This window comes from Bufo bufo, chromosome 1 (genome assembly GCF_905171765.1).
Source record: "Bufo bufo chromosome 1, aBufBuf1.1, whole genome shotgun sequence".
NCBI classification, from domain to species: domain Eukaryota; kingdom Metazoa; phylum Chordata; class Amphibia; order Anura; family Bufonidae; genus Bufo; species Bufo bufo.
In genome coordinates this window covers 87,244,684-87,533,041 of record NC_053389.1, presented here as the reverse complement: position 1 = coordinate 87,533,041, position 288,358 = coordinate 87,244,684, and the positions used below count along the sequence as shown (strand labels likewise).

Sequence of the window (288,358 nt, the reverse complement as noted above, 5' to 3'; positions counted from 1 at the left end):
TCATCCAGTCAGCCACACACCTTCACCACCAACTTCAGCACAGCCCGGGGTAAACGTCATATGAAACTTATATGTTTGGGGCACAGGCCCCACACCGCACAGGAGTTGTGGGGGGGTATAGAACAACAGACCGACGAGTAGTTGCTGCCGGTGAGCCTCAAGCCCGGCCTGGTGGTGTGCGATAATGGGCGAAATCTCGTTGCAGCTCTGGGACTAGCCGGTTTGACGCACATCCCTTGCCTGGCGCATGTGCTGAATTTGGTGGTGCAGAAGTTCATTCACAAGTACCCCGACATGTCAGAGTTGCTGCATAAAGTGCGGGCCGTCTGTTCGCGCTTCCGGCGTTCACATCCTGCCGCTGCTCGCCTGTCTGCGCTACAGCGTAACTTCGGCCTTCCCGCTCACCGCCTCATATGCGACGTGCTCACCAGATGGAACTCCACCTTGCACATGCTGGACAGACTGTGCGAGCAGCAGCAGGCCATAGTGGAGTTTCAGCTGCAGCACGCACGGGTCAGTCGCACTGCGGAACAGCACCACTTCACCACCAATGACTGGGCCTCCATGCGAGACCTGTGTGCCCTGTTGCGCTGTTTCGAGTACTCCACCAACATGGCCAGTGGCGATGACGCCGTTATCAGCGTTACAATACCACTTCTATGTCTCCTTGAGAAAACACTTAGGGCGATGATGGAAGAGGAGGTGGCCCAGGAGGAGGAGGAGGAAGAGGGGTCATTTTTAGCACTTTCAGGCCAGTCTCTTCGAAGTGACTCAGAAGGAGGTTTTTTGCAACAGCAGAGGCCAGGTACAAATGTGGCCAGACAGGGCCCACTACTGGAGGACGAGGAGGACGAGGATGAGGAGGAGGTGGAGGAGGATGAGGATGAAGCATGTTCACAGCGGGCTGGCACCCAACGCAGCTCGGGCCCATCACTGGTGCGTGGCTGGGGGAAAACGCAGGACAATGACGATACGCCTCCCACAGAGGACAGCTTGTCCTTACCTCTGGGCAGCCTGGCACACATGAGCGACTACATGCTGCAGTGCCTGCGCAACGACAGCAGAGTTGCCCACATTTTAACGTGTGCGGACTACTGGGTTGCCACCCTGCTGGATCCACGGTACAAAGACAATGTGCCCACCTTACTTCATGCACTGGAGCGTGATAGTAAGATGCGCGAGTACAAGCGCACGTTGGTAGACGCGCTACTGAGAGCATTCCCAAATGTCACAGGGGAACAAGTGGAAGCCCAAGGCGAAGGCAGAGGAGGAGCAAGAGGTCGCCAACGCAGCTGTGTCACGGCCAGCTCCTCTGAGGGCAGGGTTAGCATGGCAGAGATGTGGAAAAGTTTTGTCACCACGCCACAGCTAACTGCACCACCACCTGATACGGAACGTTTTAGCAGGAGGCAACATTTCACTAACATGGTGGAACAGTACGTGTGCACACCGCTCCACGTACTGACTGATGGTTCGGCCCCATTCAACTTCTGGGTCTCCAAATTGTCCACGTGGCCAGAGCTAGCCTTTTGTGCCTTGGAGGTGCTGGCCTGCCCGGCGGCCAGCGTTTTGTCTGAACGTGCATTCAGCACGGCAGGGGGCGTCATTACAGACAAACGCAGCCGTCTGTCTACAGCCAATGTGGACAAGCTGACGTTCATAAAAATGAACCAGGCATGGATCCCACAGGACCTGTCCATCCCTTGTGCAGATTAGACATTAACTACCTCCCCTTAACAATATATTATTGTACTCCAGGGCACTTCCTCATTCAATCGTATTTTTATTTTCATTTTACCATGAATAAGTTGAATGAACCTCTCCTCTGTCTGGGTGCCGGGGCCTAAAAATATCTGACAGTGGCCTGTTCCAGTGGTGGGTGACATGAAGCCTGATTCTCTGCTATGACATGAAGACAGATTCTCTGCTGACATGAAGCCTGAATCTCTGTTATGGGACCTCTCTCCTCTGCCTGGGTGCCTGGGCCTAAATATGTGACAATGGACTGTTCCAGTGGTGGGTGACGTGAAGCCTGATTCTCTGCTATGACATGAAGACTGATTCTCTGCTGACATGAAGCCTGAATCTCTGTTATGGGACCTCTCTCCTCTGCCTGGGTGCCGGGGCCTAAAAATATCTGACAGTGGCCTGTTCCAGTGGTGGGTGACATGAAGCCTGATTCTCTGCTATCACATGAAGACTGATTCTCTGCTGACATGAAGCCTGAATCTCTGTGTCACGGCTGAGGATGGGGAAAATCCTCAGCCGTGCGATGCCCGATGATGTTATGGCTGCTCGGCCAGGACAACAGGATTAGGGAGCAGGTCACCTCCTAAAGCGTCCCTAACCTGACCCTAACTCCTAGCTGCATGGGCCGACCTTTAAGGTAGGAGGACCCATGCTCCGGAACCTCGGATCCCTAACTCACCCTCCGATCGGTCCCTGGGCTAGGAGTCAAGGTAAGACGGCCTGTTCCTACTGGACACGGAGGAACAGGGGTCTCACTGGCCAAGCTGCAAGGAAAAGGGGAACACAAACAGACTTACGGATATGGCAGGTGAACTATCCGAGTTCCACCTACCTGCCACAGCCTTGCTGACTGGATCCCTGTGCAAACAGGAATCCAGATCCATAAGCTGCACTAAACAACATAGGAAAATCCCAACAGACCATCACATAGACATCACACATAAAGATGAACATAAACTTAATGTGACATAATATTTATGAACCACAAGGGTGGCTCTCACTGGCAGTTGGTAAACACAGGAGGCTGCTCCAGCTAAGCATGGCTGAAGCAACCCACAGACATATGCTAACAGTGAGGCTTTATAGGCCAAGAAGCCACACCCAGCAGTCAGACACACCCAGTGAGTCACACACACACACTGGGAAGGGAGTTAACCCTTCCAGCACCAGGGAAGGGAAACACAAACTCAAACAGACAGGATCCAACTGAAGAACACACTGTGGCTGTTGCCGCAGGCAACGACATGCGTGGCAAGCATGTCCTGGGAGTCAGCCCGGAGGCCGGGACACTGCCACCACATGTACACACTACAACCAAACGTTGTCACGGGCAACCACAGTGAAGGGAAGATGTAAGTGCACACCACACATAAGACAGAGTGCACACAGACATACATATCACACGAAACCGCATGCTTAACATAGCAAGCTGCCACGTACATACTGTTGCCAGCGGAAACCACAGGTGAGGCAAATACCACAGCCCTCACCTGTGATTGACAACCAAACTAAACCGCTGACAACCGCATGCGGTTCAGGAGTCACGGTCATAGCCATGGCCGTGACACTCTGTTATGGGACCTCTCTCCTCTGTCTGGGTGCCGGGGCCTAAAAATATCTGACAGTGGCCTGTTCCAGTGGTGGGTGACATGAAGCCTGATTCTCTGCTATGACATGAAGACTGATTCTCTGCTGACATGAAGCCTGAATCTCTGTTATGGGACCTCTCTCCTCTGTCTGGGTGCCTGGGCCTAAATATGTGACAGTGGCCTGTTCCAGTGGTGGGTGACGTGAAGCATGATTCTCTGCTATGACATGAAGACTGATTCTCTGCTGACCTAAAGTCTGATTCTCTGCTATGGGACCTCTCTCCAATTGATATTGGTTAATTTTTATTTTTATTCATTTCCCTATCCACATTTGTTTGTAGGGGATTTAACTACATTTTGCTGCCTTTTGCAGCCCTCTAGCCCTTTACTGGGCTGTTTTACAGCCCTTTTAGTGCCGAAAAGTTCGGGTCCCCATTGACTTCAATGGGGTTCGGGTTCGGGACGAAGTTCGGGTCGGGTTCGGATCCCGAACCCGAACATTTCCGGGAAGTTCGGCCGAACTTCTCGAACCCGAACATCCAGGTGTTCGCTCAACTCTAGACATGTTATATTTTTTTCGGGAACGGAATTGCTGATCCGGAATTGCGGGTCTGCAATTTTGGATCCGGGCTGCACATTGTGCTGCCCCATAGAAGTGAATGGGTCCGCAATTCCGTTCCGCGAAATTGCGGACGTGAATGGACCCTTATGCATATTAGAGTGTCAGTATGAGCATTGAAAAGCAGTGAACGATTTGGTCAAACACCAGCCCACCTCAGCAGGGAGTATGTGTTGTTTCCACATGCGGTTCATGCAGCTGCCCCTCATCTTCCCTCTTATAAGTATCTTAGAACAGACGCTGATGCACATGCAATAGGTGGTGGCGGAGAAGGAAGAAGGAAGAAGAGGAGGATTTCGACAAAGTTGCCCTTCTCTGCCCCTGCAGAGTCACTCCCCTCTTGCCGCCACAAGAAGCAGAAGCCACAGCAGCCAGTTCAGTCTCATCAACACAGGTTTTTTCACATGGTGCGCAAGGCTGCGGCCAATCAGCAAGCTGAGACCTCCCGTCTCAGCACCCAGGTTCAGGTCTTCATATACTGTGGCCTGTCTACAACACATACCCTGTTCCCTGACCACATGGATTTCAGGGCTGGCAAATTGGAACAGGCAAGGTACGCTTTATTTTCTTTGTTTCTTGCTCAGTGTCATCTCTGAGAGGGTTTTCAGCACCGTGGGGTACATGGTGACACCAAAATGGACCAAACTGTCCTCTGCCAGTGTCCAAAATATCACTTTTCTCAAAATGAACCAAGTCTGGTTTCGGTAGGATTTCCAGACCCCTCCGGCTCAGGCTCATGAATACATCTGCATACCTCCCAACCATCCCAGATCCGGCGTGATAGTCCCAGATTTCAGTGGCTGTCCTGCTTTCCCATTACAGGGGAAGTATGTCCCACCTTTCTGGCAGCTGTTCTGCTTCCATCCATAGGAAGGAGAGAAAGTTGCCTGTATTATGATGAAGCAGAGAGCAGACATTGGCCATTGGCTCCCTGCTCCATTATTGCTCCCCCTGCCTGCTCTCCACACATCTTGTCTGTGCAGCTCCGCCTCCTCCACACCAGAGCAGCCGATGTCCTGCTGCTGCTGCTAGGAACAAGGTAAGTATGTGGTGTTTATTTTTTTTTACTTTCTCTGAGGGGCAGATAACTGGGCATATTACTGGGGGCACAGCTGAACATATTACTGGGGGCACATAACTGGAAATATTACTGGGGGCACAGCTGGACATATTACTGGGGGCACAGCTGAAAATATTACTGGGGGCACAGCTGGACATATTACTGGGGGCACAGCTGGACATATTATTGGGGGCACAGCTGGACATATTACTGGGGGCACAGCTGGACATATTACTGGGGGCACAGCTAGACATATTACTGGGGGCACATCTGGGTATATTACTGGGGGCCATACTGGGACATATTGCTGGGGCACAGCTAGACATATTACTGGGGGCACAGCTGGGCATATTATTGGGGGCTCAGCTGGCCATATTATTGGGGGGAACAGCTGAGCATATTACTGTTGGCACAGCTGGACATATTATTAGGGCAGAGATGGGCAAATTATTGGGGGCACAGCTGGGCAAATTATTGGGGGCACAGCTGGGCATATTACTGGGGCACAGCTGGGCATATTACTGGGGCACAGCTGGGCATATTACTGGGGCACAGCTGGGCATATTACTGGGGGCACATAACTGGGCATGTTACTGGGGAAAATAACTGGGCATATTACGGGGGCACAGCTAGGCATATTACTGGGGGCACAGCTGGGCATATTACTGGGGGCACATAACTGGGCATGTTACTGGGGGGGAAATAACTGGGCATATTATGGGGGCACAGTTGGGCATGTTACTGGGGGCACAGCTGGGCATGTTACTGGGGGCACAGCTGGGAATAATACTGGGGGAACAGCTGGGCATAAGGGGGCACAGCTGGGCATAATACTGGGGGCACATAACAGGGCATATTACTAGGAGCACATCTGGGCATATTAATGGGGGCACATAACAGGGCATATTACTGGGAGCACATGTCACGGCCATGGCTATGACCGTGACTCCTCAACCGCATGCGGTTGTCAGCGGTTTAGTTTGATTGTCAATCACAGGTGAGGGCTGTGGTATTTGCCTCACCTGTGGTTGCCGCTGGCAACGGTATGTATGTGGCAGCATAGCACTCTGAGCTGTATTGTGGCAGCTTGCCATGTTGTGCATGCGGTTGCACCTAGCAATCTTTCTGTTAGGTGTGTGTGTATGTATGTCTGTGTACACTCTGTGTTTTGTGTGGTGTGCACTTACATCTTCCCCTCACTGTAGTTGCCCGTGGCAACGTTTGGTCGTTGTGTGTACATGTGTTGGCAGTGTCCCGGCCTTCGGGCTGACTCCCCGGACATGAGTGCCACCCATGTCGTTGCCTGCGGCAACAGCCACAGTGTGTGTGTTGTTTGGACACTTCTCCTTTTAAGTGTGTGTTTCCCTTCTTTGGTGCTGGAAGGGTTAACTCCCTTCCCAGTGTGTTTGTGTTTCACTGGGTGTGGCTTCTTGGCCTATATAGCCTCACTGTTTTCCCAGGGCTGCAGGTTGCTTCAGCCATGCTTAGCTGTAGTAGCCTCCTGTGTTTTATACCTGCCAGTGAGAGCCACCCCTGTGGTCATAACCATAATGTCACATTTAAGTTTATGTCTAGTTATGTGTGATGTCTATTTGATGTTTCCTTGTGATTTTGTGCAGCTATGGATCTGGGTCCCTGTGTGGGGATGCGTTGTGATCTGCACCCTGCCACCACAGGGATCCAGTCAGCAAGGCTGTGGCAGGTAGGTGGAACTCCTTGTTCACCTGCCATATCCATAGAGCTGTTTATGTTCCCCCTTTTCCAGCAGCTTGGCCATTGAGACTCCTGCTCCTCCGTGCCTAGGAGGAGTGGGTTGTCTTACCCTGCTCCTTAGCCCAGGGACCGGACGGAGGGTAAGTCAGGGCTCCTAGGTTCCTGCGCATGGGTCCTCCTACCTTTAAGGTCGGCCCATGCAGATAGGAGTTAGGGTCAGGTTAGGGATGCTGTAGGAGGGGACCTGCTCCCTAATCCTGTCTTCCTGGCTGAGCAGCCTAACATCATCTACCATCGCACGGCTGAGGATTTCCCCCATCCTCAGCCGTGACAGCACATCTGGGCATATTAATGGAGGCACATAATAGGGCATATTACTGTGGAAACAGCTGGGCATAATTCTGTGAGGGGACACATAACTGGGAATATTACTGGGGGCATAGCTGGGCATACTTCTGTGAGGGGGCACAATGTGGGCATAAATACTGTTCGGTGGCATGGAGGGGGAATAATTACTATGTGGGGGCATTAAATGGACTGGTTGGGATTAGGTGCATACTTATTTTTTGGGTGGAGTTAGAGGCGTGGCTTAATGCGGGAAAAATCTGGGCACGGCACGCTTTACGCGCCGCACAATGTGTCCATCTTTGTTCATTTGGAAAGTTGGGAGGTATGCATCTGGCCTTGCTGAGAGTGCCTCATCTTGCCACTGTTGCTGTCTGTCTGCCGTCCTTCCTACCATCATGTTGCCTTCCTACTATCATGTACTGTATGCCACTGCCTCCACCATACCACTGCTGCGGCCAGCCTGCAATCATGTTCCATATGGATGCTGCTGCTGCCTCCTAACTACCATTATCTTCTGTAAGAGTGCTGCTGCCTCCATCATGTCACTGCTGCTGCCTGACTACCATCATTTTCTGTAAGGTTGCTGCTGCCTATCTGCATTCATCTGCACCCATGTGCAGGTAGCTTAAAGGGAACCTGTCACCAGGATTTTGTGTATAGAGCTGAGGACATGGGTTGCTAGATGGCCGCTAGCACATCTGTAATACCCAGTCCCCATAGCTCTTTGTGCTTTTATTGTGTAAAAAAACTGATTTGATACATATGCAAATTAACCTGAGATGAGTTAGAGCTTGAAAATATGACTCTTCTCTGGTCTCACAAGTAAGATATGACTCTTATTTTAATTTGCATATGTATCAAATCTTTTTTTTTTACACAATAAAAGCACACAAAGCTATGTGGACTGAATATTGCGGATGTGCTAGCGGCCATCTAGCAACCCATGTCCTCAGCTCTATACACAAAATCCCGGTGACAGGTTCCCTTTAAATATTCCATACAATGCATTGGGAAGCTGAAAAAAAGGATTATTGCGTTAGAATTGGAAGGTTGGTTTATTGGTTTTTGTATTTACAGCATACATTGTGCAGTAAAAGTGGTATGTTACCTTTAGGGCTCATGCACACAACCATGGTTTTTACCTGCATCAGATCATTTTTTCAAATGCGGATCCATTTACTTTAATGGGGATGCAAAAGATGTGGACAGCACACCCATATGCTGTCTGCATCTGTAAATTTATTTCGTGGCCCTGCAAAAAAAAGAATCAAGCATGTCCTATTCTTGTCTGTTTTCTGTTGCCTTTTGTCAGTTTTCTCAGTCAGTATCCGTGTTTTCCAGATCCGTAATCTGCGAACCGCAAAAAATGGCTACAGCTGTGTGCATGACCCTTATTCTGTAAGTCATTACAATTATAGGCATAAGATATTTGTTACATTTTTTATATTTTGTTTAGCATTTTTCATATTCTGAGACCCATGCATTATATTTCTGTCTACTTTACAGAGCTGTGTGAGTTTTCTTTGTTTGTGGAGTAGGCTGTAGTATTTATTGATATAATTTTGAGTATGTATGACTTTATGATCACTTTTTATGCATTCATATTTTAGTAAGCATTCACTATATGGGACAAAATCTTTTATATTCTGATAGTTTTGGCATTGACCCAGCAAGTGTTTAATTTTTGTTTATTTTTAGTTGTAAACTGCAGAAAATTCTGCGATTTTAATATATATTTTTTGTCTTTTTAAAAACTTTGTTTCACTTTTTTATTCTTTATCTTTAGTCCCCCTAGTGGACTTTAACATGCGATCATTAGATTGTTATACCATAATAGTACTCCAATAATACTCCAGTAGTGCCGCAGAACTTAATAGGAACTCTACTATGGTAGGCCTTGGAGCCTTTCAGGCTGCCATAGCAACGGAACATCTCTCGCAATCTCAGCATGGTGCGGAGAAGGGTTTGGTCACTGGAGGGAACCACCATCCTCCAAATGTCCTCTCAGATGCTGTCGTTGCAAATGACGATGACATATAAGGGGTTACATGTCTATACACAAACACCATTCATTCATTCCTACTTCTAAATTCATAGAAATATAGCTATTAGGGATGAGTGGATGTTCAGGTTCACTGAGTTCAGCCGAACTTCGGGTCAAAGTTCGGGTTCGGGACCCGAACTCGAACCCGAACGTCATTGAAGTCAATGGGGACCCAAACTTTGATGCAATAAAATGGGTGTAAAATAGTTGTAGTAAGGGCTAGAGGGCTGCAAAATTGGGGTAAGAGCAGGACAATTGCCCTGCAAACAAATGTGGATAGGGCAATGACTTAAAATAACATAAAATAGAAAAAAAAATAAAAAATATAATCTTGAACTAGGAGGCGGAGGTCAAAGTGGAGTAGGTGGTTGAGGAGGCGGTGGACGTGGTGGTGTAGGTCAAAGCTGCGGTGGAGGAGGTAGCCAACGCTGTTTTTGTTGTTTTTTTTTCCCTTTATTTATTTTATTTATTTATTTATTGTATAAATTTGGGAAGGCACAAAAAACATTGGGAAATGGAAAAGAGAACGAAAAGAAAAAGTGTGCTGGAGTATAACAATGGCTGGGTGTGGTCGCTATACAAACCGGATTCCAAAAAAGTTGGGACACTAAGCAAATTGTGAATAAAAACTGAATGCAATGATGTGGAGATGGCAAATGTCAATATTTTATTTGTAATAGAACGTAGATGACAGATCAAACGTTTATTCCGAGTAAATGTATCATTTTAAAGGAAAAATACGTTGATCCCAATTTTCACGGTGTCAACAAATCCCCAAAAAGTTGGGACAAGTAGCAATAAGAGGCTGGAAAAAGTAAATTTGAGCATAACGAAGAGCTGGAAGACCAATTAACACTAATTAGGTGAATTGGCAACATGATTGGGTATAAAAAGAGCTTCTCAGAGTGGCAGTGTCTCTCAGAAGCCAAGATGGGTAGAGGATCACCAATTCCCACAATGTTGCGCAGAAAGATAGTGGAGCATTATCAGAAAGGTGTTACCCAGCGAAAAATTGCAAAGACTTTGCATCTATCATCATCAACTGTGCATAACATCATCCGAAGATTCAGAGAATCTGGAACAATCTCTGTGCGTAAGGGTCAAGGCCGTAAAACCATACTGGATGCCCGTGATCTCCGGGCCCTTAAACGACACTGCACCACAAACAGGAATGCTACTGTAAAGGAAATCACAGAATGGGCTCAGGAATACTTCCAGAAACCATTGTCAGTGAACACAATCCACCGTGCCATCCGCCGTTGCCAGCTGAAACTCTACAGTGCAAAGAAGAAGCCATTTCTAAGCAAGATCCACAAGCTCAGGCGTTTTCACTGGGCCAGGGATCATTTAAAATGGAGTGTGGCAAAATGGAAGACTGTTCTGTGGTCAGACGAGTCACGATTCGAAGTTCTTTTTGGAAATCTGGGACGCCATGTCATCCGGACCAAAGAGGACAAGGACAACCCAAGTTGTTATCAACGCTCAGTTCAGAAGCCTGCATCTCTGATGGTATGGGGTTGCATGAGTGCATGTGGCATGGGCAGCTTGAATGTCTGGAAAGGCACCATCAATGCAGAAAAATATATTCAGGTTCTAGAACAACATATGCTCCCATCCAGACGTCATCTCTTTCAGGGAAGACCCTGCATTTTTCAACAAGATAATGCCAGACCACATTTTGCATCAATCACAACATCATGGCTGCGTAGGAGAAGGATCCGGGTACTGAAATGGCCAGTCTGCAGTCCAGATCTTTCACCTATAGAGAACATTTGGCGCATCATAAAGAGGAAGGTGAAACAAAGAAGGCCCAAGACGATTGAACAGTTAGAGGCCTGTATTAGACAAGAATGGGCGAGCATTCCTATTTCTAAACTTGACAAACTGGTCTCATCGGTCCCCAGACGTCTCTTGAGTGTTGTAAGAAGAAGGGGAGATGCCACACAGTGGTGAAAATGGCCTTGTCCCAACTTTTTTGGGATTTGTTGACACCATGAAATTCTGATTCAACATATTTTTCCCTTAAAATGGTACATTTTCTCAGTTTAAACTTTTGTTCCGTGATTTATGTTCTATTCTGAATAAAATATTAGAAGTTGGCACCTCCACATCATTGCATTCAGTTTTTATTCACGATTTGTATAGTGTCCCAACTTTTTTGGAATCCGGTTTGTATTTGTCTACTCAGCACATATGCAGTACAGGTCTACCTCACACCAAAAATGGGTATATGTCACCCACCAATCTAACATATAGATTAAAGGGTTTCTACAATCAGAATTACTGTTATATAGCTGACTGACATTAGCGATGTGCTAATGTCAGCACTACATAACAGTATGTTTTTTACATTTCTCCCTGCAGCCGTTCTGATAAAAAAGGCACTTTTATAATATTCTAATGAGCCTCTAGGTGCTATGTGGGTGTAGATTCAGCACGTAGAGGCTCCGTCTACTCACGCTTTATCCCACCCAGGTCCCCTGTTCTGCCCGCCTTGCTCCTCTTGATTGATGTCACGGTTCGCAGAATCGCTGATGAAATCCTGTGCCTGCGCCGATCATTTCTGTATACAGCGCAGGAGCAGATAGTGAATGATGCGTTCCTGGTGCCGGATTCCTCACTGCGCCTGCGCCGACTACATCACAGTGAGGAAGCCGGCACCAGGAGAGCGGCCTTCACTCACTGCGCCTGCGCCGTATACAGAAGTGAACGGCGCGGGATTTCGTCAGCGATGCTGCGAACCGTGACATCAATCACGAGGAGCGAGGCGGGCAGAACAGGGGACCTGGGCGGGATAAAGCGTGAGTAGACGGAGCCTCTAGGTGCTGATTCTACGCCCACATAGCACCTAGAGGCTCATTAGCATATTATAAAAGTGCTATATTTTATCAGAACGGCTGCAGGGAGAAATGTAAAAAACATACTGTTATGTAGTGCTGACATTAGCACATCGCTAATCTCAGTCAGCTATATAACAGTAATTCTGATGGTTGAAACCCTTTAACTATATTAATTCCCCTGTCACGTATGAAGTGCACGTACCAAAAATGGGTATATGACACCCACCGAACTAACAGACAGATTAACTATATTCATTTCACTGTCACGTATAAAGTGCACGTGTACCTCATACCAAAAATGGCTATATGTAACCCACCTGACAGATTAACTATTATATTTTTGTGTCAGGGGTACAAAGATGGTGCATTGCACCCACAAAAATAAAAATAAAATCACTATAGGTTACCCACAGAATTAACAGCCTGAATAATTATTATATTTCTGTGTCAGGAGTGCAAAGATGGTGCACCCACAAAAAATCACTATAGGTCGCTCACAGAATTAACAGCCCGATTTAAGGGTACTTTCACATTAGTGGCAGCGGAGTCTGGCAGGCTGTTCTGGCGGGTGAACAGCCTGTAGGATCCGTCCTGCCGCTAGTTCACGTGTGCCCCTGGACTGCCGCTCCGTCCCCATTGACTATAGGCATAGCTGTGATGGCTTCTAAGTGACCACCGCTTAAAAGCTTGTTCCTTGGTTGCTCTGCAACCTTTCAACAAGCTTTAATAAATGCCCCAACACCAAACTCGAACCCGAACTTTTGTGGCAAAGTTCGGATGGGTACGGACCCAAACTTGGCAGTTCAGGTTCGCTCAACACTAATAGCTATATATCTCACTAAATAGGGGAAAGGGTTGTCTTGGGGGTGTTACATCGCATATGTATCTCTGGGGTTATATGTGAGGGTCTATTTTCTATCTAGGAGAGGAAGGGGGTTAACAAGAGCTAATTGCAATACATCCATTCCTGAGAGATAAAGGTGCTTGGTCAGCTGTTGTCCATCCACAGAAAGGAAAGAAAGTCCTCCTGAAAAGTTAAAAATCTGTGGGATAACCCCTTAAAGGGACACGTTAGAAAGGGGTATTTTTACCCCTTAGGGACGCATGACGTACCGGTACGGCATGTTTCCCGAGTCCTTAAGGACCCATGACGTACCGGTACGTCATGGGTTTAAACCGCGATTGCGGCGTGTCGGGGGTTAATCGGAACAGAATGCCCGCTGAAATCATTCAGCGGGCATCCTGTCAAAACGCCGGGGGGGGGGGGTCATATGACCCCCCCCCCCCCTTCGGCGATCGCCGCAAACCGCAGGTCAATTCAGACCTGCGGTTTGCGGCTTTACCTGCGGTTGCGGCGGTGTCATCGGGTCCCCATGCAGCTGTGGGGAGGGACCCGATGGCATGGAAGACAGCACGATGTCTAAGGAAGAGGATGTCTAAGGAAGCCCCCTGGATCTCACAGGCCCCGGAAGCTGTATGAGTATCACACACAGTATTACTCATACAGCCAATGCATTCCAATACAGAAGTATTGGAATGCATTGTAAAGGAATATACCCCCCAAAGTTCAAGTCCCAAAGGGGGAAAAAAATAAAGTGGGAAAAAAAGTGGAAAAAATAAAGTTTTCCCCCAAAAAAATTTAAAGTTTCAAGTAAAAATAAACAAAAACGTAATTTTCCCCAAATAAAGTAAAAAAAAAATTGGTAAAAAATAGGGGGGAAAAAAAGTATACATATTAGGTATCGCCGCGTCCGTATGGACCGGCTCTATAAACTATCACATGACCTAACCCCTCAGATGAACACCGTAAAAAATAAAAAATAAAAACTGTGCTAAACATTTTTTTGTCACCTTACATCACAAAAAGTACAACAGCAAGTGATCAAAAAGGCATTTGCCCACCGAATAGTACCAATCTAACCGTCACCTCATCCCACAAAAAATGAGCCCCTACCTGAGACAATCGCCCAAAAAAAAAAAAAACTATGGCTCAGAATATGGAGACACTAAAACAAAAAATTTTTTCGTTTGAAAAAACCTGTTATTGTGTAAAACTTACATAAATAAAAAAAAGTATACATATTTGGTATCGCCGCGTTCGTATCAACCCGCTCTATAAAAATATCACATAACCTAACCTTTCAGATGAACACCGTAAAAAATGTAAAATAAAAACAGTGCTAAATAAACCATTTTTTGTCACCTTACATCACAAAAAGTGTAAAAGCAAGCGATCAAAAAGTCACACGCACCCCAAAATAGTGCCAATAAAACCGTCATCTCATCCCGCAAAAATCGTACCCTACCCAAGGTAATCTCCCAAAAACTGAAAAAATTATGGCTCTCAGACTATGGAAACACTAAAACATGATTTTTTTTGCTTCAAAAATGAAATCATTGTGTAAAACTTACATAAATAAAAAAAAAAGTGTACATATTGGGTATCGACGCATCCGTGACAACCTGATCTATAAAAATATCACATGATCTAACCTGTCAGATGAATGTTGTAAATAACAAAAAATAAAAACAGTGCCAAAACAGCTATTTCTTGTTATCTTGCCTCACAAAAAGTGTAATATAGAGCAACCAAAAATCATATGTACCCTAAACTAGTACCAACAATACTGCCACCCTATCCCGTAGTTTCTAAAATGGGGCCACTTTTTTGGAGTTTCTACTCTAGGGGTGCATCAGGGGGGCTTCAAATGGGACATGGTGTCAAAAAAACTAGTCCAGCAAAACCTGCCTTCCAAAAACCGTATGGCATTCCTTTCCTTCTGCGCCCTGCCGTGTGCCCGTACAGCGGTTTACGACCATGTATGAGGTGTTTCTGTAAACTACAGAATCAGGGCCATAAATATTGAGTTTGGTTTGGCTGTTAACCCTTGCTTTGTAACTGGAAAAAAAATTATTAAAATGGAAAATCTGCCAAAAAAGTGAAATTTTGAAATTGTATCTCTATTTTCCATGAATTCTTGTGGAACACCTAAAAGGTTAACAAAGTTTTAAAATCAGTTTTGAATACCTCGAGGGGTGTAGTTTCTAGAATGGGGTCATTTTTGGGTGGTTTCTATTATGTAAGCCTCGCAAAGTGACTTCAGACCTGAACTGGTCCCTAAAAATAGGGTTTTTGAACATTTCTGAAAAATTTCAAGATTTGCTTCTAAACTTCTAAGCCTTGTAACCTCCCCAAAAAATAAAATATCATTCCCATAATGATCCAAACATGAAGTAGACATATGGGGAATGTAAAGTAATAACTTTTTTTGGAGGTATTACTATGTATTATAGAAGTAGAGAAATTGAAACTTGGAAATTTGCAAATTTTTCCAAATTTTTGGTAAATATGGTATTTTTTATGCAAAAAAATTAACTTTTTTGACCCAATTTTAACAGTGTCATGAAGTACAATATGTGACGAAAAAACAATCTAAGAACGGCCTGGGTAAGTAAAGCGTTTTAAAGTTATCAGCACTTAAAGAGACACTGGTCAGATTTGCAAAAAATGGCCAAGTCCTTAAGGTGAAATAGGGCTGAGTCCTTAAGGGGTTAAAAAAAAAACTCAGTAGATATAAGAAACAATTTTAGGTTTTTGGACTTCTTTATCACAGTTCGGCAGTACTATACCATTGAAAATGAAATGCAAGATACTTTCCTTCTGTAGACAAACCATTGTCAGTTTACTTCTGCTGTGAGGAAAATATGTTTTCTGTTAGTATAATAGTAGATTGTAGAATTAGGACAACAGTATGGCAACTCTATTGGATAGACCTAGATACAGATGCCCAAAGAATAGCATTGAACTTATTAGTATAATATGTGATGCTCAAATTGAGTAATTCATCCTGCTTTCCTCTCTTGTCGCAGTGATGGTCTGACAGAGTCAAGAGAGGCTGCTTGTTGTGAAAAAATTCCCAACAAAGACGTAAAGAGTCGGGGCAGGAAGTAGAACACATGGAGTGACTTTAAAAATTATATCCAGAAAGCCATCCACCTGTGTTTTGGAAAATAATACCTAGAATATTCACATATAGACTGTTAAGGCTACTTTCACCCTGGCGTTTTGGCTTTCCGTTCGTGAGATCCGTTCAGGACTCTCACAGGACTCTCCAAAATAGATCAGTTTTGCCCTAATGCATTCTGAATGAAAAAGGATCCGTTCAGAATGCATCACTTTGCCTCCATTCCGTCTCCATTCCGCTTTGGAGGCCGACACCAAAGCGCTGCTTGCAGCGTTTTGGTGTCCGTCTGACGAAACTGAGCCAAACGGATCCGTTCTGACACACAATGTAAGTCACTGGGGACGGATCCGTTTTCTTTGACGCAATCTGGCACAATAGAAAACGGATCCGTCCTCCATTGACTTTCAATGGTGTTCAAGATGGATCCGTCTTGGCTATGTTAAAAATAATACAAACGGATCTGTTCTGAACGTATGCAGACTGTTGTATTATCTGAACGGATCCGTCTGTGCAGATCCATGATGGATCCGCACCAAACGCGAGTGTGAAAGTAGCCTAATATGCGATTTGAAAATGTTCTATAAACAGAAAAAAAAGTCATCGCTCCTCAGCTTCTTTGATCTTTGTTTACCTGTCGATTAACCAATGATTGGCTTCAGAGGTCATATGTGTATGCAGGAACGTCACCATTGCATCCAGGTAAACAAAGACAGGATGGAGGCAGTATGTGACTTCTACCATGGATGGAGAGCACTGTCACAATGCCCTGGTAATGTGACATCACTGTACATCAGTCGCATGGATTAGTAGCGTCTCAGCCCCATTCAAATCAATGAGGCTGAGCTGCAATACCAAGCACTGCCACTATAAGATTTTACAGGTTTTAGAAGAGGGGAAAAAAAAAATATATTTTTTATTAGACTGCAGATCAGACCCATATATCAAAGACCCCCATGTCAGACCTCAGCTCAGACCCCCATACCACATCAGACCTCCGATCAGAACCCCCATATCAGAGATCCATCAGAAATAAAATAAAATAAATTCACTTACCTCTCCTGCTCCGCTGCTACTCTCCAGGTCCAGCAATCTCTCCTGCAGTCACACTCCCTGATCTTCTCTGGGCTTACAGCGGATGCAGCCTCAGGTCATAGCGCGCACACTACTTTCTGGCGATGTACGCAGTCAGGACACAGCAGCGCAGCCCAGAAGAGACCAAGGAGGAAGGGGAGTACAGCGCTTCACTGACTGCTCCCCGCGACTCCTGCATACTAGTGAGCTCTTCCATAATGAAGCACTCACTAGTATTCGCTTTATAAGATGCAGATACATTTTCACTGACAAGTTGGGTGAAAAAAGTGCATCCTATAAAGCAGAAAATATGCTATAAATTTGGTATCGCCAAGATTGTACTGACCCGAATAAGGCTACTTTCACACCAGCATTTTTGCTGGATCCGTCATGGATCAGTAAAAACACTTGTCATGATAATACAACCGTCTGCATCTGTTATGAACGGATCCAGTTATATTATCTTTAAAATAGCCAAGACGGATCCGTCATGAACTCCATTGAAAGTAAATCTGTCACCACAGATTTTCATATTTTTGAGGGATTACTTGGAATGATCTCATTTCAAGGGCAAACAAAGGGAAGTGATTTGTTAAGCGGTATATTGGAATTATGTGCCAAGATGGATCTAGATTTAAGTAAGCTAGTGGGAATTATTTCTGATGGAGCTCCAGCCATGATAGGCTCCAAAAGTGGTATGGTTTCTCTGTTAAGGCAAAATCTTGGAGAGAACAAGCACCAACTGATTCAGTTTCATTGCATCATCCACAAACAATCTCTGTGTGGGAAAAGAGCTTGATTTAAAAATGTAATGAAAGTTGTTGTCAGCATTGTCAACTTCATAAAATCGCGAGGACTTAACCATCGGCAGTTTAAATCTTTTCTAGAAGCGATTGATGCTGAATATCAGGACCTTTTTTTTTTTATACAGAAGTAAGGTGGATGAGCCGGGGGAAAACCTTGCAACGTTTTTTGAATTGTTAGAAGAAATAAAATTATTTCTTGTTCGGAAGGATAAAATAGTTGAAGAACTACAAGATGACAAGAGGCTGTGTGACCTTGCCTTCTTGGTAGATATCACACAACATCTGAATGCAGTGAATGCGAAACTACAAGGGAAAAATCAGTTTGTTAGTAATCTTTGTAACTATATCTTTGCATTTTAATCCAAGCAAAAATTGTTCCAATCTCACCTTGAAAATGGCAATCTTGTGCATTTCCCAGCATGTAGACAAAAATTTGTCAGTGGCGCAAACATGTCTGAGTGTTGCAAAACTTGCACATCTCCAGTCCATATTTGAGCACCGCTTCACTAATTTTAAAAATAAGAAAAAGGGTTTTGAAATGTTTGCAGACCCATTTTCAGTTATTCCTGATGAAACACCCCCAGAATTCCAACTGGAACTTATTGATCTACAGTCATGTGACAGTCTACGAACAAGTTTAAGGAAGGGGATTTACTTAACTTCTATAAATGTGTGCCAGGAGATGAATATCCAAAATTGGGTGAAAGAGCAGCTTTTTATGCCTGCCTGTTTGGGTCAACATACTCTTGCTGTCACATCTGTGACAGGTCTTAGAAGGTCTGAAAGATTATCTACCCATTAGTGATCTAACAGCCTCTTTCGGTTCCACTTTGTCTGTGTGTTGCTGGTATGTCCACACCTCCTGTTCAGGTGTGGATCATGTGACCTTTACCTCGCCCTATTTAGTCTGACTTTTCCCATCACTCCTTGCTTGGGATAGCTTCATTTGGTCTTGGAAGAGCTGGAGTGTGGTTCGTGTTGAAGTCCTGTTCATCCTTCATCCGCTTGTCGTGTTTTGTATTCCCCCCCCCCCCCCGGTTGTTTACTAGACCTCAGTAAGACGCTAGTTCCTTCACCAGGGAAGGAACAGGTGGTCTCTTGCAGTACGCAGCCCTGCAGGGTATTGCGATGGTGAGGTCACGGTTAATAGGCAAACGAGGGTTGCTCTTGGTTACTCACAGTTTATAGAAAGACCCTGGGCAGGCGTACAGCAGTGATGGAGAGGCTGGCACAGAAGTCCTCTGGGGCACTCTCAATGTATAGAGACCAGGCCGGTGGTAGGTGAGGTGCCCTGGGTGTTGCAGGTTTAATGTGCCGGTGGCAAGGTCCCTTTATAATAGGAATAATTGAGGAACACAATCTTGTGGTTAACCAAAACTTCCTTTTACTGGAAACAATTAACTATTTACAGTCTTTTGTTCAGTTCCATAGGTCAGCAGCAGTCACAAGCAGGCTTATACAAATGGCAGGCACAATGTTCTTGCAAGATACTCAGAGGGTTAACACACTTACAGATCAGGCTGCACTTTTCTTCAGAAATCCTGTCTGTCTTTATCCCAAGGCCCGTACGCCCTATTGTTGGCTTTATCCTTGGTTAGGAAAACTTCCTCAGGTATATGTCCTTGCTTTCAAATAAATCCTTCTGCCCTTCAGCTCTCTTGTCTAGCTGGAATACTGTCTCTGCTCTGCTCTGTTATGGGAACTTTGTTTCTCTCAGGAGGCAGACCCTTCTCCTGGTTGGGCAACTAGAAGCCTGGACTGTCTAGCTGCATGTCAGAACCTGGCCTTCAGCTTCTGCCTGGCTAAAGTGCCCACTCTGAACTGACTCTACACAGCTCTGACTTCTCTCTCTCTTGTCTGGACCTGGCTATTTATACTAGGGGTCCCCTAGCTCCCTCTACTGTCTAGGAAGAGGAATTACCCCTAATAGGCCTGGTAACCAGGAAATACACATAAATAACATGAATAAAATGACATTATACATTAAAATGACATAAAATACAATGCCACTGTTCCACATGAGGTGGAGAAAAACGTGGCCCAATTGACCCTTGTGTAGTGCCCACCTTTACCTAGTGGGACACTACACTCTGCCCTGTCATTATCTTTAGGGCATCTGAGGGTCACCAGGGTTTTTTAGGTTCCCGTGTATGGGTATCTCTACCATCGAGAGGTGCCCATGCGGATAGGAGTTAGGGCCAGGAGCAGGGATTTATAGGTGGTGACTAGAGTTGAGCGAACATCTGGATGTTCGGGTTCGAGAAGTTCGGCCGAACTTCCTGGAAATGTTCGGGTTCAGGATCCGAACTCGACCCGAACTTCGCCCCGAACCCGAACCCTATTGAAGTCAATGGGGACCCGAACTTTTCGGCACTAAAAAGGCTGTAAAACAGCCCAGGAAAGGGCTAGAGGGCTGCAAAAGGCAGCAAAATGTAGTTAAATCCCCTGCAAACAAATGGGGATAGGGAAATGAATAAAAATAAAAATAAAATAAATAAAAATTAACCAATATCAATTGGAGAGAGGTCCCATAGCAGAGAATCAGGCTTCATGTCAGCAGAGAATCAGTCTTCATGTCATAGCAGAGAATCAGGCTTCACGTCACCCAAAACTGGAACAGTCCATTGTCAGATATTTAGGCCCCGGCACCCAGGCAGAGGAGAGAGGTCCAATAGCAGAGAATCTGGCTTCATGTCAGCAGAGAATCAGTCTTCATGTCATAGCAGAGAATCAGGCTTCATGTCATAGCAGAGAATCAGGCTTCACGTCACCCACCACTGGAACAGTCCATTGTCAGATATTTAGGCCCAGGCCCCCAAGCAGAGGAGAGAGGTCCCATATCAGAGAATCTGGCTTCATGTCAGCAGAGAATCAGTCTTCATGTCATAGCAGAGAATCAGGCTTCACGTCACCCACCACTGGAACAGTCCATTGTCAGATATTTAGGCCCAGGCACCCAGGCAGAGGAGAGAGGTCCCATAGCAGAGAATCTGGCTTCATGTCAGCAGAGAATCAGTCTTCATGTCATAGCAGAGAATCATTCTTCACGTCACCCAACATTGGAACAGTCCATTGTCATATAATTTAGGCCCCGGCGCCCAGACAGAGGAAAGAGGTCCCATAAACGGGATTCAGGCTTCATGTCAGCGACTCAGCAGAGAATCAGTCTTCATGTCATAGCAGAGAATCAGTCTTCATGTCATAGCAGAGAATCAGGCTTCACGTCACCCACCACTGGAACAGTCCATTGTCAGATATTTAGGCCCAGGCACCCAGGCAGAGGAGAGAGGTCCCATAGCAGAGAATCTGGCTTCATGTCAGCAGAGAATCAGTCTTCATGTCATAGCAGAGAATCATTCTTCACGTCACCCAACATTGGAACAGTCCATTGTCATATAATTTAGGCCCCGGCGCCCAGACAGAGGAAAGAGGTCCCATAAACGGGATTCAGGCTTCATGTCAGCGACTCAGCAGAGAATCAGTCTTCATGTCATAGCAGAGAATCAGGCTTCATGTCACCCACCACTGGAACAGGCCACTGTCAGATATTTTTAGGCCCCCGGCACCCAGACAGAGGAGAGGTTCATTCAACTTTGGGTTGTCCCGCAATATAATGGTAAAATGAAAATAAAAATAGGATTGAATGAGGAAGTGCCCTGGAGTACAATAATATATGGTTAAGGGGAGGTAGTTAATGTCTAATCTGCACAATGGATGGACAGGTCCTGTGGGATCCATGCCTGGTTCATTTTTATGAACGTCAGCTTGTCCACATTGGCTGTAGACAGGCGGCTGCGTTTGTCTGTAATGACGCCCCCTGCCGTGCTGAATACACGTTCAGACAAAACGCTGGCCGCCGGGCAGGCCAGCACCTCCAAGGCATAAAAGGCTAGCTCTGGCCACGTGGACAATTTGGAGACCCAGAAGTTGAATGGGGCCGAACCATAAGTCAGTACGTGGAGGGGTGTGCACACGTACTGTTCCACCATGTTAGTGAAATGTTGCCTCCTGCTAACACGTTCCGTATCAGGTGGTGGTGCAGTTAGCTGTGGCGTGGTGACAAAATTTTTCCACATCTCTGCCATGCTAACCCTGCCCTCAGAGGAGCTGGCCGTGACACAGCTGCGTTGGCGACCTCTTGCTCCTCCTCTGCCTTCGCCTTAGGCTTCCACTTGTTCCCCTGTGACATTTGGGAATGCTCTCAGTAGCGCGTCTACCAACGCGCGCTTGTACTCGCGCATCTTCCTATCACGCTCCAGTGCAGGAAGTAAGGTGGGCACATTGTCTTTGTACCGTGGATCCAGCAGGGTGGCAACCCAGTAGTTCGCACACGTTAAAATGTGGGCAACTCTGCTGTCGTTGCGCAGGCACTGCAGCATGTAGTCGCTCATGTGTGCCAGGCTGCCCAGAGGTAAGGACAAGCTGTCCTCTGTGGGAGGCGTATCGTCATCGTCCTGCGTTTCCCCCCAGACACGCACCAGTGATGGGCCCGAGCTGCGTTGGGTGCCACCCCGCTGTGAACATGCTTCATCCTCATCCTCCTCCACCTCCTCCTTATCCTCGTCCTCCAGTAGTGGGCCCTGTCTGGCCACATTTGTACCTGGCCTCTGCTGTTGCAAAAAAATATAGGTGTGATATATAGACCACCTGGTCAAGTTAAAGAACTAGATGATCTACTAGTTGAAGAAATAGCTAAAATGACAATGAAAGGAGAAGTTATCATTATGGGAGATTTCAATCTTCCAGATATAAACTGGAAAACCAAAATAGCAAGTTCTACCAGGAGTACAGATATTCTAAATTCCCTACTGGGGTTATCTCTACAACAAGTGGTTGAGGAGCCAACCCGGAGGGAGGCCATTTTGGATTTGGTATTCACAAATGGGGATTCGGTATATGATGTCATTGTAGGCGAAACCTTGGGATCTAGTGATCACCAGTCAGTGTGGTTTAATATAAGAACTGTGAAAGAGTCCCACCACACAAAAACAAAAGTTTTAGATTTTAGAAAAACAGACTTTTCAAAAATGAAATTAGTCATAAATGAGTCCTTATCAGACTGGAACGGATTACATGGAGTCCAGGAGAAATGGGACTACTTAAAAGGTGCATTATTGAAGGCAACAGAAAATTGCATTAGACTTGTCAGTAAAAGCAAAAAAAGGAAGAGACCACTGTGGTACTCAGCAGAAGTGGCCCAAATCATTAAAAATAAAAAGCTAGCATTTTGTAATTATAAAAAAAACCAGAGCAATGAAGATAAGGAAATCTACAAGATTAGGCAGAGAGAGGCCAAGCAAGTTATAAGAACTTCAAAAGCGCAGGCAGAAGAAAAACTAGCTCAGTCTATGAAAAAAGGGGATAAGACATTCTTCAGATATATAAATGAAAAAAGGAAATTAAAACAAGGAATAACTAAATTAAAAACAAAGGACGGAAGGTATGTAGAAGAGAATAAAGGGCTAGCCGACTGCCTTAATGAATACTTCTGTTCAGTTTTTACAAAAGAAAAAGGAGAAGGACCTCCACTAGAAAGGATGACTAATAAATCGTTTGATGCATGTATCTTTACAGAGGAAGATGTTCTAAGTTTGCTGTCTAAGGTGAAGACAAATAAGTCACAGGGGCCTAATGAGATACACCCAAAATTATTAAAAGAGCTTAGTGGTGAGCTGGCAAAACCGTTAACAGATTTATTTAACCAATCATTAGTAACAGGAGTCGTCCCGGAAGATTGGAAATTGGCAAATGTCGTGCCCATTCACAAGAAAGGTAGTAGGGAGGAATTGAGCAACTATAGACCAGTGAGTCTGACATCAATAGTAGGCAAATTAATGGAAACCCTATTAAAGGATAGGATTGTGGAACATCTAAAATCCCATGGATTGCAAGATGAAAAACAACATGGGTTTACTTCAGGGAGATCATGTCAAACAAATCTTATAGATTTTTTTGACTGGGTGACTAAAATAATAGACGGTGGAGGTGCAGTAGACATCGCATATCTAGATTTTAGTAAGGCTTTTGACACTGTCCCACATAGAAGACTTATCAATAAACTGCAGTCATTAAGCATGGACTCCCATATTGTTGAGTGGATTAGGCAGTGGCTGAGTGACAGACAACAGAGGGTTGTAGTCAATGGAGAACATTCAAAACAAGGTCATGTTACCAGTGGGGTTCCACAGGGATCTGTACTGGGACCAATTTTGTTTAATATCTTCATAAGTGATAGTATAAATAATGGAAGTGGGGCACACTTTAAAAGTATAGGGATCTTTATTAACATATAACGCTATTAATAACAATACAATGTGGTATCAGCATATATAAAAAACAGCAGATAAATACTATAACCGATATTAAGATGATGGATTTTTGATTTAAAAGCCACAATCAATACAAAATAAAAGTGAATGAATATAAATATAGAATAAAAATATATTAAATCAGGCAATATAATTTGATATAAATATGGATCCCAATAAATGTGTTGTTGAATTCAAATGTTCAGTGGTGATCATACAAATTTTCAGTGATGATCATACAAATAATTCACTGATCGTACTTGGTATATAGTGCCGTATTTTGCGGTAATATAAGTAATCCTCTCCTGCAGACAGTCCTTAATCACAACTGTTATCGATAGTCAATGTCCTGAGCGTATGCAGCCTAAAAAATTTGTTAAACAGTAGTCAGGCTGTTCATACGCACAGCGGCGACCCGCTGCATTTACTATGAAAAGCGATCGCTTGGAAGAGATGTGCAAGGTCTTACCCGAGGGTTTTGAGGTCCTGGATAATGGGCTCTCGACTCGGCGTGTCTGTCCTGACTCTGGTCTCAAGAGCTGGTGTCCAGATTCGAATTTTGGCGCCAGTGAAGTTTGTTTGCTACACGTGGTGTAAACCTGGCGTATAGTAGCGTTGAATCACTTTGGCAATTCGCTGGTTTAGACGACAATCTTCCAGACTTCCTCGGTCTTGCACGATCTCTCTTCTTGGTGGGGGGATTAATACCAGACGCGTTTCGGGGATTTACAAGAGTGACCCCTTCCTCAGGGTGTTTGTACTGTCTGGCCATTGTAGAACCTCAGGAAACATGACAGGTGCTCAGAAAGTCAGAGCTGCTTCAAAAAGCGGAAATTCACATTTTTGTACCATAGTTTGTAAACGCTATAACTTTTACCCAAACCATTTTTTTTTACCCAAACATTTTTTTTTTTATCAAAGACATGTAGAACAATAAATTTAGAGAAAAATTTATATATGGATGTCGTTTTTTTTTTGCAAAATTTTACAACTGAAAGTGAAAAATTTCATTTTTTTGCAAACAAATCGTTAAATTTTGATTAATAACAAAAAAAGTAAAAATGTCAGCAGCAATGAAATACCACCAAATGAAAGCTCTATTAGTGAGAAGAAAAGGAGGTAAAATTCATTTGGGTGGTTAGTTGCATGACCGAGCAATAAACGGTGAAAGTAGGGTAGGTCAGAAGTGTAAAAAGTGGCCTGGTCATTAAGGGTGTTTAAGCTAGGGGTGCTGAAGTAGTTAAAATCAATGGTTATGTGGGCTATGCACATGTGACATATGAAAGATGCGTATTTCACACTTCCATGTCCTTAATGACAACTATAGTTGACAAAGGCTCTGGATGGGCCAAAATGCATTCTATGTAACAACCAATGTTGTGATAAAAGCATATTGAAGAAAGCGAGGGCCAGGATTATCTGCTCTCAAAAGACTGGCAATGCATGCGTTCCATGTGCACCACCACAAGCCTGAGTTCCAACAGGATCTTCTTCTCATGATGACATCCATAACAAGGTGGTCAGTAGTTTGTCCGTGAAGGATCCGTGTTTGGTCCGTGGCTTTTGGCCTCTATGTGTCATCCGTATTCCACATTCATTGTAGGCTGAAAATTAGTTTCCAGAACATCTCCTACTAGTGGTCTGTGAAGACCGCTGACAGAACATGGATGCCATTCATGGTCAGTGGTTTTCATAGATCCATGGACCGGTGGGAAAACTACTCATGTGTAAATAAGCACATTAAAGTCAGTGGGTAAGTGTGCTGTCCATGGAGAACACAAACAGCACATGTGTGTAATTCACTGATGTGCGATTTCTGGGGTTGCATATATATAGTTTTGGGATGTTAGGTCTCAGCTCAGTTGTGGCTAGTTGCAGAATGGACCGAAGATTCTCATTAGTAAGTCTGCTCCTAAATTTTGATAATGTTCATAATGGAAAATGCCTGCTCGCAAGTGTCACGGATGTAGTAGGGGAGAACACCAAAAGACAATCAAGAAGGAAGGGGAAAGACACTAGGCCTCACCGCTAGGGAAGGAAAATGGTCACCACTAGGTATGAGCAAACCCGAACTGTATAGTAGCTTTCTTGGCGCTTTTTGAAAGGCTGCAAAGCAGCCAATCAACAAGCGTCATACTACTTGCCCCAAGAGGCCATCACAGCCATGCCTACTATTAGCATGGCTGTGATTGGCCAGTGCAGCATGTGACCCAGCCTCTATATAAGCTTGGGTCACGTAGCGCTGCACGTCACTCTGCTGTTACAAGTGTAGGGAGAGGTTGCAGCTGCAACGTTAGGGCGAGATTAGGCAGTGATTAACTCCTCCAAAACACTTAAGACAGTGATCGATCTACAGCTGTGGATCATTGAACTGCTGCTATTCAATTGCTCACTGTTTTTAGGCTGCCCAGAGCGTTTTTCAGTCACTTTTTTTCTGGGGTGATCCGCGGCCATTTTGTGGCTTGTGGTGCGCCAGCACAAGCTGCCACCAAGTCCATTTAACCATCAATAGTGTGGTTATTTTTTTGCTATATCCTACATCAGGGGAAAGCTGTCACCAAGTCCATTTAACCATCAATAGTGTGGTTATTTTTTGGCTATATCCTACATCAAGGGCAAGCTGCCACCAAGTCCATTTAACCATCAATAGTGTGGTTATTTTTTTGGCTATATCCTACATCAGGGGCAAGCTGCCACCAAGTCCATTTAACCATCAATAGTGTGGTTATTTTAATCTATCCCTAAAAGGATATATCAGATTCAAGGTGATGATAGGGTCATTCTCAATAACTTCACACACACGCTACTGTGCATATCCAAGTCTAATTCTGTCCGTAAACGTATACCTGTCACCCAGCGCCTAAATACTAGGCCTACAATTTATTCAGCTAAATCTGTCGTTACTGTTGTGCCTGTATTAGTGTAATACGGTACCTAAATAGATAGCCAGATAGTGTTAGGTGCCTGTAAGAAAAGGCCTGAATTTGAATTCAATACATTGGGCCAAATAATTTTTTTCTTATTGTGGTGAACGGTAACAATGAGGAAAACATCTAGTAAGGGACGCAGACGCGGACATGGTCGTGGTGGTGTTAGTGGACCCTCTGGTGCTGGGAGAGGACGTGGCCGTTCTGCCACAGCCACACGTCCTAGTGAACCAACTACCTCAGGTCCCAGTAGCCAGCAGAATTTACAGCAATATTTCGTGGGGCCCAATGCCATTCTAAGGATGGTAAGGCCTGAGCAGGTACAGGCATTAGTCAATTGGGTGGCCGACAGTGCATCCAGCACGTTCACATTATCTCCCACCCAGTCTTCTGCAGAAAGCGCACAGATGGCGCATGAAAACCAAGCCCATCAGTCTGTCACATCACCCCCATGCATATCAGGGAAACTGTCTGAGCCTCAAGTTATGCAGCAGTCTTTTATGCTGTTTGAAGACTCTGCTGGCAGGGTTTCCCAAGGGCATCCACCTAGCCCTTCCCCAGGGGTGCAAGAGATAGAATGCACTAACGCACAACCACTTATGTTTCCTAATGATGAGGACATGGGAATACCACCTCAGCACGTCTCTGATGATGACGAAACACAGGTGCCAACTGCTGTGTCTTTCTGCAGTGTGCAGACTGAACAGGAGGTCAGGAAGGAAGACTGGGTGGAAGACGATGCAGGGGATGATGAGGTCCTAGACCCCACATGGAATGAAGGTCGTGCCACTGACTTTCAGAATTCGGAGGAAGAGGCAGTGGTGAGACCGTGCCAACAGCGTAGCAAAAGAGGGAGCAATGGGCAAAAGCAGAACACCCGCCACCAAGAGAGTCCATCTGCTACTGGCCACCGCCATCTGGGACCGAGCACCCCAAAGGCAGCTTCAAGGAGTTCCCTGGCGTGGCAGTTCTTCAAACAATGTGCTGACAAGACCCGAGTGGTTTGCACGCTGTGCCATCAGAGCCTGAAGCGAGGCATTAACGTTCTGAACCTTAGCACAACCTGCATGACCAGGCACCTGCATGCAAAGCATGAACTGCAGTGGAGTAAACATCTTAAAAACAAGGAAGTCACTCAGGCTCCCCCTGCTACCTCTTCTGCTGCTGCCGCCTCGGCCTCTTCTGCTGCTGCTGCCGCCGCCTCGGCCTCTTCCTCCGCCTCTGGAGGAACGTTGGCACCTGCCGCCCAGCAAACATGGGATGTACCACCAACACCACCACCTGCGTCACCAAGCATATCAACCATGTCACACGGCAGCGTTCAGCTCTCCATCTCACAAACATTTGAGAGAAAGCGTAAATTCCCACCTAGCCACCCTCGATCCCTGGCCCTGAATGCCAGCATTTCTAAACTACTGGCCTATGAAATGCTATCATTCAGGCTGGTGGACACAGACAGCTTCAAACAGCTCATGTCACTTGCTGTCCCACAGTATGTTGTTCCCAGCCGGCACTACTTCTCCAAGAGAGCCGTGCCTTCCCTGCACAACCAAGTATCCGATAAAATCAAGTGTGCACTGCGCAACGCCATCTGTGGCAAGGTCCACCTAACCACAGATACGTGGACCAGTAAGCACGGCCAGGGACGATATATCTCCCTAACTGCACACTGGGTAAATGTAGTGGTGGCTGGGCTCCAGGCGAAGAGCTGTTTGGCGCACGTCCTTCCGCCGCCAAGGATCGCAGGGCAACATTCTTTGCCTCCTGTCGCCTCCTCCTCCTACTCGGCTTCCTCCTCCTCTTCTTCCACCTGCTCATCCAGTCAGCCATACACCTTCACCACCAACTTCAGCACAGCCCGGGGTAAACGTCAGCAGGCCATTCTGAAACTCATATGTTTGGGGGACAGGCCCCACACCGCACAGGGGTTGTGCCCGGGTATAGAACAACAGACCGACGAGTGGTTGCTGCCGGTGAGCCTCAAGCCCGGCCTGGTGGTGTGCGATAATGGGCGAAATCTCGTTGCAGCTCTGGGACTAGCCGGTTTGACGCACATCCCTTGCCTGGCGCATGTGCTGAATTTGGTGGTGCAGAAGTTCATTCACAACTACCCCGACATGTCAGAGCTGCTGCATAAAGTGCGGGCCGTCTGTTTGCGCTTCCGGTGTTCACATCCTGCCGCTGCTCGCCTGTCTGCGCTACAGCGTAACTTCGGCCTTCCCGCTCACCGCCTCATATGCGACGTGCCCACCAGGTGGAACTCCACCTTGCACATGCTGGACAGACTGTGCGAGCAGCAGCAGGCCATAGTGGAGTTTCAGCTGCAGCACGCACGGGTCAGTCGCACTGCGGAACAGCCCCACTTCCCCACCAATGACTGGGCCTCCATGCGAGACCTGTGTGCCCTGTTGCGCTGTTTCGAGTACTCCACCAACATGGCCAGTGGCGATGACGCCGTTATCAGCGTTACAATACCACTTCTATGTCTCCTTGAGAAAACACTTAGGGCGATGATGGAGAGGAGGTGGCCCAGGAGGAGGAGGAGGAGGAGGAGGAGGAAGAGGGGTCATTTTTAGCACTTTCAGGCCAGTCTCTTCGAAGTGACTCAGAGAAACATAGAAACATAGAATGTGTCGGCAGATAAGAACCATTTGGCCCATCTAGTCTGCCCAATATATCTGAATCCTATAAATAGTCCCTGGCCCTATCTTATATGAAGGATAGCCTTATGCCTATCCCATGCATGCTTAAACCCCTTCACTGTATTTGCAGCTACCACTTCTGCAGGAAGGCTATTCCATGCATCCACTACTCTCTCAGTAAAGTAATACTTCCTTATATTACTTTTAAACCTTTGCCCCTCTAATTTAAAACTGTGTCCTCTTGTGGTAGTTTTTCTTCTTTTAAATATGCTCTCCTCCTTTACCGAGTTGATTCCTTTTATGTATTTAAAAGTTTCTATCATATCCCCTCTGTCTCTTCTTTCTTCCAAGCTATAGATGTTAAGGTCCTTTAACCTTTCCTGGTAAGTTTTATCCTGCAATCCATGTACTAGTTTAGTAGCTCTTCTCTGAACTCTCTCTAGAGTATCTATATCCAGCATGGGTATATGTAAAAAGACACCCCAAAACACATTGCCCAACTTCTCCTGAGTACGGGGATACCAGATGTGTGACACTTTTTTTGCAGCCTAGGTGGGCAAAGGGGCCCACATTCCAAAAAGCACCTTTCAGATTTCACCGGCCATTTTTTACAGATTTTGATTTCAAACCACTTCTCACGCATTCGGCCCCTAAAATGCCAGGGCAGTATAATTACCCCACAAGTGACCCCATTTTGGAAAGAAGACACCCCAAGGTATTTCGTGATGGGCATAGTGAGTTCATGGAAGTTTTTATTTTTTGTCACAAGTTAGTGGAATATGAGACTTTGTAAGAAAAAAGAAAAAAGAAAAAAAAAATCATTTTCCGCTAACTTGTGACAAAAAATAAAAAAATTCTAGGAACTCGCCATGCCCCTCACGGAATACCTTGGGGTGTCTTCTTTCCAAAATGGGGTCACTTGTGGGGTAGTTATACTGCCCTGGCATTCTAGGGGCCCTAATGTGTGGTAAGTAGGTAAATGACCTGTGAAATCCGAAAGGTGCTCTTTGGAATGTGGGCCCCTTTGCCCACCTAGGCTGCAAAAAAGTGTCACACATGTGGTATCGCCGTATTCAGGAGAAGTTGGGCAATGTGTTTTGGGGTGTATTTTTACATATACCCATGCTGGGTGAGATAAATATCTCGGCAAAAGACAACTTTTCCCATTTTTTATACAAAGTTGGCATTTGACCAAGATATTTATCTCACCCAGCATGGGTATATGTAAAATGACACCCCAAAACACATTGCCCAACTTCTCCTGAGTACGGCGATACCAGATGTGTGACACTTTTTTGCAGCCTAGATGCGCAAAGGGGCCCACATTCCTTTTATGAGGGCATTTTTTAGACATTTGGATCCCAGACTTCTTCTAACGCTTTAGGGCCACTAAAATGCCAGGGCAGTATAAATACCCCACATGTGACCCCATTTTGGAAAGAAGACACCCCAAGGTATTCAATGAGGGGCATGGCGAGTTCATAGAATTTTTTTTTTTTTTGGCACAAGTTAGCGGAAATTGATTTTTTTTTTTTTCTCACAAAGTCTCCCTTTCCGCTAACTTGGGACAAAAATTTCAATCTTTCATGGACTCAATATGCCCCTCAGCGAATACCTTGGGGTGTCTTCTTTCCGAAATGGGGTCACATGTGGGGTATTTATACTGCCCTGGCATTCTAGGGGCCCTAAAGCGTGAGAAGAAGTCTGGAATATAAATGTCAAAAAATTTTTACGCATTTGGATTCCGTGAGGGGTATGGTGAGTTCATGTGAGATTTTATTTTTTGACACAAGTTAGTGGAATATGAGACTTTGTAAGAAAAAAATAATAATTTCCGCTAACTTGGGCCAAAAAAAATGTCTGAATGGAGCCTTACAGGGGGGGTGATCAATGACAGGGGGGTGATCAGGGAGTCTATATGTGGTGATCACCCCCCTGTAAGGCTCCATTCAGACGTCTATGTGTTTTGCGGATCCGATCCATGTATCCGTGGATCCGTAAAAATCATACGGACATCTGAATGCAGCCTTACAGGGGGGTGATCAATGACAGCGGGGTGATCAGGGAGTCTATATGGGGTGATCACCCCCTGTCATTGATCACCCCCCTGTAAGGCTCCATTCAGATGTCCGTATGTGTTTTGCGGATCCGATCCATGTATCAGTGGATCCGTAAAAATTATACGGACGTCCGAATGGAGCCTTACAGGGGGGTGATCAATGACAGGGGGGTGATCAATGACAGGGGGGTGATCAGGGAGTCTATATGGGGTGATCAGTGGTTCATAAGGGGTTAATAAGTGACAGGGGGGGGTGTAGTGTAGTGTAGTGGTGTTTGGTGCTACTTTACTGAGCTACCTGTGTCCTCTGGTGGTCGATCCAAACAAAAGGGACCACCACAGGACCAGGTAGCAGGTATATTAGACGCTGTTATCAAAACAGTGTCTAATATACCTGTTAGGGGTTAAAAAAATCGCATCTCCAGACTGCCAGCGAACGATCGCCGCTGGCAGGCTGGAGATCCACTCTCTTACCTTCCGATCCTGTGAACGCGCGCGCCTGTGTGCACGCGTTCACAGGAAATCTCGGCTCACGCGAGATGACGCGTATATGCGTCGCTGAGCGCAGGGTTGCCGCCTCTGGACCGCAATCCTGCGTTAGGCGGTCCGGAGGCGGTTAATTTGTCAATTCACACAGCCTTGTTTTTTCACCGAGGCTGGCTTTACACAGTTTTTGTTGAATTTTTGTATTTTTTTTTTTTCTTGCATTGCTGTGTTTTTGCTGAATAAATACCAGCTGCGTAAGCTGGCTGAAAGTCTATGGAAATTTTTGAATAAAGGACACGCATTTTATTTCAACTGGAAAATGTTTTTGAAACACAGCATTTTGTATAAGTTCTCTGCAGGGAAAAATACCTCAAAAATGTATCTCAGACATTTTTGTTCAACATTGAATGTTAATGTTCAATTTTATTTTATTAGAGTTTCTTAACTAAAAATTTGCTGAAATCAACACCCAGTTGCTTTTATATTTTCAGTCCTAAAGTAGATTTTTACTAATCTCTAATTAAGATTTATGTAGTACTGTACAGTGCAGTATATCTTATTTAACTGTTACTGGTATGTAAACCTTGTTCTGTTTATTGTGAGCAGAATACATAAATAAACTGCATAACAAAGCATATATTTGTACTCCCAATCCTGTTATGAGGACTATTACGTTCTATCCTTTTAGTAGGCCTCTGTGCCATTCAAAACATGCAGTGGTGCATGCAAATTGTAGTATGAATTAATTGGCAATCCAATGGCGGGTTTACACAGCCTGATTGTAGGTTATCAGGTACGAATGTTACTATAAATGCTTGTTCCTGATAATCGGCCTATGCCGATTGGGTGAATTGATCTGTCATGCAGCACATTAAGGCCTCATGCACACGACCGTTGTTTTATTCCGTGTCCGTTGTTCCGTTTTTCGTGCTTTTCTGCGGATCCATTGACTTTTAATGGGTCCGTTGAAAACTCGGCTAATGCACCGGTTATCATCCGCGTCCGTGATCCGTGGTTCCAGTCCGTCAAAAAAATATAACCTGTCCTATTTTTTTCACAGAAAACGGTTCGCGGACCCATTAAAGTCAATGGGACCGTGAAAAAAACGCGGAGGCACACAAGATTGTCATCCGCGTCCGCGTCCGTTTTTTTCCTATCATTTGCATGGCAAACTTGACTTAGACTTTTTTTTTACTTTCCTTCATGTCTGGTGATCCTCCAAAAATAAAGGAAGACACACGGAAACAAAAACAGAACAACGGAACCCCATTTTGCGGAACGGAACACAACAACGGTCGTGTGCATGAGGCCCCAATCTGCAAACAAAGCTCTGCTGTCCAGAAACAATGAATCTGTAGGCCTCATGCACACGACCGTTGTTGTGTAGAAAATGAATGGGTCAAGATTCAGTGCGGGTGCAATGCGTTCAACTCGCGCATCGCATCCGCGCAGAATACTCGCCCGTGTAAAAGGGGCCTTACAGTTTAAGCAGCTAAAAAAAAAATTGTGGCCCCAGGAGGCAGAACAATGTGACAATGCAGACCTCAGACCAAAATAGGTTGTGCACCCCTGATCTAATCCCTACTTCCACAAGTAGTTAAACTTTTTTCATGTGAACTTCTTGGAGCTCAAAGAAACTATGGTTATCAGCATGTGAAAAACTGTCAGAACATTGAGGTCGGATTTGCTATGCTAAACTCATGATAAATGTATCCAGTCAGACAATCAACACCGCAGTCATGCTTTATTCAGAGAATTTACAAGTGACATTCAAATAAAGTGATTTTAAAAGCTTTCCTTCTTCTCTCGTAGGACTGAAGTCAAACATTCAAACATTGTGTAGCCTTATCCTTGGATCCCTGGCGGCTAGAGCTCCACAGAAAGTTCAAATAAATTATTTGGCATGTGTTTTGGGTCATTATTAGAGTTGAGCGGACACCTGGATGTTCGGGTTTGACGAGTTCGGCCAAACTTGAAAAAAAAGTTCGGGTTCGGGACCCGAACTTGACCCCGAACCCGGACCCCATTGAAGTCAATGGGGACCCGAACTTTTGGGCGCTAAAATAGTCCTGGAAAGGGGTAGAAGGCTGCAAAAGGCATAAGAATGTGTTTAAGAGCATGGCAACTGTTCTGCAAACAAATGTGGATAGGGAAATGACTTAAAATAACAAACTACAGAAAAATTAAAAATAACAATCTGGATCTAGGAGTAGGAGGTTGAGGAGGAGGTTGATGGGTGGATGGGGCGGTGTAGGTTGACGTGGCGGTGTAGGTGGAAGCGGCGGTGAAGGAGGATTAGGTAGCCAACACTGATTTGTGTTATTTTTTATTTTTAAATTGGGGTATCCCCCAAAATATTGGGACATATAACAAAATAAAACAAAGAATAAGTGCACTTGAGTACAAGAATGGATGGTATAAATGTCTATTCTGCACAAGGTACGGACAAGTCCTGTGGGATCCATGCCTGGTTCATTTTAATAAACGTAAGCTTGTCCACATTGGCTGCGGCCTGTGATAATGCTCTCTGCCGTGCTAAACACACGTTCACACTATACACTGGCTGCAGGGCAGGTCAGCACCTCCAAGGCTGACAAAGCTTTTCCACATTTGGGCCAAGCTAACCCTGCCTTCTCAGGTGCTGGCGGTGCCCCAGCTGCGTTGGCGACCTCTTCCTTCGCCTTGTGCTTCCACTGTGCCCCCGCTGTCAGGTGGGAATGCCATCATCAGCGTGCGCTTGTAGTCGCGCATCTTCCAATCAGTAACCAATGTTTTCACTAAATTTTGTTCCCTGTCAGCAATGCAGAGCAGGGGTTCATTCACGGCAAAAGGGGGTTCATGTCACCCAGCAATAGAACAGAGGATTTTGAGAGAACGAGGCCCATGTCACCCAGGCACAGCAAGGGTTCATTCACAGCAAAAGGTGGTTCATGTCACCCAGCAATAGAACAGAGGATTTTGAGAGAACATGGTTCCTCCTCCATCTCCTCCTCCTCCTCATCCTCCAGAACTGTGCCCTGTACCTTGGGAATGACTGGCCGGAAACCCTACAAAATGATCCCTCTTCCTCCTCCTCCATCATCGCCAGGAGCGTTTTTTCAAGGAGGCATAGAAGTGGGATAGTAACGCTGAGAACGGCTTTATCGGCACTGGCCATGTTGGTGGAGTACTCGAAACAGCGCAACAAGGAACACAGGTCTCGCATGGAGGCCCAGTCATTGGTGGTGAAGTGGTGCTGTTCCGCCGAGCAACTCACCCGTGCGTGCTGCATCTGAAACTCCACTATCGCCTGCTGCTGCTCCCACAGTCTGGCCAGCATGTGCACGGTGGAGTTCCACCTTGTGGGCACGTCGCATATGAGGCGGTGAGCGGGAAGGCCGAAGTTACGCTGCATCGCTGACAGGCGAGCAGCAACAGGGTGAGAACGCCAAAAGCGCGCACAGACGGCCTACACTTTATGCAGCAGCTCTGACATGTCGGGGTAATTTTTAAGGAATCTCTGCACCACCAATTTCAGCACATGCGCCAGGCAAGGGATGTGCGTCAAACCGGCTAGTTCCAGAGCTGCTATGAGATTTCGCCCATTATTGCACACCACCAGGCCGGGCTTGAGGCTGACTGGCAAAAACCACTCATCGGTCTGTTGTTCAAAGCCCGTCCTCAGCTCCTGCGCGGTGTGGGGTTTGTCCCCCAAACAGATAAGTTTTAAAACTGCCTGCTGTCATTTACCCCTGGCTGAACGGAAGTTGGTGGTGAAGGTGTTACGCTGACCGGATGAGGATCTGGTAGAGGATGAGGAAGCAGAGTAGGAGGAGGAAGCAACAGGAGGCAAACTGAAGCACCCTGCATTCCTCGGTGGTGGAAGGACATGCGCCAAACTGCTATTCGCCTCAGGCCCAGCCGCCACTGCATTTACCCAGTGTGCTGTTATGGAGATATAACGGCCCTGACCGTGCTTACTGGTCCACGTATCCGTAGTCAGGTGCACCTTTCCACAGATGGCGTTGCGCAGTGCACACCTGATTTTGTCCCCTACTTGGTTGTGAAGGGAAGGGATGGCTCGCCTTGAAAAGTAGTGGCGGCTAGGCACGACTTACTGTGGGACAGCCACCGCCATTAGGCCTTTAAAACTATCCGTCTCCACCAGACGGAATGTCAGCATTTCAAAGGCAAGTAATTTAGAAATGCTGGCATTCAGGGCTAGGGATCACGGGTGGGTAGGGGGGTACTTCCTCTTCCTCTCCAACGTTTGGGATATGGAGAGCTGAACGCTTCATTGTGACATTGTGGAGATGCTTGGTGACCCAGGTTCTAGTGTTGCTGGCAGATCCTCTGTTTGTGGGGTGCCAGGTGGCACTGTCACTCCAGAGGTGGATGAAGAGGCCGCGCGGGCAGGAGAAGAGGAAGCAGGAGGAGCCAGAGACCTTTCTTGGTTTTTGAGGTGTCTACTCCACTGCAGCTCGTGCTTTGCACTTAAATGCCTGATCATGCAGGTTGTGCTCAGGTTGAGAACGTTTATGCCTCGATTCAGGCTCTGATTGCACAGCGTGCAAACCACTCGTGTCTTGTCGTCAGCACATTGTCTAAAGAACTGCCACGCCAGGGAACTCCTTGGAGCTGGCTTTGGTGTGCTCGGTCCCTTGCTGCGGTGGGCAGTATGAGGAGTACTGTTTAAAGGATGGCCGCTCCGCTTTTGCACCCTGCTCCCTCTTCTTCTGTGCTGGTGGCTCTGTGCGACCACCGCCTCTTCCTCCGAACTACATAGGTCACTCGCATGACCTTGATTCCATGTGGGGTCGAGGACCTCATCGTCCTCCACATCATCTTCCACACAGTCTTCACCCCTGCCTTCCTTGTCGGTCTGCACACTTTCGAAAGCCCCAGCAGTTGGCACCTGTGTTTCGTCATCATCCGAGACATGCTGCAATGGTCCTCCCATGTACTCATCTTGAAAGATAAGTGGTTGGGCATCGGTGCACTCAATCTCTTCCACTTCTGGGGCAGGGATAGGTGGATGGCCCTGGGAAACCCTGCTAACAGAGTCATCAAAAAGCAGAAGAGACTGCTGCATGACTTGGGGCTCAGACTGCTTGGCTGATTTGCAAGGGGGTGAGGTGAAAGACTGATGGACATTGGCTGCAGGTGCCAACTGTGGTCTTTCAGCAGGAGACTGGGTGGGAGACAATGTGAAGGAACTGGATCCACTGTCAGCAACCCAATCTACTATCGCCTGTACTTGTTCAGTCCTCACCATTCGTAAAGCAGCATTAGGCCCGACCAAATACTGCTGCAGGTTTTGTCGCCTACTCGCACCTGAGGAAGGGGTTTCACTTGTGCGTGTAGCTGGCACAGATCGACCACGTCCTCTCCCTGCAACAGGAGCTCCACCAGCAGCACCACGACCTGGGCCACGTCTTTTATTTGACACTCTCCTCATATTTTTTAAATTTAGGATCTTGCCCTAAATGGGTGTTTAATTAATAGTAGAATAGAACGACAGTATGTAAAGGGTGTATCTCACACGGCCTTAACCAGACTAGGCCTCAATAAAAGATTTTTTTGACCAAAATGGCTGTATTTCAAATGCCAAATTCAAAGCCCTGTATGTAGAGGTAGTATCTCAGAGGGCCTGAACCTCTGTAGGCCTGCAGTAAATATATCTTTGCACAAAATGGCTGTATTTCAAATGGCTGTACTTCAAATGCCTAATTCAATCCTCTGTATGTATAGGGGGGATCACACACGCCTTGAATCAGTGTAGGCCTGAAGTAAAGATTTCTTTGCACAAAATGGCTGTATTTCAAATGCCTGAATCAAACCACTGTATGTAGAGGGGGTATCTCACAGGGCCTGAACCTCTGTAGGCCTGAATTCAATATTGGTGCACCAAATGGCGGTATTTAAAATCTCTGAATGTAACCCAGACATCCCAACCTGCAAAAACTCATTTCAGGGAGGATTTATTTATTTTTTTCTTTCACAAACTTTTTATTACATTTTCCAAACATATGCAGTATCTGCACACTTTGCTCTATGGTTGTCACGGCTGAGGATGGGGCAAATCCTCAGCCGTGCGGTGACGGAAGATGTCCAGTCGCTACTCGCCAGGAACACAGAATCAGGGAGCAGGTCACCTCCTGTTGCGTCCCTAACGCTGACCCTGTCTCCTACCTGCATGGGCCGACCTTGATGGTAGGAGGACCCATGCGCAGGAACCTCGGATCCCTGACTTACCCTCCGACCGGTCCCTGGGCTAAGGAGCAGAGTAAGACAACCCACTCCTCCTAGGCACGGAGGAGCAGGAGTCTCACTGGCCAAGCAGCATGAAGAAGGGGGTACATAAACAGGACTATGGATAAGACAGGTGAACCAAACAGTTCCACACAAACCTGTCTCAGCCTTGCTGACTGGAACCCGTGCTAAGGAATGGCTGTCCACACAGACAAAGGTAAACAGCACACACATGAAGACACACAGGGACCAGGACATCCATAGCTGCACAAAAACCAAAGACACAAGACATCAACAACACATCACGGTATTAGAACTTATGACCGGAAGGGTGGCCCTTACAAGAAGATGGAAATCACAGGAGGCTGCAACAGCAAAGCATGACTGAAGCAACCTCCTGAGCCATGCCAAAGTGAGAGGCTTTATAGGCCTAAGAGGCCACACCCAACGGTCAGACACACCCAGTGACATCACACACACTGGGAAGGGAGTTAACCCTTCCAGCACCACAGGAAAGGGAAAACACCAACTTAAAGGGAAAGTGTCCAACACAACAAACACACTGTGGTTGTTGCCGCAGGCAACGACATGGGTGGCAACCGTGTCCTGGGAGTCGGCCCCAAGGCCGGGACACTGCCACCACATGTACACAACGACAAACGTTGCCACGGGCAACCACAGTGCAGGAAAGGTGTCCGTACACACCACACAATACACAGAGTGCACACAGACTAACAACAGTGCATACATACACGCACACAAACTCCAAAGGGACCGCACACATACCTGTTGTCCGTGGCAACCGCACTTGAGGCAAACAACATCAAGCCTCAAGCTGCGGTTGAAACAACAACCCAAACCGCGGGCAACTGTATGCGGCTCCCAAGGTGTCACGGCAAAAACCGTGGCCGTGACAATGGTGTGGAGGACTGGGCTCATTACCCTGCCCCAAATTATCATATATAATTATCATGTATAGGATTAAAGGGATTCTGTCACCACCTATAAGCCCTGTGAGCTAAACATATGCTCATGTCCAGGGTAGCATTCTGATTTCTAAGGTGGCCTTATAAAAGCTATTTGTGGCTTTATTCTGCGGAAAAACAGGTTTTACTAACCTGTCAATCATTGAATTAAGGTGCCCAAGCAGGGGAGGTCTGTGGATGCATGGTGCCCGTCCGCACGCATCGCCGTTCGTGCCCAGCGTCGCCTTCTACTCCTCAGTGCCGCCTCCCCCTCTCCCTCCCTCCCCCTTCTCCTCCTGCTTTGAGATCCCGCGCGTGCGCACAGGCTCAGCCTGATGCGCCGTTGCGGACTGCTGGCATTGGCTTTTTCTTGCGCTGTGCGCACGCGCCGAGAAGGGGACACTGCTACAGGTTGCCGGAAAGGTTTACTGCGAGTAAACTAGAGATGGGAAGTTCGGATCTTTCACATGAATCGGTTTATTTGAATCAGTTCATTCAAATGAACCGATTCATGAATCGAATCTTCGTTTCATTCGCTGAGCTGACAAGAAGCAAGTGAACTGAAGCTTAGGTTGCGCAATGCGCAATGCGCATGCGCGGATACTTAGATTCACTTGCTGACTCGCTGAGTCGGCTCTTGGTCTGAGTCAGGAAGTTTATTCTTTAAAACCCTGTGTGTAATTATCTAACCCACTTTAGAAAAAAAAGCATCCAGAGGATAGATCATCAGTTAAATGAAAGTGCAGAACCCCTTTAACCTTATCAGTGCTGCAGCCTGGTCATCAGCCTCAGTGTAAACTGTTCTATTGACTCACAATTCTTTTAAGGCCTCATGCACACGGCCGTGTTCCGCGGCCGAGAGCGGTCCGTGATAACCCGGCCGGGATTCCTTCTGACAGCAGGAGCGCACGGCGTCATTGGTTGCTATGACGCCGTGCGCTTCATGCCGCCACTGCTGTACAGTGATACACTGGTATGATCTATACCAGTGTATCACTGTACTGCAGCGGCGGCATGGAGCACACGGCGTCATAGCAACCAATGACGCCGTGCGCTCCTGCTGTCAGAAGGAATCCCGGCCGGGTTACCACGGACCACTCTCGGCTGCGGAACATGGCCGCATGCATGAGGCCTAACTCAAAGAATCAAATGAGTCTCTAACTAAGTCGGATCTTTAGACTCATTCCATTCTTAGACTCCCTCCTGTACAGTGTGTGACTCAGAGCTGCTTGCCTGAGCTCTGATTGGTTGCAGGCCGGGGTGGGCGGAGAGGGGAGGGGCTGGCTTCCACTATAGGATCAGATTACGCTCCTCCCTCCCTGCTGCCAGCGTCTCTCTGCTCTGCTATCTGACTGAGCGGCTTCACACGGATCGGCTCAGTCAGATGAATCGACTCCTCCGGTTCAGTGAACTGAATCCATTCAAAAGAACGATTCATTCATGAACCGGACATAACTGGTGTAAACCTTTCCGGGATGTATTGTTTCACATGCGGGCATCAGGGAGCCGCTATCTAATAGCAGGAGACTCCCTGAACGTCCGGGAGACTTGAGATCCCTGGTAACCCAAATGTATTAAGGGTGTATCTCACAATGACATCTGCATCAAAGTCTGCCAACTAAGTTTTTGGAGCCCAAACGAGTGTTTGTTTAACAACTGAATTTGACAGCAGTATATAAGCCTGTAATTTCACACGTGCTGATGCTGCAAGGCCTGAAAATAGTGTTTTTTGTCAAAAAAGTGTGTTTTTCAAACCCCAGAAAAAGATGGTGTATTTCTAGCTTAAATTGGACACTGACTAATCCAGATGTTGTAGATTGCCCAAAAAGTTTTTTTTTGCTAACAGAATATGAATGCTGTATATATTAAACTTGAATTTAACACTTGCAGATCTGGAAAATACTGTTGTTTTTTTTTTTAAAAGTGTGTTTTTAAAACCCCAGAAAATGATGGGTGTATTTCTAGCTTAAATTGGACACTGACTAATCCAGATGTTGTAGATTGCCCCAAAAAAATGGTGATTTGCAATGTCCCAAAAGCTCAGATGCAGTGCTGGTGCACTGAGCATGCATAAAATGGCCGCCGCCGACACCCACCTAACTAACAGAATTCTAAAAGTTTTTTTTTTTTTTGGTCAATGGCCTCAGGGCAGGCTAAAACGATAGTGTCCTGCACCCACACAACTATTTGTCTGTAGATCGCTGAGTTAGATTCTCTCCAATTCTCTCCCTGAAATTACAAGTCCAGCTGCAGCCTCTCCCTACACTTGTATCAGCAGAGTGACGTGCAGCGCTACGTGACTCCAGCTTATACAGAGGCTGGGTCACATGCTGCTCTGGCCAATCACAGCCATGCCATTAGTAGGCATGGCTGTGATGGCATCTTGGGGCAAGTAGTATGACGCTTGTTGATTGGATGCTGTGCAGCTTTTCAAAAAGCGCCAAGAAAGCGCCGAACACCGATCCCGAACTTTTACGGAAATAATTGGGTCCGGGGTCCAAAATTCCTAAAGTTCAGGTTCGCTCAACCCTAGTCATTATCCTGTTGGAGGACCCATAACTAGTGTTGATCGAGCACCGTAGTGCTCGGGTGCTCAGGGGCTTGGGTCGAACCCATCTGGATGTTCAGGTGCTCGACCGAGCACCTGACTATAATGGAAGTCAGTGGGAGAACCCAAGCATTAAACCAGGTACACCCTGCTCTGAAAAGGGGAGGGTTCCTGGTTCATTGGAAAATATCAGAAATTGATGGAAACACCACCGAAATGGTTCGGGAACTACATGGGGAGGATGTCTGGATGCATCTTGTACTCGCAGGTCGCTGCTGGGAACGATGTTGTCCGAATAGTACGCCACTTTTACAGAGTGACAATAATACGCACAAAACCAAAGAAGGAAAATATGTTAAGAAACATTCTCTCCTGTATATTTGCTTGTACATAAAGTGCTGCCAAAAATTACAAGGCAGAGGCACTCCGATACAACCTGTATATCACATAAAGGAGGGCCTCATTCACATTGTGGTACAGTTGTTCAGGTAGTGGGACTCCTACACTCATAAATCCTATGCACTAAGGGAAATGGCTGCCAAAAAATTACAAGGAACCGGCACTCACATAAAGGAGGGCATCATACACACCCTTGAAAAATTATTATTGATGACCCTTAAAAACATTTGGAGCAAGGGTCTGCTGCTGTTTTGGTGACTCTAGATAAACTGGGGACGATCGCATGCCCCGTGACGGCGACGATCCATTCGGATGTCTGCCCTATCAACTTTCCATGTTATTTTCAGCCCAAACCATGTAGACCATGGGAATCATGGTTCAAATCCGGAGAGGGAGCCTGAGAAACAGCTACAGCTACCACATCCAAGCAGGGCAGCATGCGCACAAATTACCTAATAGGTATAATTAGGTGAGGTCCTGCAGGTGAGCTGACCCTGTAAAAGATTGTAGGTAAAGGCCTGCTGGTAAGCTGACCCTGTAAAACATTATATGCAAGGGCATGCAGGTGAGCTGACCCTGTAAAAGATTGTAGGTAAAGGCCTGCAGGTGAGCTGACCCTGCAAAACATTATATGCAAGGGCATGCAGGTGAGCTGACCCTGTAAAAGATTGTAGGTAAAGGCCTGCAGGTGAGCTGACCCTGCAAAACATTATATGCGAGGGCCTGCAGGTGAGCTGACGCTGTAAAAGATTGTAGGTGAAGGCCTGCTGGTGAGCTAACCCTCTAAAAAATTATATGTGAGGGCCTGCAGCCGAGCTGACCCTCTAAAAAAACTATATGCGAGGGCCAGTGGCTTACCGCCCATATAGGCAGACCTCGCAGCTGCTATGGGGCCCGTGGCAGTAGGGGGGGCCCAGAGCGCATGGAAGGCCCCGCCCCCTATATCTGTATTATAGTTATATTGAGCATTGATGTGGCCCACTTGTCTACCATCCCGGGCCCTGCTTTCCCTCTGTTCAGGTAGGTGTGCGGGCCCCTTCATCCTCCCTCCCCTGAGGGGTTAAGGATAATTTAAAAAAACTCACCTCATCCACATGATCGCGCAGCCAGCATCCTCTTCTTTCTTCTTTCTGCAGGACCTGCTAAAGGACCTGCGATGACGTCATCACACTCACCATGTGGTGAGCGCAGTGACATCACCGCAGGTCCTGATGAACGAAGATAGAAGGTCCTTCTATCTTCATTCAGCAGGACCTGCGTTGACGTCACAGCGCTTACCACGTGGTAAGCGCGATGAAGTCATTGCAGGCCCTGCAGAAAGAAGAAAAAAAGAGGATGCCGGCTGCATGATTAAGTAGATGAGGTGAGTTTTTTTTATTATTTTTAACTATTACTAATTAAAATGTGGCTAGCTGCCAAAAGTGAATATAGAGGTGCCACCTCGTTAAAAATCCCTATACCCTCCTTTGAGGCTGGCTACAGATAAACTGATTCCCTAACTCGCGTCCTGCTCAACGCGTTTCTCTGCTGGACGTAAGCCAGCAGTTCCTCAGGAGTCAAGCTCGGGGAAAAGAGCACTAAATAAAACAATAATGGATGCTGCTTACCTTCAGGCCCTCACCTCCAATGTTTCATATGGTCTGCTCAGCTGTAGGCCCTCACTACAAAGTTTTTTTTATTTTTTATTATTTATTTTAGTTTTACAAAATAATATCAAGTATACATATGAGGTATCGCCGCGTCCATAAGAACCTGAACTATAAAAATACCACATGACCTAACCCCTCAGATGAACACTAAATAAAAACCGTGTAAAAAATTGCTTTTTTTACACAGATTTTATTTTATTATTTTGACTGTGTTCATCTGAGGGGCTAGGTCATGTGTTATTTTAATAGAGCAGATTCTTATGGACGCGGCAATACCTAATATGTCTACTTAAATTTATTTAGGTTTTACACTATAATATCCTTTTTTAAACCAAAAAAACTAAACATTTTAGTATCTCTATAGTCTGAGAGTCAGTTTTTTTTTCCGATTGCCGATTGTCTTAGGTAGGGGCTAATTTTTTGTGGGATGAGAGGACGGTTTTATTGGCACTACTTTGGGGTGCATAGGATTTTTTGATCGCTTGCCATTACACGTTTTGTGATGTAAGGTGACAAAAATAAGCCATTTTCCCAAAAATTTTAATTCTGAAATTTCATCTCCATTTGCCAATAACTCTTGTGGAACACCTAAAGGGTTAACAAAGTTTGTAAAATCAGTTTTGAATACCTTGTGGGGTGTAGTTTCCAAAATTGTGTCATTTTGGTTGGTTTCTATTATGTAAGCCTCACAAAGTGACTTCAGACCTGAACTGGTCCTTAAAAAGTGGGTTTTGGAAAATTTCAGAAAAATTTCAAGATCTGCTTCTAAACATCTAAGCCTTGTAATGTCCCCAAAAAATAAAATGGCATTCCCAAAATGATCAAAACATGAAGTAGACATATGGGGAATGTAAATTAATAACTATTTTTGAAGGTATTACTATGTATTATAGAAGTAGAGAAATTTAAACTTGGACATTTGCTAATTTTTCTAAATTTTTGGTAAATTTGGTATTTTTTTATAAATAAAAATGAATTTTTTTTACTCCATTTTACCAGTGTCATGCAATACAATATGTGACGAAAAAACAATCTCAAAATGGCCTGGATAAGTAAAAGCGTTTTAAAGTTATCATCACCACTTAGGCCCCTTTCACACGGGCGAGTATTCCGCGCGGATGCGATGCGTGAGGTGAACGCATTGCACCCGCACTGAATACCGACCCATTCATTTCTATGGCGCCGTGCACATGAGCGGTGATTTTCACGCATCACTTATGCGTTGCGTGAAAATCGCAGCATGCTCTATATTCTGCGTTTTTCACGCAACGCAGGCCCCATAGAAGTGAATGGGGTTGCGTGAAAATCGCAAGCATCCGCAAGCAAGTGCGGATGCGGTGCGATTTTCACGCATGGTTGCTAGGTGACAGTCTATTCACTGTATTATTTTCCCTTATAACATGGTTATAAGGGAAAATAATAGCATTCTGAATACAGAATGCTTAGTAGGTGATCAATTGAGGGTTAAAAAAAATTAAAAAATTAACTCACCTTCTCCTCTTGTTCGCGTAGCTCCCGGTCTATTCTTTACTTCTCAAAAGATGAACTATCGGCTAGGACCTGTGGTGACGTCAGATCACATGCTCCAATCACATGGTCCATCACCACGGTGATGTACCATGTGATTGGAGCATGTGATCTGACGTCACCAAAGGTCCATTAGCCCATAGGTCATTAAAGAAGTAAAGAAGAGACCGGGAGCTACGCGAACAAGAGGAGAAGGTGAGTTAATTTTTTTATTTTTTTTTAACCCTCAATTGATCACCTACTAAGCATTCTGTATTCAGAATGCTATTATTTTCCCCTATAACCATGTTATAAGGGAAAATAATACAATCTACAGAACACCTAACCCAAGCCCGAACTTCTGTGAAGAAGTTCGGGTTTGGGTACCAAACATGCGTGATTTTTCTCACGAGAGTGCAAAACGCATTAGAATGTTTTGCGCTCGCGCGGAAAAATCGCGGGTGTTCCCGCAACGCACCCGCACATTTTCCCGCAACGCCCGTGTGAAAGAGGCCTTAAAGTGACACTGGTCAGATTTGCAAAAAATGGCCTGGTCCTTAAGGTGAAAATGAGCCCGATCCTTAAGGGGTTAAGGACTATTGTGTGTGGTGGCAGCAATTTAATTGTGCAAAGTAGTACTCACATATTTTTTTTTTATACTTTGCGAAATAGCGATTCTTTTGCTATATAGAAGGTGTCTGCAGTGAGTTGTGACATCTGTGCAGCAATACCTTCTGTGTGTCAGGGGGCAGAGATAGGAAGAATATTAGTGACATTTTTTTTTTCCCATAATCCACATTTTTGCTCTCAACGGTGTAATTCGTGAATTGTGTGATCTGCGCTTCAATACCTTGTGTGGTTGTCAGGCCCAGATATAAGGAAAACATTTTAAATACAGAAAACAATTTTTCTCCCATAATCTATCCACATTTTTGCTGTCAACGGTGTAATCCGTGAATTGTGTAATCTGAGTTTCAATACCTTGTGTGGTTGTCAGGCCCATATATATGGAAAAATGTAAAATACAGAAGAAAAATTCTCCCATAATCTGTCCACATTTTTGCTGTCAACTGTGTAATCTGTGAATTGTGTGATCTGCTCTGTAACACCTTGTGTGGTTGTCAGGCCCAGATATAGTGAAAAATATAAATATTAACTACATCAGAAAACAGTGTCTGTACCGCGGATTCCAATAATCTGGGCCAAAAATAGTATCCATATTCTGTGGTGTTCTGTGACATATACAGTATGCCATCCAAAAACTGTTTTAGCATAAATTTTAATAATCTGGGCCTAATCTAGTGTCCATAGTGTGTGGCTTTCTGTGACATATAGTGTCCTGCATCTGAAAACTGTTTCTTCAGGGCAAATTCCAATAATCTGGGCCTAATATAGTGTCCATATTCTGTGTGTTTCTGTGACATATACTGTCCTGCATCAGAAACGGACTGAAAAACTATCTGCGCCACATCTAGTGACAAAACCATTAATATGAAGAAGGAGAGGACTAAGGGATGGGGAAGTGGGTGTGATGCTGATGGTGAACGCAGTGGTCGTGGACCTGGGCGCAAGGAAACTGTGCCTGCTGCCAGTGCACCAGAAAAAAAAAACAACCTCCACCGTACCCAGCTTCATGTCCAACTTAGCTGGGCGGCGCAGGACAACACTGTCCAAGTCGGACCAGTGCGAACAGTGGGTCGGTTGGATTGCTGAAGATAATGCTTCCAGTCGGTTAAGCACCACCCTCTCTTCCACCAAGTCCAGTCTCTGTAGCCAAGAGTCTGGTCAACCGTATCTTCACTCTGATCATCCTGCCTCCCACCATGGAGAGGCTTGCCAAGCGAGTGATCCCACACTCTGATATTCCGAGGAGCTCTTTCCAGCGCCACTACTACATTTGGCCCTCGCGCCCAGCACGCTTGAAGAGGGACCTGAGATATTGTGCCCTGATTCCCAACCTCTTGAGCCTTCAGTCTCAAGAAGATGACGGTGGTGACCGGCAATCATTCGTTCACGAGGTGGATGATGATGAGACACAGTTGTTAATTACTAAGGTTGTGGTTAGGTCAAGTCAGGAGGATGAGCAGAGTGAGGAAGTGGAAGAGGAGGTGGTTGACGATGAGGTCACTGACCCAACATGGGAAGGTGAAAAGCCAAGCGAGGACAGCAGTACAGAAGGGGAGGGATCCACAGCACCGCAACAGGCTGGAAGAGGCAGTGGGGTTGCAAAAGGGAGAAGTTTATAATCTGTACTGAGTGTGCCTTATTGTATTTAGTTTAAGATTTAACTTTTAATTTTTTATCCATAAAATAAATGAGACTGTGGAATATAGTAAATTCCTGCGCTAATTAGGGAAAGAAGGATAGGTTCTATATTGATAGGGTATAGGCCTGCTAGAGAGCCTGTAGGGGGTGTATGATGTATATAGAGGATGGGCCTAAATGGACCAGTAACTTTCCCTATATACTAACCCTACTTGGCCTAGTCTGGTCAGTGGAAGAGCCTCACTGGCTGTAGTCGGGGCACTCATCCTTAGAAGGACGACCCCCAGCCTCTGGAACCTCGGGCCTAGATTATATGTCTCTATGCTCTTACCTCCCTAATAGGTGTGATCTGTGTCCTCCTCCGACGCGTTTCACCAGGTAGGAACCTGGCTCTTCAGGGAGAAAAAAGGAAATGTTCGGGCGCCTGGAGCAGTGGCTGTGCGCCTATTAGGATCAAGCGGCAGTGGCAAAGTGGTAATGCAGTCGCTTCTCTATCGGTCAGACTGTGGGCTGCGCATTGAATAGTTTCCCTCCCCCCCAGTTACCTGTCAGATCGTGGCGGGGATACGTTCAGCCAGGTGCCGCCTACTCACTTCGGCGGTCTCGCTGCCCTCCGCTGCTAAACGGAAATGACATAGTACTGGGGAGTGGCTAGTTGTCATGTGGATCTCACACCGCGTCCCCGGCCAGCTCTCTGTGTTGTAAGATGCTGGTTAGCGCTGACTATATGTCATCTTGGGCTAGATGAGATTAAAAAGAGGGAATTAGCAATATCACAGTTAAACATTGTATCATCCCTAACTATTCTCGATCTTGTGACGTATTTTAGGACAATATAATGTCTCCATTAGCATATTACCCAGGGTAATTAAACCCTCGCATAGAGGAACACTTCAAATGGATAGACATAGACCTGACTACCATACAGTTATCTATTCAAATATAGAAATATAGAGTTGACAGGATCATTCAAAATTATGTTGTTTTTATATAGTACAGGGCAGAGAATGAATATGGAGGTATACAGAGTCCATATGTTTATGCATATATACATGTACATATATGTGCTAAATGCCACCACATACATACATGTATACACTTCACATATCATAGGAAAGGTTTATAGGAAAGATATTCATTTAGACGATTTGGTGTAACCAATTTTTATTTTATAGATCCACCTTGTTTCAGCCCTCAAGATCATTTTGTCCCAGTCTCCTCCCCTCCTGGGCTTAGGCACTTGTTGGATGCCTATGAATTTGAGGCAGGCAGTATTTCCGCCATGGCAGAGGTTGATATGACGTGCCACTGATGTATCTTTGTTATTTTCAATATCATTATAATGGTCTCTAATCCGTCGCCTGAATTCTCTTTTTGTTTTCCCTACATAGTCAAGGGGGCAGGAGCATTGTGCCAGATACACTACACCCATAGTTAGACAGTTCACATAGTCACGGATGACATATTCTCTGCCTGTATGTGAACACGTGAAGGTCTTGGTCTTAAGTATCTGGCTACATGCCCTGCATCTCCCACACTTGTAGGTACCCGTAGGTTTCCTTGACAGCCAATTGCCAGGATTAGTGGGAGGCTGCTAGTGGCTGTTAACTAGTCTGTCTTTGAGACTTCTTCCCTTTCTGTAAGTAATCATAGGGTATGGCCCTATCATATCCTCCAGATCTGGGTCTGTTTTAAGGATATCCCAGTGCTTTGAGAGTACCCTTCTGACCTCCTGATGGGCATCATCAAAGGTCCCTATGATACGAGTCGTGTTTGAGGGTATGATAAGCTCCAACCTCTTTTTCTTTGCTCCTCATACCAAAGAAAAAGAGGTTGGAGCCTATCATACCCTCAAACACGACTCGTATCATAGGGACCTTTGATGATGCCCATCAGGAGGTCAGAAGGGTACTCTCAGATACTTAAGACCAAGACCTTCACATGTTCACATACAGGCAGAGAATATGTCATCCGTGACTATGTGAACTGTCTAACTATGGGTGTAGTGTATCTGGCACAATGCTCCTGCCCCCTTGACTATGTAGGGAAAACAAAAAGAGAATTCAGGCGACGGATTAGAGACCATTATAATGATATTGAAAATAACAAAGATACATCAGTGGCACGTCATATCAACCTCTGCCATGGCGGAAATACTGCCTGCCTCAAATTCATAGGCATCCAACAAGTGCCTAAGCCCAGGAGGGGAGGAGACTGGGACAAAATGATCTTGAGGGCTGAAACAAGGTGGATCTATAAAATGAAATTGGTTACACCAAATGGTCTAAATGAATATCTTTCCTATAAACCTTTCCTATGATATGTGAAGTGTATACATGTATGTATGTGGTGGCATTTAGCACATATATGTACATGTATATATGCATAAACATATGAACTCTGTTTACCTCCATATTCATTCTCTGCCCTGTACTATATAAAAACAACATAATTTTGAATGATCCTGTCAACTCTATATTTCTATATTTGAATAGATAACTGTATGGTAGTCAGGTCTATGTCTATCCATTTGACGTGTTCCTCTATGCGAGGGTTTAATTACCCTGGGTAATATGCTAATGGAGACATTATATTGTCCTAAAATACGTCACAAGATCGAGAATAGTTAGGGATGATACAATGTTTAACTGTGTTATTGCTAATTCCCTCTTTTTAATCTCATCTAGCCCAAGATGACATATAGTCAGCGCTAACCAGCATCTTACAACACAGAGAGCCGGCCGGGGACGCGGTGTGAGATCCCCATGACAACTAGCCACTCCCCAGTACTATGTCATTTCCGTTTAGCAGCGGAGGGCAGCGAGACCGCCGAAGTGAGTAGGCGGCACCTGGCTGAACGTATCCCCGCCACGATCTGACAGGTAACTGGGGGGGAGGGAAACTATTCAATGCGCAGCCCACAGTCTGACCGATAGGTCAATCTGAATAGAGGTGGAGCGGGACGCACATAAAGAGACGCGACTGCATTACCACTTTGCCACTGCCGCTTGATCCTAATAGGTGCACAGCCACTGCTCCAGGCGCCCGAACATTTTCTTTTTTCTCCCTGAAGAGCCAGGTTCCTACCTGGTGAAACGCGTCGGAGGAGGACACAGATCACACCTATTAGGGAGGTAAGAGCATAGGGACATATAATCTAGGCCCGAGGTTCCTGAGGCTGGGGGTCGTCCTTCTAAGGACGAGTGCCCCGACTACAGCCAGTGAGGCTCTTCCACTGACCAGACTAGGCCAAGTAGGGTTAGTATATAGGGAAAGTTACTGGTCCATTTAGGCCCATCCTCTATATACATCATACACCCCCTACAGGCTCTCTAGCAGGCCTATACCCTATCAATATAGAACCTATCCTTCTTTCCCTAATTAGCGCAGGAATTTACTATATTCCACAGTCTCATTTATTTTATGGATAAAAAATTAAAAGTTAAATCTTAAACTAAATACAATAAGGCACACTCAGTACAGATTATAAACATTTTGAGACTACTGAGGATTTTCTATGAGAGGGTCTACCTATACTTAGACACCAATCATAAACGTATTAAAAGGGAGAAGTTGGCTCACAAACAGGCCCGCATCCGTTACACCGTGTACCCCTATGCGTAAATCTGCTTTGGAGGTGCTGACCTGCCCTGCCGCCAGCATTTTGTCTGAGCGTTTATTGAGTGCTGCTGGTGGCATTATAACAGATAAGTGTATCCGCCTGTCACCTGAAAATGCTGACAGGTTGACTCATATAAAAATGAACAAGGCCTGGATTGACCATGACTTCTCGACTCCACCAGAGGAATGATAATGAACATAAAGGCACTTTACATGTGTTGTTTTTAATGTAGTTAATAGACTGTATTCCCATGCATCCCTTCCACCACAAACAAGGGTATATGGTTGAATCTTCCTTTTCTCATCCTCCTCCTCCTCTTCCGTCATATAAACATGCATTGCTTATTCGTCAATTGTCACATATAATGCCCTCGCATATATGGCCTTCGAATAAAAATGTTTACAGGGTCCGCTCACAAGCAGGCCCTCACATCTAATTTTTTACAGGGTCCGCTCAACTGCAGGCCCGCAACTCAATGTGAATGAGGCCCTCCTTTATGTGATATACAGGTTGTATCGGAGTGCCTCTTTCTTGAAATTTTTTGCAGCACTTGCACTTTATATACAAGCAAATATACAGGAAAGAATGTTTTCAAATTTTTTTCCTATAAAATCGATTTTTTACTTTGGTTTTGTGCGTAAAACCTTAGATTGTAGGCCTGGTGATCAATTTAAGCCCTTTTAAGCTGCATCAGCAGAAGCATGGTGATACAAATGAGTGGCAAGGTGACATGGTGTGGATATGGCAGCATGAGGAGGCCACCTAGTGGCACAATGACTGAGTCTGGATAAAAGACTGAGGCCTCTTTCACACGAGCGTGTCCGAAAAAGATCCGGATGCGTTGCGGCAAACCCACGCGAGTAGGTACCGAATTGCAGTCAGTTTTGACTGCGATTGCGTTCCGTTGTTCAGTTTTTATCATGCGGGTGCAATGCGTTTTGCACACGCGTGATAAAAAACTGAATGTGGTACCCAGACCCGAATTTCTTCACAGAAGTTCAGGTTTGGGCTCAAGGTTGTGTAGATTGTATTATTTCCCCTTATAACATGGTTATAAGGGAAAATAATAGCATTCTGAATACAGAATGCATAGTAAAATAGGGCTGGAGGGGTTAAAAAAAAATATTAAAAAATATTTAACTCACCTTAATCCACTTGTTCACGCAGCCAGCATCTCTTCTGTCTTGTTCTGTGAGGAATAGGACCTTTGATGACGTCACTACGCTCATCACATGGTCTGTCACATGATCTTTTACCATGGTGATGGATCATGTGACGGACCATGTGATGAATGTAGTGACGTCATCAAAAGGTCCTATTCCTCACAGAACAAGACAGAAGAGATGCCGGCTGCGCGAACAAGTGGATTAAGGCGAGTTAAATTATTATTATTATTTTTTTAACCCCTCCATCCCTATTGTACTATGCATTCTGTATTCAGAATGCTATTATTTTCCCTTATAACCATGTTGTAAGGGAAAATAATAAAGATCGGGCCCCCATCCCGATCGTCTCCTAGCAACCATGCGTGAAAATCGCACCGCATCCGCACTTGGTTGCGGATGCTTGCGATTTTCCCGCAGCCCCATTCACTTTTATGGGGCCTGCGTTGCGTGAAAAACGCACAAAATAGAGCTTGCTGCGATTTTCACACAACGCACAAGTGTGCACAGCCCCATAGAATTAAATGCAGTGGCGTAGGGATCGCCATAGCAGCCATAGCAATGGCTATGGGGCCCTACGCCACTGGGGGCCCGCCGCGACTGAGGATTAAAAAATAAATAAAAAAATGTGGCGAGTGGGCCAGGCGTGGCGCTGTGATAGGGGCAGGGCTCCAGATGGTCTCTCCCTCCCCCTGTGCTGCTGCCGCCGCGGCCAATAAGAAGAGGGACAGGCAGGGCCGGGGGAGGGGCTGTGGCCACTGCGCCACCAATGAAGATAACTGAGCTGTTAATACAAATACAGGAGGCGGGAGCCGGAATCAAATAGCGGCACCCGACCTCTATGACAGGGAGCTGCGATCAGCGGCAGTTAACCCCTCAGGTGCCGCTCCCTGTCATAGAGGTCGGGTGCCGCTATTTGATTCCGGCACCCGCCTCCTGCATTTGTATTAACAGCTCAGTTATCTGCAGAGTGCCCCCCCCCAGTATAATAAACATTGAGTGCGGCCCCCCCCCCCAGTATAATAAACATTGAGTGCGGCCCCCCCCCCAGTATAATAAACATTGAGTGTGCCCCCCCAGTATAATAAACATTGAGTTCGGCCCACCCCCCCCAGTATAATAAACATAAACATTGGTGGGCAGTGCCAATGAGGGTTAAAAAAAATTTTCTAAAATTAACTCACCTCCTCCAATTGATCGCGTAGCTGCTGTCGGTCTCCTGTACTTTCTTCAGGACCTGTGGTGACGTCACTGAGCTCCAGCCTCCATCACATGGTCCATTACCATGGTGATGGATCATGTGATGTATCATGTGATGAGCTCAGTGACATCACCACAGGTCCTTTGACAGGTCCTGAAGAAAAGAAAGTACAGGAGACCGGCTGCTACGCGATCAATTGGAGGTGGTGAGTTAATTTTTATTTATTTTTTTAACCCTCATTGGCACTGCCCACCAATGTTTATATGTTTATTATACTAGGGGGGGGGGGCGCACTGCGCCACCAATGTTTATTATACTGGGGTGTTGGGGGGGGCGCACTGCACCACCAATGTTTATATGTTTATTATACTAGGGAGGGGGGGTGCACTGCGCCACCAATGTTTATTATGTTGGGGGGGGCGCACTGTGCCACCAATGTTTATATGTTTATTATACTAGGGAGGGGGGGGTGCACTGCACCACCAATGTTTATTATGTTGGGGGGGGGGGGGGGGCACACACCACACTATTAAATAATGCAGCTGCGCCTGCCAGGCTTGAGCAGGTATATGTGTGAATAGGGAAGATGCTGAGATCTGGCTGTACCTCAAAGTGAGGTACAGCCAGATCTCAGCATCTTCCCTAATCCATATTCAGACATATACCTGCTCAAGCCTGGGAGGCGCAGCTGCATTAATTAAAGGGATTCTGTCAGATTTAACCCCTCTAACCTAAGCATATGCTCATGTCCAGACTAATAAGAAGAAACCTAAGCTGGCCTTATTAAACCTCACTGTGGCTCGATTTGCCCAAAAAAATGTTTTTTATAACCTGTCAATCACTTACTTAAGGTGCCCAGGGGGAGGTCCGTTAATACAGGGTGCCTGACCACACCCCTTGCCGTCTGGGACGGGGAGGATTGCGGAGGCGGCGCTGAGCTGTAGAAGGCGGCACTGAAGACAGGGAAGGCGGCAACGGACAGCAAGGGGTGCGGCCGGGCACCCTGTATTAACGGACCTCACCTTGGGCACCTTAAGTAAGTGATTGACAGGTTATAAAAACCAGTTTTTTGGGCAAATAGAGCCACAGTGAGGTTTAATAAGGCCAGCTTAGGATTCTTCTTATTAGTCTGGACATGAGCATATGTTTAGGTTAGAGGGGTTAAATCTGACAGAATCCCTTTAATAGTGTGGTGATGTTGGGGTAGGAGGTCCGATAGGTATGTGGGGGTAGGAGATCCGGGAGGGGGGGCCCATAATTTTTTTTTGCTATGGGGCCCAGTCATTTCTAGCTACGCACCTGATTAAATGGGTCCGGATTCAGTGCGGGTGCAATGCGTTCAACTCACGCATTGCACCCGCACGGAAAACTCACCCATGTGAAAGGGGCCTAAGGCCACAGATTGTTTAGAAAGATGCAGACGGAAACAATCTTTGGAGTTGTATCACGGTCACCTGCTGATTAATGCAGACCAGGGGCGTAGCTATAGGGGAAGCAGGGGAAGCTGCAGCTTTGGGGCCCTGACCCAGAAGGGGCCCATCCAGGAGGAGGACGACTAAAGGATTTGGTCAGGGCCCCCTCAACAGTATTACACAATGAAATTATATACAGTGACAGTATAGACAGTGTATAAAACGGAAGCAACAGCTGCCGGCCCTGGTCGGAGAGAGCGAGCTTTACTAGCCACAGGAATGGGGGGGGGGGGGGGGGAAAGGAAGGGGTCACAAAAAAATTACTGTGGGATGGAGCCCCATTAAAAAACTTGCTGTGGGGCCCAGTCATTTCTAGCTATGCCACTAATGCAGCCCACAAAAGCAAGTTGGGTTTATCGATTACAAAACCATAATTAGATTGTGGGCCTGGTGATCACTTTAAGCCCTTTTAAGCAGTATCAGTAGCGGCATGGTGATAAAAATGAGTGGCAAGGGGACATGGTGTGGAGATGGCAGCATGAGGAGGCCACATAGTGGCACAATGACTGAGTCTGGATAAAAGACTGAGGCCACAGATTGTTGAGAAAGATGATGGTGGAAACAAATCTGTAGAGCTGTATGACGGTCACCTGTAGATTAATGCAGCCATCAAAATCAAGTTGGGTTTGTCGGTTCCACCTCAGCTCACCAGCAGGCCCACACCTAAAATCTTTTACTGGGTCAGCTCACCTGCAGGCCCGCAACTCATGCTGCCTTGCTTTGAAGTAGTAGCCGTTTATCAGGCTCCCTCTCCGAAATCGAACATTAATTCCCCGTTACCAGTGGTCACCATGTTAGGCGCATAAAAGAACACCGAAAGTTGATAGGGAAAATATCCAAATGGATCGTGGAGGTCACAGGGAGGTGCGATCAGGAAGAAGTTATCTAGAGTCAACAAAGCGGCGGCAGGGCCTCTCCTGTATAACGTTTCCTCATCCAAAATACCGCAGTGACATTCCCTGTAATTTTTTATTACTCATTCCAATAACAAGGCTTCTTAAGAGTCCTGGATTGTTAATTATTGTCACTACCTCCACGAGTCGGGAGTGTATGATTTGAGCGACACCCGCTTGCCTTCCTTGGATGTGTTAGCCGTTTCTCAGACTCCCGCTCCGGCATCGAAACCTGATTCCCTGTTACCCGTGATCACCAGTAGGTAGGTGCCGAAAAGAACATTGAAAGTTGATAGGGTAGACATCCAAATGGATCGTCGCAGTCACGGGGACGTGCAATACCCAGAGGTTATCTAGAGTCACCAATGCGGCAGCAGGCCCTCGGCCTTAAGGTTTTAGATGGTCAGATCAGCAGGCCCTTGCTCCAAATGTTTTTGAGGGTCACCAGCAGGCCATCAATCATAATTTTTCAAGGGTGTGTATGATGCCCTCCTTTATGTGTAACAAAGTGGTGGTGGTTAGAGATGTCCCCTTCTCTCTCTCTCCCACCACCCCACTTGTGGTTCGAGTGGAGGTTAGAGATGTCCCCTTCTACAACTACCAAGTTTACCAGAAAATCAGGGACAGTCCCTGCAAATTTGAGACATGTGGCAACAATGCTGTCTCTCTACGTCCAATGATGCACCCCCTCTCAGTGTCTTTTAACTGGTGAAAATGTGTTCAAGTGCATCATAGAGGCATGTCTAGCAGTTAAGCATCTCTCACCAAGAGGTACACTACTCAAACATGTTATAAAGGTAGAGCACCGCACACCGTAATTGCCAGTGCCAGCAAGGACTTGTCGGTCGTAGCAAATTAATAAAAAATTGTGGCACACGGCTTTTCGTTTGCAGTTCAAGGCATTTTATTCATATCGCATCCCACAGAATTCATAATCCAATAATTTCTCAGAAGCACAATTGATTACAGGTATTAGATTACGTGACCGCTCACGTAATCCAATACCTGTAATCAATTGCGCTTCTGAGAAATTACTGGATCATGAATTCTGTGTGACACAACTCAAACATAGCCTCTGAGAGCCCTTTTGTAGGGCAACTGGGGAAGTACTTCTCCCTCTTGTGGTAAGACACACATTCTAATCAGACTACACCTGCATATCTGTGTGAGACATAACTGCCTGGCGAGTATTGTGGCGATCCAACAGTTTTGTAGTGCTTAGTGAGGCCCTGTCCCCTCAACCCTCTAGGGAGTTCTGCAAGTGGTGGCAACCAGTCCTGTTTGCAAACTAAGGCAGGTTGCTGGCAGCCATTTTAAATAATTTCGGAATTGCCCTTTTAAACAGGCTGATTATTATTACCGTGGTAGGACCCGTACCATGCTGAGAGACCATGACGTGGTGCATGAGGGGCTCCGATGTGTTCCTGACAGGAATATATTGGCAAAAGTCTCAGCTTTTAATATCTGCTTGTATGACTAGCTAGTCAGTCAGTGGCATATCTGTTTGGTGCATTTTTTTCTGTAATTTATATAATTATATTTTCATCCGCACAATGCTCCATTTTGTGTAGGATGCCTTTGTGGTGCATGTGGACCGCGCCGGCATCCTCCATTGTACGCATTTTTTTGCTGGGGATGGTCGTTTGCTGCGGTCCACATGCGGTGGGACTGCTCCTCCAATGAGAAACACGCTACAGTGTTTGGGGTTTGAGCTTTTTTATATTATATGACTTCTCCTCAGGATAGGTCATCAATATCAGATTGGCGGGGTGTTGACTCCCAGCTCCCCGCCGATCAGCAGTTTGAAGAGAAAGCAGTTCTCACACAAGCTCTGTGTTCTTTTCACTGCTCGCCATCATAACCGCAGTGGTGAGCAGGTATAATTACAACTACGCCATCCCCATTCACTTCTTTGGGACAGCTCCCTCCTATTCATTAAAATAGGAAGGAGTCATCCCATAGAACTGAATGGGATGGCTTAGATGTAATTACACCTGCTCACCACTGCGGTTGTGATGGTGAGCAGGTAGACAGAGAAGAGAAGGCAGCGCTTGTAGGTGTTGGCCTCCTTCCAATCGGATATTGATGACCTTTCCTGAGGATAGATAATCAATATTAAAAAAGCAGACAACCCCTTTAATCAACAGAATCGGACCTGAAACAAATTTTGGGATATTCGCTCATCTCTAATTTACCTCTGGATATGTGAAGAGTAATGGAGGATTCTTGGTGCCTCATCCAAGGCTTTTGTACGAAATAATACTAATATATAATTTAGGACCAAGTAAATACTATGCCCAGTGGTCCCACAGGTGCAGAGGCTGCACATATGGTAGCTGGGCCCTGCTGGTCACGCATGCTATAGTAATATACACTGCCTGTCCAAAAAAAAAAAGTCGCCACCAAAAAAAAGCCTTTAGCTTTGATTACGGCACGCATTCGCTGTGGCATTGTTTCGATAAGCTTCTGCAATGTCACAAGATTTATTTCCTTCCAGTGATGCATTCATTTTTCACCAAGATCTTGCATTGATAATGGTAGAGTCTGACTGCTGCGCAAAGCCTTCTTTCTCCAGCACATCCCAAAGATTCTCAATGGGGTTAAGGTCTGGACTCTGTGGTGGCCAATCCATGTGTGAAAATGATGTCTCATTCTCGCTGAACCACCCTTTCACAATTTGAGCCCGATGAATCCTGGCATTGTCATCTTGGAATATGGCCGTGCCATCAGGGAAGAAAAAATCCATTGATGGAATAACCTGGTCATTCAGTATGGTCAGGTAGTCAGCTGGCCTCATTCTTGGAGCATATACTGTTGCTGAACCTAGACCTGACCAACAGTAGGCACTAGGCATGATGGGTGCATCACTTCATCTGCCTCTCTTCTTACCCTGATGCGCTCATCACTCTGGAACAGGGTAAATCTAGACTCATCAGACCACATGACCTTCTTCCATTGCTCCAGAGTCCAATCTTTATGCTCCCTAGCAAATTGAAGCCTTTTTTCTGGTTTGCCTCACTGATTAGTGGTTTTCTTACGGCTACACAGCTGTTCAGTCCCAATCCCTTGAGTTCCCTTCGCATTGTGTGTGTGGAAATGCTCTTACTTTCACTATTAAACATAGCCCTGAGTTCTACTGTTGTTTTTCTTCGATTTGATTTCACCAAATGTTTAAGTGATCACTGATCACGATCATTCAGGATTTTTTTCCCGCCACATTTCTTCGTCAAATACTATGGGTCCCTACTATCCTTCCAGTTTTTAATAATGCGTTGGCCAGTTCTTAACCCAATTTTAGCAGTTTCTGCACTCTCCTTAGATGTTTTCTCTGCTTGATGCAAGCCAATGATTTGACCCTTCTTAAACAGACTAAGATCTTTTCCACGACCACGAGATGTGTCTTTTAACATGGTTGTTTAAGCAACTCATTGCACCAGTTGGGGTTAAATAAACTTATTGCCAGCTGAAAGATAAAATTGACCATGCAGTAATTATCCAATAGGAGGCTCATAACTATTTGCTTAGTTAAATCCAGGTGTCGACTTTTTTTTTGGACAGGCAGTGTAAGGATGAGTGGAAGGCATCTTGTTAATGTAATATGTATAGTTTGCTGCTGTGTGGAAGTTGATGTATTATACCTTATCACAGTCCCAGTTGAGCTAAATGTGAAAACTAATATCATAATTGCATTATTATGGAAAATGAAAGGTTTCTGGCATTTGTTATGGGAGCAATCACCACAGCAGATGTTGTTAGTACATCCCTGGTGCTTTATAATACCAGTAGACGACATGTCATTAATCTGCATAATCTAATAAGACTCATGTAATGACTGCCAGGGGTTACAGTATATTTACCATCAGCTAGATGAGCAGCACAGTCATCTATAGCTGAAAGACTAATATTCTGGGGAGAAGCCATTTATTTGATAAGCAAAGGCTATTTTTGATGATTTCCCACCCGTGTCCTGTACCGATCACCCTTATTTTCATTTTCTATGTGATTAACTTTGAAGCGCCTCTGATCATCTCACAAAATGGACACAACAGACGCTTCTCGCCACTAATTCAGATTTAATGTTCCTTGGCATATTCCAGATAATGATATTTGCAAACTTTATTAGGGACATGCAGGTTTCTTTGTGAACATTACTTGGCTTACAACGCAGGGAAAGAGAAATGCCTGGCTTTTATAGCATGACTAAGTTTCCTATCATCTCCACTAAGAATTTTCTGTACCGTCACATAAATGGCCATTAAGTATACTGACCAACCTTGCAGCCTTTGAAAAAAACTAGGAGATGAAGACGCATGATGCTTTTCTGGGGCTGCTGTCACTTTATTCAAGCAAACGATGGTAGTTACATTGGTTGGAAGATGAAACCCCTTATGCCAAGTTCTCACTTCAGTTATTTGGCCAGTTATTTCCATCCATTATTGTGAGCCAATACTAGTGGTGAAGCCTACACAGATATAAGGGATAATGGAAATATCTGCACCTGTTCTGTATTTTTGTCCCGCACCTATTTTTGGCTGACAATAACGGATAATAATAACTCACCAAATAACTGAAGCGAGAACTTGGTCTTAGACTGGACATTGGTGGCATATCCTACAGATAAGACTCTCATGTAGAGATGAGTGAATCGACTCTAAACAAATCAAATTAATCAAGAACTGTACAAAATTTCTTGTCAAATGGTGCCTGCCATTTTACTTTTAAAATTCAGAACACTAGTGAGGGAAGCCGGCAGGGGTGGACTGGCCATAGACCCTACATGGAATTTTCCCTGTGTGCCGATGCCCATAGGGCCAACTGAGCCCTCCTCACTGCCACTGACTAGGCACATACTATATAAGGGTCATTATTAAAGGAAGTCTAGTTAGCATGTTGAAGGTAGGGCTGGCTTGGTGTTTTGGTCCACCTCTCATCTACAAAACCCCCTGCTCCATATCTTAATTGCAGGCAATTGGAGGAGGAGAAGGAGAACAGAACTTGGTAGCTATTGATGGCCACCACAGAGGAACATCTTCTGGGAGGTATTTTGTGCTACACTGTGGTATTTAGTTCTGTGGGATGGTATTCTGTGCTGCACTATGGTATTACTGACCCTAACCCTAACCCCATCTGCTTGTGCTGCCCCACCTTCTGTCAATTTGAACCCACCTTTAATTTCCCAGTCCACCCCTGGAAACAGAGCACGTAGGATGAAAATGGAGGATCACCTAACTCCGGACTTAGAGATGCATATCCAGTTATGGACAGAAAGGGGACAGCCACTGGGAATACTGATTCCTGGACAGCTATCAAAAGAAACTGAGATATTTTCTCATGTGTAACTACAATATAGAATCTCCTCAACAATTACATATCACTACATATCCATTACTAGAACCTCTGCTATATCTGTGCATCCCTCAGTGGAAACCCTTTTGAGTGTAACTACTCTTCTGTATGGCTCAGTACTTGCTCACTCAGGCTAGTATTCCACCTACTAAGAATGCAGCTGTCTCCAGTCTAGATATTCAGATGAAGTAGTGGAAGAACTGAATTTTAAATCATTGTGACACTGACATAGCCTGGCCTAGCTATGCCATCATCAATCATGGCACAGAATAATCTATTTATTTTATGCACTGCATCGAAAACTGGTGTATGCATGTGCCTCGAGCAGCTGAAATGTCACAGTGAAATACCTCAAAGACTTTCTGGAACTGAAGTCAAGTTATGAATGTATATAAGCTCGTGACTAGGGTTGAGCGAACCCGAACTGTAAAGTTCGGGTTCATACCGAACTTTAGGATTTTTGGACCCTGGACCCGAACCTTTCCGTAAAAGTTCGGGTTCGGTGTTCGGCACTTTCTTGGCGCTTTTTGAAAGGCTGCACAGCAGCCAACCAACAAGCGGTTAACTGTCTGACTTTAGAAGCCATCACAGCCATGCCTACTAATGGCATGGCTGTGATTGGCCAGAGCAGCTCTATATAAGCTTGAGTCACGTAGTGCTGCACGTCACTCTGCTGTTACAAGTGTAGGGAGAGGATGCTGCTGGACTTGTGATTTCAGGGAGAGAATAGGAGAGAATCTAAGTCAGCGATCTACAGAGAAATAGTTGTGTGGGTGCAGGGCACAAACGTTTTAGCCTGCCCTGGGCCATTGACCAAAAAAATAAATAAATTTACAATTCTGATAGTTAGGTGGGTGGCAGCGGCGGCGGCCATTTTATGCATGCTCAGTGCACCAGCACTGCATCTGAGCTTTTGGGACATTGCAAATCACCATTTTTTTGGCAAACTACAACATCTGGATTAGTCAGTGTGCAATTTAAGGTAGAAATACACATCATTTTCTGGGGTTTTAAAAACACACTATTTTTTTTCAAAAAACAGTATTTTCCAGATCTGCAAGTGTTAAATTCAAGTTTAATATATACAGCTTTCATATTCTGTTACCAAAAAAGGAAATTTTTTGGGCAATCTACAACATCTGTATTAGGCTACTTTCACACCTGCGTTAGGTGCGGATCCGTCTGGTATCTGCACAGACGGATCCGCGCCAATAATGCAAACGCTTAGATCCGTTCAGAACGGATCCGTTTGCATTACCATGAACAAAAAAAAAATTTTTTTTATTTTTTTTGTTCATGATAATGCAAACGGATCCGTTTTGACTTTACATTGAAAGTCAATGGGGGACGGATCCGTTTGAAAATTGAGCCATATTGTGTCAACTTCAAACAAATCCGTCCCCATTGACTTACATTGTAAGTCTGGACGGATCCGTTTGCCTCCGCACGGCCAGGCGGACACCCGAACGCTGCAAGCTGCGTTCAGGGGTCCGCCTGCGGAGCGGAGGACAAACGGTGCCAAACTGATGCATTCTGAGCGGATCCGCATCCACTCAGAATGCATTAGGGCTGGACGGATCCGTTCGGGGACGCTTGTGAGAGCCTTTAAACGGAACTCACAAGCGGAGCCCCGAACGCTAGTGTGAAAGTAGCCTTAGTCAGTGTGCAATTTGAAAAACACACTTTGACAAAAAACACTATTTTCAGGCCTTGCAGCATCAGCACGTGTGAAATTACAGGCTTATATACTGCTGTCAAATTCAGTTGTTAAACAAACACTCGTTTGGGCACAAAAAATTTAGTTGGCAGCCTTTGATGCAGATGTCATTGTGAGTTACACCCTTAATACATTTGGGTTACATTCAGAGATTTTAAATACCGCCATTTGGTGCACCAATATTGAATTTAGGCCTACACTGGTTCAGACCGTGTGAGATACCCCCTCTACATACAGGGGTTTGAATCAGGCATTTGAAATACAGCCATTTTGTGCAAAGAAATATTTACTTCAGGCCTACACTGGTTCAGGCCCTGTGAGATACCCCTTCTACATACAGGGGTTTGAATCAGACATTTGAAATATATCTTTGCAAAAAATGGCTGTATTTACTTCAGGCCTACACTGGTTCAGGCCGTGTGAGATACACCCTTTACATACTGTCGTTCTATTCTACTATTAATTAAACACCCATTTAGGGCAAGATCCTAAATTTATGACGAAATATGAGGAGAGCGTCAAATAAGGGACGTTGCCCAGGTCGTGGTGCTGCTGGTGGAGCTCCTGTTGCAGGTAGAGGACGTGGTCGATCTGTGCCAGCTAGACGCACAAGTGAAACCCCTTCCTCAGGTGCGAGTAGGCGACAAAACCTGCAGCGGTATTTGGTCGGGTCTAATGCTGCTCTACGAATGGTGAGGCCTGAACAAATACAGGCGATAGTAGAATGGGTTGCCGACAGTGGATCCAGTTCCCTCACATTGTCTCCCACCCAGTCTCCTGCTGAAAGACCACAGTTGGCACCTGCAGCCGATGTCCATCAGTCATTCACCTCACCCCCTTGCAAATCAGCCAAGCAGTCTGAGCCCCAAGTCATGCAGCAGTCTCTTCTGCTTTTTGATGACTCTGTTAGCAGGGTTTCCCGGGGCCATCCACCTAGCCCTGCCCCAGAAGTGGAAGAATCTGAGTGCACCCAACCACTTATCTTTCAAGATGAGTACATGGGAGGACCATCGCAGCACGCCTCGGATGATGACGAAACACAGGTGCCAACTGCTGGGGCTTTCGAAAGTGTGCAGACCGACAGGGAAGGCAGGGGTGAAGACTGGGTGGAAGATGATGTGGAGGACGATGAGGTCCTCGACCCCACATGGAATCAAGGTCATGCGAGTGACCTATGTAGTTCAGAGGAAGACGCGGTTGTCGCAGAGAGCCACCAGCACAGCAGAAGAGGGAGCAGGGTGCAAAAGCGAAGTGGCCGTCCTTTAGACAGTACGCCTCCTACTGCCCACCGCAGCAAGGGAACGAGCACACCAAACCCAGCTCCAAGGAATTCCCTGGCGTGGCAGTTCTTCAGACAATGTGTTGATGACAAGACACAAGTGGTTTGCACGCTGTGCAATCAGAGCCTGAAGCGAGGCATAAACATTCTCAACCTGAGCACAACCTGCATGACCAGGAATTTAAGTGCAAAGCACGAGCTGCAGTGGAGTAGACACCTCAAAAACCAAGAAAGGTCTCTGGCTCCTCCTGCTTCCTCTTCTGCTGCAGTCGCGGCCTCTTCACCCACCTCTTCATCCACCCCACAAACAGAGGATCTGCCAGCAACACCTGGGTCACCAAGCATCTCCACAATGTCCCACGGAAGCGTTCAGCTCTCCATATCCCAAACGTTGAAGAGGAAGAGGAAGTACCCCCCTACCCAACTGCGATCCCTAGCCCTGAATGCCAGCATTTCTAAATTACTTGCCTTTGAAATGCTCTCATTCCGTCTGGTGGAGACGGATAGTTATAAAGGCCTTATGGCGGTGGCTGTCCCACAGTACGTCGTGCCCAGCCGCCACTACTTTTCAAGGCGAGCCATCCCTTCCCTGCACAACCAAGTAGGGGACAAAATCAGGTGTGCACTGCGCAACGCCATCTGTGGGAAGGTGCACCTGACTACGGATACGTGGACCAGTAAGCACGGTCAGGGCCGTTATATCCCCATAACAGCAGACTGGGTAAATGCAGTGGCGGCTGGGTCTGAGGCGGATAGCAGTTTGGCGCATGTCCTTCCATGACCGGATTGCAGGGCGCTTCAGTTTGCCTCCTGTTGCTTCCTCCGTCTACTCTGCTTCCTCATCCTCTACCAGCTCCTTATCCCGTCAGCATAACACCTTCACCACCAACTTCAGCACAGCCAGGGGTAAATTACAGCAGGCAGTTTTAAAACTTATCTGTTTGGGGGACAAACCCCACACCGCGCAGGAGCTGTGGACGGGCCTTGAACAACAGACCGATAAGTGGTTTGTGCCAGTCAGCCTCAAGCCCGGCCTGGTGGTGTGCGATAATGGGCGAAATCTCGTAGCAGCTCTGGGACTAGCCGGTTTGACGCACATCCCTTGCCTGGCGCATGTGCTGAATTTGGTGTTGCAGAAATTCCTTAAAAATTACCCCGACATGTCAGAGCTGCTGCATAAAGTGCGGGCTGTCTGTGCGCGCTTTCGGCGTTCTCACCCTGCTGCTGCTCACCTGTCAGCGCTGCAGCGTAACTTCGGCCTTCCTGCTCACCGCCTCATATGCGACGTGCCCACAAGGTGGAACTCCACCTTGCAAATGCTGGCCAGACTGTGCGAGCAGCAGCAGGCGATAGTGGAGTTTCAGCTGCAGCACGCACGGGTGAGTGGCTCGGCGGAACAGCACCACTTCACCACCAATGACTGGGCCTCCATGTGAGATCTGTGTTCCTTGTTGCGCTGTTTCGAGTACTCCACCAACATGGCCAGTGCCGATAATGCCGTTCTCAGCATTACTATCCCACTTCTATGACTCCTTGGGTGGGTTTCTGCACCCACAAACCCAAGGTACACAATTGTCCAGCCAGGGTACAGTTCTGGAGGATGAGGAGGTGGAGGATGAGGAGATGGAGGAGGAGGAACCATGTTCACAGCAGGGTGGCACCCAGACCAGCTCATGGCCATCAATGGTGTGTGGATGGGGGGATACAGAGGACACAGATGATACACCTCCCACAGAGGACAGCTTTTCGTTGCCTCTGGGCAGCCTGGCACACATGAGCGATTACATGCTGCAGTGTCTCCGCAACGACCGCCGAGTTGCCCACATTCTAACTTGTGCTGATTACTGGGTGGCCACGCTGCTGGATCCCCATTACAAGGACAACATACTGTCCTTAATTCCCTCACTGGAGCGTGATCGTAAGATGCGCGAGTACAAGCGCACGCTGGTAGACGCGCTGCTGGTGGCATTCCCACCTGACAGCGGGGGAACAGTGGAAGCACAAGGCGAAGGCAGAGGACGAGGAAGAGGTCGCCAATGCAGCTGGGGCACCACCATCACATCAGAAGGCAGGGTTGGCATGGCCGAAATGTGGAAAAGCTTTGTCAGCACGCCACAACAACCAGTACCACCAGCTGATATGGAAGGTCTTAGCAGGAGGCAGCATTTCACCAACATAGTGGAGCAGTATGTGTGCACACGCCTACAGGTACTGAATGACGGGTCTGCCCCCTTCAACTTCTGGGTCTCCAAATTGGGCACATGGCCTGAGCTTGCCCTTTACCCCTTGGGGTTGCTGGCCTGCCCTGCAGCCAGTGTATTGTCTGAACGTGTGTTTAGCATGACTGGAGGGGGTTATCACAGGTTATATTTCCCAATGTTTTGGGGTGTACCCTAATTTTTTAAATAAAATTTAAAACCAAAAAGCAGTGTAGGCTACCTCCTCCTCCTCCACCGCCGCTTCCACCTACACCTCCACATCCACCGCCTCCTCAACCTCCTACTCCATATGGACCTGGTCCTCCTAGATCAAGATTATTATTTTTTATTTTTACCTATTTTATGTTATTTTAAGTCATTTCCCTATCCACATTTGTTTGCAAAGCACTTGCCATGCTCTTAACCACATTTTGACGCCATTTGCAGCCTTCTAGCCCTTTCCATGACATTTTTAGTGCTCAAAAGTTCGAGTCCCCTTTGACTTCAATGGGGTTCGGGGTCAAGTTTGGGTCAAGTTCGGGTCCCGAACTCGAACTTTTTTCCGAAGAACATCCAGGTGTCCGCTCAACTCTACTCGTGACCTCTTGTTTCAGAGTATAGTTCGGTGCACAACCCTTGCGACCTACCCCTGGTCGAAATAGAAAGACAAATTGTATAGAAATAAAGTGGTAGGGGGCACTCAACTAGCCGGAGCCAGACGGACACAAATTGGATAAAGAAAGTAGAATTTATTTAACAAATAGGTCAAACACTAGGAGAATGTTGCCAACTCTATAGCAATAAAATAGTGGGTCCACCTTAAAAAACAGAAAATAAAACATCAGATAAAATGTCAAGAAAGATCCGGGCCGGATTGTCCAACGTGAACTGATGTTGTACCCCTGCTAAATACAGGCGGATGGTATTGTGAGCGAGCCCGAGGTTGGCATGGCATGGCAATGTGCGATGAAGGCCATAATGAATGACACGTCATCCACGTCGCCCTGTTGATGACTCTCGGTAAATTTCTTAAACAGATTCCAGCCCGTACGATAGTTCCTGACTGTATTTTCAGACAGGCTCTGGTGCAACAGGTCCTCTGCTTTGGTGATTAATGATGTTAGTCCCACACCAGGTCGCTGTACGCCGGAACGCCTGCCCCCGTTGCATCTGCAAGTGGCATGTTCTGAAAGAAGATAGACGTTAAACCTGGACAGCGCATCAGCAGCCGTATTCTTGGAACCCTGTATGTGGGAGCAGAAATTGTGTACCATGGATAACCAAACCAGCCTACGCATAAGAGCCATGATTTTAGGGGATTTGGCTCTGCCATTGCGGATGATGTCGACCAAGTCCTGACTATCGGTAATGAATAATACCCTTGAGTTAGACCAAACGTGGCCCCACACCTGGGCCGCTGCCACCACTGGATACAACTCCAACAAGGGAGAAGACCTGAGGGCCTGCCCGTCCAGCATAATCTGGGACGGCCAGGCACCGGCCAGCCAGTGGTTGCCAAATATTGCTGCAAAGCCCTTGGATGCGGCCGCGTCGGAATAGACCGTGGGAGAGGACGGGTCCCAGGGGGGAATGAACAACCTGACGCCATTCCATGAGGACATGAACGTGCTCCACATGGACAGGTCTGCCATGGCCTGTTGGTCCAACCGAATGACACTGTCTTGTTCCGGGACTGATGGCAGGAGCAGCAAGAGCCGAGACACGAAGGTGCGCCCCTGGGGCATGACCCTCATGGCGAAGTTCAGCCGGCCCTGCAAGGATTGGAGGCTTGTTTTGGTCAGGAAGCAGGATTTGGCAGCCTCCTGGATGGCTAACCGGATCTGCTGTAACTTCTCCTCAGGGAGCCTTGCTTCCAACTTAACAGAATCCAGAATGACCCCCAGGAAGGTGATCGTTGAGGAAGGACCGACCGTCTTCCCCGTGGCGACAGGCATCTGAAGCGCCGAAAACAACTCCAGCAGGGAGGATAAACCGGAGGACTGACGGGAGGGGTGCTCCACCAGCAGGAAATCATCCAGATAGTGGATACACATAGGAGCCTGCCCATGTTCGACCAGAATCCAGTGCAGGGCTTGGGCCAGCCGGTCAAACAGCCATGGGCTGCTTTTCGAGCCAAACGTAAGACGATTGGCAAAGTAGTATCTGCCTGCCCATTTGATGCCATAATATTGCCACAGTTGCGGGAGGATCGGGAGGAGTACTTCATGCTGAACTCTTCTGATGGTATGAGAGAGTTAATACTAGGGATGTGCGAGGAATGAGGAGCCGAGAGATCATAGATCAGCCTTTTTTTATTTGAGCCTCTCTTAGCCACCACTCCAATCGGGTTGACCCTCCAAACTTCAAAGGGAATCGAGTCAAAAGGGCCGATGATGAAGCCTTTATCCAATTCCGAGGATAATACTGCTTGCACCGCCTCAGGATCCTGTCTGGCAGAGAGGAGATTCTCACACTCCCAATTCGAATGTGGCAGGGCCACCAATCCTGTGTGGAACCCAAGTGACAGGCCAGTGATCAAGTGTTGCACGAACTGCCGGTCGTCATGACCTTCCAGGAGCGCCTCCAGGAGATCCACGTTGACGTCGGTCAGTCATGCCTGCTTGGCCGATTTTTTGGGACAGGTGGACCTGGGATGTGCCCGAAAGCAGACCGTGCACATGTGAAGGGCCCTGCACCCGCTGAACATGCAGTGACCGAAGTTGAAATTATTGCATATCTGGCTCTTGCCCAGATACACAATAGGCCTGCCAAACTTGTCCATGAGGGCCGGGCCCCTGGGAACACCCGATGTTCCTGGAAGGGCTCTGTCTGGACGGGCAGACGCCTAATTGGGGCACCATTCCGTGGCATGGAAAATGGAGTGGCATGCGCCACAAGTGGGGGCTCGGAGACCAGCAAAATGCCTGCAGAAAAGCTCCATGTCCAGCACAGCCCAATTAGTCATAAACTGGAACTGTGCTAGGGAGGCTGCGGCTTTAGCTGCGAAGGACCGGTGATAGTCATAGAACGCCGAGCCCCCATACTTGTGACCCAAATCAGTAACTTGATACAAATAGGCATCCAACCTATTAGGCTGCGCTGAGCAGATGACGTCTCTGAACAAGCTAAAAGCGAGAATAAATTCAGGTATAGACAGCTTTCGATTCAACCTGGCATCTTTTGACTTCATCACCACTGACACTTCCCCGCAATCAATGGTTCTGTGCTCGCTAGCATCGTGGGAAGCTATGAGGATAGATGCCAGGTTGACTTCTTTGCCTGCCAGTATATCCCTCCTAATATTTTCCGCCACAAAATGAGCTGGGACAATGGCCGGCGGAGTAGAAGACATACCTGGGGAACCCACCAACGGCCCCGACACTGCCGACACGGGCGCCACTGACTGCGAAGAGGTGGAGGCCCTGGACTCCAGCTCCACGACCCTGTGCTGGATGTCCGCTACCGAGGCAGCCAGACTCCCCATAGTGGCATTTAATTGAGCCAGTGATGACTGGATAGAAGGTACTGCCAGCTGCTCGCTGGCTGGAACCAGGCTAGATACCAGTAGCCTATAAAGTTCGGCTTTCCTGGCCGAAGCCGGGTGACTAATGCCCCTCCTATTTAATTTGGCCACCAGTTTTGGAATTGTCCAGTTCCTCAGGGATCCATGACCAGCCAGACCGGAAACCACGGACCCGGAGATGGACGAGGCATCGTCGATGTCTGAGGCCTGGGACATGTTGACCGTGCTGAAATAACTCTACGCCCTGGATAACACCTGAGGACAAAACCTTTGTTACTTGTGCGGACACTAGGCGTGTCTAGGACATCCCGATGGCCCCCCCCCTTTTTTTTTTTTTTTTTTAAACCGCCCCTAGATTACGGCCGCCTGACGGACCTGAATTGATACTCACCTGGTTATGGAATTTGGTGAAAATGATAATGATACCGTACTGGAGGCTCGTACCACCGACCGAGGTGGAGGCCTTGCTTATGGGAACCTGCAGGCACCGAGACCCCAAACGTGCTGCCGTATAAACAAAGAACAAGTATGAAAATCTACATGCACCGGGAATATAACCAACCTGGTAGCGTCAGGCCGTACAACTTGCCCCTAAGGGTAACAGAGAAACATGGCCTAAACGTTTTCGGCAACAACGCTGAGGACAGAAGAGCCACAAACCAGGACGCCGTGCCCCCCGGGCGTGCTGCTAGGTCAAGCATGCTGCTTATGGGCGGATGTGTGCCAAGATAGGTGAAAAAAAAAAGACCCCTTGGACGTACTTAGACAGGACACCATGCCGCCGGGGCGGCTGACGCGACATTGCCTGAACGCTTCAGACAAACGTGTAACAAGAGACAAATAAGACAACCTGGACGTACCAGGTAGGACCACGTGTCACCGAGGTGACGGACGTAATATTTGCCCGAACGTTTCAAGCAGACGTACAACAGGAGATGAATATGACAACATGGACGTTCCAGGCAGGACCACGTGCCACCAGCGTGGCAGACATACTTTGCCTGAACGTTTCAAGCAGACGTGCAACAGTAGACGAGCAAGGCAACCTGGACGTTCCAGGAGTGAACAACATAATACTGCTTGAACGCTTCAAGCGGACGTACCACATGAGATGACGAGACACTCTGGGATCCAGGACACCGTGCCACGAAGTGGCGGACGTGACATTTGCCTTAACGATTCAAGCCGACGTACCACAATAAACAATGTGACAACCTGGAGTACCGGGCAGGACTACATGCCACCGGAGTGGCGGACGCAACAATGCCTGAACGCTTCAAGCAGACGTACCACAATAAACAATGTGACAACCTGGAGTACCGGGCAGGACTACATGCCACCAGAGTGGCGGACGCAACAAAGCCTGAACGCTTCAAGAAGACGTACCAAAATAGACAAAGTGACCACCTGGACGTTTCAGGCAGAATCATGTGCCACCGGGGTGGCCGACAGAATAGCGCCTGAACGTTTCAAGCAGACGAGCAACGAGGGAGAGAGAGACGGGTATGACAACCTGGACATGCCACGAGGGACCACATACCACGGGTGCGGCGGACATCACATATGGGACGTGTGAAAGTGCCTGCGGCCAAACCCCTGTGACACATACCATACCCGTATAGAAAACAGGACGTACCACCTACTGCAAGCAAGGAATCCTTGAAACGGAGCGTCAGATAACCGACCAGAAGTAGACACTGCAATATGATGATGCAAGACAATAAAGTAAAGTTTTTTTTTTCTTTTTTTTTCACACAGAACACCGGCACTGCTGCTCCCGTATGGAGAGCCCAACAACACCGCTCTAGAGCAGGAAAAGAAAAGCTATCTAGAAGCTTGAAATATTCAATATGGCACTCATAGACAGAAAACTAAATAGGTGAATGGGTAACAGCTCCCATGAAAAACCAGCCACGTGCCTAGCCAAGTGCACGTGCTGACGTGCATGTGCCTCTGCCAATGTGACCCAATGATGATCAGCAACAAGCCTGATGGAACCGTGGGCACATATAACAAGGTAACTATTAATACAACCTATATATGTAAATACAATTAGATGAAATGAAATAAAAAATCAAACACATCTACCGTCAGTATATGTGTGAGACTCCAGCTTATGGTGAAAAGCTGGTGCCTGACAACTATCGCACGAATAGCCAGGAAATGGACCACAAGATAGTATATCCAGTATAGTGTCAAATCACATCTACTGTCGGTATATATGCGATACTTCAGCTTTGCAGGAAAAACGGGTACTTAATACTATCACTTGTGGCCGGGGTTCCTATGCACGGCGCGAGCGTTACCAGGGGCGGAGCCGAAGAGCGTGCCTAGCAACCGGCACACGCAGCTGCTCCCGGAACACCCGCCCGCATGAAAATAGCCTGCGCCGCCCGGCCTGCCTCATGGAAGCCTGCCGGGCCACGGCATACCCCCCAACGTGCCTGCACCGCCCATGTACCACGGTAAGGACCATGACCAGCCGTGCGCTCCCGCCCCCGCCGAGGTGAGGACCCGACCCGCCGTGCGGTCACTACGCTGCCGGACCGGCATCGGATTCACCCTGCTTACCTGGACGAAACACGAGACGAGCCGAACGCCGACCAATACTTACCCAGACCGAGACTCAAAGGAGCGGGACGTGCAGGAACCAGACGTGAACCGGAAGTACCAGGTAACTGGCTGCACGTCCCGTCCTCAGCACTCCGTGGATCTTTATAGCAAAGGGGGCGGGGCCTATGCCCCTCCCACAAATACAGGCTGCACGGCAGCCTTAACTACATATGAAATTTTTTTTTTACTGTAATACGCCCCCATACACTTTCAACACAATAACTGCAGAAGTGAACTGAGCATATATTTTTCTTGTTGGACTGAAATAGGCCACTATACGCTTTCACCAGAATTAACTGCAGAAATGCACTGAGAATATATTTTTCTTGTAGTACTGAAATACGCGCCTATACGCTTTCACCAGAAATAACTGCAATAGTGCAGTGCGTATATATTTATCTTTTTTTTACTGTAATATGCCCCTATACGCTTTCATTTTTCTTGCTGCTCAATTGCTGTCCCTAGCACCTTCACACGTCTGTCCCTGCACTCTGAATGCTGGAAAATATCTGACTGTAAGATGGCCGCTGTATTTATAGGGCTGTGACATCACAGGGCTGGCTGGCTGCTGAGTGGCTGCATGCAGGCATGTCAATCTGGGTGATACCACCTTCCCAGAGTTCCTCACACGTGTAGCCGCCATTTTAGGAAAATTGTGATTCGTTACCACGAAGAGCGAGGAAATTTGCATTCATTGCAAATGTACTTTTTCCTGAAATTCGGATCGAATTCTACTTCATCAGCTTCGATTCACTCATCTATAATCTGTCTCCCATGTTGTGGACCCACAATGTACCTCCTTGTGCTTTCAGTTTTATAGGGAATCACCCATAGTATTTTTGAGGTTAATCTGGGAGAGAATAGCTTCATAATATATTATTCAGTGGAAAATGGCAGAGATTTTATCTGAGGTGAAGGTGCAGTATGGGTACTGTATTATAACCTGGAAATTGTACAGATCTTTAATACACATTATCTCCATAATCATTGTGATTTTATTTTGCCATGATTTGCACAAAATAGCAGCAACCCCTTAGTAACCCCACACATTTTTTTTAAATCGCATTCCAAGAGCTATAACTTTTTTGTTTTTTCATCAATGTACTTGTATGAGGTTTTATTTTCTGCAGGAAAAGTTATAGTTTTTAATGCACCATTTTGGGTACATGTAATGATTGATTTAAGCCATCTATTTAGCTAAAACCCCTATTGTTTACTTCAGTAAAAAGGCATATTAGTGGTCACTAAATTAATAATGCCCCCATTAATGCCCCCCAGCATTAATAATGCCCCTATTAGCACACCCAGTAATATTAATACCCCCAGTCATAGTAATGCCCCCATAAATGCACCCCAGAAATAATAATACCCCCCATTAGCACCACCCCAGTAAGAATAATGCCCCCATTAGTGCACCCCAGAATTAATGCTACCATTAGTGCCACCCCGTAAGAGTAATGGCTCCATTAGTGCACCCCAGAATGAATAATGCCCCCATTAGTGCCCACAGAATTAATAATGCACTCTATTAGTGCCCCCGTAAGAATAATGCCACCATTAGTGCCTCCCAGTAAGAGTTATGGCCCCATTAGTGCGCCCTGTAAAAGTTATGGCCCCATTAGTGCACCCCAGAATGAATGCCCCCATTAGTGCACCCCAATAATAATAATGCCTCCATTAGTGCCCCCCGGTAAGAATAATGCCCCCATTAGTGCGCCCCAGAATGAATAATGCTTCCATTACTGCACCCAAGAATTAATAATTCACACAGGAACATCCGTGACGGTACCCCATCTTCTATGGGTGACCTTATCCGAGTGAGATCTATGAAAGGCATACACTAAACGATTGGCATTAATGTCGGATGCCGGCACCCACATCCTCTCCTCCGGTCCATAACCAATGTATTGAAGGGATCCACGGAGAATTCAAGAGTCAACTATTTTCGCGATCTTGAATTCCAAATTTCCGTCCACCATGACCGGAGTGGGTGGCAAGGAAGATGGCTGTAAAGGTTCCACATATTTTTTCAACAAAGACCTATGGAACACATTATGAATTTTCAGGGCCTGAGGAAGCTCAAGATGAAAAGCTACAGGATTAATAATGGCCGTGATCATATATGGGCCGATAAACCTTGGACCCAACTTCCAGGAAGGTACCTTCAACTTAATGTTTCTTGTGGACAGCCACACAGAATTACCCACACTTAGGTCCAGACCATTCATATGTTTCCTGTCAGCCACACGTTTATATTTGTTGCCCATATTTTTCAAGTTTATTTAGAATTTTTCGTCATATTGATGACAATGATGATGAAAAACGTTCTTCCTCAGGATTACCAGAACCAGAAAATGTGCTAAACTGCGGGTGAAATTCATAGGCCCCAAAAAACGGCGACTCACCAGTGGACTCCTGACTACGATTGTTTATTGCAAAATCTCATGTACTGCAAAAACACATTTCTCTAATTTTTCAAACAATTTATTATCCCTTAGAATCTGTAACACATGTCTCACATGATTCTGATGAGTGTCCATGTCAGGAGAATAAATAAGAATGTCATCCAAATAGACAAATCACAAACCTCCCCACCAGATGATGAAAGATGTCATTCACAAAATGTTGGAAGACCGCCGGGGCATTGGTCAACCCGAAATGCATGACCAGGTTCTCAAAGTGCCCCTCAGGAGTATTAAAAGCCATCTTCCATTCATTCCCTTCCTTGATCCTAACCAGATTATATGCCCCCCTTAAGTCCAACTTGGAGAACACCTTGGCACCAATAATCTGGTTAAACAAAATAGGGAATCAAAGGAAGAGGGTAAGGATCACAGACAGTAATCTGATTGAGTTCACGAAAATCCAGACATGGCCGAAGACCTCCATCTTTTTTGTAAAAAAAAATAAAAAACTGCAGCCACTGGAGACTTGGAAGGTCTTATGTGTCCTTTCTTCAAACTCTCGGCAATATATTCTCTCATGGCCTGCCTTTCAGGTTCAGAAAGATAAATCCTGACATCCACTCTCAGAAAACACATTGGCAAACTCGGATATAAAAAAGGGTACAGCCTTAGTAGTGCAGAGTCCCACTACGTGTGTGTGGGCACTGCTTAAATGCACTTTTTACCCTAAAAACTGTATTATTATGCGGTATTGTGTAACTTTGTACTATTTATCTGCAAAATCCATGTTACCAGGCAGATTAGGTGCAATTTATACATCCCACCACTAGATGGGGATAAAACTTAGGTTCTATATGTATACCTAGGTCAGGCCTAGTGAGGCAGATCAGAGTGGCCTAGTTAGTCAGTGGAGATCAGGGTTGAGAATGGATCAGAGTCTAGAGCAGATCTGAGTAGATCAGATTAGATTAGTGGGAGAGAATGTAGAATGAAGACTCCATGACACAGATTAGTGAGTGGAACCAACTTTGCTATGAGGTAGTACTAAGATGTGAGACGCAGAAGAGCATTTTCCTTCTGTGGCCGGACTATACACTTGCATCCCTGACCAGTAGGAGAGAGTTTGCCTCCCTGGAATAGAAACAAGCTTCCTAAGGAATCATCAGTGATAACAGCCATTATTGAGGGCTACAGACACCTTTGCGCATGGTGGAGGACTTATAGCTTCTGGCAGTCACACCATAACTCTGGGAAACAGACGAGTTTACCTGTCCCCAATGTTCAGCTTGTAGGGAAAGTACAAGGAATAGGACTGAGCACATCAACAGGAACAAGGTACACCTTACCCACAGCTCCAAGGCAAACCTAAAAAGCCTGGAAACAGTGGATTTGCAGACCAACTCTAAAAACATCAAGATACTGTATTTTGTACTGCTACCAACCAAAGTCATCAACAGTAAAAGTTGTGAGTTGCATCTTACGACTGTCTACCTTATTATTACTACTAATGGTTGTACCACCATCAACGGTACTTGCGTCACGACAAAAACCATCAAGGGACTCAGCCGCAACAAGCACCCTAAGCACCCCTAACATCAAAGGCACCTCAACCACCATCTTGGCTGATGCTTCCCTACCACAGAGCGTGCCCCGGAGGATTTCGTGCTGTCCACCTCAACACTGTGCTGCCAGCCCAGGGAGGCTTTCTGCTAACCGTGAGTAAACTGATGAACTGTGTGTTATATTTTGGCCCCTCATCGGTCCACGTGTTGCCCCTGTGCTACTGGCTGGCTGCAGTAGTAACCACAGAAAAGGATGTATTGAGACAATTATCAATGCAATAGTCCCCCCAATCCAGAATCTGCCTAGCTTGCCAATCGATAGTTGGATTATGCTTGGCAAGCCACGGTAAACCCAGAACCATAGGTGCAGGGAGACCTTCCAAGACAAAACATGAGATAACTTCTTGATGAAAGTCACCCACTCTTAATCTGATATCAGGCAAAACATGCGACAAGCACCTCTGAGTAAGAGGGGCAGAATCAATAGCAAATACAGGAATGTCTTTTTTTTATGTACTTGGTGATAACCCGTGCATGCGGACAAATTGAGCATCAATCAGGTTCACCCCAGCCCCGCTGTCGACAAATACTTTCCTACAGTTTTTGACTCTAGCACCACCTCGGAAGTCAGGATAAATCAGGTACTACCAGCAAAGGACAAATGCACATTCTCTGACTCCCCACTCACACCTCCGATAGTTAGATGGGATTTAGACACCCCTTTTTGTTTCTCTTTTTGCCGCTGAATGCTTGGACATACAGTACAGACCAAAAGTTTGGACACACCTTCTCATTCAAAGAGTTTTCTTTATTTTCATGACTATGGGGGCATCAAAATTATGAATTAACACATGTGGAATTATATACATAACAAACAAGTGTGAAAACTGAAAATATGTCATATTCTAGGTTCTTCAAAGTAGCCACCTTTTGCTTTGATTACTGCTTTGCACACTCTTGGCATTCTCTTGATGAGCTTCAAGAGGTAGTCACCTGAAATGGTCTTCCAACAGTCTTGAAGGAGTTCCCAGAGATGCTTAGCACTTGTTGGCCCTTTTGCCCTCACTCTGCGGTCCAGCTCACCCCAAACCATCTCGATTGGGTTCAGGTCCGGTGACTGTGGAGGCCAGGTCATCTGGTGCAGCACCCCATCACTCTCCTTCATGGTCAAATAGCCCTTACTTTCAAAGTTTTCCCAATTTTTCGGCTGACTGACTGACCTTCATTTTTTAAAGTAATGATGGCCACTCGTTTTTCTTTACTTACTGTAGCTGCTTTTTTCTTGCCATAATACAAATTCTAACAGTCTATTCAGTAGGACTATCAGCTGTGTATCCACCTGACTTCTCCTCAACGCAACTTATGGTCCCAACCCCATTTATAAGGCAAGAAATCCCACTTATTAAACCTGACAGGGCACACTTGTGAAGTGAAAAACATTTCAGGGGACTACCTCTTGAAGCTCATCAAAGCAGTAATCAAAGCAAAAGGTGGCTACTTTGAAGAACCTAGAATATGACATATTTTCAGTTGTTTCACACTTGTTTGTTATGTATATAATTCCACATGTGTTAATTCATAGTTTTGATGCCTTCAGTGTGAATCTACAATTTTCATAGTCATGAAAATAAAGAAAACTCTTTGAATGAGAAGGTGTGTCCAAACTTTTGGTCTGTACTGTATATTGACAAAATGTCCCCTTTGACCGCAGAAAAAAAAAAAACATACTCCCTGCTTGCGACTCCTACCTTTGCAAGCAGATCCCGGAGTCGCTCCCCCTAATTGCATGGGTTCATCCCCAGGTATAAGCTCAGGAGTCTCTTCACCCAAAGAGTCAAAGGAATATGGTACGTTATGTAATAGAACGTCCTGAGAGAGTGGGCCCTTAGATCTCTCTCTCAGGCGTCTATCAATACGTACAACCAAAGACATAGCGGCTTCCAAAGACTCAAGATTCTCATGAAAGGCCAAAGCGTCCTTCAGCCTCTCAGATAATCCCTGACAAAACTGACTGCGGAGAGCTGGATCGTTCCACTCAGTATCCGTAGCCCACCTCCTAAATTCGGAACAATAGATCTCCGCCGAACGCTCTCCCTGACGCAGGCCACGTAATTTAGTCTCGGCCAGGGAGGTTTGGTCCGGGTCATCATAGATGAGACCTAAAGCTCCGAAAAATGCATCTACTGATCGGAGAGGCTGTGATCTGGTCGGCAGAGAAAAAGCCCAAGACTGGGCGTCCCCTTTAAGCAGTGAAATAATCACACCCACTCTCTTGCTCTCATCCACAGATGAGTGTGGATGCAACTTAAAGTACCATTTGCATGCTTCGCTGAACCGAATAAAATTATCACTCCCCCCGAGAATCTATCCGGGAGAGAAATTTAGGTTCAGGACAGGTCAGGTAACCACTACAAGGATCAGCTAACAGTGGTCTCTGCATCTGTGAGACAGTCGTGCGGAGGTCATCCACCTCCAGAGACAGCCCTGTAGCTGTCCGGTCAGTGCAGCGATAACATCCATGGCTGAACTGATACAGACAGCGGTTTATAATGTCACGATCAGTGTGGGGGAAAAACTCCACACTAAACACAGGAGGGAAGGGGAACAGTAACTGGGCCTGGAAACTAGGGAAGGAACAGGTCACCTCCTAAACAACCCTGATCCAGGCCCTAACTACCTAAAAAAAAAATGTGTTCTTTAATCACCAACACAACGTTTCAGTCCTCACACTGGGACTTTTTTTCATACTTATCAATATGAATAGACCTTGAAGGTAGAAATATTCATATGCAGTATATCTAGGCCCTTATATCCCTATAAGGCCTCGGAATGAGGTTAGGACCAGAGACAATCCATTCCTCCCCAGACGGACGAATGGAAGTCTTTGTCTCAGGCTCCATTCACAAATCCGCAATTCCGTTTCGCTTTTTGCGGAATGGAATTGCGGACCCATTCTTTTCTATGGGGCCGCGTGATGTGCGGCCCGGATCCAGAATTGCGGACCCGCACTTCCGGGTCCACAATTACAATCCCCCGTAAAATAGAACATGTCCTATTCTTGTCCGCATTAGCGGACAAGAATAGGCATATTCTATTAGTGCCGGCAATGTGCGGTCCGAAAAATGCGGAACGCACATTGCCGGTGTCCATGTTTTGCGGATCCGCAAAACACACACTGATGTGTGAATGGACCCTTAGGCCCAGATACAAACAACAGGGAATATAACAAACGCAAAACAATAAGAAAAGACAAGACTTATCTGAAAGTAGAAAACTGGCAACTCCAGAAGCACCACAGAGTACAACCAACCAGCTAGTTAGAAGGCAGGAAGAAAATCTATAAACAGCACCTCCAAGAGTGGGAAACGGGAAAAGTAAATTACCAACAAGCAACACCTTAAGCAAGGGCTGTGGCATTCACCAAAACACAGACACAATAAGATCCACAGTGAAGTTGTCAATTTAACCCACCAGTTGCCAGTCTCTCCGATCTCCTTGTACCTGCCATGGGAACGTCTGTGACAGTGCCCTCCAGTAAGAATAATGTCCCCATTAGTGCCCCCCCCCAGTAATAATAATGCTCCTCATTAGTGCCCCCTTATCGGCTTCTGCAAAAAACAAAACAAAAAAAACTCACTGCCTCCATTTGATCGCGCTGCGGTAAAAATTCGCTGCTCAGTGCAGCTCAGGGCAGGACCTGCGCTCCAGCGTGATGACGTCTCGCACTTCCTGTCCTTTAGTCAGCAACGAGTGTTCCCCGCAGTGCGAGCAAATGGATGAGGTTAATTATAATTTTTATTTATTTTTTATTACACAAATGGGGGGGAGGGGAGGTTAAAGGCTGTACTAATGAGCGCTCCATAATGGAAGCCTTATTACTAACAGTCTGTACAGGAAAATAACGGCAAATTAATATTGCCGATAGAAAAAAATTACTGCCACCGGCAAGGCCACTAAAATACCCTATCCAAAACTGCATCAGGAAACCAGGCTGTGTGGCCGTGCCCTAAGGGTGCCGTATTATGCCACCATAAATTCAGATTTTGGAAAACCTCTGTGAAGAACTTCTTAATGTGCATTTTAAAAATCCAATATCATCCATGTGATTTTCCAGAGGAAACGAGCTATATGATGCATTATCACCCCGAGACGAATCTCTCCACTGCTCTGTTAGTTTACCAAAGGAATTCAGCACAAATCACAAATTCTACCACATGTACAGGACACATCTCCATGTGAAAAGTGAGGGGCGAGGGACGCAGAGGGCTGGGTGTGTATGCAGGGGAATACAATGCAGGGAGGAGGGTGCAGTGTCATTTAGCACTAGGCCTCAGCTTTGTTTACATGTTGCTAGGCGACAGGACTCTGAGCCCAGCAGCGTCCAGAGCTGTGCAGAGTGTGATCAGGACAGGATTCCCTTCATCTGCGGCTTCTGGTAAATGACTTGACAATATTTCATATTCCTATTGATTCATTTTTTACTTTCTTCTACTATATCACACTTTTCATAGGGAGAAGTTAGAGAGCGCCATAGAAACCTTTCATGATCTAAGTTTGGTTCATTAGACTCGTGATGGGGCCCGGTGGTTGCAGGTAATGGCAATGGGAAACTGCCATTAGGGCGGTGTCACACATGGGGAATTTCAGAAAAACACTCAATTTTTGCAGCTTATTTCCCAGTATTGCTTTTATTTCATAAAAAATATGCCACATTTGCTGAAAGCTAATATATTGCAAACATTGTGTTTTTTGTGTTTTTTTAATCTCTCGATTGTTGTTTTTTTTTGGGGTCAATTGCAGACAAGAATAGGCATTTTTATCATAGGACAAAATGCGGAACGCACACGGCCGGACCGCAAAACAGATAGGGTCGTCTGAATTAGCCCTTAGGCCCCTTTCACACGAGCGAGTATTCCGCGCGGATGCGATGCGTGAGGTGAACGCGTTGCACCCGCACTGAATACCGACCCATTCATTTCTATGGGGCTGGTCACATGAGCGGTGATTTTCACGCGTCACTTGTGCGTTGCATGAAAATCGCAGCATGTTCTAGATTCTGCGTTTTTCACGGATGCGGTGCGATTTTCACGCATGGTTGCTAGGAGACGATCGGGATGGAGACCCGATCATTATTATTTTCCCTTATAACATGGTTATAAGGGAAAATAATAGCATTCTGAATACAGAATGCATAGTAAAACATCGCTGGAGGGGTTAAAAAAAAAGAAAAAATTATTTAACTCACCTTAATCCACTTGATCGCGTAGCCGGCATCTCCTTCTGTCTTCATCTGATCTCTGTGCAGTAATAGGACCTGTGGTGACGTCACTCCGATCATCACATGGTACGTCACATGATCTTTTACCATGGTGATGGATCATGTGATGACCGGAATGACGTCACCACAGGTCCTGTTGCTGCACAGAGATCAGATGAAGACAGAAGGAGATGCTGGGCCGCGAACAAGTGGACTAAGGTGAGTTACATTATATATATTTTTTTTAACCCCTCCAGCGATGTTTTACTATGCATTCTGTATTCAGAATGCTATTATTTTCCCTTATAACCATGTTATAAGGGAAAATATTTCAATCTACAGAACACCGATCCCAAGCTCGAACTTCTGTGAAGAAGTTTGGGTACCAAACATGCGCGATTTTTCTCATGCGAGTGCAAAACGCATTACAATGTTTTGCACTCGCGGAATAATCGCGGGTGTTCCCGTAACGCACCCGCACATTTTCCCGCAACGGCCGTCTGAAAGAGGCCTTATACTTATACTCAGTGCAATCTGTGACAAATCCACAGCGGTGAATCATGGCAAAATCAGCAAAAAAAACGATGCTTCTGAACATCTGTCCGATGTGGACGTGCCATCAAACAAGCCTTACGGTCAGTTCACAAAGCTGATTTTCAAAATACAGGCAGATTTTTTACTTTATTAAGTTTGATTTGGCGTGTTTATGCATGAAAAAAACCTGCGAAAAAACATGCATATGTGCACATCTCAAATGGTGCGTTTTTTTAAAATGCTTCCCATTTATTTGAATGGGAAAATCAGCGCAGATTTTTCCCCAAGATAGGGCATGCTGCTTCTTTTTTACACGCTTCTTTTTCACATGTGTAAGGGCTCATGCACACGAAGGTGTGCCGGCCAAGCCCGTATTGCGACCCGCAAACAGTGGGTCTGCAATATACTGGCCCCGGCCGTTTGGGCACCACATCACGGATGCAGACCCATTAACTTGAATGGGTCCACAATCCGGAGTTGCGGTGCGGAATGGACCCCACGGAAGCACTACAGGTTTCTCTCTGGGCCTCCGCACCATAAAAAAAAAAAGAACATGTTGCAGTGCGGATGGATCACGGACCCATCCAGGCTGAATGGGTCTGCATCCATCTGTGGAAACCGCACGGATGTGGCCTGTCCCCAATGCACGGAACAGCCGGGCAAGGCCGTGTTCAGGAGCCCTAAAAAAGAAGCAAGTGCTGCTTACCATTGAAATGAATTGAATGGGAGGCTGTTTTGAGGCATTTTTGGAGCAGATTTGGAGCTGATTTTAAGGCAGAAACGCTCCAAAGTCAGCACCAAAAAAATTCTGTGTTAACTGACCCTTAGGCCTCGTTCACAAATGCTATTTCTGAATCTTTTATAAATGCTTGGAAAAAAAACAGCAGATGTTTCAAGCATTTTTCATGCCATTTGCATGTCATTTTTGTTTTTTTATTTTGAAACATTTAAACCATGAAACATTTAAACCATGAATTTCCTGGCTTTTTTCAAGTCTAAGGGCTCATGCACACAACCATATGTATTTTGCAGTCCGCAAAAAAATCGGATTCGCAAAAATACGGATGATGTCCATGTGCATTCCGTATTTTGCGGAACGGAACAGCTGGCCCCTAATAGAACAGTACTATTCTTGTCCGTAATGCGGATAATAATAGGACATGTCCTATTTCTTTGCAGAATGGAAATACGGACATACGGAAATGGAATGCACACGGAGTAACTTCAGTTTTTTTTTGTCGACCAATTGAAATGAAAGGTACTGCATACGGTCCGCAAAAAACGGAACGGACACGGAAGGAAAATACGTTCGTGTGCATGAGCCCTCATACATATGGGGGAAAAAAAACTAAAACATCCCATATCTAGAACATGCTGCATTTTGAAAAACACTATGACTAGCAAAAAAAGCCACAAACCAAAATGCTTTCTTTTTGTGGTGGCACTCTTTCTTCTTTTGAGAGAATAAAATGCAGGAATAATGCCACATGACGTATAGTGTTTTTTCTAAAAATCCTATATGTGAAACCACCCCAAGGGTTATCTGATAATTGTATTAGATGTTTAGGCTTTTTTATGAGGACTTTTGTTCAGCAAAAATGTAGTATAGAGGTCATGTACCAAATGTATTAGATGTTTTAGACCTTTTGTGCCTCAAACGACATTTTTGAAAAGTGTCTAGAAACAGGACATGGCGAAAATGCTGATAAATTTGGCGTGGCTTCTGTCTATCTGGACTAGTTTTATTCTGTTTCAGTTTAATACAATATTAATAAAACTCACATTTGCATAATAATAGTATAAAAAGCATTTATGAGGGGGGCGGGGAAGAACGAGGAGTGCATAAAATACACGTGTTAAGCACTGGGTCTAGTTCTTACTAACAATTGGGGTCATTTATCAAACTGGTGTAAAGTATAACTAACTTAGTGGCCCATAGCAACCAATCAGATTCCACCTTTCATTTTTCAGAGCTCTTTTGAACTGTTAACCCCCTTTTGAAGTACATAAAATATTGGACTAGGTTTATAGATGACGTCCTAGTGATCTGGACAGGCACATTTTGGCGATTTGGAGATTGACTTTCTAGATGTGAAGAAAGTAAAAAAAAAAAACACAACAAAGGCTTTATTCCATTAACCCCTTAAGGACCCTGACATTTTTCACCTTAAGGACCAAACAGTTTTTTGGAAATTTGACATGTGTCACTTTATGTGGTAATAACTTTGGAACGCTTTTACTTATCCAAGCCATTCTGAGATGGTTTTCTCGTGACACATTCTACTTCATGATAGTTCTAAATTTCAGTCAATATTTTTCATTTTTATTTTTTTTTAAATACCAAATTTACAAAAAAATTGGAAAAATTCACTTTCCAAATTTCAATTTCTCTGCTTTTAAAACAGATAGTGATACCTCATATAATAGTTATTACTTTACATTTTCCATATGTCTACTTTTTGTGAATGCCATTTTATTTTTGGGGGACGTTAGAAGGCTTAGAAATTTAGAAGCAAATCTTGAAATTTGACCAGTTCAGGTTTGAAGTCACTTTGTGGGGCCACCCAAAAATGACCCCATTTTAGAAACTACATCCCTCAAGGTATTCAAAGATGATTTTACAACTTTTGTTAACACAAGAATTAAAGGAAAATGTAGATGAAATTTCAGAATTTCACTTTTTTGGCAGACTTTTCGTTTTAATCAATTTTTTTCCTCTAACAAAGCAAGGGTTAATAGCTAAACAAAACTCAATATTTAATACCTTGATTCTGTAGTTTACAGCAACACCCCATTTGTGATCGTAAACTGCTGTATGGGCACACAGCATACAGTTCAGTAATGCCAGCAAGGGACCAATCAGAGTGGCCCCTTGCCGGCAATCGATCCGAGTGGTTAGTCTGTGCAGACTAACTAATCGGATCGCGGCAGTGAAAAATTGCCGGTTTCAGGCTCTGATCTGCGCTCTGCAGATCAGAGCCTGAAATCAGATAGTGTCCTCGTGCCCCCCCGATCTGTGCCCCCCGATCTGTGCGCCAAGCCCCCCCTTGTACCCGCCTGCCCCTTATGAAGTTGCCCCCCCCGCTCCCATCCACATTCCTGCAGCCTGCCCAGTGCCCTGATGCGGTCCGCCTCCTGCCCCCATTTGCGCTGCCCCTCAATGCTGGCCGTATTCCCCCAACCCCCCCGCCCCCCTTTTCAAGGCTTCCCCCATGCCATGCGGTCCCCCTGCTGGTGTGTGATGGCGGCGGCTCCATTCCTGAGCCGCCGCCATCAGCAGAGAGTGTCAGCTCTATGCTGACACTCTGCTGTAACCCCATAGATGCCGCGGCAGTGGCATCCAGGGGGGTAATAGAGGGAGGGGGCTCCCTCTCTCCACCATCGGGGCTGCCGCGCTGCGATGGCAGTGCCCGATGGTTGCCATGGCAACAGGACGCTTTGCAAAAGCGTCCGCTGTTGCCACCTACAGGGCATCTGATTGTATTATACTTTGCAATGCAAGAGCATTGCAAAGTATAGTACAGCCATCAGCCCCACTAGATCTTCAAGATCCAAGAGGGACTTGATAAAAAAAAGTGAAAATAATAAAAGTAAAAATAAATAAATAAAAATTTAAAATTAACCTCTTGCCGCCACGCTAAAGCCGAAAGGCGTCATCGCGGCGGCTCTCCCAGGCTACACTAACGCCGATTGGCGTCATCTCGCGTGAGCCGAGATTTCCTGTGAACGCTCGCACACAGGCACGCGCGTTCACAGGAACGGAAGGTAAGAGAGTGGATCTCCAGCCTGCCAGCGGCGATCGTTCGCTGGCAGGCTGGAGATGCGATTTTTTTAACCCCTAACAGGTATATTAGACGCTGTTTTGATAACAGCGTCTAATATACCTGCTACCTGGTCCTCTGGTGGTCCCTTTTGTTTGGATCGACCACCAGAGGACACAGGTAGCTCAGTAATATGTAGCACCAAGCACCACACTACACTACACCCCCCTGTCACTTATTAACCCCTTATTCACCCCTGATCACCCCTGATCACCCCATATAGACTCCCTGATCCCCCCCTGTCATTGATCACCCCCCTGTCATTGATCACCCCCCTGTAAGGCTCAATTCAGACGTCCGTATGATTTTTACGGATCCACTGATACATGGATCGGATCCGCAAAACACATACGGACATCTGAATGGAGCCTTATAGGGGGGTGATCAATGACAGGGGGGTGATCACCCCATATAGACTCCCTGATCACCCCCCTGTCATTGATCACCCCCCTGTCATTGATCACCCCCTGTAAGGCTCCATTCAGACGTCCGTATGATTTTTACGGATCCACTGATACATTGATCGGATCCGTAAAACACATACGGACATCTGAATGGAGCCTTACAGGGGGGTGATCAATGACAGGGGGGTGATCACCCCATATAGACTCCCTGATCACCCCCTGTCATTGATCACCCCCCTGTAAGGCTCCATTCAGATGTCCGTATGTGTTTTGCGGATCCGATCCATGTATCCGTGGATCCGTAAAAAACATACGGAACTCTGAATGGAGCCTTACAGGGGGGGTGATCAATGACAGGGGAGTGATCACCCCATATAGACTCCCTGATCACCCCCCTGTCATTGATCACCCCCCTGTCATTGATCACCCCCCTGTAAGGCTCCATTCAGACGTCCGTATGATTTTTACGGATCCACTGATACATGGATCGGATCCGCAAAACACATACGGACGTCTGAATGGAGCCTTACAGGGGGGTGATCAATGATGGGGGGGATCACCCCATATAGACTCCCTGATCACCCCCCTGTCATTGATCACCCCCCTGTCAGGCTCCATTCAGACGTCCGTATGATTTTTACAGATCCACTGATACATGGATCGGATCCGCAAAACACATACGGACATCTGAATGGAGCCTTACAGGGAGGTGATCAATGACAGGGGGGTGATCACCCCATATAGACTCCCTGATCACCCCCCTGTCATTGATCACCCCCTTGTCATTGATCACCCCCCTGTAAGGCTCCATTCAGATGTCCGTATGTGTTTTGCGGATCCGATCCATGTATCCGTGGATCCGCAAAACACATACGGACATCTGAATGGAGCCTTACAGGGGGGTGATCAATGACAGGGGGGTGATCACCCCATATAGACTCCCTGATCACCCCCCTGTCATTGATCACCCCCCTGTCATTTATCACCCCCCTGTAAGGCTCCATTCAGACGTCCGTATGATTTTTACGGATCCACTGATACATGGATCGGATCCGCAAAACACATACGGACATCTGAATGGAGCCTTACAGGGGGGTGATCAATGACAGGGGGGTGATCACCCCATATAGACTCCCTGATCACCCCCCTGTCATTGATCACCCCCTTGTCATTGATCACCCCCCTGTAAGGCTCCATTCAGATGTCCGTATGTGTTTTGCGGATCCGATCCATGTATCCGTGGATCCGTAAAAAACATACGGACGTCTGAATGGAGCCTTACAGGGGGGTGATCAATGACAGGGGGGTGATCACCCCATATAGACTCCCTGATCACCCCCCTGTCATTGATCACCCCCCTGTCATTGATCACCCCCCTGTAAGGCTCCATTCAGACGTCCGTATGATTTTTACGGATCCACTGATACATGGATCGGATCCGCAAAACACATACGGACATCTAAAAGGAGCCTTACAGGGGGGTGATCAATGACAGGGGGGTGATCACCCCATATAGACTCCCTGATCACCCCCCTGTCATTGATCACCCCCCTGTAAGGCTCCATTCAGACGTCCGTATGATTTTTACGGATCCACTGATACATGGATCGGATCCGCAAAACACATACGGACATCTGAATGGAGCTTTACAGGGGGGTCATCAATGACAGGGGGTTGATCACCCCATATAAACTCCCTGATCACCCCCTGTCATTGATCACCCCCTGTAAGGCTCCATTCAGATGTCCGTATGTGTTTTGCGGATCCGATCCATGTATCCGTGGATCCGTAAAAAACATACGGACGTCTGAATGGAGCCTTACAGGGGGGGTGATCAATGACAGGGGGGTGATCACCCCATATATACTCCATGATCACCCCCCTGTCATTGATCACCCCCCTGTAAGGCTCCATTCAGATGTCCGTATGTGTTTTGCGGATCCGATCCATGTGTCCGTGGACCCGTAAAAAACATACGAACGTCTGAATGGAGCCTTACAGGGGAGTGATCAATGACAGGGGGGTGATCACCCCATATAGACTCCCTGATCACCCCCCTGTCATTGATCACCCCCCTGTCATTGATCACCCCCCTATAAGGCTCCATTCAGACGTCCGTATGATTTTTACGGATCCACTGATACATGGATCGGATCCGCAAAACACATACAGATGTCTGAATGGAGCCTTACAGGGGGGTGATCAATGACGGGGGTGATCACCCCATATAGACTCCATGATCACCCCCCTGTCATTGATCACCCCCCTGTCATTGATCACCCCCTATAAGGCTCCATTCAGACGTCCGTATGATTTTTACGGATCCACTGATACATGGATCGGATCCGCAAAACACATACGGACATCTGAAAGGAGCCTTACAGGGGGGTGATCAATGACAGGGGGTGATCACCCCATATAGACTCCCTGATCACCCCCCTGTCATTGATCACCCCCCTGTTATTGATCACCCCCCTGTAAGGCTCCATTCAGACGTCCGTATGATTTTTACGGATCCACTGATACATGGATCGGATCCGCAAAACACATACGGACATCTGAATGGAGCTTTACAGGGGGGTGATCAATGACAGGGGGTTGATCACCCCATATAGACTCCCTGATCACCCCCCTGTCATTGATCACCCCCTGTAAGGCTCCATTCAGATGTCCGTATGTGTTTTGCGGATCCGAGCCATGTATCCGTGGATCCGTAAAAAACATACGGACGTCTGAATGGAGCCTTACAAGGGGGTGATCAATGACAGGGGGGTGATCACCCCATATAGACTCCCTGATCACCCCCCTGTCATTGATCACCCCCCTGTAAGGCTCCATTCAGACATTTTTTTGGCCCAAGTTAGCGGAAATTTTTTATTTATTTTTTTTCTTACAAAGTCTCATATTCCACTAACTTGTGTCAAAAAATAAAATCTCACATGAACTCACCATTATCCCTCACGGAATCCAAATGCGTAAAATTTTTTAGACATTTATATTCCAGACTTCTTCTCACGCTTTAGGGCCCCTAAAATGCCAGGGCAGTATAAATACCCCACATGTGACCCCATTTTGGAAAGAAGACACCCCAAGGTATTCGCTGAGGGGCATATTGAGTCCATGAAAGATTTAAATTTTTGTCCCAAGTTAGTGGAAAGGGAGACTTTGCGAGAAAAAAAAAAAAAATTCCTGCTAACTTGTGGCAAATTTTTTTTTTTAGATGAACTCGCCATGCCCCTCATTGAATACCTTGGGGTGTCTTCTTTCCAAAATGGGGTCGCATGTGGGGTATTTATACTGCCCTGGCATTTTAGGGGCCCTAAAGCGTGAGAAGAAGTCTGGGATCCAAATGTCTAAAAATGCCCTCCTAAAAGGAATTTGGGCCCCTTTGCGCATCTAGGCTGCAAAAAAGTGTCATACATCTGGTATCGCCGTACTCAGGAGAAGTTGGGGAATGTGTTTTGGGATGTCATTTTACATATACCCATGCTGGGTGAGAGAAATATCTCGGTCAAATGCCATCTTTGTATAAAAAAATGGGAAAAGTTGTCTTTTGCCGAGATATTTATCTCACCCAGCATGGGTATATGTAAAATGACACCCCAAAACACATTGCCCAACTTCTCCTGAGTACGGCGATACCACAAGTGTGACACTTTTTTGCAGCCTAGGTGGGCAAAGGGGCCCACATTCCAAAGAGCACCTTTCGGATTTCACCGGCCATTTTTTACAGATTTTGATTTCAAACTACTTCTCACGCATTCGGGCCCCTAAAATGCCAGGGCAGTATAACTACCCCACAAGTGACCCCATTTTGGAAAGAAGACACCCCCAGGTATTTTGTGATGGGCATAGTGAGTTCATGGAAGTTTTTATTTTTTGTCACAAGTTAGTGGAATATGAGAATTTGTAAGAAAAAAAAAAATCATCATTTTCCGCTAACTTGTGACAAAAAATAAAAAATTCTAGGAACTCTCCACGCCCCTCACGGAATACCTTGGGGTGTCTTCTTTCCAAAATGGGGTCACTTGTGGGGTAGTTATACTGCCCTGGCCTTTTAGGGGCCCAAATGCGTGCGAAGTAGTTTGAAATAAAAATGTGTAAAAAATGGCCGGTGAAATCCTAAAGGTGCTCTTTGGAATGTGGGCCTCTTTGCCCACCTAGGCTGCAAAAAAGTGTCACACATGTGGTATCGCGTACTCAGGAGAAGTTGGGGAATGTGTTTTGGGGTGTCATTTTACATATACCCATGCTGGGTGAGATAAATATCTTGGTCAAATGCCAACTTTGTTTAAAAAAATGGGAAAAGTTGTCTTTTGCCGAGATATTTCTCTCACCCAGCATGGGTATATGTAAAAAAACACCCCAAAACACATTCCCCAACTTCTCCTGAGTACGACGATACCAGATGTGTGACACTTTTTTGCAGCCTAGGTGGGCAAAGGGGCCCACATTCCAAAGAGCACCTTTAGGATTTCACCGGCCATTTTTTACAGATTTTGATTTCAAACTACTTCGCACGCATTTGGGCCCCTAAAATGCCAGGGCAGTATAACTACCCCACAAGTGACCCCATTTTGGAAAGAAGACACCCCAAGGTATTATGTGATGGGCATAGTGAGTTCATGGAAGTTTTTATTTTTTGTCACAAGTTAGTGGAATATGAGACTTTGTAAGGAAAAAAAATAAAATAAAAAAAAATCATCACATTCCGCTAACTTGTGACAAAAAATAAAAACTTCTATGAACTCACTATGCCCATCAGCGAATACCTTAGGGTGTCTACTTTCCGAAATGGGGTCATTTGTGGGGTGTTTGTACTGTCTGGCCATTGTAGAACCTCAGGAAACATGACAGGTGCTCAGAAAGTTAGAGCTGCTTCAAAAAGCGGAAATTCACATTTTTGTACCATAGTTTGTAAACGCTATAGCTTTTACCCAAACCATTTTTTTTTTTTACCCAAACATTTTTTTTTTATCAAAGACATGTAGAACAATAAATTTAGAGAAAAATTTATATATGGATGTCGTTTTTTTTGCAAAATTTTACAACTGAAAGTGAAAAATGTCATTTTTTTGCAAAAAAAACGGTAAATTTTGATTAATAACAAAAAAATTAAAAATGTCAGCAGCAATGAAATACCACCAAATGAAAGCTCTATTAGTGAGAAGAAAAGGAGGTAAAATTCATTTGGGTGGTAAGTTGCATGACCGAGCAATAAACCGCTAAAGTTGTGGAGTACCGATTTGTAAAAAAGGGCCTGGTCACTAGGGGGGTATAAACCTGTGGTCCTTAAGTGGTTAAAAAAATAAAACTACACATAAAACTACACATTTTCCTATAAAAAAAAACAAAAAAAAAACTACACAAATTAGGTATCACCGCGTCCGTAACGACCGTCTCTATAAATATATCACATGATAGACCCCGTCCGACAAACACCATAAAAAATATAAAATAAAAACGGTGTAAAAAAAGCCATTTTTGTCACCTTACATCACAGCAAGCGATCAAAAAGGCTTATGACCCCAAAATAGTACCAATCAAACTGTCACCTCATCCCACAAAAAATTATACCCTATTTAAGACAATCACTCAAAAAATATTAAAAAATATGGCTCTCAGACTATGGAGACACTAAAACATCATTTTTTGGGTTTCAGAAATGCTATTATCGTGTAAAACTTAAATAAATAAGAAAAAGTATACATATTAGGTATTGCCACGTCCGTAACGATCTGCTCTATAAAACTTTTACATGACCTAACCCCTCAGATAAACGCCGTAAAGATAAATAAGTAAAAACTGTTCCAAAACAGCTAATTTTTTGGTCACCTTGCCCCATAAAGTGTAATAATGAATGATCAAAAAATCCTATGTACCCAAAAATGGTACCAATAAAAACCTCAACTCTTTCTGCAAAAAAAAGAGCCCCTGGACAAGACGATCGGCAGAAAAATAAAAAACATATAATGTTTAGAAAATGGACACACAAAAACATAATTTATTTTTCAAAATTGCTTTATTATGTAAAACTGAAGCAAACAAACAAAGAAAGTAGACATATTTGATATCATTGCGTCCGTAACAACCTGCTCTATAAAAATAGCACATGATCTACCCTGTCAGATGAATCTTGTAAAAAAAAAAAAAAAAACACTTAGCCAAAACAGCCATTTTTCAGTTACCTTGCCTCACAAAAAACTTAATATAGAGCAATTAAAATATGTATCCCAAAATAGTACCAATAAAACTGGCACCTTATCCCCTAGTTTCTAAAATAGTATCACTTTTTGGGAGTTTCTACTGTAAGGGTGCATCAGGGGGGCTTTAAATGGGACATGGCATCTAAAACCAGTTTAGCAAAATCTGCCTTCCAAAAACCATACAGCGTTCCTTTCCTTCTGCGCCCTGCCGGGGGCCCCTTACATCAGTTTATAACCACATGTGGGGTGTTTCTTTAAACCGCAGAATCAGGGTAATAAATGTTGAGTTTTGTTTGGCTGCTAACCCTCAATGTGTTAAAGAAAAAAAATGTAATAAAATGGAAAAATCTGCTAAAAAAGTAAAATTTTGAAATTTCATCTCCATTTTTCTTTAATTCTTGTGGAACACCTAAAGGGTTAACAAAGTTTGTAAAATCAGTTTTGAATAACTTGAAGGGTGTAGTTTCTACAATGGGGTCATTTATGGTAGGTTTCCACTATGTAAGCCCCACAAAGTGACTTCAAACCTGAACTGGTCCTTAAAAAGTGGGTTTTGGAAATTTTCCTTAAAAGCCTTCTAATGTCCTAAAAAAATAAAATGACATTTCCAAAATGATGCCAACATAAAGTAGACATATGGGAAATGTTAAGTAATAAATATTTTATTAGGTATGACTTTCTGTTTTAGAAGCAGAGAAATTGAAATTTTGAAAATTGTGAATTTTTCATGAAGTACAATATGTCACGAGAAAACAATCTCAGAATGGCTTGGATAAATAAAAGTGTTCCAAAGCAATTACCACATAAAGTGACGCATGTCAGATTTGTAAATTTTGACCTGGACACTGGGGCATCAATGACCCTTGGTCATGAAAGGGTTAAGTTGCCATGTCACATTTGAAAACCCCCTGATGCACACCTAGAGTAGAAACTCCCAAAAATTTACCCCATTTTGGAAACTACGGGATAGGGTGGCAGTTTTGTTGGTACTATTTTAGGGTACATATGATTTTTGGTTGCTCTATATTACACTTTTTGTCAGGCAAGGTAACAAAAAATAGCTATTTTGGCACATTTTAATTTTTTGTTTATTTACAATGTTCATCTGACAGGTTAGGTCATGTGCTTTTTTTTTTATAGAGCAGGTTGTTACGGACGCGACAATACCAAATATGACTTTGGTTGTTCGTTTTAGTTTTATATAATAAAGCATTTTTTTTAAAATAATTTTTTTGTGTCTCCATATTCTGCGAGCCATAGTTTTTTTTTTTTTTTTGGGCGACTGTCTTAGGTAGGGTCTCATTTTTTGCGGGATGAGATGATGGTTTAATGGTTACTATATTGAGGTGCATATGACTTTTTGATTGCTTGGTATTACACTTTTTGTGATCTAAGGTGACCAAAAAAATGCCTTTTTTTTTTTTTTTTTTTTACAGAGCTGAGGACATGGGTTGCTAGATGGCCACTAGCACATCCGCAATACCCAGTCCCCATACTGTAGCTCTCTGTGCTTTTATTGTGTAAAAAAAACGATTTGATACATATGCAAATTAACATAAAAGAGTCATATCTTGTGTGACCAGAGAAGAGTCATATTTTCAAGCTCTAACTCATCTCAGGTTAATTTGCATATGTATCAAATCGTTTTTTTTACACAATAAAAGCACAAAGAGCTATGGGGACTGGATATTGTGGATGTGCTAGTGGCCATCTAGCAACCCATGTCCTCAGCTCTATACCCAAAATCCTGGTGACAGGTTCCCTTTAAGCGTAACTACTCTTGGTGCTATCAGGCCTTGAGAAAGCATCAACAGATTGGGCCGTGGTCATCTACTATGTTTCCCATGCACAGTGCACTTTGATTTTTCAATAAATGGAAGTAGCTAAGACCGATGAGTGCCGTGGATAATACTCTTTTGTATTGTATGAACTTTGTATCTGCCTTTCTTTCACGGATGTTTTTCCCCCACTGATCTGCATTTCCGCAAACTGGCTTGTAAGGTGGTGCTGACTGTATATACCTTTTCAATTGGAATGCCTACTAATGAAATTGGAGTACTGTGAGCAGGGCCGCTGATAGAAATCATGGGGCCCCGTACAGCATACATGACGGGGCCCCCTTCAGCTCCACCCCCTGATCCCTCCTTCAGCCACACCCCTGGCCCCGCCCTTGGCCCCTCCCCAGACGCCGCCTTGAAACAACATGCAGATTTGTCTACAAGTGATATTTATGGCGCTGGGGGGTCGTCTGTGAATGGCGCTGTTATGGAGGGGATCTGTGAATGGCACTGTTATGGAGGGGATCTGTGAATGGCACTTTTATGGAGGGGATCTGTGGATGGCACTGTTATGGAGGGGATCTGTGGATGGCACTGTTATGGAGGGGATCTGTGGATGGCACTGTTATGGAGGGGATCTGTGGATGGCACTGTTATGGAGGGGATCTGTGGATGGCACTGTTATGGAGGGGATCTGTGGATGGCACTGTTATGGAGAGGATCTGTGGATGGCACTGTTATGGAGGGGATCTGTGGATGGCACTGTTATGGGGGGGATCTGTGGATGGCACTGTTATGGGGGGATCTGTGGATGACACATACCGTATATAGCATCTTATGCTATGTGTCATCCACAGATACCCCTCCATAACAGTGCCATTCACAGATACCCTCCATAACAGTGCCATCCACAGATCCCCCCCATAACAGTCATCCACAGATCCCCCCATAACAGTGTCATCCACAGATCCCCCCCATAACAGTGTCATCCACAGATCCCCCTCCATAATGGTGCCATCCACAGATCCCCCCCATAAGTGTCATCCACAGACCCCCCGGCCCCCCCCATAAGTGTCATCCACATGACAGACCCCCCCCCCATAACAGTGCCATCCACGGATCCCCCGCCCTCCCAATAACAGTGCCGTCATGACGTCATCCATATAGATCCCCCCCCGCCACTCACAGTAGTATACATTAATAAATCGGTGCAGCCGTGCAGGCTGCAGACAGTAACTTTAATTTTAGCACAGGCACAGCGCTCATCTCTTTACTAAAATACTACCTTACATTCAGCTCCTGCCTCCTCCCTCCACCCTCCAGCCTCCAGTAACAAGTGCGGGCGGCAGCGCTCACTCACTGACGTCACGCGCCTGCGCCGCCTAGTGGGAGGAGCAGGCGTGTGACGTCAGTGAGTGAGCGCCGCCCCCACACTGCCTGCTGTTACTGGAGCCAGCCCACTGACAGCAAAAAAATTAAAATGGCTCGGGAGTCGGCAGCCCGGGCCCCCCTGCCAGCCGGGCCCGGTACAACTGGGCCAGCTGTACTGGCCTATCAGCGGCCCTGACTGTGAGCCCAGGAGAGGAGAGCGGAGGATAGAAGTGAATGGTGGTTTTAGCACTCACTCACTCTTACACTCCTCTGCGTGATAGGAACGGCGCACCTGTTCTTCCTTTTGGGACATACTCTGGTTCTTGGGGCTCCAGTCTAATGAAGGTTGAGGTGACCTTGATGGTGACAGATTGTGAGGTGTTAGACAGGTGCAGGTGTGGATGTCAGTGCTGTGTAATACTGCAGGAAATAATGAGGCGAGGTTAACAGCAGAACAGTTTTTTACTGAATAATTAAGTTCAGGCACATCAGCTACAGTTCTCAGCCTACAATGAGATTTCCATGGTTATTACAGCTGACACAGCTGGACAGGTAGGTAGTAGGCAAGGTTGTCTGTTTAGAGCAATCTTCCGGACACTGTACTTCTCTAGCTGACTTGCAGTTAAGCATCCAGGCATGGAGTGCAACACTTTCTCTTGCGGCAATGCAACCTCAGGGTGGACCCTAACATCAGCATGAGCTGCACCTTTTTAAAGGGATTCTGTCATGAGATTTGAGCCCTATAAGCTAAACATATGGCCAGGTCCGTACTAATAACATGAATCCTAAACTGCCCTTAATAAACCTGCTTGTGGCTCTATTAGCCCAAAAAACTGGTTTTTATAAACTGTCACTCACCTACCTAAGGTGCCCAAGGGGTTTTACGTTAACCCAGGGTGCCCGCCCGCACCCCTCGCCGTCTGGTGCCCAGCGCCGCCTTCCTCGCCTCAGCCCCGCCGCCGCAATCCTCCCGTCCCTCTGCTAGATCCGGCGCCTGCGCACTAGGCTCAGCCTGATGCGCCGCGGACTCCTGGCAGCGGCTTCATTGAGCGAAGTGCGCATGCGCTGCCTGATGCAGAGGGACGGGAGGATTGCGGAGGCGGGGCTGAGGTGAGGAAGGCGGCGCTGGGCACCAGGCGGCGAGGGGTGCGGGCGGGCACCCTGGGTTAACGTAAAACCCCTTGGGCACCTTAGGTAGGTGAGTGACAGCTTATAAAAACCAGTTTTTTGGGCTAATAGAGCCACAAGCAGGTTTAATAAGGGAAGTTTAGGATTCATGTTATTAGTATGGACCTGGCCATATGTTTAGCTTATAGGGCTCAAATCTCATGACAGAATCCCTTTAAGTTTCCATACTTAGGCCTCATGCACACGACAGTTGTTTTTTGCGTCCGCAAATTGTGCGTCCGCCCCCAAAAAACGGATGCGGCATCCGTTTTTTTTGGAGGATCCGTTTTTTTCCACAGATCCCTTGTAATAAATGCCTATCCTTGTCTGCAAATGTGAAAAAAGTAGGACATGCACTATTTTTTTTTGCTGAAGGGAAACACGGACAACAGACGCGGAACACAAACTGATGAATTATCAGCATTTTTTTGCTGACCCATTGAAATGAATGGGTCCCCATCCTATCCGCAAAAAAAAAAAAAGAAACGGAGGCAGAGAAAAACAACTGTCGTGTGCATGAGGCCTTACAGTGTACGTGTCCACAATTTCCTCTGAGGGATGTAGATATTTTCTGCTTAACATTTGTCCATTCACCAGATGAAAACTCCTGAACATGTGGCTATGTGGTCATTTTCAGACAGAAGTTCTCCAGAATACATTTCTTTACACCTTTTCTTTTACATCTTTTCCAAGTATTCCAAGTTTTTCCCTAGCCTGGCCCTGGCTAGCATGTAATCCAAGACTGGCTGTTTTGTCAGGTATCCCAATCCCAATGTGCTCTTTCATCCGGCTAGGCTTAAAGGGAATCTGCCACCAGTTTTATGGTGTCCTAAGACTAAGGCCTCTTTCACACGGGCGTGTGCACCCCGTGGTCGTGCTGCCGCCTGCAAAATGCGGGCTGCAATGCATGAGCAAGGTCCGTGGGGCAGCCGCAGCGGATCAAGGACCCATTCACTTGAATGGGTCCGCGATCCGGCCGTTCCGCAAAAAGTTAGGACATTTTGTGGAACGAAAGTACGGGACGAAACCCCACGGAAGCATTCTGTAGTGCTTCCGTAGGGTTCTGTTCCGTGCTTCCGTTCCACATCTCCGGATTTGTGGACCCATTGAAGTGAATCGTGAATGCGGAATGCACACGGAATGGCACCCGTGTATTGCGGATCCGCAAATGCGGTCCGCAATACGGCAACGGGGCGCACATGCCCGTGTGAAAGAGGCCTAAGGGCTACACAAAATAGTGACAGATCCCCTTAGTAAAATGCTGAGTCACTGTCTTTAATTGACCCAGCTGTTTTGCTAAACTTAGCTCTAGCAGAGGCGGCTCTAGACTTTGTGAGGCCTTAGGCGAAACTCGAACATGAGCCCCCATGAACACAAGATATTCTCTATCCACAGGATAGGAGATATGATGTCTGATCGTGTGGGGGGGTGCGCCCCGATCTGCTGCCCAGCGCCCAGAATGCCGCCTCTGCCAGGCTTCAGAGCGGCACGCCCCCTCATTTCATCTCTATGGGAGAGACAGAGATACAGCGTTCGTGTTTCTCCGACTCTCCCAAAGAGATACATGGAGGGGGCTTGTTGTCAACACGGTACAGGGCTTATATTCACAGTGCATATTAACACTTTGCATTAACCCTGGCTATACTGAGATGTCACAGTGCATATACTTTGGAGAGAGTTCAGAGAAGAGCTACTAAACTGGTACTTGGATTGCAGGATAAAACTTACCAGGAAAGGTTAAAGGACCTTAACATGTATAGCTTGGAAGAAAGACAAGACAGAGGGGATATGATAGAAACTTTTAAATACATAAAGGGATACAACAAAGTAAAAGATGAGAGAATATTTAAAAGAAGAAAAACTGCTACAAGAGGACATAGTTTTAAATTAGAGGGGCAAAGGTTTAAAAGTAATATCAGGAAGTATTACTTTACTGAGAGAGCAGTGGATGCATGGAATAGTCTTCCTGCAGAAGTGGTTGCTGCAAATACATTGAAGGAGTTTAAGCATGCATGGGATAGGCATAAGGCCATCCTTCATATAAGATAGGGCCAGGGGCTATCCATAGTACTCAGTATATTGGGCAGACTAGATGGGCCAAATGGTTCTTATCTGCCGATACATTCTATGTTTCTATGTTTCTATTAACCCTGTACTGTGATGTCACATTGCATATTAACCCTGGGCTGGCTGTACTGTATGTGACATCACTTTGCATATTAACCCTGTACTGTGACTAACAGTACCGGGTTAACATGCACAGTGAGTGACATTACAGTACAGGGTATACTGGGGTGGGCACTGGGCAGGGCGGCAGCAGTGAGACACACACACACCTTGGGCTTATATTCACTGGTCGGGCACCACTGTCTGACTGTGGGCGGCAGCCAGACACAGACTGAGGTGAGGGCCCTGGCTCCTTCTTCTTCTCCCCCGCGTGGCTGCACAGCGCTCTGGGGAAGGGGCTGGCAACGTTCAGAAGACGTGCCTGTGCGCAGGTGCGGAATGAGAACCCTCAGGGCCCCTGGGCAAAATAGATCAAGGGCCCCCTTCCAGGCCCCACCCACATTCCGCCTCCAGCCACGCCCATGTTCCACCTCCAGTCACGCCCATATCCCACCTCTACTCCGCGGTCGCACCGCGATTGTTACGCCCCTGATCCCATCACTACAGAAATAAAGCACCCCATATCTTTTACATCCAGTGACGTCTCCTTTGATGTAGATATTCTCTGTCCTCGTCTTCTCCTTTCAGACCAGACCACCATTTTGTCGCTATTTTCCATCTCTGCAGTTTGACAACAAATTAAAATTTTAGTTTACTACTTTTCCATCATCCTCCCATCTTCTGGACAAATCATCCTACTACCACCAATACTGTGCCACTGTGCTCCCCAATACTATACTGCAGAAACAGATAATACCCCTGATAATACTAGTACCACACAGAGCCCCCCATATAAAATACCCCTTCTGTGTGGCCTCAGTAGAAGCCCCTATAGTGCCCCATAATAATGTGCCAGTAACAAGTGCCCCCTATAGATATCCCCCAATGATATGCCAGTAACAAGTGCCTCTCCCCCCATGTGCCAGTAATAAGTGCCTCTCCTCCCCCATGTGCCAGTAACAAGTGCGTCTTGCCCCCCATGTGCCAGTATCAAGTGCCCCCCCATGTGCCGGCATCAAGTGCCTCTCTTCACCCCCATGTGCCGTCATCAAGTGCTCCCCCATGTGCCAGTATCAAGTGCCCTCCCCCATGTGCCAGTATCAAGTGCCCCCCGATATGCCAGTATCAAGTGCCCCTCCCATGTGCCAGTATCAAGTGCCCCCCATGTGCCAGTATCAAGTGCCTCTCTCCTTCCGCCCCCCCCCATGTGCCAGTATCAAGTGTCTCTCTCCTTCCCCACCCCCCATGTGCCAGTATCAAGTGCGTCTCTCCTTCATCCCCCATGTGCCAGTATCAAGTGCCTTTCCCCCCCCTCCCATGTGCCAGTATCAAGTGCCTCTCTCCTTCCTTCCCCCCATGTGCCAGTATCAAGTGCCTCTCTCCTTCCTTTCCCCCCATGTGCCAGTAACAGATAGTCCAGGGGAAAAAAAAACACTTTCACTTACCTCCGCTGCGATGCAGGCCTTTTCCGGCTTGTGTCCCGCGCTGTACGGCTCAGGCATGAACCGTCCTCTGATAGGCTGCGGGCCTTGTGCCGGCTGCCTATCAGAGGAACAGGGAAGGGAGACGCCTCTTCCTCCCCTGCCCCACAGCACAGCCATCTATATCGCTGTCTTAAGTGCCCGACCGCTCAGTCCACTCCGGTGGAAGCCAATAATTGTACTTACGGCGGTGTCGGGTGGGAGCCAGAGTGAGGCCCCGACCAGCGCGAGGCCTTAGGCGGCGGCCTAAGTGGCCTAATGGAAAAGCTGCCTCTGAGCTCTAGCACATGCCAGTGAGTCTTGAATATCCATGAGCTCCTGGCTTTCTCCATCCCCGCTGCTAATTCACTTGAAAAAAAAGTGTCAATCAGTGGCAGGAGCTCGGAGAAAACCAGAAGCTCATAAATATCAAGACTCGATGGCAAGTGCTGGAGCTGTTAGAGCATAGCAGCATAAAACTGCTGAGAAGGAGAAAAATCCGGAGGTATTGGAGCCACTTGTTTCGGCGCTGTCAAGCACGATGTTGTAGGCAGTACTTGTCTTTTCACACAAGGTTTATTTTGGTCAACGTGTTTCAAGGGCTTGCAGCCCCCTTCATCAGGACAATATTCACATACAACAATTTAAAAAGCACATGTATTTAAATCCATTTGGGCGCGCTATTGCAGGGGACATGGCTAAAGGGGGGGGGGGTGGCCAAAAGAGGGGAGGGGGGAAGGGGAAAGAGGGCAGGGATTCTCTTATTAGATCGATACATTGAGCATAAAGGTTAAACAATACAAATGTGCTACACAATAAAATAGAATCATAGAATCATAGAGAGTAAAAAGTGTTATTAAAAGTATTATTCATAAAAAATATGTATATATAGGAAATATATATTGAAAAAAGGGTTACAGGATTGATGTGCTGGATTGTGAGTTGTACCCAGTTTAATGTAACTGAAGGACGTGATAGTGTTAGTGCAGGAATAGGATCTATAGGTAGACGCTCACTTGCATGCCCAGCCGACTTGCATCCATATGTTTACAGATAGCGTGCATCCCTACTTCTTTAATAGTTATGGTGGTATTAGTAGAGGGTATGTCTCTACCCTCTGGTATTAGTGGGGGGTATGTATCTATAGTTGCACATTCATCTATTCATGTGCAGCCATGTGTGCAGATATGTGCATTCCCACATCCTCAATAGTCGTGGTGGAATTTGTAGGGGGTTTATGTCTATAGTTGGACCCTTGTCCGTATGCATGGCTGACATGCATCCATCCATCCATGTCAGTCTATGTATGCAGGTACGTGCATTTCTATATCCTTGTCTTCAGAGTATAAAAGGGATAAGTGGGACTCATTGCCCAGTGGGTGGCATTCTGTGTCATATATATGTATTATATATATAATTGTTTCATTCATCTCGTTTAGATCATTGGTCATTAGAGTGTCGAGTTGATAAATCCAGAAGACTTCTCATTTCTGTAGGTGATCGAATCGGTTATAAGGGTTTTCAGGTATAATAACCTTAAGGGGTGTTTTTCTTTCTCTACTGTAGTAGCGCACTGTCTAGAGAGGCTATGTTTCTGATAGTGACGTTGAATATTGTACCTGTGCTGGTTCATGCGACAATGTAATGCTTGAGTGGTACGCCCCACGTATTGCAGGCCGCACCCGCATTCTATCAGGTATATAACATACATAGATTGGCAAGTCATGTGTTGTTTTATCTGAAAGGTCATGCCATTGTGTTTCGAAGTAACAGAGGTTTGTTCATGGGTAATAATTCTGCAGCATAGGCATCTGTTTGACTGGCACCTGACACTTCCCAGTTTCTTCAGGGTGGTAGTATTGGACCTGTTTTCCTTAGTGTTGTGTTGTTTTGGTTTATTAGGGGCTAGGATGGGGCTCGTCTGTATGTGATCTTTTTGGGGGTGTGAGAGGTATTTTGCCAGGTGAGGATCCTGCAACAGTATATGCCAGTGTTTTGCCAGTTAGACATTCGTTAGACATTCCTCCTGTGATGCTATATAAAAGAGTCTGCTATCATCACAGGAGGAATGTCTAACGAAAACAACACAAAAACAAGAGAGACCAGACTATGTCAATTTCATCACACAGTATAGCACATCAAACAAATACATCAGAGAAACACTGGCAAAACAGAGCTGCGGACATGCGCTGCTAGATCCCCACTAGCACGTCCGCAATATACATTCCCCATAGCTCTCAGTGCTTTTATTGTGTCAAAAAAACAATTTCATATATATGTAAATGAGGCAAGTAAGGAGCCCAAGGGGCTTTTACTAACGTTTCTGGAGCCCAGCAAAGCCCACTGTGAAGGAGCCCAGCACTGCCCGCATCCTCCGAATCTCCTCCTCGCTCCCCATAGTTGAAGCACCGTAATCTCGCAGCTAGCACATGCGTAGTTCGTTCCCTTTGCTGATGCCAGCACAGGGAAGGAACACTATGCCGGCACTGACATGCCGAGTACTTGCGCATGCACTAGATTACGGCGCTCTAACTTTGTGACGTTGGGGAGCGAGGAGGAGATTCGGAAGATGCGGGGCGGTGCTGGGCTCCTTCACAGTGGGCTTGGCTGGGCTCCAGAAACGTTAGTAACAGCCCCTTGGGCTCCTTACTTGCCTCTTTTACATATATATATAAAATCATTTTTTTTACACAATAAAAGCACTGAGAGCTATGGGAAATGCATATTGCGGACGTGCTAGCGGCGATCTAGCAGCGCATGTCCGCAGCTCTATAGGCAAAATCCAGGGGAAAGAATCCCTTTAAACCATCCTAAACACAACCAGTGACTTTTTTTGTCACTGATGTAAAGTTGTAGTTGTGAACTAGCACATATTAAACTTTTCTTGCCATTTTTAATACTTTTGTGTACAAGTCCTACCATATATATATATATATATATATATATATATATATACACTGCTCAAAAAAATAAAGGGAACACTTAAACAACACAATGTAACTCCAAGTCAATCACACTTCTGTGAAATCAAACTGTCCACTTAGGAAGCAACACTGAGTGACAATCAATTTCACATGCTGTTGTGCAAATGGGATAGACAACAGGTGGAAATTATAGGCAATTAGCAAGACACCCCCAATAAAGGAGTGGTTCTGCAGGTGGTGACCACAGACCACTTCTCAGTTCCTATGCTTCCTGGCTGATGTGTTGGTCACTTTTGAATGCTGGAGGTGCTTTCACTCTAGTGGTAGCATGAGACGGAGTCTACAACCCACACAAGTGGCTCAGGTAGTGCAGCTTATCCAGGATGGCACATCAATGCGAGCTGTGGCAAGAAGGTTTGCTGTGTCTGTCAGCGTAGTGTCCAAAGCATGGAGGCGCTACCAGGAGACAGGCCAGTACATCAGGAGACGTGGAGGAGGCCGTAGGAGGGTAACAACCCAGCAGCAGGACCGCTACCTCCGCCTTTGTGCAAGGGGGAACAGGAGGAGCACTGCCAGAGCCCTGCAAAATGACCTCCAGCAGGCCACAAATGTGCATGTGTCTGCTCAAACGGTCAGAAACAGACTCCATGAGGGTGATATGAGGGCCCGACGTCCACAGGTGGGGGTTGTGCTTACAGCCCAACACCGTGCAGGACGTTTGGCATTTGCCCTCCATGTGCTCGCCAGAGGTAGCCTGACTGCCATTAGGTACCGAGATGAGATCCTCAGACCCCTTGTGAGACCATATGCTGGTGCGGTTGGCCCTGGGTTCCTCCTAATGCAAGACAATGCTAGACCTCATGTGGCTGGAGTGTGTCAGCAGTTCCTGCAAGACGAAGGCATTGATTCTATGGACTGGTCCGCCTGTTCCCCAGACCTGAATCCAATTGAGCACATCTGGGACATCATGTCTCGCTCTATCCACCAACGTCTTGTTGCACCACAGACTGTCCAGGATTTGGCAGATGCTTTAGTCCAGGTCTGGGAGGAGATCCCTCAGGAGACCGTCCGCCACCTCATCAGGAGCATGCACAGGCGTTGTAGGGAGGTCATACAGGCACGTGGAGGCCACACACACTACTGAGCCTCATTTTGACTTGTTTTAAGGACATTACATCAAAGTTGGATCAGCCTGTAGTGTGTTTTTCCACTTTAATTTTGAGTGTGACTCCAAATCCAGACCTCCATGGGTTGAAAAATTTGATTTCCATTTTTTAATTTTTGTGTGATTTTGTTATCAGCACATTCAACTATGTAAAGAACAAAGTATTTCAGAAGAATATTTAATTAATTCAGATCTAGGATGTGTTATTTTTGTGTTCCCTTTATTTTTTTGAGCAGTGTATATATATATTATTGTAGGACATTCTTGGTGTGAGTTGAAAGTGTTCATTTGATTAATGGGCAATCATAATGTAGACTGCAATAAATTAATTATTGCCCCAGAGTCATGTCCCTGGGCGCTGAGCCATTCAACACATATGACCTCACAGTGAGGACAAATAAAAAAAATCTCATTTTTCCTTGTTTCTGCTGTAGGTTTTCTAACTAAGAAAAGACAAATAAATACATCTTTTAAGACCTAAGTCCCTAGACAGTAATTGTGTTCTCCACCATGTCTGCAGCCACTCATGTTTTTCTACGTTTTATATTAACTTTGACATCTAAAACATGATATCGCCATGCTATAAACTCTGTAACAAATCATTGAAAGTCCTAAGTAATCAGTGGTTGGCAGGCCTTCAAGGAGCTTGATGCAATTCTCTTTGCCAATCCATTATTATCACACAGCACATAGCTGTAAATCACTAACTGGTACTTGTGCTAGCTGCCATATAACTGGTATTAGATTATATGTGTAGGGTGCGTTTTATATCATCCGAGACAACCCTGAAAAGAGAAAATACATATATTTGTCATTTTGGCTTTTTGGTTAAATTGTTGTTTTCAGATAGATGGCTTTTATAGCTGTTTTTGCTCTTATTTCTGCTAACATAGTGCTGTAAACAGTAGTAACGTAAATACTACTGTAGTATTTTAGGCAAAATATATAATATCTCGTATCTGATTGTATGTATTATGTATTGACTATGGTTTACATTAGATTAGGTCATCAGTCCACTTTAGGCTCTTTCAGACAGGCACATCTCCTGTTCAGGTGCTGTCCAAGTTTTGAATGGACAGCACTCGGACTGAACACTTGAATGGATATCTTCACATGAATGATCTTCCGCACGGATCATGGTTTTATCTTTGCCTATTCTTTCGACAAGACTCCTTCATTCAAATACATGGGTCCACAGCAGAAAACAGACCACTCGCTGATTCCATCAAAGTGCCATCCTTTTAAAAACCCATACATATTCACCGTCTGAAACATGGACGAGTGTTGGATGATATGATTGGTCTATTTTCAATAAACTACTATTTGTTGCTTTTAGGACTCAACAAAATGTCTGAAGATCAAAATCTGGAGAAGTTCTTGAAGGATGTGGATGAGATCTGTAAGTGGTTAACTATTGTTTGAATTTGAGTAATAATGAGTCTTATGCCTTTGTATTTAGCTTTTAAATTCATTTTTCTGTATGGAGTCATTAAAAATTTTGGGATCTACCATGGTCAATTTGTGTAGGGTTCTACTTCTTTATAACTATTGCAAGATGAGTCAAATATTTAAGCCACCATTTACTCCCATAAATACCTATCTAGGCATGGGGATATGTGGTAGTATGGACCAGAGCCAGATGACAACTTTTAGCCTTCCTTAATCTATGAACCATCACCACTATTTTAGATGGCATTTTGCTACAGGCATAACCATAGAACAGTGGCCTTTGTACCAAATCAGCATTTTGAAGGGGTTGCTGTACTCAGGCAAGAGCTGCAATCTCTTCAGTGTTTACAGCACTGTGCAGGAGTTTTGTACTCGAGTTGGACCCCATCAATCTAATATCGCTGGCCTGGCCTTGAGGATAGGCCATAAATATAACAAAATTGGAAATGCCCTTATAGGGGTCATTTGGGACTCAAATATTGATGATTTATCTTCAGGATAGATGTTGATAAGTGAGGGCTGACTACCTGCACTCCTGCCAATTAACTTCTGGAAAGGGATGCAGCTCTTATGCAAGTGCTGCAGCCTCATCCTTAGGCTGTGATGTTGCATTATTTGGTTACATGGAGCTTGTGCAGCTCAGGCCCATTTAAAGGGGTTGTCTGGGAATAAAGAAAATGAAAATACTTAAATATTACTTTATTATAAATATATTCCCAAATACCTTTCAATAGTTATAATGGCTTGTTTTGTCTAGGGAGCAATCATCAGGGAAAATAAAATGGCCGCCGTCCTATTAGTACAGACAAAACCTGTCCTAATATCACAGCAGGACATGTTACTTCACAGCACTGAGGTAAAGAGCTGCTTCATCCTCCTCTCTGCTCTGCTTGTCAGGGATTATGATTCTGAATACAGATGATAAGATCTTCAGCTGAATCTCTGTGGGAATGGAGTTCATGAGGAGACATGAAGTACAGAGAGGACAGACAGGACAGACTGTGGAAATGTGGGGTTGTGGTAATGGAGGCTGCATACAAGAGCTGCTGCTCATTAACCATTACCCACCCACCTCTCTGTACTTCATGGGGGAGATTTATCAAAACTAGTGTCAAGGCAAATTTATTTAGTTGCCCATAACAACAAATCCGATCCGACCTTTCGTTTTTCAGAGCTCCCTTGCAAAAAAAAATCTTATTGGTTGTTATGGGCAGTGATGGCCAGTTTGCAGTGTTTGCCGACGAACACATGCGACCTGCCATCTTTATTCCCAAGCCCGGCTATGCAGAGGTAAGTCCTTACCTGTGCCTGCGCCACGAGCCGCTCTGAAACAAATGCGGTCACCGGGAGCAGGCAGTTCCGACAACAGCCCGATGAAGGCTGTTCTCGGAACTGTCTGCTCCCGGTGACCGCATGTGTTTCAGAGCGGCTCGCGGCGCAGGCACAGGTAAGGACTTACCTCTGCATCGCCGGGCTTGGGAATAAAGATGGCAGATCGCATGTGTTCGTCGGCGAACACTGCGAACTGGCCATCACTGGTTATAGGCAACTAAACCAGTTTGCCTTTACACCAGTTTTGATAAATACCCCCCCATCCCCCCCGTCTCCTCATGAACTCCATTCCCACAGAGATTCAGATGAAGATCTTATCAGCTGTATTCAGGATCATAATTCCTGACAAGTAGAGCAGAGAGGAGGATGAGGCAGCTCTTTATCTCAGTGTTGTGAAGTAACTTGTCCTCCTGTGTGATTAGGACAGGTTTTGTGTGTACTAATAGGACTGCAGCCATTTTATTTCTCCTAATGATTTCTCCCTAGAAAAAATTAATCATTATAACTAGTGGAAGGTATTTGGGAATGTATTTATAATAAAGTAATATTTAAGTATTTTCATTTTCTTAATTCCCGGAAAACCCTTTTAAGTGAATGGGATTGAACTGCACAGCCGTTATACAATGTACATTCTGTGCTTGGTATACAATGGAGAGCACTGCACCACCTTCCAATAGGTGGGGTTCCCGGAGTTGGACCACCACAAATCTGATATTGATGACCTATTCTGAATAGAACCCCTTTAATCATGAAATTACAAGATTTTCCTGCCATTGTTAAAATTTAGATTATGAAGGTAAGTAAAGTAGTATTCCCATTAGACATAAAAGTGGTGTGTCTGTTTTTATAGGCATATCATGAAAAAGGAATTAAGCAGGCACTTGAGATAAAGCCGGCTCTGGACAAATTCATCAAATGAATAATACGAGTTTTGTGCAATGTCTTATTACTTAGTAATAAGGACACACAATGTTTGATCGTGTGCATGTAAATGAACTAAATTTACATTTCATCGACAAATACTTTCCCCTCGCAGCTGATATTTTGCAAGGTCTAAACTCTGAAGACGCATCTTCTCAAGAAAGGGCGATATTAAGAGCTGATCAAAAACTTGCTCTTTTAGAGAAGAAGGAAGATGATCCAGAGAGAAATAGAACACTTATTAAAAAATCTGGCAGCTCACCTCTTCCGCCTGTAAGTTCTATATACTGTACTTTACTCTTAAAGCCTCATTTGCATCTTAGTACTTCCTTTTTTTAATCAGAATAGTCTTTGAGGTGTCAAAGGGGGTGTCGCATAACATAGTTGTAGGAATTAACAGTGGCCTGAGATCACAGACTTGGCCAATGTATGACATATTAAAATAACATTTTCCTGGATATGAACATCCCGCTTGAACTCCATTTTGAGTTTCTCTGTTTTTAATATCCTTAAAGAAAGACAACGCCTTTCTGGACTGGACAGGAATCATCTGATAAAAAGACTCCTGTGGTCCGGAAGAATTTGTCTGTAAATAGAATAATGAATTTGATATCTTGACTGTTCTTCCTATAGGCAACATTCAGAACTTCTATCCAGTATTTACAAATCCCTGTATGGACATAGATTCAACAAGATGCATGATGGCTACCTGTGGCCACCACTAGGGGCTCAGTAATAATTATGTCTGTAGCATGTATGTATGAACAGCAGAGAAACAGTAATCCCTATCACACTACCTAACACCCTGCACTGGAACCTATCAGCTACACTATATCACTATCTAACCTCCCACTAACTATCTGTATTATACAGTGGGGGAAATAATTATTTGACCCCTCACTGATTTTGTAAGTTTGTCCAATGACAAAGAAATGAAAAGTCTCAGAACAGTATCATTTCAATGGTAGGTTTATTGTAACAGTGGCAGATAGCACATCAAAAGAAAAATCGAAAAAAAAACTTTAAATAAAAGATAGCAACTGATTTGCATTTCATTGAGTGAAATAAGTATTTGAACCCCTACCAACCATTAAGAGTTCTGGCTCCCACAGAGTGGTTAGACACTTCTACTCAATTAGTCACCCTCATTAAGGACACCTGTCTTAACTAGTCACCTGTATAAAAGACACCTGTCCACAGAATCAATCAATCAAGCAGACTCCAAACTCTCCAACATGGGAAAGACCAAAGAGCTGTCCAAGGATGTCAGAGACAAAATTGTAGACCTGCACAAGGCTGGAATGGGCTACAAAACCATTAGCAAGAAGCTGGGAGAGAAGGTGACAACTGTTGGTGCGATTGTTCGAAAATGGAAGGAGCACAAAATGACCATCAATCGACCTCGCTCTGGGGCTCCACGCAAGATCTCACCTCGTGGGGTGTCAATGGTTCTGAGAAAGGTGAAAAAGCATCCTAGAACTACACGGGAGGAGTTAGTTAATGACCTCAAATTAGCAGGGACCACAGTCACCAAGAAAACCATTGGAAACACATTACACCGCAATGGATTAAAATCCTGCAGGGCTCGCAAGGTCCCCCTGCTCAGGAAGGCACATGTGCAGGCCCGTCTGAAGTTTGCCAATGAACACCTGAATGATTCAGAGAGTGACTGGGAGAAGGTGCTGTGGTCTGATGAGACCAAAATAGAGCTCTTTGGCATTAACTCAACTCGCTGTGTTTGGAGGAAGAAAAATGCTGCCTATGACCCCCAAAACACCGTCCCCACCGTCAAGCATGGGGGTGGAAACATTTTGCTTTGGGGGTGTTTTTCTGCTAAGGGCACAGGACAACTTATTCGCATAAACGGGAAAATGGACGGAGCCATGTATCGTGAAATCCTGAGCGACAACCTCCTTCCCTCTGCCAGGAAACTGAAAATGGGTCGTGGATGGGTGTTCCAGCACGACAATGACCCAAAACATACAGCAAAGGCAACAAAGGAGTGGCTCAAGAAGAAGCACATTAAGGTCATGGAGTGGCCTAGTCAGTCTCCGGACCTTAATCCAATCGAAAACCTATGGAGGGAGCTCAAGCTCAGAGTTGCACAGAGACAGCCTCGAAACCTTAGGGATTTAGAGATGATCTGCAAAGAGGAGTGGACCAACATTCCTCCTAAAATGTGCGCAAACTTGGTCATCAATTACAAGAAACGTTTGACCTCTGTGCTTGCAAACAAGGGTTTTTCCACCAAGTATTAAGTCTTTTTTTGTTAGAGGGTTCAAATACTTATTTCACTCAATGAAATGCAAATCAGTTGCTATCTTTTATTTAAAGTTATTTTTTCGATTTTCCTTTTGATGTGCTATCTGCCACTGTTACAATAAACCTACCATTGAAATGATACTGTTCTGAGACTTTTCATTTCTTTGTCATTGGACAAACTTACAAAATCAGTGAGGGGTCAAATAATTATTTCCCCCACTGTATATATGAGCTAACTAACTAATGTAATTGGATAAGGAATAGGATCCAGATGAAAGCACAGAGCACAGCAATGACACTGCTCTCTCTCTCTCAGAACTGCAAAAAAACTGCAGAAGATGGCTGCTGGGGAGGTTCTTATATAGTAAAGGGGTAGACATCTTCCTATTAGTTGCTAGGGATGTTGCTAAGCTCAGACAAAGATAAAGCAGCCTTCTCATTGGCCCACAAGCAAGAAGGGAGGTTACTGATGAAAAAAAAAATCTAGAATATTAGCGATTACGAATATACAGGTGAAACTGGAAAAATTAGAATATTGTGCAAAGTTCATTTATTTCAGTAATGCAACATAAAAGGTGAAGCTAATATATATGAGAGACTCATTACATGCAAAGTGAGATATTCCAAGCCTTTATTTGTTATAATTTGGATGATTATGGCTCACAACTTATGAAACCCCAAAGTCACAATTTTGAGGTCCTCTTTGCTCAGGGGGTATGGGTTAATTAGCTGACTAGAGTGTGACACTTTGAGCCTAGAATATTGAACCCTTTCACAAAATTCTAATTTTAAGCTCCATTAATGCAATTCCTTTTAATTTGCATTACTGAAATAAATGGACTTTGCATGATATTCAAATTTTTCGAGTTTCACCTGTATAGCACTATATTCTAAATTTTCATGAATTCTCGAAGTGCCGATATTTGCGATAAAAATTCGCGATTAGAATATTCGCGATCAACACTAGTCATTGGTTGCAAAGTGAAAAATTTCACGAAAAAGCTTCAAAGAGTATCCCTTAATATCTGCATTGAGTGGAAAAGATTGAATTTAGTTATGTTTATATAAAAAATATCAAAAAATATAAAGGTTGATTTATTGCCTATGCAAAATAGTTGACCTTGAAAACATTTGAAAAAAAATACACGCAATTCTGCCATAGTTTTATGGGTTTCATTTTTTACAGTGTTCCCTATGCAGTTAAAATGACTTCTTACCGTCATTCTCCCAGTCAGTAGAATTACAGAAATACCAAATTTGTATAGTTTTTCTTTGTTTTCATACTTTAAAAAAAAAGATTTTTTCTTTGCATTGCCATAACTTCTTTATAGATTTGTCTCATTACATGCAAAGCGAGATATTTCAAGCCTTTATTTGTTATAATTTGGATGATTATGGCTTACAGCTTATGAAACCCCAAAGTCACAATCTCAGGTCCCCTTTGCTCAGGGGGTATGGATTAATTAGCTGACTAGTGTGTGACACTTTGAGCCTAGAATATTGAACCTTTTCCCAAATTTCTAATTTTAAGCTGCATTAAAATGCAATTCTTTTTAATTTGCATTACTGAAATAAATGGACTTTTGCACGATATTCAAATTTTTCGAGTTTCACCTGTATGTTAAATGCCACCATGTAATAAAATGTAGCAATGCAAGTAATAAAGTAGTGAAGGTGATGGCATTATAAGCATGTGTGGGTAACAATTACTTGCTTAAGGTGAACTGGTATACGCAGCAACCGCCATGAATGCATCTCTGATTACTTTATGAATCATTATCAGAGATCCATGTAGCGAGGGCGGAGTAGTGCTAGGAGTACAGGAAGACGTAGGAATCATTGTTTTCTGCATTTACAGGATTTTTTTTATGTCTCTTTCTCGGTCCTTTTCTTTTATGCAATCAAGAAATCTGAGATGAGTCAAGGTAAGAACATTTAGCTAAAAGTTTTTCTTTTTTCCCAAATCCTGGATTATAACTTTAGTGGGATTCTGTAAATAGTGACCTCTCAGACTGTTTGCATAGACACATAGCTGTGGTTCACCTGATTAAAAAGCTGTTTTTATTTTGTTGATCTGAGGCTCCGTTTCTGAGTTATAATACTTTTTTTTTATATGCAAATTAGTCCTTTGGTGCAATGAGGGCATCGCCATTGCTCTTGTTACACCCAAGCTCTACTCATTTCTATGGTCAGCCCCTCCTTGGCTGCTTTGCAACTGTCTGCCTCTGTCAATCAAAACAGCCAAGGAGGGGTTGGCCCCCCAAAAAGTGTAGCTTGTGTACAACAAGAGCAATGGTAAATCCATAATTGCACCAAAAGCCTAATCTGCATATTAAGAAATAGTATCGTAACTCGGGAACTGAGCCCCGGATCAACCAAAGAAATATAGCATTTTGAACCAATGAACCACGGCTATGTGTCTATACAAACAGTTTGATAGGGAGGTTGCTGGTGACAAACTTCCCTGATTAAAAATGACATTTAAAGGGGTTATCCGAGACTAAGTCAGACCTTTAGACATTGCTTACCCTCAGAGGTGATAATACTTACCTGGTCCCTGTCGTTGATTTCCGTTGGTGTGACTCTCAGACAGCCACTTCCACTCCCCTCTGCGCCAATATCAACATCTGTCAACGGGGGGACACGTGACCGCTGCAGCCTGCTTGTGACGCAAGGGGATCAGCTCACCGCTCCAGCCTGTGGTTGACTACAGCGGTTACGTGTCCTGGAGGTGCTGCACAGGGAGCCTGTCACGGCCATGGTTATGGCCGTGACTCCTTTACCGCATGCGGTTGCCTGCGGTCTGGTAGTTGTTCAACCACAGGTGAGGGCCGCTAGTGTGTAGCCTCACTTGTGGTTGCCGCGGGCAACAAGTAGTTGGGTATTGTCGCAGTAGAGCAGCCTGAGCTGGTGCTAGGCAGCTTGCGGCAATGTTCATGTGGTTGCACTTAGCAACCTTTCTGTTAGGTGTGTGTGTGATGTGCATTTGGACACTTCCCCTTTAAGTGGTTTCACTCCCTGTTAGTGTTGGAAGGGTTAATTCCCTCTCCTGTGTGTGTCTGTGTGGGTGTGGCCACTTTGGGCTATAAAGCCTCTTTGGAGATCTGAAGCTGAGGGGTTCTTCAGCCATGCTTTGCTGGAGAAACCCTCCTGGTATTTCCATCTGCCAGTGGGGGCCACCCTTGTGGTCATAAACAAATTGTTATGTATTGTTTACACACGATGTTATGAGGATGTGTTTGTGTGTCATGTCTATTCTTTGCAGCGTATGTTTTCCTGGTGTCCTGTGTGGTGTGTGTGCTCTGTTGTTTGTGTTTGTGGACAGCAGCACTGATACTTGGGTCCCAGGCCCTGTGTCTGTGGCAGGTGGGTGTTAGTACTAGTTGCACTTACCTGCCATTGCCATATGCCTGTTTCCGTTTCCCCTGTCTTTATAGTTTGGCCATCTTTAGACTCCTATTTCTCCATGTCCAGGAGGAACAGGTAGTCTACCCAGCTCCTAGCGTACGGACCGGCGGAGGGCAAGTAGGGACCCGAGGTTCCAGAGCATGAGTCCTCCTACCTTCAAGGTCGGCTCATGTCGCTAGGAGTTAGGGTCAGATTAGGGAGGCAATAGGAGGTGACCTGCTCCCTAGTTCTGTGGTTCTGGCCAAGACGTGACTACCATCCTCTGTCATCGCACGGCTGAGGGTTTTCCCCATCCTCAGCCGTGACAGAGCCACACAGACTGAATCCAGCAGCGGGGGCCATGTCAGTATCATCACTACTGCGGGTTTAGTCTTGAACACAATTAACAACTGGTCTAGTAATTATATGGTAAAACATATATTGTCTGTTATATGTCAGCTAGTCATACTGTAGGTGGCCGATAGGAAAAAATATAATACTATAAAACCTAAGACACTATTCTGCAATGGCAAAATACATGTGATTCATTTTTTTCTGCTTATCTGTATATGTTTCTTGCTTCCCCTGGCACGGTATGGCAGTACATCTTTTTTTTAAATGAAATGATGCTAGGGAGGTATGCTCCAGATACAAAGTACCTGTCAGCTTTCCTGACATATATCAGTTTTAGTAAATAATTGTAAAGCCCAAAATATACAAATTCTGAAGCACCTCCCCCCAACTCTGCAATGCACCTCTATTATTCCTCCTAGAAATGCGTGAAAACATTGATAACTGGGTTTTACCATTCCCCTTGTCAATATAGACAGTCTTACACTTACAATACTGAGGCTGACAGCAAATGTCACATTTAAAAGGGGAATGTTAACATCTAGTTGTCAGTAAATGTATTCATTGAAAGGAATCTCCAGGAACCATATAACACACAGTTCTAACACAAAGATGCTCCAGAAATGCTATGTTATGGGGGAATACATATTTTTTTTTATATTATATATGTCAGGAGAGATGACAAGTTGTATTTAAAGGGGTTGTGCAGGATTAAGGCCTCTTTCACATGGGCGTCACGTGTGAGGGCCGGATAAGATGCGGGTGCGTTGCGGGAAAATGCACGATTTTTCAGCGCGAGTGCAAAGCATTTAAATGCGTTTTGCACGCGCATGAGAAAAATCGGCATGTTTGGTACCCAGACCCGAACCCGGACTTCTTCACAGAAGTTCGGGTTTGGGTTAGGTGTTGTGTAGATTTTATTATTTTCCCTTATAACATGGTTATAAGGGAAAATAATAGCATTTTCAATACAGAAAACTAAGTAAAATAGGGATGGAGGGGTTAAAAAATAAATAAATAAAATTTAACTCGCCTCATCCACTTGTTCGAGCTGCCCGGCTCGTCTTCTGTCTTCTTCTTTGATGACCTTGGAGGAAAAGGACCTTAGGTGACGTCACTGCGCTCATCACACAGTCCATCACATGATCCACCACCATAGTGATGGATCATGTGATGGACCATGTGATGAGCGCAGTGACATCACCAAAGGTCATTTTCCTCCCAGGTTATCAAATAAGAAGACAGAAGGGAAGCCAGGCAGCGCGAACTAGTGGATGAGGTGAGTTAAATATTTTTTTTTTTAACCCCTCCATCCCTAATTTACAAAGCATTCTGTATTAAGAATGCTATTATTTTCCCTTATAACCATGTTATAAGGGAAAATAATAATGATCGGGTCCCCATCCCGATCATTTCCTAGCAACCATGAGTGAAAATCGCACCGCATCCGCACTTGCTTGGGGATGCTTGCGATTTTCATGCAGCCCCATTCACTTCTATGGGGCCTGCGTTGCGTTAAAAACGCACAATATAGAGCATGCTGCGATTTTCACGCAACGCACAAGTGATGCGTGAAAATCACTGCTTATGTGCACAGCCCCATAGAAATGAATGGGTCTGGATTCAGTGCGGGTGCAATGCGTTCACCTCACGCATTGCACCCGCGCGGAAAACTCGCCCGTGTGAAAAAGGCCTTAAAAAAACATGATGGCTTTCTTCCATGTGTCCATGGGTGGTGTCTGGTATTGCAGCTCAGCTTTGTTGAAATGAATGAGGTTGAGCTGCAATGTCACATACGGCCTGTGGACAGGTATGCTACCGTTTTTGGAAGAAAACAGCCATGGTTTTCTAATCTTGTTCTAGCCTTTTAAAACATCATACACACAATATTGCCAGATGCACAGATCCAGGGAAATGACACCCGAGTCCCTGTGTGATGCTGTATAAGTTCAGAGGCAACCACTTTATTCTTTGGGATTTTGACAGAATCCACGCTAAAAAAAAATATATATATAAATATACCCCTGCATACTATTGAAATTAGATGGAGGTACAGTACAGGGTGATGTAATGATATGGGTGTTTATTATGTATTATTATTACAACTAGGGATGAGTCGATTCGCATAATACTTTGTTTGAAAACTGAACGGAGTGAGTTCTCTGTACAGTATTAGAATGTATTGGCTCCTATAAGCCAAAGTTATTCATTTTCGAAGTCTCGCGAGACTTCGCATATTAACTTCATAAATCAATTTCTACTGTAAAAAAACATTTCCCGAACTTTGGTTCAGTTCCAAGTGGTACCTTGGGACCGAACCCGAGTTCGGGAAATGTTTTTTTTTTTACAGTAGAAATTGATTTATGAAGTTAATATGCGAAGTAATAACTTTGGCTCATAGGAGCCAATACATTCTAATACTGTACGGAGGGCTCGCTCCGTACAGTATTCAAACACAGTATTATGCGAATCGACTTCAGATGTTTCATCCAAAGTCAATTCGCTCATCTCTAATTACAACACGTGGATGAGCGTGAACAGTAATGTTTGATCAACTATTAGATGCCCAGATAAAAGGATTTCTTTCTTGCTTGTTTTTCTAGATAGCTTCATTGCCCTTTTGGAAAAAGATGCCAGTGAACGAGCTGAGAAAAGAAAGCAGAATAAGGCACTCGCAAATGGTAAGTAGAAGTAGAAAGGAGTCATCCAAATAGATGAAGCTGGCATTTACTTTAGTTAAAGGGGTTCTCTCACTTCAGCAATTGGCATTTATTATGTAGAGGAAGTTAATACAAGGCACTTCCTAATGTATTGTGATTGTCCATATTGCGTCCTTTGCTGTCTGGATTCATTTTTCCTTCACACTTATGGTTTCCATGGTTACAACCACCCTGCAATCCATCAGCAGTGGCCGTGCTTGCACACTATGGGAAAAAGCACTGGCCTATGTGAGCTCCCACAGTCCCGGCCACCAGAAAGGCCGGTCCCTTTTCCTATAGTGTGCATGCACGGGCACCGCTGATGGATTGCAGGATGGTCGTAACCAAGGAAACAAGCAGTGTATAATATGATGGAAAAATTAATTCAGCAAGCAAAGGAAGCAATATGGACAGTCGCAATACATTAGTAAGTGCCTTGTATTAACTTTCTTTACATGATAAATGCTATTTACTGAAGTGAGGCAATCCCTTTACTGTATGAAAAAAATCTGTTATGGCTCAAACTAAGGCCATATGGCTTTTTCAGTGTTTTGCGGTCCGTTTTTCATGGATCCGTTGTTCTGTTTTTTGTTTCTGTTGTGTTTCCGTTTCTGTTCCGTATGGCATATACAGTATACAGTAATTACATAGATAAAATTGGGCTGGGCATAACATTTTTAATAGATGGTTCCGCAAAAAAACGGAATGGAAACAGAAGACATACGGATGCATTTCCGTATGTGTTCCATTTTTTTGCGGACCCATTGACTTGAATGGAGCCACGGAACGTGATTTGCGGGCAATAATAGGACATGTTCTATCTTTAAACGGAACGGAGAAACGGAAATACGGAAACGGAATGCATACGGAGTACATTCCGTATTTTTTGCGGAACCATTGAAATGAATGGTTCCGTATACAGAACGCAAAAAACGGCCAGTAAACGGGGAAAAAAAAACGGTTGTGTGCAGGAGGCCTAAGGCTATGTTCCCATCCCGTTTGGAGTTACATATCAGAGGTGTACGTGGGGATGTCTACCAACCGCCCCGGATCCCGTAGGACAGTCCTAGATTTTAACTATAACAGCTGAATACAATGTTGAAGCAGGAGGCCATCAGTTCCCTGCTCTACTATTCATTCTATGATCTTTGAAGGAATATAATCAAAACTGCTGCTCTAAGCTGGAGACAGCACAACATGGGGGATAATGTGCTTTCCTCAGTGTGGGAACCGGACTAGGTGAATAATACTTTCATTAATTTAATAAAACATCACTATTGGGAGGAGGACACTAAGGGGGCTACTCTATCAGAAGCAGCATTGATTGGATGTCAGACTGTGCAGGGACTCACCCCCAAAGGCTAACACCCAAATTAAGTGTCTGGTAGGCATAATGGAGGAAAGGCGCAACATAAAGTCATAAGAATAGATGCAAATTGTTATTTCGTGGGGAGTGCAAGTAGTTACTAAAGCAGACATGTCAGGAGAGAATTGCATGGCCAGCGTGATTCAGATCATATACATTTTTGTCTTCAAGTGCTCCTTAACATCAAACCTAAGACAAGGATTTTCAGGTTTTATAATGCCTATTAAAATAATTGAAAAACACATTTCTCAAACTTATCTTTTTTTTTTTATAATTAATTTTCAAAGTATGTGATGATTAAGAAACCCATCTCTTGCCTGAAAATCTAGACATCACTTTAAGTTGTTAAAAAAAGATCACAGAAGACAAGTCGTTGTGAAAGTTAATTAGATATTACATCCTACTTTAGAAGAGAGAATCCAAGCAAAATGAGAACTTTTCAATGATTGCTATTTGCCTTTGAAGAACAGAGATAATAAATCTAATCACAAACCAAGAGGAGACAATTGGCTTAAAATGTGATAATTTGAGCTTCAAATTGGAAAGCAATAAACAAAAAAGAATCTTGTTACTAAAATGAAGTGGGACCTGTGTTCATGGTGTTATGCGGCCCAACGGATACAATCCTAGCACATTAGCTCAGATTTTTAATACAGACACACTTTAACCTCCAGTTTCCTGCTTTGTTGCATTAAAACCTGGAATTAAATACACTTTAATTTAGAATTTACATAATAAACCTGAAAAAATAGGCCAACAAAGTTGCTTAAAAGATGAATAAAAACTGAAAAGTTGTACAGTAAGTGCATATGTTATGTTCCCCCTTTGCTATAAAACGCTCAAATTCACATGTTCTGAAAGGCCCCTGAGTCTGTAACACTACCAACACTACCAAGCAACCCGACCGAACGAACAAGACCACACTTAAAGTACTAATACATTCTTTATTACATTATGTAAAATTGGACAAGCAGTAAATGGACAAGACAAATTACAACATGCAAACAGTTAAGCGCATGAAGGAGCGGCACTAAATCCCACACACAAACCAAGACAGAAAGTCACACCCCTTCCTCACACTTGAACACTAGGGGCTCCTTCATGTGCACAAGCAGACCAATAGGGTCTGTGCACATAGCGTGTTAGCAATATGTCACGTAGCAGCACGAGACTTTAGTCACATAATGGAGATCCCGACTATGACCCCACGGGATATTGCGGGATTTCACCACCATCTTGAGAAACGCCACCCTTGAAGATATACGATTCTCTCTCACTTCAATGAGAGGTTACAGGTGATTTATGGTGGTGATTATTAGGAGGGAGGGATTACCCATATGTTGCAGGGTATATAAAGGATGAGATTAGTGTAAACTGACACGCCCCCCGGGCTCTACATCTGTATGCTATATGTCCAGTTTTTACTTCTGTATCTGACTCTCTCTTTGCACTATTTTGATTCTTTGTTTAGTTATTTATTCTGTTTCTGCCTGGTCACATCTCGATGCTGAATTATTTGCAAAAGGTGTTTATATTATATAGATTTGATCTATGTGTCAGGATCTGGCCATGACAGTCATACTGTCACGGTAGGTGAGGGAAGCAAACTAAATACAACAAAAGCAACAAAACACCAGACTAGGCCCCAAAGCTAGGGAACAGGGAAAGGTCACCACCTGACAATCCCTGAGCCTTTCCCTGACTGCTGACAACATGAGCAAATCCTTAGGGTGGAAGTGCTCATGCGCTGGAACCTAACCCTAGCTGAAACTGAAACAAACCCTCAGCTAGGGAGCAGAAGATAAGACAACCGGTTCCTAGCGCAAGGTGCAGGAACCAGCATCTTCCTGAGGCCTAGCCAGAACACACAACAAAAGGGAAGGAGTAGGACTTAGCTTAAGACGGACTGGGAGCAGGAGCAGGGGAGGGCTGGCAGCCTTAGTCCTGGGGGGCAAATCAAGTCAAGTGGCCCATTTTTAGCCCCGCCCATTATTAAAAGCCCCTCCTACATATAATAGGCCACTCCCAACACACACTGTACACACTGATTGAGGGCTGCGATACACCTGCTTCCACAAAATACTGATTTGGGGGTGCCATATACCTGTTTTTGCCAAATACTGATTGAGGGGTGCTATATACCTGTTTCCGCCAAATTCTGATTGAGGAGTGCTATATACCTGTTTCCGCCAAAAACTGATTGAGTGGTGCTATATACCTTCTTCCACCAAATACTTTTTGAGGGCTGCGATACACCTGCTTCCACAAAATACTGATTGAGGGGTGCTATATACCTGTTTCCACAAAATACTGATTGAGGGGTGCTATATACCTGTTTCCGCCAAATACTGATTTAGGGGTGCTATAAACCGTCTTCCACAAAATTCTGATTGAGGGGTGCTATATACCAGTTTCCACCAAAATACTGTATGAGGGGTGCTATATAACTTCTTCCAAAAAATACTGATTGAGGGGTGCTTTTGCTATACACCTTCTTCCACCAAATACTTATTGAGGACTGCGATACACCTGCTTCCACAAAATACTGATTGAGGGGTGCTATATACCTGTTTCCGCCAAGTACTAATTAAGCGGTGCTATATACCTGTTTCCACCAAATACTGTTTGAGGGGTGCCATATACCTTCTTCCACCAAATACTGATAGAGGGGTGCTATTGCTATATACCTTCTTCCACCAAATACAGATTGAGGGCTGTGATACACCTGATTCTACAAAATACTTATTGAGGGGTACCATATACCTGTTTCCGCCAAATACTGATTGAGGGGTGCTATATACCTGTGTCCACCAAATACTGATTGAGGAGTTCTATATACCTGTTTCCCGCCAAATAATGATTGAGAGGTGCTATATACCTGTTTCCGCCAAATACTGATTGAGGGGTGCCATATATCTTCTTCCACAAAATACTGATTGAGGGGTGCTATTGCTATATACCTTCTTCCACCAAATACTGATTGAGGGCTGCGATACACCTGCTTCCACAAAATACTGATTGAGGGGTGCCATATAACTGTTTCCGTCAAATACTGATTGAGGGGTGCTATATACCTGTTTCCGCCAAATACTGATTGAGGGGTGCTATATACCTGTTTCCGCCAAATACTGATTGAGGGGTGCTATATACCTTCTTCCACCAAATACTGATTGAGGGCTGTGATACACCTGATTCCACAAAATACTGATTGAGGGGTGCCATATACCTGTTTCCGCCAAATACTGATTGAGGGGTGCTATATACCTGTTTCCACCAAGTTCTAATTTAGCGGTGCTATATACCTGTTTCCATCAAATACTGATTAAGGGGTGCTATACATCTGCTTCCACAAAATACTGATTGAGGGATGCCATATACCTGTTTCCGCCAAATACTGATTGAGGGATGCCATATACCTTCTTCCACAAAATCCTGATTGAGGGGTGCTATATACCTGTTTCCGCCAAATACTGATTGAGGGGTGCTATATACCAGTTTCCACCAAAATGCTGATTGAGGGGTGCTATATAACGTCTTCCACAAGATACTGATTGAGGGGTGCTATTGCTATATGCCTTCTTCCACCAAATAGTGATTGAGGGCTGCAATACACCTGCCTCCACAAAATACAGATTGAGTGGTACCATATACCGGTTTCTGCCAAATACTGATTGAGGGGTGCCATATACCTGTTTCCGCCAAATACTGATTGAGGGGTGCCATATACCTTCTTTCACTAAATACTGATTGAGGGGTGCTATTGCTATATACCTTCTTCCACCAAATACTGATTGAGGGCTGCGATACACCAGCTTCCTCAAAATACTGATTGAGGGGTGCCATATACCTGTTTCTGCCAAATACTGATTGAGGGGAGCTATATACCTGTTTGCGCCAAATACTGATTAAGGGGTGCCATATACCTTCTTCCACAAAATACTGATTGAGGGGTGCTATTGCTATATACCTTTTTCCACCAAATACTGATTGAGGACTGTGATGTACCTTCTTCCACAAATACTGCTCTTCTCTATGGTCTTAGGCAGAGGGTCATTTAGAAAATGACAGGCAGAGGAAGAGGCAGACCATTCCGCAGGGATGGTAGGGGTCGGGCAGGTGCACCAGGCCGGAGCCTAAGTGGGAAGTTAGAGAAGGCGCGTGCGATAACTTCAATGGGTGCACCAGAGTTGGTTGAGTGGCTCACTCTGTCCACTTATGCACCCTCCTCATCCTCTTTTTCTGCACCCTCCTCACTCTCTGCTGTGTGCACCCCCAAAGACACCACCACCACCAGCACCACCACCATAGCCCCTTTACTCGAGTCAGAGGAATTATTTTCCCATCCTTTCCCAGACCTTACCGATGCGCAGCCATTCTTGGCATCGGGTGAGGAAGAGGAGGTAGCAACGGCTGCCAACCAACGGTCTGACGACAGTACCCATATCAGCCCAAGAAGGGTGGTCCCCGCTGTTGCTGCCTACTCCGAGATCTCTAATGTCAGTGGTGGTGAAGGTGATGATGATGACGTGTCGATGGACATCACCTGGGTGCCCACAAGAGAGGAAGAGGAGCGGAGTTCAGAGAGAGAGAGACGGAGCAGCAGATAGAGAGGAGAAGCAGGCAGAACTCGCAGTGCACAGGATTTTACACGGCGATAGCAGACTCCTTAAACACATGGAAGAAAGACTAAAATTCTACTTTTTGGCTATCATGGGAAACGTTATTTGTAACTCAAATTAAACACTCTCCATAACCCCAAGAACACTCTTTCCACACATAGCGGTGGCAGAATCATGCTATGAGGATGCTTTTCATGGGCAAGGACTGGAACACTGGTCGGGTTTGAAGGAAAAATGGGTGCAAGTTAATACACCTTCCAGCAGTACAATGACCATAAGTATACTGCTCAAGTAACTCTGGAGTAGTTTAGGCAGAACATTTTAATGGTTTGGAACGGCCTAGTCAAAGTCCAGACCTCAATTCAACTGAGAATCAGAGGCTGGAGATTAACACAAACCATCTAACTTAAAGGAGTCTGAAAAATTTGGCCTAGAAGTAATAGCAAATATCACAGTGTCTATATGTGCTAAGCTAATGAAGACATACCATAAAAGACTGTGATTGCAGCAAAAGGTAATTTGACTTTCAGGAGGAGAGCACTTAAAATGTATTTGTTTTTGTCTTAGTTTCTGTTACAGTAACAAAGTTGTAGACATGTTATGTAAATCAAATGATCCAACTCTCCCCCTCCCAAAAAATAAATAAAAAATAAACTAAAATTAAAAAAATTCTAGAAAAGTGCTGGGGAGTTACCTTTAAAAAAAAATCTAATAAAAAAATACTCAAATATTGGACAAAAGCATTAGCAATCTAAAGAAAATATGGAGGTCATTTGTTAACCTGAGATACTCCTATATTAGGCTACTTTCACACTAGCGTTCGGGTGTCCGCTCGTGCGCACCGTTTGAAGGGGCTCACGAGCGGCCCCGAACGCAGCCGTCCAGCCCTAATGCATTCTCAGTGGAGGCGGATCCACTGAGAATGCATCCGCCTGCCAGCGTTCAGCCTCCGCTCCGCTCAGTGAGCAGACACCTGAACGCTGCTTGCAGCGTTCGGGTGTCCGCCTGGCCGTGCGGAGGCGAGCGGATCCATCCACACTTACAATGTAAGTCAATGGGGACGGATCCGCTTGAAGATGACACTATATGGCTCAATCTTCAAGCGGATCCGTTCCCCATTGACTTTCAATGTAAAGTCTGAACGGATCCGCTCAGGCTACTTTCAGACTTAGAAAATTTTCTAAGTAATAATGCAGACGGATCCGTTCTGAACGGATGCAAACGTCTGCATTATCGGAGCGGATCCGTCTGATGAAACATCAGACGGATCCGCTCCGAACGCTAGTGTGAAAGTAGCCTTAGGTGTATTTCAGGTGCAGATTTCAGAGCAATGGTTAGTTGCGCTGCAATCTGTGACTTTTCCCCGCTTACACCAGGTCTAAAAAAGTAGGCGTGGTATGGGCGGGGAAGGAAACGGGACGGTAAGCTCGTCTCATTTACAAGTTTCATTGCCTGTTTTAGGCGTAGAGAATGGTCTAAATGTAAGACAGCTAGGAAGCTGTCTTACATTTAGAATCGGCTGTGGATAAGCCAAAGTTATGTAGCGGTCTGTGTCTCTACATAACTTCAGCGATCCACCACCAGAGCAAGGGCTTTATTAAGACCGGCATCTAAAATGCTGGTCTTAATAAATGACCCCCTATGTTTTAGTATCTAAAATCCTTTAGAACAGACTTGTCTATTTAGTATGAAATGTATCTAACTTCTTTTGCATGTACATATTATAAGGAGAGCACATGGGTCAAGTAGCTTGGGACTTCCACCTCCTTGATGGTCACTCAGTCCTATCCAGGTAAAACAAAAGCTGGATTGGTGACCACTAGAGTTGAGCGGACACCTGGATGTTCTTGACCCCGAACCCCATTGAAGTCAATGGGGACCCGAACTTTTGAGCACTAAAATGGCTGTAAAAATGTCATGGAAAGAGCTAGAGGGCTGCAAAAGGCAGCAAAATGTGCTTAAGAGCATGGTAAATGCTCTGCAAACAAATCTGGATAGGGAAATTAATAAAAAAAACATAAAAGACCTTAAAAAAATAAAAATTAGGAATGATGTAGGAGGAAGAGGTTGAGGAGGCGGTGAATGGATGGATGGATGTGGCGGTGTAGGCTCACGTGGCGGTCTAGGTGGAAGCGGCAGCGAAGGAGGAATAGGTTGCCAACACAGATGTGTGTTATTTTGCATTTTTACATAGGGGTATCCCCCAAAATATTGGGACATATAAAAAAAAAAAAAGGAATAAGTGCACTTGAGTACAAGGATGGATGGTTGAGGCTGTTAGAACTGTCTATTGTGCACAAGGTACAGACAAGTCTTGTGGGATCCAGGCCTGGTTCATTTTAATGAACGTGAGCTTGTCCACGTTGGCTGTGGACAGGCGGCTGCGTCTGTCTGTAATGAAGCCTCCTGCTGTGCTTAATACACGTTCAGAGAGTACACTGGCTGCAGGGCAGGCCAGCACCCCCAAGGCATACAGGGCAAGCTCTGGCCATGTGGACAATTTGGAGACCCAGAAGTTGAATGGGGCAGAACCATCAGTCAGTACGTGTAGGCGTGTGCACAGGTACTCTTCCACCATGTTGATCAAATGCTGCCTCCTGCTAACACGCTCCATATAAGCAGTTGGGGCCGGTTGTAGCGGCGAGGTGACAAAGCTTTTCCACATGTCGGCCATGCTAACCCTGTCTTCTGAGGTGCTGGCACTGACACAGCTGCGTTAGTGACCTCTTCCTCCTCCCCTGCCTTCGCCTTGTGCTTCCACTTGTCCCCCGGCGTCAGTCGGGAATGCTCTCAGGAGCGCGTCTACCAGCGTGCGCCTGTAGTCGCGCATCTTCCGATCACGCTCCAGTGAGGGAATTAAGGACGGCACATTGTCTTTGTAACAGGGATCCAGCAGGGTGGCCACCCAGTAGTCAGCACACGTTAAAATGTGGGCAACTCTGCTGTCGTTGCGCAGGCACTGCAGCATGTAGTCTCTCATGTGTGCCAGGCTGCCCAGAGGTAAGGACAAGCTGTCCTCTGTGGGAGGCGTATCGTCTGCGTCCTCCGTATCCCCCCAGCCACGCACCAGTAGTGGGCCCTGGCTGGCCAAATTTGTACCTGGCCTCTGCTGTTGCAAAAATCCTCTTTCTAAGCCACTTCTAAAAGACTGGCCTAAAAGTGTTAGAGATGATCCCTCTTCCTCCTCCTCGTCCTGGGCCATATTCACTGCCATCATCGCCCTAAGTGTTTTCTCAAGGAGACATAGAAGTGGTATTGTAACGCTGTCCATGTTGGTGGAGTACTCGAAACAGTGCAATAGGGCACACAGGTCTCGCATGGACGCCCAGTCATTGGTAATGAAGTGGTGCTGTTCCGCAGTGCGACTCACCCGTGCGTGCTGCAGCTGAAACTCCACTATGGCCTGCTGCTGTTTGCACAGTCTCTCCAGCATGTGTGGAGTTCCACCTGGTGGGCACGTCGCATATGAGGCGGTGAGCGGAAAGGCCGAAGAGCAGACAGCCAAACGGCGGCAGGGTGAGAACGCCGGAAGCGCGCACAGACGGCCCGCACTTTATGCAGCAGCTCTGACATGTCGGGGTAGTTGTGAATGAATTTCTGCACCACCAAATTCAGCACATACGCCAGGCAAGGGATGTGCGTCAAACCGGCTAGTCCCAGCTGTAACGAGATTTCGCCCATTATCGCACACCACCAGGCCGGGCTAGAGGCTCACTGGCAGCAACCACTCATCGGTCTGTTGTTCTATACCCCGCCACAACTCCTGCGCAGTGTGGGGCCTGTCCCCCAAACACATCAGTATCAGAACGGCCTGCTGACGTTTACCCCTGGCTGTGCTGAAGTTGGTGGTGAAGGTCTATCGCTGACCGGATGAGTAGGTGGCAGAAGAGGAGGAGGAAGCCGAGTAGGAGGAGGAGGCAACAGGAGGGACAGAATGATGCCCTGCGATCCTTGGCGGCGGAAGGACGTGCGCCAAACAGCTCTCCACCTGGGGCCCAACCGCCACTACATTTACCCAGTGTGCAGTTAGGGAGATATAGCGTCCCTGGCCGTGCTTACTGGTCCACGTATCTGTGGTTAGGTGGACCTTGCCACAGATGGCGTTGCGCAGTGCACATTTGATTTTATCCGATACTTGGTTGTGCAAGGAGGGCACGGCTCTCCTGGAGAAGTAGTGGCGGCTGGGAACGACGTACAGTGGGACAGCAAGCGACATGAGCTGTTTGAAGCTGTCCGTCTCCACCAGCCTGAATGACAGCATTTCAAAGGCCAGTAGTTTAGAAATGCTGGCATTCAGGGCTAGGGATCGAGGGTGGCTAGGTGGGAATTTACACTTTCTATCAAAGGTTTGTGAGATGGAGAGCTGAACGCCTTCGTGTGACATGGTGGAGATGCTTGGTGACGGAGGTGGTGTTGTTGGTGGCACATCCTCTGTTTGCTGGGCGGCAGGTGCCAACGTTCCTCCAGAGGCGGAGGAAGAGGCCGAGGCAGCAGCAGAAGAGGGAGCAGGAGGGGCCTGAGCCCTTTCTTGGTTTTGAAGGTGCTTACTCCACTGCAGCCCGTGTCTTGCATGTAGATGCCTGGTCATGCAGGTTGTGCTAAGGTTCAGAACGTTAATGCCTCGCTTCAAGTTCTGATGGCACAGCGTGCAAACCACTCAGGTATTGTCGTCAGCACATTGTGTGAAATAGTGCCATGCCAGGGAACTCCTTGAAGCTGCCTTTGGTGTGCTCGGTCCCTGGTGACGGTGGCCAGTAGCAGGCGAAATGTTTTGGCGACGGCTGCTCTGCTTTTGCACCCTGCTCCTGCTTTTGCTACACTGTTCGCTCGGTCTCACCACTGCCTCTTCCTCCGAACTCTGAAAGTCAGTGGCACGACCTTCATTCCATGTGGGGTCTAGGACCTCATCGTCCCCTGCATCGTCTTCCACCCAGTCTTCCTCCCTGACCTCCTTTTCGGTCTGCACACTGCAGAAAGACGCAGCAGTTGGCACCTGTGTTTCGTCATCATCAGAGACGTGTTGAGGTGGTATTCCCATGTCCTCATCATCAGGAAACATAAGTGGTTGTGCGTCAGTGCATTCTATGTCTTCCACCGCTGGGGAAGGGCTAGGTAGATGCCCTTGGGAAACCCTGGCAGCGGAGTCTTCAAACAGCATAAGAGACTGCTGCATGACTTGAGGCTCAGACAGGTTCCCTGATATGCACAGGGGTGATGTGACAGACTAATGGGCATGGGTTTCAGGCGCCACCTGTGCACTTTTTGCAGAAGACTGGGTGGGAGATAATGTGAACGTGCTGTATCCACTGGCCACCCAATTGACTAGCGCCTGTACTTGCTCAGGCCTTACCATCCTTAGAACGGCATTAGGCCCGACAAAATATCGCTGTAGATTCTGACGGCTACTGGGACCTGAGGTAGTAGGTTCAGTAGGACGTGTAGCTGTGGCAGAATGGCCACGTCCTCTCCCTGCACCAGAGGCTCCACCAACACCACCACGACCGCGTCCCTTATTAGATGTTTTCCTCATAGTTAGCGTTCACAAAGCAAAGTAAAAAGTGGTTAAGTCTGTTAAAAATAATTAACCGCCAATAAAAACCCTGATGTAGGGTATTGCACACAAAAATGTTTTTTTGAACTCTATATGACAGCGGTATTTGTGGCCTAAATTTCACAGTAACTTATGCACGTCTAATCCCAGATGTCCAGTATATCAGAGAGTTTTTTCACCCCAGTAAGCAAAAAGCCATATTTGTGGCCTAAATTTCACAGCTACTTATGCATGTCTAATCCCAGATGTGCAGTATATCAGAGGGTTTTTTCACCCCAGTAAGCAAAAAGCTGTATTTCTGGCCTAAATGTGACACTCACTTATGCACGTCTAATCCCAGATGTGCAGTATATCAGAGAGTTTTTTCACCCCAGTAAGCGCAAAGCCGTATTTCTGGCCTAAATGTGACACTCACTTATGCACGACTAATCCCACATGTGCACTATATGAAACAGATGTATTTTTTTCACCCCAGTAAGCACAAAGCCGTATTTCTCGCCTAAATGTGACACTCACTTATGCACGTCTAATCCCAGATGTGCAGTATATCAGAGGGTTTTTTCACCCCAGTAAGCACAAAGCCGTATTTCTGGCCTAAATGTGACACTCACTTATGCACGTCTAATCCTAGATGTGAAGTATATCAGAGGGTTTTTTCACCCCAGTAACCAAAAAGCCGTATTTGTGGCCTAAATTTCACAGTTACTTACAGGGGCGTACATAGAAATCCTTGGGCCCCATAGCAAGAATCTTAATGGGGCCCCACTAACTCCGTCCACTGGCCCATCCCACCACCTGCCCTGGCTTCTCCCCTGCCATACCCCCAGCAGTTGCAGCCGTGTAGACATTAGGAGCTACTTTCACACTTGCGTTTCTATTTTCCGGTATTGAGATCCGTCATAGGGTCTCAATACCGGGAAAAAACCCGCTTTTGATTGTCCCCATTCATTGTCTGAGGGCACTGTCCACTATAAGCAGCACACAGGGGGTGCTATGGTGGTGCTGGCATAATAGTATACCAGTGCCACCATAGCCCCCCTTGCCTTATGAACTGTCAGAACCTCCTAATGCATACCTCAGCTGCTGCAGAACATATAAAGCTTCGTTCACATCTGTGTTGGGGCCTCATTCGTGGATCAGGTCATAAATGCTGGACACAATTTTATAGCCTGGAAGATGGAAACCTGACAGATCTCATCATAGTCAGCGGGATCCGTCAGGTGTTGTCGTCCATGAAGTGCCAGATCCGGAACTGCAGTGATTTTCGTTGTTGTGCTCCTATGACGGCAGAACAGCGACCGTCACCAGCACAGAAGTGAACAAGTAATACACACCTCAGCTGCTGCAGAACATTATAATAGTGACAAGGGAACTACAAGTCTCATCATCACCAGATTATTATTGGAAATTAGGGGGCAACACAGGGAGAGGTGAAAGTGGAGAGAACTACAATTTCCAGCATGTCCAGGCTGTTATGATCAGATACAAGTAGATATTACACAGAGTATAAAGCCGGGTTCATATCACCGTTTAGTTTTCAGTTCTTCTGATCCGTCAGATAAACAGAAAAATAAAGAAAAAAAAATGATCCTGTATTTCAAGCGTCAGTTCTGCACATTTGGCATCCGTTTATGCCATTTCTGTCGGAGATCCGTTATTTTAGACAGAAAAAAGTCCTGCATGCAAAACGGAAAACTAAACTGTGATGAGAATCCAGCCTAAGAAAAGAGAACTACAACTCTCAGCATGTCCAGATTATAGGACATCATCTAGTTGTACCAGGTAAGAGCTTTAAAAAGAAATAACTATAACCCCCAGTATGGCCAGACTTATTATGGGTCATCAGTTTACATTCCAAAGAGAGCGTATAAGAGGAGAGAACTACAACTCCCAGCATTACCAGCCTGTACTAGGGCATACGTTTAAATTACATTGAGAAACATATAATACGACAAAACTACAACTCCCAGCTTTTCTAGGATGTTATGTTATCCCAGAACACCACTAACCTCTCCTTCAGGCACCACACAGAAGCTCCGCCCCCTCACAGTGATATGCCACAGGTCTTTCACCAGTCCTCTGCACTGGTCACATGATGATGACATCACCAAAGGTCCTTTAGACTTCTGCTGCTCTGCTATTCATTGGCTTCCTGCACTGGTCACATGGTTGATGACATCACCAAAGGTCCTTTAGACTTCTGCTGCTCTGCTATTCATTGGCTTCCTGCACTGGTCACATGGTTGATGACATCACCAAAGGTCCTTTAGACTTCTGCTGCTCTGCTATTCATTGGCTTCCTGCACTGGTCACATGGTTGATGACATCACCAAAGGTCCTTCGCCACCTCTTACTTTCTCAGGTAGCCATACAAGTGTAATTAGTGGGCGGGGCCTATCCTCCACTGCGGGCCCCCTTCCCCCAGGGGCCCCATAGCAGCTGCGTGGTCTGCCTCTATTGGAGGTACGCCACTGGTTACTTATGCACGTCTAATCCCAGATGTGCAGTATATCAGAGTTTTTTTTTTTACCCCAGTAAGCACAAAGCCGTATTTCTGGCCTAAATGTGACACTAACTTATTCACGTCTAATCCCAGATGTGCAGTATATCAGAGGGTTTTTTTCAACCCAGTAAGCAAAAAGCTGTATTTCTGGCCTAAATGTGACACTAACTTATGCACGTCTAATCCCAGATGTGCAGTATATCAGAGGTTTTTTTCACCCCAGTAAGCAAAAAGCTGTATTTCTGGCCTAAATGTGACACTCACTTATACATGTCTAATCCTAGATGTGCACTATATGAAAGAAAGTTTTTTTTTAACCCCAGTAAGCAAAAAGCTGTATTTCTAGACTTGCAGACATGCAGATATCCTGTGCTGGTGCACTATCGTTGCATAAAATGGCTGCCTATTATGTATTGATATTGACAATCTGAAGTAAAAAAAGTTTGTTTTCAGCAGTAGTTTGCTCAGGGCAGGCTTAAAAAAATTGTGCACTGCACCCACAAAACACATTTGCTGTAGATCGCTGAGTAAAAAAGCAGTTCTTCATAAGATTTCTCCCTGATCTCTCCATCACAGCAGCTGCAGTCTCTCCCTACACTAATCCGAGCAGAGTGATGGGCGGCGCTACGTGACTCCAGCTTAAATAGAGGCTGGGTCACATGCTGCAGTTGCCAATCACAGCCATGCCAATAGTAGGCATGGCTGTGATGGCCTTTTGGGGCAAGTAGTATGACGCTTGTTGATTGGCTGCTGTGCAGCCTTTCAAAAAGCGCCAAGAAAGCGCCAAACACCGAACCCGAACTTTTACGTAAATGTTCGGGTCCGGGTACCGAAAAACCTAAAGTTCGGGTTCGCTCAACCCTAGTGACCACAAATTAATGTGGATATCTCTTTTCAAGTCTAAGGGGATATAAATCCCACAATTTCCTATAGTAGGGAGAGCTGCAATATGGAGTCTGATTGTGTCCTGGTACAGAGGTGAGATACGGGTTGTCCAAAATCTTTTCCTAGGGTCCCCATCATCCTTAATCCAGTCCTGGTCTGGTGTATTTGTCTCTGATATATTAATCATACATACTCTCTATTCCACAGCACTGAAAGATCTGGGAAATGAAGCATTTTCAAAAGGTGACTATAAAACTGCAATTCTGCATTACAGTGATGGGCTCGGGAAACTAAAAGACATGCAGGTCTTATATACCAATCGAGCTCAGGTAAAGATATAAAGATAAAACTCTAATAAATACAGTACTGTATGAAGTTATAACTATTACTCAATATCACCCCAATGATATAATAAAGGTATTACATGTACTATTATGGAAATCTGAGTTTACAGAGGGCTCTTCCTTGTAATTAGCACCATATTATTGCTGTCAGGTTTCCTCACAGATGATCATTGGGGATCCCAGTAGTGGGACATCTTGTGATCAGTTTATTATTGGGGGAACTTTTCTAGCGAAAAAAGGACTGACCGAAGCGAAGGGCTGCCTTTGACCGCTTTTAGATTTTTTTAACCTATGTACCAAATAAATTGTTGCTACATGTGTTGGGAATGATGCACACTATAACTAGACAAGAAGAGCATAGTAGCTTATCTAATGCACATACTTAAAGGGGTTGTCCCACGAAAAATATTCTTCAGTTTTTAACCTCAGCACCTGTAGCTGAATACTTTTGTAATTGCATGTAATTAAAAATGTAGCACAGCGACTGAATTATTCAATAAAATGTATCTGTATAGCGCCACCTGCTGTTTTTTATTTATTTCTTTGACCTGCTTACTGAGAATGCCGCACATGCTCAGTTTTATCCTTCATCTGCCTCCTGACCTGTGATAGGGAGAGCTGAGACACGCCCCCTTTGCTGCAGCAGAAATGTCACTCACCTTGAGCTGCCAGCTTGATATAAATCTAGCAGAGCAATGAATGTGGAGATCTCTTGATCCATGTGAGGTACACGGCTGGTTCTAGCTTTGTTAGAAAGAGGTTGTCATGTGCTATATGATGGCTGATTTTCATTTTTTACATTAGTCATGGGATTACCCCTTTAACATTAATAATCTAGCTAAATATGACACCTGATCAGTTTTACTAGTTGTAGGGTGCAGCTTGGTCTCATCTGACCTTATATATATATATATGTGACGGTGCGGATTCCTTTAGCGGACATACATACACACACACACACATACAATCAGCTTTATATAATATATATACAGTTGCAAGAAAAAGTATGTGAACTCTTTGGAATGATATGGATTTCTGCACAAATTGGTCATAAAATGTGATCTGATCAGCTGCAGGGGTGGGAAGGAGAATGACTTTCTCCTTGCAGCTCACACTCAGACAGCACCTTGCTGCTGTCTTAGAGTGAGCTGTTCAAAAAGACACACCCCTATCCAGTTAAGCCACACCCCCTCCCACTCCTCAGCCGACAGGGATTGAAAAAATGAAGTAAAAAATCAACTTCTACGTCCCGCTAAGCCACACCCCTATCTCATTAGTCCACGCCCCCTCCTACTCCTCAGCCGACAGGGATTAAAAAGTGAAGTTAAAAATCAAATTCTGTCAGCTGCAGGGGTGGAGGGACGGTGACTTTCTTCTTGTAGCTCACACTCAGACAGCACAGTGCTGCTGTCTGAGAGTGAGCTGTTCAAAAGGACATCCTTGTGTCCGTCCAGACTCTGCGCCAGACAGAGGACAGGGAGTCTGAAAGCCGGACTGTCCGTCCTAAAACTGGACCTTTGGCCACCCTAGGGGCAGGCTGCTGTGGAGGTCACAGTTAAGGGGATGGTGTTCTGTGAAACTCACTGTTAAAGGGGCAGGCTGCTGTGAAGGTCAAAGTGAAGGGGATGGGCTGCTGTTAAGGTCTCATTTTAAGGAGACGGGGCACGGGGGGGGGGTCATTGTTAAGGGGTGGGGGGCTGTGGAGGGCACTGTTAAGGTGGCCAGGTACTGTAGATGTCACTGTTATGTGGGGACACTGTTGATATCTTTTAACGACACACACAAACATTAAATGAAATAGATTAAATCTACCCGAGTGAAGCTGGGTCCTTCAGGTAATATACACTGCGTGCAGAATTATTAGGCAAATGAGTATTTTGACCACATCTTCCTCTTTATGCATGTTGTCTTACTCCAAGCTGTATAGGCTCGAAAGCCTACTACCAATTAAGCATATTAGGTGATGTGCATCTCTGTAATGAGAAGGGGCGTGGTCTAATGACATCAACACCCTATATTAGGTGTGCATAATTAGTAGGCAACTTCCTTTCCTTTGGCAAAATGGGTCAAAAGAAGGACTTGACAGGCTCAGAAAAGTCAAAAATAGTGAGATATCTTGCAGAGGGATGCAGCACTCTTAAAATTGCAAAGCTTCTGAAGCGTGATCATCGAACAATCAAGCGTTTCATTCAAAATAGTCAACAGTGTCGCAAGAAGCGTGTGGAAAAACCAAATCGCAAAATAACTGCCCATGAACTGAGAAAAGTCAAGCGTGCAGCTGCCAAGATGCCACTTGCCACCAGTTTGGCCATATTTCAGAGCTGCAACATCACTGGAGTGCCCAAAAGCACAAGGTGTGCAATACTCAGAGACATGGCCAAGGTAAGAAAGGCTGAAAGACGACCACCACTGAACAAGACACACAAGCTGAAACGTCAAGACTGGGCCAAGAAATATCTCAAGACTGATTTTTCTAAGGTTTTATGGACTGATGAAATGAGAGTGAGTCTTGATGGACCAGATGGATGGGCCCGTGGCTGGATTGGTAAAGGGCAGAGAGCTCCAGTCCGACTCAGACGCCAGCAAGGTGGAGGTGGAGTACTGGTTTGGGCTGGTATCATCAAAGATGAGCTTGTGGGGCCTTTTCGGGTTGAGGATGGAGTCAAGCTCAACTCCCAGTCCTACTGCCAGTTTCTGGAAGACACCTTCTTCAAGCAGTGGTACAGGAAGAAGTCTGCATCCTTCAAGAAAAACATGATTTTCATGCAGGACAATGCTCCATCACACGCGTCCAAGTACTCCACAGCGTGGCTGGCAAGAAAGGGTATAAAAGAAGAAAATCTAATGACATGGCCTCCTTGTTCACCTGATCTGAACCCCATTGAGAACCTGTGGTCCATCATCAAATGTGAGATTTACAAGGAGGGAAAACAGTACACCTCTCTGAACAGTGTCTGGGAGGCTGTGGTTGCTGCTGCACGCAATGTTGTTAGTGAACAGATCAAAACACTGACAGAATCCATGGATGGCAGGCTTTTGAGTGTCCTTGCAAAGAAAGGTGGCTATATTAGTCACTGATTTGTTTTTGTTTTGTTTTTGAATGTCAGAAATGTATATTTGTGAATGTTGAGATGTTATATTGGTTTCACTGGTAAAAATAAATAATTGAAATGAGTTTTTTGTTAAGTTGCCTAATAATTATGCACAGTAATAGTCACCTGCACACACAGATATCCCCCTAAAATAGCTAAAACTAAAAACTACTTCCAAAAATATTAAGCTTTGATATTAATGAGTTTTTTGGGTTCATTGAGAACATGGTTGTTGTTCAATAATAAAATTAATCCTCAAAAATACAACTTGCCTAATAATTCTGCACTCCCTGTATATATATGGTATATATATCACACTTGGTTACTACTGGAGAAGGAACCTGTTATATGCATGTATCAAAATGGTATATAAAAATGTGAATTATTTTACAGTAGATATGTCGACTTTATTGGTAAAATCTAATATTGGCCGTTATCTTGTGCAGACCTGTTTGGAACTAGCATCCAGCCTTTCCACTACATCCTTTCCCCATTATAGCAGCATCTTAAAGGGAGCCTGTAATGTTGAAAAAACTAAGCTGAAAGCAGCATGTTATATAGCAGAAGGAGCTGAGCAGATTGATTTATAGTTGTATGGGGAAAAAAATCTGTAAAACGTATAATTTTTCCATCTATGTTTGTGCTCATTCTGGCCTTTGAAGTCAAGGAGGCGGTCCTATCAGTGATTGACAGCTTTTCTTGTATGGTAGCTAATCGGACAACCTCCTTGACTTCGAAGGCAAGAATGAGCTCAGATATAAATGGAAAAATTACAATTACTGAATCTTTTCCCATACAACTATACAGGTGAAACTCGAAAAATTTGAATATTGTGCAAAGTTCATTTATTTCAGTAATGCAACTTAAAAGGTGAAACTAACATATGAGATAGACTCATTACATGCAAAGCGAGATATTTCAAGCCTTTATTTGTTCTAATTTGGATGATTATGGCTTACAGCTTATAAAACCCCAAAGTCTCAATTTTGAGGTACCCTTTGCTCAGGGGGCTATGGACTAGAGTGTGACACTTCGAGCCTAGAAAATGAAACCTTTTCACAAAATTCAAATTTTAAGCTGCAATAATGCAATTTCCTTTAAATGGACTTTTGCACGATATTCTAATTTTTTGAGTTTCACCTGTATATCAATCAGCTCAGCTCCTCCTGCTCTAAAACTGCTTGCAGATTATTGCATTTTCGTGGTGGCAGGTTGCTGCCTAGTGCAGGGCACAACCCTTCAGGCCCTGTTCTAGGCATAATACAGTGCATTGAATTTTGCATGGAGTGTCCTTTTAAGAACTTAAAAAACAGCAAATGTGTCACTGCCAATCTGACCACTACCTTTATGCCTCATGTAATCTTTACCGTATATACACTTTTCTTTTGCACAGGCTTACATAAAACTAGAAAAGTATCCAGACGCAATAAGCGATTGTGAGTGGGCATTAAAGGTAAGTCATTCCTATAACTTAATATATGGCTAGATAATGAAGAGTATTATGTCTATGCCTAGAATTGTGTATTTTACCTTTGATTTTACTCAAGTGTTCCTTAATGGTGTTGTCCAGGATTTTATATTAATGGCCTACTGTGAGGATAGGAATCAGTATCTGATTGGTGGGGGTCCGACACCTCGCATCTCCACTAATCATCTGTTCTGAAGTAACTCATGCACTGTAAGTAGGTGCCAGAACTACATGCATTAGTTCCATCTATTGTGTAGTGGACAGAGCTGGCTGTTCTACAAGTGCTCCCATTGAAGTGAATGAGAGCAGTGCTGCAGTAACCAGCTCCGTCCGCTGTGTAGTTCCAGTACTTACTTCCGGTTGCCAGAGCTACTTCAGCTGATTGGTGGGGGCGAGGGGTGTGGGACCTGAAACCTTTGAATACACCATAAATAGAGATGGGACAACCGCTTTAAAGTGGTATCTGACTTATTAATAACATTTCCCCAAATTGGCATAGAATAATAAAAGAATGTATACTTGCCTATTTTATCCTCTGCTGCTTCCAGCACTGCCACTCCAATCCTCCCCAATGCTGCATGCATGATGTAATCTTCATGCCTGCAGTGATCACTAGCCTGTATATACCAGACAGCGCTGCGGTCACATGGAGTATATGGTCATATACTCCAGTTCAAGGATAGTCTGGAGTCGAAGTGTGCTGTTCTTCGAAGAAAAGTCAAGTTTTAAATACAGGATGTCTTAAAACATTGCCTAGAGGAGCTTGAATAGGTTACTTTTACTTAGTAGCATTGGGTTATATTATTTTAAAGGGGTTCTTCCATGAAAAGTATCACTATGCACAACTAATTAGACATATCAGATTAAGTATTATTGTAATAAACATGCAATAAAAACATTGACTTTTTACATACATTACATTTTCCTCCTTGGTATTATCTACTGCTATTTATCTTCCTGGTCCACCATCTCCTGCATTCAAAGGTGGACTAACATGCTCAGTAGCTTTCTTGCCCCCCCCCCCCCCCCAATGTTGGAATAGTGATTTCTTGGTGAAGCGACCTAAACCATCTTTCATTCATTGATCTCTACTTCTGAATTCACAGAGGTCCTAGAAGTATATAGCTATATCTCTCCAGAGCTACTGCCCACCCACCAAAAGAAAAAAGTATTTGCATATGCAAGAAGCATTTCTAAATTTATGGGATGACCCCTTTAAAAGATTTTTTATGTTTTTATATGGCGTTTATACTGTATGTGTATAATGTTATGGGAGCTGTACATATACATTCATTGTCCCATCAAGATTTTTTCTGCTCTTCATATTCATTTTTCTACCCAATACCAAAAATAACGGAAACATAGCTGCCTGACCTATATGTTCCTGTATTCCTGAATAGGAATTGTATTATTACTGTTGTTGTTAGTACAACCCCTAACCCCAGGAGTATCGGTTCAACCTCAAAAACTAATCCTTATATGTGTCTCTTTGCTAGCCAAACATTTTTTTTTGCCTTGTTTGCATTAAGGAGTTTTCCAGAAAATAGATATTGATGACCTCTCTTAAAAGGGTTGTCCTGTGAAAAATATTCTAGATTTTTTAAACCAGCACCTGAATCTGAATTCTTTTGTAATTGCATGTAATTAAAAATGTAGCATAGCCACTGAGTTATTTAGTCAAAAGTGCCAGCCCCCACCAACTGTATTGGGGGTCATTCACAATACACAGTGACACTGTTATGGGGGGGGGGGGGGGGGGGATCTGTGGATGACACATAACATATTATTCATCTGTCATCCACAGATGCCCCCATAACAGTGCCATCCACAGATGCCCCCATAACAGTGCCATTCACAGATGCCCCCATAACAGTGCCATCCACAGACCCCCATAACCGTGTCAGCCACAGATCCCCCATAATTTTGCCATCCACAGACGCTCATAACAGTGTCAGCCACAGACCCCCATAACAGTGTCAGCCACAGACCACCATAACAGTGTCATCCACAGATCCCCCATAACAGTGCATCATCCACAGATCCCCCATAATAGTGTCATTCACAGATCCCCCATAATAGTGTCATTCACAGGCTACCATTAGTTCAAAGCCCACCAAAAGCACACCTTTTGGTTAAAAATATATTTTTTCTTATTTTCCTCCTCAAAAACCTAGGTGCGTCTTATGGGCCGGTGCGTCTTATAGGGAGAAAAATATGGCACACCGTGGATGGAGCTTTTTGTTTCTGGCTCCATTCACTGTATAATTTCTGTCACCGTCTAAGGCTACTTTCACACTAGCGTTCGGGGCTCCGCTTGTGAGTTCCGTTTGAAGGCTCTCACAAGCGGCCCCGAACGCATCCGTCCAGCCCTAATGCATTCTGAGTGGACGCGGATCCGCTCAGAATGCATCAGTCTGGCAGCGTTCAGCCTCCGCTCCGCTCAGCAGGCGGACACCTGAACGCTGCTTGCAGCGTTCGGGTGTCCGCCTGGCCGTGCGGAGGCAAACGGATCCGTCCAGACTTACAATGTAAGTCAATGGGGACGGATCCGTTTGAAGATGACACCATATGACTAAATTTTCAAACGGATCCGTGCCCATTGACTTTCAATGTAAAGTCTGGACGGATCCGTCTGAACTACTTTCACACTTAGAATTTTTTCTAAGCTATAATGCAGACGGATCCGTTCTGAACGGATCCAAACGTCTGCATTATAGGAGCGGATCCGTCTGTGCAGACACCAGACGGATCCGCTCCGAACGCAAGTGTGAAAGTAGCCTAACAGTTGATTTGTGTGAGTGCCAGGGGTCAGTCCCCACCAGTCTGATATTGATGACCTATCTTGAGAATAGATCATTAATATGTAAGTTCTGGAAAACCCCTGTAAGTGGGATAGTTCTCTACCTAAATGCCCCCTTGGACATGATGACTTGATAAGCTTTTGATAGTTCTCCAATACTGAGCCAAATACATGAATAAGACACTTGGTAACGGTAGGTTATAATGTTCACTACAGGATATGAGCAGTTGAACATGTTCCTTGTGTCATCTCTAAGAAATACGTGACTGGAAAGTTGACTATAATAATGTTGAGGAGGAAATGACGTAGATAAGAGACATTAGATCAGCAACCTGCAATTATATATGTAAAGAATTTCATTTTTCCTTTGTATGTCGCTGTCATGGTCTTAACATGTTGTCTTCATTGCTCAGTCATTGGGTTTGAGTACTCTTATCCTTTCATAAAGCCTGTTTACAGTGGAATTTATAATTGCATTCCAATGTTCTCTGAGTCAGATTTAGCCCGAAAAAAAATGTTGGTTTCTGATGTTTCCTAGGGATATTGTTTTGCATTTAGACTTACACAATCACAATGCCCAGGGGCAGAAGCTCTAGACTACTGCTATGTACTGACGTCAGTAATTTGATTATTTATAGACTTCTTGTGAAAAAAAAATATCTTTACTAGGGTGGAGAGAAATTCTGGATCATGTTTGAGTTATCTCCAAACTTAGGCTACTTTCACACTTGCGTTCAGAGCGGATCCGTCTGGTGTCTGCCCAGACAGATCCGCTCATATAATGCAGACTTGGGATCCGTTCAGAACGGATCCGTCTGCATTATATTGTAAAAAAAATTCTAAGTGTGAAAGTAGCTTCAGACGGATCCGTCCAGACTTTACATTGAGAGTCAATGGGGGACGGATCAGTTTGAAAATTGAGCCATATAGTGTCAAATTCAAACAGATCCGTCCCTATTGACTTACATTGTAAGTCTGGACGGATCCGTTTGGCTCCGCACGGCCAGGCGGACACCCGAACGCTGCAAGCAGCGTTCAGGTGTCCGCTTGCTGAGCGGAGCGGAGGCTGAACGCTGCCAGACTGATGCATTCTGAGTGGATCCGCATCCACTGAGAATGCATTAGGGCTGGACGGATGCGTTCGGGGCCGCTTGTGAGAGCCTTCAAACGGAACTCACAAGCGGAACCCCGAACGCTAGTGTGAAAGTAGCCTTACAAGGGCTTCCAACATTCATGATTGTTTGAGGTTAAACGTGTATCAAAAACCAAATTTAAGAGAAATGCACCGCCCCATGGTGTTACAATGTTGTTATGTTTAGTACTGACTTACAAAAGGTACGCATATATTATTTTAGGTTTTGATGATAATGCTGTAGCCCTGTTGGTCTACTGTAGTTATTATATAGCACCACAATATTCCACAGCACTTTACAATTTGGAGGGTACATGTATAAATCAAATTATACATCACTGGCTAATATACAATTGAAACACTGGGAGTGCATGCTGCGGTTTGCTTTACATCATGGGATGCGGAGCAAAATGGATCCGTCATGACCCACAATGCAAGTCAATGGGAACGGATCTGTTTTCTCTGCCACAATAGAAAACTGATCCGTCCTCCATTGACTTTCAATGGAGTTCATGACGGATCCATCTTGGGTATGTTAAAGATAATACAACCGGATCCGTTCATAACGGATGCAGATGGTTGTATTATCAGGAACGGAAGCGTTTTTGCTGAACCCTGCCGGATCCAGCAAAAACACTAGAGTTAAAGTAGCCTAAGATACGGTAGTTGGGGATTAACCTGATTTCCCGTGGAAATGCATTCCAGGGACCTGGTGCAACTTGAGAGCTTGAGAAAAGTCTTGAAGATGGGAGTGAGATGTTGAAAATATAGAGGATGTTTATCTTAGATCATTGGAAGAAGAAAGAGTGATAGTAGGGTGGTAGACAGAAATGAGGGAGTAGATGTATGGAGGTGCAGCACCGTGGAAAGCTTTGTGGGTGAAAATGAGATGTTTCATATGTATTCTGTGGTGGAGGAGCAACCAGTGAAGTGATTGGCAGAGGCTAGAGGCATCGGTGTAGCTACTGGACAAAAAGATGAGCCTGGCTGCTGCATTCAGAACATGCTGAAGGGGGGAGAGTTTAGTGAGGGAAAGACTGATTAGTAATGAGTTACATTAATCCAGATGAGAATGACACAACGCAACAACAAGAGTTTGGGCAGTTTCCGCCATGAGAAAAGGCAGGATTCTGGAGATGTTCTTGAGGTGCAGGAGACATGAACAAACATAACTCCAAGACAGTTGGGGTGCTGTTCTGAGGTTATGATAGTACCACAGACTGAAACTGAAATATCAGGCTTAGGGCTCGTTCACAGGAACGTATTTTGCGCACCATATATGGGGGGTTTTCTGCGTTCCACATATGGTACGTATACGAAACCATTCATTTCAATGGGTCCGCAAAAGATGCGGACAGCACTCTCCGTTCCGTGGCCCCGCCAAAATTATGAGTCCTGTCCTATTCTTGTCCGTTTTGCGGACAAGAAAAGGCATTTCTATAATAGGCCTCTTGTTCCGTTCCGCAAATTGCGGAAGGAACAAGGGCGCCATCAGCGTTTTGTGGACCGCAGCAAATGACACGGTCATGTGAACGAGCCCTTAGATAGGTCAGTAGATGGGGGAGAGACAAGTAGTTCAGTTTTTGAGAGATTTAGTGTCAGGTAGAAAGAGGACATGATTCTAGAGACAGTTGCCAGACAATCGCTGGTGTTTTGTAGCACTGCTGGAGTGATGTCACCGGATGTATCAAATTGTCATTTTGGCTTATTTGAAAGTGAGGAGTTAAGATAAGTGAAGTAGGCTTGTTTGGCAAGGTGGGGGGAAGACTGTAGGTTTTAAGCATACATTTATGGCACTCCCAGATCACCGCTGAAGAAAACATATTTCAATAATGTGCCAAGGTTGCCACGGTCTGTGTTGGGAAGGTTGCAAGGTAATGGGAGCTGCTTCATCCAGGGTGGTTTTGAGGGTATGGTTACACTGGCTGACTGTTGGCCAGATCTTCGCTAACATGCATTTTTAGGAATGCTCGTTAGCGATTATCTGGCAGTGTAATACTGCCATCGATTACATTTGAAAGATGAATGTTAACTCGTTCATCAAGTGGAAAAAAGTCATAAATCCTAATTTTGCGACTTTTGAAGCCAGAATTCAGGAGTGCAGTTGCTTTAACACATCAAGACTACAGAGATAGAGATGACTATGTAGCTATGATCTTCTCCACACTCCACTTTCATTAACATATTGTAAGAGGACAATGAGAACAGAAACAGATATTTGACTGGGGTCACATAATACTTCCTTGCTTCTGCCTATGTCTGCTGTTTGTGCCCTACTACTTGTTGATGCCTATGAGTTTGTTTTGCTGCCACATGATGCTGCCCGGAGTTCCTCACTCTGCCTTATACTTCTCCAGGCATGTGTGCATTTTCTATCCATTTAAAGGGACCGTGCTCAATAATCCCTGACATACTGGCTAATGATATTTTGCATGTTCACTTTATATTCTGGCCATCCTCTGCAGCTAAGGGTGGGTTCGCATTAGTGTTCCTAATTCCGTCATAGTGTTCTGTTATTAAAGAGTTATAACAAAATCTAACATAATTTAAGGACAGAATGCAAAATGGAACCCTTTAAGAGGCATTCCATTTTGCTCCATCCTAAAACATTTACATTTACATACAAATAACAGTTCCGTTTTGTTCTGTTATGCATAACAGAAAAAAGTCCTGTTGACAGGACTTTTTCTTCCGTCATGCATAATGGAACCAATCTTTGTACCCGTAGAAATGTATTAGGACAGAGCAAAACGGAAATGCCTCTTAAAGGGTTCCCTTTTGCATTCTGTCCTTAAATTCAGTTAAATTCCGTTATAACTGTGTTATATACTATAACGGAATTAAGAATGACAATGCGAACCCGCCCTTACTCTGTTCAGACACTTCACTGCAGCAAAATCCATGGCTGCTTGCAGAGTTTTCAAATAAATCCTTCAGAGATCAATCTTCATGGTACTCAGTAATAAAAACAATAATTCCAGTCCGTAGTTAGATGGGATGGGCAGCAAGTCTCCAAAGTGATGTGGGTTCAGTTCACATAAAGCGTTAATGGATAAATGAGTCCGCGCGTGTGTTTGACTCCTCCTCAATACAGGTATGATCCCTCTCACCACGCCAAGGAGAAACTAGGGTCCACAGACGTCCTTTGCTTTAAAACATCCTGTGGAACATCAAAGTGCGCTAATAGTGAAGTACCGCTATTTTGATCTTAATAAAATTGGGCTATTATACTCACAAGCGCATGCGGGTTACAGGCACATCAAGTGAATTCAAGTCTCCTTTTTTCCTTTTAATATCAGCTCAAACGATATATCATCCTAAGAAAAAGGTTACTTCCATTGTGAAATATCATCAATCACTGTGTATAAAAGTGGTTTATTGTACTCACAAGCGTCTTTAAAAACAAGCGTGTTCAAGAAATATCCCACGTCCTCGAACAGCCTGACCTGGTTTTCGCACCTATCGCTTCATCAGGGGCGTACTATCGCTTCATCAGGTGCTCGCCAGATGAATGAGCTAACTAGAGATGAACACAAAACTTCAATTCGGCTGCTTATCTGAATTTCACAAAGAAAATCGCTTTTTGACAAAATACGGTGATTTGTCACGAAGCGCATTTCTTTGTAAGCAGTGGACACAATGATGGGGAATGGCGATTGCGCTGCCCATTGTCATTGAACCCCTCAGAAGCCACGTTGATCGCTGATCACGGCATCTGAGATGAAAAATAAGGGCTTTCAGGAGTTAATCAGTTTTTTAAAAAAAATACCTTATTCATTTGCGCACGAAGAGTTCACTGTGGCCATCCTCATTGAAGATCCCACTCGAAATTTTGCGCAGTGCGTAGTAACATCATACATCACAGCGCACGAGATTTAGCATGGGATCTTCAATCAAGATGGCCACGGCTGATTCTTTGCGTTCAAAAGGTGAGTATGATTTTTTTTTACCAACATTTAAGTGAAAATTGATTTGTGACCACAAAACACGAGGGAATTCTGCATCATAGCAAAACAAATTTTCCCTGTGATTCGGATCGAAGTCCACTTCAGATACTTCGATTCGCTCAACACTATAGCTGACACCCGTTCATTTGGTCACACAATTGTTTATGTAAACCCCAAAATAATTTTTTCGTGGTGGCAGGTGGTGCTGTTTAAACATGGGGCAAGAGATTGCAGTTGAGATGATTGCTGCATGTAAATGTAGCTCTCATCTCCTTTGAAGAGCAGGCAATATTCAGGAAGGAACGGTTTCTTCCCTATCATTGCCTGCTCAGTCGGCGAATATAAATATGCTATTAGTGGCTTCTGATGAAAGGTTTAGAAGCAATACAGACGCGATTGAGCACTGATATGAAGAAAAGATCTGAGAGATGACGATCCTCTTATTATAGCAAATAACTTTATAAAACAATAGCAGCCTAGCTGTCAGCAATGGTGGTGGCCAACAGCAAACTTTATGGTCATACTAAGATTTTGATTATGTTTAATAGTCTGAAATATAATTTCCAAGTGCATTAACTAAATGAATGTTTAGAATTAAATAAACTGTCTGTTTACTCCCCTTCAATCCCAGTCAACATTGTAAAAAACATTTTAACGTAAATGGACTGGACTCCTGGGATGCGTTTAAATCCTACATTTAAAGGATTAATACTTTTAGAAATTGAATCATAAAATGTCTGTGCTCACTGAGAAATTCTTATTTCAAATTCTGCGTACACCTGGGGTGGCAATAGAAAGTCATTTAAGTGATTTACAATTAAATCTCAGTTTCCCCGCAGTCAATGGAAATGTGAACAAAAACATTTTACCTGCTTTATAAGCTGCTCCTCTAAATGTAAACTTTCTGCTCTCAAGGCTCAGATAACAGACATTTTTTAATTTAAATTGAGTTAATTTACATTTCAGAGTACGCGATACTACAATGGCAACGAGAAGCATCTGCTTTCGTACATTTCCATTTATATAGTTCATTAATGTTTGAGTTACTTAAATAGCAAAAAAAGTCTCTTAAAGTGGAAATATGCAGAATACATGGGAATGCAAATGTCTACCTCCAGGCATTCAATCATAAAAATATCCATTTTACCCCAATTCATTAATTTTGTATCATTTTTGAAATGTGAAAGAGGACCTCTAACCTCATGTTGGTTTTACTAGCTACTTGCATTCCCCATGTAATACCAATTCTGGAGAATTTATTCTTATGACTCTATGTTGTGCCATTGCTTTATTATTCCTGCTAGAAGTTATGAATGAATTTCTAGCAGTTAGAATAAAGGGCCTGCTTGGTCTTACCAATTGGGGGGGTATCTAAAAGAATGTTTGAAATCAAAAACTTTGTTCGTTCCCGAAGGACCCTCAGTGATATCTGTCAACTGGACCTTCCGCAAAAAGATAGGACATGTTCTATCTTTTTGCGGAACGGAAGTACAGGACGAAACCCAGCGGAAGCACTCCGTAGTGCTTCCGTAGGGTTCCGTTCCGTGCTTCCGTTCCGCACCATTCCGCATCTCTGGCATTGAAGTGAATGGGTCCGCATCCGTGATGCGGAATGCACACGGAGCGGTGCATGTGTATTGCGGATCGTGTGCAATAAGCGTTAGGCTGCTTTTTTTGATGGCTGATGTGAAAATCCACTTTATTCAATAATTCTGCAGAATGCAAATATGCTATTTGAAGCCAAGGAGGCTGGTTCTTTTGAACTCAAAGTCATGCTCGCTGCGCCCTTTTCCCGCCTTCTGCTTCTTGATGGACGTATATGACTTGTGGCACATCATCTCCTCCTTTTTCAAAGTTTTCCACATGAGTGCAATGTCTTCTCCATGGTGCCTATGTAGTATATATTGGTTTTCAGAGCCTGGCTTCACCGCTTCTGTGCATATGCACCAGACAAGGGATGCAGTGCATAAAAATGAAGAGATGACGTGCCACAAGTGATACATGTCCATCAAGAGGCAGGAGGTGGGAAGAGGGTGCAGTGAGAATGACTTGAGGTTTAAAAGAACCAGACTCCTTGACTTCACAAAGCGTATTTACATTCCGCAAGTGTTGAATAAAGTGGATTTTCACATCAACCATAAAACAAGCAGCATCAGAAACTGCATGAGAGAAAGAATAAGGTAATGGACAAAGTGAAAAGATGGACATCAGGATGTCAGGTTCCCTTTTAAAGATTATTCATTGTGTATAACAGAAAAAACAATTCCTTTGTTGTTTTTTAGGTTTAGTTTTTATAGTTCATATTTTGTGTTTTGATCAAAATATATTGGCTAAGTGTATCAGATTTTGTCATATCAGAGTGAGGACTTTGTTCATATAATGCTTACATCTACTTTACTAAGTGCATTATTATCTTATTTCTGTGATTTTCTTCAATAATATGGCCAGGGACATCTGCACATTTATATATCATACCGTGCAGAATGTTTTTATCTGTTTTTATTGTGATTTTTTGTTTATGTAGCATATGCTTGATGGAGTGGCACCTTCAAGTGTGAATGAGCTCCTATTTTATCTTTGGAATAGCATTCCTTTGCACTTTTTCCCTTCCTATCTCATAGACCGCCTTGATTAGGTGGTACATATAGGTGTGCTTGCTCCTCCTCCCAATGGTTGCTTGATGCACATGGAGGTGACTAGGAGCAGCACACCATATGTGCAGGGTCTGCGCCAGGGGCGTAGCTATAGGGGGTGCAGAGGTAGCAGTCGCTACCGGGCCCAGGAGCCTGAGGGGGCCCAAATAACCTTGCGCCACATAAGAAGACACCGGTATTATAGAAAGTGCATGTTGTGCAAGTTACACCTCGGCTGGTGGGAAGGGGTAAGGTCAAGGTGCCGTTTAAATTTTTGCCTCAGGCAGCATGAAGTCTATGTGCTTCTCTGGCCACAAAGCACTGAGGGAGGGGGGGCCCGAGCAGAACCCTTGCACCAGGGCCCATGAGCTTTTAGCTACGCCCCTGGTCTGCGCTCCTGAACATAGAAGCCCAATGGCTTAGGTAGGTTTAGCGTAGGACCCGCCTGACCTGAGACCACCTTGGCGCTTGGTAGGCGGGCTCAGATGTGTTTTGATCAAAATATATTGGCTAAGTGTCTCAGATTTTATCATATCAAAGTGAGAACTTTGTCCATATATAATGCTTACATCTACTTTACTAAGTGCATTATTACCTTATTTCTGTGATTTTCTGCACTGCAGTATAACTGACCCTGCCAACTTGTATTGGCGCCATCTACTTGTCTTGCCCCACCTTCTATCAATATAGACCAACCTACAACATTGGGGCCTATTTAAAGTTTTTCATCCAGGGCTATTTTAAGTTCCCTGTCAGCCCCTGAACCTTAGTAAATATGTATATACTATATATGACAAGCAAAGTAATAAAACATTTCTAAAAATAATTACATATACATATTTATGTCTTGAGAGCCATGTCAAGTGCAATAATCATGGGAATTACAAATGTAATGCTCTGTCATTTAAAGGTTTTAATTCTGGAGAAGGCTTTTGAACTTTGAATTGTGTGAAATTTATAGTTTAATACCTATAACACATGTAGTATTATTACTTTCTTTTAGTGTGATGATAAGTGTTTAAAGGCTTATGTTCATATGGGAAAAGCTCACCTTGGTCTGAAGAACTATGAGGAGGTAAGCCCAGCATACAGTATGTAAGTCATAGCTTTTATTTTGGCAAAACCAATGAAATGAGAAAGACTTGCCAGTTAAAAATATTTAACATTTTTAGCAAATAAATCTAATTCATTGTATGAGGCAAAGTTATGCACATTTTACTTAAAGAGGTTGTGTAATGACAGGTAGGGAACAGTGCAGCCCTGAACTGAACTCTACCTGCACCACTGTCCAGGGGTGATGCTAGGTTAATACATTGGGGGCCTGGGCCCTGATGTTTTGTGACAGGCCCTGAATGTACTGCCTGCCAGATAGATACAATTGTATTGCCATCCTCAGGACTGCAATACAATTGACTCTAATGCCCTGCAAGAACTGAAGGAGCTGTGATGACATCACAGTCCATGTGATCAGTTCTTAATGCAGTAGCTTAAAAGGACCTGCGATGATGTCACCATCATGTGACCAGTGCAGGAGAGGATAGCACAGCAGTGAAGAGAATTCCTGGGAAGAAGCTGTGGTGAGATCTGCTACATGAGGAGAGGTAAGTGAAGGGAGAGGCAGAGCAATGCTGGGAGTTGTAGTTATTTAACTGGGACTGTATGTTAGGGCTCAAGGGAGGCAAGTTATTTACTGAAAGTTGAGGGGGTGATGTTATTTACATAGGAATGCTTGTTGGGGGTGGCTGGGGCACGGTGATGTTATTTACATGGGACTATATGTTGAAGACAGCTGTGAGAGGGAGTGATCTTATTTACATGGGACTGCATGTTGGAGGTGGCTGGGGAGGGGGTGATTTTATTTACATGGGACTGTATGTTGAAGGTGTGTGGTGGAGTGATGTTATTTACATGGGACAGAATATTAAGGGGGTGATGGGACTGTATGTTGATAGTGGATGGGGAGGGGTGATGTTCTTTACATGGGACTATATGTTGAAGGTGGCTGGGGAGGGGGTGATGTTCTTTACACGGGACTGTATGTTGAAGGCGGCTGGGGAGGAGGTGATGTTATTTATGTGGGACTGTATATTGGAGGGGGCAGGAGAGATGGTGTGATGTTATTTACATAGGACTGTATATTGGAGGGGGCTGGAGAGATGGTGTGATGGTATTTACATAGGACTCTATGGCGGAGGGAGGGAAATAATGTTATTTACATGGGACTGTATGGTGGAGGGGCTGAGGAATTATAAATTCTGAGGACACTAAACTGAGGATTATAAATACTGGAGGCACTTCAGGGCGAGCATTATAACAGTAGGGGGCATTATAAATACTGGGGGCACTGGGGGGCATGGTCGACTTAGAGAATTGGGCCATATGCATTGGGGCTTGGGCCCGAGATCTTTTGGGACCCTAGCAACGCCCCTGCCACTGTCCCTACCTACTTTTATGATTGGTACTAAGGAACGGCCCACAACTTAGTGACAGTCCCTGACTTAACTGAGTGTAGGGGCCTAAACCTAATGGGGCAAAGAGAGTAGTTAGATAGAAAAAGGTCAAAACCAGGACTGGATCAGAATCCAAAAGCTAGTCGAATACACAATAGAGTGAAACCATGAAAAAAATGTCAGAGACAAAATAAGCAGGAAAATACGAGGCCACAAACTAGCAGAGCCTAATACCAAACAGTGTACAATATCAAGCAAGGTCAAATAACAAGCAGAGTCAAATACCAGGAGGTCACATCAGTGGCAAAATCAGAACAAAGTGGCAAAGTCAGGGAAAAGGCAAAATGTCAGCGATCCACAGTAACAAACACAAAACTAGCTAGTGATGCAGGAATACCAATCACAGGCAACTGTGGCCAGCAGCTGTCTGTTTAAATAGCCCACCCTCACAAAGCATGTGACTCCAGGGCAGAGCCTGATTCGCCCCCCGTGCTTGCTTCCTGATAGGTTGACCAGTCCCACTGTCAGCAGGCTGGCTTCCACAGCAACAGAGCAATGCCAGTGGTGCCGCCATAGTGCGGCCGGACTCGTTGTGGAAGTGCAGGCATGTAAGTATGTTACAGGTTGTCTCATCTTGACATTACTAAGGCAAGATGATATATAGTCTCAAACACTAGCGAGCCAGGAAACAAAAAGCTATGCTGTTTCCGTAGTTCTCATGCAACACAATGTGAGCTACTGAAATAAGTGAGTCCCTGCGTGCTCTGCTGTTTCCTGGCCGGCTGGTGGACAGGACTGTGTCTCACGTCGCCTTAGGAATGAAGATATGAGACAAACTCTTTAATATATTTTGAGCATAATGTCCTTTGGTTTGTAAGATCTGTGCATCTAATAGTTGAATTGGAGGATTGTCTGCTGCCATAGGATGCAAATCTGTCCTGGCTGTAAGCTTGTGTGATCATTAGTGTTGAGCGAATTGAAGCCAAGTGAATTGACTTTGATCTGAATTTCAGGAAAAATGTGGTTCACCGTGAAGCTGAATTTCCTTGAACTTTGTGGTAACGAATATATTTTTCCTGAAATGGTGTTTAAAAAAATTAAGAAAATACCTCATACATTTGCGCGCGAAGATGCCATCACTGCCATCTTAATTGCAGAAACCATGCAAAATCTCGCGTGGGTTGACGTCACCATGCCCAGCCAGCATAGTAATGTGATGACGTCATCACGTCACCGTGTGAGGTTTTGAATAGTGTCTTAAATCAAGATGGTTCATCGGCCTCTATGCAAGCAAATGGATAAGGTAATTATTTATTTTACCCTGATTAACCCCTGAAAAGCCAAAATTGTAGCCTCAGATGCCACGATCAGCGATGAACGCGGCATCTGAGAGGTTCAATGATGATGGGTGGCACGATCGCCATTCCCCGTCATTGAGCCTGCTACATACAACGGGATGTGCTTTGTGATGAAGTAATTTGTCACAAATTAAATTTCTTTGTAAAATTTCACGAGGCATGATCTAGTGATCATCACAGGACCAGGACATTTACCTGAAGGTTAATACTGAAGGCTTCTATTCAATGCATGCCATTAGGGATCATAAAAACTACCAGAAAATTACACAAAACATATAAAAAAAAACTGTATAACTTGCTAATTTCATTTTACTTAGTTGCACTGAGCAGCAGATTTGTGACTCAGGCAGAATGCTAAATTGCTAATGATAGGACCCTGCAGGCTGTCAGCAGTCCCCCAGCAAAAAATATATATAAAAAGCCAGAGTATGAATTTGAAGAATAATCAGACTCCTCGGCTTCCGATGTTGAGTTGTGCTTTAGAAAAGGAGACAGAGCTGCATCACTCAGTGTCGGGACTCTAAACTGTTTATACGGCTTCTGCAGATATCACATATTAAAATAATAGTAAAATAAAAACCTGACGATTTTGCACAATGTTGAATGCTTTTCTACAGATGAATATGCAGTGGTGGAAGTCTTAAATGAAGCTGTAATACTTTATACAGTCAGGTCCATAAATATTGGGACATCAACACAATTCTAACATTTTTGGCTCTATACACCACCACAATAGATTTAAAATTAAATGAACAAGATGTGCTTTAACTGCAGACTGTCAGCTTTAATTTGAGGGTATTTACATCCAAATCAGGTGAACGGTGTAGGAATTACAACAGTTTGCATCTGTGCCTTCCACTTGTTAAGGGACCAAAAGTAATGGAACATAATAATAATCATAAATCAAACTTTCACTTTTTAATACTTGGTTGCAAATCCTTTGCAGTCAATTACAGACTGAAGTCTGGAACGCATAGCCATCACCAGACGCTGGGTTTCATCCCTGGTGATGCTCTGCCAGGCCTCTACTGCAACTGTCTTCAGTTCCTGCTTGTTCTTGGGGCATTTTCCCTTCAGTTTTGTCTTCAGCAAGTGAAATGCATGCTCAATCGGATTCAGGTCAGGTGATTGACTTGGCCATTGCATAACATTCCACTTCTTTCCCTTAAAAAACTCTTTGGTTGCTTTTGCAGTATGCTTTGGGTCATTGTCCCTGATTTCACTAATAAAGAGAAATTGTTGCAATCGTCTATAGAGAAATATCAATTTTATCTTAGAGAGCGGAAACACCGGCAATTCACCAAGGATCTTGCCAAATTTAAAGAAAATAAAGAGTATTCCGTTCTCAAAGATAAAGTCACGGTCAGGGAGGTGGCCTCCGATTTATCCACTACGGAGACTGACCACTCTGATAGTGAACGTGAGCAAACTAGCTCAGTATCCAGAAGGAAGACTCAATCTAGGAGGGGCGGGGGACGTGGAGGCAGGGGAAGGGGTTTACCCCAGGGTTTTTTAGATCAGGCTATCCCCTATCCATTGAGAAACAGGTCTCGGACACGGGACCAGCAGGCCCCCAGGTAATCAATTTGTCTCAGAGAACATTAAATAACATTGAGATGGCTGTCCTTAGCAAGGGCCTATCTTTTGTCCCCACCCGCCGGTTTGACGCCTTTACCTGGACAAAGGATTTAAATTTATTCATAAGGAAACTCAGGTGGCGTAAGTTTTTTAGACATAAGGATGAACGGCAGTGTCTGGAACTGGGTATTCCCTTGGATATACTATCTGATGTCAGATTGCTGTACAGTTTGGAGGAAACAGTTGGAGATTCATCTGGTCTGGGCCCTTTTACGACCCTTAAGAATAAAAGTACCAGAATGCCTCCTTCAAGCGATATATCATTCCTGGATATCTTTCTCCAACTGGTGACAGCAGATCTGAAACAAATCACATCTCTCCCCTCCTGCAATAATTGCACTAGGGAAGAATGGGAAGCCATCTCCTCACTTAAAAATGATTCCACGATCACCGTCAAGCCCTCAGATAAAGGGGGCAACACAGTGATCCTGGACATGGCTGACTATAAGGGTATGTGTGAACAGATCCTCCGTGACAAAAAAAGTTATGAGGTCTTGTCATATAATCCAACAGACTCGTATTTAGCTGAACTTTTGGATATCTTACAGGATGCCAAAATCAAGAAACTAATCTCCGCAGAGGAATTGGACTTTTTATATCCCAAACACCCGGTGATCGCCACCTTCTATAGCCTACCGAAGGTGCATAAGGGGACAACTCCCCTCAAAGGTAGGCCAATTGTCTCGGGTGTTGGCTGTATCAGCCAGAATTTGGGTATTTACATCGACAAAGTCCTTATGCCCTTCGTGGTGTCCCTGCCATCTTATGTCAGGGACACCATGGACCTGCTTAAGAGACTGGATGGGGTAAGCATCGAACCACAGGCCATTTTGGGTAGTATCGATGTCGAGGCCTTGTACTCTTCTATCCCTCACACAGTTGGTCTCAAGGCAGTGGGACACTATCTTAGTATGAGGGGCTGCCAATTCTCTCAGCATAACATCTTTGTCCTGAGGCTCCTCGAGTATCTGTTGACGCACAATTTCTTCTTTTTTGGCCCGAGACTCTACCACCAGCTCAGGGGCACGGCGATGGGTTGTTCCTGTGCGCCGGCGTACGCTAACTTGCTCCTGGGCTGGTGGGAGTCTACCTATGTTTTCTCTGAGGAGATGTCGTCGAGTACCGGGCCCATAGGTCTGTGGGCCCGTTACATCGACGACGTCTTCCTCATTTGGAACGATTCAAAGTCATCCTTCTCTGACTTTGTCGCCAAATTAAATTGTAATGACATAGGTCTGAGGTTCACGCACGAATCTGATCCAGTGAGCCTCCCTTTCCTGGATGTCTCTATATCCATGAAAGGCAGTGATGAGCTTTCTACAACCATCTTTAGAAAGCCCACCTCTACCAATTCAGTCCTCCATTGGAGCAGTAGCCACCCTACCCCCTTAAAAAGGGGTATTCCATGTGGCCAATATCTACGCCTTAGGCGTAACTGCTCCGAGGGATCTGAATTTAAAAAGAGGGCCAATGACCTAAGGACCAGGTTTCTTAATAGGGGGTACCCTGATGATGTACTTAAACAGGCCTACCACAGGGCGACCGGTACGGCCCGTTCGGATCTCCTGGTGCCTAGGGTGAGACCGCCCCAGGACCAGAAGATCCGACTTCTGGGTACTTTTGATGGCTGTGCTGACAAGATAAGAGGGATCCTCGGTAAGCATTGGCCCATCTTGATGATGGACCCCGATATTAAAGAAGCTGTACATGACTACCCTCAAATTACATTTAGAAGGGGCAGCAACTTGAAGGATCTCCTTGTTCACAGCCATTTTGCACCTGTTCCTAGGCAGGGCACATGGCTTGACCGTAGGCCAATAGGCTGCTTCAGGTGTAGTGGCTGTGTAGCCTGTGGGCTCATTCAACCAGGCAAAACCTTTTACAGCTCCAATTTGTTAAAAACATTCCCCATCAGAGATTTTATCAATTGCAAGACACAGTGCGTCATTTATAAGATCACCTGCACCTGCGGTTTGGAATACGTGGGAAAAACAAAACGTGAGCTGCGTAGACGCCTTGGTGAGCATCTTGGCGATATTGCCAATAACAGGGACACAGCAGTGTCGAGGCATGTACACGATCACCACCAGGGGAATCCAAATTGCCTCAAGGCAATAGGAATTGAGCAAGTTGTTCGTGGTGGAGACTGGGACCGCACGCTACTCCAGAAGGAATCCCGCTGGATCTTTACGCTGGGCACAGTCTCACCCACGGGGCTTAATGAACAGCTCAATTTCGGCTGTTTCATATAGCCCAATGATCGATCACCCACTGAATATCTCTAGGGTGCCCTCCATTGCCCCCATACATATTCATAGTTACATTTTTGTATTTAAGTATATACCATTTCCCTCCCCCTCCCCCCTTCCTCGTTTACCTGTCCCTTCCTCCTATTTTACCATCTCCCCTTATGCCCCTCTTACATGTGTCCATATACTGCCAATATAGTCTGGATTCATATATTACTTTATCTTTTTGCCATCTAATACCATGTTCATATTGAGCGCAGCAACATATCCGGAGCTGTGCGGCCCGACGATGCCTGGGAATAGCGTCCCGTTGGCTTGGCAACCGTCGCGTCATCTCGCGTGTATTTGCGAGATGGGACGCGATGACGTTATCTTTGTCATTCACGTCCACCTTCCTGCCCTCCTCTCTCTGTGCGCTGTACCGCTCCGCGCATGCATATCTGGATTGTGGTGTTTCTTGTCTCTGTGCAGAGCGCACCTTTGTCAGTGCACCCAGCACAGGTTCAGCCCAAGCTCCCATGTTTCCCCTGATGAGCTTGTTACTCATCCCTCCCCAGCGAAACATGCATGTAGGGACTAGGTAAGCAAGGGCTTTTCTAGGGCGCATAAATTCCAGGGTGAGGTTCCTGTAGGTGACTGGTGGCGGGTAACCGTCATCCGGTCACATAGGCGAGTGTAGGCTCTAGGGCCAGCCAGTTCTACAAACCACCCTGCGTTACGTAATTGCCGTCAACAACGGTGTGAAAATCGGCCGGTCAATTGCTGATCCTGGAGTACCCCATCTGAGCGGTAGGACCAACCGGTTATTATCCTGGTGCCGCCGAGCATCTTACATTATTGTATATTTGGTTTTGGCACTATCTGCATCTGTTTGGTAAACCGCCGTGGTGCTCCGCTTTTGTATATTTATATAAATTGTTGATATCTCTTATCTTGGGACCTATTTTTCTAAATATCTTTATTAAACGTTAAGTTTTATTCTGACCACTTACCATACAATTCTTCTGTTTGACTCAGGTGGTCACCCTTATTATCTAAATTGTCAGATCATTGTCCATCTGCACTGTGAAGCGCCGTCCAATGAGTTCTAAAGCATTTGGCTGAATATGAGCAGATAATATTGCCCAAAACACTTCAGAATTCATCCTGCTGCTTTTGTCAGCAGTCACATCATCAATAAATACAAGAGAACCAGTTCCATTGGCAGCCATACATGCCCACGCCATGACACTACCACCACCATGCTTCACTGATGAGGTGGTATGCTTAGGATCATGAGCAGTTTCTTTCCTTCTCCATACTCTTCTCTTCCCATCACTCTGGTACAAGTTGATCTTGGTCTCATCTGTCCATAGGATGTTGTTCCAGAACTGTGAAGGCTTTTTTAGATGTCGTTTGGCAAACTCTAATCTGACCTGTTTTTGAGGCTCACCAATAGTTTACATCTTGTGGTGAACCCTCTGTATTCACTCTGGTGAAGTCTTCTCTTGATTGTTGACTTTGACACACATACACTTACCTCCTGGAGAGTGTTCTTGATCTGGCCAACTGTTGTGAAGGGTGTTTTCTTCACCAGGGAAAGAGTTCTTCGTCATCCACCACAATTGTTTTCCGAGTTCTTCCGGGTCTTTTGGTGTTGCTGAGCTCACTGGTGCGTTCCTTCTTTTTAAAAATGTTCCAAACAGTTGTTTTGGCCACGCCTAATGTTTTTGCTATCTCTTTGATGGGTTTGTTTTGTTTTTTCAGCCTAATGATGGCTTGCTACACTGATAGTGACAGCGCTTTGGATATCATCTTGACAGTTGATAGCAACAGATTACAAATGCAAATAGCACACTTGAAATGAACTCTGGACCTTTTATCTGCTCATTGTAATTGGGATAATGAGGAAATAACACAGACCTGGCCATGGAACAGCTGAGAAGCCAGTTGTCCCATTATTTTTGGTTTCTTAACAAGTGGGAGGCACATATGCAAACTGTTGTAATTCCTACACCGTTCACCTGATTTGGATGTAAATACCCTCAAATTAAAGCTGACAGTCGGCAGTTAAAGCACATCTTGTTCGTGTCATTTCAAATCCATTGTGGGTGTGTATAGAGCCAAAACTATTAAAATTGTGTTGATGTTCCAATATTTATGGACCTGACTGTATATATGTTCAGGTGCAAGTAATGTTAAGTCAATTTGGTTCTTAACAACTCTTTATTTTCTGCAGGCAAGACAATGTTATAAGAAGATTACAGATATAGACATTACCAAAGAGAAGCTTGTGAAAGGTAAGTGACTTCCAAGATACCTTTTTAGCAGTAATAAATAATTTGAGTTCATGCTGACCACACACCTTCAATAGCCAGTTGCTGAATGTTTATTCATCCGACAGTTATTCCTTCTCCTCCCAACACATTTCATTTGGACGAGGGGTCTAAGACACTTGCAGACACCTCTGGTGTTAGCTTATCTCCTCTAAAAGGGTTTGTCTGTGATTACATAGTTTTTAACAAGTAGTGGCAGCTTGCCTCCCCTACTGAAATGATCATTCTTATCTGCTCCCTGTAGCTCCTAAGTCTCCATCTTCCAGTCTGGGTGATAGGCATAGGCATGGTCACGGGATCCTCTTCATCCAACTACTGGATTCAGCAGTGACATGTCTCTTGTGGACACATCGCAGTCGATGCCAGCGAAGGATCAGGTGACCATGAACATATCAGGGAGGAAGAAAAAAAAAACCCGGACCAGAAGTGGGAGAACTGGAGCAACAGGGAGCAGGAAAGCATAATTCAGTAGGGGAGGCAAGCTGCCGCCATCTGTTAGAAACTATGTATTCCCGGACAACCCTCTTAAAAGAGTTATCCTTTTAAAAAAAAAAAATATTCTAACTTCCAGACATTTGGATGTGTCAAGAAATTCATACTTACCTGGTCCCTGCTGCTCGGTTTCCATTCCTGAGCTGTTTTCATTGACTTCTGGTCCCAATTAGTGTGCTCTGGCTGAACACATCGGGTGCTCTACAGAGCACCTGAGTACAATGGAAGTTAATGGGAGAACCCGAGCATTAAACCAGGCACCAACTGCTCTAAAGAGGAGAGGGTGTCTGGTTCATAGGAAAAGGTCAGAAATTGATGGAAACACCACCGAAATGGTCCGGGAACAGCATGGGGAGGATGACTGGATGCATCTTGGATTCCCAGATTGCTGCTGTCCGAGTAGTATACCACTTTTACAGACTGACAACAATACGCACAAAACCGAAGAAAAAAATTGATTTTAGAGGAAAAATTGTTAGGAAACATTCTTTCCTGTATATTTACTTGTATATAAAGTGAAAGTGCTGCCAGAAATTACAAGGAAGAGGCACTCTGATGCAACCTGTATATCACATAAAGGAGGGCCTCATTCACATTGTGGTACAATTGTTCATGTAGTGGGACTCCTACACTCATAAAGCCTATGCATTAAGTGAAAGCACTGCCAAAAACAAGGAAGCGGCACTCCAATACACCCTTTGTTACACATAAAGGAGGGCATCATACACACCTTTGAAAAATTATGATTGATGGCCTGCTGGTGACCCTCAAAAACATTTGGAGCAAGGGCCTGCTGATCTGACCATCTAAAACATTATGGGCGAGGGTCTGCTGCCGCTTTGGTGACTCTAGATAAACTGTGGCTGATCGCACGTCCCCGTGACGGCGACGATCCATTCGGATGTCTGGCCTATCAACTTTTGATGTTATTGTCAGCGCAAACCATGGTGACTACGGGTAACAGGGAATCAGGGTTAGATTCCAGAGAAGGAGCCTGAGAAACGGCTACGGCTACCACATCCAAGCAAGGCATCATGCGCGCAAATTACCTATTAGGTATAATTAGGTGTGGGCCTGCAGGTGAGCTGACCCTCTAAAAAATTATATGCGAGGGCCTTCAGGTGAGCTGACCCTGTAAAAGATTGTAGGTGAAGGCCTGCTGGTGAGCTGACCCTGTAAAACATTATATATGAGGGCCTGCTGGTGAGTTGTCAGATGGACATTTTTGGAGCTATTTTTCAACAAGAATATTCTGGTATTGCACCGTTTTGCTGAGAAGTTCTCTTTGTAGTGGGGGGTCGAGAAGGGTGAACAACCAGTAATCCGTGTTGTCTAAAATGCATATAACGTGCGTGTCGCAGGAAAGGCAGCCTAACATGAAGTCAGCCATGTGTGCCAGAGTACCAACAGGCAAGACTTCGCTGTCGTCATCAGGAGGATTACTCTCAATCTCCTCATCCTCTTCCTCCTCTTCTACCCACCCACGCTGAACAGATGGAATTGAACTTCCATGGGTACTACCATCTGTAGCGGAGGCAACCGTCTTCTGCTCCTTCTCCTCTTCATCGTCCAATTTGCGCTAAGAAGACGAACTGAGGGTGGTCTGGCTATCACCCTATGTAATGTCTTCCCCCATTTCCACCTCTTCCACATGCAAAGCGTTGTCCTTAATTGTGAGCAGCGAGCGTTTGAATAGACACAGAAGTGGGATGGTTATGCTGATAATATCGTTATCGCCGCTCACCATCTGTGTTGATTCCTCAAAGTTTCTTAAAACCTCACAAATCCATGCCCACTCCTCGCTTTTGAATAGCGGATGCTGATTGGAAAGGCGACACCCATGTTGCAGCTGGTATTCCACTACTGCCCTCTGCTGCTCAAAAAGCCTGGCCAACATGTGGAACGTCGAGTTCCAGCGCGTGCTCACGTCACACAACAGCCGGTGAGCTGGGAATTTTAAGCGCTGCTACAGCATTGACAGACCTTGAAAAACAGTGGCGGCTGGGGACTGTGTAACGCGGCACCGCCACCGACATCAAGCTGCGGGAGGCCTCAGTGTCCACATTGGCGACATTTCCAGGGCCTGTAATTTGGAAATCTGCGCATTTAGTGCTATGGCCTGTGGGTGGGTGGGTGGCTGGGTATTTGCACTTGAGTTCAAATGCCTGGGGTAAGGACATTTGGACACTGCGCTGGGACACGGAAGTGGATGTGGTCGCTGATTGTGCTTGCAAAGGTCCTGGTGCAGCCCGGAAGGCATCCGGGCCTGTATCTTGGACAGGATTGGCCAGCACATAACACAGGGAAATAGGAGGCAGTGGTGTGAGCCACAGACACAGATTGTGGACCCAGGCGTTCGGCCCACCTGTTACGGTGCTTTGATGCCATGTGGCGGATCATGCTGGTGGTGGTGAGGTTGCTAGTGTTCACGCCCCTGCTCATTTTTGAATGGCACAAGTTGCAATTTACAATTCTTTTGTCGTTCGCACTTTCCTCAAAAAAGCGCCAGACTGCAGAACACCTACCCCTTGACAAGGGAGATTTCCGCAAGGGGAACAGTTGTGGGCCTGTTTGGTGTGGCCCGCCTTCTCACTTTTGCCACCCCACTGCCTCTTCCAGCCTCTATACTGCTGTCCTCGCTCGGCTTTCCACCTTCCCAGAATGGGTCAGTGACTTCATCGTCCACCACATCCTCTTCCACTTCCTCACTCTGCTCATCCTCCTGACTTGTTGACCTAACCACTACCTCAGTGATTGACAACTGTGTCTCATCCTCTTCATCAGCCTCTTGAGACAGTAATTGCCGTTGAGTTATTAGCAACTGTGTCTCATCATCATCCACCTCATTAAGCAGTAATTGCCGTTCCCCACAGCCATCTTCTTGTGATTGTGGATGCTTAAGAGTTTGGCAATCAGGGCACAAGATCTGTCCCTCTTCAAGCGTGCTTGGCGAGAGGGCATAATCAAGGAATAGCGCTGAAAAGAGCTCCTCAGAATATCCGAGTGTGGAGTTGTTTGCCAAGTCTCTCCATGGTGGGAGGAAGGAGAATCAGGGTGAGGATTTGGTTGAACAGACTCTTGGTTACTGAGACTGGACTTGGTGGAAGACAGGGTGGTGCTTAAGCGACTGGAAACATTATCTGCTGCAATCCAACTGACCACCTGGTCGCACTGGTCTGACTTCAAGAGCGGTGTCCTGCGCCACCCTGCAAACTGGGAAATGAAGCTAGGTATCGTGGATGATTGTTTTTCTTGTGCTCTGACAGCAAGCACTGTTTCACTGCGCCCAGGGCCACGGCCTCTGCATGCACCATCAGCAGCACAGCCACTTCCCCGTCCCTTACTGCTTGCCTTCTTCATAGTGAATGTTATATATAATTGAAAGTCTGTAACACGTACAGTAGCGTAGGATTTGGAAGTGTATGCGCAAACAAATTTAAAAAGGTATTTGGGATGTGGAAACGTCACACAGGAGATATCTCGTAGATAATGTCAAAGCTGTCACCAGCGGCTAATGAAAAATTACAGCAAATGTCACAGGTATATTGGATGAGTAAACGTTATACAGGAGAGGTACCACCGGTCACTGTACGCAGCGTCTACGCAAAAAAGTACACTGTATGTCACAGATAAATTTTAGAAGCGCACATGTTACACTGCAGATGTGGCACTGGTAATGTCACTGTCCGCAGCAGACACCGTCTACGGAAAAATTGCATTGTATGCCACAGATAAATTTTAGAAGCGCACACGTTACACTGCAGATCTGGCACTGGTCATGTCACTGTCCGCAGCAGACACTGTCTACGGAAAAAGTACACTGTATTTCAGATATTTTTTGGATGCGCACACTTTACACAGGAGATTTGGCACAGCTAATGTCACTGTCCGCAGTGGACACCGTCTGTGGAAAAAGTACACTGGATGTCACAGATAAATTTTAGAAGCGCACACTTTACACTGCAGATGTGGCGCTGGTAATGTCACTGTCCGCAGCAGACACCGTCTACGGAAAAAGTACACTGTACAGTATATCACAGATAAATATTTGAAGCACAAACGTTAAACTGCAGATTTGGCGCTGGTAATGTCACTGTCCGCAGCGGACACCGTCTATTGAAAAAGTACACTGGATGTCACAGATATTTTTTGGATGCGCACACTTCACACAGGAGATGTGGCGCAGCTAATGTCGCTGTCTGCAGCGGCCTAGCTATTGTAAGCTATTCAGTGCAGGTTGCGCTAAAAACATAGATTGCTGCTGCCACACACAATAGTCCTTAAAAGGACTTTTGGGTCTCTGAAAAGTTTTGGTGGTAATAATATTCTTAAATCACTCCCTACACTGTCTGTCCCTTCCTCAGCACAGCTCTGTCTAAGAATGAGCCGAACATGCGTCATCGGGTGCTATATTGCACCCGATGACGCGTTTTCGGACAGCTAATCACTGTAATGCCATCAGCCAACATGGCTACGGCATTACAGTGAGGGCAGCATCTGTCATTTTCCAGCATGGACAGGGTTACATGCGCTGCTGCAGCTAATGACTTGCTTCAGTGGTGATGTGTCCCCAGTCACAGAATGCAGCCGCACACAGGACAATATCCATGCAGGAAGCTGGCAGTTGGGGACAAGAACTCCAGAAAAGACAGCTTGGGAGCCAGGGAACCTCCACTAAGCAGAAGGAGGTATGGATTTCTCCAAAAATCTCAATGTCTGGGGGTTAGATAAAAAAAAAAAAAAAAAAAACCTGGACAGCCATTTTAAGTACACCAGGATCAGACCTGTTTAAATACAACTGACCGATCCCATATACATTAAGTGGTTAACCAGTCACAACAAAATTGGCAAAAGTAGACTAGCCATAAACCCTACAGGGAAACTTCCCATTGGGCTACTGCCCATGGGGTCTCCTAAGCCCTCCTCATGGCCAAAAGCCAGGTAAGTAATGATCTGACGCTCTCCCAGAATTTGTTAACACTGGGAGCGCCATATACTTATGTACCTTGCTGGCTGCCACAGGTGCTCTCCTGACTCCTGAATTTGATTTAGTCTCAGTGCACTGATCACGCAGCTTAGCACATACACATACAGGGAGTGCAGAATTATTAGGCAAGTTGTATTTTTGAGGATTAATTTTATTATTGAACAACGACCATGTTCTCAATGAACCCAAAAAACTCATTAATATCAAAGCTGAATATTTTTGGAAGTAGTTTTTAGTTTGTTTTTAGTTTTAGCTATTTTAGGGGGATATCTGTGTGTGCAGGTGACTATTACTGTGCATAATTATTAGGCAACTTAACAAAAAACAAATATATACCCATTTCAATTATTTATTTTTACCAGTGAAACCAATATAACATCTCAACATTCACAAATATACATTTCTGACATTCAAAAACAAAACAAAAACAAATCAGTGACCAATATAGCCACCTTTCTTTGCAAGGACACTCAAAAGCCTGCCATCCATGGATTCTGTCAGTGTTTTGATCTGTTCACCATCAACATTGCGTGCAGCAGCAACCACAGCCTCCCAGACACTGTTCAGAGAGGTGTACTGTTTTCCCTCCGTGTAAATCTCACATTGGATGATGGACCACAGGTTCTCAATGGGGTTCAGATCAGGTGAACAAGGAGGCCATGTCATTAGATTTTCTTCTTTTATACCCTTTCTTGCCAGCCACGCTGTGGAGTACTTGGACGCGTGTGATGGAGCATTGTCCTGCATGAAAATCATGTTTTTCTTGAAGGATGCAGACTTCTTCCTGTACCACTGCTTGAAGAAGGTGTCTTCCAGAAACTGGCAGTAGGACTGGGAGTTGAGCTTGACTCCATCCTCAACCCGAAAAGGCCCCACAAGCTCATCTTTGATGATACCAGCCCAAACCAGTACTCCACCTCCACCTTGCTGGCGTCTGAGTCGGACTGGAGCTCTCTGCCCTTTACCAATCCAGCCACGGGCCCATCCATCTGGCCCATCAAGACTCACTCTCATTTCATCAGTCCATAAAACCTTAGAAAAATCAGTCTTGAGATATTTCTTGGCCCAGTCTTGACGTTTCAGCTTGTGTGTCTTGTTCAGTGGTGGTCGTCTTTCAGCCTTTCTTACCTTGGCCATGTCTCTGAGTATTGCACACCTTGTGCTTTTGGGCACTCCAGTGATGTTGCAGCTCTGAAATATGGCCAAACTGGTGGCAAGTGGCATCTTGGCAGCTGCACGCTTGACTTTTCTCAGTTCATGGGCAGTTATTTTGCGCCTTGGTTTTTCCACACGCTTCTTGCGACCCTGTTGACTATTTTGAATGAAGCGCTTGATTGTTCGATGATCACGCTTCAGAAGCTTCGCAATTTTAAGAGTGCTACATCCCTCTGCAAGATATCTCACTATTTTAGACTTTTCTGAGCCTGTCAAGTCCTTCTTTTGACCCATTTTGCCAAAGGAAAGGAAGTTGCCTAATAATTATGCACACCTAATATAGGGTGTTAATGTCATTAGACCACACCCCTTCTCATTACAGAGATGCACATCACCTAATATGCTTAATTGGTAGTAGGCTTTTCGAGGCTATACAGCTTGGAGTAAGACAACATGCATAAAGAGGATGATGTGGTCAAAATACTCATTTGCCTAATAATTCTGCACGCAGTGTACAAGGGTGACTTAGAGTGCATTAAAGGGGTTTTCCGCGACTTTACTACTGTGATGAACTATCATCAGACTTTAGTACTAATGACCTATCCTCAGACTTTAGTACTAATGACCTATCCTACAGTGAGCACCAATGCCTTATTAATCAACTTATTAGTGAGGGTCCTGGGTGTTGGACCTCCACTAATATGATACTGATGACCTATTAAGAGGATAGGTCATCAATTATAAATTCTCAGAAAACCTTTTTAACATCTACTTTAGGAGCCCTGCAGATTCCACTGAAAAGCCAGGGAAAAATAGTGCGTCATGGTGCACTATAATTAGCGTTGTGCGAATCGAAGTATCCAAAGAGGACTTCGATCTGAATTTCAGGGAACGCCGAATTTCTTTGTGCTTCGTGATACAAATGGGTTAAAAAAACAAAAAACAAAACATACTCACCTTATCCGTTTCAGTGCGAAGATCCCACCTTGATTGAAGATCCCACGAGAAATCTTGTTTGTACTGGCCAGTGTGATGACGTCATCACGAGCTGTATGAGTTTTCGTGTGGGATTTTCATCAAGATGGCCACGGCGTCCCTTTCACTCTCAAACCGATGAATGAGTATTATTTTTTTTTAACCCCTGAAAGGCCTCAATTTTTATATCAGATGCTGCAATCAATCAGCGATGAATGTGGTATCTGAAGGGTTCAATGACGGGGGATGGCGCAATCTCTGTTCCCAGTCATTGCATCCGCTACCTACAAAGAAATGTGCTTTGTGACAAAGTAATTCGTCACGAGTAGAGTTGAGCGAACACCTGGATGTTCGGGTTCGAGAAGTTCGGCCGAACTTCCCGGAAATGTTCGGGTTCGGGATCCGAACCCGAACCGAACTTTGTCCCGAACCCGAACCCCATTGAAGTCAATGGGGACCCGAACTTTTGGGCACTAAAAAGGCTGTAAAACAGCCCAGGAAAGAGCTAGAGGGCTGCAAAAGGCAGCAACATGTAGGTAAATCCCCTGCAAACAAATGTGGATAGGGAAATGAATTAAAATTAAAATTAAAAAAATAAAAATGACCCAATATCAATTGGACAGAGGTCCCATAGCAGAGAATCTGGCTTCACGTCAGCAGAGAATCAGTCTCTTCATGCCATAGCAAAGAATCTGGCTTCATGTCAGCAGAGAATCAGTCTCTTCATGCCATAGCAGAGAATCTGGCTTCATGTCACCCACCACTGGAAGAGGCCACTGTCACATATTTAGGCCCCGGCACCCAGACAGAGGAGAGCGGTCCCGTAACAGAGAATCTGGCCTTATGTCAGCGCAGAATCTGTCTTCATGTCATAGCAGAGAATCAGGCTTCATGTCACCCACCACTGGAACAGGCCACTGTCACACATTTAGGCCCAGGCACCCAGGCAGAGGAGAGAGGTCCCGTAACATAGAATCTGGCCTTATGTCAGCGCAGAATCTGTCTTCATGTCATAGCAGAGAATCAGGCTTCACGTCACCCACCACTGGAACAGGCCACTGTCACACATTTAGGCCCAGGCACCCAGGCAGAGGAGAGAGGTCGCGTAACAGAGAATCTGGCTTCATGTCAGCACAGAATAAGTCTTCATGTCATAGCAGAGAATCAGGCTTCACGTCACCCACCACTGGAACAGGCCACTGTCACACATTTAGGCCCCGGCACCCAGACAGAGGAGAGGTTCATTCAACTTTGGGTTGCCCCGCAATATAATGGTAAAATGAAATTAAAAATAGGATTGAATGAGGAAGTGCCCTGGAGTAGAATAATATATTGTTAAGGGGAGGTATTTAACCACCTCCGGACCGCCTAACGCAGGATCGCGTTCCGGAGGTGGCAGCCCTGCGCACAGTCACGCATATACGCGTCATCTCGCGAGACGCGAGACTTCCTGTGAACGCGCGCACACAGGCGCGCGCGCTCACAGGAACGGAAGGTAAGAGAGTTGATCTCCAGCCTGCCAGCGGCGATCGTTCGCTGGCAGGCTGGAGATGTGTTTTTTTTAACCCCTAACAGGTATATTAGACGCTGTTTTGATAACAGCGTCTAATATACCTGCTACCTGGTCCTCTGGTGGTCCCCTTTGTTTGGATCGACCACCAGAGGACACAGGTAGCTCAGTAAAGTAGCACCAAGCACCACTACACTACACTACACCCCCCCCCCCCCGTCACTTATTAACCCCTTATTAGCCCCTGATCACCCCTAATCACCCCTGATCACCCCATATAGACTCCCTGATCACCCCCCTGTCATTGATTACCCCCCTGTCATTGATCAACCCCCTGTAAAGCTCCATTCAGACGTCCGCATGATTTTTACGGATCCACTGATAGATGGATCGGATCCGCAAAACGCATCCGGACGTCTGAATGAAGCCTTACAGGGGCGTGATCAATGACTGTGGTGATCACCCCATATAGACTCCCTGATCACCCCCCTGTCATTGATTACCCCCCTGTCATTGATTACCCCCCTGTAAAGCTCCATTCAGACGTCCGCATGATTTTTACGGATCCACTGATAGATGGATCGGATCCGCAAAACGCATCCGGACGTCTGAATGAAGCCTTACAGGGGCATGATCAATGACTGTGGTGATCACCCCATATAGACTCCCTGATCACCCCCCTGTAAAGCTCCATTCAGATGTCCGCATGATTTTTACGGATGCACTGATACATGGATCGGATCCGCAAAACGCATCCGGTCATCTGAATGAAGCCTTACAGGGGCATGATCAATGACTGTGGTGATCACCCCCCTGTCATTGATTACCCCCCTGTAAAGCTCCATTCAGACGTCAGCATGATTTTTACGGATGCACTGATAGATGGATCGGATCCGCAAAACGCATCCGGACGTCTGAATGAAGCCTTACAGGGGCATGATCAATGACTGTGGTGATCACCCCATATAGACTCCCTGATCACCCCCCTGTCATTGATTACCCCCCTGTCATTGATTACCCCCCTGTAAAGCTCCATTCAGACGTCCGCATGATTTTTACGGATGCACTGATAGATGGATCGGATCCGCAAAACGCATCCGGACGTCTGAATGAAGCCTTACACGGGCGTGATCAATGACTGTGGTTATCACCCCATATAGACTCCCTGATCACCCCCCTGTCATTGATCACCCCCCTGTAAAGCTCCATTCAGACGTCCGCATGATTTTTACGGATGCACTGATAGATGGATCGGATCCGCAAAACGCATCCGGACGTCTGAATGAAGCCTTACAGGGGCATGATCAATGACTGTGGTGATCACCCCATATAGACTCCCTGATCACCCCCCTGTCATTGATTACCCCCCTGTCATTGATTACCCCCCTGTAAAGCTCCATTCAGATGTCCGCATGATTTTTACGGATGCACTGATAGATGGATCGGATCCGCAAAACGCATCCGGACGTCTGAATGAAGCCTTACACGGGCGTGATCAATGACTGTGGTTATCACCCCATATAGACTCCCTGATCACCCCCCTGTCATTGATCACCCCCCTGTCATTGATCAACCCCCCTGTCATTGATCAACCCCCCTGTCATTGATCAACCCCCCTGTCATTGATCAACCCCCCTGTCATTGATCACCCCCCTGTCATTGATCACCCCCCTGTCATTGATCACCCCTCTGTAAGGCTCCATTCAGATATTTTTTTGGCCCAAGTTAGCGGAATTTATATTTTTTTTTCTTACAAAGTCTCATATTCCACTAACTTGTGTCAAAAAATAAAATCTCACATGAACTCACCATACCCCTCACGGAATCCAAATGCGTAAATTTTTTTAGACATTTATATTCCAGACTTCTTCTCACGCTTTAGGGCCCCTAGAATGCCAGGGCAGTATAAATACCCCACATGTGACCCCATTTCGGAAAGAAGACACCCCCAGGTATTCCGTGAGGGGCATATTGAGTCCATGAAAGATTGAAATTTTTGTCCCAAGTTAGCGGAACGGGAGACTTTGTGAGAAAAAAATTAAAAATATCAATTTCCGCTAACTTGTGCCAAAAAAAAAAAATTTCTATGAACTCGCCATGCCCCTCATTGAATACCTTGGGGTGTCTTCTTTCCAAAATGGGGTCACATGTGGGGTATTTATACTGCCCTGGCATTCTAGGGGCCCCAAAGCGTGAGAAGAAGTCTGGTATCCAAATGTCTAAAAATGCCCTCCTAAAAGGAATTTGGGCACCTTTGCGCATCTAGGCTGCAAAAAAGTGTCACACATCTGGTATCGCCGTACTCAGGAGAAGTTGGGGAATGTGTTTTGGGGTGTCATTTTACCTATACCCATGCTGGGTGAGAGAAATATCTTGGTCAAATGCCAACTTTGTATAAAAAAATGGGAAAAGTTGTCTTTTGCCAAGATATTTCTCTCACCCAGCATGGGTATATGTAAAATGACACCCCAAAACACATTCCCCAACTTCTCCTGAATACGGCGATACCACATGTGTGACACTTTTTTGCAGCCTAGGTGGGCAAAGGGGCCCATATTCCAAAGAGCACCTTTAGGATTTCACAGGTCATTTACCTACTTACCACACATTAGGGCCCCTGGAAAATGCCAGGGCAGTATAACTACCCCACAAGTGACCCCATTTTGGAAAGAAGACACCCCAAGGTATTCCGTGAGGGGCATGGCGAGTTCCTCGAATTTTTTATTTTTTGTCACAAGTTAGTGGAAAATGCTTATTTTTTTTTTTATTTTTTTTTATACAAAGTCTCATATTCCACTAACTTGTGACAAAAAATAAAAAGTTCCATGAACTCACTATGCCCATCAGCGAATACCTTGGGGTCTCTTCTTTCCAAAATGGGGTCACTTGTGGGGTAGTTATACTGCCCTGGCATTCTAGGGGCCCAAATGTGTGGTAAGGAGTTTGAAATCAAATTCTGTAAAAAATGACCTGTGAAATCCGAAAGGTGCTCTTTTGAATATGGGCCCCTTTGCCCACCTAGGCTGCAAAAAAGTGTCACACATTTGGTATCTCCGTAATCGGGAGAAGTTGGGGAATGTGTTTTGGGGTGTCATTTTACATATACCCATGCTGGGTGAGAGAAATATCTTGGCAAAAGACAACTTTTCCCATTTTTTTATACAAAGTTGGCATTTGACCAAGATATTTATCTCACCCAGCATGGGTATATGTAAAAAGACACCCCAAAACACATTCCTCAACTTCTCCTGAATACAGAGATACCAGATGTGTGACACTTTTTTGCAGCCTAGGTGGGCAAAGGGGCCCACATTCCAAAGAGCACCTTTCGGATTTCACAGGTCATTTACCTACTTACCACACATTTGGGCCCCTAGAATGCCAGGGCAGTATAACTACCCCACAAGTGACCCCATTTTGGAAAGAAGAGACCCCAAGGTATTCGCTGATGGGCATAGTGAGTTCATGGAAGTTTTTATTTTTTGTCACAAGTTTGTGGAATATGAGACTTTGTATGAAAAAAAAAAAAAAAAAAAAAAAATCATCATTTTCCACTAACTTGTGACAAAAAATAAAAAATTCTAGGAACTCGCCATGCCCCTCACGGAATACCTTGGGGTGTCTTCTTTCCAAAATGGGGTCACTTGTGGGGTAGTTATACTGCCCTGGTATTCTAGGGGCCCAAATGTGTGGTAAGGAGTTTGAAATCAAATTCAGGAAAAAATGAGGAGTGAAATCCGAAAGGTGCTCTTTGGAATATGGGCCCCTTTGCCCACCTAGGCTGCAAAAAAGTGTCACACATCTGGTATCCCCGTACTCAGGAGAAGTTGAGTAATGTGTTTTGGGGTGTCTTTTTACATATACCCATGCTGGGTGAGATAAATATCTTGGTCAAATGACAACTTTGTATAAAAAAATGGGAAAAGTTGTCTTTTGCCAAGATATTTCTCTCACCCAGCATGGGTATATATAAAATGACACCCCAAAACACATTCCCCACCTTCTCCTGAGTACGGAGATACCAGATGTGTGACACTTTTTTGCAGCCTAGGTGGGCAAAGGGGCCCATATTCCAAAGAGCACCTTTCGGATTTCACAGGTCATTTTTTACAGAATTTGATTTCAAACTCCTTACCACACATTTGGGCCCCTAGAATGCCAGGGCAGTATAACTACCCCACAAGTGACCCCATTTTGGAAAGAAGAGACCCCAAGGTATTCGCTGATGGGCATAGTGAGTTCATAGAACTTTTTATTTTTTGTCACAAGTTAGTGGAATATGAGACTTTGTAAGAAAAAAAAAAATCATCATTTTCCGCTAACTTGTGACAAAAAATAAAAAGTTCTATGAACTCACTATGCCCATCAGCGAATACCTTAGGGTGTGTACTTTCAGAAATGGGGTCATTTGTGGGGTGTTTGTACTGTCTGGGCATTGTAGAACCTCAGGAAACATGACAGGTGCTCAGAAAGTCAGAGCTGCTTCAAAAAGCGGAAATTCACATTTTTGTACCATAGTTTGTAAATGCTATAACTTTTACCCAAACCATTTTTTTTTTACCCAAACATTTTTTTTTTATCAAAGACATGTAGAACTATAAATTTAGAGCAAAATTTCTATATGGATGTCGTTTTTTTTGCAAAATTTTACAACTGAAAGTGAAAAATGTCATTTTTTTGCAAAAAAATCGTTAGATTTCGATTAATAACAAAAAAAGTAAAAATGTCAGCAGCAATGAAATACCACCAAATGAAAGCTCTATTAGTGAGAAGAAAAGGAGGTAAAATTCATTTGGGTGGTAAGTTGCATGACCGAGCAATAAACGGTGAAAGTAGTGTAGGTCAGAAGTGTAAAAAGTGGCCTGGTCTTTCAGGGTGTTTAAGCACTGGGGGCTGAGGTGGTTAATATCTAATCTGCACAAGGGATAGACAGGTCCTGTGGGATCCATGCCTGGTTCATTTTTATGAACGTCAGCTTGTCCACATTGGCTGTAGACAGGCGGCTCCGTTTGTCTGTAATGACGCCCCCTGCCGTGCTGAATACACGTTCAGACAAAACGCTGGCCGCTGGGCAGGCCAGCACCTCCAAGGCATAAAAGGCTAGCTCTGGCCACGTGGACAATTTGGAGACCCAGAAGTTGAATGGGGCCGAACCATCAGTCAGTACGTGGAGGGGTGTGCACAGGTACTGTTCCACCATGTTAGTGAAATGTTGCCTCCTGCTAACACGTTCCGTATCAGGTGGTGGTGCAGTTAGCTGTGGCGTGTTGACAAAACTTTTCCACATCTCTGCCATGCTAACCCTGCCCTCAGAGGGGCTGGGCGTGACACAGCTGCGTTGGCGACCTCTTGCTCCTCCTCTGCCTTCGCCTTGGGCTTCCACTGGTTCCCCTGTGACATTTGGGAATGCTCTCAGTAGCGCGTCTACCAACGTGCGCTTGTACTCGCGCATCTTCCTATCACTCTCCAGTGTAGGAAGTAAGGTGGGCTTATTGTCTTTGTACCGGGGATCCAGCAGGGTGGCAACCCAGTAGTCCGCACACGTTAAAATGTGGGCAACTCTGCTGTCGTTGCGCAGGCACTGCAGCATGTAGTCGCTCATGTGTGCCAGGCTACCCAGAGGTAAGGACAAGCTGTCCTCTGTGGGAGGCGTATCGCCATCGTCCTGAGTTTCCCCCCAGCCACGCACCAGTGATGGGCCCGAGCTGCTTTGGGTGCCACCCCGCTGTGAACATGCTTCATCCTCATCCTCCTCCACCTCCTCCTCATCCTCGTCCTTCTCGTCCTCCAGTAGTGGGCCCTGTCTGGCCACATTTGTACCTGGCCTCTGGTGTTGCAAAAAACCTCCCTCTGAGTCACTTCGAAGAGACTGGCCTGAAAGTGCTAAAAATGACCCCTCTTCCTCCTCTTCCTCCTGGGCCACCTCCTCTTCCATCATCGCCCTAAGTGTTTTCTCAAGGAGACATAGAAGTGGTATTGTAACGCTGATAACGGCGTCATCGCCACTGGCCATGTTGGTGGAGTACTCGAAACAACGCAACAGGGCACACAGGTCTCGCATGGAGGCCCAGTCATTGGTGGTGAAGTGTGTCTGATCCGCAGTGCGACTGACCCGTGCGTGCTGCAGCTGAAACTCCACTATGGCCTGCTGCTGCTTGCACAGTCTGTCCAGCATATGCAAGGTGGAGTTCCACCTGGTGGGTACGTCGCATATGAGGCTGTGAGCGGGAAGGCCGAAGTTACGCTGTAGCGCAGACAGGCGAGCAGCGGCAGGGTGTGAACGCCGGAAGCGCGAACAGACGGCCCGCACTTTATGCAGCAGCTCTGACATGTCAGGGTAGTTGCGAATGAACTTCTGCACCACCAAATTCAGCACATGCGCCAGGCAAGGGATGTGCGTCAAACCGGCTAGTCCCAGAGCCGCAACGAGATTTCGCCCATTATCGCACACCACCAGGCCGGGCTTGAGGCACACCGGCAGCAACCACTCGTCGGTCTGTTGTTCTATACCCCGCCACATCTCCTGTGCGGTGTGGGGCCTGTCCCCCAAACATATGAGTTTCAGAATGGCCTGCTGACGTTTACCCCGGGCTGTGCTGAAGTTGGTGGTGAAGGTGTGTGGCTGACTGGATGAGCAGGTGGAAGAAGAGGAGGAGGAAGCTGAGTAGGAGGAGGAGGAGACAGGAGGCAAAGAATGTTGCCCTGCGATCCTTGGCAGCGGAAGGACGTGCGCCAAACAGCTCTCCGCCTGGGGCCCAGCCGCCACTACATTTACCCAGTGTGCAGTTAGGGAGATATAGCATCCCTGGCCGTGCTTACTGGTCCACATATCTGTGGTTAGGTGGACCTTGCCACAGATGGCGTTGCGCAGTGCACACTTGATTTTATCGGACACTTGTTTGTGCAGGGAAGGCACGGCTCTCTTGGAGAAGTAGTGGCGGCTGGGAACAACATACTGTGGGACAGCAAGTGACATGAGCTGTTTGAAGCTGTGTGTGTCCACCAGCCTAAATGACAGCATTTCATAGGCCAGTAGTTTAGAAATGCTGGCATTCAGGGCCAGGGATCGAGGGTGGCTAGGTGGGAATTTACGCTTTCTCTCAAATGTTTGTGAGATGGAGAGCTGAACGCTGCCGTGTGACATGGTTGAGATGCTTGGTGACGCAGGTGGTGGTGTTGGTGGTACATCCCATGTTTGCTGGGCGGCAGGTTCCAACGTTCCTCCAGAGGCAGAGAAAGAGGCCGAGGCGGCGGCAGCAGCAGCAGAAGAGGACGAGGCGGCGGCAGCAGCAGAAGAGGCCAAGGCGGCAGCAGCAGAAGAGGCAGCAGGTGGAGCCTGAGTGACTTCCTTGTTTTTAAGGTGTTTACTCCACTGCAGTTCATGCTTTGCATGCAGGTGCCTGGTCATGCAGGTTGTGCTAAGGTTTAGAACGTTAATGCCTCGCTTCAGGCTCTGATGGCACAGCGTGCAAACCACTCGGGTCTTGTCGTCAGCACATTGTTTGAAGAAGTGCCATGCCAGGGAACTCCTTGAAGCTGCCTTTGGGGTGCTCGGTCCCAGATGGCGGCGGTCAGTAGCAGGCGGAGTCTCTTGGCGGCGGGTGTTCTGATTTTGCCCACTGCTCCCTCTTTTGCTACGCTGTTGGCTCGGTCTCACCACTGCCTCTTCCTCCGAACTCTGAAAGTCAGTGGCACGACCTTCATTCCTTGTGGGGTCTAGGACCTCATCGTCCCCTGCATCGTCTTCCACCCAGTCTTGATCCCTGACCTCCTGTTCAGTCTGCACACTGCAGAAAGACGCAGCAGTTGGCACCTGTGTTTCGTCATCATCAGAGACGTGCTGAGGTGGTATTCCCATGTCCTCATCATCAGGAAACATAAGTGGTTGTGCGTTAGTGCATTCTATCTCTTCCACCCCTGGGGAAGAGCTAGGTGGATGCCCTTGGGAAACCCTGGCAGCAGAGTCTTCAAACAGCATAAGAGACTGCTGCATAACTTAAGGCTCAGACAGTTTCCCTGATATGCATGGGGGTGATGTGACAGACTGATGGGCTTGGTTTTCATGCGCCATCTGTGCGCTTTCTGCAGAAGACTGGGTGGGAGATAATGTGAACGTGCTGGATGCTTTGTCGGCCACCCAATTGACTAATGCCTGTACCTGCTCAGGCCTTACCATCCTTAGAACGGCATTGGGCCCCACCAAATATGGCTGTGAATTCTGGCGGCTACTGGGACCTGAGGTAGTTGGTACACTAGGACGTGTGGCTGTGGCAGAACAGCCACGTCCTCTCCCAGCACCATAGGGTCCACTAACACCACCACGACCATGTCCACGTCCGCGTCCCTTATTAGATGTTTTCCTCATTGTTCCCGTTCACCACAATTTTGAGAATGGCAAATTTGGGAATATTTTTTCAACCCAGAACAAAAAGTGTGCTTTTACGGTCACTACAAATAACTTGACCAGCTAAAACAGTACAGATTTGGTTGAATAGAAATGTCAGGCCTGTTTTTTTTGTGCTGTGTGACAGGTATAGGTTTAATCACAGAATCAGACTTCTATCTGCACGGTAGCGTGTGTCTTAGGTTTTTCTGAATGACACTATCAGCACCTTCAATGTAAGATATCCTTTTGGGATAGATTTCAAGTAGGCCTCATATACCAGAAACTAGTTATTTTGAGAATGGCAAATTTGGGAATAGTTTTTCAACCCAGAACAAAAAGTCTGCTTTTACGGTCACTACAAATAACTTGACCAGCTAAAACAGTACAGATTTGGTTGAATAGAAATGTCAGGTCTATTTTTTAGGCACTGGGTGACAGGCTCAACTTGCCCCTGATGTAGTATAAGGCCAAAAAATAACCACACTGTTGATGGTTAAATGCACTTGGGTGACACAGGCTCAGCCTGCACCAGATGTAGTATATGGCCAAAGAATAACCAGACTGTTGATGGTTAAATGCACTTCGGTGACACAGGCTCAGCCTGCAGCTGATGTAGGATATAGCACAAAATAACCACACTATTGATTGTTAAATACACTTGGTGATAGCTTGTGCTACACTAATACAGGCACAGCAGTAATGACAGATTTAGCTGAATATAAATGTGAGGCCTATTTTTTAGGCGCTGGGTGACAGGTATACGTTTAATCACAGAATTAGACTTGTATCTGCACTGTAGCGTGTGTGTTAAGTTTTTGAGAATGACCCTATCAGCACCTTGAATCTAATATACCCTTTTAGGGATAGATTTAAAGTAGGCCTGATACAGCAGAAACCACTAATTTTGAGAATTGCAAATTTGGGAATTGTTTTTCAACCCAGAACAAAAACTGTGCTTTGACGGTCACAAACAATAACTTGACCAGCTAAAACAGTACAGATTTGGTTGAATATAAATGTGAGGCCTATTTTTTAGGCGCTGAGTGACACAAGCTCAGCTTGCCCCTGATGTAGTATATGGCCAAAAAATAACCACACTATTGATGGTTAAATGCACTTGATGAAAGCTTGACCCTGATGTAGGATATAGCAAAAAATAACCACACTATTGATGGTTAAATGTACTTGGTGGTAGCTTGTGCTGGCGCACCACAAGCCACAAAATGGCCGCTGATCACCCCAGAAAAAAAGTGATCTAAAAACGCTCTGGGCAGCCTCAAAAAAGTGAGCAAGTCAATATTAGCGCTTCAATGATACACAGCTGCAGATCTATCACTGAATGTAGTCTTTTGGAGGAGTTAATCTGCCTAATCTCTCCCTAATGTCGCAGCTGCAACCTCTCCCTATGCTTGAATCAGCAGAGTGACGTGCAGCGCAACGTGACCCAAGCTTATATAGAGGCTGGGTCACATGCTGCACTGGCCAATCACAGCCATGCCAATAGTAGGCAAGGCTGTGATGGCCTCTTGGGGCAAGTAGTATGACGCTTGTTGATTGGCTGCTTTGCAGCCTTTCAAAAAGCGCCAAGAAAGCGCCGAACACCGAACCCGGACTTTTACGAAAATGTTCGGGTTCGGGTCCGTGTCACGGACACCTCAAAATTCGGTACGAACCCGAACTATACAGTTCGGGTTCGCTCATCCCTAGTCACGAGGCGAATTTCTTTGTGAAATTCGGCAAAGCACCCGAATCTAAGTTTTCATAACTTCACTCATCTCTAGCTATAAAGTTTGGTAAATGGACAGACACTATAATGCAAACCCAACAGACCTCTTCATGGCTGCTGAAATTTCTGTAAATGCCAGGTCACTACATCTAGATGAAAAATGTAGCTGTATCTGTAGCTAGCCGCATATAAATATCTTTCCTGTGCAAGGTTTCTCCCATTTAACACACAGTGACAACAGAGGTTGTTAATTTAGTTTGACACTGTGTTTTTTTTAAAGACAGTCCTGAGAGATTTCTCTTCCTAGCACATAGACATCTCGCCCTCAGGCCATTACATCCTGTCCACCACTCTCTGAGAGTCGCCCCACTTTTGGTAATTTGCTATCCCAAGGAAGAAGAAATAAGGTCAGTTTCACAGCTATAAAAGATTGGCTGAAACTGGATACGTTCCTCACTTTCTGCATCTGTTTGCTGTAACCACCTGGCTTAGAATTTTTTCATTTTCAAGATATTTTTTGATCTTTTCCTCTTCAAATTGTAGTGTAATGTTAGCAAAAAATATTTAGTTTTATTTTTCCCAACATTTATAGAGTTTAGGCAATTTTCACTTTAGCGGGAAGCACCGGTGCCATTCAATGATGGAAACAAACTGCGCCCTGTGGACCCTGTTGGCTGGAATGGGATTGAACGGGTTTCCTTTATTTAAAAAAAACAGCAGTTTCCTGGACAAAATAGCGCTGTACTTTGCTATTTAGTCGTGAATTTTTCATGGAATCTGCAATGTTGGCACCTTATAGACCCTCTGATGCAGATGTGAAAAAAGTTCTCCTTTTTCCAGAAATGGAACTTGTTTGGCTGACAGCTGTTCCTCCTGACACCCTACCCTTCATGCACATACATGCTCGGCTCAGCAAGTCTTCTCAATGGGGAGAGGGAAAAAGCCGCTTCTAGACACTTCTGGCGGCAGCTTGTTTCCCCCTGAGAATGACTGATCAGGTCAGACATGTTGAAATCCAACATGTCTAATCTTCCTTTCCCCAACATTTTCTTTTAGAGTAGAGTTAGGACACCTCGTACACATTAATCATCCATCAGTTCTGCCAAAATTGGTTTATTCAGCCAACATTCATCTAATTTGTAAGGGCACAATAACACAGAACTTGGTGTCAAAAATGTCAAGAATATCATGTGAAATATCATGTGAAAAGTGTAGGCTCATTAAAAGTAGTCGCTCAGAAAGTAGATGCGTATTAGAAAATTGATTATTGTGTAGTTCACTAATATATAGTGTCAGCACGAAATGCAGTGCAGTCTGCAGACAGCAAGCTATAGAGCAGGAGGAGCTGAGCAGGTTGATATATAGTTGTATGGGAAATGATGCAGCAAAACTTGCAATTTATTCATTTAAATCTCTGCTCAGCAGGAGCTTAGGAGTCTTGTGGGCAGTGCTACGCAGGAATTAATAACTTGCCTTGTGGATAAAGAGATAGCTGCCAATCACTTAAAGGGGTTATCTGGGTTCAGAGCTGAACCCGGACATTTCTCGATCTTCCACCACTCAGTGTCTCTGACATGATGAAATGCTCCGATGCTCTCCCTTGCCCTGTGCTGAATTGCGCAGAGAAAAGGCTTTTTCTGGAGATCCCGTGATGGATCAGGCTCTCCATGGGTAAGCTAGACAGAGGCTTTAGCCTTTCAGTGAGCCCGGTGATATCACCGACACTAACGGACGGGCTTTAGCTCTGCCCTAGCTTGTTAATTGGCCAGAGCAGCACTAAAGCCCGCCCATCAGTGCCGATGACATCACCGGGAACACTACTAGGTGGAAGCCGTCGCCTAGCAGTGCGAGAATGCAAAGAAACAGCCCTTGCCCTGCGCGATACAGACCAAAATGCCACCAACACTTAACCTTTCTCCCATTTGTCCATCAAGCCTTCTTATAAAATCTAGTGAATGTTTAGTTTACAGTCCATCCAAAGTGTAGGTCCTCTAGAAAAGCTCTTGTACTACTTTGGGGCCCATGGACAAAGGGTCCAGTCCAGGTTGTCTCAGTGGATGAGGTGAGTTTGGCCAAGAGCCCCCTCTGTAAAGATACCTCAGTATTAGAAAACAAGCAGTAATAGAAGCATCTGTTTAGGTTCCCCTCATGGAAGAGACTATTATTACACGTAATTGAAATTACTCATTGATAGAAACGCATAATGCGATTCTGTTTTAATTCATAGTGACAAATACTAATGGTCTTCAAGCAAGAAATTATATGTGAAATTCACTTATGATAATAGCTGTAGCAGTAATTTCCTATTCACTAATTAAACCAGCTTGAAACACAATGGAAGTGCAAAAATTGTTCAAGAGGAATTACTTCCAAATCCTCATTTCTCCTGGATCATTAAATATTACATAAATATTTTTTTTTATGATATACCAGCTTAATTTGGTCTTAGTCATTTTCAGATAAATATTCAATAACTACTCTTCCTTTTTTTCACACCACTTCTCCGGTAGAACTTAAAGTGTAACTGCCATTTATTTTATTTTATTTTATTTTATATGGCCATTGTGTTGGGCTAGTGATAATGAACATTTTTTTTTTCATTTAGGCGTTTTTCAGGCGCAGATTGCGTCGCAACATCTAGTTGCACCGCAATCTGTGACTTCGCCCCGCTCACCCCAGGTCTAAAGTTGTGGGCGTGTCATGGGCAGGAAAGGGGACAGGTCGGCAGGGCCGTCTCATTCACCATTTTCTACGACTGTTGGTCTAAATGTAAAATGGCTCGGAATCGGAAGCTGTCTTACATTTAGAACTGGCGCTGGATGCGCCGAAGTTATGGAGAGGCCTGCGCCTCTTCATAACTTCGGTGGATCCACCGCCAGCTTAGGGCTTTATTAAGACTGGCATCTAAAATGCCAGTCTTTATAAATGTGCCCCTATATCTATTTCTATATACTGTCCTTTCTGACATCGATATACTGTCAGCAGTGAGTACTAACAGTGTCTGTGCGATCTGTATGCCGCTGGGAGATGCAAGAGATCACCGCTGGCTCCCCTGCATCTCCTGGCAGCACATTGGTCTGCGTGCCGATCTGTATGATCACATGGACATTGTCAGCATTCACTGCTGACAGTGTACCGATGTCAGAGACGACAGTATATATAAATAAATATACAGTTGTGTTCAAAATAATAGCAGTCAGACATCACTAACCTGACCAATCACTGTTTTTGGTAGAAATGATATTTCTACATGGCAAATAATTTACTAGCAGGTGTAGTAGAGTCATAGAAACCCAACAGACTTAACAGTCATGACATGCATGCTGCTGATTCTGTGTAATTGAGTCACTAATTGAAAGGGGCATGTTCAAAATAATAGCAGTGTGGAGTTCAATTAGTGAGGTCATTCATTCTTTGAAAAACAGGTGCCAATTATTGCCCTTATTTAAGGAAGTAAAGCAGCAAATGTTGTACCTGCTGGTTACAGTGCATTTCTCTCTGAAATTCTGAGGAACAGGGGTCGTTCCAGACATTGTTTAGAAGAACAGCGTACCTTGATTAAAAAGTTGATTGGAGAGGGGAAAACATGTAAAGAAGTGCAGAAAATTATAGGCTGCTCAGCTAAAATGATCGCAAATGCTTTAAAATGGCAACCAAAACCTGAAAGACGTTGAAAAAAGCGAAAAACTACCATTCGAATGGATAGAAGAATAGCCAAAATGGCAAGGACTCAGCCAACAACCAGCTCCAGGAAGATCAAAGAAGGTCTAAAGTTACCTGTGAGTACTGTTACAATTAGAAGACGCCTATGTGAAGCCAAGCTATCTGCAAGAAGCCCCCGCAAAGTCCAAGTGTTGAAAAAAAGACATGTGCTGAAGAGATTACAATTTGCCACAGAGCACATTGACCGGCCTAAAGAGAAATGGCGCAACATTTCGTGGACTGATGAAAGTACGATTGTTCTTTTTGGGTCTAGTGGCCGGAGACAGTTTGTCAGACGACCCCCAAACTCTGAATTCAAGCCACAGGACACTGTGAAGACAGTGAAGCATGGTGGTGCAAGCATCATGATATGTGGATGTTTCTCATACTACGGTGTTCGGCCTATTTATCACATACCAGGGATCATGGATCAGTTTGAATACATCAGAATACTTGAAGAGGTCATGCTGCCTTATGCTGAAGAGGAAATGCCCTTGAAATGGGTGTTCCAACAAGACAACGACCCCAAACACACCAATAAATGTGTTACTATACCCGGATCTTAATCCAATAGAAAACTTGTGGGGTGACATCAAAAATGCAGTTTCTGAGGCAAAACCAGGAAATAGAGAAGATCTGTGGAATGTAGTCCAATCATCCTGGGCTGGAATACCTGTTCACAGGGGCCAGAAGTTGGTTGACTCCATGCAACACAAATGTACAGCAGTTAATTATACAATTAAATATTAGTTACCGTATTTATCGGCGTATAACACGCACTTTTTCCCCCTGAAAATAGGGGGCAAATGATGTATGCGTGTTATACGCCGATATTCATTGCGGCCCGGCAAAGATGCAGCATCACAGACTGTGCTGTATGAGCCGGGAGAGAGGAGGGGCTGGAGTCCGTAACTAGGGGCGGGGCCCGGTGCAGTCACTGTACTCTTACACCGGGCCCCGCCGCTCACCAAAGTATTTATAAACGTGAATCCTTATCCTGTTATTAAGCTGCCCTCTCCCATGTTCCCATGTCCCCCCTGTATCCCCATAGCACTTACTTAAGCTTCCATAGCAGGCAGAGTGGGTGGCAGCAGTAACGTCACTAACTGACGTTGAGCGCCTGCTCCGCCCCCTTTATGAATGAAGCAGGCGGAGCAGACGCGCGACGTCAGTGAGTGACGTTACTGGTGCCGTCCGCTCTGCCTGCTATGGAAGCTTAGCTGCTTAAGTAAGTGCTGTGGGGATACAGGGGGGACATGGGAACATGGGAGAGGGCAGCTTAATAACAGGATAAGGATTCACGTTTATAAATACTTCGGTGAGCGGCGGGGCCCGGTGTATTGGGGGACACTGTTATGAGGGGGATCTGTGGATGACATATAGCAGTGTCATCCACAGATCCCCCCCATAACAGTTCCATCCACAGATCCCCCCACCCCATAGCAGTACAATTTGAAATGGACACTGTTATGAGGGGGATCTGTGGATGACATAGCAGTGTCATCCACAGATCCCCCCCATAACAGTTCCATCCACAGATCCCCCCACCCCATAGCAGTACAATTTGAAATTTAATTTTTTTTCCTGAAATTTCCCTTAAAATGAAGGTGCGTGTTATACGCCAGTGCGTGTTATACGCCGATAAATACGGTAAGTGATTTAAAGGAAAGCAAAATCTTCAAACATTTTTCAGTTTATATAGTGAATGTTTGTGTTTGTAAAGAATAATACAAATACAGCTATTTTTTGAACAGTCTAATATTTACTTTTCTTCAATTTATTTAGAGGAACAACACAAATTTGATATATTTTTCTTCATGTTTTGATTTGGATTAGAATGTGTAGTGTTCTCAATGCATTTGTGTGTATGGAAATAAAGGCTATTAGAAGGATTTTGAGCTTTATTCACTTTTTTAAACACACTGCTATTATTTTGAACACAACTATATATATATATATATATATATATATATAAAAAATAATAAAAAATATAAAAAATAACAAAAAGGGCAGCACTCCAGGAAGTAAAAAATGAAAAATACTTTATTTACCCATATGGGACAAGCGACGTTTCGGCTCAGTATATATATAGTATTAATGGCCAGCTTTAGTGAATATATAATGGAGGCAGTGATGGCAGGGTAGCACAGTCAGTGAGGAACAGTGAACATGGTAGCTCACTGCCAAAAGTAAAATTTAGAAACAATTCTGTCAACTCACATCTTTTCATCTGTTCTCTTGCACTGTCCCGCTCAGACTTGTCTGATTCAGTTGGCTTAGACTAGCTTACACTGACTTAGAGTAAAGTGACTCTAGAATGTTCTGCCCTCTCTTATATATCGGGTGACACCAGCCCCATCTAGTGGTGGCTAAAATATGGCCTGTTGTTACCGTGTGCATACAGAAATATACAGTAAATGCATACATGACAAATATATTTTTCACTTTACAGTATACGGCGGTTCCAAGAACAGGATATTGCAATTGTTCTTGTCACTTTGTCATCATTAGAAAGATTATTCTTGTAGATCACAGTGAGGTGTGGGCCACTATATTAATGCACAATTGCATCTATTGTACCACTGGTCCTGTTAGTCACACAATGGCAAAGAATTCCTTGAACAACTGTATTTTAAATGAATAACCATATTTATAGTGTACATGAGGAATCACAAATGTTTAGAGTCTGTTTCTTGATATCTCACAGGCTACTTGAATCAAGTGGACATGCAGGAGAAGAAGGACATCCAAGAGCAGAAAGCCTTGCTGGATCTGGAGGCTGGGGTAGAAGATGCAGTATCTGTTACACAGCTGCTCACAAAGTTATCCAAAGCAGAGCAGAGTCCTCTCTATTACTCTGGAGGAATACAGCTTCTGGCTCAAGCTGTAAAGGATTGTGAGTATTCACCATACCTTATTTTGCCTTCAAGCTTAATGAGGACCTGTCAGATCTCCTAATGTACTTGTATTCTGCATGAAATAGCAACATCTATATTGTGTTGGTCCTATATTATAACTCATAGAAAATGAGTGCTACCAATAGGGGGTGTGTCCATGCACAGTCTGATATTGTCCAATCAGGACCTCCAGTGGCAGACTGTGTAGGAATACACCCCTCTGACTAGGGAAATGGTAACAACTAGCTGTATTCTTTTTGTTCATAAATTTTAAGGATCTTTCTTTTCTTTGTAATTTTCCCATATCATTTAATTTGACATTGAAAAACAAATCTGTTTACCTCCTCAGCTTTTACTTAAATGGGTTTTCCACTTGGAAACCCCCCTTCCATATATTACAATCTACGAGCCAGACCATAGAGCCACTGCTACCATGTTTGTGGATTCAATGCAACCTCATATGGTGACCCACAGAAACCTTGTAGGACTATGATTTTCCAAGCCAATAGCAGCTCGCCACCCGAAGTTAAAGAAGATGCACCTATTAGTTAATGGTCAGGGCTAAGAAAAATCCAGACAACTCCATTAAACTTAAACTCTATGCATGAAGAACCATAGAACACTGACTGTATGACAAATTCTGATGCACTGACACTAAGTAGATGCAACAGCAGGAAACCCTCAACACATAAAACTGTGTTGGAAACTGGGGTTCAAAAATATAGGTCTAGAGCAGAGATCAGCAACTATCGGCACTCAGTTTTAAAACTACAGGGTGGGCCATTTATATGGATACACCTTAATAAAATGGGAATGGTTGGTGATATTAACTTCCTGTTTGTGGCACATTAGTATATGTGAGGGGGAAAACTTTTCAAGATGGGTGGTGACCATGGCGGCCATTTTGAAGTCGACCATTTTGAATCCAACTTTTGTTTTTTCAATAGGAAGAGGCTCATGTGACACATGAAACTTATTGGGAATGTCACACGAAAAACAATGGTGTGCTTAGTTTTACGTAACTTTATTCTTTCATGAGTTATTTACAAGTTTCTGACCACTTATAAAATGTGTTCAATGTGCTGCCCATTGTGTTGGATTGTCAATGAAACCCTCTTCTCCCACTCCTCACATACTGATAGCAACACCGCAGGAGAAATGCTAGCACAGGCTTCCAGTATCCGTAGTTTCAGGTGCTGCACATCTCGTATTTTCACAGCATAGACAATTGCCTTCAGATGACCCAAAAGATAAAAGTCTAAGGGGGTCAGATCGGGAGACCTTGGGGGCCATTCAACTGGCCCACGACGACCAATCCACTTTCCAGGAAACTGTTCATCTAGGAATGCTCGGACCTGACACCCATAAAGTGGTGGTGCACCATCTTGCTGGAAAAACTCAGGGAACGTACCAGCTTCAGTGCATAAAGAGGGAAACACATCATCATGTAGCAATTTTGCATATCCAGTGGCCTTGAGGTTTCCCATGATGAAGAATGGTCCCACTAACTTTGTACCCCATATACCACACCATACCATAATTTTTTTTTGTTCCAACAGTCTTGGAGGGATCTATCCAATGTGGGTTAGTGTCAGACCAATAGCGGTGGTTTTGTTTGTTAACTTCACCATTCACATAAAAGTTTGCCTCATCACTGAACAAAATCTTCTGCGTAAACTGAGGGTCCTGTTCCAATTTTTGTTCTGGGTCATCCTCGTTGAGATGCTGCAGTAGCTGGAGTTTGTAAGGGTGCCATTTGTGAGTAGCTAATATCCGCCGAAGGGATGTTCGACTAATGCCACTCTCCAGTGACATGCGGCGAGTGCTACGCTGTGGGCTTTTGCTGAATGAAGCTAGGACAGCCACTGATGTTTCTTCATTAGAGACAGATTTCATGCGTCCATATTTTGGCAAATCCAACACTGAACCAGTTTCACGAAACTTAGCAAGCAGTTTGCTAACTGTAGCATGGGAGATGGGTGGTCTCGTAGGGTGTCTTATATTGAAATCTGCTGCAATGACCCGGTTACTGCGTTCACCAGACATCAACACAATTTCTATCCGCTCCTCACTTGTTAACCTCGGCGACATGTCAATGGCTGTAAACAAAGAAAAACTTGTAAATAACTCATGAAAGAATAAAGTTACGTTAAAACCAAGCACACCATTGTTTTTTTGTGTGAAATTCCCAATAAGTTTGATGTGTCACATGACCCTCTTCCTATTGAAAAAACAAAAGTTGGATTCAAAAAGGCCGACTTCAAAATGGCCACCATGGTCACCACCCATCTTGAAAAGTTTCCCCCCTCACATATACTAATGTGCCACAAACAGGAAGTTAATATCACCAACCATTCCCATTTTATTAAGGTGTATCCATATAAATGGACCACCCTGTATAACTCCCAGAATACTCTGTTCACTTCTATGGGAGTTACAAGAGCAGCTGAGGAAGTATGCATGCTGAAAATTGTGGCCTAACAGCGGCTGGAGTGCCAAAGGTTACTGATCCCTGGTCTAGAGGAACTAAGTGGAGCATGAAGTGGTGTCATGTCCTGCTATGTGGTCAATATGGACCTGGTAGAGTTTGTCTTCACACAGACTGCAGGGAGGACCATGACACCACTCTGTTTCGAAGATGGGGGTATCATAACCACATCCAAAATCCTGTTTTAATGAGAAATTCAGCAAGCAAGAATTGGGAAGATACAAGCTTGACTCCAATCCAGGCCAAAAAATATTTCTTTTTATATCACGTTAATCCCTCTGTTTACTTTGTTCTTTACTTGTCCCATATTATTCTTTTTTTTGTCTTTATACTAGGTACAACACAAACTCTATTCAGAATAAACAATGGATTCAGTATTATAGGAGACAACAGTATAATAAATAGGTAAGAATTACAAGGGTTGTCCAGCAGGGCAAAATCTTTAGTAAAATACTCAGAGTGGTTTTAAAAAAAAAAAAGAATTATATCCTGCAATCCCTGTTCAGACTTTATCCTGATGCCGGTTGGCCTCTTATTTCGGGTCCAATCTTGACAAACAGGAAATGTCAGGAAAGCCCCATATAAGCCAATCACTGTCTGCAATAGTCACTATTCCTTACATTTTGTTTCCAATAAGTGGTGGAATAGGAGTGGCAAATAATAAATGAGGGTGGAAATCAATACTTTTTTTAAAACCGTATTTTACTAAAATGTTGCCCTGCAGGACAATCCTTTAGTGGTTTTTGAGGAGGATTGTGGGATAATGTTGGTTTTCTGAGTTGTAGCCATGGATATAATTAACAGGGTAGCAACTACAGTAGTAGTTCAGTTAGTTATATATGTGACTGATAGAAAAGGAGAATGGGAAAATGAATGTAACCCACTAGAAGACCTAGGAAAGGGGTAATATATACATTATCATTTCTTCATGTGCTATTGATATGCTTGTATTTCAGGAGCTTGATCTCTAAACAAGCAGATACAATAGAAGCTGATTTGTGTCTCTCTGTCCTGTCCTTATGGCAGGTGGTCTGCAGTGAAAACGGTAAGTGACCGCTTTCGAGATTTGTTATTTCTCCTTCATTGATATTTTTCAAAGCATTTGCTTTCAATGTGAATATATTCCTTTAATGGATTAGTCTCTAAATGGCCATTATTGCTTCTATTAGAACAGAACCAGTGTGTACTGATAAGCCAACTCAATGTGAACAGCCAGATCTTCGCAATGCTGACATCAGAGATCCCAGAGATACAGAACAAGTCTTTAGCCCTTCTTACTGTATATTCCATGACAGAAGAAGGAAGATCTTTGCTTCTGGTGCATTTAAAGCCATCTAGGTATGTGCATGGTTTTAGTGAAATTTAGTGAATACAAAGGACAATCGGGAGGGAGTAATTTTCCAAGTTGAATAATTTCTCAAGGTAAAAAAGATTCTGTAAGAACCTCAGGACATAATATGTTCACTGTCTGTTATTTTCAGTATTTTCAAGACAACAATGGAGAAAACTGAACACATTGGCCCAGATTTACTAATGTGTCTGTGTCAAGAACTTGTCTGAAAAATGTCACAAATTAGCGCACTTTAGCACAACTAGAGTTTCTGCAACTTTTTCTTAGCTGCTTGAAAAGGGACCTGGTTTCACATGAAAAGAGCAAAGGTTTGAGCAAAAATTGTACTTCAATTCTGTCATAAAAGTCTCAAAGCATGCTGGGAGTTGTAGTTTCCCTGGAGCTGGTTTGCCAGAGGTTCCTGACCCCTGCATTATTGCCTTATGCATTACGGTTTTAAAAAAGTTTTGTTTCTGACAGCCAACTGATCCCCATGTTTTCCCAGGCTTGTCACTCCATGGGAAATATGCTATTACACGTCCCTAGAGATGAACAAAGTTCTGAAAAATTTGATTCATCTGCTTCCCCAAATTTCAAAAAGAATTTTGATTTGTGACTAATTACTTTGTTACAAAACACATTCCTTTGTATGTAGCAGGTGCAATGACACCACGATCGCGCCGCCTCCCATCATTGAACTTCTCAGATGCCATGTTCATCGCTGATCACGGAATCTGAGGCTACAATTTTGGCCTTTTTAGGGATAATAAATAAATACTTTATCCATTTGCTCGCGTAGAAACCATCTTGATTGAAGACATTGTGGTAAATCTCGCTCATTGACGTGATGACAGTCATCACGCTGGCCAGGCGTGGTGACGTCACTGCGCCTGGCCAACGCGCCAGCATGGTGGCGTCATACGTCACCCCGCGTGAGATGTCATATGGTTTCTGCAATCAAGATGGCCACGACGGCCTCTTCACACACAAATTAATTAGGTGAGTATGTATTTTTTTTTAACTCCATTTCAGGAAAAATTTATTGATTTGTTACCACAAAGCGAGAGGAAATTCGGTTTAGTCGCAAATCAAATTTTTCCTGAAATTTTGATCAAAGTCAATTTGTTTGGCTTCGATCCATTCAACACTACATGTCACCCATTTAAATGATTAGTAGACCATGCAATAAATGGTCATGATGGTCATACATCAGCACAGGGGACGATTTTTGCAATGCTTTTCTTTTTGGGCTCAGAGAAGGGGTTTCTGATTATATCTACAATATTTCAGGTTTTGGGAATATATATCCACTACCAGAAGTAATTTATATTTCTAGAAAATGAATATATTGGCTCTTTTAAACAGAGGATTTTCTATAATAGGGGTCAGGATAAGGCTTCAGTCTGTGAGGACACTATAAAGAGTACGATGAAGCTTTTTCCAACAGATAATAGGAAAAAAGTCATTTTTCGGCTCTAATTTTTCGTAATACCAGAAAATTGTACTGTGCTTGTATCCTAATTATCACAGTCAGCCGCAGGACTAGAGACCGGTATAACATGTGGACCTCGACCTGTACTTGAAGAATATTTTTGATAACTTGGCTTCCATACAGTGTTCATAAAATGCCTCCTGCGTGACATACAGTACTGTAATCTGCTCTTCACAGGGATACAATGTATATAACTATATTTTATAACAAAGGGAAGAGGAACAAGACCAATCCACTGTCGCTTTTTATTCATGATTCTGGCTGAGGCATTTTTAAAAGGATAAAGAAATGCTCATGCTGCGTCTGCTCATGGAACATTGTGTTCGATTAATATCGACTCGAGAGCAATAGAACTGACAGATGAGATCAGGAAAGAGAGAGAATGTAGAATAGTAAGAATCATAAAACAATATCATAAATCCCTAATATTCTTGCGGGATGTATGAAAAGTTTAATCGCCATGGAAACTGAAATATTTGGCAACACCTTCCTCCCCTCCTTGTGCAGAGAATGCATAAATACATAGTTAGCAGAACAGAGCATGCATAGGTATAGAGTGGTGGGAGTGATAGCTGCCTGCCGAATGCTATCTTATGTGTATGACTGGCCTTAGGCTTCTGCCTGTACTTATAAGATCGCAGGACATGGCTCTTGTCTTTAGCTAGGGTAATAAATATCAATGTAAATAGTAAGTCTTTAAAGGGGTTCTCCAGTAATTAACCCTTTAAGGACAACGCCTTATTACACCTTAGGACCAGGCCATTTTTTGCAAATCTGACCAGTGTCACTTTAAGTGCTGATAACTTTAAAACGCTTTGACTTATCCAGGCCGTTCTGAGATTGTTTTTTCATCACATATTGTACTTCATGACACTGGTAAAATGAAGTAAAAACAAATATTTTTTTTGCACCAAAAAATACCTAATTTAACAAAAATTTGGAAAAATTAGCAAATTTCAAAGTTTCAGTTTCTCTACTTCTGTAATTCATAGTAATACCCCTAAAAATTGTGATGACTTTACATTTCCCATATGTCTACTTCATGTTTGAATTATTTTGGGAATGATATTTTATTTTTTGGGGATGTTACAAGGCTTAGAAGTTTAGAAACAAATCTTGAAATTGTTCTGAAATTTACAAAAACCCAATTTTTAGGGACCACTACAGCTCTGAAGTCACTTTGCGAGGCTTACATAATAGAAACCACCCAAAAATGACCCCATTCTATAAACTACACCCCTCAAGGTATTCAAAACTGATTTTACAAACTTTGTTAATCCTTTAGGTGTTGCACAAGAGTTATTGGCAAATGGGGATGAAATTTGAGAATTTAATTTTTTTGCCTAATTTTCCATTTTAACCCATTTTTTCCACTAACAAAGCAAGGGTTAACAGCCAAACAAGACTGTATCTTTATTGCCCTGACTCTGCCGTTTACAGAAACACCCCATATGTGGCCGTAAACTACTGTACGGCCACACAGCGGGGCGTAGAGTGAAAGGTGCGCCATATGGTTTTTGGAAGGCAGGTTTTGCTGGACTGGTTTTTTGACACCATGTCCCATTTGAAGCCCCCCTGATGCAACCCTAGAGTAGAAACTCCATAAAAGTGACCCCATCTAAGAAACTACACCCCTCAAGGTATTCAAAACAGATTTTACAAACTTTGTTAACTCTTTAGGTGTTGCACAATATTTAATGGAAAATAGAGATACAATTTCAAAATTTCACTTTTTTGGCAGATTTTCCATTTTAATATTTTTTTTCCAGTTACAAAGCAAGGGTTAACAGCCAAACAAAACTCATTATTTATGGCCCTGATTCTGTAGTTTACAGAAACACCCCATATGTGGTCGTAAACTGCTGTACGGGCACACGGCAGGGCGCAGAAGGAAAGGAATGCCATACGGTTTTTGGAAGGCAGATTTTGCTGGACTGTTTTTTTTTACACCATGTCCCATTTGAAGCCCCCTGATGCACCCCTAGAGTAGAAACTCCATAAAAGTGACCCCATCTAAGAAACTACACCCCTCAAGGTATTCCAAACTGATTTTACAAACTTTGTTAACCCTTTAGGTGTTGCACAAGATTTAGTGGAAAATAGAGATACAATTTCAAAATTTCACTTTTTTGGCAGATTTTCCATTTTAATATTTTTTTTCCAGTTACAAAGCAAGGGTTAACAGCCAAACAAAACTCATTATTTATGGCCCTGATTCTGTGGTTTACAGAAACACCCCATATGTGGTCGTAAACTGCTGTACAGGCACACGGCAGGGCGCAGAAGGAAAGGAATGCCATACGATTTTTGGAAGGCAGATTTTGCTGGACTGTTTTTTTTGACACCATGTCCCATTTGAAGCCCCCCTGATGCACCCCTAGAGTAGAAATTCCAAAAAAGCGACCCCATTTAAAAAAACTACGGGGTAGGGTGGCAGTTTTGTTGGTACTAGTTTAGGGTACATATGATTTTTGGTTGCTCTATATTACACTTTTTGTGCGGCAAGGTAACAAGAAATAGCTTTTTTGGCACCGTTTTTTTTTTGTTATTTACAACATTCATCTGACAGGTTAGATCATGTGGTAATTTTATAGAGCAGGTTGTCACGGACGCGGCGATACCTAATATGTATACAATTTTTTTTATTTATGTAAGTTTTACACAATGAATTAATTTTTAAAACAAAAAAAAGTTTTAGTGTCTCCATAGTCTAAGAGCCATAGTTTTTTCAGTTTTTAGGCGATTATCTTAAGTAGGGTCTCATTTTTTGCGGGATGCGATGACGGTTTGATTGGCACTATTTTGGGGTGCATATGACTTTTTGATTGCTTGCTATTACACTTTTTGTGACGTAAGATGCTTTTTTTACACCGTTTTTATTTTTATTTTTTTACGGTGGTCACCTGAGGGGTTAGGTCATGTGATATTTTTATAGAGCCGATCGATACGGATGCGGTGATACCTAATATGTATACTTTTTTTCTATTTATGTAAGTTTTACACAATGATTTCATTTTTGAATTAAAAAAAAACATTTTTTAGTGTTTCCATAGTCTAAGAGCCATAGTTTTTTCAGTTTTGGGGAGATTATCTTGGGTAGGGTATGATTTTTGCGGGATGAGATGACAATTTGATTGTTACAATTTTGGCGTACATACGACTTTTTTGATCACTTTTATTACCTTTTTTGGGAAGTAAGGTGGGCAAAATTTCAATTTCATCATATTTTTTATTTTTTTTATGGCGTTCACCATTCGGGTAAAGTAATCGTTTTATAGATCAGGTCGTTACGGATGCGGCGATACCAAACATGTGTAGGGAATTTAATTTTTTTCATTTTTAATCAGTGATAAATGTGTTTTTTGATCTTTACTTTATTTTCACTTTTTTCACTTTTTTTTGACCCAGACCCACTTGGTTCTTGAAGATCCAGTGGGTCTGATGTCTGTATAATACAGTACAGTACAATATATATTGTACTGTACTGTATTTTACACTTTATCTGAACAGATCTATGCCTTTTAGCACAGGTCTGTTCAGCACCATGGACAGCAGGATGCCTGAGAAGGCGTCCTGTTGCCATGGGAACCTTCCCCGTCTGCTCAGTAGTGGTCAGAACTGCGCAGACGGGGAAGGGTAAGGACGGGTCTGTCGGGAGGCTGTCTGGGGGCTTTCTTCCTCTCCATCGGGGTGCTGCAAAGGCACAGCAGCCCCCCGATGGGAGAGGGAGGGAGCTCCCTGAGCTGTTAACCTTTTCCATACAGCGGTCCGTACGGACCGCGGTATGGAAAGGGTTAAACAGCTGACATCGCATCGCAGATGTCAGCCGTTTATATCAGGGTGTCAGCAATGTGCTGGCACCCTGGTATACCCATTAACCACCAACGATTATTCAAGGGGAGGCGGGCGGGGGATCGCGATCCCTCCAGCCGCACCACCCGCCTCCCGCACCGCCCGCAACCGTCCCCCTGCAACTCCCACCGGGCTAAAATCCCTCAGGGGTGCAGGGGGGGGGATACAGATATATTTTAGGAATACTAAAGTTTCTGATCCCCGCGTTCAGGGACCGCAGGGATCAGAAACTGCAGAAATCGCAGCAAACCGCAAGTCTGAATTGACCTGCGGTTTGCCGCGATCGCCAACATGGGGGGGTCACGAGACCCCCCCGCGCATTTAGCCTAGGTGCCTGCTCAATGATTTGAGCAGGCACCGGGTTCCGATCACTGCCAGCCGCATGGCAGTGATCGAAAATACACAGGGCCTACATGTACGCCCTGTGTCCTTAAGTACCAGGGCACAAGGGCGTACCTGTATGCCCTATGTCCTTAAGGGGTTAAGAAAATGAAATTACTTAATTATAACTTTATTCTAAATATATTTCCAAATACATTTCATTAGTTAAAATGGCTAGTTTTGTCTAGGGAGCAATCATTAGGAAAAACAAAATGGCCGCCGTCCTATTAGTACACACAAAACCTGCCCTAATCACTAGTGATGGACGAACATCGGCTGGGATGGTTCACGAACGCGATCGCTCAAACAAGTGTTCGCGAACTGCAAGTTCGCAGCGGGCCCCATTCACTTTAATGGCAGGCGAACCTGAAAAACCTTCAGCTCATATTTGCAGCCACCAAATACTTAGTAGAAGTGCACAAATAGTCCCACAACATGGACAGTGACATACTAAAGGGGGATCATAGATAAAAATTACAACAAAAAATATGTATCTTAGTCAGGGGACATTTTTATGCGTCTTAAAGGGAAATTCTCTGAAATGTGTCCTGCTGGAGCCTAGAAAAATGTTATTTTAGGCCACGGGAGTATGGGCCTTAAGAATTAGGCATTCATCTGACATAAAAGAAATTCTGATTATGTGGCTCAAGGTACATTATGCAGTCAATGGATAAAAAATTTACTGTAGGCCACTGGTCTACAGGCCCCAAACATTAGGCATTCACTGGACAGAAAAGATCAAGTGATTATGTGGCAGGAGGTATATTACATGGTCAATGGATATCAATTTTAATGCAGGCCAGTACAAATACAGGTCAAATATGAAAGGAATCTGCTTCTGAATTCACCCTGGTTCCTCCTTTGTCTCCACAGACAGTCACCCGGAGAACTCGTCTCAATGATACACTCAGACAGTGTTCCTGAAACAGTTCTGATTTAAAATTGACCATACGGCCTCTTATAGACACACATCCACACATATTGGAAACAAATGTGATTCACATATTCACTGTTGCTGGGCAGAATCCATTCCCTATATGGACATAAGGCTAATGTAAACATATTCTCCCTCTAGTATGATGTCACCCAGCATCCTGACCTTCATACAGATCATATAGCTTATTCTATTTAACCCTTTAAAATACATACAGTACAGACCAAAAGTTTGGACACACCTTCTCATTCAAAGAGTTTTCTTTATTTTCATGACTATGAAGGCATCAAAACTATGAATTAACACATGTGGAATTATATACATAACAAACAAGTGTGAAACAACTGAAAATATGTCATATTCTAGGTTCTTCAAAGTAGCCACCTTTTGCTTTGATTACTGCTTTGCACACTCTTGGCATTCTCTTGATGAGCTTCAAGAGGTAGTCCCCTGAAATGGTCTTCCAACAGTCTTGAAGGAGTTCCCAAAGATGCTTAGCACTTGTTGGCCCTTTTGCCTTCACTCTGCGGTCCAGCTCACCCCAAACCATCTCGATTGGGTTCAGGTCCGGTGACTGTGGAGGCCAGGTCATCTGGCTCAGCACCCCATCACTCTCCTTCATGGTCAAATGGCCCTTACTTTCAAAGTTTTCCCAATTTTTCAGCTGACTGACTGACCTTCATTTCTTAACCGCCTCCGGACCGCCTAACGCAGGATCGCGTTCCGGAGGCGGCAGCTCAGCGCAGAGTCACGCATATATGCGTCATCTCGCGGGACGCGAGATTTCCTGTGAACGCGTGCACACAGGCGCGCGCATTCACATGATCGGAAGGTAAGCGAGTGGATCTCCAGCCTGCCAGCGGCGATCGTTCGCTGGCAGGCTGGAGATGCGATTTTTTTAACCCCCCTCTCTTTAGACTCCTGTTGACTTGTCTCAGAGGGAGTAGCACCCCTGGGAATTCATCCAGCATTGTGACTTCCTCATCTTTCTGCTCCTGCTCCTCTACGGCTAAATCAATGACATGACGCTATGCACGCTCCAGAAAGAAAGGTGTAAGGTACTATGTCACTGATGGCGCCCTGGCTGCGACTGACCAGTTTAGTGATCTCATCAAAATGGCTGCAGAAGTCTGCATGCGCTGCGCATGAGCAGCCAATGGCGCGGTGAACAAAAACCAAGCTCCCCAGAACCTGTCCTGCTGCAGACTTTGTACAGGTAGTCAACTGCACGTTTCTGCGGGAGCAGTCTATCAAGCATATACAAGGTGGAATTCCAGGATTTCCAGAGTGTCGGGCTGTCACAAATCAGACGTCTGATGGGCAGGTGGTGTCGCCGCTGAACGTCAGCAAGGCGAGCCATGGCTGTGTAAGATCTTGATCTGTAAGATTTTACAGGCCTGCCAAAAGACGTCCTGGATCCCGGGGTATTTGGCAACAAATCGTTGCACCGCTAAGTTCAGGATGTGTGCCATGCATGGCACGTATGTCATTTTACCCTGTTTCAGAGCTCGCAGCAGATTGGCACCGTTGTCGCACACCACTTTACCAACTGTCAAATTGAGCGGGGTTAGCCACTGATTGGCCTGTGACCGCAAAGCTGAAAGGAGTGTAGGACAGGTGTGGCTCTTGGCTTCCAGGCACAACAGCCACAGCACAGCATGGCAACGTCTCACCTGGCACGTCAAATAGGTTCTGGGGAGCTTGGGGGGTGCAGCGGCGGTAGCAGTGAAAATAGAGGAGTCAGCCGAGGAGGAGACGGAGGATGGAGTAGGAGGAGGAGAAGAAGAGGCAGGCCTGCATGCAATCAGTGGCGGTAACAACAAATCCACATGGGTGCCATGGGTTGCATGCTTGACGGCTGTCAGAAGGTTCACCCAGTGGGCAGTAAAATTCATGTACCTTTCCTGCCTGTGTTTGCTAGACCACGTCTGTGGTCAGATGTGTGGCAAAAATAACCTCGCCACTGGGTTTTGGAGGGGCCTGGTTGCCAGCCTCTTGCCCCAGGATTATGGGCCCTCTCATCAGCCCATGCAAAACTTAAACCCCATGGCGATTTGACTGTGTTTGTGGCATCTGAGCGCTCAGATCCAAGCCATATGGGGACATGTGGGGTTTTGAGGTGTGTGACAGAACCATCTGTCTGTGTAATTTGTATTATATGTTATGTGAGGGTACCCAGATAGCTCATTTTATTGTATTCATGTTGTCTGAGTGCCATTCACCTAATAATATGCACTCAGACTTGAGCTATCTGGGGATATGTTAAATGTCTTTGTTTACTGTAAGGGTTGTGACATTGTATGTTTAAATGGTGATTTTTGTCCTGTTGTCCCCACATGTGTATTGGCGATTCCCCTTTGTCCTGAGAGATATTTGAATTACTCCTCGGGCAGAGAGGAGGAATTACTCCAGGGCAGAGAGGAGGAAACCATGATGCATTGTGGGGATGTCTTGTGTCTGTGTATCCTGAATTGCTGCATATCTGTCCTGTGTCACAGTCTTCCATCTGGTCCCCTAGGGGTGTGTCCACCAGATGGGGACCTGCATAAATACGGGCGGGTAGCCCTCAATAAAGAGTTCCTGTTTTACCTTCAACATAGAGCCTCGTCTCATGTGTGTGGGGATTGCTATACGCTGTATACTCCCCTGGCTATTACTCCTAGCTCTTGTAAGAGCTGTTCCTGTTCCTGGTTCCTGTGGTGCTATCGGTGTCGAGCGGAGTGCTTGGAGTCCTCGGGAGGCACTGGGAGCGTTTATCAATGGAGGTACCCGGTCGGGGTGCCAGGAGATCCGTTACAAGATGTATCTTGGCACCGACACTGTGTGCCAGAGATACATTCACTTTCCGCTGAATGTGGCCATATAGCTCCGGGATGCCCTTCTGGGAAAAATATTTACTTCCGGGGACCTTCCATTGCGGTGTGCCAATGGCCACAAATTTTCTAGTCCACCAGTTTATATGGCAGTAATTGGCGTGCTAGCAGTTCCGACAAGCCGGTGGTCGGCCGTTGGCCGTTGGGCAAGAGGGTTATTCCATGTCATCATCTTTTTACGCTCAAACATTTGGGCCATGGAAGCCTGCCTTTTGCCAGATGAACTCGACAATGGCACGGTGGAAGTTGGAGTGGAGGACAAATGGGAGGAGAGAGGAGAAGGAGAAGAGGCAGGACGTGGAGCGCCAGGAGTGTGGCTTTGTGGGTTCAGACGGTGTTGCTTCCACTGGGCTCGGTGATGGGAGGCCAGGTGCCTTCTTAAGGCGGTCGTCCCTAGGTGAGTGTTGTGCTTACCGCGACTTATGCGTTGACAGCAAGGGGCTGCAGATGGCAACACTATTGTCAGCAGCGGACACATTAAAAAAAGCCCACACTGTGGAACCATATGCCAGCCTCCTGGGAGCTCCAGATGTGAACCTGCATGGTGGATGGCTCGTTCCAGATACATTTCCAGTCTGCTTTTTGCCTCCTGTGCACTGTAAGTTCTGCCTGCTTCTCCTCCTTCTCCTCCCTATCTGCTGCTCTGTCTCTACCTCTGAACTCCCCTCCTCTTCCTCTCTTGTGGGCACCCACGTGATGTCCATCGACACATCATCATCGTTACCTTCACCACTACTGACATTAGAGATCTCGGAGTAGGCAACAGTGGGGACCACCCTCCTTGGGCTGATCTGGGTACTGTCGTCAGACTGCTGGGTTTTGACCGTTGATACCTCCTCTTCCTGATCCGATGCCAAGAATGGCTGCGCATCGGTAAGGTCTTGGAATGGATGGGAAAATAATTCCTCTGATTTGAGCGTAGGGTATATGGTGGTGGTGTTGGTAGTGTCTTTGGGGGTGCACACAGCAGAGAGTGAAGAGGGTGTAGATAGAGCGGATGAGGAGGGTGCAGAAGCGGAAGGCTGAGTGAGACACTCAACCAACTCTGGTGCGTCCTTTGACATAATCGCACGCACCTTCTGCAACTTCCCATTCAGGCTCCGGCCTGGTGCACCTGCCTGACCCCTACCACCCCTGCGGAATGGCCTGCCTCTTCCTCTGCCTGTAATTTTCAAAATGACCCTGTGACAAAAGTCCCTTTAGAAGAGCAGTATTTGTGGAAAAAGGTATATCACACCCCTGCCTCAATCAGTTTTTTTTTAGGGCAACTCATATATCGCACCAGTAGAATTTATTTGTTCTAATAGCGTTTTTCACTCTGTGCAGCTGCGGTAACGCAGCAGAACCGCAAACAAATGCTGCACTACCCAAATACAATATATAGAAAATATATTATTGGTATGTAACACCCCTGCTTCAATCATTTTTTTGGGGGGGGCAAATGGTATATCACACCATTTGAATTTTTTTGTTCCAATAGCGTTTGTCACTCTGTTTAGCTGCGGTAACGCAGCAGAACCGCAAACAAATGCCACACTACCCAAATGCACTATATAGAAAGTATATTATTGGTATATCACACCCCCATTGCTGTCATTATGTAAAGATCCAACCAAAAACAGGAGATAAGCCTCCCTAGCATCACCAGCGATGCTAGTGAGGCTTGTCCCCGTTGCGGCCTGCTATTGGCTAGCCTCCCATTGCCTGTCGTTTTGGTGTGCACAATGGGGAGATGCAGCAGAAGGCAGTGCGGGAGCAGGAGCTACGCAGGTGCCGGGATGTGGGGTGAGTATAACCTATATGAGGAACCTGGGCATTTGGGAGTCATTATAGGGGTTGATGACCCCTTTAAAGGGGGGGGAGGAAGCAAACAAAAAAAAAAGACAATGTATAAAAAATATGGGATCTAGGAGAACTCAAACTATCATATACCAATTTCCGGGCCAGTTGGAGCACTTTTGATTCGGGTAAACTCAATCCGGATCCACATGAGATTGTTTGACCAATTTGTTTCACTAGGACCAGAAACAAATTTTAAAAAATTTGCTCATCTTTATTCACATCTTAGTCACATCACACAGTATACACATCTGTGTATCCACAGTTACAGGCAACCTACAAACTTTGCATGTAGTCTGATCTTATAGTAATATGTTACTTTCTTCTACTTGTCCCATCAGTCTCTCACTGTATGGGTTACCAAGAAGCAGAGCCAGAAGTGAGTCATGTACTACCCCTTTCATTTCTCCCCATATATTGCTAGCCTGCTTATTGTACTGTAGTTCTTTGCACAGTGTCACTTATTGTTGCAGTACCTACATCATGGGGCCAATCATGGGGCACTGAGTGAAAAAATTCAGAAGGAGCTATGGGGCTCCATGGAGGGCTGTGACCCCTTTGTTCTGTCAACACAGAACATGGGCAGATCTTCCCCTTATGCCTTATGTCTGTGGAGGCTCCACTCCTGGTTTTGGCTCACAATCACTGATGGAAATCACTGATCAAAACACTGATGTGTGAATGAGGCTTAAGTCTGGAATTCTTTCTCCTCGTTTTTTGAAATTCCATGCTGGGACTTTCTGGCCCAGTAAGGGCAGGGAGAAACAGCGGAGCATAAACTTACAAGTTGAGGCTGAGCAGCCCCATTGAGAGTGGTTCTATCTCCAGAATACTCTTTCCCAGTTAGAGTTGCTTTATGAATAGAGATGTCGCGAACATAAAATTTTCCGTTCGTGAACGGCGAACGCGAATTTCCGCAAATGTTCGCGAACGGGCGAACCGCCATAAATTACAATAGGCAGGCGAATTTTAAAACGCACAGGGACTCTTTCTGGCCACAATAGTGATGGAAAAGTTGTTTCAAGGGGACTAACACCTGGACTGTGGCATGCCGGAGGGGGATCCATGGCAAAACTCCCATGGAAAATTACGTAGTTGACGCAGAGTGTGGTAAGTTGAATTCGCAATGCGATTAATAGTGATGAGCGGCAGGGGTCATATTCGAATTCGCGCAAGGTAATGATTGTGTAATATGCAAATTTTCATAATTTGAATTTTCGGATTCAAATTTATTATTGCGAATTTTTCAATTTACAACTATTAGACAAAGATTATAGCACTATATTAGCTAAATTGCTGTATATTCGATTTTTTGGGAATATTCGCTATATTGCTATAACTTTGTTTTTTTGGAATATTCGTAATATTCTAAAACAAGAATATATATCAATATAGCGAATATTCGAAAAAAACTAATATAGAGCAATTTAGCTAATATAGTGCTATAATCTTCTTTGTCTAATAGTTGTAATTTTTTTCTCATCTGAAGTTCAGATTGGAAAAAAATTACAACTATAAAAAAAAAGATTATAGCACTATATTAGCTAAATTGCTCTATATTCGTTTTTTTAGAATATTCGCTATATTGCTATAACTTTGTTTTTTCGAATATTCGTAATATTCTAAAACAAGAATATATAGCAATATAGCAAATATTTGAAAAAAACAAATATAGAGCAAAATTCGCACTACTCCTAAAGTCAAGTATATTGCAGCCTTCTAATTGGCCCACAAGCTAGAAGCAGGGAGGGATCATGTGTAATGATTAAAAAAAAAAAATTTAATTAAAAAAAAGGGGGAAAAAAAATTAACTATATTCGAAATATTCGCGAATTTTCGAAGTACCTATATTCGCGATAAAAATTTGAAATTCGAATATTCGTGATCAACACTAGCGATTAATATAACCTGCATTAATCGCATTGCGAATTCAACTTAGAGCTAAGTTCCTAATGGTTGTATTGCTAGAATTGACGAATATAACGAATATAGCACTATATTCTCAATCTTAGTTATATTCTAGCAATACAACCATTAGGAACCGAGCTCTAAGTTGAATTCGCAATGCGATTAATATAACCTGTATTAGGCTGAGTTCACACGAGCATGTCCGGATAAGGTCCGGATGCGTTGCGGCAAATGCGTTTTGCACGCGCGTGATAAAAAACTGACTGTGGTACCCAGACCCGAACTTCTTCACAGAAGTTCAGGTTTGGGTTCGGTGTTGTGTAGATGTTATTATTTTCCCTTATAACATGGTTATAAGGGAAAATAATAGCATTCTTTAATACAGAATGCTTAGTAGGTGGTCAATATAGGGTTAAAAAAATATATATATTTACTCACCTTCTCCTCTTGATCGCGTAGCTGCTCATGATTAAAGAAGTAAGAAGAGACCGGCAGCTACGCGATCAAGAGGAGAAGGTAAGTTAATTATTTTTTAATCCTCAATTGACCACCTACTTTGCATTCTGTATTAAAGAATGCTATTATTTTCCCTTATAACCATGTTATAAGGGAAAATAATACAGTGAATAGACTGTCACCTAGCAACCGTGCGTTCGCCGGTGAATAGTTTGGGACATCTCTATTTTTTTCTATTTATGAATTGCTATGTCTTTTTTATTTTTTTATTTGTATAACACAGAATTATATTTCATATTTTCTAGGCTATTTGAAAGTCTCATCAATTGTGTAATATTAACAGATTTAAGAGCAAGCAGAGCAATGGATATACTATACCATCTCACACAGGAGGAAAGGTAATTTTTTCCCCTTGACTCTCGATCTTTGTCCTTTTTTTTAACACTAAACACAACTATCATTATTGACCCAACCACTAATAAAGTTGCACCTATGCTTTGTGGGTTTTGGTTGCTGACGATGACATCAAAGGGCCGTAGTGCAAAACGTGTGTTTGGGCCCTTATGCCTTTAATTATGGAAGAAAATACAGTTGTAGTTTTCTGTTTACATATTGCTTAGGCCATATTCATTAAAACACAGTTTCCCAAATCCTGGCTTATAATCCTAAAAGATATTCTCTCTTAAGTCAGTTAGGGTCACTATTATATTTGTGAAACGTCAGAATCATATTGGAGAAAAGGATTTATTTTATCTTTTATTTTTGACTGTGCCTTTAAATAGTTTGAAAACTTGATTTATTGGCTTCAGGCACTTATGATAGGCTAATTGAAATAATTTGAATTTATTGAAGATGTTATCGTGGCAGTTTTTTAAGGCCTACCTTAAAAGCCTACTTGCCTCTGGTACATCCTTGGGAGCAATTTTCAAATGCGCAAAGGTAGCACGTTTTTATGTTCTGATGATAATATGCAAGTTTAAATAGCATGAAAACATGCAGCCATCATACAGGTTAGAAAGGAGACACATTCTCTTTCCTAGAAATGAAAACAAAGGTAAATTTACTGGAGGAAAGAAGCATAAAAGTATCGATATCAACACTAAAGCTACCAGACTGCACAGGGAGATAATGTCCCTGATTTAACGACAGGAGACAAATTTTAGTTTGTCTTCACGTTTTTTAATTTGTGTAAAGGTAACAGTCTGTGAGCCAAAGTTATGAAAGTGGAAAGCACCAGTTGTTGAATTTAGCACAGGCAAACTATTACATTCTAACTTATTATCACCTGTCACAGCTACAACATGTTGGGAATGGAGATCAGTTGAGACAATGTTTGGGAAATTTCCCAATGATAAGTAAGTCCAAAAACCAATGCGCTTCACAGGAATGACCACAAAACAGCTGGATTCCTGAAACATTTGGCCTGTCATAAACTATTGATAAATGCATCTTTCAATGAAAAATGGCAATTTACTCCTAAATAAACTCAAAACCAGTTCAATTAATCACAGCCAGAGTTTTTTTTGTTTTTATTTGAATAAAATTATCTGGTCTGAAGAAACAAAAATGGAACTGTTTAGCCTTAATGGCCATCTTTACTTATGTACAAAAAAAAGAGGAGGCTTGCAAGTCAATGAGCAACAACCCAACCGTGAAGCATGGAGGTCGCAGCATAATGTTGTGGAGGGACTGGTGCAACTCACAAAATAGATGGCATTATAAGGAAGGAAAATGATGTGGAGATATTGAAGCAATATCTCAAGACATCAGCCAGGAAGATCAAGATCAATTTATTCAAAATGATCAATGACCCCCAACTATACTTCCAAAGTTGGGCCAGTGCTTACTTAGGGTTATTCCCTTCTCAGCCATAAGAGGCTAAGATTGGACAAGACAAGATAACAATGTAAAGGTGATGGAGTGGCCATCACAAAGATCTGACCTCAATACCATAGAAAAAATATGAACGTACCTGACAAAAAAATGTGTGAGCAGGGAAGCCTACAGGTCTGGCTCAGTTATACCAGTTATATCAGGAAGAATGGGCTAAAATTACAACCACTTATTGTGAGGGATTTGTGTAGGGCTACCCAAAATGTTTAATCAAAGATAGACAACTTAAATGCAATGCAAAGAAATACTAACCACGTAAACCATTTAAAATTCTAAACCACTGGGAAGGTGATGACAAAAATAAAAAATGAAATAAATAATCTTCTAGAATTATTCTGACATTTCACATTCTTGAAATATTGTAATAATCGTAACTGACTTAAGAAAAGGAATGTGTAATAGGACTTGTGAAAAACTGAGTTTTAACTTACTTGATTAATGTGTATGTAAACTTATAACTTCCCCTGTGCTCTGCACACTCCCCATCCCCCTAAAAGACTGGGGTAGACATCAGCATGGTGAGGGCAGAGCTGTGTTCTAGCATGTACATATCATACACACTACTTACTAGTGATGGACAACATCTGCCAGGACGTTTCACGAACGCGCGTTCGCGTTCAAATGTTCGCGGCGGGACCCATTCACTTTAATGGCAGGCGAACCTGACAAACTTTCAGGTCATATTTGCAGCCACCAAAAACTTACTAGAAGTGCACAAATAGTCCAACAATATGGACAGTGATATACAAGAGGGGGATCAATGGCAAAAATTCCCACATAAAATATGTATTTTAATTAGGGGTCATTATTATACGTCTTAGAGGGAATCTTTTAAAAATGTGCTCTGCTGGAGCCTAGAAAAATTTTATTTTAAGCTACGGGAGTACAGGCCCCAAAAATTAGCCATTCACCTGACAGAAAAGAACAAGTGATTATGTGGCTGGAGGTAGACGGTCAGTGCATAACAATTTTACTGCAGGCCAGTGGAGTACAGGCCCCAAACATTAGGCATTCACCGGACAGAAAAGAACAAGTGATTATGTGGCTGGAGGTATATTAGGCGGTCAGTGGATAACAATTTTACTGCAGGCCAGTACAGACCCCAAAAATTCACCTTACAGAAAAGAACAAGTGATGATGATGTGGCTGGAGGTACAATAGGCGGTAACAGGCTAAAAATTTTACTGTAGGCCAGTAGTACAGGCCCCAAAAATTAAGCATTCACCTGACAGAAAAGAACTAGTGATTATGTGTCTGGAGGTACATTAGGCGGTCACTGGATACAAATTTTACTGTAGGCTACTGGAGTAGAGGCCCCAAAAATTAGGCATTCACCTGACAGAAAAGGCCTTTTATGCCGCTGTATATACATAAGACAAAGACCATTCTTTGTTCTGGGTGGTGGTGAATATGTGTGGGCTAGCATGAGGAAATTAAATTACACGTAGTTGTAACAGGTGTTGAATTCCTCATTCATTTTTTGAAATGTGAGGTAGTCCACACTGTTGTGAGCTAGGCGACTGCGCTTATCGGTCACATTCCCCCCTGCTGCACTGAATGTCCTTTCAGACAGGACACTCGATGAGGGGCAAGTCAAGAGTACCATGGCAAATTGTGCCAGCTCTGGCCACAGGTCACGCCTGCACACCCTGTAGTCCAGGGGTTCCTCGCTTCTCAGAGCGTCTACATCGGCCGTTAACCCTATATAGTCGAACACCTGTCGGTCTAGGCGTTTCCTGAGGCTGGATCCGGAGCGCTGCTCTCGATGGGTTGGCTGCAAGAATGATCTTATATCCGAAGTGACCAACACATCTTCAAACCATCCTTTTCTTGCAGGCGTGGTAGGATTGGTACCCGCATCTGTTTCACTGTGGGTGGAAATTCCTCTGCCAGTGGCTGCAACAGCAGAATGCAGCATCTCTCGCAGCAAGGCCTGGAAATTCTGCATTCTTCCAGCCCTCTGTGATGCTGGTAACTTGTCATTTTGTGTTTGTACCAGGGGTCTAAGTGCATTGCCACCCAGTACTGGTCCTTCCCCTTTATGCTTTTTATACGGGGGTCCCTCTTCAAACACTAGAGCATGAAGGCCCCCATTTGCACTAAATTGGAAGTGGTGGAGCGCCCTGGCTCCTGCTCATCACCCAGGAGAATGTCGTCCTCGGTCTCCTCCCCCCAGCCACGGACAACACCAGGGATCCCCGAAAAGTTTAAAGTCCCCCTCAAAGCCTGCTCTTCTTGTTCCTCCTCCTCCTATTCCCCCAGCCACCATCCTCCTCTGACTTCTCTTCAGACTCCTGCTGACTTGTTTCAAATGGAGTAGTCCCCCCTGAGAATTCATTCAGCATTGCAACTTCCTCATCTTCCAGCTATTGCTCCTCGACGGCTTGATCAATGACACAAAGCAATGCACTCTCCAGAAAGAAGGCGTAAGGTACGATGTCACTGATGGTGCCCTGGCTGCGACTGACCAGTTTGGTGATCTCATCAAATGGCCACAGAAGTCTGCATGCATCGTGCCTGAGCAGCCACTGGCGCGGTGAAAAGAAACCAAGCTCCCCAGAACCTGTCCTGCTGCAGAGTTCGTACAGGTAGTCGTTAACGGCACGTTTCTGCTGGAGCAGGCTATCAAGCATATACAAGGTGGAGTTCAAGCGCGTCGGGCTGTCACAAATCAGACATCTGATGGGCAGGTGGTGTCGCCACTGAATGTCAGCAAGGCGAGCCATGGCCTTGTAAAATCTTCTAAAGTGGCCAGAGATTTATCTGGCCTGCCGCAAGACGTCCTAGACCCCGGGGTATTTGGCAACAAATTGCTGCACCACTAAGTTCAGGACGTGTGCCATGCATGGCATGTGTGTCATTTTGCCCTGTTTCAGCGCGCTTAGCAGATTTGCACTGTTGTCGCACACCGCTTTACCAACTGTCAAATTGAGAGGGGATAGCCACTGATCTGCCTGTGACAACAGAGCTGAAAGCAGTGCAGGACCGGTGTGGCTCTTTGCTTCCAGGCACAACAGCCGCAGCACAGCATGGCAATTTCTCACTTGGCACGTGAAATAGGTTCTGGGGAGCTTAGGGGGTGCAGCGGAAGAGGCGGTAGCAGTGGAAAAGGATGAGTCAGCCGAGGAGGAGACGGAGGATGGAATAGGAGGAGGAGAAGAAGAGGCAGGCCTGCATGCAATCAGTGGCGGTAACAACAAATCCACACGTGTGCCACGGATTACATGCTTGACGGCCGTCAGAAGGTTCACCCAGTGGGCAGTAAAAGTTATGTACCTTCCCTGCCCGTGTTTGCTAAACAACGTGTCTGTGGTCAGATGTATCTTGGCACCGACACAGTGTGCCAGAGATATATTCAATTGCCGCTGAACATGACCATATAGCTCTGGGATGCCCTTCTGGTAGAAATATTTACTTCCAGAGACCTTCCATTGCGGTGTGCCAATGGCCACAAATTTTATAATGGCCCCCGAGTCCACCAGTTTATATGGCAGTAATTGGCGGGCTAGCAGTTCCTACAAACCAGCGGTCAGCCATTAGGCAAGAGGGTTATCCGGCGTCATCAACTTTTTACGCTCAAACATTTGGGCCACGGAAGACTGCCTTCTGCCAGATGAACGTGACGACGGCACAGTGGAAAGTGAAGTGGAAAGAGGAGTGTAGGACAAATGGGAGGAGAGAGGAGAAGGAGAAGAGGCAGGACGTGAAGCCGGGAGTGTGGCTTTGTGGGTTCTGGCGGCGTTGCTCCCACTGGGCTCGGAGATGGGAGGCAAGGTGCCTTCTTAAGGCGGTTGTACCTAGGTGAGTGTTGTGCTTACCGCGACTTATGCGTTGACAGCACAGGCTGCAGATGGCAACACTATTGTCAGCAGCTGACACGTTAAAAAAATCCCACACTGCGGAGCCATGTGCCATCGTCCTGGGAGCGCATGATGTGGCCATGCATGGTGGATGGCTCGCTCCAGATACATTAGCAGTCTGCTTTTTGCCTCCTGTGCACTACGAGTTCTGCCTGCTTCTCCTCCTTCTCCTCCCTATCTGCTGCTCTGTCTCTCCCTCTGAACTCCCCTCCTCTTCCTCTCTTGTGGGCACCCACGTGATTATATCATCGTCACCTTCACCAACACTGACATTAGAGATCTCGGAGTAGTCAGCAATAGCGGGGACCACCCTCCTTGGGCTGATCTGGGTACTGTCGTTAGACCGCTACCTCCTCTTCCTCATCCGATGCCAAGAATGACTGCGCATCGGTAAGGTCTGGAATGGATGGTAAAATAATTCATCTAATCAAGTGGAGGAGCTATGGTGGTGGTGTCTTTGGGGGTACACACAGCAGAGAGTGAGGAAGTTGCAGATACAGAGGATGAGGGGGGTACAAAAGTGGAAAGCTGAGTGAGCCACTCAATCAACTCTGGTGCGTCCTGTGGCGTAATCGCACGCACCTTTTCCAACTTCCCACTTAGGCTCTGGACTGGTGCACCTGCCTGACCCCTACCACTCCTGCGGAACGGCCTGCCTCTTCTTCTGCCTGTCATTTTTAAAATGACCCTGTGCCAAAGTCCATAGAGAAGAGCAGTATTTGAGGAAGCTGGTATATCACAGGCCTGAATCAGTATATTGTAGAAGCAGGTATATTGCACCCCTCAATCAGTATTTTGTGGAAGTCGTGTATCGCAGGCCTCAATCAATATTTTGTGGAAGCAGGTATATTGCACCCCTCAATCAGTATTTTGTGGAAGCAGGTATATAGAACCCCTGAATCAATATTTGGTGGAAGCAGGTATATCGCACCCCTCAATCAGTATTTTGTGGAAGCTGGTATATCAAACTCCTTAGTCAGTATTTTGCAGAAGCAGGTATATCGCATCCCTCAATCCGTATATTACACCTGTTGCAAATAGTTGTTCCAATATCGTTTGTCCCTCTATATACCTGCGGTATCGCAGCAGAAGCGCACACAACTGCTGCACAATACAAGTGCACTATAGTATACTTTTTATGTTAGAAATGATATTATAGGTATATCACACCCCTCAATCATTTTTTAGGAGGGCAACAGGTATATCACACCAATTGCAATTAGTTATTCCAATAGCATTTGTCCCTCTATATAGCTGCGGTATCGCAGCAGAACCGCACACAACTGCTGCACATTACAAATGCTCTATAATATGCTTCCTATATTAGAAAGTATATTATAAGTATATCACACCCCTCAGTGCCTCAGTATATCACACCTATCGATATAACACATATACCAGTACTTAAAAGGACTTTTGTGGCTCTATTAGTTAGCGTTTGGTGTCCCTAACAGTCTGTCCCTGCTCAACAAAGCAACCTCTCCCTACACTGGCAAAACACAGAATGTAAAATGGCTGCCAGATTGGGTTCTGTTATAGGATGGGGGTGTGTCCACGAGCAAAGTTCGCTGTGAAACGACCGCCGGGCGAACCGCAAGGCCATCTCTACTACTTACTATAGCCTTACCATGTTTAGAATAGAAGTTTTCTATAATTAGAAAGTGTCACCGCCAGACATCTGAGAAGCTCTGACAGACGTTCTTCAGAACCTCCTGCTTGAGGTTCTTTTGTTTTGCTTTCGTTTTGTCATCTCGTTTCCCTCTCTCAGCTGTCATCTAGTTGCACTGATTGCATCCCTTTAAATCCCCTCCCATACTGCATCACTTTGCGGTTTATACAACTTCCTGGAGTGTGTGCATGCTGGATGCTACAACTGATGCTTCTACAGATAAGTCTGTTCATTTATCTGTGTTTTCCTGTTTGCTTGATCATAGGTGACCCTGACTCCCTCCGTATTAAGTGTAGGGAGCCGGTGGTCGTGTCCCCTCACTATTATAGGGTGTTCAGGTTTCATACAGTCGAGGAACGAGGGTATGCAATTACTGTATCTACCATAGAGATTTTTGCATAGGCTGAGCAGTAAGGGAGAGAGCTAGGGCTGTTTCAGATCCTTAGTTTTGGATCAAGTCAGTCGGATCTTCATTTGTGTCTTCTAGTTTTCTGTAACACCTTCCGTGACTGAAAGCTAATACATATTACTGGTTTACTTATAAGCACAATATAGGATTCTAAAGACACTAGTAATATATATTAGCTTTCTAAGTATAGAAAAACTCTCTCTCAATATGATAAGGCTATAGGCTGGATAGAAAATGTATATTCTCAATATAGAAAGCTATAGCTTTACTATAGGAATGTTGCCTTCAGGACCTAACACATTTTGAGACAGATTGATCATCCGTGTCTGAATTCTGCACCTTTCAGACAGGGAATTGCAGATGATTTGCCGTAATAGAAATATACACTGCCCGCCCCCCAAAAGTGTCTCAACTAAAAATATTTTGTTGGACCACCTTTAGCTTTGATTACAGCACGCATTCGCTGTGAAATTGTTTCGATTGGCTTCTGCAATGTCACAAGATTTATTTCCATCCAGCATTGCATTAATTTTTCACCAAGTTCTTGCATTTATGATGGTAGAGTCTGACTGCTGCGCAAAGCCTTCTCCAGCACATCCCAAAGATTCTCAATGGGGTTAAGGTCTAGACCCTGTAGTGGCCAATCCATGTGTGAAAATGATGTCTCATGCTCCCTGAACCACTCTTTCACAATTTGAGCCCGATAAATCCTGGCATTGTCATCTTGGAATATGCCCATGCCATCAGGGAAGAAAAAATTAATTGATGGAATAACCTGGTTATTCAGTATGTTCAGGTAGTCAGCTGACCTCATTCTTGGAGCACATACTGTTGCTGAACCTAGATCTGACCAACTGCAGCAACCCCAGATCATAGCACTACCCCCACAGGCTTGTACAGTAGGCACTAGGCATGATGAGTGCATCACTTCAGCTGCCTCTCTTCTTACCCTGATGCACCCATCACTCTGGAACAGGGTAAATCTTGACTCATCAGACCACATGACCTTATTCCATTGCTCCAGAGTCCAATCTTTATGCTCCCTAGCAAATTGAAGCCTTTTTTCTGGTTTGCATCACTGATTAGTGGTTTTCTTACGGCTACACAGCTGTTCAGTCCCAATCCCTTGAGTTCCCTTCGCATTGTGCATGTGGAAATGCTCTTACTGTCACTATTAAACATTGCCCTGAGTTCTACTGTTGTTTTTCATCGATTTGATTTCACCAAACGTTTAAGTGATCCCCGATCACGATTATTCAGGATTTTTTCCCCGCCACATTTCTTCCTCGAATACGATGGGTCCCCACTATCCTTCCAGTTTTTAATAATGCGTTGGACAGTTCTTAACCCAATTTAATAGTTTCTGCAATCTCCTTAAATGTTTTCTCTGCTTGATGCATGCCCATGATTAATTATTAATTATCCAATAGGAGGCTCATAACTATTTGCTTAGTTAAATCCAGGTGGCGACTTTTTTTTAGGACAGGCAGTGTAATTGCATGCTTTAGTTTATTTTGGAGAGACTGGAAAGTATCTTGAGAGAAAAACACAGGTGTTACTACAAGTACCATAATTGTTGCTGCCTATACAATGCTATTGGGAGGGGACAATACTGTGATTTACTTTGGAACCATGCTTTTGGCTGCTGTCTGTATTCCTATTTCTTTCATCGGTTCAGTAAAGAAAAGTAGGAGTGGATCAGCACTCCCTTTTTGATGCTAATAAATCTATGCTTGTTTGTAGGGTTGAGCAAATCAAGGTGCTTCCGTACAGCATTATTGGCTCAGTGGAGCCAAACTTTGTTTTGGCCGAAGTTGCGCAAGACTTTGGTGAATTACTTCTATATTCCTATGTGCAATTTCAATTCCTATTGAAAAACATTTTAAAATAGGAATCTGAAGTGGGATTTGGTACCAAAGTAACAGACAATACCAAAGCCCACTTTGGATTTCTATTTTAAAATGTATTTCAATACGCACATAGGAATACCAAAGTAATTCACCGAAGTCTCCTGCCACTTTGGCCGAGACGAAGTTTGGCTCCACGGAGCCAATACATTTTAATGCTGTATGGAAAAGGCATTAAAACTGAAGTTTCTGAACAAATCGACTTTGGATCTATGATCCGAAGCTCGATTCGCTCAAGCCTACTTGTTTAACCGAATTGTGTCACATCTGCCTGTATTTTGTTTATGGTAATAAAATGAAGATTTATTAGCATCAAAAAGTGGGTGCTAATCTACTTCTTCTACTTGCATGTATGGGCCTGCAACCCAGGATATGAGCACCACTTTCTCCCACAGTGCCGACTGATTATTTCTATAAATTCAGTAAAGAAAGACTTTATTTATTGCAGCCAACAGGCCTGATTATTGACTGCATCTGCACTCCTGTCTTGCACCCAGCCAAACTGTTTACCATCAAGGGCACCCCCAACTTCCACCAGGCAGGAGCCCCAACACCAGGGTGTGCCCCAAGGGAAAAAAGGGTGCTTCCTCCAGTCACTGCAGGGCCTTAGGGAGATTCAGGGTGGAGCAATCTACCCTGAACTGTAAGTACAACTACCACCACCACCATAGCCATTACCATGAATCTCATCCACTCTTCCCTCTCTGGTCAATGCATAGGCAAAACGTTAGGGTTGACCTTCATCGTTTTAGGTCTCCAGCTAGTATCTAAATATATTTTAATTTAATATGAACATAAATTTATAAACACGTCGAGGCATTACCTTCCCAATCCCTAGTGTAGATCCACAGCATTCCCAGGCTGTGTGTGTTCATCATCTTCTGCTTTCTGTTGCCAGATCATAGATATTGTGAACCCCCTCTGGGTAAGATGCTATAGACCAACTCACGAGGGACTCTAGTGCTGGATTATAATGTAATTCTCTGCTAATCCTGCATGCAGTGTTGAAACAAACTGAAAGGTATACTTGTACAGTACTTTATTCCAGTTTATTATCTTCATTGGGGTTCTGGTATCGTTGATGGCAAAATAACACTGCAAACTGCGCTATTCTTGCTGCCAAAAATACCAGAAAACCTGAAGGAACCCCTTAAGGAAAGTTTGAAAGTTTGTCCTGATGTGAACTCAAAGTGATTGAATCTTTTATTTGACTTGGAGGACATTTGTGTGTTAACTTGCATGAGCCTGGGCCTGGGGGTGGACAATTCTCTGCACATTACTGTGTCTGAACAGCTTTAGATCTTTCCTCATCCTCTTTACCGTCCTTTCTTAGACTTTAATCTTTCTTGTTACTGAATTGCAGGTTGAGATCACATTTTAGAGCGGACTTTACATCAGAATTACTGCCCTCATGCACTTCTTTATTGGTAAGAAAAACTATTTTATAGAGAGTTATCATTAGCTTTTTCAATGCAGTCTAAAAAAACCGAAACGTGGATCCTACCTGTGTCACAAATCTGCACTAAAGGAATAGACCCTTATAGAATTTATAGTGCTATACAGGTGTAGCACCTGTCATTTCCAGGGGTGAGAAGAATAGAAGAACACCTAGGGCATCTTTAAAGGAAGGTACAATGTATGGATTTCAAATAAAAAAAAAAAGCTGAAAAAAATATTATGACTTGTGTGGATGGGAATGGTACACTATGGGACAATTAAGGAGGGCAATGTTTTGGTCATCAGTTTAAAAACAGGATGTTCCATCTGTAATACTGCATTACATTGTTTTCAATGAAAAAAATAAAGAATTTACACTGCAATAGTAGCTAATGGTAGGGGAGCCATAGAGATTGAGCTGGAGGGGGAGAATTTCCGGACCAGAGTAGACGGTACCATACTGTATGCGCAACCTGGGCACAATAGTTAAAGTGGTCCAAAATGACCTTAAAGGGGTTGCCCACTTGGCTGGAGCTGTAAAGGAAAGATTACTTAGGCTACTTTCACACTTATGGCAGTGTGATCCGGCGGGCAGTTCCGTCGTCGGAAGTGCCCGCCGGATCCGCCGATTTTGGTGTGACTGAAAGCATTTGTGAGACGGATCCGGATGCGGATCCATCTCACAAATGCATTGCAAGAACGGATCCGTCTCTCCGCTTGTCATGCGGACAGACGGATCCGTCTTGTATTTTTTTTTCACATTTTTACCGGTCTATGCATGCGCAGGCCGGAAGGACGGATCCGGCATTCCGCTATTTTGAATGGCGGATCCCGACTAATACATTCCTATGGGGGAAAAATGACGGATCCGGCATTCAGGCAAGTCTTCAATTTTTTTCGCCAGAGATAAAACCGTAGCATGCTACGGTTTTCTCTTTTGCCTGATCAGTCAAAACGACTGAACTGAAGACATCCTGATGCATCCTGAACGGATTGCTCTCCATTCAGAATGCATGGGGATATGCCTGATCAGTTCTTTTCCGGTATAGAGCCCCTGCGACGGAACTCTATGCCGGAAAAGAAAAACGCTAGTGTGAAAGTACCCTTAGGCCCCTTTCACACGGGCGAGTATTCCACGTGGATGTGATGCGTGAGTTGAACTCATTGCACCCGCACTGAATCCGGACCCATTCATTTCTATGGGGCTGTTCACATGAGCGGTGATCTTCACGCATCACTTGTGCGTTGCGTGAAAATCGCAGCAAGCTCTATTTTGTGCGTTTTTCACGCAACGCAGACCCCATAGAAGTGAATGGGGCTGCGTGAAAATCGCAAGCATCAGCAAGCAAGTGCGGATGCGGTGCGATTTTCACGCACGGTTGCTAGGAGACGATCGGGATGGAGACCCGATCATTATTATTTTCCCTTATAACATGGTTATAAGGGAAAATAATAGCATTTGAATACAGAATGCATAGTAAAATAGGGCTGGAGGGGTTAAAAAAAAAAGAAATAATTTAACTCACCTTAATCCACTTGTTCGCGCAGCCGGCATCTCTTCTGTCTTATTCTGTGAGGAATAGGACCTTTGATGACGTCACTACGCTCATCACATGGTCTATCACATGATCCAGCACCATGGTGATGGATCATGTGATGGACCATGTGATGAACGCAGTGACGTCATCAAAGGTCCTATTGCTCACAGATGAAGACAGAAGAGATGCCGGCTGCGCGAACAAGTGGATTAAGGTGAGTTAAATATATATATTTTTTAACCCCTCCAGCCCTATTTTACTATGCATTCTGTATTCAGAATACTATTATTTTCCCTTATAACCATGTTATAAGGGAAAATAATACAATCTACACAACCTTGAACCCAAGCCTGAAGTTCGGGTCTGGGTACCACATTCAGTTTTTTATCACGCGTGTGAAAAACGCATTGCACCCGCGCGATAAAAACTGAACAACGGAACGCAATCGCAGTCAAAACTGACTGCAATTGCGTACCTACTCGCGCGCGTTTGCCGCAACGCATCGGGACCTTATCCGGACACGCTCATGTGAAAGAGGCCTTACCTGCTACCTGGCTCCCCGCTCTTTCTCCTCTCTTGGCTCCCTCACTGAAAACATCTGGTTTGACGCTACCTGACAGATTGTCACATGATGCAAGGGGATTTGGTGTCACACCAGATGTTGACATCAAAGGAGCCCAATGGAGCATCGCAGGCCTGGAGGGGAAGGAATGGGCAGCAGCGCTGGGAAGAAGGTAAGTAATCTTTTCTTTATAGGTCCAGCCAATTGTGGTGCATGTGTGGTTGGGTGGGGGACAGTTGTCAAAAATTTTTGCACAACCAATTTTTGCACAACCCCTTTAAAAACTGGTTCTTACTTTCTATTAAATTCTATTAATTTCTATTAAATCCACATGCACGGATAGAACTGGAACTGGTGCAGCTCCATACACTGAGTGGTGGTGGAGGTATGTACTACAAGCTCAGTCCGATTCAAATAAATTATTCTGTACAGAACATTATTCAAATATGAACATAATATTAGAGGAGGTTACAAATAGCAGTAGTCCCCCATACAAGAGCAGTTTATAGGACCATTCACCAGTCAGTTTGATCTAAGAAATGAATTCGCCCAGTCCCTTATATGCTGCTTTCTTCTATAAACAGTGCCACCATTGCTCACAGGTTGTGTGTGGTATTGCAGCTTAGCTGTAATATCCAAAATAAAAACAGCACTACTGTGAAGTCCTTGTCGGACAGTCCATGGAGTGTCAGGCCCTAACCCAATGAGAATATCGAGAGAATACTACAGCACTCAATGTCTTCCAAGTGAATTCAGAGTTTATTCACCAACAGCCCCCATTCATTTCAATGGACAAATGTGCCATTGTTCCTGGGAAGGAGCAGCTATCATTTTCTAGTCCTTGAAAACCCCTTTAAATAATGCTTGCAACATACAAAGCTGGTGAAGTCTGCATATTGTATATGCACCTATTTATCTGACTTACAGCACTTTTCATATTCTACAGAAGAACCTGCATTTAGCTCTAGTAAATATGGAAGAATGTCTCCGATGCATTGCGGTCATGGGACATCTTAGTGAAGACGGCGTTATAAGGAGGCAGATGGCAGGTTCACTGGAATTCTGGGACTCCTGCTTACAGCTTGTGGTAAGGACCCCATAAATTCCACGTCTTTGCTCTATTATAGTATAAGTATCATGGTTACGTCTTTAGAGTCTTTTGCTGTGTCTCGTGTGGTATTGATTTTGTCATATATCTGTAATTATTAGGTTAATATTTCATTCTGATGAAATCTAACAAATAAGACCTCATGAACAGGGGTAAAGTACCGTAGACCTCATACACCTCTATGGGTGCTCTATTGACCTTTGTACAGAACCGTAATGATCTGAATATGCGAGAGGTCAGCGGAAAGGATGTCCCTGCCTAATGTCACACTAAATGTCTCCTTAGGATGCGTGCGGCTCGCCTGCCGAGGGATGCAGAGACATTCAGGCTGCAGCACTTGGGCTCATGTTTAATTTATCTCTTGAAGCAAATTCAGAAATCAAGGTAAGACATAGGGAGTCATTTATGACATCAGACATGTCCGTTTTGTGGTGTAAAAAAGTCGCAAGTCATGGAAACTGTGCATTTTTTGTTACATTTTGTGATCCTCGCCACTTTTTACAATGTTTAAGAGCTAAAACTGAGAGTAGACCTGGATTATGGCTCATTTTCTATGTGGGACTTCTGCAAAAGTTGCAAAAAAGTTGCGACCCACGCCAAGCAACCCCCTGTGTATTTACACCTAAGGCTAGGGTCACAGAACAGAAAAAAAAAAAAAAAAAGATCCTGTGCATCAGTTATGCATATTTGTCATCTGTTTAAACCATTTACGTTTTTTTTTTATACAGGATCCTGTTTTTTTCCTGTTCTTGTGATGCATCAGAAGAACAGAAAATAAAACTGTGATGTGAACCCGGCCTAAAGGTTTAAACCACATTACACTCCACCACATGTACTGTATTATTAAGGCGCACCAGTTCATACATTTGGGGCAGGCACACAAAGCAAAGCCAGCATTAAAATGACACAAAAACAACCTTAGGCCATTTTTACATCTGCTTTTACCTTTGCGATTTTGAGATCTTATTTTGGATATGGAAGGCATCTGTATTTTGCGGATCCGAGGTTTGCGTACCGCAATGTGCTCACGGTTGTGTGCATGAGGGCGATGGCTAAAATGTTAATAGATACTGACACTGCCGGCTCTCTACATTCTTAGGAGCGAGGAGTTGATATCAGTAGAAGATGTTTGTCTCTGCTTAGCAGTAACGAGGAAATCATTCTAACTGTAAGTAAATGTCTTGTTCTTATATTCATTTGTCATTTAGAAATAGTTTTACTCTGTGGCAGCCCTCGTATTTTACACTCCGGCTGCATTACCAAATAACATTTATTCTAATTATCTTGCGAACTGGAAGTCAGTTTAACATTAGTGGGAAAAAAATTCTTGTTAATGGCAATTAGGGATGAGTGAATTTGCATAAAACTTTATTTCAATACTGTACGGAGCGAGCGCTCCATACAGTATTAAAATGTATTGGCTCCGATGAGCCGAAGTTATTACTTTGCGAAGTCTCACGAGACTTTGCGTAATAACTTCATAAATTGATTTCTACTGTAAAAAAAAACATTTCCCGAACCCGGGTTTAGTACCAAGGTACCACTTGTCATCTGCTGGACACGATAGGCTCTTTGCTTGATGAGAGCTTTACTCTGTCCACCATTTTCATGAATACCCTTAAATTGAGCCTGTTACCTCCAAAGTCAATTTTAAAGTAAACACACCGCCATGTAGGATAGAAGCCACAAAAACGTTTCCTGTGAGAATCCAGTCCTTTATGCTTTTTTTAAAATTATTTTTATGTAAATATGGTTTTCAGTTCACTGTAGGTGAGCCCACTTCACTCAGTGCACCCTGTGGCCCTTGTTTTATTGCTACAAGCTCTGAAATCTCATGGACTGTCAATCAAACAAGAGAGAAAGGTGGTAGATAGTCTTACTCGCAAAAAATGGAGCCGCCACACCCACTGTGCACCGAAAACTGTATCTACATAACAATAAAATGAAGCATTTTCGAGGATTACACCTTTGGGAGATGCTTACTTTCAGACTGATTTCAGAGGTGACAGACTCCTTTTAAATTTATTCTTTTAAAGGGAGTCTGTTACCACCTTTGAGCATATTAGACTGATCAAATAGCGTTATATGTGCCAACCAGAACTTAAAAACGGTACCTTTGTTGTATCTAATGGAGTTTTCTTTCAGCCAAAAATGAACTTTTAAGATTCTGTAAATGCACCCTCTTAAGTGCCCAGGGCGGCGTCTCAATCTTCCGAGCCCCAGGCAGCACCTCCTCAACGGCTCATAACCCCTGCCTCCGTGTGCCTCTGCCTGCCCGTTTACTCTCCTCCTCTCTCCTTTTCCACTGTGGCTGCGCAGTCAAATTCGTAGCTCGACCAACACTAGTCACCACTAAACAAGTAAAGTCGTTCCTAGGAATGATAGGCTATTACATGAGATCTGTTCCCCACTTTGCCACTATAGCCGTGCCATTAACCACCTCAGCCCCCAGTGCTTAAACACCCTGAAAGACCAGGCCACTTTTTACACTTCTGACCTACACTACTTTCACCGTTTATTGCTCGGTCATGCAACTTACCACCCAAATGAATTTTACCTCCTTTTCTTCTCACTAATAGAGCTTTCATTTGGTGGTATTTCATTGCTGCTGACATTTTTACTTTTTTTGTTATTAATCGAAATTTAACGATTTTTTTGCAAAAAAATGACATTTTTCACTTTCAGTTGTAAAATTTTGCTAAAAAAACGACATCCATATATAAATTTTGCTCTAAATTTATTGTTCTACATGTCTTTGATAAAAAAAAAATGTTTGGGTAAAAAAAAAAATGGTTTGGGTAAAAGTTATAGCGTTTACAAACTATGGTACAAAAATGTGAATTTCCGCTTTTTGAAGCAGCTCTGACTTTCTGAGCACCTGTCATGTTTCCTGAGGTTCTACAATGCCCAGACAGTACAAACACCCCACAAATGACCCCATTTCGGAAAGTACACACCCTAAGGTATTCGCTGATGGGCATAGTGAGTTCATAGAACTTTTTATTTTTTGTCACAAGTTAGCGGAAAATGATGATTTATTTATTTATTTTTTTTTCTTACAAAGTCTCATATTCCACTAACTTGTGACAAAAAATAAAAAGTTCTATGAACTCACTATGCCCATCAGCGAATACCTTGGGGTCTCTTCTTTCCAAAATGGGGTCACTTGTGTGGTAGTTATACTGCCCTGGCATTCTAGGGGCCCAAATGTGTGGTAAGGAGTTTGAAATCAAATTCTGTAAAAAAATGACCTGTGAAATCCGAAAGGTGCTCTTTGGAATATGGGCCCCTTTGCCCACCTAGGCTGCAAAAAAGTGTCACACATCTGGTATCTTCGTACTCAGGAGAAGGTGGGGAATGTGTTTTGGGGTGTCATTTTACATATACCCATGCTGGGTGAGAGAAATATCTTGGCAAAAGACAACTTTTCCCATTTTTTTATACAAAGTTGGCATTTGACCAAGATATTTATCTCACCCAGCATGGGTATATGTAAAAAGACACCCCAAAACACATTCCCCACCTTCTCCTGAGTACAGAGATACCAGATGTGTGACACTTTTTTGCAGCCTAGGTGGGCAAAGGGGCCCATATTCCAAAGAGCACCTTTCGGATTTCACAGGTCATTTTTTACAGGATTTGATTTCAAACTCCTTACCACACATTTGGGCCCCTAGAATGCCAGGGCAGTATAACTACCCCACAAGTGACCCCATTTTGGAAAGAAGACACCCCAAGGTATTCCGTGAGGGGCATGGCGAGTTCCTAGAATTTTTTATTTTTTGTCACAAGTTAGTGGAAAATGATGATTTTTTTTTTTATTTTTTTTTCATACAAAGTCTCATATTCCACTAACTTGTTACAAAAAATAAAAACTTCCATGAACTCACTATGCCCATCAGCGAATACCTTGGGGTCTCTTCTTTCCAAAATGGGGTCACTTGTGGGGTAGTTATACTGCCCTGGCATTCTAGGGACCCAAATGTGTGGTAAGGAGTTTGAAATCAAATTCTGTAAAAAATGACGAGTGAAATCCGAAAGGTGCTCTTCGGAATATGGGCCCCTTTGCCCACCTAGGCTGCAAAAAAGTGTCACACATCTGGTATCTCAGTACTCGGGAGAAGTTGGGGAATGTGTTTTGAGGTGTCATTTTACATATACCCATGCTGGGTGAGATAAATATCTTGGTCAAATGCCAACTTTGTATAAAAAAAAGGGAAAAGTTGTCTTTTGCCAAGATATTTCTCTCACCCAGCATGGGTATATGTAAAATGACACCCCAAAACACATTCCCCAACTTCTACTGAATACGGAGATACCAGATGTGTGACACTTTTTTGCAGCCTAGGTGGGCAAAGGGGCCCATATTCCAAAGAGCACCTTTCGGATTTCACTCGTCATTTTTTACAGAATTTGATTTCAAACTCCTTACCACACATTTGGGCCCCTAGAATGCCAGGGCAGTATAACTACCCCATAAGTGACCCCATTTTGGAAAGAAGAGACCCCAAGGTATTCGCTGATGGGCATAGTGAGTTCATGGAAGTTTTTATTTTTTGTCACAAGTTAGTGGAATATGAGACTTTGTATGAAAAAAATAAAAATAAAAAAAATCATCATTTTTCACTAACTTGTGACAAAAAATAAAAAAATCTAGGAACTCGCCATGCCCCTCACGGAATACCTTGGGGTGTCTTCTTTCCAAAATGGGGTCACTTGTGGGGTAGTTATACTGCCCTGGCATTCTAGGGGCCCTAATGTGTGGTAAGTAGGTAAATGACCTGTGAAATCCGAAAGGTGCTCTTTGGAATGTGGGCCCCTTTGCCCACCTAGGCTGCAAAAAAGTGTCACACATGTGGTATCGCCGTATTCAGGAGACGTTGGGGAATGTGTTTTGGGGTGTCATTTTACATATACCCATGCTGGGTGAGAGAAATATCTTGGCAAAAGACAACTTTTCCCATTTTTTTATACAAAGTTGGCATTTGACCAAGATATTTATCTCACCCAGCATGGGTATATGTAAAATGACACCCCAAAACACATTCCCCAACTTCTCCTGAGTACGGCGATACCACATGTGTGACACTTTTTTGCAGCCTAGATGCGCAAAGGGGCCCAAATTCATTTTAGGAGGGCATTTTTAGACATTTGGATACCAGACTTCTTCTCACGCTTTGGGGCCCCTAGAATGCCAGGGCAGTATAAATACCCCACATGTGACCCCATTTTGGAAAGAAGACACCCCAAGGTATTTAATGAGGGGCATGGCGAGTTCATAGAAATTTTTTTTTTTGGGCACAAGTTAGCGGAAATTGATATTTTTTATTTTTTTTCTCACAAAGTCTCCCGTTCCGCTAACTTGGGACAAAAATTTCAATCTTTCATGGACTCAATATGCCCCTCACGGAATACCTGGGGGTGTCTTCTTTCCGAAATGGGGTCACATGTGGGGTATTTATACTGCCCTGGCATTCTAGGGGCCCTAAAGCGTGAGAAGAAGTCTGGAATATAAATGTCTAAAAAATTTTACGCATTTGGATTCCGTGAGGGGTATGGTGAGTTCATGTGAGATTTTATTTTTTGACACAAGTTAGTGGAATATGAGACTTTGTAAGAAAAAAAAAAAAAAAAATTCCGCTAACTTGGGCCAAAAAAATGTCTGAATGGAGCCTTACAGAGGGGTGATCAATGACAGGGGGGTGATCAATGACAGGGGGGGGGTGATCAATGACAGGGGGGGTGATCAATGACAGGGGGGGTGATCAATGACAGGGGGGGTGATCAATGACAGGGGGGTGATCAGGGAGTTTATATGGGGTGATAACCACAGTCATTGATCACGCCCGTGTAAGGCTTCATTCAGACGTCCGTATGCGTTTTGCGGATCCGATCCATCTATCAGTGCATCCGTAAAAATCATGCGGACATCTGAATGGAGCTTTACAGGGGGGTAATCAATGACAGGGGTGTAATCAATGACAGGGGGGTGATCAGGGAGTCTACAGGGAGTGCAGAATTATTAGGCAAGTTGTATTTTTGAGGATTAATTTTATTATTGAACAACAACCATGTTCTCAATGAACCCAAAAAACTCATTAATATCAAAGCTGAATATTTTTGGAAGTAGTTTTTAGTTTGTTTTTAGTTTTAGCTATTTTAGGGGGATATCTGTGTGTGCAGGTGACTATTACTGTGCATAATTATTAGGAAACTTAACAAAAAACAAATATATACCCATTTCAATTATTTATTTTTACCAGTGAAACCAATATAACATCTCAACATTCACAAATATACATTTCTGACATTCAAAAACCAAACAAAAACAAATCAGTGACCAATATAGCCACCTTTCTTTGCAAGGACACTCAAAAGCCTGCCATCCATGGATTCTGTCAGTGTTTTGATCTGTTCACCATCAACATTGCGTGCAGCAGCAACCACAGCCTCCCAGACACTGTTCAGAGAGGTGTACTGTTTTCCCTCCTTGTAAATCTCACATTTGATGATGGACCACAGGTTCTCAATGGGGTTCAGATCAGGTGAACAAGGAGGCCATGTCATTAGATTTTCTTCTTTTATACCCTTTCTTGCCAGCCACGCTGTGGAGTACTTGGACGCTTGTGATGGAGCATTGTCCTGCATGAAAATCATGTTTTTCTTGAAGGATGCAGACTTCTTCCTGTACCACTGCTTGAAGAAGGTGTCTTCCAGAAACTGGCAGTAGGACTGGGAGTTGAGCTTGACTCCATCCTCAACCCGAAAAGGCCCCACAAGCTCATCTTTGATGATACCAGCCCAAACCAGTACTCCACCTCCACCTTGCTGGCGTCTGAGTCGGACTGGAGCTCTCTGCCCTTTACCAATCCAGCCACGGGCCCATCCATCTGGCCCATCAAGACTCACTCTCATTTCATCAGTCCATAAAACCTTAGAAAAATCAGTCTTGAGATATTTCTTGGCCCAGTCTTGACGTTTCAGCTTGTGTGTCTTGTTCAGTGGTGGTCGTCTTTCAGCCTTTCTTACCTTGGCCATGTCTCTGAGTATTGCACACCTTGTGCTTTTGGGCACTCCAGTGATGTTGCAGCTCTGAAATATGGCCAAACTGGTGGCAAGTGGCATCTTGGCAGCTGCACGCTTGACTTTTCTCAGTTCATGGGCAGTTATTTTGTGCCTTGGTTTTTCCACACGCTTCTTGCGACCCTGTTGACTATTTTGAATGAAACGCTTGATTGTTCGATGATCACGCTTCAGAAGCTTTGCAATTTTAAGAGTGCTGCATCCCTCTGCAAGATATCTCACTATTTTTGACTTTTCTGAGCCTGTCAAGTCCTTCTTTTGACCCATTTTGCCAAAGGAAAGGAAGTTGCCTAATAATTATGCACACCTAATATAGGGTGTTGATGTCATTAGACCACACCCCTTCTCATTACAGAGATGCACATCACCTAATATGCTTAATTGGTAGTAGGCTTTTGAGCCTATACAGCTTGGAGTAAGACAACATGCATAAAGAGGATGATGTGGTCAAAATACTCATTTGCCTAATAATTCTGCACGCAGTGTATATGGGGTGATAACCACAGTCATTGATCATGCCCCTGTAAGGCTTCATTCAGACGTCCGGATGCGTTTTGCGGATCCGATCCATCTATCAGTGCATCTGTAAAAATCATGCGGACATCTGAATGGAGCTTTACAGGGGGGTAATCAATGACAGGGGTGTAATCAATGACAGGGGGGTGATCAGGGAGTCTATATGGGGTGATAACCACAGTCATTGATCATGCCCCTGTAAGGCTTCATTCAGACGTCCGGATGCGTTTTGCGGATCCGATCCATCTATTAGTGCATCCGTAAAAATCATGCGGACATCTGAATGGAGCTTTACAGGGGGGTAATCAATGACAGGGGTGTAATCAATGACAGGGGGGTGATCAGGGAGTCTATATGGGGTGATAACCACAGTCATTGATCACGCCCCTGTAAGGCTTCATTCAGACGTCCGTATGCGTTTTGCGGATCCGATCCATCTATCAGTGCATCCGTAAAAATCATGCGGACATCTGAATGGAGCTTTACAGGGGGTTGATCAATGACAGGGGTGTAATCAATGACAGGGGGGTGATCAGGGAGTCTATATGGGGTGATCAGGGGCTAATAAGGGGTTAATAAGTGACGGGGGGGGTGTAGTGTAGTGTAGTGGTGCTTGGTGGGACTTTACTGAGCTACCTGTGTCCTCTGGTGGTCGATCCAAACAAAGGGGACCACCAGAGGACCAGGTAGCAGGTATATTAGACGCTGTTATCAAAACAGCGTCTAATATACCTGTTAGGGGTTAAAAAAAACACATCTCCAGTCTGCCAGCGAACGATCGCCGCTGGCAGGCTGGAGATCAACTCTCTTACCTTCCGTTCCTGTGAGCGCGCGCGCCTGTGTGCGCGCGTTCACAGGAAATCCCGGCTCACGCGAGATGACGCGTATATGCGTCGCTGAGCGCAGGGCTGCCACCTCCGGAACGCGAATCTGCGTACAGCGGTCCGGAGGTGGTTAACAGGGCTCTTGAAGGGACGAAAATCAGTGATGGTTCGCTGGGATGAGCGGGCGAAAGAGGCTTTTTCCACTTTGAAGTGAGCCCTGTGCAGGTCACCGGTTTTAGTGACGCCCGACTTCAATAGGGAGTTTGTGGTACAGACAGATGCCTCCGAAGTAGGCCTCGGTGCTGTACTCTCTCAGGAAGTCAACAGGGAGGAGCATCCCGTTGTCTTTTTAAGCCGCAAGCTCACCCCAGCTGAAACCAGGTATAGCATAGTGGAGAGAGAGTGTCTGGCTATCAAGTGGGCACTAGAGTCTCTCCGCTACTATTTGTTGGGGAGAAAGTTCCGCCTGGTGACCGACCACTCCCCTCTCAAGTGGATGAGCCAGGCCAAAAAGAGAAATGCCCAATTCACCAGGTGGTTCCTGTCCTTACAGAACTTTAAGTTCTCCGTGGAACACAGAGCAGGCCGGTTGCAGGGAAACGCAGATGCCCTGTCCCAGGTATACTGTATGGCAGGTGTTCACCCCCTCAGGGTTGAACAAAGGGGGGTATGTAAGAAGGTACCTGGAATCATCGTGGATGGAAGGTATGTGTCACCGAGGTTCCTGGCCTTGGTGAAGTAAGAGCCAGTATTTTATGTGTCAGCAGCAGCTATTGCTAATTGGCACCTTACTGGGAGTAGTCAAAGTGCTGGGTGGGTGACTACTCCTCATGTTTCAGGCCGGTTTTTGCCAGGCATAAAAACCAGCCAGCACTGCCAGGTGTGTGGATTTTCCTCCCTCTGACAGTGGAGCTCAGGAGTCTGTGTGCTGTGAACTGAGAGCTGTGCTGGGATTTGAGGTTTGAGCCCGGCTAGAGGACTCAGGCCCCTCTAAAGGTGAACAGGCCGCCTATGGACTTGATGAGGCTGAACGGCTAACAGGGTGTGAATTAACACCCAGGAGAAAATGTGACTTTTATTGTTTATGGACTTTCCTTGTGTGTGAACAAATACCAAGCCACCTGAGTTTTGTGATACACCTTATCTTCATTTTGTTATACACCAATGTGTGAATAAACACCGCTGATTGATTCAAGAACTGTGTACTTTGCCTCTATACTGCATCCGCTAGTCCTAACTACCAGAGCGAATCCCCACAGGCACTAAACGCTTTTACTATACACTCACCTAAAGAATTATTAGGAACACCATACTAATACGGTGTTGGAACCACTTTTGCCTTCAGAACTGCCTTAATTCTACGTGGTATTGATTCAAGAAGGTGCTGATAGCATTCTTTAGAAATGTTGGACCATATTGATAGGATAGCATCTTGCAGTTGATGGAGATTTGAGGGATGCACATCCAGGGCACGAAGCTCCCGTTCCACCACATCCCAAAGATGCTCTATTGGGTTGAGATCTGGTGACTGTGGGGGCCATTTTAGTACAGTGAACTCATTTTCATGTTCAAGAAACCAATTTGAAATGATTCGAGCTTTGTGACATGGTCCATTATCCTGCTGGAAGTAGCCATCAGAGGATGGATACATGTTCTCATTCTGTTTACGCCAAATTCGGTCTCTACCATTTGAATGTCTCAACAGAAATCGAGACTCATCAGACCAGGCAACATTTTTCCAGTCTTCAACAGTCCAATTTTGGTGAGCTCGTGCAAATTGTAGCCTATTTGTAGTGGAGATGAATGGTACCCGGTGGGGTCTTCTGCTGTTGTAGCCCATCCGCCTCAAGGTTGTGCGTGTTGTGGCTTCACAAATGCTTTGCTGCATACCTCGGTTGTAACGAGTGGTTATTTCAGTCAACGTTGCTCTTCTATCAGCTTGAATCAGTCGGCCCATTCTCCTCTGACCTCTAGCATCCACAAGGCATTTTTGCCCACAGGACTGCCGCATACTGGATGTTTTTCCCTTTTCACACCATTCTTTGTAAACCCTAGAAATGGTTGTGCGTGAAAATCCCAGTAACTGAGCAGATTGTGAAATACTCAGACCGGCCCGTCTAGCACCAACAACTATGCCACGCTCAAAATTGCTTAAATCACCTTTCTTTCCCATTCTGACATTCAGTTTGGAGTTCAGGAGATTGTCTTGACCAGGACCACCCCCCTAAATGCATTGAAGCAACTGCCATGTGATTGGTTGACTAGATAATTGCATTAATGAGAAATAGAACAGGTGTTCCTAATAATTCTTTAGGTGAGTGTATATAGCTGCAGAAGTGAACAGAGTATATATTTCTCTTTTTCCACAGATATAAGCCACTAAAGGCTTTTCAACATAACACTTGCACCCCTACAACAAATTACTGGAATGACAGAGCTGTATAACGCTATTCGGATCCCCAAATAATCTTTCCCTGCACTCGTAAATCTTATTTTTTTCCCAATGATGTTTTCCTTATGACTCTCCCTAGCCCCTGCAACGTCTGTCCCTGCACTAAGATGATGTGAAATGATTCCTCCCTATCCTTATTGTGCACTTATAATATGCTTTTTTTTCACAATGAGGTTTTCTTTCCCTCTCCCTAGCGCCTGCATAAACATCTGTCCCTAAACAAAGTACAATGGTGAATGGCAGAATCTAAGATGGCCGCCGTATTTATAGGGCTGTGACATCACTGGGCTGGCCGGCTGCATGCATGGCATTATGGGTCATCCCGCCTTCCCAGAGTTCCTTGCCCCATGTCCTCACATGTGTAGCTGCTGATTTAGCCGCCATTGTAGCCGCCATGTTAGGAAAAATTGCGATTTATTACCATGAAGCGCAAGGAAATTTGCGTTTGTTCAGAATCAAATTTTTCCTGAAATTCGGAACGAATTCGACTTAGTCAGCTTCGATTCGCTCATTTCTAATCACTAATGATGATGCTACATAGAGTAAAATAGTAACAATGAGCAAATCATTTTGAAAGGGGTTAGCCTAGGATGAATATAAAAAATAAAAATCGTACATAATCTAGTACATGACAACTGTTATGCAAGCAGGTGTGGAGCCACTGCGCCACTGACTGGCTATACTCTGGAGGGGCATGACTAAGCAACTACCTGGTCTTCACTAGAGTCTCTGATGGTGAGGATAGGCTTGGGCCATTAGGGTAGTGGCCAGGTGCCACTCCAGAGCAGTCCCCGAGTCAGTGGCAGCTGACCAGGGGGTCAGAGATACCGGTGCAAGCACCAAGGTCAGGTACATGGTCAGGAAGTCCGAGGTCAGAGCAGGCAGCACTCAAGCAAGGTCCGTAAACAAAGTTCAAGGTCAGGGGTGGGCGGCAAACAAGCAAAATCTGATAATTCCAAAGTAGGGTCCGGTACACAGCAAAGCAGATCTTCAAAAACACCTTCACACCAGAAACTAGACAAGCTAGTGATCCAGAGAGTTAGTCGTTGATCCAGGGAGTTATTCTGATTGCCTGATTGGAGTTGGGAAGCCCTAAGTGGGGAAAATTGGCTTCTACCTCACAGTTTTTTTTTTTTGCATTCCTCTGGATCATTTTGCAGGATAACAGTCCGAACTGGATGGACAGATGTCTTTTACTATGTTACTATGTTAGTGACCATGAGTTGCTCAGGTGCCTTCCTGGGGTAGGAAGCACCTTTAAATACTTCCTGCAATCCAGCCATAGGCTGGTAAGATAGAGGGCATGTACGTGCTGCCTCACAAGTAAGGAGAGACACACCTATGCAAGCCCTAACAAACAGTTCAGTTCTCCAGCAGGAAGTAAACTCTGACATGGAGCACAGAAGCAACAATTAAGCTACCTACTGCCTACGCTTGTCAGCACGGCGCATGGCAGCAGGAGGGAAAGAGGGAGCCCGTGCCTGTGGGTAGGGGCAGCAGCGCTGGCACGGACCGCTGGGCTAACAAAAATCTCTTTCTAACAAAGCTAGAACCAGCCCCATGTGGATCCAGAGATCTCCCCATTCATTGGTCCTATTGTTCTGCTAGATTTATGGGGGGGGGGGGGGGTTCTCCATACCCTGGGGGTGTGTCCTGTCTGCTACAGCTAATGGCAGTTGAAGGATAGAACTGAGCATGTGCTTCCGTCTCAGTGAGCAGGACATAAAAATAATAATAACAAATAAAAAGTGATGGTGGAGCTATACAGATAGATTTCAGTAAATAACTCAATAGGTGCTGGTTTCAAAACTTCAGCATATAATTCTTGGGACAACTCCTTTAATTCTGATATTTTGTCATATATGTCATGTTTTTTCTTTCTGCAGAGATCTGTGGGCATTCTCAGCAGGGTTCTCCCACAATGCACCACAGCAGTAGAACTGTCTGTACAAGAAGGAATTGTGAAGAAACTAATCAAATTGCTTAAGGTATAAATTCTGTCTGATAAGAAATGGGATAATTGGATCATAATGTCCACATAGATAATGGGTGTGATATCTCTTACTTAATATACGCCTGCCATTGCAAGGAAGCCATGGGAAAGGTCTCATATGTTGTGGGTTTATTATAGATAACGGGATGTATTTCACATTGGGACTAGATCTAAAAAACACTTCTGGGTCATATAGATAGTTATATAATTAGGTGCGGTGCTGATGGAATTGTGTCATATGAGGTGGGCACATACGGTAATTCTCATCAAATAGACACCGGGAGGTCACCTGTTGGAATTGATGGGAGATTGTTAGAATGAATCTGTTTCCTACATTGCCTTGAGCTGATCAATCAAAGAACTGATGGTTTTTACTATGCAACAGAACATGCCATTAAAAGTGAATTACAGTTTATTTACAAAAATCAGTAGTTATCCTCGTACGGCAATAAATCATGACTGGTGGGGGGGCCCTTTTTTGGGAGCATCCCCATTGTCCTAGTTTCAGTAGTCTCCACTACTGTCTGAAATACTGGTGCGTATTTGAAGCTTACTGGATTGGTTCAAGTAGTCACATCACACAGTGACAAGCCATGTGATATTTACACCCTATTAAAGTGGTTATCTGGGCTCTCCTATATAGATGGCCTAGGTCATCAATATCAGATTGGCGGGTGTCCGACACCCCCGCAGATCGGCTGTATGAGGAGAGGGCGTGCGCAGTGAGCACATGCTATCTTCCTTCTCGCTGCTGCTTTGCCATAGACATAGCAGCAGGAAGAGAAGGGAGACGGCACGTGCACACTGTGTGCGCCGTCTCCTCATGCAGCTGATCATGGTGGATGTTGAGTGTCGCACGGTGCTTGCATGGACGTCTGTTATCTCACTATTATGAAGCACACGAGCCATGTCCACTGCCGTGTTTTTCACGCCAGAACTGATAGAACCTGCGATGAGCCGACTTGTTGACTCTGATATTTTGCCTGAGCGTCCATCTCTTGGCTTTGGAATGGACGGAGGGACTTCATTTTGAATTCTTCCACCTCTCATGGCACTCCCATGATGCAGTTTGGCAATTTTCTTGGCCGAGATATCACTATCGATGAGTTGGATGATGCTGTTTCTCTTTTCATGGCAGCTCTTAGATTCGAACCAATGACCTTTCGTTTGTTAATCAACGGAATAACACACTGAGCTATTAGGGAATGTGAGAACAGGTTGTAATTTGTAGTAGACAAGAAGAAACAGATTGTTCAACCACCAGGAGCAAAACAGTAAGAATGCAGTTACATGACAAGAATCGGCATTACTAATCATATGCTAAATAGTGGCAAGTCCAGGATGATTGTCTATAAAATGATGGTAGTCATAGTAGCTGTAGTGGATGGTGAGATATGGAGCCTGAAAGTCAAAAGTTCAAAACATTGCTACCCTTTTGCTCGTCAGTCTATTCACTTTATCATCCACAATGGGCTTACACTTCATAAACTGCATAAAAAAAAACTGAAAGTATAAACTAATCCTCAAGGTCCTTTTACACAGACCAATAATCGGGTCAATTATCAATGATGAGCATTTGTAGAAAGGTGCCAGCAATCACCCGTTCATTTATTTATCAGATAATTGTGTCTTTCAGCCGGCACCAAAAATCATCGCTTCTGTTAATCTGGGATCAGCTTCCCAGAAACAATGTATCTGTATGTGGATGAGTGCAATAATGATCACTTGTGCCCATACAGAGAATATGATTGCTGCATCTAAATGTAACTCTCACCACCTTTGATAATCAGGCAATTATCAGTAATGAACAGTTTGTTTCCGATAATTGCCTGTAGCATCAGTGGGTGGGAAAGGACCATTAGTCTTCCTGATACTTGTATCTCATTATAATAATCACAGGAGAGGACCGCAGACCTTTTATATCACTAAAATGACTAATGTCTCAGCCTGCAGATCTACAGCATGCATTAAGTAGACAACTAATTCTCGAAGCAAGTGCGGTTGTAGTTAATAGGGAAGAAAGAGCAATGTACTATATGAGCCCGTATCTTCAGCACATAGATACATCTTTGAAGTGACATTATTATTGGCTATATTTTTCACAAGAACACGGCAGAAATGTGTAACTTAATTGCACTTCTCTTCTTTTCAATTAATTATTTAATAAATGTCCGGAGATTCATATTTAATGATTTCTTCTAGAAAAGCGGAAAGCAGCTACAGAATCTGTATAACGTGCAGCATCTTAATTATTCATATAGACTTCTATATTATTCCAAAATTGTGCTCCTGCACACGATCTCTGAACCTGCACGGCTCCGCACAGCCTCTGTACTGCCCCACAGCTCTGTTGAGCATCTTATGTATAGAGATATTTTTACTTCCAGGAGAGGATGCCTCCATACATACACCATTCACTGAAACATGTTGGAATGCTGGAGGAATCTGGAAGAATACAGAGAAGTATTATAATGGCTCTGTACAAGGAGAACCATCATATGGCTGTGTGCATGATCTGTAAGGCTTAGGCTGATGTCAGAGCCGGTATGGAGAAACAATATCTGAGCCTCCATACTCCAGAGACATAGGAAGATCATACATATCCATACTACAGAGATATTCTTCTCTTCTCTATATTATGAATACAGAGTGCATCTGATTGAGTCAAAAAAACATTTCTGATGGCTTTCTCTAGGCAGGATATGATTGCTATGGATCCATCATGGGGCCATATTATGACCATGTGCATGACCTCCCACCCATTACCATATGTGGGAGAAGTGAAGACAGTGGTGCATGTTCACTTGTCCTAAACCTCGGGTACACCAAAAAAGTTAAAAAAATAAAATAAAACTTGTATCAAAGTCAATCAAGTGTCGGTCTTAGACCCAGACCCATAATGGCTTCTGGTAGTGGATTTAGGATTAAACATATTAGCTAATCTAAACAGTGGAAGCTACAAGAATGGAAAGCAAAGCCTGGGATTAGACAAAATGTGGTATTTAGACGTCAATTTGACACAGCAGAATCCATAAAGCTGTGTTTTTTATTCAGTACTGCTCAAGCAGTAAACTGATGACTGTGGAAAGTTGTCTTCTGGCAATACATTTCCACTGAAGTGCCTGAGCTCGGGATATGTAGCGTTACATGCTGGTTATTCATATTAATTTGCAAATGTAATGCATGAATGCCTTAGGTTCTGGCTCATAGAGGATGGTCCCATTCAGATTACCTAGTTTTCTGACTTCCATAAATATCCTAATAGGGAATATGGACAGGGGTTGTCTTCATGGTGTAAGATGACAGCCAGATATAGTAGTGCTTTATGCAGACAAGGGGGGACATTTTCATCACTGCTTGAAAAAGTGGCGAACAGGGCATTAAACCCCCTAAATTCAATTTTTATGTAAGTGGGGCATGTGCCAGATGAGCCTTAGATCTGATGTATGGACTTCTTTAGGTTTGTAATCACACACTGAACCCCAAATGACAAGAACAGTGGCCGTTTATCACATTTTCATTGCCCAGCAAAGCATTCCTGACAGCAGCCGTACCATATGTTCTCGCTACCGCCGATTTGAAAACCTCTCATATACATGGCAGATTGAGCTATCTTTTTCTCCACTGCCAACAAATACAGTCGTGGCCAAAAGTTTTGAGAATGACACAAATATTAGTTTTCACAAAGTTTGCTGCTAAACTGCTTTTAGATCTTTGTTTCAGTTGTTTCTGTGATGTAGTGAAATATAATTACACACACTTCATACGTTTCAAAGGCTTTTATCGACAATTACATGACATTTATGCAAAGAGTCAGTATTTGCAGTGTTAGCCCTTCTTTTTCAGGACCTCTGCAATTCGACTGGGCATGCTCTCAATCAACTTCTGGGCCAATTCCTGACTGATAGCAACCCATTTTTTCATAATCACTTCTTGGAGTTTGTCAGAATTAGTGGGTTTTTGTTTGTCCACCCGCCTCTTGAGGATTGACCACAAGTTCTCAATGGGATTAAGATCTGGGGAGTTTCCAGGCCATAGACCCAAAATGTCAACGTTTTGGTCCCCGAGCCACTTAGTTATCACTTTTGCCTTATGGCACGGTGCTCCATCGTGCTGGAAAATGCATTGTTCTTCACCAAACTGTTGTTGGATTGTTGGAAGAAGTGGCTGTTGTTTTGGTACCATTCTTTATTCATGGCTGTGTTTTTGGGCAAAATTGTGAGTGAGCCCACTCCCTTGGATGAGAAGCAACCCCACACATGAATGGTCTCAGGATGCTTTACTGTTGGCATGACACAGGACCGATGGTAGCGCTCACCTTTTCTTCTCCGGACAAGCCTTTTTCCAGATGCCCCAAACAATCGGAAAGAGGCTTCATCGGAGAATATGACTTTGCCCCAGTCCTCAGCAGTCCATTCACCATATTTTTTGCAGAAGATCAATCTGTCCCTGATGGTTTTTTTGGAGAGAAGTGGCTTCTTTGCTGCCCTTCTTGACACCAGGCCATCTTCCAAAAATCTTCACCTCACTGTGCGTGTAGATGCGCTCACACCTGCCTGCTGCCATACCTGAGCAAGCTCTGCACTGGTGGCACTCCGATCCCGCAGCTGAATCCTCTTTAGGAGACGATCCTGGCGCTTGCTGGACTTTCTTGGACGCCCTGAAGCCTTCTTAACAAGAATTGAACCTCTTTCCTTGAAGTTCTTGATGATCCTATAAATTGTTGATTGAGGTGCAATCTTAGTAGCCACAATATCCTTGCCTGTAAAGCCATTTTTATGCAATGCAATGATGGCTGCACACGTTTCTTTGAGGTCACCATGGTTAACAATGGAAGAACAATGATTTCAAGCATCACCCTCCTTTTAACATGTCAAGTCTGCCATTTTAACCCAATCAGCCTGACATAATAATCTCCAGCCTTGTGCTCGTCAACATTCTCACCTGAGTTAACAAGACGATTACTGAAATGATCTCAGCAGGTCCTTTAATGACAGCAATGAAATGCAGTGGAAAGGTTTTTTTAGGATTAAGTTAATTTTCATGGCAAAGAAGGACAATGCAATTCATCTGATCACTCTTCATAACATTCTGGAGTATATGCAAATTGCTATTATAAAAACTTAAGCAGCAACTTTTCCAATTTCCAATATTTATGTAATTCTCAAAACTTTTGACCACGACTGTACACATACATGCTATCAAAAGGAAAAGCCACTGCCATTTATACACATGGTATATATTACATGCTCACAGAAAATAGCCTAACATATTGCATGAAGGCAGAGATGGACAAAGGAGGAAGGACCACTCTACTTAACACAGAATATAAATGGAGCTATACCCACTGGACACCAGCTTTCATGTTATTTGGTTTCCTTACAGTTTTTTCTTTTGTTCATCTATATAGGCAGATGGAAAGAAGACCTCACTATATGCAGTGAAGGTGCTTGCAGTATGTACCAAAGAGGATACGCTAGCACAAAAGGAAGTTTTCAAGTATGATAAAAGTAAGTGTAACCTGAGTCTATTGATCTAACCTCATCACAGAAACCATTTTGGCTAACCATGACGATAATATATTTAAAGGACCCTTATCTTATTATATAATGACACGGAATTATCTGCAATTGCTTGTTATATTGTGTATTATTTATGTTCTGACATGTACTCCAGCAGAGGAAATATGGTTGGCAGGAACAGGGCTAACCACCCTATCCCTCCCCTCATGGTAGCAGTAGGCTGGTCCTACGTCTTGTAAGGACATGCTTGAACTCCTTCCTGAAAGGACCGTAACCAATTCTCCTGTAAGACTTTCATTCCGGTTAAGAACACTGCTTTCAAAGAACTTCAATGTGCCTAGACAGCTGATCGATCAGCAAAACCACAGCTTTACAGACCCTGCTGCAGGTCAGAAACTATGGCTTAGACAACCATCACTCAGACCACTTCTTGGCCAGTCTAACTTTAGACCTGTATCACTGTGTGGACACCTATATCTACAATTATCTGCAAGTGCCATTGAATTGTCACCTAACCAGCCGCCATACCTCATCACCTGGTGACTGAAACTGCACTTTGTACCGACTACTACTGGATGTTCCTTAAGTTATATTTTGCACTAAGTGAAGAGAGACTTTCAAACTTTTACTTGTGGCCTGATTTGTCAAACCACCTTTCCACTGCACTGATCCCCATGGAGCAATGTCCAGAGTGAATACACCTTAACACAACACCACATCAGGGCCACTGCCACTCCCATCCTCTGCACGGGCTCCTCAGGGGCTCACTGCTCATGCAACCACTAAATGGCCTAAATCGTCTGTGCCCAATCCCTCTCAGTGAATGAGATGCAAGTGCGCTTGCGTTAAGCAATTTCTGCACATCGAGCAATTTTTACACATTTTATACCATAAACACTGCAATGTGCTGTGGTATATACGGAAAATAATGTCACAGGGCTACATGGATATTGCCTGTATTAATTATTGACACAGTGTTAAAGTCACCTCTAATTGGGCTTAGTGATATTCCACAACCTTTAGGCCCCGGGCGAGTATTCCGCGCGGATGCGATGCGTGAGTTGAACGCATTGCACCCGCACTGAATCCTGACCCATTCATTTCTATGGGGCTGTGCACACGAGCAGTGATTTTCGCGCATCACTTGTGCGTTGCGTGAAAATCGCAGCATGCTCCTCTTTGTGCGTTTTTCACGTAACGCAGGCCCCATAGAAATGAATGGGGTTGCATGAAAATCGCAAGCATCCGCAAGCAAGTGCGGATGCGGTGCGATTTTCACGCACGGTTGCTAGGTGACGATCGGGATGGGGACCCGATCATTATTATTTCCCCTTATAACATGGTTATAAGGGAAAATAATAGCATTCTGAATACAGAATACATAGTACAATAGGGCTGGAGGGGTTAAAAAAATAAATAAAATAATTCAACTCACCTTAATCCACTTGTTCGCGCAGCCGGCATCTCTTCTGTCTTCATCTGTGAGCAATAGGACCTTTGAGCTGACCCTTTAAAACATTAGGGGCGAGGGTCTGCTGCTGATCTGTCCATCTAAAACATTAGGGGTGAGGGTCTGCTGCTGAGCTGACCATCTAAAACATTAAGGGCGAGGGCCTGCTGGTGACCCTCTAAAACATTAGAGGTGAGGGTCTGCTGCTGAGCTGACCCTCTAAAACATTAGGAGCGAGGGCAGCCTAATAAGCGTGTTGTTATGATGGAGGAGGAGGACGAGAAAAGGGAGATTGAACCATGCACCCTTTTTTTTGTGGTGGAAGGGGTGCATGGGAATACAGTGTATTCAATACACCATAAAAGCCACATTTAAAGTGCCTTTATGTTCAGTCGCTTTCCTCTGGTGGAGTAGAGAAGTCAGGGGCAATCCAGGACATTTTGATAAGAGTCAACTTGTCAGCATTTTCAGTTGACAGGTGTATGCGCTTAGCAGTTATTTTGCCCCCAGCAGCACTAAATACCCGCTCTGACAAAACGCTGGCAGCAGGGCAGGCCAGCACCTCCAAGGCGTAGAGCACCAGGTCGTGCCACGTGTCCAGCTTGGACACCCAATAGTTGTAAGGCATAGAGGGATCATTGAGGACGCTGACACGGTCTGCTACATACTCCTTCACCATCTTCCAAAACTTTTCCCTCTTTGTGACACTAGGACGCGCATCAGGGTGAGGGTGCTGACGGGGTGTCATGAAACTGTCCCAGGCCTTGGAGAGTGTTGCCCTGCCTCTGTTGGTACTGCTGTGTTTTCCCCTTGTCTCCCCTTTTCGGTTGCCCAAGGAACTATTCACTCTGCATCCAGAGTTGTCAGCTGGAAATTTTTGGAGCAATTTTTCCACAAGGACCTTCTGGTATTGCACTATTTTGCTAGTCCTCTCCACCACAGGAATGAAAGATGAGAAGTTCTCTTTGTAGCTGGGGTTGAGAAGGGTGAACAACCAGTAATCGGTGTTGTCCAAAATGTGTATAACACGAGTGTCACAGGAAAGGCAGCATAACAATAAAGCCATTTGTGCCAGAGTTCCAACAGACAAGACTTCGCTGTCCTCATCTTCAACATCAGCTCAGGCAAATTGCGGTAGGTTTTGAGAAACCACTGAACCACTAAGTTGAACATGTGGGCTAGGAATGGTATGTGTGAGATCTTGCCGAGCTCCAAAGCCGCCAACAAGTTACAGCCAATATCAGACACAACCATGCCTAGTTGTAGGTTGAGTGGCGAGAGCCACAGCTCAGTCTGGTCTCTTATACCCTGCCACAGCTCTGCGGCGGTGGGCTGTTTGTCACCTAAGCAAATTAGTTTCGGGACGACCTCTTGCCGCTTCCCTACTGCAGTGCTACACTGCCTCCAGCTACCTACTGACTGATGGCTGACTGGTGCTGCAAGATAAGAATTCAGAGTTGGAAGTGAAGGAGGAGGTGGAGGAGGAGAAGGGGGGTTGCAGCCACTAATGTAGGTGCTGGCAGAAATCCCAATGGAAGTAGGTCCCGCAATCCTTGGCGTCGGTAGCACCTGTGCCATCCCAGGGTACAACTCGCTCACAGCCTCCACAACGTTCACCCAGTGTGCTGTCAGGGAAATGTAACATCCCTGGCCAAAAGCACTTGTCCATGTGTCAGTCGTTAAGTAGACCATCCCAATAACTACATTGGTCAGGGCACGGGTGATGTTATGGGACACATACTGGTGTAAGGCGAGGACGGCACACCGGGAAAAATAGTGGTGGCTGGGGACTGAATAACGAGGGACGGCCGCCGCCATCAGGCTGCGGAAAGCCTCTGTGTCCACAAGCCTAAATGGCAACATTTCCAGGGCCAGCAATTTGGAAAGGTGCTCATTTAGCGCTTTGGCCTGTGGGTGGGTGGGTGGCTGGGTATTTGCGCTTTCGTTCAAAGGCCTGGGGTATGGACATCTGTACGCTGCGCTGGGACACAGAAGTGGATGTGCTAGCTAATGGTGTTTGCGAAGGTCCAGGTGCATGGCGTGAGGCATCCGAGTCTGCGTCTTGGACAGGGGAATGGCCAGCACTTAACACAGGGCAAGAGGAGGCAGTGCTGTGACCCGCAGACACGGATTGTGGACCCAGGCCTTCAGCCCACCTATTAGGGTGCTTTGATGCCATGTGGCGGATTATGCTGGTGAGGTTGCTAGTGTTCATGCCCCTGCTCATTTTGGTACGGCACAGGTTGCAAATGACAATTCTTTTATCGGCCGCAATTTCCTCAAAAAAGCGCCAGACTGCGGATCACCTAACCCTTGGAAAGGGAGATTGCCGCAAGAGGGTGCTTCGGTGAACAGTTGCAGGCCTGTTTGGTGTGGCCCGCCTACTCCCTTTTGCCATCTCACTGATTCTTCCAGCCTGTTGGGGTGCTGTGGATCCCTCCCCCTCTGTACTGCTGTCCTCGCTCGGCTTGCCACCTTCCCAGGTTGGGTCAGTGATTTCATCGTCCACCACATCCTCTTCCACTTCCTCACTCTGGTCCTCCTCCTGACTTGACCTAACAAGAACCTCACTTATTGACAACTGTGTCTCATCCCCATCATCATCCACCTTGTGAAATACTAATTGCCGTTCCCGACCGTCATCTTCTTCTGATTGTGGATGCTCAAGAGTTTGGGAATCAGTGCACAAGATCTCCTCTTCAAGCGGGCTTGGCGAGAGGCCCAAATCAAGTAATTGCGCTGAAAAGAGCTCCTTGGAATATCCGAGTGTGGGATCACTTGTTTGCCCAGACTCTCCATGGTGGCAGGAAGGAGGATCAGGGTGAGGATTCTGTTGACCAGACTCTTGGCTACTGAGACTGGACTTTGTGGAAGACAGGGTGGTGCTTAACCGACTGGAAGCATTATCTGCTGCAATCCAACCGACCACTTGGTCTCACTGGTGTGACTTCGACTGGGACATGAAGCTAGGTATAGTGGATGAGTGTTTCTTGTGCTCTGGCAGCAGGCACAGTTTCACTACGCCCAGGGCCACGGCCTCTGCGTGCACCATCAGCAGCACGGCCACTTCCCCGTCCCTTGCTGCTCGCCTTGAGCATATTAAATGGTATATATGCTTGCAAGTATGTCACACGTACAGTAGTGCAAGTTTTGTAAGTGTATGCGCAAATAAATACACTGAATGTCACAGATATTTAAAATGCGCAATTGTTATACAGGAGATGCAGTGCAGGTAATGTCTCTGTCACCAGTGGCTAATAAAAAATTACTCTGAATGTCACAGATATTTAGGATGTGCAAACGTTATACAGGAGATGTAGCGCAGGTAATGTCGCTGTCAACAGTGGCTAAGAAAAATTGACACTGAATGTCACAGATATGTAGGATGAGCAAACGTTATACAGCAGATGTACCGCAGGTAATGTCGCTGTCACCAACGGCTAAGAAAAAATTACACTGAATGACACAGATATTTAGGATGCGCAAACGTTATACAAGAGATGTAGCGCAGGTAATGTCGCTGTCAGCAGTGGCCAAACAATTGCGCTGAATGTCAGATATTTAGTATCTGCAAATGTAACACAACAGATGTAGCAGAGGTTGTGTCACTGTCAGCAATGGCCAAACAATTGCACGCAGTTTAGCGCAGGTTGAGCTAATAATATATATTGCAGCCAGATAAAACAATAGTCCTTTAAAAGGAATTTTGGGTCTCTAACACCTTTCAACAGTAAAGCCCGCCTGAAAAAAAAATCCTGTCCCTACACCATCTGTCCCTTCTGCTGCAGCTCTCCTTGACTAAGACTGAGCCGAACCACGTGTCATTGGGTGCTATTTAGCACCCGATGACGCGTTCCGGCCAGCCAATCACTGTAATGACAGTAACCAACATGGCTACGGCATTACAGTGAGTTCCAGTACCCTCACATTTATTGACTGCGTAGCAGCTAACAAACGTGCGGGGAGGCAACTTGGGCATCGCGCTCGAGTACACGCGTTGTTCGGCCGAACACTGTGATGTGCCGAGCATCGCGATGCTCGAGTCAAAATGGTGTTCGGCCGAGCATTCTCACCCAACACTATATCATATGCATTATATTGGCTGTTCCTACTGATTTTGGACCTCCCAACTCTCTTCATGTAGCAGATATGGGTGGAACTCAGGCAGTTGGTTTTGAACATATCTGCGGGAGATAAGCTGGTAACTGAGTTGTCTGAAAACAATTTTCACCCCTTTTCCAACCCATACATGCTTGGTCAAGTCTAGAGAACATATATCTCAAGGGGAAGTAGGTATCTATGATCTCTGTCTGGGGGTGGACCCTGTTTAAGCTGCCAGTAGACTAAGCATTCCACAAAGGGTTATAAATCTACTCAATCTTATTGCGATGCAGACATTTATCTCTCTTCTGTCTTCTTTGCACATAATTTATTATTCAGTGCTACCAAGTAATTCAAAAAAACTGAGTAAGAGCAAAAGAGCAAACTTCCTAATTAATTATTGAACCCAAAGTTAGCTGAGCTTAGTATTCTCTTTATTTGTCTTTCAATAGAGTGAAACTGCATAAATACATACATTTTTAACCAGTTACTTGTATAAATTTTAACTTTTTGATAAAATTTTATAATTTTTTCTCTTCATGACATCCACAGAAATTCACGCAAACATTCAAGCAGGATGTTTAAGGCTCCTTGAGAGACAATGAAAGACAGATGTAATGTGTATGATAACACTTACTGTCATGGTTGTATAGACCTTGGTAGGAAACCTGTGCCTCTCCGTCTGTTTTGAATTTGATTTCCCAGCACGCTCTATCAGTTGACCGTGCTCTGTGTCTAGCGTTACCATTTTTGCCAGTATGCTTTGCATTTTAGGATTGTATAGCACCTGGAAATCCATAGTGTGTCTGACAATGCCTTATGAGAAGATTTATCATGACTGGTGAAGTTTGTCCAGTTACAAATGTGTAAAGTGAAACATTGAAGGAATATTTACTTTTTTTGTGGCAAACTTTGCTTAGAAACAAACTATTTTAAAAACCAAAAATATGCCATTCCCCTGCAATGACATTAAATGGGTTATCCCCATGATTAACGCAAAAAAAATTAAAATCAGACATCATATGGTACATGACAATCTCTTTCTAACAAAGCTAGAACCAGCCCTGTACCTCACATGGATCCAGAGATCTCCCTATGCATTGCTGTAATTGCTCTGAAAGATTTTTTTCAAGTTGGCAGCTCAGAGGGAGTGTTGTTGCTCAGCGATGTGTCCTTTTTGCTGCAGCTCTCTCCTTATCAGAGCTGGGGGGATGGGTCCTTTCTGCTGCAGCTCTCTCCCTGCAGCTTCTAATAGTAGTCACTGCTGGTGGCATAGAACTGAGCATGTGTATCCACCTTGCTGAGGTGGACTGAGAAATAAGGAAAGGAACAAACAGCAGGTGGCGCTATACAGATATATTTTGTTGAATAACTCAGTCGCTATTCGATAATTTTAATTCTGTGCAATTACATGAGTATTCAGATTCAGGTGCGCTGATATAAAAAAAAAAAAAGATGAATATTTTTAGTGGGACAACCCCTTTAACATTAGCCCATTCATATGTTCAAGCTGGTAGGATGTTGAATGCTCACTGAGAGACAATGAAAGGCAGATGTAATGTGTGAGATAACCCCTGCCGATCAGCTGTATGTGGAGACGGCGTGCGCAGTGGGCACGTTCCATCCCCCCTCTCTCTTCCTGTTGCTGCTATGCCCATGGCAAAGCACCTTTCCTTCATACAGCTGATAGGCGGTGGTGTTGGGTGTCAGATGCCCACCAATCTGATATTAATGACCTATCCTGAGGTTAAAAGCCTGGAGAACCCCTTTAATGTCCCAGTTGTAAAATAAGACAAAAGTGTCTAAATGTGTTCAACAACACGCACCTAATTTATCATACAGCATGAACCGCTGTGATAAATCTGGTGCATTCTTAGTCTGCCTGGTCTAAGTTAATGCTGTGTAAACCTTAGACAGGATCCTTAAATCTACCCCAGTGTTAGGCCTCATGCACACGACCGTTGTGTGCATCCGTGGCCGTTGTGCCGTTATCCGTTTTTTTTCGCGGACCCCTTGACTTTCAATGGGTCCGTGGAAAAATCTGAAAACTCACCGTTTTGCAGCCGCATCCGTGATCCGTGTTTTCTGTCCGTCCAAAAAATATGACCTGTCCTATTTTTTTGACGGACAACGGTTCACGGACCCATTCAAGTCAATGGGTCCGTGAAAGAACACGGATGCACACAAGATTGGCATCCGCGTCCGTGATCCGTGGCCGTAGGTTACTTTCATACAGACGGATTCGAAGATCCGTCTGCATAAAAGATTTTTCAGAGATGAGTTTTCACTTCGTGAAAACTCAAATCAGACAGTATATTCTAACACAGAGGCGTTCCCATAGTGATGGGGACGCTTCTAGTTAGAATATACTACGAACTGTGTACATGACTGCCCCCTGCTGGCTGGCAGCACCCGATCTCTTACAGGGGGCTGTGATCCGCACAATTAACCCCTCAGGTGCTGCACCTGAGGGGTTAATTGTGCATATCATAGCCCCCTATAAGAGATCAGGGGCTGCCAGGCAGCAGGGGGCAGACCCCCCTCCCTCCCCAGTTTGAATATCATTGGTGGCCAGTGTGCGGCCCCCCCCTATTGTAATATCATTGGTGGCCAGTGTGTGGCCTCCGTCGGCCCCCCTCCCCCCTCTATTGTAATATCATTGGTGGCCAGTGTGCGGCCTCCGTCGGCACCCCTCCCCCCCTCTATTGTAATTTCATTGGTGGCCAGTGTGCGGCCTCCGTCGGCCCCCCTCCCCCCTCTATTGTAATTTCATTGGTGGCCAGTGTACGGCCTCCTCTCTCCCCCCCCCCCGCCCGATCATTGATGGCAGCGGAGATTCCGATCAGAGTCCCAGTTTAATCGCTCTGGGGCTCCGATCGGTAACCATGGCAACCAGGATGCTACTGCAGGCCTGGTTGCCATGGTTACTTAGCAATATTACAATATTAGAAGCATCATACTTACCTGCTGGCTGCTGAGCTGTCTGTGTCCGGCCGGGAGCTCCTCCTACTGGTAAGTGACAGCTCTGTGCGGCGCATTGCTTAATGATCTGTCACTTACCAGTAGGAGGAGCACCCGGCCGGACACAGACAGCGCAGCAGCAAGCAGGTAAGTATGATGCTTCTAATATTGTAATATTGCTAAGTAACCATGGCAACCAGGCCTGCAGTAGCGTCCTGGTTGCCATGGTTACCGATCGGAGCCCCAGAGCGATTAAACTGGGACTCCGATTGGAATCTCCGCTGCCACCAATGATCGGGCAGGGGGGGGGGGGGTCGGGAGAGGGGAGGCCGCACACTGGCCATCAATGAAATTACAATAGAGGGGGGAGGGGGGCCGACGGAGGCCACACACTGGCCACCAATGAAATTACAATAGAGGGGGGGAGGGGGGCCGACGGAGGCCGCACACTGGCCACCAATGATATTACAATAGAGGGGGGGCGGGGGGGGGCGCACACTGGCCACCAATGAAATTACAATAGAGGGGGGTAGGGGGGCCGACAGAGGCCGCACACTGGCCACCAATGATATTACAATAGAGGGGGGGCGGGGGGGGGGCGCACACTGGCCACCAATGATATTCAAACTGGGGAGGGAGGGGGGTCTGCCCCCTGCTGCCTGGCAGCCCCTGATCTCTTACAGGGGGCTATGATACGCACAATTAACCCCTTCAGGTGCGGCACCTGAAGGGTTAATTGTGCTGATCACAGCCCCCTGTAAAAGATCGGGTGCTGCCAGGCAGCAGGGGGCAGTCATGTACACAGTTCGTAGTATATTCTAACTAGAAGCGTCCCCATCACTATGGGAACGCCTCTGTGTTAGAATATACTGTCGGATCTGAGTTTCACGATGTAACTCAAATCCGATGGTATATTCTAACATAGAGGCGTTCCCATGGTGATGGGGACGCTTCAAGTTAAAATATACCATCGGATTGGAGAAAACTCCGATCCTATGGTATATTAACTCCTGACTTTACATTGAAAGTCAATGGGGGACGGATCCGTTTGAAATTGCACCATATTGTGTCAACGTCAAACGGATCCGTCCCCATTGACTTGCATTGTAATTCAGGACGGATCCGTTTGGCTCCGCACGGCCAGGCGGACACCAAAACGACTTTTTTTTCATGTCCGTGGATCCTCCAAAAATCAAGGAAGACCCACGGACGAAAAAACGGTCACGGATCACGGAAAAACGAAACCCGTTTTTGCGGACCGCAAAAAAATACGGTCGTGTGCATGAGGCCTTATTATGTGAAATGAGATGTTTGACCAGGTGTACCACTTGTAACATGCAACTCAGCCACAGGTCTGATGGGACTAAAACATTCGGTACCAAGTGATTACGGTGTAGGGGGAAGCTGGAAATAATTCCAACACAGTGTTCTGGGTCAGTACGATTACAACAAAACCACATTTTTTATAGTTGTAATACTGAAAACATATGGGGTCATTTATCAAACTGGTGTAAAGTAGAACTGACTTAGTTGCCCATAGCAACCAATCAGATCCCACCTTTCATTTTTGACAGGAAAATGAAAGGTGGAATCTGATTGGTTGTTATGGGCAACTAAGCCTGTTCTACTTTACACCAGTTTGATAAATGACCCCAATAATTTGTTTTCTTTTTATCAAAATATTCTTACCTCCATAACGTTTTAATAGTTATGTATACAGAGCTGTGTGAGGGCTCATGTCTTGTGGGACGATCTGTAGTCCCTACTGATATCATGAGTAGTGTGTGTGACTTAATTTTTTTGGGGAGGTGATCAATGGCGCATCAGGCAAAGGCCTAACAATATGCAATCATCATGCGATCATTTCTATTTGGCCTCATGCACACGGCCGTTGTTTTGGTCTTCATTCGAGAGGCAGTTTTTGCGGCTCGGATGCGGACCCACTTTCACTTCACACTCCGTGTGCTGTCCGCATCCGTTGCTCCGTTCCGTGGCCTGCAAAAAAAATATAACATGTCCTATTTTTGTCCGTTTTGCAGACAAGAATAGGCATTTCTACAATGGGCCGTCTGTTCCGTTCCGCAAATTGCGGAAGGCACACGGGCGGCTTCCGTGTTTTGCGGACTGCAAAAAACAAAACGGCCGTGTTCATGTAGCCTTTAGCAATGGGATTTAGTATATTGCAAAATAGAAAACGCTGTACAGTATATTCCAATGTAGTTCTGCCACCTGCAGGCCTACATTGGAATATACTGAAGAAAGGCCTAATAGTCTCTATCAGGTTCAAGCCTTTCACAATAAACAAACGGCAGCCATTCTAGGCCTGGGAGTGCAGCACTTCCAGATTTTCAGCTCTCGGATGCCCTGGTCACATTTGACCACGGTGACTGAGGAGTTAAATGCCTGTGATTGGTGGTATCATAGTTGCAGACATTAGCCCTGGGTATTTGCTGTTTAAGATAGCACAAACCCAGCAGCTATTGTACCCGCTGCGCTTACAAGCAGGAACCATTTTTAAAGACCGTACTTCCACGTACCTGTATAGCAGAGTTCCAGAAAGGGTTAATCATCTTTGCAATGTTTCTACACCTGATTAGAGTCCACCTGTGTAAATTCAGTTGATTGGATTTGGAAAGACACAGCTGTCTATATAATGTCTCACAGCTAACAATGTATATCAGAGCAAAAAAGAAGGCTTGAGGAGGAAAGAACTGCCTGTAAAGCTCAGAGAATATGTGGAGGTACAGATCTGGAGAAGGGTACAAAAACATTTCTGCTGCAACTCAAGTTTCCAAGAGGACAGTGGCCTACATAAGTCTTAAATGGAAGATGTTTGGAACAACAAGGACTCTTTAAAGAGCTGGCTGCCCCACCAAACTAAGTAATCAGAGTAGACGGAACTTGATAAGAGAGGTGACCAAATGCTCAGTGGTCACTCTGGCCGAGCTCCAGAGATGCTGATTGCAGAGGGGAGAAACTTCCAGAAGATCAACCATCATTGCAGCATTCCATCAATCTGGGTTTATGACAGAGTGGCCATAAAGAAGCCTCTCCCCTCATACAATGGGTCTTAAAAAAAAAAAAAAAAAAAATATGCAACACAGACAATACAAGGACGTCATCCATATCTGCATTTTGTGGACTGCAAAATATATACAGTCGTGTGAATGTACCCTTACGAAAAAAAATGCAATGCCATTGAGAATTTGGAAATGCAGTGTGCACTGTTACTAAGAAGAAAAAAATCTGAAAGTACAGTTATGACTTTTTCTACTTTGAGTACTGTTAGCAGCAGTGTTGAGTGATTCGAAGAGAAACAAATTGACTTTGATCCGAATTTCTGGAAAAATTCGATTTGCCACAAATCTGAATTACCTCACACGTCGTTTTGTCCCCAAAATTGGCAGCTACATGTGTTACAAAGGGAAAGTAAGGAGCCTGAGAATGCGTCATGACCCATAATGCCGTGCAGCTGGCCAATCAGCACACAGCCATACCCTGTGATGTCACAGCACTATAAAGGCTTCATCCCGCGCTGGATACCATTTCCCTGTGAAATGAGCATAGGGAGAGACCTGGCAAGTGCTAGAGAAAGTGTGTTAGGAACACAGACAGACACAGATTAGATGCAAATAATTCCATTATATTTTATCTCCGTTTTGGACCCGCTCCTGTTTTTGGCTTACAATTACTGATCAAATACTGATGAAAAATACTTACTAAATACTGACTGTCTGAAAGAGGCTTTATGGATGCCCAAAATATAGGAAACATAAACAATGTTGTTAACACAGTCTTACTGCCACTGCTGCTGCCACCACTGTCCCTGCTCTGTTATGGGGCCACTACTGTCACTGTTGCCACCATGCCCACTCTGTCATGGGGCTGCTATTTGAATATTGGGGCACTGCAAGGTTAAGTTCCAGGTGATAAATTAGACCTGATGCTTTTATTGACCTGTTATACTGACACACAGTAATTCCACAGCTAACAGAAGGGATTAGCTATGAAACTTGGTGACCTGCAAAGTGATGTAGACGGCGAAAAATTACAACTGCCTGTAAGGCCTCATGCACACGGACGTTTTTTTTTGCGGTCCGCAAAAACGGTTTCCTTTGTTCCGTGATCCGTGTCCGTTTTTTCTTCCGTGGGTCTTCCTTGATTTTTGGAGGATCCACGGACATGAAAAATGAAAAAAAAATCTAAGTCAAGTTTGCCTTTGAAATGATAGGAAAAAACGGACACGGATCACGGACACGGATCACGGACGCGGATGACAATTTTGTGTGCATCCATGAATTTTCACGGACCCATTGACTTGAATGGGTCCGTGAACCGTTGTCCGTGAAAAAAATAGGACAGGTCCTATTTTTTTTTTACGGACTGGAAACACGGATCACGGACGCGGATGCCAAACGGTGCATTTTCCGATTTTTCCACGGACCCATTGAAAGTCAATGGGTCTGCGTAAAAAAACGGAAAACGGAACAACGGCCACGGATGCACACAACGGTCGTGTGCATGAGGCCTAATACTGATGGCACAGTAACTACAGAACAAATGAACTATGAATTTGGTGCACTAGAACATAATGTACACAGCGGTGCCCTCTCCCTACAGTTTAAGTTCCAAGCCTTTACACTGAGATTGGGCCACCAAATGGGATGCATATGATTAGGCAGAGTGACCTTGGTGACGTTTTTTACTGCAGCTTGCAAATTGATTATTAATGGATGTGTAGTTTTACCGTGGTCGCTACTTGAAATCCTATCATTATGGAGAGCTGTTGTTACCAAGACCTGGCTGGTCGACCTGTAAGCATAATTTTGCTTACAAGTTGTTTTATATCAGGATATTTTTTCAAACACTCATTTTTAGTGATTTGCAGCGTGATAAACCCATTACCAATGAAAAAGAAGGTAATTGGAAATTAAAGAAGTGGAAAGTACAAATGAGGAGGTTGGCAGGGGATGGTCTGTACAGTAATTGCATAATTCTTAAAAAAAATTTAAGAAGGAAAAACATCTGAGATATCAGAAAACAGTGTTTATTAAAATATTTGTTGCTGTGTTAAATATCCTAATTTACAGTATATATATTATTTTTTTTTAGAATTTGGCACCCTGGTAAACCTACTACGTTCCAAGGATGAAATAACAGTTGGGAACACTGCTTTGTGTTTGGGAAACTGCTTTGATCTACCAGGAGTAGCCTCAACCTTGTTACAGTCTGATATCCTTAAGTTGCTTCTGAGCCATGCTGGTGGAGACTCCAAGAGACGCTCTGTGCAAGAGAATGCTGCTAGGGCGCTAGGGAAACTCTGTTCTGCAGAAACAAGGTAAGTGTCCGATAAAAAAAACCTCTCAAATTTAAAAGACGATAGTCTATGAAAAAATTATTCCCGAAGAAACGCTTTTATACTCTGCCAGTTAGTGCTGGCACCATCATCATTATTTCTTGTTTAAGTCCACCATATTGAGCTTATTAATTTAGTTATATATATATTGTTATAAGAGATGGGATTTGAAATTAGTTTCAACTCCCGTGCTTCTCAGCTATACATTTAAGGATATGTAAACTTTTGTTATCATTTTTGTGTTAATCTAGAGATTAAAATCCTGCAATTCTGTGTATTTAGTTCCTTCTAGATCCATATGCAATGGCGACTCTAGGAACAATATATAGGGGGGCACATACGATACCACAGTCAAAAATGGGGGGGGGACTAATGATTTTCACCACTTAATCATACTACTGAAAAAAATGAAATAAGTATATATAAATAAGTTTACAAAATACAAGAGTATTGCAATATGCAGGGATACCTTTATTGTACTAACCTAATACTTAAAAGACATTGCTTCAGACCTGAGAAATAGAGAAACACTCAAACTTTTCTTTATAGTTTAAAGCAGTTTCAGCAAGCACCAGGGCTGTGTAAATTATCCCATGTGTTAAACATGTCACTAAAGAAGACCAATGAACAGACGCTCACAGGCTTGTCCACAAAAGGGTGAAGAGTTTGGAGAAGGGAACAATCTAGGACAACATAACTGAATTCAAAAGTGAGCTGAATTGGATAATTTTTTTTCAAATCACCTATGTTGTCCTATATTGTTCACTTCTCCTGACTTCTCCAAACTCTTCACCCTTTTGTGAAATAACCCTGTGAGTGTTGTCGGTGTGTGCAACAATACTACTTATTCTGCTTGTAAAGCAGAATGCGGCGATCAGGGGTGCGTATAACTCAGGATGCGCTGGTCAGGGGTGCTTGTAACACAGGGTGCGCTGGTCAGGGGTGCTTGTAACACAGGGTGCGCTGGTCAGGGGTGCATCACAGATAGAAAAGGTACTTACAGTTCTGATGTGCTCTGTCCTCGTGCCTTCTTCCTCTAGGCATGGTGGCAGGGGGAGGGGCGCGCAACAATGTTTCCTGATGTTAAATCCCCAAGCCGCATTATTTTCTGCCTCGGCAGGCCCTTCTAGGCTGAAATACACAGGCAGCCAATGGCAGTGCTGCCCTCTCCTTCCCAGCCAATAGCAGCTGAGGTGGGCGGGGAAGATTCACTTGGCCGCCGACTGCCGAGGAGCCCGTAGTGAAGCGGATGGGCAGCATGGGCAGTACTTTCAGCTTGGCAAAACTGACAGATCGCCGCTGTACTTAGGGCCGTCCAAAATATTGATTGAACCCTGGGCAAGAATTTACTTGGGCCCCCTGGATCCCGCCTTTCCACACCCTAGCATGCAATCATGCCCTCCACCACAACACACACACAAAAAAAAATCCACACACCTCGTAGAGTAGTATACTTTAATAATAATGAGTGGCCACTAAAGGTGTTCCTTGGTAGTAATGTAAATACTGCCTTTTTTTCTGAAAAGGCAGTGTTTACATTAAAAAGCTTGCAGAGGCATGCTATAGACACCAGAACTATTATGTTTAGCTGTTGTGGTTCTGGTGACTATAGTGTCCCTTAATATAGAGAAAAAAAAAAAAGAATCAGCACAAAAGTATCAAATAAAATGGCTGTACCATTATTCTAAAAATTAAAAAAGCACAACTTCTGACACAAATATATAGTATTTTGCAGATTGCTTTTTTTTTTATTTTTACAATGTGCAGATAGTACTGTACTACTAACCCCTCCATCCACCCCTACATACAGGGTAATACAGCGCCACAAACCTCTTACATCCAGTGACATCTCTTTGATGTAGATGTTCTCTTTCCTCATCTTCTTCTTTCAGACCAGACCACCATTTTTCAGCCATCTCTCGTCTCTGCAGTTTGACAAACAAAATCTTAGTTTACTAATTTTCCATCATCCTCCTTTCTTCTGGACAAATCATCCTACCACCCCCAATACTGTGCCGCTGTGCTCGCCAATACTATACTGAAGAAACAGATAAACCCCCTGATAATAGTAGTACCATGCAGATAGTGCCCTTCAATAATTATTGGCACACAGTGACCTAAAATAACTGCGCCCAGCAAATGGTGCCCCTGACACTAATAGTGTAAACATAACGTCCCCCAAAAATAATTGTGGTAAGCTGATACTGTGACATGGTGCCCCCACAGTATTAGTGCTCCCAAAAGTCCCACCAATAGGAATAATTCTCTACTAGAGAATACATGGCAGTAATAGTGCTCCTACAGTGCCCCCAACATGTCCCCGACTCACCACTGTGCCCCAGGAGTAATAATGCTCCCATTGTGCCCATACCAGTAATCATGTTCCCCATAGACCTCCAGTAGTAATAAAGCCCATCATAATGCCCCCCAGTAGTAATAATTCTCCTTATAATGTGCCAGTGCAAAAAATACCCCCTTTTAATGCCCCCAGTTGAGCTAATGTCCCCATAGTGCCCCCATAATGTGCCAGTATAAAATACCCCTATATAGTGCCCCCAGTAAATGCCCCATAGTGCTCCTCTCCCCCTTTTTCCTAGTGCCCCCTATAATGTACTAATATAAAATGCCCCATATATAGTGCCCCAGTAGATGCCCTCAGTGTCCCCCCATAATTTGCAAGTATAAAATACCCCTTCTTGGTGCCCCCATAGATGAGTCCATAGTACTCCTCTCTCCCCTTCCCCATAGTACCCATAATAATGTGCCCCAGTATAAAATACCCCTATACAGAGCCCCCCATATAAAATATCCCTTCTTTGTGGCCTCAGTAGAAGCCCCCTTAGTGTTCCTCTTCCCCCTTCCCCCATTTAAAATACCTCTGAGGACGGCGATACAGATGACTATGGAGATGAGCGCTTCCACAATGGAAGCACTCATCTCCCTGTGCCCTACCGCCGCCCCCCTCGTCACCAGTGGCCAGCGGGGCTCAAGAGGCAGCTGCCTTGGGCCCCCCAGGAGCAACTGGGCTCGGGACAGCTGCCCCTTTTGCCCGCGTTAAAGGCGGCCCTGGCTGTTCTAGTGGCGGCGGCCAGCGTTTTAAAGGCGGGGCATGTGGGGGGCAAGGAAAAATCTGGGGGGGCAATTGCCCCCCCCTTTCCCCCCTGTAACGACGCATATGTCTTTATGCTTACAGACTACAAATAAACACAATGTAGTCAGATCCTGTAATCATGTTAGATCTGCGCCCTTTTCTACATTCTGTGGCTTAGTAAGAGAAATGACTGCATTATGTAATACACGCAGAGCTTGGTTATAACCATAAACACTCATAGGTCTGCATTGGAGCCTTATAAAAAACATTAATGTTGAGCGAATCAAAGTTAGCAAAGTGGAATTTGATCCGAATTTTGTCACAAATCCAAATTTCTTGATGGTTCATAGTAATGAATACATTTTTCTTGAAATGGCGGTAACAAAAAAAATACATACTCACCTCATCCATTTGATCACCCATCTTGATTGAAGAAAACACGTCATCACGCTGGGTGAGCGCGTTGATGCAATCAGTGATGATGACATGGTGACGTCACAAGTCGGAGTCTACCGTATTTTTCGCCCTATAAGACGCACTTTCCCCCCCCCCCCCAAAAGTGGGAGGAAAATGGCAGTGCGTCTTATGGGGCGAAGGCTGCCATTTTTACACTGATACTCTGCCGACCGCAAGCTGCACAGCGTCGCCGGCGTGTGTATCAGCGAGGGGGGAGGAGGGGCTGGGGGCCGGCCTTTAGTTTTGTAATGGCAGCGGGGCCCGGTGCAGTCACTGTATTCTATTGCACCGGGCCCCGTTCACTGTACTAATGCTATCTACTGTAACTGCAGGCATGCAATGTTTAACTATAGATATATTCGATCCAGTGCTGAGCAGCCTGTACTTGCGATCATAGCAGGCTGGAGGCAGGACGCAGGAGGCTGGGCGGGCGGGCACTGGCAGCGTAGCTTCCTACGTCACGTGCCTGCTCTGCCCACTTTATGAATGAAGCATCCACAGATCCCCCCCATAGCAGTGTCATGCCATCCACAGATGCCCCCATAACAGTGCCATCCACAGATGCCCCCATAACAGTGCCAGCCACAGACCCCCATAACCGTGCCAGCCACAGACCCCCATAACAGTGCCATCCACAGACCCCCATAACAGTGCCATCCACAGACCCCCATAACAGTGCCAGCCACAGACCCCCATAATAGGCGTCATTCACAGACCCCCATAATAGTGCCATCCACAGACCTCCATAATAGTGTCATTTACAGGCTTCCATTAGTTCAAGGCCCACCAAAAGCACACCTTTTGGTTCAAAATATATTTTTTCTTATTTTCCTCCTCAAAAACATAGTTGCGTCTTATGGGCCGGTGCGTCTTATAGGGCGAAAAATACGGTATATATATTTTTTGTATTCCTGACTAACTCCCTGTGGAATGTGACTCTCAGATGCCGCGATCAGTGTTGAACGTGGCATCTGAGGGGTTAAATGAAGGGGGCGGTTCGTAACTGTAACTAATCAAATTTTTGGTCGAAGTTCGGCAAAGCAGCTTTATGGAATTTTGAAAACCTCATCTGTAAAAAACATGATAGGAACATAAAGTTAAATCACAGCTGAGTAAATATGTCATTTTGATAACATTTCACAAACTTTGTAGAACTATTTGCATCAAAGCTTCAGATCAGACCCTAAATTATTTTAGACCAGACCCAAAGTTACTTAAGGAACCAGACCAGATCTCTAAACTCAATCGGGCATCAGATAAGACCCCCAAACTCATTAAAACCCTAGAAAGTAATTAAGGTCCCAGTCCAGACCTCTAAAGTTAATTCAGACCCCAGACCAGATAATAATATATAAAATATATAGTGTCCTCTCCTGGCTCCCCTTCAATTCCAGATGCCACCACACACAATCTCCATATGATCCATATACTTTTTGCGCTGGGACAAAACAGCAGCTCTGTCTCTGACAGCAGATCTGCAGTCATAGACTGATTGGAGGAGTCACTGCACTCCTCCTATCCATCTACGATGGCAGTTATGCAGAGTATGGACAGCTGGTGTCAGCTGAGTTCAGATTTTGGTTTGCCGTTCAGTACTGCTATTTTAAAGTATAAAATTGTATCTGCCTGCAGTCACCACTAGAGGGAGCTTATTGCACACTGGTGCATATATCTCCCATTGGATTAAAGGAGTTATCCCATGACTAATGTAAAAAATGAAAATCAGACATCATATAAACTCATATAGTACATGACAGTCTCTTTCTAACAAAGCGAGAACCAGCCTTGTACCTTATATGGATCCAGAGATCTCCCCATTCAGATTTATAGTAAGCTGGCAGCTCAAGGGGAGGGTCTTTTCTGCTGCAGCTAAGGGGTCGTGTCCATGCTCTCCCTATCACAGCTCAGGAGGCAGTTGAAGGATGAAACTGAGCATGTGCGGCCTTCTCAGTGAGCAGGACAAAGAAATAAGAAAAAGAACAAACAGCAGGTGGCGCTATACAGATACATTTTATTGAATAACTCAGTTGCTATACTAAATTTTTAATTACATGCAATTATAAAAATATTCAGATACAGGTGCTGGTTTGAAAACTGTAGAATATTTTTCATGGCAGTGACCTCACTTCCATTACTACCCACTATGTTTGTTTTCAGCTCTGGAGCTCACAGAACAGATAAGGAGGGATAAAACACACTTAAAGAAAGGCTGGAGGCTCCTGTGATGTTCAGAAGCAGTGTACAAGCAGTTCAGTATCACAGCTAGATCTGACATCAGGCAGTGAACTGCAACTTAGGAGGAAGTGTGACCCTCTAGTGATCATGACTTTTTTTCAGGTGGATACAGACATAAGGGGTCATTTATTAAGACTGGCGTTTATATCCACTATAGCTAGCGGTGGATCCGCCAAAGTTATGAAGAGGTGCCAGCCTCTACATAACTTCGGCACATCCAACGCCATTTCTAAATGTAAGAAATCTTCCTTCCTCGCTTATATTTAGACTATTTTCTACGCCTAAAACAGGTGTAGAAAATGATGAATGAGACGGGCTTACTGGCCGCCCCCTTCCTCGTACCCCCATGCCCACTTTTTTAGAAGTCGCAGATTGTAGCACAAATAACTTTTGCACCGCAATCTGCGCCAGAAATACACCATATATAGGCATTTAGGCATAGTTCTGGATAGTAAATGACCCAGGCATGGGATTCAGCCAGTTCCCTCCAGTTCTCCAGATCCGGTTGTTAAAATTACAACTGGATCAGAGAACCGTGTTACCAGGGCAGCTGGAGATCTTCGCTTCCATTGCTTTGAGCGCCACTGATAATTTAGCTCCTTAGTTGAGTAATATGTGTGTGTAGTGTATATATGGTGTATTTTTGTATGTGTACCATTTATATGGTGTATTTATGTGTGTTTACCATGTATATGGTGTATTTATGTGTGTTACATATGTATATGTAAACAACTGTTGTGACGGCGCGTGTCCGCCGTTGAGTTGGGAACCTGTTGTTAAACATTTGAATCCCACCCCTGAAATGAACCCCATATTTTTGCATGAGGTGATTTAGAAATTTGCTAGTTACATCATTCTCGATTAAATAAAATTAAATAGTGTGAAAGTGCAATGACTTTAAGCATTTTTGCTGTAGTCATGTGATTTATCATTAGCAGGGACAATGCATATACAAGGTAGAGGTTGCAACAACATTTTGAGCTGAGAAGGGTTATAGAGATTTTAAAAAATACTGTAACAGACCTTGTAACATTTGCTACATTTTGTAGACAGGTCACCCAAAACACAGAGCAAAGAACATTCGGTATGACGCTGTCCGTTAAAGCATCAATAATATACCCAAAACAACTAAAGAACAGGACAGCAATTGTATGACACAAGGTTACAAATTTTATTAAACAAATTGTTTTTTAAAATTGAAATCACATACAGTGCTGCCCATAATTATTCATACCCCTGGCAAATTTTGTTTTAAAGTTACTTTTATTCAACCAGCAAGTAATTTTTTTGACTGGAAATGACATAGGTGTCTCCCAAAAGATAATAAGACGATGTACAAGGGGCATTATTGTGGAAAAAAAAAAACATTTCTTTTATTTACATTTGAGCAAAAAGTGTCCAGTCCAAAATTATTCATACCCTTCACAAACCGTCACAGTCTGTGGGAAAATCAAAAGTTCTATACCATTCCAAATAGTCCAAGCTGTTCTAAAGCATCCTAATTACCCTGATTAATTGGGAACAGCTGTTTTAATCAACTCAACAGGTGAAAAACAGCAGCTCTCTGCAGTTGGTTTGTGGACAGTCATGGCTAAGACAAAGGAACTCAGTGAGGACCTGCGGCAGCGCATTGTGGCTGCTCACAAGTCAGGAAAGGGTTACAAGGCCATTTCTAAATGTTTTTCAAGTTCCAGTGGCTACAGTGCAAAGTATTATAAAAAAATATAATGTTCCGCACTGTGGAAAATCTCAGAGGACGTGGTCGGAAGACAAAAGTGACACCTGGGCTGGCCAGGAGGATAGTTAGAGAGGTGAAAAAGAATCCAAGGATCACCACCAAGGTCATCCTGGTGAATCTGGGCTCTGCTGGTGGCAATGTCTCATGACAGACAATCCAATGGACAGTGCACACTGCTGGGTTCCATGGATGCAGACCAAGGAGGACACCACTTCTCCAGATAAGGCACACAAAAGCTCGCTTGGCCTTTGCAAAAGCTCATCTGGACAAAGAAGAAGACTTCTGGTCTTCTGTGTTATGGTCAGATGAAACAAAAATTGAATTGTTTGGTCACAATAATGTTTCCTTCATTTGGCGTAAAAAAGGAGAAGCCTTCAACCCAAAGAACACCATCCCCACTGTCAAACATGGTGGTGGGAACCTAATGCTTTGGGGGTGCTTTTCAGCCAATGGACCAGGGAACCTAATCACAGTAAACGGCACCATGAAAAAAGAGCAATACATGAGGATTCTCAACGACAACATCAGGCAATCTGCAGAGAAACTTGGCCTTGGGCACCAGTGGACATTTCAGCATGACAATGACCCAAAACACACAGCAAAAGTGGTGAATAAATGGTTAGCAGACAACAACATTAACGTTTTGGAGTGGCCCAGCCAGAGTCCAGACTTGAATCCAATTGAGAATCTGTGGTGGGAGCTAAAGATCAGGGTGATGGCAAGAAGACCCTCCAACCTGAAAGATTTGAAGCTCATTGCTAAAGATGAATGGGCAAAAATACCTGTGGAGACATGCAAAAAGCTGGTCTGCAATTATAGGAAGTGTTTGATTGCTGTAATAGCCAATAAAGGCTTTTCTATTGATTATTGAGAAGGGTATGAATAATTTTGGACTGGACACTTTTTGCTCAAATGTAAATAAAAACTGAGAAATGTTTTTTTTCCACAATAATGGAATGTATATTGTCTTATTATCTTTTGGGAGACACCTATGTCATTTCCCGTCAAAAATGTACTTGCTGGTTGAATAAAAGTAACTTTAAGTCAAAATTTGCCAGGGTTATGAATAATTATGGGCAGCACTGTATATATCAGCAGCATTACATTCACAGGAAAAATATCCACAGGACTGCCATTAATAATGCATATAAATAACAGTTACGCCCATAGGCTAAGGGTATCGATAAACCCCAGCCCTAAATAAATAAAGTGCACAGTGCCACAAGATTGATCAATACATATAGGAGATAATGCGGTAAAGTATACAGACCAAAGCACTCCTGAGTTTCAGGACTGCTTTGGTCTGTATAATGTGAATGTAATGCTGCTGATATATATGTGATTCCAATTTTAAAAAACAATTTGTTTAATACAATTTTTAACCTTGTGTCATACAATTGCTGTCCTGTACTTTAGTTGTTTTGGGTATATTTTGTAGACAAGGAAATATTTGTAAATTTTTATCATACATTACATTTTTAGTTATAATCAACTCAGAACTGGTTTAACTACCAGTATTTAGATACACCCTGCATAGCTTCACAAGACCTTAAGCGTTGACATCTTGTCTTGACACTTCTAATCCATTCTTTCTTTGTACTTTTTAGATACATGACACAACTTCGAGAACTTCATGGAATCGAGATTCTGAACTCTTGCATGAAATATATCAAATGATTATCATCATCCACCCTATACGGGTAAACACGACAGTGTTAGCAGTTAGAGTCTACAGGTTATTAACAGCAGGAATTTTGTGTATGTATTTATTACAGTACTGCAATTTGTAATGTACAAACGTCCAAAGGGTAAATGTAAAACCAATAAATAAGTTTTCATAACCATTTATTTATTAGACTATTTAACCTGAATATGTGTTGGACCACTGTATGAATGACTTATGCTGTTTTTATAACAATGTCACTTACTAAACAAATAGTTTTGGTTGATCCTTGCTTAAAGGGCTAATTTGTTGATATACAGTATGTCTGTTCATAGGGTGGGGTGCCCCAAACACATATAAGAGCTGAAGGATGCCACTTTACTCAAACTCCTCTTGATTGTGATCATGCAATGAGGAGGAACAGAGAAACCTAGACTGAGAATGAGCTGAGTTGGACTAAGACATTGACCAAGACTGTGCTCTCTTTGTAACCATAGGCATGTTAATTCCTGTGAGACTGTAACCCCAAGGTAATTGCCTCATTTGATGTTCCAAGCCTATTGCATCTTTAAAGACTGTTGTAACAAGCAGAATTGTTAAAGAAAAACAAAGTACAACAGACCTAATTCAGAAAAGGTGTAATGTCAGTAGGTAGGGACAGACATGGACAGTGAACCCTAACTGGAACTCTTGTCTGCTTTCCCTGCCTACTTGCAGTGCAAGCTCTAAGTAGCAAGGCCGCAGCTGGTCAATGTTCCCTACTCTGCTAGACTGCGATACAGAAAATCATACAGAAATGGGTCAGAACCAGGAGGACAACAAAGTACCAATACGTTAGTCAGAGAGTGGTCAAAAGGGCAACACAAGTAATCCAAAAATACATGAACAGGAACACAGCTAGTAAGTCAGAGACTATCACTGGCAAAGGTGTATTGCCAGGAGGGAATTTAAAATAGAGTGCTGAGTTCCTAAATCAGAACCTGATAGGTCCATTGGACAGTATACAATATTTACAGCAACTGGGCAGCTGGCACTTAGCCTGCCACCAATCTCCCCAAGCGCACACACACTGCAGGGAGAAACAGAGCTATACTCTCTGTTTCTAAGGACGCAACCACGTCACTGGAGGGTGTGGCCTGGCAGCCTGCCTTCTGCGGACACACTGAAGCCAGATACCGCAGCCCTGGAGCCCGGACTGGTAAGTTCTTGACAAGAGGAATATCTTGAAGGTGTAGAGGCACAGAGAATCCCAAGTAGGTGTCAAAAGAAATCCTTTATTGACTCAGATAAAATCCAAATTATAACAGTGGCAACTGCTTGCGCATCTCAACCCCTTTAGAATTTTTAAAGTTAGCAAGCTTCAAGCATCAAGCTTGTTGCTCCACTTGAGAGCAGGCTGCATTCCCTCTGCCATGCTAGAGTGGGAAGCTATGCATGTCACTCAAGGACCTGAAACATCTTTAGTAAGGTCTGACCCACTTAAATATGGAATGAGCCTTCCTCATCAAATATGTTAGTAACAAGAGTAATAAATAAACCTGCCCCAAAACTAAGTCCTCAGCTGTAGTTTTTAGGCACCACGCAACATATGGCAAAATATACTGTAGGACATGTCCCATCTTTTGCGGTACAGAGGCAAGGACCAAAAAGCCCACAGAAGCACTTCTAAGTGCATCTGTGGGTTTCCAATCTGTTCCTCCGCTCCGCACCGCGCTGTGTCTTGCAGTTTGTGGACTCATTCAAGTCAATGGATCTGCATCCGTGATATGGGATTCAAACGGCCGGTGCCCTTATATTTGCGGTCCGCGATACGGGCATATAATTTATTTCGACTTGTATTATGGGGTAATGCAAACAAAAGGCAATTGCACCATTTTATTTACACACAGGGGTGCTCGTAGGGTTAGGGTGGGCCATGCACATCTTGTTCAAGCTGACAACAGCACTATCACCTTATTCGCATACATTCTGCATCTAGGCCAAGAAGTCCAACTTTGGTCTCATCTCAGAGCACCTTCTTCCACATGTTTGCTGTGTCCCCTACATGGCTTGTGGCAAACTGCAAACAGGACTTCTTATGGTTGCTTTCAAAAATGACTGAAGTACATGACTAATAGTTGTCCTGTGGACAGATTCTCCCACCTGAGCTGTGGATCTCTGCAGCTCATCCAGAGTGACCATGGCCCTCTTGGATGCTTCTCTAATTAGTACTCTTCTTCCCTGGGCTGTCAGTTTAGGTGGACGGCCGTGTCTTGTTAGGTTTGCAGTTGTGCCATGCTCCTTCTATTTTCAGATGATGAATAGAACAGTGCTCCTTGAGATGTTCAGAGTTTGGGATAATTTTTTTATAACCTAACCCTGCTTTACATTTCTTCACAACTTTATCCCTGACCAATCTGGAAGGTGTTCCTTAGTTTTCATGATGCTGTTTGATCACTAATGTTCACTAACAAACCTCTGAGACCTTCATAGAACAGCTGTAGAATAAATACGGAGAATAAATTACACCCAGGTGGACTCTATTTACTAATAAGATGACGTCTGAAGGCAATTGGTCACACTGGATTTTTTTTTATTTAAAATTTGGAAAAACATGTATCATTTTCATTTCACTTTACACTTCCATGCTACTTTGTATTGGTCTATCACATAAAATCACAATAAATTACATTTAAGTTTGTGGGTGTAATGTGATAAAATGTAGTAAAGTCCAAGGGGTACAGTATAAATACCTTTTCAAGGCACTATATATATATATATATATATATATATATATATATGTATATACAGTACAGACCAAAAGTTTGGACACACCTTCTCATTCAAAGAGTTTTCTTTATTTTCATGACTATGAAGGCATCAAAACTATGAATTAACACATGTGGAATTATATACATAACAAACAAGTGTGAAACAACTGAAAATATGTCATATTCTAGGTTCTTCAAAGTAGCCACCTTTTGCTTTGATTACTGCTTTGCACACTCTTGGCATTCTCTTGATGAGCTTCAATAGGTAGTCCCCTGAAATGGTCTTCCAACAGTCTTGAAGGAGTTTCCAGAGATGCTTAGCACTTGTTGGCCCTTTTTCCTTCACTCTGCAGTCCAGCTCACCCCAAACCATCTCGATTGGGTTCAGGTCCGGTTGAATGTGGAGGCCAGGTTATCTGGCGCAGCACCCCATCACTCTCCTTCATGGTCAAATAGCCCTTACTTTCAAAGTTTTCCCAATTGTTCGGCTGACTGACTGACCTTCATTTCTTAAAGTAATGATGGCCACTCGTTTTTCTTTACTGAGCTGCTTTTTTCCTGCCATAATACAAATTCTAACAGTCTATTCAGTAGGACTATCAGCTGTGTATCCACCTGACTTCTCCTCAACGCAACTAATGCTCCCAACCCCATTTATAAGGCAAGAAATCCCACTTATTAAACCTGACAGGGCACACCTGTGAAGTGAAAACCATTTCAGGGGACTACCACTTGAAGCTCATCAAGAGAATGCCAAGAGTGTGCAAAGCAGTAATCAAAGCAAAAGGTGGCTACTTTGAAGAACCTAGAATATGACATATTTTCAGTTGTTTCACACTTGTTTGTTATGTATATAATTCCACATGTGTTAATTCATAGTTTTGATGCCTTCATAGTCATGAAAATAAAGAAAACTCTTTGAATGAGAAGGTGTGTCCAAACTTTTGGTCTGTACTGTATATATATATATATATATATATATATATATATTTACACATCTCTCACAAAAGTGAGTACACCCCAAATATTTTATTTTATCTTTTCATGGGACAACACTGAAACAATGATACAATGTAAAGTAGTCAGTGTACAGCTTGGATAACAGTGTAAATTTGGTGTGCCCTTAAAATAACTCAACACACAGCCATTAATGTCTAAACCACTGGCAACAAAAGTTAGTACACCCCTAAGTGAAAATGGCCAAATTGTGACCAATTGGCCATTTTCCCTCCCCGGTGTCATATGACTCATTAGGGTTACAAGGTACACAGGACACCTTAGTATAGTTTTGTAATACTTTATGTTCCTCTTATAAATGTATTAGATATTAGTAACAAACCTGTTCTATAAGTAGGTGGTAAAGCTGCTATTCCTACATTTGACAACTTCAATACTTTTGTATTTGTTTTTTCCATTGGATTCTTATCAGATGATTCCCTTCTGTGGCTTCTCTGCTGTTGCTAGGCAACCTTTGTTCCTATTGATTCATTGTAACTGATCTCTACACACCTCCTAAATCATGTTCATGTTCCAATAGCGTCCTGCACAGTAGCAGACATTGATACATTAATATTCTGTTCACTGGAATCATTCCGATCATTGAATGTGTATATGAAATGTGTCCTATACACATGAGGATGAATAACACTGAGATTTGACATGGACGTGGACAATGTTCATTGTGATTATAATGATAATAGTCAACACTTACAAAATGGTAATATTGTCAAAAGTATTTACGCTATTGCATCCAGGACATCCACACCTCAATATCTGAATCTTTATAGAAATATCATGCCTTTTTTTCATTAATTCAAACTGACTGTAGTCATATTTCTGTCTATCTTGCCTGAGCTGTTGCTTTGAGTAGGGAACATCGATTTGGAGATTTATGTTAGCTCTCCTTCACACTTGTAAAAAAAAAAAAATAATACATTTGTGTGTTTTTCATAGTATTTTTCAGGAACATGTCTTTTTCACATCTTATAAAAAAAAAAGTCTTTGGGAAAATGCCAGAAATAAAAATGTCCTGGCCATGCTGTGCTTTAAAATAAAAAAAAAACAAGAAAAAAATAAAAAATAAAAACATAACTGACCTGAAAAATGCTACAAACCATAATGCTGTGTATGTAGCCATTTCAAGAGTTTTCTATAGAAATTAAATGAACATTTTGATTAAAGGGGTTATCCAATTTTTCAAAACTCCCCCACATTTGCCGGGCCCCTCACTGGTAATATACTTACCCTGCTCCCCGCACCGCTCCTAGTCCCCGCACCACCGCTGCTGCTTCTCCCTGTACACGGATGGCAGGCGGGGACGGGAACGAGACTCTGTAGCATCACCCGTGTTGCTAGGGAGGCTCGTCTCCATCCCCACCTGACATTGGCTGCTCCCCCCCAACACCGGATGTTTTCATCCGTGTATAGGAAGAAGCAGCAGCGGGGGACCCCGGGAGCTGGGTAAGTATATTACTGGTGAGGGGCCCGGCACATGTTTTTTTTTTTTTTTGAGAAATTGGATAACCCCTTTAATATATATTTAAAGAAACATTAATTCCAGGCCGCTGTACATATAAGAATGGTTTACATACAGTACATAATACAAAACAAGTACAATAAGCATGAACTAACTGACTGATAATTCTACTTCCTTAGGCTGAGTTCACATCAGCGTTCAGCCTTTCCTTTCTCCTGCTCCATTATAGGAGCAGAAAAACGGAAAGAACGGATTCGGCACATAAATGAGCCGAATGGAGGCCAAAAATCCTGCATGCACGACATTTGTCTCCACTTTAAAAATCTTCCTCCGAGCAGAAACCTAACGGACCCCATTATAGTTTATTGGGTCCGTGGGCTCCGTTCGGCTCCTATAACTGAGCAGGAGAATGTAAAGGCTGAACACTGATGTGAACTCAGCCTAAGGAAATAGGATTATAAAGTTTAGATTCATAAACCACCAATGTGACAAAGATTTCCAGGTAGCATCTATCTATCTATCTATCTATCTATCTATCTATCTATCTATCTATCTATCTATCTATCTATCTATCTATCCTAGGTCCAAGGTGGACATTGTGGCACCAAAAGAGGTATAATACAGTGTGGGCTCAGCATGCATGTGGAACCTGCATTCCCTGAATTTAATGGAGGCCAGTATAGCACCAGCGGAGGTAGTATTTAGTGTAGGCTCCTGTCCTAAAAAGATTGCCTTGTTGTTGGCGGACAGGCACAAATTTGCCAAGAATCTCACATTTTTACAGTAACAGTGAGTATGGCACTATTGTATTTACCTGATTATTTGTGTTTGCAGAGTGTTGTTGCATTGTGTTTGTTTTTGCTCTTGTGCTTTCAGCCATGGCGATGTGCACCTGCTAACCCCTATTTTTCTTCTTTACAGACTGCATTGGAGTTGTGGCTGACTCCATTGGTCATGCAGTCCTAACTAACATGTCTGTCCTATAGGCTGATTTTAATTAGTGCAAGTATAAAGCTGTAGCCTGCTCTCTGTATTTAATGGAGGCTATTTGGCACCAGGAGAGGTAAAATATAGAGCTGTCTCAGCATGCATGTTGGACCTGCATTCCCTGAATTTAATGGAGGCCATTATGGCACCAAAAGAGGTATAATACAGTGTGGGCTCAGCATCCAAGTGGAACCTGCATTCCCTAAATTTAATGGAGGCCAGTATGGCACCAGCGGAGGTAATATTTAGTGTAGGTTCCTGTTCTAAAGAGATCGTCTTGTCGTTGGTGGACAGGCAGAAATTATTTTGTACAAAATGTATTTTCCAAGAATCTCACATTTATTATGTAGAATTAGTACATTTTCTATAGTGAGTATGGCACTATTGTATTTGCTTGATTATTTGTGTTTGCAGAGATCTGTTGCGTTGAGTTTGTTTTTGTGCTTTCAGCCATGGCGATGTGATCTTCTGACAGTGTTTTGTCATTTATTCAGACACATTTCCATTATAACTTGACTCTTTTACTGACATCCTCAAATATAAATGGGTATTGAAAATTCAGCACAAACAACGTGCAGTTCTAATATTTAATGGATTTGTGCAGCAAATTGTTATCACTGTCGGCGTGGCTATCACATACGTGACACAGAGGGAGGGAACGAGGAAGGCCCTGCCCAAGTGAGAGGGAAGATGGTGACCCCTGACTCACCTGGCACCTGGCTGCCCTGACGTCCCTAGACGGGTTCCTCACCCGTACGCCGATCACGTGCCTAAAGCCCTGGCTTTCCCTGAGCTGAGCCCTAGGTAGTGAACAGGGCGATGGGAACACTAGTCCGCACCACTAACTCTAAGGGAAAACACCAAGGGGAGGACAGACAACACAGACTCAACATATATTCCCAGGTGGGCGACAACAGGAGACAACAATAAGCCAAACAGGGATCCGGAGGGTAGCACACAGGAACAACAACCAGGATTAACCACTCCAGTGGGTCAGTATAGATGTCCAGGCAGGAAGCTCTATAACTGGCAACTAGAGAAGTGTGAGGGGAGAATATAAGGAGGTAGGGAGTGGCAGACAAGAAACAGCTGAGGAGGAGAAGCTACGGATCCCTGAGAGAGACAAAAAGGATAGCAAGGCAAACACAGAAAACAATAACTAAGAAACACCGTGATCTTTAGATATAGAGCGCGCAGCCACCCGCTGCGACTTCCTGACCCCGGGTATAACGGAGTCAGACGTGGCTCTTGATACCCTCGTGACAGTACCCCCCCTTTCACGAGGGGCCTCCGGACACTCAGGACCAGGTCTCTCCGGATGAGAGGCATGGAAAGTCTGAATTAACCTGTTGGCGTTTACCTCTGACGCTGGAACCCACATTCTTTCCTCGGGACCGTAACCCCTCCAATGCACAAGATACTGAAGAGAGCGGCGGACCCGACGAGAATCAACAATTCTGGCTATTTGAAACTCCAGATTACCATCCACAATAACAGGAGGAGGTGGCAGCGGCGATGGTTCTAGAGGTGGAACATACTTCTTGAGTAACGATTTATGGAAGACGTTATGGATCTTAAAAGTCTGAGGTAGCTCCAGGCGAAAAGCCACAGGGTTAATGACGGCTACTATTTTATAGGGACCAATGAACCTAGGACCCAGTTTCCAAGAAGGAACCTTCAACTTAATATTCCTAGTAGACAACCACACATAGTCATTCACTCCTAGGTCCGGACCTGGCGACCGTTTCTTACCGGCCATGCATTTATATTTACCACTCATCTTTTTCAAGTTAACTTGCACCTTCTGCCATACCGATGAAAGAGATGAAGAAAACCTTTCCTCTTCGGGATGAAAACCGAATGCACCAAGGAATGGTGACTTGCCAGTGGACTCCTGATAATGATTATTTATGGCAAACTCAGCTAACGGTAAATATGATGACCACAACTCTTGGTTTTCAGACACAAAACACCTTAAATATGTTTCTAGGTTTTGGTTGGTACGCTCAGTCTGTCCATTCGACTGAGGATGGAAAGCTGAGGAAAAGGACAAGTGAACCCCCAAACGGGAACAAAAAGCTTTCCAAAACTTAGAAATAAACTGGGTTCCCCGATCCGAAACCACATCGGAAGGGACCCCGTGAAGCTTCACGATTTCACTGATAAACACCTGAGCGAGAGTTTTAGCATTAGGAAGTGCGGGTAGCGCAATAAAGTGTACCATTTTGCTAAACCTGTCTACTACTACCAAGATAACTGTTTTACCCGCCGACAACGGTAAGTCAGTGATGAAATCCATTGACAGATGTGTCCATGGCCTATTGGGGATGAAAAGTGGCAATAAAGACCCTGCTGGACGTGTATGAGAGACTTTCGCGCGTGCACAAGTAGAACAAGTAGACACGAAATCCATTACATCCTGACGCAACCTTGGCCACCAAAAACGACGAGATAAAAGCTCCAAGGTTGCTTTACTACCCGGGTGTCCAGCAAGTGCCGAATTATGATGTTCTTTTAATAATTCAAGACGCAGGTTTAACGGTACAAACAATTTCTCTGAGGGGCAAGAGGCCGGGGCGTCCCCCTGAGCCTCTAACACCTTTCCCTCTAGAACAGAGTGTACAGCAGAGACAACCACTCCTCTTTGTAAAATAGGTACCGGATCACAAACATTACCCCCTCCAGGGAAACTACGAGATAATGCGTCTGCCTTGGTATTTTTTGCCCCAGGACGATAGGTGATTACAAAGTTAAATCTGGTAAAGAATAGCGACCACCTAGCTTGTCTAGGGGTGAGACGTTTAGCCGATTCTAGGTACAGAAGGTTCTTGTGATCCGTAATCACCGTGACGGGGTGGATTGCTCCCTCTAAGAAGTGACGCCACTCTTCAAGCGCCAGTTTAATCGCCAACAGTTCCCTATTTCCAATATCATAATTCTTCTCCGCAGAAGATAATTTTTTGGAAAAGAAAGCGCAAGGACGCCATTTGCCAGGAGACGGACCCTGAGACAATACAGCTCCCACTCCCACCTCTGACGCATCTACCTCGACAATAAAAGGCTGGGAGACATCAGGTTAAATTAGAACAGGTGCCGAGGTAAACCTCTCCTTTAGAGAGGAAAATGCATCTTTAGCGGCGTCAGACCATTTGGAAAAATCCGTCCCCTTCCTAGTCATGTCGGTAAGGGGTTTAACGATCACTGAATAATTTTTAATGAACTTTCTATAGAAATTAGCGAAACCCAAAAACCGTTGTAGGGCTTTAAGGTTCTCAGGAAGATCCCAATCTAAAATTGCCTGGACCTTCCCAGCATCCATGCGGAAACCTGAAGCAGATAATAGATATCCCAGGAACTGTAATTCCTGAACAGCGAAGACACATTTTTCAATTTTCGCATATAATTTATTCGTCCGTAGGACCTGCAGTACTTGCCTGACATGCACCTCATGTGTTTTCAGATCAGCCGAATAAATTAAGATATCATCTAGGTATATGACTACAAACCTGCCGATGAGATGACTAAAAATATCATTAACGAAATGTTGGAAGACAGCAGGGGCATTGGTCAGACCGAAAGGCATAACTAGATTTTCGTAATGCCCCTCAGGGGTGTTAAAAGCTGTCTTCCACTCATCCCCTTCCCTGATACGAATCAGATTGTAGGCCCCCCTAAGATCAAGTTTGGAGAACCACTTAGCACCCGCAATCTGATTAAAAAGGTCAGGAATGAGAGGAAGAGGGTATGGGTCACGGATGGTTATCTGGTTTAACTCACGGAAATCTAAGCAAGGACGCAGGCCCCCATCTTTCTTTTTAACAAAGAAAAACCCTGCAGCCACGGGTGAAGAAGAGGGTCTGATGTGTCCCTTAGCCAGACTCTCGGAGATATAATCTTTCATGGCTTGTCTCTCGGGACCCGAAAGATTATACAACCTGGACTTGGGTAATTTTGCCCCGGGAATCAGGTTAACCGGGCAATCATAAGGACGATGAGGTGGTAGTTTCTGACAACCCTTTTCAGAAAAAACGTCCTCAAAGTCCGAAATAAATGTAGGTAGGGAAGCTATGGAGGCGATTAAGCAATTGTTATTTAAGCAATTCTCTCACTCCACTCCAATATCTCCCTGGCCTGCCAATCCACCACTGGATTGTGCGCTACCAACCAGGGAAGACCCAATACCACCGGAGAGGGAAGGCCCTCCAGAACGTAACATGAAAGACACTCATTATGGTGGTCCCCTACCCGAAGGTGTAAATTACGAACAATGTGGGTGAGGTTTCTCTGAGACAGAGGAGCAGAATCTATAGCGAATACGGGAATAGGTCTCTGCAGCGTACAGAGAGACAAACCCATAGTGCGGGCAAAATGGGCATCAATCAAGTTTACCCCTGCTCCACTGTCTAGAAAAACAGAAATAGACTCCGTCTTAACACCAAAAACAATGACCGCTGGTAACACAAATTGAGATGTTCGTATGGAGGAAACGTATACCCCCCGGCTGACATCCTCCGCACAGCCCGGGGTTAGTAGTTTTCCGACGGTCTTTTGTTTTTGAGAAAGGAGGGACAGACATTAATGAAATGACCCCTCCCCCCACAGAAAAAACAAGCCCCCCCCTACGGCGAACCTCGGGAGGACGGACCTGACGAGAAGTTCCACCTAGCTGCATAGGCTCATCTAAGTCAGTACAGGCTGACTGTTGCTTGGGAGAGGTAACCAATTGCTCCGGAATTTTCGATCTCTCCCTAAGACGTCTATCTATTCTGATAGAGAGGGACATAACAGCATCAAGGGAAAGGGGGGTCTCAAACAGCGCCAGTGCATCCTTAACCCTTTCAGATAACCCAGAGCAGAACTGACTCCTGAGAGCCGGGTCGTTCCACTGAGTATCCGTAGCCCACCTACGGAACTCTGAGCAATATTCCTCTGCTGACCGATCTCCCTGTAGGAGTCTCCGTAACTTCGACTCAGCCAGGGCGACTCGGTCAGGGTCATCATATATGAGACCCAAAGCCCCAAAAAATCCCTCCACTGACCGAAGAGCCTGAGAACCAGGGGGTAACGAGAACGCCCAGGATTGTGGATCCCCCTGAAGCAGGGAAATGACAATCCCTACCCGCTGTTCTTCATGACCTGAGGAGTAAGGGCGCAACTTAAAATATAATTTGCAGGCCTCACGGAACGTCGCAAATTTGTCCCTTCCCCCAGAAAATCTGTCGGGAAGAGCAACCTTGGGTTCAGTGACAACCTGGTTACCCATAGCAACCGCTGGGGGTGCGGTCTGCTGCATTTGCTGCTGTTGTTGGAGAACAGACGCCTTCAATCCTGCCACCTCCAAAGACAGGCTTTGAAGCTGTTCTGCCAAGGCATCAATAGGATCCATATTGGATTCTAAGTAGAGAGAGAAAAAAAAACAACAAACAAAAAATTTTAAAAAATTATTTATTATTTTTTTTTTCTCAAAAAGTAAGGGCCAGTTATAATATCACGGTCGGCGTGGCTATCACATACGTGACACAGAGGGAGGGAACGAGGAAGGCCCTGCCCAAGTGAGAGGGAAGATGGTGACCCCTGACTCACCTGGCGGCTGGCACCTGGCTGCCCTGACGTCCCTAGACGGGTTCCTCACCCGTACGCCGATCACGTGCCTAAAGCCCTGGCTTTCCCTGAGCTGAGCCCTAGGTAGTGAACAGGGCGATGGGAACACTAGTCCGCACCACTAACTCTAAGGGAAAACACCAAGGGGAGGACAGACAACACAGACTCAACATATATTCCCAGGTGGGCGACAACAGGAGACAACAATAAGCCAAACAGGGATCCGGAGGGTAGCACACAGGAACAACAACCAGGATTAACCACTCCAGTGGGTCAGTATAGATGTCCAGGCAGGAAGCTCTATAACTGGCAACTAGAGAAGTGTGAGGGGAGAATATAAGGAGGTAGGGAGTGGCAGACAAGAAACAGCTGAGGAGGAGAAGCTACGGATCCCTGAGAGAGACAAAAAGGATAGCAAGGCAAACACAGAAAACAATAACTAAGAAACACCGTGATCTATAGATATAGAGCGCGCAGCCACCCGCTGCGACTTCCTGACCCCGGGTATAACGGAGTCAGACGTGGCTCTTGATACCCTCGTGACAATTGTGGTCACAATACCACCGTTTCCAGAGCCAGAGTTCTCCTTTTGGTAAAGGCCTCAAAAGCTAAAACCTGGCTTAATAATACAAACATTTTAATAGCTTATTTCTGGTTGAGGAAAGGCAGTGACACATTCCAGCCATTAGATGGCACAAGTGTTATGCATTGCTTGTTAGCCTCCTGTCAAAGTCTTGTATCTTGTATTCTATGATTATTTTGATATTTAGATCTGTGTATTACGATTTTTCTGCATTAGATTATTAGATACACTATGCTATATTAACTCTTATCTCTGCGAACTACAATCTACAGTAAGTGACAGTAAGTGACATACATCCTTACTCTTGTTGCGCAAGCCATAGAACATAATGCAACTTCTTTCTGTCCCTAATACAGACAAAGTGTCAGATTGAAACACGTTTCGCTCCTATTCATCTACGTCATTGACACTTCCTTCTCATCACCTCTAAATTTACACACATCACAATGAATAACCTTGAAGATTTTTTTTTATAAAGCTGTGCTTTTCTGAAGGTTGTATATAAATATATGTAATATATGTTTGAAAAAAACTCCAGGTATGAGCTGAAACGTTGCATTTTTATGTACACTTGAGAATAAATCAACGGTTTTTCAGTATTGCGGATGGAGTGCTGTGAGCTCTTCTAGAATTTTTGACCTGTGGATTGGGGTCTGGATTGTGGGCACAATTTTTGCACTTTGTCAGCTCCAGTGCTGCTGCTACATCTATCTATCTATCTATCTATCTATCTATCTATCTATCTATCTATCTATCTATCTATCTATCTATCTATCTATCTATCTATCTATCTATCTATCTTCTATATCAGGGATCAGCAACCTTCGGCACTCCAGCTGTTGTGAAACTAAAATTCCCAGCATGCTCCATTCATTTCTATGTGAGTTTTTAGAAGAGCAGAGCAAGTATGCATGCTGGGAGTTGTAGTTTCACAACAGCTGGAGTGCCGGAGGTTGCCTACCCCTGTTCTATATATATGTTAAAAGCTTTAGGCTTGTTTTTATCAATGAACCAAATTCAGTGAATGAACAAAAGATAAATCAGATCAATACTTGCTGTGACCACCCTTTGCCTTCAAAACAACATCAGTTCTTCTAGGTACACTACAGTTTTTGAAGGAACTCGGCAGGGAGGTTGTTCAAAACATCCTTAGAACTAACCACAGATCTTCTGTGTATGTAGGCTTGCTCAAATCCTTCTGTCTTGTGTTGAGATCAGGGCCCTGCCGGGGCCATATCATCACTTCCAGGACTTCTTATTGTTTATACTGAAGATAGTTCTTATGACATTGGCTGTATGTTGGAGTTTTGTTGTCCTGCTACAGAATAATTTAAAATTTAAACTATTAAGACCTAGTGTTGATCGAGCACTGTAGTGATCGGGTGCTCGGGCCAAACACATTGTGATATTCGGGTGCTTAACTGAGCACCCGAGTATAATGGAAGTCAAAGGGAGAACATGAGCATTAAACCAGGAAGCCCCTGCTCTGAAGAGAGGAAGGGTTCCTGGTTCATAAGAAAATGTCAGAAATTGTTGGTAACACCACCGAAATGGTTCTGTAACAGCATGGGGAGGATGTATGGATGCATCTTGGACTCGCTGATCGCTACTGGGAACTATGTTGTCCAAATAGTACGCCACTTTTACATAATGACAATAATACGCACAAAACCAAGGAAAAAAAATCGATTTTAGAGGAAAAAATTATAGAAAACATTCTTTCCTGAATATTTACTTGTATATAAAGTGCTGCCAAAAATTACAAGGAATAGGCACTCTGATACACCCTTAGTTACACATAAAGGAGGGCATCATCCACACCCTTTAAAAATTATGATTGATGGCCTGCTGGTGACACTAAAAAACATTAGGAGCAAGGGCCTGCTGATCTGACCATCTAAAACATTATGGGCGGTGGCCTGCTGCCGCTTTGCTGACTCTAGTTAACCTGGGGCCGATGGCATGTCCACGTGACGGCGACGATCTATTCGGATGTCTGGCCTATCAACTTTCGATGTAATTGTCAGCTCAAAACCATTGTAAACTACAGGTAACAGGGAATCAGTGTTTGATTCCGGAGAGGGAGCCTGAGAAACGGCTACCACATCCAAGGAAGGCAAGCGGGTGACTCGCAAATCACACACTTCCAACTCATGGAGGTAGTGACGATAAATAACAATACAGGACTCTTAGGCCCCTTGCAGACGATCATGTCCGGATTAGGTCCGGATGCGGCCTGATGCATTGCGGCAAACCCGCGCGAGTAGGAACGCAATTTGGGTGCAATGTGTTTTGCACGCGCGTGATAAAAAACCGACTGTGGTACCCAGACCCGAACTTCTTCACAGAAGTTCAGGTTTGAGTTAGTTGTAGTGTAGATTGTATTATTTCCCCTTATAACATGGTTATAAGGGAAAATAATAGCATTCTGAATACAGAATGCATAGTACAATAAGGCTGGAGGGGTTAAAAAAAAAATAATAAAAAAAATATATATTTAACTCACCTTAATCCACTTGTTCGCGCAGCCGGCATCTCTTCTGTCTTCATATGTGAGCAATAGGACCTTTGATGATGTCACTGCGTTCATCACATGGTCCATCACATGATCCATCACCATGGTGATGGATCATGTGATGAGCGTAGTGACATCATCAAAGGTCCTATTGCTCACAGATGAAGACAGAAGAGATGCCGGCTGCACGAACAAGTGGATTAAGGTGAGTTAAAAATTTTTTTATTTTTTTTTAAACCCCTCCAGCCCTATTTTACTATGCATTCTGTATTCAGAATGCTATTATTTTCCCTTATAACCATGTTATAAGGGGAAATAATAATGATCGGGTCCCCATCCCGATCGTTACCTAGCAACCATGCGTGAAAATCGCACCGCATCCGCACTTGCTTGCGGATGCTTGCAATTTTCACACAACCCCCATTCATTTCTATAGGGCCTGCGTTACGTGAAAAACGCACAAAGAGGAGAATGCTGCGATTTTCACGCAACGCACAAGTGATGCGTGAAAATCACCGCTCGTGTGCACAGCCCCATAGAAATGAATGGGTCAGGATTCAGTGCGGGTGCAATGCGTTCAACTCACGCATCACATCCGCGCGGAATACTCGCCGTGTGAAAGGGGCCTTAAGATGCCCTGTTATTGGAATGAGTAATACAAAATTGCAGGGAATGTCACTGTGGCATTTTGGATGAGGAAACGTTATACAAGAGAGGCCCTTCTGCTGCTTTGTTGACTCTAGATAACTTCTGCCTGATCGCACGTCCCCGTGACATCCACGATCCATTTGGATATCTTCCCTATCAACTTTTGATGTAACAGTCAGCTCAAAACCATTGTAACTACGGGTAACGGGGAATCAGTGTTTGATTGTGGAGAGGCAGCCTGAGAAATGGCTACGGCTACCACATCCAAGCAAGGCAGCATGCGTGCAAATTACCTATTAGGTATAATTAGCTGACCCAGCAGATGAGCTGACCCTTTAAAAGATTTTAGTTGCGGGCCTGCTGGTGAGCTGACCCTGTATTTATTTTAGGTTCGGGCCTGCTGGTGAGCTGACCCTGTAAATCATTATATGCGAGGGCCTGCAGCTGAGCTGACCCAATAAAAGATTTTAGGTGCAGGCCTGCTGGTGAGCTGAGGTGGAACAAACAAACCCAGCTTGATTTTGATGGCTGCTTTAATCTGCAGGTCATACAGCTCTACAGATTTGTTTCCACCTGCATCATTCTCAACAATCTGTGGCCTCAGTCTTTTATCCAGCCTCTGTCATTGTGCCACTATGTGGTCTCCTCATGCTGCCATCTCCATACCATGTCACTTTGCCACTCATTTTTATCACCATGCTGCTGCTGCTGCTGCTGCTTAAAAGGCCTTAAACTGACCAGGCCCACAATTTAATTAAGGTTTTGGAATGGATAAACCCAACTTGCTTTTGTGGACTGCATCAGTGCTTGGCCCCACAGCAAATTTTTGAATGGGGCACCATCCTACAGTAATTTTTTAGCGACCCCTTCCTTTCATGCCACCCCCATTCTTGTGGCTAGTAAACATCGCTCTCTCAGACCAGGGCTGGCAGCGGTTCTATCCATTTTATACACTGTCTATACTGTCACTGTATATAATTTCATTGTGTAATACTGTTAAGGGGGCCCTGACCAAATCCTTTAGTCCTCCTCCTCCTGGATGGGCCCCTTCTGGGTCAGGGCCCCAAAGCTGCAGCTTCCCCTGCTTCCCCTATAGCTACGCCCCTGGTCTGCATTAATCTGCAGGTCACCGTCATACAGCTCCACAGATTGTTTCCATCTGCATCTTTCTAAACAATTTGTGGCCTTAGTCTTTTATCCAGACTCAGTCATTGTGCTACTATGTGGCCTCCTCATGCTGCCATCTCCACACCATGTCACCTTGCCACTCATTTTTATCACCATGTTGCTGCTGATGCTGCTTAAAACGCCTTAAAGTGATCTAATTAAAGTAAAAAATCGATTTTATAAGTAAAATTGATTGAAAACATTCTTTCCTGTATATTACCTTGTATATAAAGTGCAAGTGCTGCCAAAAATTACAAGGAAGAGGCACTCTGATACAACCTGTATATCACATAAAGGAGGGCCTCATTTATATTGAGTTGCGGGCTGGCAGGTGAACTGACCCTGTAAAAGATTTGAGTTGCGGGCCTGTAAGTGAGCTGACCCTGTAAAGGATTTTAGGTTTGGGCCTGCAGGTGAGCTGACCCTGTAAAAAATTTGATGTGAGGACCTGCTGGTGAGTGGACCCTGTAAAAAATTTGATGTAAGGGCCTGCTGGTGAGCGGACCCTGTAAAAAATTAGATGTGAGGGCCTGCTGATGAGCGGACCCTGTAAAAAATTAGATGTAAGGGCCTGCTGGTGAGTGGACCCTGTAAAAAATTAGATGTGAGGGCGTAGTAGTGAGCGGACCCACTAAAAAATTATATGTGAGGGCCTGCTAGTGAGCGGACCCTGTAAAAAATTAGATGTGAAGGCCTGCTGGTAAGCGGACCCTGTAAAAAACAAGATGTGAGGGCCGGCTGGTGAGTGGACCCTCTAAAAAATTATATGTGAGGGCCTGCTGGTAAGCGGACTCTCTAAAACATTATATACAAAGGCCATATATGCGAAGGTATTATATGTGACGAATAAGCAATGCATGTTGATATGACGGAAGAGGAAGAGGAGGATGAGAAAAGGAAGATTCAACCATATACCCTTGTTTGTGGTGGAAGGGGTGCATGGGAATACAGTCTATTAACTACACTCGTGGCCAAAAGTTTTGAGAATTACATAAATATTGGAAATTGGAAAAGTTGCTGCTTAAGTTTTTATAATAGCAATTTGCATATACTCCAGAATGTTATGAAGAGTGATCAGATGAATTGCATAGTCCTTCTTTGGCATTTCATTGCTGTCATTAAAGGACCTGCTGAGATCATTTCAGTAATCGTCTTGTTAACTCAGGTGAGAATGTTGACGAGCACAAGGCTGGAGATCATTATGTCAGGCTGATTGGGTTAAAATGGCAGACTTGACATGTTAAAAGGAGGGTGATGCTTGAAATCATTGTTCTTCCATTGTTAACCATGGTGACCTGCAAAGAAACGCGTGCAGCCACCATTGCGTTGCATAAAAATGGCTTCACAGGCAAGGATATTGTGGCTACTAAGATTGCACCTCAATAAACAATTTATAGGATCATCAAGAACTTCAAGGAAAGAGGTTCAATTCTTGTTAAGAAGGCTTCAGGGCGTCCAAGAAAGTCCAGCAAGCGCCAGGATCGTCTCCTAAAGAGGATTCAGCTGCGGGATCGGAGTGCCACCAGTGCAGAGCTTGCTCAGGAATGGCAGCAGGCAGGTGTGAGCGCATCTGCACGCACAGTGAGGGGAATACTTTTGGAAGATAGCCTGTGTCAAGAAGGGCAGCAAAGAAGCCACTTCTCTCCAAAAAAAACATCAGGGACAGATTGATCTTCTGCAGAAAGTATGGTGAATGGACTGCTGAGGACTGGGGCAAAGTCATATTCTCCGATAAAGCCTCTTTCCGATTGTTTGGGGCATCTGGAAAAAGGCTTGTCTGGAGAAGAAAAGGTGAGTCCTGTGTCATGCCAACAGTAAAGCATCCTGAGACCATTCATGTGTGGGGTTGCTTCTCATTCAAGGGAGTGGGCTCACTCACAATTTTGCCCAAAAACACAGCCATGAATAAAGAATGGTACCAAAACACCCTCCAACAGCAACTTCTTCCAACAATCCAACAACAGTTTGGTGAAGAACAATGCATTTTCCAGCACGATGGAGCACCGTGCCATAAGGCAAAAGTGATAACTAAGTGGCTCTGGGACCAAAACGTTGACATTTTGGGTCCATGGCCTGGAAACTCCCCAGATCTTAATCCCATTGAGAACTTGTGGTCAATCCTCAAGAGGCGGGTGGACAAACAAAAACCCACTAATTCTGACAAACTCCAAGAAGTGATTATGAAAGAATGGGTTGCTATCAGTCAGGAATTGGCCCAGAAGTTGATTGAGAGCATGCCCAGTTGAATTGCAGAGGTCCTGAAAAAGAAGGGCCAACACTGCAAATACTGACTCTTTGCATAAATGTCATGTAATTGTCGATAAAAGCCTTTGAAACGTTTGAAGTGCGTGTAATTATATTTCACTACATCACAGAAACAACTGAAACAAAGATCTAAAAGCAGTTTAGCAGAAAACTTTGTGAAAACTAATATTTTTGTCATTCTCAAAACTTTTGGCCACGACTGTACATTAAAAACAACACATGTAAAAGTGCCTTTATGTTCATCAGCATTCCTCTGGTGGAGTCAAGAAGTCATGGTCAATCCAGGCCTTGTTCATTTTTATACGAGTCAACCTGTCAGCATTTTCAGTTGACAGGTGGATACGCTTAACTGTTTTAATGCCACCAGCAGCACAAAATACACGCTCAGACAAAACGCTGGTGGCAGGGCAGGCCAGCACCTCCAAAGCGTATAGCGCAAGTTAGTGCCACGTGTCCAGCTTGGACACCCAGTAGTTGTAAGTGATCATTTAGGACGTTGACATGGTCTGCTATGTACTCCTTCACCATCTTCCAAAAATTTTCTCTCCTTGTGGCACTAGGCCGAACATCAGGGTGAGGGTGCTGGCAGGGTGTCATGAAACTGTCCCAGGCTTTGGAGAGTGTTGCCCTGTCTCTGTTGGAACTGCTGTGTGTTCCCCTTGTCTCCCCTCCTTGGTTAGCCAAGGAACTACGGACTTTGCCGCCAGCGTTGTCAGATGGAAGATTTGGGAGCAATTTTCCAACAAGGATATTCTGCTATTGCACCATTTTGTTTGTCCTCTGCACCAGAGGAATGAGAGATGAGAAGTTCTCTTTGTAGCGGGGGTCGAGAAGGCTGAACAACCAGTAATCTGTGTTGTTTGAAATGCGTATAACGCGTGGGTCACTGAAAAGGCAGCCTAACATGAAGTGAGCCATGTGTGCCAGAGTACCAACAGGCGAGACTTCGTTGTCGTCATCAGAAGGATCACTCCCAATCTCCTCATCCTTTTCCTCCTCTTCTGCCAACACACTCAGAACAGATGGAATTAAACTTCCATGGGTACTACCCTCTGTAGCTGAGGCAACCATCTCCTGCTCCTCTTCTTCTTCAGCCCCCAATTCGCGCTGAGAAGACGAACTGACAGTGGTCTGGCTATCATCAACCTGTGTAATGTCTTCCCCCATTTCCACCTCTTCCACATGCACAGAGTCGTCCTTAATTGTGAGCAGAGAGCATTTGAGAAGACACAGAAGTGGGATGGTGACGCTGATAATAGCGTTATCGCCGCTCACCATCTGTGTTCATTCCTCAAAGTTGCATAAAACCTCACAGAGATCAGACATCCATGTCCACTCCTCGCTTGTGAATAGCGGAAGCTGACTGGAAAGGCGACGACCATGTTGCAGCTGGTATTCCACAACTGCCCTCTGCTGCTCACAAAGCCTGGCCAACATGTGTAACGTGGAGTTCCAGCACGTCACGTCGCACAACAGCCGGTGAGCTGGCAATTTAAGTGCTGCTGCAGCGTTGACAGACTGGCTGAAGCTGTCGGTGACTTGAGGATTAGGAAATGTGCACACACGCGGCACACCTTCACCAGTAGCTCAGGCAAATTGGGTAGGTTTTTAGAAACCACTGAACCACAAGGTTGAATACGTGGCAAAGGCATGGGATGTGTTTAAGGTTGCCCAGCTCCAGAGCCGCCACCAAGTTACAACCATTATCAGGCACACCCAGGCTCTGTGTCGGTGTGCTGTTTGTCACCTAGGCAGATCAGCTTCATCACAGCCTGTTGACACTTCTCCACTGCAGTGCTACACTGCTTCCAGCTACCGACTGATGACTGACTGGTGCTGCACGCGAATAATCCAGAGGTGGAAGTGGAGGAGGAGGCAGAGGAGGAGAAGTGGGGGTTGGAGCCACTAATGTAGGTGCTGGCACAAACCCTTATGGAAGTAGGGCCCGCAATCCTTGGTGTCGGTAGCACCTGTGCCATCCCAGGGTACGCGTTGCTCCCAGCCTCGAGAACATTCACCCAGTGTGCCATCAGGGAAATGTAGCATCCCTGGCCGAAAGCACTTGTCCATGTGTCCGTGGTTAAGTGGACCTTCCCAGTAGCTGCGTTGGTCAGGGTAGGTGTGATGTTAAGGGACACATGTTGGTGTAAGGCTGGCACGGCACACCTTGAAAAATGGTGGCGGCTAGGGACTGCATAACGAGGGACGGCCACCGACATCAGGCTGCGGAAGGCCTCTGTGTCCACAAGCCTAAATGGCAACATTTCCAGTGCCAGTCATTTGGAAACCTGCGCATTTAGTGCTATGGCCTGTGGGTGAGTGGCTGGGTATTTGCGCTTGCGTATAAATGCCTAGGGTAATGACATTTGGACGCTGCGCTGGGACATGGAAGTGGATGTGGTCGCTTATGGTGCCTACAAAGGTCCAGGTGCAGGGCGGGAGGCATCCGGGCCTGCATCTTGGACAGGGGATTGGCCAGCACATAACACAGGAGACGAGGAGGCAGTGGTGTGACCCGCAGATACAGATTGTGGAGCCAGGCGTTCGGCCCACCTATTAGGGTGCTTTGATGCCATGTGGTGGATCATGCTGGTGGTGTTGAGGTTGCTAGAGTTCATGCCCCGGCTCATTTTGATGTGGCATAGGTTGCAAACTACTATTCTTTTGTAGTCCGCACTTTCCTAAAAAAAGCGCCATACTGCCGAACACCTACCCTTTATCAAGGGAGATTTACGCAAGAGGTGCTCCGTGGAACAGTTGTGGGCCTGTTCGGTGATGCATGCCTTCTACCTTTTGCCACCCCACTGCCTCTTCCAGCCTGTTGCAGTGCTGCAGATCCCTCCCCCTCTGTACTGCTCTCCTCGCTCGGCTTGTTGCCACCTTCCCAGGTTGGGTCAGTGACCTCGTTGTCCAGCACCTCCTCTTCCACTTCATCACTCTGATCATCCTCCTGATTTGTTGACCTAACCACTACCTCAGTGATTAATAACTGTGTGTCATCCTCTTCCTCAACCTCTTGAGACAGTAATTGCGGTTGAGTCATTGGCAACTGTGTCTCATCATCCATCTCATTACACACTAATTGCCATTCCCCAGCGTCATGTTCTTGTGACTCTGGATGCTCAAGAGGTCTGGAATCGGGGCACAAGATTTCAGGTCCCTCTTCTTTTTTTCTTCTAGGTCTTTGCCATGGCAGCGTGCACCTGCGTACTGGGAGGTGCTGACTAACCCCCTTTTTGCAGATTTACTATTGTGTATGTTTCTATGTTTCTATGCTGGAGATGTGGCACTCCAGCGACTCGTGCACTCCTGATTAGCCTGTCTGCCCCATAGGCTGATTTTAATTACTTTCAGTATAAAGCTGTAGCCTGCTCTCACTACATTCATTGGAAGCTGTCTAGCACCAGGAAAGGTATAGAGTGGGCCCGGCATGCATGTTGGTACCTGCATCCCTTGTAATGGAGGCCATTTTGGCACAAAAAATGGAAAAAGGCAGAGTGGATCCAACATGCATGTGGATCCAACACTCCCTGAATTTTATGGCGGCCATTATGGCACATAACAGGTAGTATTTAGTGTTAGGACCCGTCTAACAGAGATCGCCTTGACGTACGGCAGACGGGCTCAGATGGTTTTGTACAAAATGCATTGGCCAAGCATCTCACTTTATAAATAAGCGTAGCATTAGCACCATAATTTTTGTAATCATTATTTTTGTGACTATGGCATTGTTGCACTTTATCTGATTTGCAGGGTGCTGCTGCATTGTCTTTTTTTCTTCTAGGTCTTTGCCATGGCAGCGTGCCCCTGCGCACTGGGAGGTGCTGACTAACCCCCTTTTTTAGTGGCTGTGGATGAGACTGCTGGCTCTGGCTTGTGGCTGAGACTGCTGCCACTGAGTGCTGGCTGTGCCTGAGACTGCTGGCACTGAATGGTGGTGCTGAGACTGCTGGTAGCGACTGGTAGATCAGACTGCTGACAGGGGCTCCTCTCTATATGGCTGATAGTACTGTGACTGACGAACATAAAATGGTGGCGCTCCAACCTGCTTGCCGGCGCGCAGGTGTGGGCGGTGAAGGCAGCATGTGGAGCGCCGCGTCTTAATTGGTCGGCGTGCTGTTGTGAGCGGTGCGAGGGGAGTGTTATTATAAGGGTTATTCCTGCAGCATAGAAATCTTTTGCTAGCGGTAGTTGTGCATTATATATACATACATACATACATACATACAGTGGATATTAAAATTCTACACACCCCTGTTAAAATGTCAGGTTTTTGTGTTTAAAAAAAAAAGGTAAATAATTTCAGAACTTTTTCCACCTTTAATGTGACCTATAAACTGTACAACTCAATTGAAAAACAAACTGAAATCTTTTAGGTGGAGGGAAGAAAAAAAAACTTAAATAATGTGGTTGCATAAGTGTGCACACCCTCTTATAGCTGTGTTCAGAATTAAGCAATCACATTCAAAATCATGTTAAATAGGAGTCAGCATTCACCTGCCATCATTTAAAGTGCCTCTGATTAACCCCAAATAAAGTTCAGCTGATCTAGTTGGTCTTTCCTGAATTTTCTTAGTTGCATCCCACAGCAAAAGCCATGGTCCACAGAGAGCTTCCAAAGCATCAGAGGGATCTCATTGTTAAAAGGTATCAGTCAAGAGAAGGGTACAAAAGAATTTCCAAGGCATTAGATATACCATGGAACACAGTGAAGACAGTCATCCTCAGTCATCCTCAAGTGGAGAAAATATGGCCTAACAGTGACATTGCCAAGAAATGGACGTCCCTCCAAAATTGATGAAAAGACGAGAAGAAAACTGGTCTAGGAGGCTACCAAGAGGCCTACAGCAACATTAAAGGAGCTGCAGGAATTTCGGACAAGTACTGGCTGTCTGGTACATGTGAAAACAATCTCCCGTATTCTTCATATGTCTGAGCTATGGGGTAGATGTCACGGAACCATGAACCAGACGTACAACAAGGGATAAGTGAAAATAAGAAGGCTTTATTGAAAATAAAGCTGTAAAGCAAAAGTCCAAACGGATGGCGAAACCGAAGCAGAGTCTTTGCGAAGCCAGAGGTCAGGAGCCAGAAGGGTAGTCAGACGAAGCCAGGATCAGGAACCAGCAGGGTAGTCAGACGAAGCCAGGATCAGGAACCAGCAGGGTAGTCGGACGAAACCAGGATCAGGAACCAGCAGGGTAGTCGGACGAAACCAGGATCAGGAACCAGAAGCAGCAGCAGTCTAGAAGCATGTGAACACAGGAGGACCAAGCAAGGAACTGAAGCCACAGACCTCCTATATATATGAGCTGGGCATCCAGCTCCTCCCAGTGGGAAGGAGGAGCCGCAGGGGGGGAGGCTACAAGAAACCCAGAAACCAAGATGGCCGCCAGCACATGTCAAACGAAGGAGAACAGCAAGAAGGTAAGACCATGACAGTACCTCCCCCTCAAGGGCCCCTCCTCCGCGGAGTAAAGAACGGTTTCTGAGGGAAGCGTGCGTGGAAGGCTCGGAGCAAGGCAGGAGCATGGACATCTGCGGAGGGAACCCAGGAACGCTCCTCTGGACCATAACCACGCCAATGGACCAAAAACTGCACCCGACCGCGGACCAGGCGTGAGTCCAGGATATTTCTCACCTCATACTCCTCACGATTACCCACTTGGACCGGACGAGGCCGAGGAACCGAGGAAGTGAAACGATTACACACCAGTGGCTTCAACAGGGAGACATGAAACACGTTGGAGATCCGCATGCCAGGAGGAAGCGCAAGGGCATAGGCTACCGGGTTTACCCTGCGAAGCACTAGGAAGGGACCAACAAAGCGAGGCGCCAGCTTGGGAGTGGGCACTCGAAGGTTGAGGTTGCGGGTGGACAACCATACACGGTCTTCGACCTGGTAGGAAGGAGCAGGCGCTCGTCTGCGATCAGCCTGGAGTCTCTGGCGCTGCGCAGAGACCTCAAGGGATTTCTGGATCAGTACCCAAGAAGCACGTAGGACGGAAAGGTGATCCTCCACAGCCGGAATATCCTGGGGAGAGAATACCTCCGGTAACACGGCAGGTTGGAACCCATAATTGGCCATGAAGGGAGACGTCCCAGAGGAAGAGTTCACCGCCGTGTTCCTGGCAAACTCAGCCCAAGGCAGGAGGTCAACCCAATTGTCTTGGTGATCGGAGACATAGCAACGAAGGAATTGCTCCAAGGCCTGATTGGATCGTTCTGCGGCCCCATTGGACTGAGGGTGGTAGGCCGAGGAGAAGGAGAGATGAATCCCCAACTGGGAGCAAAAGGCGCGCCAGAACCTGGACACAAACTGACTCCCCCGATCCGACACAATCTCCTTGGGCAAACCGTGCAACCGGAAGACCTCCCTGGCAAAAATCGTGGCCAACTCTTGTGCAGAGGGTATGTTCTTCTTGAGAGGAACACAGTGGCACATTTTGGAAAACCGATCCACAATCATGAGAATGACCGTATGGCCTCGGGATGCAGGGAGGTCCACAATGAAATCCATCCCCAGGTGTGACCATGGGCCCTCCCCGGTGGCTATGGGTTGCAGAAGGCCCAACGGAAGGTGCCGAGGGGACTTACTCTGGGCACAAACGGAGCATGCCGCTACATATGCGGCGATGTCGGAACGTAGGGAAGGCCACCAGAACAGACGTGAAACAGCCCAGGACAGCTGATTCTTTCCAGGATGCCCCGCGGTCTTGGAGTTATGGTAGTTTCGCAACAACCGAGTGCGCAACTCCTCAGGCACAAAACATCTGCCGTTGGGTCTCCCAGAGGGAGCACCAGATTGAGCCGCCAAAATCTGCTCACCCAGGGGAGAGGTCAGGCTGGTGCGAATGGCGGCCAAGATCTGATTCGGAGGTATGACCGAAGTCGGAATCGACTCCTCCCTGGACAGCTCGGAGTACTGCCGTGATAAGGCATCCGCCCTGATGTTCTTGGAACCGGGTAGGTAGGAGACCACGTAATTAAAACGTGACAAGAACAGAGCCCATCTGGCCTGACGTGGTGTCAATCTCTTGGCCTCAGAAAGGTAGGTCAGATTCTTGTGGTCCGTCAGGATGAGGACCGGAACCACCGAACCCTCGAGCAAGTGCCTCCATTCTTTAAGGGCCTGCACGATGGCCAATAACTCCCTGTCACCAATCTGATAGTTGCACTCCGCGGAAGACAGTTTCCGGGAGTAAAACCCACAAGGAAGCAGAGGACCCTCTGGTGTTCTACGCTGAGACAGAAGGGCGCCTACTCCCGTCTCAGACGCGTCCACCTCGAGGACAAAGGGCAACCCAGGGTTGGGATGCGACAGAATCGGAGCCGACACAAAGGCGGACTTTAGAGCCTCAAAAGCTCGGATGGCCTCGAGCGGCCAGACCTGGGAATTACTGCCCTTCCTGGTCAGATCCGTGAGAGGCTTGACTAGCATGGAAAAGTCCCTGATGAACTTCCGATAATAATTGGCGAAGCCCAAAAAGCGCTGCAGGGAACGAAGACCACTGGGCTGGGGCCACTGTAAGACAGCCGAAACCTTCTCAGGATCCATGGAGAACCCCTCAGCGGAAATGATGTAACCTAAGAAGGTTACCTGGGATCGGTGAAATTCGCATTTCTCAAGCTTACCGAACAGCTTGTTCTCTCGTAACCGTTGCAACACTCGTCTGACATCCAGAATGTGGGCCTCCATGGATTCAGAATATACCAATATGTCATCCAAATAGACCACCACACACTGCTGCAACAGGTCACGGAAAACATCGTTGATGAATTCCTGAAAGACTGCGGGCGCATTGCACAACCCAAAGGGCATAACCAAGGATTCATAATGACCGGTCCTGGTGTTAAACGCGGTCTTCCACTCATCGCCCGCCTTGATCCTTACCAGGTTATATGCCGCCCTCAGGTCGAGTTTGGTAAAGACCGTGGCCCCTTTAAGGCGATCGAACAGCTCGGAAATCAAGGGTATCGGGTAAGCGTTCTTGATCGTGATGCGATTGAGACCCCTGTAATCGATGCAAGGCCTCAACTCACCGCCCTTCTTTTTCACAAAGAAAAATCCAGCCCCTGCCGGGGACGAGGATTTGCGAATGTGTCCGCGTGAAAGCGCCTCCCTCACGTACTCCTCCATGGCCTCATTCTCCGCTACCGACAGTGGATAGACTTTGCCACGAGGAGGAACGGCACCAGATTGTAACTCTATGGCACAATCGTATGGGCGGTGCGGAGGTAGGGCAACCGCGCGCACCTTATCGAATACATCCCGGTACTCCTCGTATTCAGGAGGCAACAGAGAGTCCGAGGAAGTACACAGCAACTTGACAGACCCATGGATGCAACTAGCCCCACACTGCGGTGACCACGAGAGGATCTCGGCCGATCTCCAATCGAAAGTCGGATTATGCTTCCGGAGCCAGGGGTACCCCAAGACCACCGAGTAGTGTGGAGACGAAATAACCTGGAGGCAGACCGACTCTCTGTGAACGGCACCAATGGCTATCCCCACTGCAAGGGTCTCATGAGTCACGTGTGGCGGCAGAAGGGGTCTGCCGTCTATCGCCTCAAGAGCCAGTGGGGAACCTCGAGCCTGCAGAGGAATGGAATTGGCGGCAGCGAACACATTATCAATGAACAAACCACCAGCACCAGAGTCCACCAACGCCTGGGTCGTCACCGAGCCCCCGACCCAGGAGAGGACAACAGTGATCAGTGGTTTGTCAACACGGGAAACCGGGGACGAGGAGACTCCACCCAAGATCTGCCCCCGACAGGATCTCAGGTGCGAGCGTTTCCCGGACGGTTCGGACATGCCAACCGAAAATGCCCACCGAGACCACAGTACATGCATCGGCCCTCGCGTCTCCGGAGTACCCTCTCCCCCTCGGACAGGCGAGCAAACCCCAGCTGCATGGGTTCACCCCCAGACAAGTCATCCCCAGGAGGCATGGAAGGAGAGGGAGGCACGGGTGGGACAGCAAACGTAGGCGCCAATCTGTTAGAAAACCTCCGCAGGCTCTCCTTAAAGGAAGGTCTCTCCCTGAGTCTGGTGTCAATCAAAATCAGGAAAGAAATAAGAGACTCGAGCTCCACTGGTAGGTCCTTAGCTGCAACCTCATCCTTCAAGGCATCCGAGAGACCATGAGAGAAAGCAGCGACCAGAGCCTCATTATTCCAGCCCACCTCTGCTGCCAGGGTACGAAACTCAGTGGCGTATTCAGCTACGGATCGTGAACCCTGTCTGATGGACATAAGGAGCTTCGCAGCAGAGGCAGCACGAGCCGGCACATCGAATACCTTCCGAAGAGAAGCAACAAAACCGGAAAACTCGGCAACCACCGGATTGTTGTTCTCCCATAAAGGGCTGGCCCAGGCCAAGGCCTTGTCCGAGAGCAGCGAGATCAAGAAGCCCACCTTTGATCTCTCAGTGGGAAAGGCATGTGGCAGCAACTCGAAATAAATGCCCACCTGGTTAAGGAAACCTCGGCACTGAGTTGGCTCTCACCCAAAGCGCTGTGGAAGAGGGGCAGAACCGGTCATACCCCGAAACACCGCAGGTGCAACAACAGGTGTCGGGGTAGACTCTGGCGCAACAACCGGAGCGGCAGTAGGAGCGGGCCCAGGAGCGACAACTGACCCATCGGCAACGGGAGCGAAATGAGCCGTGCGTTCAAGCAGGGTTTGCAACGCCACAGCGAACCGACCCAACAGGTGATCCTGCTGATCAAGTCTGGCAACCAGCGTGGGTAGCGAGGATGGCCCTGTACCGTCAGAATTCATGGCTTGGTCCTAATGTCACGGAACCATGAACCAGACGTACAACAAGGGATAAGTGAAAATAAGAAGGCTTTATTGAAAATAAAGCTGTAAAGCAAAAGTCCAAACGGATGGCGAAACCGAAGCAGAGTCTTTGCGAAGCCAGAGGTCAGGAGCCAGAAGGGTAGTCAGACGAAGCCAGGATCAGGAACCAGCAGGGTAGTCAGACGAAGCCAGGATCAGGAACCAGCAGGGTAGTCGGACGAAACCAGGATCAGGAACCAGCAGGGTAGTCGGACGAAACCAGGATCAGGAACCAGAAGCAGCAGCAGTCTAGAAGCATGTGAACACAGGAGGACCAAGCAAGGAACTGAAGCCACAGACCTCCTATATATATGAGCTGGGCATCCAGCTCCTCCCAGTGGGAAGGAGGAGCCGCAGGGTGGGAGGCTACAAGAAACCCAGAAACCAAGATGGCCGCCAGCACATGTCAAACGAAGGAGAACAGCAAGAAGGTAAGACCATGACAGTAGAGTGGCAAGACGAAAGCCTTTTCTTATGAAGATAAACATCCAAGTCAGGCTACATTTTGCAAAAACACATCTGAAGTCTCCCAAAAGCATGTAGGAAAAGGTGTTATGGTCTGATGAAACCAAGGTTGAACTTTTTGGCCATAATTCCAAAAGATATGTTTGGTGCAAAAACAACACTGCACATCACCAAAAGAACACCATACCTACAGTGAAGCATAGTGGTGGCAGCATCATGCTTTGGGGATGTTTTTCTTCAGCTGGAACTGGGGCCTTAGTTAAGCTAGAGGGAATTATGAACATTTCCAAATACCAGTCAATATTGGCACAAAACCTTCAGACTTCTGCTAGAAAGCATTTGGGTCAGCATGACAACGACCCAAAGCATACATCCAAATCAACAAAGGAATGGCTTCACCAGAAAAAGATGAAAGTTTTGGAATGGCCCAACCAGAGCCCAGACCTGAATCTGATTGAAAATCTGTTGGGTGATCTGAAGAGTGCACAGGAGACGCCCTCGCAATCTGACAGATTTGGAGTGTTTTTGCAAAGACGAGTGGGCAAATCTTGCCAATTCAAAATGTGCCATGCTGATAGACTCATACCCAAAAAGACTGAGTGCTGTAATAAAATCAAACGGTTCTTCAACAAAGTATTAGTTTAAGGTTGTGCACACTTATGCAACCATATTATTTTATTTTTATATTTTTTCTTCCCTCTACCTAAAAGATTTCAGTTTGTTGAGTTGTACAGTTTATAGGTCACATTAAAGGTGGAAAAGTTCTGAAATGATTTATCTTTGTCTCATCACAGAAACCTGACATTTTAACAGGGGTATGTAGACTTTTTATATCCACTGTATATTACTCTTTTTATGATGCAAGGTAACAAAAAAAATGGCTGTTCTGGCACAGTTTTTATTATTTATTTTTTTACAATGTTCACCTAACAGAGTAGATAAAGTAATATTTTTAAAGAGAAGGTCCTAATGATGCGGCGATACCTAATAAGTCAATTTTTTTATTTTTTTTTGGATTTACACAAAAACATTTATTTTTTTGGGCGATTGTCTTAGGTAGGGTCTAATTTTTTGCTGGAAGAGATGATGGTTGATTGGTACCACTTTGGGGCACATATGAATTTTTGATCGCTTGGTATTGCACTTTTTGTGATGTAAGGTGATAAATAAAAAAGATTTTGGCACATTTTTTATTTTATTTTTTTACGGCGTTTACCAGACGGATTGGATCACATACTATTTTTATAGAGCAGGTTGTTAGAGACACATTGATGCCTAATATGTGCATTTTTATTTATTTTTTATTCAATAAAAGCAAGTTTGAAAAAAAAAATCATGTTTTTGTGTCTCCATTATCTGAAAGCCATTTTTTATTTTTTTGTCTTAATTTGTCTTTTTATACTATTGGCTATGGCTATGGCTTTCAGAAAATGGAGTCACAAAAACATGATTTTTTTTTCAAACTTGCTTTTATTGAATAAAAAAAAAAAAAAAAATGCACATATTAGGCATTAATGTGTCTGTAACAACCTGCTCTATAAAAATTATGTTGGCCATTTAACCCCTTCCATGCAGTGGTCCTTAGGGATCGCAGTATCGAGGGGCTAACCATCGGGCGCTGCTGTGCTGTGGCTCCTACCTCAACGCCCAGGTTCAGGCTTACCTAAACTCTGGCATGTCTTTGACACATAGTCTGTTCCTTGACCCCATAGACTTCTGGGCAGGCAGACTGGAACAGTGGCCCAAACTGGCACATTACACTCTTTTTCTTCTTTCTTGCCCAGCCTCCAGTGTCATCTTGGAGAGGATTTTCAGCGCCACAGAGGGCATAGTAACACCAAAATGGAACAAGTTATCCTCCGACAGTGTCCAAACCATCACTTTTGTAAAAATGTCCTGTATGGCTGCTGTTGCCTCCATTATGCCACTGCCGCCTTTATACCACTGCTGCTGCCTGCCTACCATCTTCTTCCGTAAGGCTGCTCCTGCCTACATCATGCTGTTGCCTGCCTGCCAACATGTATCATATGGCTGCTGCAGCTGCCTCAGCTACGGTTGCTC

The 288,358-nt window shown here is 44.7% G+C and overlaps 1 protein-coding gene and 1 non-coding gene across 2 annotated transcripts; both read left to right on the top strand.

Moving 5' to 3' along the window:
- The first annotated feature begins 81,191 nt into the window (after positions 1-81,191).
- TTC12 (tetratricopeptide repeat domain 12) lies at positions 81,192-257,039 on the top strand. Its single transcript, XM_040426869.1, has 22 exons — positions 81,192-81,218; positions 106,373-106,435; positions 108,854-109,011; positions 112,907-112,925; positions 117,342-117,419; positions 132,569-132,690; positions 137,191-137,250; positions 148,781-148,852; positions 157,691-157,751; positions 183,428-183,616; positions 186,441-186,510; positions 187,062-187,150; positions 187,275-187,443; positions 201,476-201,568; positions 212,272-212,335; positions 215,392-215,532; positions 215,839-215,937; positions 216,653-216,721; positions 228,315-228,416; positions 233,832-233,931; positions 247,568-247,793; positions 256,939-257,039. The coding sequence occupies exons 2-22, from the start codon at positions 106,384-106,386 to the stop codon at positions 257,006-257,008; spliced, it is 2,103 nt and encodes a 700-aa protein (XP_040282803.1). The 5' UTR covers positions 81,192-81,218; positions 106,373-106,383; the 3' UTR covers positions 257,009-257,039.
- Positions 85,810-85,895, top strand: LOC120987506. Its single transcript, XR_005776102.1, has one exon. It is a non-coding gene; the product is annotated as a small nucleolar RNA SNORD71 (small nucleolar RNA).
- Positions 257,040-288,358: the final 31,319 nt, after the last annotated feature.

Bases quoted from the DNA above. Each gene is read 5' to 3' on its own strand.
- TTC12 (XM_040426869.1), top strand. From the start codon at position 106,384: ATGTCTGAAGATCAAAATCTGGAGAAGTTCTTGAAGGATGTGGATGAG. The intron at 186,511-187,061 runs GTAAGAATTACA...CTTGTATTTCAG, and splicing joins GACAACAGTATAATAAATAG to GAGCTTGATCTCTAAACAAG. The intron at 215,533-215,838 runs GTAAGGACCCCA...ATGTCTCCTTAG, and splicing joins ACTCCTGCTTACAGCTTGTG to GATGCGTGCGGCTCGCCTGC.